The sequence below is a fragment of the Schistocerca piceifrons genome, chromosome X (genome assembly GCF_021461385.2).
Source record: "Schistocerca piceifrons isolate TAMUIC-IGC-003096 chromosome X, iqSchPice1.1, whole genome shotgun sequence".
Taxonomy (NCBI): Eukaryota; Metazoa; Arthropoda; class Insecta; order Orthoptera; family Acrididae; genus Schistocerca; species Schistocerca piceifrons.
In genome coordinates this window covers 880,861,154-881,147,814 of record NC_060149.1, presented here as the reverse complement: position 1 = coordinate 881,147,814, position 286,661 = coordinate 880,861,154, and the positions used below count along the sequence as shown (strand labels likewise).

At 39.7% G+C, this 286,661-nt stretch overlaps 1 protein-coding gene across 2 annotated transcripts; it reads left to right on the top strand.

Annotated features, from left to right (window-relative positions):
* Window positions 1-43,974: 43,974 nt before the first annotated feature.
* Window positions 43,975-200,714, top strand: LOC124721466 (serine/arginine repetitive matrix protein 2-like). Of its 2 annotated transcripts, XM_047246456.1 has the most exons (11): window positions 43,975-44,041; window positions 83,754-83,924; window positions 93,535-93,700; window positions 121,229-127,914; window positions 128,007-128,133; window positions 149,097-149,353; window positions 155,148-155,215; window positions 168,169-168,230; window positions 168,325-168,414; window positions 173,208-173,368; window positions 200,353-200,714. In XM_047246456.1, exons 1-11 carry the CDS (start codon window positions 44,015-44,017, stop codon window positions 200,356-200,358), a joined length of 7,821 nt encoding a protein of 2,606 aa, XP_047102412.1. In that variant the 5' UTR covers window positions 43,975-44,014; the 3' UTR covers window positions 200,359-200,714. The 2 variants fall into 2 exon arrangements, with proteins under 2 accessions (XP_047102412.1, XP_047102413.1); XM_047246457.1 differs by lacking the exon at window positions 168,325-168,414.
* Window positions 200,715-286,661: the final 85,947 nt, after the last annotated feature.

The window sequence follows — 286,661 nt, the reverse complement described above, 5'->3', positions numbered from 1 at the left end:
TACAGTAGTTTCATTAACTCTCCATTATTTTTTCTGTCAAAGTAGACAACGAGACTACAGAATTGCGCTTCAGTTATCTTTTAGTTCGAAATACGAAATGTACATCATACTAATTGTAGGATGTTGATGACAAATAATTGTTTGTCTTTTGTGATGCAACGTGTGGCCAATTGTAAAAGCATAGCAGATGAATTGTCCAGTAGCCGAGGGAAAAATTCTTATACATTTGGATTTATCTAGAGAATGAGACCATTAAAATAATAAGAGGGACCGGCACTAGGTCTGCGCTGATCACTAGTAATTAGTTTTTTTTCTGTGCTGCATTATATGACTACACTAAACCAAGCTGTAACCGCGCGAACTCCGTGGCTTGCGGACGCGGCACTGACGCCACTGAATAGCTCGCATTACTTGAGACCAGAGACAGATATCAGTATCATTATCATTTCAAAAACTTTTTGGTACTTTTAGCTACATTTCATTCCGAACAATGTATGGTCTAAAACGGATCTAACAGTAAGCTAACCGCTACATAACTTTTTCACTACAAGATTTGTAAATCAAGTGCACAACGTTGACAAATAGCATCATTTCACAATGACTGTTAAGAAATATGGAAAGATAAATGATTCAATACGAAGCTAAGATGTTTCACTACCACGTGTACAAAAATCAGATTCTTTAGCCGCATACTTTCTTCAAAATCGGTTGGGAAGCGTTACGAAACTAAGAAATCACGCGAAACGAAAAGTAGACTTTTTCTTTTTTCACGACGTAAGTAACGCTTTTAAGGAAAAAATAAGTTCATAAAACGATGTGGCGAAGTCTTATATACCTCTAAGAATTTTTAAAACATGAAAATCAGAGAAGTGGATTTTCCCCCATTTCGCCGTCCCGGCTCGGCGCGGCGCGCAATGTGAATGCACTACTCGTCGGCCTAAGCTTGCTAGGCAGGAGCCGAGCCAGTACGCGTCAGCCCGGCTCGGCCCGGCCGGCAGTGTGAACGCAGCCAATTGTTGTGTGCTAATAGCTGTTAGCGCTCTGTGAACAATCACCAGAGATAATCGCCTTCCACCCGCCAAAGAATAAATACGCTTTTGTCCTCTAAAGAACAATTCCTACATACTTTTTCTTATAACTGATCGTTAACGTCAATCAACTGTAGAAACTGTACGGCACCTGCATGCATTCGTATTACATATTGTAACACAAATAAACTTCACGCAATCCGACGTGAATGTGTTCGTAGTTACTGAATATGATGCTGTTTGTCCTGGCCCTGCAGCAGAGTGAGATGGTAAATTCCAATGAATAACGTGATGAGTAATATGTTTATACTACACAAATAAAAACTGAAATAACAGTCTTCAAAAATTAGGTAATTTGCCACTTTGCTCGAAATTTGAAAAATTGGTATTTTTTGACGCGCTGTAGCGCCTTAGATACTGGGAGTAGAAAAAAATGGTAACAATCAAATTGGTAAAGTATTTTGTGCTCTTCAAAAAAGAAAGTAGACGTCAAAGCCATAGGAGCAAATGAAACTGAGATATTTTGAAAAAACTGAAAAAAGTCCGAAATTTTCGAAGTTTTTTGACTGCAGAAAGTTTTCCCAAGAGAAATTTTGTTGGAAAAACTTGGTTTTCTAACCTTTCCAACAATATGAATGAGTTAAAAAATAAAATCTTCTACCCCACCTTTTGCAAGGTACAGGCTTTTTTTTCTGACAGCTTCACTGGACTATACAGTGTGTATTTAAACCAAACTTAATCTGCATCCTAATAACGGCAAAACTTGAATATACATCATCTTTCGATGTTTTTCCCATCAGTGTAATTTCTTATATCTATGTGTTTGATAATCAAGGTAGATGGCTCTGAGCACTATGGGACTTAACATCTATGGTCATCAGTCCCCTAGAACTTAGAACTACTTAAACCTAACTAACCTAAGGACATCACACAACACCCAGCCATCACGAGGCAGAGAAAATCCCTGACCCCGGTGGGAATCGAACCCGGGAACCCGGGCGCGGGAAGCGAGAACGCTACCGCACGACCACGAGCTGCGGGCAATCAAGGTAGAGACCCAGCCTCAGAACAGAAGTCTTACACGAAAGGCATCTATTTACTTCCAGAACGCCAGATGGCAACAAAGGAGCACATTGAAATGATTCAATAAAATTGTAAAAAAACCGTCAGAGTAGTACAGAAGTTTGTCTTTATTAATTGATGACTGGTTTCGGACTTCTTCAGTCCATTTTCAGATCATCCTGTAGAAGAGAATATAAGGTGTTACAATAAGAAAGCTATACCAAAGTACAGAGAAGTTTGACAAAAAGTTACACACCACATTTGTCACATGACAACATTCATGACATATGAAAGCTGGCCACATAGCACGTGTGTGTGTGGCTGAGTGCAACGTGAGACCCAGTAGCGGGCTGAGGAGTGTGGTGGAGCTTAACCCTGGGCCTCTTCGCAGCCAGCTGCCGACATGATCATACCTTCCTTCCATTCCTCTTAGTCTATGATGTCCACACACTATATCAGTGGCATCCAGTGGCACACTTGTATCCCTTAGGAGTGAGAATTAAACCAGACAGCATGATCAGTATCAATTGCAAACTCTTGTGTGTGTCGTTTTCCTCACCAACATTCCTCATTAACCAGATGCCCATCCTCTCCTGACAAATTTCTTACCGGCCAGCAAGTACAGCATGCAAAACTGCTTTGTGTTCCCTCCTTGCAATGTGTGACTCTCAGTTCTTAAATCCACATGCAGAGTGGCATAATTCTGTATATTTCTAGCAGACATTTTAATAAAATTATTCATTGTACAATGTGTTACACTCTGTCACACTCAAACTCTATGTGGCCAGCGTTCACATGTAATGGATGTTGTTGTACGACTTATGTAGTACTAACTTTTTGTCAAACTTCCCTGAACTTTGGTATGGCCTCACTTATTGTACAAACTGTAACAACATATATGCTGTTCTACTGTGTGATTTGAAAATGGACTGAAAAGGTCCAAAACTAGTCATCAGTTAATAAAGACAAATTTCAGCCCAACTTTGACGGTCTTTTATAATTTTGTCTAAGTGCATCTGTCGTGTTTCCTCATTGCAAAATAACGTTTGTAATGTGTGACCCTCACTGCTCAAGTGCAATTGGTGAGTAAACAAGCGAAAATAACTATATAATCTACGTAGTTTTGAGTGACGTAAATCTACCTACTGTAAAGTTTATATCTTTGAGACAATATACCAAAACTGTTTTCTGAAGTCCTCTTGGACGACTCAAACGAGGGTTGAAGTTGCGCTTACGAACGTTCAGATTATCCACTGGATTTGGTCGCATTAAGTACGTTTCTAGAGGAAATACTTCGTCAGTTACAATAACGTATGGAACTTGAGTATCAGTGTTTGGTATGGTAGAATTTGCTGGTACGTTCAAAGAGCCTTTTTTGAAGCGCATTACGTAAGTTGGAAAAATCTCCCAAATCACTATTCTTTTGATATGCCCCAACATCAATAGCAATAAAGTTGTATTGAGCGTTTACAAAGAGCCAACAAAATTATGGAGAATGTCTTTTGTACTTAAAGATTAGTGATCTGGTTTTCGAAGGAGGCCGAATAGTAAAGTGATTCCCACCCAAAGCTCCTATACAGCTAGGGGGGGGGGGCTAATTCCACATTTAATAAAAGTCCTTAGCGATGTGCTTCCACATTTATTGTGTCGGAGTAGGTATTAATTCGTCCATCAGATTGTCTGTAATTATCTTGCAGGTTTCTCATACGATCTTGTGAAATGTACTATACCCCATGCGATAACTAAATGAAATCGTGTTTCGCTTTTTCAGATGGACTTTCTTCTTGTTCGACAATAAGATGAATGAATTTTCTGACGTTCTGAAACATTCATAAAACTTTGTTCTACCATCCAGCAATTCACTGTGCAGAGTGGCAAATTCCCCATCTGTTTTCCTTCATGTTTCCACACCTGATGGACCCGTTCCTGTTTCCTTACTTATTTTTCCTCTTCTTCATCAAAAATTACAGCAGTCAGCAAGAGATCGTCGTCTGAGAAGTTCGCTATTCTGGCTACCCAAGTACAGTACTGCATGCCAGAAGAAACACTGACCAACAGTTACCACTTGTTGCATGATGACCGGTTCAATCACTTTAGCTATCATGTCTGCCGTGCTCTATTAGTGTTATCTCGCTAAATCCGTTTATCTACGGCTGATGATTCCTTAGTGCTGCCAGAGCTGATCTCATTCTTTGCTGAGTTGAATATCTGTGTATTGTTAATTACGTCGTTAGCTATGCGTGTTTCTCCTGTTTCATTAAGAATAGAGTCCTAGTACATGGCAGCAGATGAAAGGATCTTGATCTCTCCATAGTTCATGCCATGTTCTGTATCAAGTTAATGTGCCAGCAACAGCAGATTTTTCTGGCTGCGCTAATCTTTTGTGGCATCGGTCAATCGTATCTCTCTTTAACAGTGTGACACGACTGGCCGATGTATGATTTTCCACAATGGCTGGGAATCTTGTCTATTCCTGGTCTCCTTTGGCCCAGGTCTCTTTCACAGACGCCTTCATCGTTTACACTCGTGCATAGAACAGAAGACACATTTCTTCAAGAGCCCAAGGGGGTGTTGGTTAAGATACCGGTGAAGATCGGGCCTGAACTATCACGTAACGACACCACCAACATAAGGAGGTAGACCATTCTAATAGAGTTCTGCATTTCTTGAGGTTTAAGCATGCTGGTCAAAATTCATTACGAATTTGCTTATCGGAGTACCTGCAGGGAGAGCTAAGGTCTGCCGCCAAGCTCTCTGGATTTGAGATAGCTCGAGCACTATGATCGAGTGTTGGTAACACGCCACTTGACTGGGATGAGTGAGGACAGTTCGTATCTCATAGATACAGATCAGAGTGTGTTAGGTTACGAAAACATTGTGACCCAAGATACAATCTTGTTTTTTATGACCCATAACATCCAAAAACGGAATGTCTCCATTTTTATTCACTTCCATAGTGAAACAAGTGGTGAAATGGCTGGAGTTTAGAAGTTCTAAAAACGAAGGAAGTGAATGGCCTGGCAGTGGCAGAGGCCGACCCTCGAGGTGGTTGCTTTCCGACCCATATCACTCCTGTGCTTGGAGTACTCCTGTTGTTGTAGTAGACGCTGCCGGATTGCGAATACCACTACTAAAATTAACGGTTATTTTTACGGGTTAGAAGCTCATTTGTTGTGCTGACTGCTTCCAGTTACGTGCAGATTAAGAAATCCATGGCCCAATGGTGTAGAAACTGCTAGGTATGTCATGCAAGAGCACTATTTTCCGCTGTGTTGACAGGACTGCGGTGCTTGATGTTGCAATGAGTAAACAGTCTACTTGCTGTAACCAGCATACCGACGCCTTGTCGCCTGGCGGCTGCTTATTGCTTCTTCACTTACTTTGGCTGAGCTGCTATTTTCCACAGGAACACCCAAAAAATAGTGACAGTGCTAAAAATACTTCCCTCCTTCGAGAGGTCTGGCACCTGTATCTCTACCCTGGACCAGTATGCAACAACACTCGGCATTCATGGACAACAATGTACAATATTTACAGTTTTCTTCCTAAATACTAGACAGCTTGAGCCACAATGTGAGTTTGCCCTACAGCTCTAGCCCTCTGGCTCATCATTCATCTATGCTCAATACCCTTCCGAAATCGTCATTTAGAACTAAAAGGTCAAATCTTCTGTTCTGTTGATTATTAACAGTCAGTTATTTCCTTATAAAATCATATAATGTAAGATACAACTGCTGGAACCGCTTCTCGCTACTCAAGACGTCAAGAAAACAAGTCTATGTGTGGTTTAACGCCTCACAAGAACCACGCAAGTGCCCCATGCCCTACTCAGTAGGGTTCTACGGCAGCTTGAACACTACAGAACATATTTATTACTACTATTCACACTGTAATGTTCACACACGCAAAAATTATCTTTTACTTTTCACTTCAAACTAAGAATGATATTAAAAAAACGCTTTCGCTCTTAATAAATTATCCTGAATAAATCTTCTTTGATAGCACATGGTCTGACTCCATTAAACTCCGATGCTCAGCACCTCTTTTGTCTAGTCAGTGAGTTTTTTAACCTGTTTGTTTGTAACATCATTCGCAACTTTGTCCTTGCAACAACAGTTCCCCTTATGCGTTCCTAGGAAACGTATTCCCAAACCTGTCCACACAATTGAACCTCATATGGTACAACCACTAGCAATAAGTTGACAGGTAGTTCTACTAATCCCTAGTATTATAATGCTAATTACATACTGAATTACACTCGAAATGTTCGTTTTTCTGGTATCCCTACTCCCATGAAGTACCTCCTGGTGTCTACTGGCACTGCCTCATCACGAACTACGCCTTAGTGGTCTTGTCCACAGTTTAATCGATTTGTTCCCTAAGACAGACGAAGCTTGCGGCAATACTCGATTGATAACAGCTTCCCGTAGCTTGTGTTTTGTTCTTTCAGATTCCACTGTGCATCGACAAAGATCAATTTTGGCATGATATTCAGACATAATGTTTACTCTCAGGTTCATCTACATCAGTGGCGGCCACTGAGGAATTCCATTGGTGGTGCCAAAAAAACTTAGTTTGGTAACATTAAACGTATTACGAACTTTTGTCGATAATTCATATATTTCATAAGATATTATATCAAACAAAACGTATAGAGGAACACAAATAAACACTTATTACAACGGCGCCCTTATTATGCACAGTAAAAAACTGGTATATTCCTGGAGAATATGATAGCAAGTGTTTGTATAAGAGAGAGAGAAGTTGCTTTAGCTATCTTTTTCGGATGTCAGCACGAGATATATTGTATTGTATTGTATGTTAACCGGGGACCTAGAAACGACGGAGAGCCTCCGTCCCCGCCGCAGCCGCAGTGGTCCACAACCCCACGACGACTACTGCAGTCCCTCCGCCGCCCCACACCGAACCCAGGGTTATTGTGCGGTTCGGCCCCCGGTGGACCCCCCAGGGAACGTCTCACCAGACGAGTGTAACGACACCACCAACCTCAGCTAACACTTGCGCTCTAGCTGTTACCAAATGATTTACGTGCTCCTCTTTGCTATGAGTTGTGCTTGCTGGTGGTTTCCTTTTCTTATTTTGAAATGAGTCCAGAGAACAATCTTGCTCTGTCACAGGGTTCTAATACGGCTCTCACAACACCAGATGGAATCAGCGATCCATATGTACATTAGTACGTCTGTTCTGTCTTCCCAGGAGCACAGAACATGGACGTAGGCTGCCAGCCCTGTGAGAGGGAAGCGTGACTTGTCCCCACACTCCGCTCTCCACCCCTCGACAACCAAAACTCCTCGTTTGTTTACGTTGCGGTCGACTGCCAGAAAAGTGACCGATACAACATGAGTGCCAGTACGAGAAATAATAGAGCATGTATAAATTATTCTAACTTGTAATCTGGACTTTGCGAAGTAAATTTAATCAAATTACCAACATTTAAAACTAAAAGCATTGTACTCACCAAAAGCAGCAATTCCATGACTCAGCTCCTTGACTTTATGAAGACAGCTTCAAAATAATTAGTAGGAACGGTATTGTAAATCGATTCGTCGCTTCTTCTTGTTGGCAAATAAATCTGTCATCTCAGACTGAAATGTTCAGTTTTACACACGAATGACTTTTCACAGGATAGCGTGCCTAAGGCACTCAGTCATTCTTCTTTGATGGTGTTTCGTAGGTACGTTTCAATTCTCTTGAGCACTGAAAAGCACCGCTCAGCTTCTGATGTCGAGATAGGCGTCGTGATTAGCAGTTTCAAAACTTTGACAGTCTCATCGAATGTGTCACAAAGTTCATCCTCTAGAATCAGCGAAAGAAACGGAACTGCATCAGCCCTGCTCTCAACTAAGGCCTAGCACAGAAGACTTGAAGCTCACCCTTCAACTTTCTTTTTTCCACAAATGTGTATGTGTCTTTAATTTCAAGGTATTTGTCTGGAAAATCTGTGATGTAGTTGTCAAACTGATTTACATCAAACCAGCTGGCTGCAATGAGGTGTCCATTGAACTGAAAACGTAGTTTTATTTAATAAAGGACGGCACCGCACACTTCCAAAGCATCTCTTTTTTTGTGACCATCAAGAATCCGTGGCTTCTTAGCAGGCATCGTTTCGTCATTTTCGAAACTAATCTCGTTAAGGATGGAGTCAATGTCATCTCGGATGTTTTGGATTACCGCTTCAAAGTTCTAGTTGTCTTGCGTTGCTGTGGTCGGTTCAGTTACCTTCTTTTGAAGCTGATTAAAAAGTACGTCTACATGAGGCATTACCTTAATGAAAAATGGTAGCCAGAAAATGAATTCGTTATCTTGCAGTCTTTGTTTGTACGAACCAGCTTTTTCAATGGTAGAAGATAGTTTTATGCTCACACTTGTTTCAGTGACTTCCATAACAGTAGCAAGATTTTCCCTGTTTTCAAAAACATATTTTACTACTCGTGAATGGTAATTGTATCTCGTCACACACACGGGGCAAGCTTTTTTGAATAATGGTATGCAACGCTTTTGATCTCTGTGGCGAGTTAGAAAAGAAAGACGAATTACGTGAAAGGTGTGCAAAAAAGATGCGAGCTTCGCAATTAACAGAGGCTGCCGTAGACATAAGGTAGAAATGATGCACATAACAATGGATGTAGTTTGCATTTCGATATTTGTCTTTAATTAATTTGTGAAACCCGTTTGACTTGCCACTCATAACGTTTGCACCGTCGTAGCTCTGAGCTACTAGTTTTGCTCGATCATCGCCAATTAATGATTCAGTTTCTTTCACAATACTCTCAACTATAGTATGAGCAGTCTGACTTTCTGGATTAACAAAGTTCCAAAATCTTTCAACAGGTCTTCCCTCAGCAACATCACGCAAAACAATAACCAATTGAAATTCGCAAGACACATCTGTGCCTTCATCCACGATTATTGCAACGTAATCGGCATGTTTTATTTCTTTACGAACTTCATTATGGTACACTTCCAGCGTGCATTGCAGTAGTTCGTTCTGAACAGCCTTAGAAATGTCTTTGAGCACTGATGCTTGAATGAGATGAACTTGAAGATCCAGTTCCGTGCTGAACTGAATTAGCTCGCAAAAAAACAAAAAAACAAAAAACTCTTATTTTGAGAGGCATCAGACTTATCGTGGCCCCTAAGAGCCAGTTCCAAAGCACCACAGAACCGAATATAGTTTACAATTAAATTCATTATACAGGGTGGTCCATTGATCGTGACCGGGCCAAATATCTCACGAAATAATCGTCAAACGAAAAAGCTACAAAACTACGAAACTTGTCTAGCTTGAAGGGGGAAACCAGATGGCGCTATGGTTGGCCCGATAGATGGCGCTGCCATAGGTCAAACGGATATCAACTGCGTTTTTTTTTAGACAGGAACCCCCATTTTTTATTACATATTCGTCTAGTACGTAAAGAAATATGAATGTTTTAGTTGGACCACTTTTTTCGCTTTGTGATAGATAGCGCTGTAATAGTCACAAACATGTGGCTCACAATTTTAGACGAACAGTTGGTAACAGGTAGGTTTTTTAAATTAAAATACAGAACATAGGTACGTTTGAACATGCTGTTACAACGTGATTACCTTTAAATACCACATTAATGCAATAAATGCTCAAAATGATGTCCGTCAACCTCAGTGCATTTGGCAATACGTGTAACGACATTCCTCTCAACAGCGAGCCTTCCGTAATGCTCGCACATGCATTGACATTGCGCTGACGCATGTTGTCAGGCGTTGTCCGTGGATCACGATAGCAAATATCCTTCAACTTTCCCCACAGAAAGAAGGCCGGGGACGTCAGATCCGGTGAACGTGCGGGCCATGCTATGGTGCTTCGACGACCAATCCACCTGTCATGAAATATGCTATTCAATGCCGGCCGAAGTGGCCGTGCGGTTAAAGGCGCTGCAGTTTGGAACCGCAAGACCGCTACGGTCGCAGGTTCGAATCCTGCCTCGGGCATGGACGTTTGTGATGTCCTTAGGTTAGTTAGGTTTAACTAGTTCTAAGTTCTAGGGGACTAATGACCTCAGCAGTTGAGTCCCATAGTGCTCAGAGCCATTTGAACCATTTGCTATTCAATACCGCTTCAACCGCACGCGAGCTATGTGCCGGACATCCATCATATTGGAAGTACATCGACATTCTGTCATGCAGTGAAACATCTTGTAGTAACATCGGTAGAACATTACGTAGGAAATCAGCATACATTGCACCATTTAGATTGCCATCGATAAAATGGGGGCCAATCATCCTTCCTCCCATAATGCCGCACCATACATTAAGCCGTCAAGTTCGCTGATGTTCCACTTGTCGCAGCCATCGTGGATTTTCCGCTGCCCAATAGTGCATATTATGCCGGTTTACGTTACCGCTGTTGGTGAATGACGCTTCGTCGCTAAATAGAACGCGTGCAAAAAATCTGTCATCGTCACGTAATTTCTCTTGTGCCCGGTGGTAGAACTGTACACGACGTTCAAAGTCGTCGCCACGCAATTCCTGGCGCATAGAAATATGGTACGGATGCAATCGATGTTGATATAGCATTCTCAACACCGACGTTTTTGAGATTCCCGTTTCTCGCGCAATTTGTCTGCTACTGATGTGCGAATTAGCCGCGACAGCAGGTATAACACCTACTTGGGCATCATCATTTGTTGCAGGTCGTGGTTGACGTTTCACGTGTGGCTGAACACTTCCTGTTTCCTTAAATAACGTAACTAAACGGCGAACTTTCTGGACACTTGGATGATGTCGTCCAGGATACCGACCAGCATACATAGCACACGCCCGTTGGGCATTTTGATCACAACAGCCATAGATCAACACGATATCGACCTTTTCCGCAATCGGTAAACGGTCCATTTTAAAACGGGTAATGTATCACGAAGCAAATACCGTCCGCACTGGCGGAATGTTACGTGATACCACGTACTTATACGTTTGTGACTATTACAGCGCCATCTATCACAAAGCAAAAAAGTGGTCCAACTAAAACATTCATATTTCTTTATGTACTACACGAATATGTAATAAAAATGGGAGTTCCTATTTTAAAAAAACGCAGTTGATATCCGTTTGACCTATGGCAGCGCCATCTATCGGGCCAACCATAGCGCCATCTGCTTTCCCCCTTCAAGTTAGACAAGTTTCGTTCTTTCTAGTTTTTTTTTTTTTGATTGATGCTTATTTCGTGAGGTATTTGGCCTGGTCACTATCAATGGACCACCCTGTATATCTGTTCTTTTCTACACGTCTGTCGTGGCTGTCAATTATTTGTCTGTATTGCGAATCTAATTTCTGCTGAATGTTGGTTTTGCCTAGAAATGAAAGACTAGGCACATTATTCATGTGTCGCTTTGGCATTTCATATACTTTCATTTTAGACCATGTATGCCCAATATCAATTATTCCAGTCTTACACCAATGAACATCTCCCCCAAATAACACACAAGGAAAACAAAAAAACAGCGTTGCTTATTTTACAACCACAAATCCATTTCTTCTTTTGGTAAATTTCTGGATTGAATTTATGGCATCGATTTTTTGTTTTTTCTACATATTCAGATTCGGGAGTGGCCTGCCTAGTGTTTTTTATCTGAGAGTCCTGTCGCTAAATGGCGTTTTTAATAACTCATTTACTTTGTTCATGTTTGCTGTTATCACAGTCAACTGAATTTCCCCTTACAGATTACACTGTGTAGACAGCTGTATACTGTCAATTACCTGAGCTCACAATAACTACAACGCATTTGTACAGAACTGTATTACATGGATGTAATGAGTATAAACAGAAATCTACACCTTCGTTTGGGAAACAGATGCTCAACAGGTGGTGAATACGTTAGTTTTTTTGTCCTGTAGCAATAGACCTGCTGTTGTGAAATATACCAATATTGAAATAATGCCTCTTAGTTTCAAAATTTAAGGACATAATTATATTCAAATTACATACAGCTATTTACAACGATATTTAAGTGTATTACTTCTGTATTCGATTTAATTAAGCATTAGTTAGCGTTTAGGAATGCATTAGCATTAACTTTCAAAAAGATTGTAAAACTGGATTATAAGAAATCTGCACCCCTATGAATTCTAAAATGATAGCTAGGTGGCAGATCGTGCTTCTATAGGTACTGCATTTTACTACTCTCGGCCGGAAGGAACGTAAAGCTCTGAGTCAGACTGGCTGTGGCTCCACCTCCGCCATAAGAAGCGTGTAGAAACCAACGGCCGAGCCTTTCACACAGCGCTTATGAGTGCAGATGGTGCCAGTCTGCAATTGGCTTCAAGCTTCAGGAAACTACCGCGAGAGCGCGCGCGGCGAAACGCACCCCTTCAAACCTGAAAATACATACGCCAAAACAATGTTTTATGCGCAGTCCGCATAGATTTTTCTTCCTTTCGTCACAAGTGGTGCCATGGCACAGCGGCACTACCTCAGAAGCCGCCCCTGACCTACATTACACCCATCACGCACATCAGACTGTGGCTGTATGTACACAGCTCGCAAGCGTGTCAGTGGCTTGCGCTGCAAAGCTGTTGCGAAGATAATACTACAGTATGATATATTTTTATATATTCCAGTGATTTTTCTTTTCTTATTTTCTGTTTTCTTTTCTTGGTACGTTGGATTTGGAAGATTTATTATGAGATGGATTTTGTAACTTTGTTTTACATCAGCCATCTTCAATTTTTAAATTTCGCACTTTCCATGACCTTTAATTCTTAAATCTTCCACCATCCAGCATTCTGCCTACATCAGGCATTCAAAGTCATTGATCATGTAATATGTTCCTGCTCAAGGGCGTTGATGATGTTATGTGTGCTCATGATCGACAGGTGATGATCTTCAGCAGATACTTCAAAGTCAAAGTGGGCTGGAGGCTCCACTGATACACTATACTTGTCTCTGCTGTTTTTCTCGTTAGTGCTGATTACTTCTGTAATTTGTGCAGATGTTTTACTGTTTAGAGGGGATATTTTTAAATAAGTTGCTATCATATTTTCCATGTTCCAATTTCTGTCTGTGTTTGGGGAGAGTGTAGCAAAGAAATTGGCGAAATGCCAATTTAACTTTGTTGAAAATGAAGAGGAATAACCAGAATGAAAGAAGCAAATTTAGAAGCCATTTTGGTTTTTGATTCTTAATGTACTAAAGCAGATTCCAGTCGACGTGCTGAACGACACGATTAATGACTTAGAGTAAAATGGAAAGTTAGGAATATTGAGGCATATTACGCACATTGTGCTGAATGAGAAGGTGAACAGCATCAACATTAAATGTATGACAGAAAGTAGGAGCAAAGAAGAATCTAAAGCATTTTCGGTTGGGGCCAGCGTGAATTTAAAGGAAAGTGTAACTGGAAAACACTTAGAGAACATAATTTTTTACTGTGAGACCGGAACAGACGACAGTGTTGCACAAGTAGGGAGCTGTAAGAACCCACGTGAAGAAGACCGAGTCTCTAACCATGAGTTTCTCGAAAGCTCAGCTAGTGAGGCCCTCAGAAAAAAGTAGGCAATTAGGATCTGTCAGAAATGAAGCTGAATTCAGAATCATTGCTGGGAAAAATAGCTATGTTTTATTATATTATCATCATTTGCTAGATGATCAGAAAAGTGAAGTATTATTATCTACTCTGTAACTCGATGTAGTCCTGAATCACGTATCTAAAGTTATTCACTCGAAGTCTGAAAAAGAGCGAGATTTGTTTAAATCTGCAGATAATTTGAATATTACCAATGAGAAAACCGCTACACAGTTGTCATGGATGAGAGACATTAATGGAAACATTCCACAATGTAAGATAAGCACCAAAAAGCGCAGGAATGGAGGAAATGGGCTTAAAGTAAATATTTGAAATTGGCACAATTAGAGTGGCACGGAGCTACTAAGAGAGGCTAAATACTGCCGCAATCATGAACATCTGCATGACTTGCTCCATTTTTTGCGCAGATACGACGTAAGCCACAAACAAAATGAAGGTCGCAGCTACATGTGGTCGCAAAAACCAAATGAACCTGAAGAAGACAGAATTTCTATCAGTGCATCTTGGATCGAAGAAATCACTGAATGAAGATTCGAATCCTCTCTGATTGCCTTTTCGACCTGCACTACGCTAGAAGCTATACCTGCCTGATGCCACTTAGTGATCTTACTAAATTTTTATATGTCCACCAAATACGCAGTGGTGATACGAAAGTGGTAAATATCTGGCTAGTATCTGTGCTCCATGTATCAAAAAACCTGCTCCAAAGAAACGGCCATATTTGGTTTATATCTTTATAGTGAAATGACATGTGAATCTGAAATATGGTGAGCGTGACGTTGATGGCTTGCTGATGACAATGTATATGCTGTTTACTGGTTTAACTTATGCCGTTAATTATAGTGAATCAAAGTGCTGTGGTATATTGATTTATCGTTCATTTTATTTTATGCTAAACACGCTACTTTGTCTTTCTCTGAATCAGGATTGAAATAATTTTCATTCAAGTTGGTTGCCTCACATATTTGCATATTTTCCTTTATTCATGTTTCGTTTTTAAAATCATTAGAACGTCAGGATTAAGAGATGAAGTACTAATTTATTTTGTTTGTTATTGAGTATTTGGCCTCCTATACAGTACTGTCATTTTAGATTCCTAGATCCTAAAATTAGAGGGTAGATTTTTCATAATTTCATCATTTTTATTGCTTCATTAACAATGATTACGATCATGAAAAGGATATTACAGTAGTTGTCAGCTACACTATATTAATTTGGGTTTCGTTTTATTTTGCTTTTAGAAAACAAGGGATTTATCAATCATTCTGTATTTAACTTTTTCAAGTACCTAATCGTTCTTGTCTTTTCCATATGTATCTAATAAGGTAGTATTATTTGAATATAATTATGTAATTGACTAGAGTATGCCAAGTTTACGTCTTCAAATAACATGGCTCTTATAAACACCAACCAGCTAGTCATTGCTCTAGCTTGTAACAAAAATTTTTCAGCTGCAATATTTCTATTATCCCTGGGGAATCATTTTATAAGTCGCTGAAAAATGGGGGGCTGTGTGATATATATTTTCCTGGCCGCTCATTTGGCCTAAATCCGTTTCGCTATAGTAGTCACCACTACGTTTCCACTTGCAATCAGTAATGGTTTTTTTGGCCAAAGATGATGGAGTGGGCTTGCCCTAGTCCTCCGAAAGGGTGTTGATCATAGTCAATTCAGCTGAGCTTAAGAGCGAGCATTTTCTCCATGATGGCCAATATCTCCAACATTTGTGGCAGAGAAATTTCTATAACTACTGCCAGAGAGCATCACCTTACAGAAGCGCTACAAGTGGGAGAAGGAATGATCAATGAAAATGTCTACATTCTGCTCCTGGTTCTGATCGGCTGAAAGACCAAAATGGAATATAATTTTATAGAGTGGTTTGAAGCTCCTGGAGTGGAGTTTGTGTTGTAAAGTTGTTATTATTTTGGAAGTCAGTAGTTTGTGATCCTTAATGATCAACGAGAGCTACTTTTCTGGTACAGAAAGCCCACAAATCATTAGAAAGTGCGTTACTGTGTGTTGGTATTGAGGTTTGCTTAGGCAGTTTACCCGTTTTTCACAGCGAGTGTTGCGAATTAGTGGGCGTGGACATGTTTGGTAAAAAGAGGCCTCAGACCAGAGAGGAGTGTTGTGGATTAGTGAGTGTGGACATACTTGAGAAAAAGAGTCCTCAGAACAGAGTGAGGAGCCATTAGTTAGCTGGTGGTGGTGTTAGATAAAAGTGACAACTTGACTAGGGTTCACTAATGCCAAATAAATTACGTTTGTTTCCATCCAAATTTGAGAGTGATGTTTTTTGTGACTCTTTACCTATTTGCTATCGACTGTATTGCTGATTTGTTGTGTAGAAAATGTCAATGGATTTGTTAGAGGCCAGTTGGAAGCGGTGTATAAGCTGTTAGGGGTGAACCTATTCCCATCCAGTGGTCAGATCTCAGAATCTTTCCTGAATAGTTAGGTAACTACATGGCTTTCAGTTATTGACTTTGGAGTTACGAAGCTTAATCCTGTCTGGCGAGTCAACGTGAAGCTGCAACTCATATTTACAATGATTTTATTCTGTGGCTGACGAGAGAATTAATCTAGGTCTGCAAATAAACGTTTCTGATTTAATCCACAGAGCAGTACATCACGTAATTTGTCATGCATGCCGAATATCGCCAAGGGCACATAAATTTAGGACGTAGCCATAGGTGTGATCTCATGCAATGCCTCAGAAGCTGTGACAATACAAGTCAGAGTGTAATGTCCCAAGGCCGGCAGGAAAAACTAACGATCAAGTTTGAACACACTTTATTATAACTAAACCGCATTCTTGGCATGCACTAATTTCCAAACGCAGGAACAACAAGAAGCACAACAATTTTTGTGGTTGCAAACCCAGATAAGATTACAAGACAATGAAAAGAAGATAATAACCAAAATACTACTCTCCACAATTACAAAGATACAACTTCCTACTGCAGGCTAGACCGAGTGTCTACTATGCTGGAGCCGGCATAGGTATTGGCCAAAGCTGTCCTAGCTGTAGGTACACACTGCCGATCTGACTCTGCTGGCTTGCTTATAACGCAGATTCGGTGGAGTGCTACACGTAGACATATTAGTTCCAATTGGTGGATCTCTATCACATGGCTTTTCACGAAGTAGTTCCGTATTTATGCGGAAAGTCTGTTGTTTACATCCAATGGCGATGTATCGATCTGAGCTCTCGAAGGGAGGTCGGCAGTCCACCTTGCTTGTCTGTTGTGCGGGCCCTCTACCTGATAACTCCGTCACAGGCCGTGCATTATGAACAGGTGCGCGATCGTGCTGAAAGACGCAATCGCCATCCCCGAATTGCTCTTCAAAAGTGGGAAGCAAGAAAGTGCTTAAAACATCAATGTAAGCCTGTGCTGTGATAGTAACAGGCAAACCAACAAGGTGCGCAAACCCCCCTCTATGAAAACACACGACCACACCATAACACCATCGCCTTCGAACTTTTCTGTTGGCACTACACACGCTGACGAATGACGTTCACCGAGCATTCGCCATATCAATACCCTGCCAGCTAATCGTCACATTGTGTACCGTGATTTGTCACTCCTGACAACGTTTTTCCACTGTTCAATCTTCCAAAGTTTACGCTGCTTACACCAAGCGAGACGCCGTTTGGCATTTACTGACGTGATATGTGGCTTATGAGCAGCTGCTCGACCATGAAATCCAAGTTTTCTCACCTCCTGCTTAACTGTCATAGTACTTGCAGTGGATCCTGATGCAGTCTGGAATTCCTGTGTGATGGTCTGGATAGATGTCTGCCTGTTACACATGACGACCCTCTTCAACTGTCGGCGGTCTCTGTCAGTCAACAGACGAGGTCGGCCTATAGGCTTTTGAGCTGTAAGTGTCACTTCACGTTTTCACTTCACTATCACATCGGAAACTGTGGACCTAGGGATGTTTAGGAGTGTGGAAATCTCGCGTACAGACGTATGACACAAGTGACACCCAATCACATGTCGAAGTTCGAAGTCTGTGAGTTCTGCGGGGCGCCGCATTCTGCTCTCTCACGATGTCTAATGACTACTGAGGTCGCTGATATGGAGTACCTGGCAGTATGTGGCAGCACATTGCACCTAATATCACCGAGCGAGGTGGCGCAGTGGCTAGCACACTAGACTCGCAATCGGGAGGACGACGGTTCAATCCCGCGTCCGGCCATCTTGATGTAGGTTTTCCGTGATTTCCCTAAATCGCTCCAGGCAAATGCCGGGATGGCTCCTTTGAAAGGGCACGGCCGACTTCCTTCCCCGTCCTTCCCTAATCCGATGAGACCGATGACCTTGCTATCTGGTCTCCTCCCTCAAACAACCCAGCCCCACCTAATATCAAAAACATATATTTCTGGGGGCGTCGGGATACTTTTGATCACATAGAGTAGCACCACCATTACTCATGCACCTGCGCATCATATATGAGCAATAATCGAAGAGGACGTCAAACTAGACACGGAGTGATTATATAGCGACTTCCATACGTGGAGTGTACTAACGATCTCCAGTCTAAAAAAACTCACACGAAGATGGCTGAATGGTTGTCAGCCGAAATCGTGGCAAGATGTCCACATCATCTGGCTGCAATCCTACATCTTCATGGAATACTCTTTATGCTAGGAAAATTCCAACAAATACTCTCAGGATATTTGAGATCCACTTCTATAATGTACCCCATATTGGAATCGTTTGGTACATTTTCCACGTCATTATTATTAACGCTCTCTGTAGAAAGTTATACAAAATTGGACACTCGAAGTTACTGCAACATCGCCCATCTGTATAGCCTATTCACATCAAACTATATGATGTAAGACTGGTCAATTTTGTCATAATAACTGGCTATGAGTCTTTTGTTGCCAACTGCTTGTCTGCAAGGGCAGTGGATTATACCTCCTCTAATACCTCTTTCAAGGAACTGGAGTTGTTTAATAACCGGTTATAAGCTGTAATTCACCTTTAGTAACTTTTAGCAGAGCATCCCACACAGTATCAAGTGAAGTAATATATGTCTTCAGGCAAAGATCGCGGAAGTTCCGAACACATGAGCAAGGAGTAACACATCAATTTTTAAATATAAATCGAGACAGTCTTTTAATATTTTACACTTGATTCCAGTCCACACACTGCAGGCTCTTTGGTATTTTCTTCTATCATTTTTTCAGTTAGTAAACTTTTAAACTTTTCAGTTGAGAGTAGGTGAACTTCCAGTTAACTCAGTTCGTAGCCCACATATTCATACAGAAAAATTCACTTTCGATTAACTAGATTAAACTCTCAATCACAGAAAAAACATGTTCTCATTATCTTGAGTTTATCTGATTTCAGGTGTAACACAAACTTTTTCGAGTGAGCACTTCAAGAAATTTAGTGCATCGATAAATAGGAAATTTATATTACAGTGCTCCTCTTGGTGCACAACTGCAATAAGATTTGTCAAAAATTTATGTTTCTCCATATTCGATGACAGAAGATAAACGAGACCTGGATTAATTTTTTTAATTTCTTCATGATCATGTGTCATCTTTTGTTCACACATTTTTGTGATTAGAAACAACCTGTCGTATATTCTCATATTCTGAAATACAGCTAGGACTAAATGATAATTAATTGGAACACTCAGTTGCCGATAGGTGTTGTTGATATACCTCGATGGTGACGCTGAAAATGTGTGCCCTGACCGGAGCTTGAACCCAGGATCTCCTGCTTACATGGCAGACGCTCTATCCATCTGAGCCAGCAAAGACACAGATGAATAGCACGACTGCAGGGACTTATCCCTTGCACGCTTCCCGTGAGACCCACATTCCCAACTGTCCACAATCTACATACGTAATGTACCCAATAGATATTTGCCCATCCACTAATTACTAGCACGCTCTGAGGTGACGATTCCCGTAAGAGTTCGGGCAACCTGTGCGCATTCCCACAGACGAAGGTCAGTGGCCGGGTAGCCTTTAACTATATATGAAGATAGTAACTGCTCTCGAAAGAACAGATACCATTAATCACCGTGCAGCTTCTCCAGAATAAATGATAATTAATTGAAACCCTCAGCTGCCGACCTGTCTAGTCGCGCCTATCGTCTGTGTCCTCGGTGGCTCAGATGGAGAGAGTATCTGCCATGTAAGCAGGAGATCCCGGCTTCGAGTCCCAGTCGGGGCACACATTTTCAGCTGTCACTATCGAGGTATATCAACAACACCTGTCGGTAGCTGAGGATTTCAGTTAATTCTCATTTATTCTAGAGAAGCTGCACGGTCATCAGTCGGGGCACACATTTTCAGCTGTCACTATCGAGGTATATCAACAACACCTGTCGGTAGCTGAGGATTTCAGTTAATTCTCATTTATTCTAGAGAAGCTGCACGGTCATCAGTGGTATATGTTCTTTGGAGAGCAGTTACTATCTTCATACAACTGGGACTGTAACTGTAGTCTGAAGTGGGCACTGGAACTGGGATGTGCCGGACCTTCATACATACTGGAGAAATGGCAAACGTCTCTTTGTCCAGTATCACTTTCTTAAAACAGTTCCTGGCAAATATGACAGACCTCTGGAAGTGAAATATTAATTCTTCTTCAGAACTTATTTCCATCTTTTTATTTTGCAATAAAAAGTCATTTACAGCCTCAGGAATTGCGTTTAGCTGTTCAGTCAACCATTCCATGCAACTGGGTTTCTGAACAATTTAAACTCTGTGTATCCCTGGTCATAGCTGTAGTATATAATGAATAGTTTATGCACATTTACGTGATCAGAGTACGAACCAGAGTCTCTACTAGAATTTCAAGTAGCAACTGGTTCTAACTCACATTCTATGACAGCATAAATTACAAATGGTAAATCTTACAAGCTCGTTCTTGGCAGTAGGCATGACATTGTTGACTGGTTTAAACTATGTGCAGTGAGCTAAATGAGCATCTAACGTTTCTGTGAAATGAAAATAAATGAGGCAACGCTCAGATACCATGACGGACTCAAAGAAAGTAATAATGCTATAATATGCTAACCTTGATGGATTTTTATGTAACAGAAATGGCATTGTCCGTATTGGTAACATGTGACAGTAATAGATTTACATGTTTATTAGGAACAACTAGCAACACTGTAAGCCATATCAAGGAGGTATAAACATCGTGTGAGTACATAATATAATGTGGAATTGGCTGACACTAAAATAGCTGTACTAATGGATGGATAATGCAACGGCCCTGTGTAGACGATTATTACCCTACAGTACCATAAGATTTTGCTGGAATTATTAACAAAATGGGGATGTGTAATAATCTAACACCAAACCACGATTTCTGTATCTAAGAAGACTACCAACGACACAGTAATGTGATTATGAACAATGATAACACTGCTGAAACAGACTGTTTAATGTGGATAAGCTCCAAACATATAATAAAGATATATAATAATTTTGTATGTCAAATCACAAGCCCACAAGTGAACAAACTTGTCAGTAACCATCTTATCGTTTTTATAAAGTGACCTTATATGCATGTTTGAGAAACGTATAAACCTTTGTTGGCTAAAGAACATAGTATTACCAGACTATACACAACGATTCATAACGTCAGATTGGATGATTTCCTTGACTCTGTAGAAGAGTTTCTAAGAATATTAACCACCAACAAACAGTATTTGGAATGTGCTCCGTGGTACTCTGTGTCAATCACTTCTGTGTCAATCTTACTGAACAGTCGCTGTGTTGTGTTTAACAGTGTTCTACCACTTCTCTACTAAGATAATAAAAATATACAAAAGTTGACTGGTGTACAAGTAATACCTCCAGACAGTCAAGACTGCTAAAAGATTATAAACTACATTCTGTCTGCCTAAAGCTTTAATTGTGTAGCTATAAACTATGTCAAAATTGTTAACACATATGTAGATACTATATATACAGTAAGTGTTATATTAAAGCTGGAGAAACACATTTTTCTCAGTCCAGGGCATGGGTGTCCATAATATCATCAAATCTAGATATTGCAGAATTAGGATTGTGTCCCACAGATGATGTTGTTCCACAGTTCTTAAGAAAAGAACGACTGTGCCCAACACACTTAAACCATTTCCTATTAAATAAATTACTCACTTAAGTAAGTTAATGTGTTATGTGAACAGAAGAGAAAACTGGGAGTGGAAGAGCCTTGAGCTAAAAAACGAAAACTGGAGTATATAGTGAAAACAATTGCCATGACAGAAAACTATATACTGCAACTGGAAAAAGAAGAAGCCATTGCTGATTTGAAAACAAGGCTTACATAGTACTTTAAACACAGTGTATGAAAATATCTGGATGTGATTGGGGACTACAAGTTAACAGCATTTACTGTAAATACCAATTGAAAGTGGTTGTGTGTAGGAGTACTCATGGAAAACAATGGCTTCAAGGACGTTTACTGTATAAGTAAATATACAAAAAACTATTTATAAACCTCCATTCCCATTTGGATTTAAAAAGGATGGTTACATTATATGTAAAGGTGATGGGCTGGATATTGTGCGTTTAGGAACACAGAAGTCGTTTCCAGGATTTAAAACAAACAGAATAACTGCATTTAAGAAGCATTTGTTTGCTAAAATTTAATTTTACTTTTCTACACAGAAATTTTTTGAAGAATGTGGAGGTGAAGCGTAAGAAACGTATTCTGAAGAGGAAGAAGAATGCTTTAACAATACCGTAATGTAGGGAATAAAAGGCAAAATTAAAATCCATGAATGACCTTGGCTATAAGAATTACATGGACGAATGCAGGTAACTGTAAAAGCCACAAAAACTAAGCTGTATGTTTTTACAACTGTACCAAACAAACATGAAGAAAGAGTTATTTTCTGTCAGTAAATGTATATGGAAATATTAATAAAGCTTTTGTACAAGAACATTTGTTTTCTTATTAGCTACTATGCCAAAAATCCGGAAAGAATTTTATTTTTATGTGTCTTTCACATGGTGATGTTATAAAGTAGTCTTAGTGGTGAGTTGGGTGATCCTGAAAAGTAGCTGAAACTAGGTAGCCAAAAGCACAGCATACCCTGTTCCTTACCTATATGAATAGACTGAAAAATGTCAGAAGGAAACAGGCACATGTATAAGAAATGGCTCCAGAAGAAAAAACAAAGAAGACTGGAAGAGGCTTTATAAATGACCTGCATAAGTACAACTGTTTCAGAAAGAAGAATCATTAAGTGGAAGATGAAAGATTATTAATAGTAATATGTAAATTACAATTACATTTTTTTTGGAGCGTTGGCACACACATCAAATTTTCTGCATGATCAGGTGTTATATGATAGCCACTGCAGTTCTTCAATCGCTGCTCTGAAGGGGTATTTTATATGTCAGCAGGTGCACGTCCTGAAACACTGAATAAAAAACCATATCTGTGTGACAGAAAGCAATCAGCAGGTAAAATATATAAGATTCTTGATAGTAATATGTATGTTAGTCTTATGTTTTTCTGGAGAGTTGCACACATGTGAAACAAGAAAGCGTTAATCAATAGCTATGACGGTTCAGCGTCAATAACTTGCAATGGGCGGCTGCTCCAGATTTTAAACACCCTTCCAGCTGAGTCAACACTCGCTGACTGCACAAGCAGATTGATGCAATCTGCAAGAATATCTTACTTTACCTATTCGACAAGTCAGGACAATTTGAGGGTTGTTCCACCATGTGAAAACGCACTGCCAGCGATTTTGGGGTTACTGTTGACTAATCAGGATGTGTGTCATGTTATGCAGAACCAAGAGTAAAATGGACTGGTTGTCAGCAAGACAAGATTTATCAGAACATTCAAAACGCTCAGTCAGTAAGTTTAGTATTGCTGCCTGCCTGCCACGTGTGTCATATTATGCCAAACCAAATGAAATGCAATGGAGAGAATCATGAGCCACCCAGTACTTTCCAAAATGGTTTATAGAAACACCAAGCATTATTTCATCAAGCATATGTTATACAGGGTGATTTTTTCCACTATGTACAAACTCTAGGGATTGAACAATGAGAGACTACAGAACAAAATAGATCTAATAAACTTATGTCCAGAAATGCCTGGCTTCCATGCTAGAGACCATTTATTCAATCATACTCTGTTACAGAGACTCTTGTCTAATACACGCTGTACCATGCAGCCACAGTAACAGAAGCATGGTTTCCTGCTAGAGGGTGATACTGTTCCTCCTACATCATGTCCTAGCACCCTCTCCTACCATATTAAATGGTAATGTTGTGCCCGATACACTTCTTTTGTTGACTCACCTTGTAGTGGATGTGATACAGCAGTGCACACAATTGTTCCATATTCGAATCAAGAGCTTGCTTATGGAAAAACAAATGGCAATGAGTGGCCGGCAGCAGATTATATCAGGAGACCTACCCCTGCCGACAACAACCATAGCATTCAACGTTTGCAACAGTGTTTCACCGTTTGTCTGAGATAGGGTAGTTTCAGGAAGCAAGAAATCATGAAGGATGTACCCGAAATGTTTGAACACCAGACTTGAAGCAAAAGTGGTAACACTGTGGAAGGTGACCACTGTGTCAGTACCAGGCAGTTGACCCACCAGTACAGGGTATGCCAGACGACCGGGTGAATATTGTTCGTGACAACCGTTACTACCCTTATCACTTATAATGTGCGAAGGGCTTACTAGTGACAAACTTTCCACATCGGGAGCAGTTTTGTCATTGGTTTCTTCAGCAGGCAACCACGATTTTAGGATCTGTGGCATCTATCCTGTTTGCAGATGAGGCACATTTACGAGGAGTGGATCTTCAACTTTCATAACAGTCACCTGTGGGATAGTATGCAGAATCCCCATTCTATGGTGACAGCGAATCATCAGCATGAGTGCAGCCAGAATGTGTGGGCTGGGATAATCGGAGACTGTATTTTGGAACCAGTCTTCCTGTCATGTTGTCTAACAGGCCAGAACTATCAGCATTTTTTGTGCGTGACTTTGCCTCCCCTGCTGGAAGAAGTGCCACTGATGATTCGAAGGGTTATGTGGCTGCTACATGAAGGTGCTCCACACCACTTCACCGTTAATGTCCGGACGCAACTCAGTCATGTCTTCCCTGGTTGATGGATTGCATGAGACCCTGTACTGTAACTGTGGCTGCATGTTACAGTGCGTATCAGACTGCAGTTTCTGTAACAATGTATGATTAAATAAATGATCTCTAGAATGGAAACTATACATTTCCAGAGATAAGTTCATTAGACCATTTTTGTTCTGTATCCTCTCATCGATCAATACCTAGACTTTGTACATGGTGGAAAAAATCACCCTGTATAATTAACCTACATCAACAATTTAAGTTTATGATTATTAATTATGATAAACAGTTATGTATTATTAAAATATCCAACAGATATATTCGGATACTTTTGAGTATGATGCAAAGTTTAGAGACTTTCAACTTGACAGGCTGTATTACAGCTTGTCAGCCTGTCTATGGCATCACGGCAGCAGTCAGCAGCATGTGCATCTCACAAGTGTGTCACCATGTGCAACTTGAGCTGTTTGTCACCTTTCCTGGTTAGTTAGCAACCACTGAGCGTGTGTCTTGTGCAGTCTTCCACATACAACTCGAGCATTCTCCATGCAAAAAAATCACTGCTGAAATACAAACCTTTATTGAAAGTTGCAGCATTTTATTTCTCATTAAGGGAAAACAAAGGCATTTTGCTTGTTTGCGACTAGCGTTACAGCTCAGATGTCACAGTTTTTTAATGTTATGCGATATAGAAGACAGTCACTGCGAATTTTTTGGGTGTTTTACTGCACCTTTTCATATTTCTGAGTCCCCATGTCAATATATTTTTTTGCGGAAAATTGGAAATTTGTGGTGAGGTCTTATGGGACCAAACTACTGAGGTCATCGGTCCCTAAGCTTACACACTACTTAATCCTACTTAAACTAACTTACGCTAAGGACGAAAGAGACACTCATGCCAGAGGGAGGACTCGAACCTCCGACGGGGGGAGCGGAACTTTTTGTGGGAAGACTCGAACCTCTGACGGGGGGAATGAGGCTTTTTGTGGGAATATTGCAAAATGACTTCCTAGTATGTCAAAGTGCATTTGAAAATGAATTTGAGGCTGTGACACACAGCCAATTTATGATTTATAAACTTTAGAAATAATTTTTTCAGGGATGATATCCTTCAGTTTTAGTTTTCCTTTCTGATAGGGTCATTTTAATCTTTGTATATTGGGAAACTTTCTTTCGAGTGAGTTTTTTCGCTATTACTTTTGATACTGCCTGTGTTTATGTGTCCCTGTTTACAAAGCATGATTACCATCTTATGACACTGTAATACACGAACTGTCAGCTCTGACTATGATATCTAGATGGTTGTGTGTATAGTCCAGCAGCATTTAAGAGGCATAGTGTGTGCTATCTTGGCAGTTTTTATTTGGATGTTGAGCGAGATAGTGTGTTTGTTGTAAGCAAAACGATAGTACAGGTCACAATTAATTACCTGTCTCACTACTCCTACCGATATACTAATAATTACACAGAATCAAAGTAAGGTTTACTTTGTATCACATAGTTATTTATTACGAATTTTAAGGACATTATTATTTTAAATATTGAATAAAACTACACAATCAGGATGATGGTAGTCACCATGATAGAGGGGTAATGTCAGTCACCCTGTAAACTGACAAGTACTACCGCAATGCTATTCAATTTTATAATTTTTTTGTGTTTCAGATGGTTCAAGAATCTATAAAGAAGGCTGACAAAGCTAACTGGACTTTAGAAGATCTGAAAAATGCATAACACACTGTTACTGAAGCTTAATCAATTAGAAATGCTGCTGAAAATTTTAAAAATATTTTAGTGCCCTGTAAGATTATAGACCGGAAATGAATCAGACCTGAACTCAGGAAGGAAATGTGACTTTCCTCCTGCACATGAAGAAGCTTTAGATGATCATGTTAATACACTTGAAGCTACAGTGTATCTGAAGATGTGACTGTCCATTAAATGCAATTCAGTGTTGTTCAATTTTGCTAAGGCAGAGGCAGCTGTTAAAACTTGGTTTCCCATAGAGATGTTTCACCCATATACTTTAATTGTAACAACCTACTCTTTGCAATAGCTGATATTTTGATAAATGTTGAAAATGCATAAGATTGTGTATTAAATTCATATGTTTCCATTGTGTGAGAACATAAGAATGACAAATGATTTGAGCTGCAAGTCAAAGTCAACTATGATTTTAATGTCTGGCTAAAATTGTAAAAAAATATTAAATGTGATTTATTGTGTGAAAATCTAAATAATATTTATATCTAGAGTACATTTTCTTTGATTTTTTCCCTCCCAGTCCTCTCTGTAATATGTTATAATGTTTGTACCTTGATCATTTATTGATGAACACGCAAAGTATTTCATATGCACTGACAGAAAAAAAATCACAATACCAAGAAGGAGTTGTGTGACACCTATGAAAGTTGGTACACATGTTTGTACATCTGAAATATGATTATTAAAATTTCAGATCAGTCGCATAAGAGGAGCGGCAGTAGCGTACCTACGAGGATGCAAATCAGGTCTACTTTAAATACACGCTGTAATGGCGATGAGCGTAAGTTGCCTCTGAAATTGGACATGGTGATTTAATGTTAGTCAAGAATGCCTTTAATGTGACAATGATGCCATTATCAACACGTCACTGAGTTTGAACAAGGTCGTGTAAGAGGGCAGCGAGATACTGGATCTTCCTTCTGCGATATTGCAGAAGTAACTGGCAGGAATGTAACCACTGTGCATGGTTGCTGGCAGCAGAGGTCACAAGAATGTATGGTCACAAGAAGACTGGGCTCCAGACATCCATGTGGCACTACCAGAAGGGAAGACCATCAAATTTGGTGTATGGCTTTTGCGCATCATAATGCATTTGCAGTAGCAATTTGAGCAGCAGTAAGCACCACAGTAACACAACAAATTGTTAGAAATCGGTTACATCAAGGACCACTCCAAGCCAGATGCCCTGTAGTGTGCATTCCACTGACCCCAAACCACCGCTATTTGCGAATTAAGTGGTATCAAGCAAGAGCTCATTGGAAGACAGGGTGGAAATCTACTGTGTTTTCTGATGAAAGCTGGTTCCGCCTTGGAGCCAGTGATGGCCGTGCGTTGATTTGAAGTAGCCCAGGTGAGGTCCTGCAACCAACCTGTCTGCATGCTAGACACACCAGACCCACACCTGGATTTTTGGTTATGGCGCTTATTCATATTACAGCAGGACAACTCTCGTGGTTATCCCACTCATCCCGATTGCAAAGAAGTACATCGATCTGGTGATTCAATCTGTTATATGGGACATTATTGGATGACAATTCCATTGTCCCTCTAATGACTGACCCAGTGCAACAGGTATGCAACTCCATCCCATGAACGGATATCTGTACCTCTACAATACAGTGCATGCACGTTAGCATGCTTGCATTCAACATTCTGGCTGTTACACCAGCTATTAACGTACCAGCATTTCACATTTGCAATGGCTTATCTAGTGCTTACATTAACAGGCGATTCTGCAAAGTTAATCACTTGAATATGTTACCTCGACAAATGCGTTTCTGAAATATCATTACTCTACATAAATTTTTTTGTGTTGGGAATTTTTCCTGAAAATGTAAGTTACACAGTTTAGTTAAATAAAACAGAGCAGTTTACTGATGAGCCAGATTTTAGAAGTTTACATAGTTCTGACTTTGAAAATATGTTTTTGAAGTTGAAAATGATTTATTACAACTTATAAAGTTATACCATAATGTAATTTTTGTTTCTGTTATTGATGAGCCAGAATTTTATCAATGCTTGTTGAAAAATTTTTTATCTGAAAATACTTACAGCTTTTTTAATAAAACAAACATTATTAGCATTCCACATCCTTATTCTTCATGTTTACATGTTTCTTTGTCTACATAGTCACCCTGACGATGAACAAATTTCTCCCAACAAGAGATCAGTTTGGTGATACTGTCACTGTAGAGTATTTGACTTTTTCGATGGAGTCACAACCTCACCTCTGCATGCAGAACTTCATCACTATCAACTAGTAGTCCTCAGAGGCGTTCATTTAATGTTGGAAACAGATGATATTGGATGGGACCAAGTCATGGCTGTATGGAGGATGATCAGTGACAATGAACCCAAAATGTCAGATTGTTGAAGATGTCACAGTGTTTGTGGGTGATCTTGGATTACCACAGGGAAGGAGAGAGAGCTCCATGTATGAACAAATATTTCGAATTAGAAATTCGATTACAGCATGCTGTTTCTCACACATTGGCATAGCTATGTTACACACTGCCATGTTATGTGGTACAATTCAGATCTCTCTAGTGGGTGAGGACTGCATATATGTAGACATGAAGAATAAAGATGTTGAATGTTAATAACGTTTGTTTAAGCTGCTTACATACGTTTTGACATTGGAAATACTATTAGAGAGACTACTTTTGCACATAGCACAAAATTCAGTTGTGTGTGTGTGTGTGTGTGTGTGTGTGTGTGTGTGTGTGTGTGTGTGTATGTGTATGTGTGTGCATGCTCACGTTTCTTTATTATAAATAGTATTGTGGGAAATACTGTAATATAATTGAATTGGACACTTCTGAACATTGTAGGGTTTCGCAAAAACGTATTAATTGGCTGTAATAACTTTCCAATCAGCATCCTCTCACACTGTGACTGATTGAAAAATGTTTTCCATCAGTGTCAACTTGTATTTTTAAAGTTTATTGACATCGCTATCTTTGATTTTTAAATGCCCTGCCTACCATCATCTTGTATATTTTTAAATTTCTGACCATTCATCATCTTCAACATTTAAACTTCCTGCCATCCACCATTTAAATCTCCTGCTAATGGCCACAGATATCACAGACTGTACACACCCCTATTCTAATGTTTTACGTTTTGGAAACAATATCTAAATGATATGATGCAGGGCAAGTAGCTGACTTTCTGTCATTATGTACTATACAAAGTGGAGCTTACATTTACACTTTTTCTCATTTATAGTTGAAATCGAGCTCTGATTTTAACAACTGGACGAATTTGAGTGTTACCATTACCCATGTAGTAGTACAGTTAAGCTGATTTCTCCAAAATGAGTAATAGTACTATCTCAGTACTTTTTACATGTGGACAGATGAAACAGATTGACAATTCTTTTTACAAGTAACAGATTTACAACTCTTCACTGAGTACCTGCTTTTGTTGCATTGTGCATGCTTTAGTTCACCACTTCCTCAGGAGTAGAAGACAAAATATCGATTTGGCAGGCAGCATTACTTTTCTAACGATCCCCCAAAAACACTTGTGAAATGTTTTATTATGGTTTTATAAGAAATTAAATCCGTTCCTATCCATAATGCCCAGCTTTTACATAAAATAAGCTTTTATATTTTATGGTTTTTGCTTAATCTAATACAGATAGCGAAGCAGTGTTAAGGAAGCAAAGTGTGTTAGAAAAGGTTGATTATAGAGAAAAATCCTGTTTTGAGTTAGATATTAACATTCTGCCATCTCAAAATCTTTGTCATTTATCGACTTTTACATATAAGGACCGTCATACATCGTAACTTTCAATTCATGAGAATATCCTTGCAGATATTTCCAGGATTTTGATATTGTCTCCTTTCACAGTTGATATTTTGCGTCAGTTTGCGTAATATTTAGGGTGTGAAACAAGACTTCTCTAAACATATATAAAGATAACTAATTCTGCTTCTAGGACAAAGCAAAAAATTTGATCTGCGACAAAATGCCATCAAGAATGAGGTTCTTCTGGGATGTGGAAAGAGTCGATCAAAATGCTGTTGTGTCACTACTACGTTCAGTAGATGACGACGATAATAAGTTATCATTCTGATGAATTATAGGAGTTCTTTGTATGATGTGGGGAGTAGCATATATTAAATGGCAGAAACCTTTCCTGAAGTGGAGCTAGGCCAGACCGGAAAACCTTGTACCCCCAAAAAGAAAACTTCTGGTTCTGCGAACACACACTTCTCGGGATTGATGAAAATACTATAATCCTCAAGAAAGAACTGATGAAGATGTTGAAAATGATCTTGCAGTGATTTGGAAAAGATCAAAATGTCATTGACATAGGAGAAGATGAATGAGAGATAGTGTAAAATACAATGTATAAATCTTTGCCATGTTTATGTTTTGTTACGTAATCCATTGGGCATAAAGTTGTAGTGGTATAGTCCAAACGGTGTTATGATGGCTGTTTTTCTGATATGCTTTTTGGCTATAGGAATTTGGGAGAACGCCTTGGCACAATCAAATACGCTGAATACAGATGCATCACAAAGTGTGTAGTTGAAGTCTGCAGTATGGGGGGAAGGGTAACTGTCTGGTATGGTACGAGCATTTATAACTCGATAGTCGTCACATAGCCTCCATGTATTATCTTTCTTTTTTGCAACCTAGAACGGCGGCACCCCATCACTGTCTGACATGGATATGATGTCCTCTAATCACATTTTGTTCATTACCTATTATCCTTCTTTGAACTGACCTGGCTTTAGGCGTCTTGTACAGGAGAAGATAGCCTGTCCAGGAGTTGTTTTGATGTGATGCTGTGCTGTGTGGTGTGCGAACGTCCTTCATGTGCTTTGGCAGTGTCTTCAGAGTGGGAAATTCAAGCAATAATTGAGCATCAACAGTGATGCTGGAGATGCCATAGAGTTCACTGCTTGTCAAGGATGCAGTAGTGGAAGGAATGTGTTGCTTCTCGCATTTCGGACATGTGGACTGTTCGCATTTAGTGCATGAAGCCGCAGAGATCTTCGTATGAGGCAAAGTGAGCTCACCATACTCCTCACGTACTGACCAAGGCGACGAGACAGATGGAAAATTGTTAGTGTGCCCTCTTACTACACAACTACTGAGTTAAGTCCGGCATCACCTTGTAAAAAAAGTGGAAAATCAGCTCCAAGAACAGTCCACTACCATCAGCAAGAATGAACTTCCATGATGATCAGAAGGAAGGGCAGAAATGTAGAGCAATTTCACGTTCCCCATACATGCTGATGCTGGCATTTTTTGCTGCAGTCAACGCATGGTGTGTGGCTCAAGTCGGTTCGGAGCACAGGTGCCACGGGAAAACACTAATTTCCGAGCCAGTGTCGATTAGAAATTTGTAACCAGTGTTCCTGTCCATGATAAACAGCCTTCTGGAATGTTGTAGCACTACGACCATCGCATTGCTGCAATGCAAGGCACTGGTTGTGTATGGGCATATTTCGTTTGAATGACGAGTGGGAAGTTCACTAACGCTAATCACTCGTCTTTTGGCATCCATTTTTTCGCGTTAGCGGCAAAATTTTTGTGAAACCAACATCAAGTTGAAGAGTCACTTGTGTTACTGCTGAAATTTGCTTTTTGCGTCCTAGAGATTTGTTTTGGGATGCGAACTGATGTTGAATTTCAGCACAGGTATCACATTTTGTTGTGTGCATGTTGTGGCGCAATACGCCTCAGTGTAATCATGCGCATTACAGGTCTGCTTGTCATTACATTGCAGGGAATGCACGATCAGGGGCTGCTCTTGGATGCACACGATAACTGATCATAACAGAAACTGTCTTCAAGATAAATAGCCATAGTGCCCGCCATCTTAGATGAATCTGCAAATGGTAGATTGGTTTCAGCAGCTAACACAGGGAATAACTTCGCGGGAAGCTTGTTGAGCCACATAACGCATAAAGCATTTTGAGTCAACAAGTCCTTGCGTGCAAATGAACATAATTCCTATAGCAGTTATGAAGGCTTCAGACGCACACAAGTTTGGGATGAGAGCATGTATTTAAACGTTCATGGAACGGTAGAGTATAATGTTCAATTAGAGCCTGTCTCAGGTCGGCATATGATTGTTCATGCATAGCCAGCTAGTATGGATACTAGTGGGCCATGCTTCATGTAGCACATGCTCCACATTTTCGATGTGTTCAGAATCTAGTTGCATTAACCCTAACATGTATTTGTCAAAGTCTCAGTGCACTTGATGTTTGTAGAATATTGCTTCCACTTGAACAAACCACAATTCACAGCTTGTCCACCAAAATGGCTGCCGTTTCACATTACCAATGTAGTGGCGGAGACGAAGAATGATGCAGGTCCAGATTAGCGTAATGGCTTATTTGCTCAGCTGTGGTCGAATTAGAAGCCATTGGCGTAGAAATTAGTATATGTTCCTGCTTGATTGATGCTGCGAACAGTTCCGAAGTAGGATGCAACTGTGATGGATCTGACCCTGTTGTCACTGGTTTACCCATGTTCTATTTGATGGTCACCCACGCAGGAGATAATGTGAGGAATTTCTGAGTTAACTCAACTACAAACGAACAACTCTACCATAGAGCACACCAAATAATTTATTAATCATCAAAACAGTTGCGAGGAACACAGGTACATACGAGTATACACTTAACACATGTTGAAGAAGCCATAAATACACCTCAAAGAAGTTTGTCAACAGTCATTTCACTGGAGATGTGGTCACCATAACTTCTTTAGCATCTCTGTACCTTTGTTACATTCTATTGCTGATAATTGAGGAATTAACGCATTATACTTGTACTAGGTTGATTATGTAATTCAGAATATCAGTTTTCGAGATTTCTGTATCACAAAATAATTTTTAAGCTGACTGAACTGAACTGGAGCAGTTTCTGGAAAACCTCATATCAGATCTGTTAAAATCCATGTAAAGTATATTCTCACTTAATACTTCATTGCATAATATTATTGGTGCCCAACAAATTTCAGTTAATAATTGATTTAATTAATATTCCTTAGGTCAGCAATGAAAACAACAGAAAAATGAAAGAACTGATGGAAATAATTCAAGCACTTAACTTATCAATATCAGTGTCACAGAAAACAGCATTTATCCAAAACTTATATCTCTGTACTGTGGAGATTTCTTATTACTTTACTACTTAACACTTTTTTCTTCGAATCAGCTTCATTTAATCAAATTCTTTACTGATATGAAAAACGCTGAAAGAATGTATACATAATTAATAAGATGTTGCACCACTCCCAAGTTAACTAGCATTGAAGTTGCAGTATGTTTACTCAGGGGATATAGAGGAGTGTTTTGAAACAGAATGTGTCCATCTCAAAAGCTTCCTTTCGAGTTCTGGATATGAGAACGGTCCTTCTTTGGCTGTCTTAAATAATATGCTATGAGAGAAAAATCTCTTTGATATTTCTCCGTTTATCCAAACAACTGAATCGCTCGTCAAATTTATTTGAGCACACAAGCAACGAACCTCTCTGGTGAATGATTCTTCTCAGTTCTTGAGAGGGTTAAGAAATACTTGCATGCTTCTGAGACTCTGGAATATTTGAATCACCTTCGTGCACTAGCAACAGAAAACAACCTGACTGTGAAACTAAACTTTCAGAATGTGATAAATGTGTTTGCTGATAACAAGACAAGAATGGAGCCATTGAACTACTGACATTCTTTGTTGATACAGTAATCCTTTTGTTGTTTCTACTGAGCTATCATTGGCGTGTATGTGTGTGTGGTTAATAATAGTGCATGTTTGGCGCCTCCAACCTGAATTTTGGTCGCCCTGCAACCAGTCTGAACTCAAGGTGAGTCACCATAATTCCATTCAATATTTTCCTTTTTCAAAGTCTTCTTCTTTAAATAATATATACCTATTTTAAATAACCTGTTTACAATTTTGCTGCTAAATTTTTTTCAGAATTACAGTGGGACCTCACACAGCGAGCATAATTCGTTCTAGAACCTTACTCACAGTCCAAAAGACTCATTAAGGGAAACAATTTGTCCCATATAAATTAATGTAAAATATGATAATTAACTCCATGCAGAAAAAGTACATAAAGTTTTATTTTATTCATGCCATTTATTCAAAGAAAATTATACATACAGTATTATGTACTTTATTAGTCACACTCCATAAGTAATTCTTTTTTACTAGGAATCTATCTATAGTCATTTATTTCTGCTGATGCTTCAACTCCTGGCGAAAACTCGCCAGTACTTTATTGGGGGGATGATTTTCAACGTGCAATGCAACCGATCCCCATGCTTTCAGCATTTCTCTTATTGCACCAGAAGATTGCTGCTTTGCTGCTACCGCCTCCACCTACTCCTCTGAAAAATTACTCTCCGCAACTTCCTGCTGTGAAACACACTGCAACTCCATAAGCTCTTCGGTGATCATTTCTTGGCTGTGATCGTCCACAAGATCATCGTTATCATTGTTACCCGCTTCTAGTCCCATGCTCTTGGCCACAGACACAATCTCGTTGGCTACAGGCTCCAAAGGTACTGGCTCAAATGCCTCTGAGTCACATTCAGCTACACACACTGGCGAAAACTTCCTCCAAGCAGATGTGAGAATTCTCTTGGTAACCTCTTCCCACGCCTTTTCGATCATCTTGACGCAGGCAACGATGTTGAAGTGATATTTCTAGAACTCTCTGAGAGTGAGATTGGTAGCTTTGGTCAACTCAAAGCAATGCTCAAAGAGTGCTTTAGTGTAGAGCTTCTTAAAGTTAGATATAACCTGCAGGTCCATAGGCTGGAGCAACGAAGTGGTGTTGATAGGCAGGAATCGGATCTTGATGAATTGAAAATGCTCAAGGAGGGGTTCTTGTATGTCTGGAGAATGGCAGGAGTGTTGTCCATAACAAGCAAGACATGGAGTGGCAGATTCATTTCAAGCAAATATATTTTCACTGAAGGACCAAACACTTCATTGATCCAATCACAAAAACGATCTTGTGTCAACCAAGCCTTGTTATTAGACTTTCACATCACATTTAACCTGCTCCTCTTGACTTTACACTTCTGGAAGGCTCGTGTGGTCTCTCAGTGGTAAACAAGCAGAGGTTTGAATTTCAAATCGCCATTTACGCTGGAACAGAATAGCAATGTGAGATGGTCTTTCATTGGTTTGTGATCTGGTAATGTATTCTCTGCTGTTGTAAAGGTACTCTTTGGCGTCTTTTTCCAGAATAGACCTGTCTCGTCACAATTAAAAAGCTGTTGCGGCAGATCACCCTCAAATCTACGAGCATCATGAAGCTGCTGAAAAAGGTCTCAGCTGCCTTTGTGTCAGAGCTGGCTGCTTCGCCGTGCCTGACAACACTGTGAATGCTGGTTCTTTTCTTAAACTTCTCGAATCACACGCGGTTTCCCTTAAACACTTCTTTGGTCGCTGATGATCAAGGCGTCTTCTTAACGAAGTCGGCGAAAATCATTCTCACCTTCTCACAAATAATGTTGCCATTAATAGTGTTGCCTTGCAATCGCTCTTCATTTATCCATATAAGGACAACCTTCCAACATCGTCCAGAATACGAAACTGTTGTTTAGATATTCTTGTCATTCCCTTTGAAGCATATACCTCCTTAACTTTGTCCTTGTTCTGAGGATAGTGCAAATAGTTGATGTAGACTGATTGTGAATGCAAGCTAAATCAGCAGCGCTCTCACCATGCTCTCGTTTTTCAATGATTTTACGTTTCATTTCTAAGTTCATTTTCTTTCTGGTATGGTCGTCTTTCTGCAGTTTTATCTTCTGGGAAATTTCTACCGAGGTTATTAAAATTTGCGCAAAGAAAAAACACTATATAAACACAAGTTTACAAAAGTGTGTGACCACAAGTTGCACTACGATGGTAGCAGAAAGAGCGCTAAACTCAGACTGCAGTACGTACTAAAGACATTGTTGATATGCCACTGTCGACAATGAAAGGTCTTCATATTGTTGAACGTTTCCCCCTCCGCGCGCGAACAGCTGGTGACATCACACTAAATCGTCGTCACTCGTTATGCGAAACATCGCTCATTAAGCGACTCATGTTTTACAATTGGTTTTGCTCCTTATGCAAATTGCGCATTATGAGAGGTGCTCGCTAAGCGAGGTTCCACTGTACTTAATTTTGTGGAGGGGGACAAAACATTAGTGGACTCATGGGCATAACATTACGCAAAGACAGGGATGGGTGGATTTCTGGTGCACTGAACAAGATGAACTCGTTTTATAGGTATAATTAACAGCCCGTGTTTAACCTAAGCTCTGTAGGAGGTTATTACAAGCAGACTTGCACCAGAATTTTTTTCTTGCTCACATAAAAACTCAGTCAAGACCACCTGTAAGCGTTTACCATGCTGTAGGAAATTGTTTGGGGTGGGGTGGGAGGGGGTGGAATAACAATCCTTCAGTCTGACTATTTGAAACTACTTACAAGATACTTTTGGTGCACATTCAGATTATTACAAATACTAGTGGTACTTGCTCTGCCACCGATGCTACCACAGTTCTTAGTGTAACACATAGTAGTCAAGAAAATAAGGACATCAACAGTAATGACTTATCATCTGTTTCAGGCGTGGCATTATAAACAGTGAGCATGATTACATACCTCAACCAGCTTCTCCCATGGTTTGTGATTGATATAGTGAAATATGTAGCTAGATTTGTGCTCAAGAAACCGAATAGTGAATAAAACTTTTGCCAAATGGCACTACATTCTAATGTTTCAATTTCAAATAGTTTGAACAGAAAAAACAGAGATTTCTTGTCTATTTCATCCAGTGACGTTGCTTATCTGTGCAAAATGAGCATTAGCGTATTAAAAGAAACACCGATTTTTAACATGAAGAATCTTTTGAAGGAATTAGTTATGTCTGCTTTTCAGGACATGTGAAATGATTATTTTCCTTAAGCTGAATGAACATGTTTCAAACAGTCCTCCCCTTGACAATCAGATTCACCAATTGGAAAAATGCTGTACTCATATACCTTTCAAAATAAGGCTGTATCTTGAAGCAAGACTCCACAATGAGAAGGTAAACCATGCTTGGATTAGGAGCTTGCGTATTAAAAATAATTTTCTTTGAAACCCAGCCCATTGAGCACGAAAATTCAAGTGGCCTGTCAGAGACGGTGTCATCAAATGTGTCTTTATTTGGTTTTCTAAACCAAAACCAGAGAACAATACAAAAACTAGTCTTGGGACAGTAGTAAGGATCAGACCTGAACCAAAGGCTGAGTAGTCTTGTGTGCTATCATCCAAGTAATGAGAGTAACTGATACTAATGGTGTATGGCAGGTCGCTTATTGCATGGACAGTGGCTGATTGGCTAACGTCAGTGCTAATTAACTCAGAAGTGGCACAGCATTCAAAGTCTTTTTTTAGCAATTATTTTTCACCACAAACTACACAGTAAACTATCAAGTTTTTCAGATTGTTTCTGACCATGCTGTATACATAAATCTATTTTAAAACAAACATATGGTCAGTGGTTTTTAGACAAGACTATTTTTGTATGGCAGCTTATTATACAAGAATGATTTACTGCCTTACTGTGGAGTTTTACTTCATGATACAGCGTCATTTTAAAATATACACAGGCACAGTTTTCTCAACTGGTGAATCTGATTGTCAAGGGGAGAACTATTTGAAACATGTCCATTCAGCTGCAGGAAAATAATCATTCCACATGTTCTGCAAAGCAGACATAACTTCTTCCCTCAAATGGTTTTTTCATATTAAAAATCGATGTTCGTTTTAATAGGCTGTCACTTATTTTGGACAGATAAACGTCATCATTGGATACAAAAGACAAAAATAGCTCTGTTTCTTTCTTTTCAAGCCATCTGAACTTGAAATATTAGAATGTAGTGTCACTGAATTGTGGTAGCATCAGTGGCAGAGGAAATACCACTAGTAGGTGCAATAACCTGAATTTGCACTAAGTCTCTTGTAAGTAGCTTCAAACAGCCAGACTGAAGGATTGTTATTCCACCCCCACCCCCCACCCCCCTCCCAAACAATTCCTCATAGCACTGACAAACACATACAGGTGTCTTGACTGAGTTTTTATGTCATTAAGAAAATAATTTCTGGTGCAGATCTGCTTGCAATAGTCTCCTACACAGCTTAGGATAAATATAGTCAGTTAGTTAGACCTATAAAACTGATCCATCGTGTTGAGCGGACCACCAGTAATGTACATACATACTCCCAGCAGATGCTCTTAATATAAACAGCCAATAATTTACTTGTTTTACATCGAGCATACGTCACTGTACGTAGCAAAAGCCATAATATATGAACGCTTATTTTTGTGTAAAAACTACATGTTATGGAGAGAAAAATTTCATTTCTTATAAAAGCATGTAAACATTTCGCAACTATTCTTGAGGAATCATCATAAAAGTAATGCTGATTCCCAAATTTATATTTTGTCTTCTACTTCTCTGAGAACATTGAAATAAGAGAGTCTAAGTGCAATTAAAACAGGTATTCACTGAAGAACTGTAATTCTGTCACTTTAAAAAAAAATCTGTCAATACGTTTTACTGGGATACATGTAAAAACGACAACCATCACATTAGGAATTTTCCAGAAATTACATTAACTGTGTTAATATGGTATATGTGTAATCGTAATACAACAGTTCATTTTTTTATTAAAATCAAAACTTTCTGTTATAAATGTTGAAAACTGTAACTGTCAGCTCCTCTTCACTTAGCATGCAATGAGTGTCACTCAACTACCAGCTCTGTAGCAAGAGACATAGATATTGGTTTCAGTATAATGACATCATGTGCAGTCTATTTTATCTATCTTCTATGTTTCCTGCCATCTCCCATCCTTATTTTTTAAATTTCTCGCTATCCACTATCTTGATGAGGTCATAAATTCATGCTCATTGATGACATCACATGTGCACATATCAATCTCACTGATGACATCATTTCTGCAAGTGATGGACATGTGATGACTTTCAGCAGATGCTTGAAGGTGAAAGCCAGCTGGAGCTGCCATACAGTATTGGCTACTGCTCACAACCATGAAATCAATCCCTTGTACTGTGACTGCTCAAATGTCCCATAGTTCAGTTGAAAATGGAAAATGTTGATCCATTATGGGTTGTTGTCAATGGTGAAATTGTCATTAAGTGCAGGTAGGTGAATATTAACCTGAACATTTGCGGTGATAAGACCTAGTGTAAAAAATAACTACAGGCATTAAAATGTATTGTTAAAGTATATAAAAAATCTGCAACACTGCAGTATGTACCATCTGTGGTTTCTACGAAACTAAATAATAACAACCTACAAAAAGTACTGATGCATTTAAGAATCACTCACCATTAAGCAAATGGTATTAAAAGGGGGATGAAGGTTCCCCATTGTGAGCTTTTAGTACACCAATACCAATTACCAGTCAGTAGTAGTGACATGAAGAAACATTTGTTTTTTTCACATTTGCTCAGTGGTAAGTGATTCTTAACTGCAGCAGTACTTATAAAAGATTGCGGTTATTTCCTTTCATAGAGCCCACAGACATTACATACCATAAACATGGTTAAACCTTTTTAAACACTTAAGCCATATATTTTTATGCCCGTAATTATTTTTTACTCTAAGGCTCATCATCAAGGAGTTCAGTTTGACATTCACCTGCTGCTGCGTAATGGCAATTTTACCGTTGACAACAAATTATAATGGATCAAAAATTTCGATTCACATCTGTGTTATGTGGCTTTGTGAGTTCCCCATTTTTGTTTGAACGCTAATAATGTGAGTAATGATTTTTTTTAATTTCAGAGTTGTGCAGTTAATGCAAGTTTGATAAATATTTTTAAGAATCTTATAACTTTTTAGTTTTTATAAAATCCTGTTCAATAAAGGACTGCAGGACAGCTAAATAGGTTTGAAGATTCTTCATTTGCCGTGAACCCTATTAATTCATTAGAACTTTTTTAGTAAACAACAGTTTGAAGATTCTTAAATATTAACTTAATGCATTTTTTCGATGTGCTCCTGGTAATGATGTGACAGCTGACGCCACAAGCTGATAAAGATGAAGTTCTGCATGGTGTTTCCACACCTGACAAGTTGTCACCAGATGAAACATTTCTTTCGTCAGCTCATTGCAGATTCTGTAGAACTGAACAAAGTCACAATCGCATAATAATATTTGTGGACTTTCATCACTGGTACCTAGCCAATTCTTTGTCACTAAACTTTGAAAAAATACACTACATGCAGTTCAGAACTTGTAAGGGGTGTCGCACGAGTACATGTCTAACATACAATGACAAGCAGATAGAAGAAGTGGACAGTGTTAAATTTTTGGAATTACAGCTTGACAATAAATTCAACTGGGAGGAGCACACCACAGAACTGCTGAAGCATCTTAACAAATCTCTATTTGTAATGCGAATTGTGTCAGACATAGGGGATATAAAAATGAAAAAGCTGGCATACTATGCTTACTTGCATTCCATAATGTCATCTGGGCTTATTTTTGGGGTAATTCTTCAAGCCAAGCTAAGGTTTTCTGGGTACAAAAACGTGCAGTAAGAGTTATATGTGGTGTGAACGCAACATCCTGCAGAAGCCTGTTTAGGGAACTAGGGATTCTAACTACTGCTTCCCAATATATTTATTCCTTAATGAAATTTGTCATTAAAAATATATCACTTTTTCAAAGCAACATCTGAATTCATGGAATCAGTACTAGAAATAAGAGTAATCTTCACAAGGATTTAAAGTCACTTACTCTGGTACAAAAAGGAGTGCATTATTCAGGAACACACATTTTCAATAACTTGCGAGCAGCCAGAAAAAGCCTAACAACCAATGAAATTCAGTTTAAGCGAACCCTAAAGGATTTATTGGTGGCCAACTCCTTCTACTACATTGATGAATTTCTCAGTAGAACCAACCTATTTGTGTATGTGTGTGCAATATAACTTCTGCACCATTTCAGTACAGTATTGTGTTCATTGTAAATAAATTCGTGTGTGTGTGTGTGTGTGTGTGTGTGTGTGAGTGTGTGCGTGTGTGTGTGTAAGTACAATCTAACTTCTCCACCATTTGAGTGCAGTAATGTGTTCATTGTAAATAAGTATTGTAGTAGTTCTATTACATGTTCATTACCTTATAAATAAATAAAACTTTTTTATTTTAAAATCAGTGAAATAGTGTTTGTAAAATGATTCTTTCATATAGCATTCATTAAAAAAAATGACGATCATTCCATTTGGGACCTGTGGAAGGTACATTAGCTTATTATTTTCAGTTGTAAATATTTGTCATGTATTACCGGCATTGTTTTTCTGACATGTTCTACATCCTGGAGGACCTCCTCACTACGGATCAATTGGAATGAAAGTAAATCTAATCTAATCTAATCCAACCTACAGCCTGGGTGCATACACTCTTGGCGATGTGCAGCTTGCAAGACAAATTACGCGGAATTTTATTTTTTCAAGGTGATCAACCACGCACTGAAATTGTACATTTAAATTCTTAGAACTTATGAGAGATGAAAAGCTTTCTTGGAATTATAACGTTCAAGATCAAGAAGCACAGTGCTGCTATCTTCCTTATAAGAATGAGGTTCACTGTCTCTGAGACAGAAACGCGAAAGTTTGATTACTTTATTTACCTTCACTCTACTATCTCGTGTTATGTTATATTGGGATAACTGTGTTCACTCACTAAGAATATTCTTAGTCCAGAAAACGGCGGCTAGACAAATCTGCAGTGTGAGTTCGCGAACTCCATGTAATCCGTTGCTCTAGTGCCTCAGAATTCCAACTCTGCCGTTCCTGTTCATACACTCCATCATGCTATCTGTTACTGACTCCTTCAGAAGAAAATTCAACTTTTATTTTCTGAGCACAAGACAGAAAATCGATAAGCATTGAATTTAACAGGTTTAATTTTTAATAATAGCCGGCCGTGGTGGCCAAGCGGTTAAAGGCGCTACAGTCGGGAACCGCGCGGCCGCTACGGTCGCAGGTTCGAATCCTGCCTCGGGCATGGATGTGTGTGATGTCCTTAGGTTAGTTAGGTTTAAGTAGTTCTAAGTTCTAGGGGACCGATGACCTTAGAAGTTAAGTCCCATAGCGCTCAGAGCCATTTGAACCATTTTAATAATAACCACCAAGTCGTCAAAACTAAGTTGGAAGGTTTCCTTGTGGCACACTCCTATTTTGCACAGGAGTTCCTCACAGCAGTCGAGAACATTTCTCTGTAACGTGTAATTTATTTATAAGTTTTTAAATTGTTTCTTTAGTTATTAAATATTCTAATCAACATTCTGTACACTATGTACAGACTCGTACCATGAGCAAGTGGCTTTGACTTACATGCTTCTACGGAAAGTGATAAATAATAAGTACAGGGTGATTCAAAAAGAATACCACAACTTTAAAAATGTGTATTTAATGAAAGAAACATAATATAACCTTCTATTATACATCATTACAAAGAGTATTTAAAAAGGTTTTTTTTCACTCAAAAACAAGTTCAGAGATGTTCAATATGGCCCCCTCCAGACACACGAGTAATATCAACCCGATACTCCAACTCGTTCCACACTCTCTGTAGCATATCAGGAGTAACAGTTTGGATAGCTGCTGTTATTTCTCGTTTCAAATCATCAATGGTGGCTGGGAGAGGTGGCCGAAACACCATATCCTTAACATACCCCCATAAGAAAAAATCGCAGGGGGTAAGATCAGGGCTTCTTGGAGGCCAGTGATGAAGTGCTCTGTCACGGGCTGCCTCGGGTAGTTTGGTTTTCAGCCTAGTCAACAGCGCCTCAAGCGAACAAATGTACAACTAAATGAAACTTTATAGCTCCCTTAATTCGCCGACAGATAGTGCTTAGCTCTGCCTTTTGTCGTTGCAGAGTTTTAAATTCCTAAAGTTGTGGTATTCTTTTTGAATCACACTATAATATCGTAATGTATATTATAGAAGTTATTCATTTGGTTATAACGATGCAACATTTAACCTTTAATACAATTTCTCGGTTGTTGTATGTTTAACAATTATTTTTAATGACTGTTCGAACTGCAATTCTAACATGCCCAGAATTAGAAAATACAATATGTAACAGATGAATGGAAACAAATATGTTAACGGCTCGCACAAAGCTATTTGATATTTCAATATCATTTGCAAGTTCCATTACGGTTGTAAATATTAATCATAAATTGGCTTTGGATACCGTATTTCTCTGTTTTGTTGTCATAATACGACTCTCTACTTCTATTACTTTCATTAATATGATGCTATATTATGAGGGGTGCTCTCTACCGCTGAACTCGTGCACGAAATTGTCATCGAGGTGTAGAGTTGCGTTAATATGAAACTTCGTAAATGTTGTCTTTGCCCGCTACTTTACGTCTCTGCTTCAATGTCTTGAAATAACTTAGTGAATATGGCGTATCAACATCAGTTTACATCGGTAAGTTAAAAAACTCGCGATTTTTATGCAACTAATCAAATACCAACATTATTAAACATTTATTGTTTTTAAAAACGAAAAGAACGCAAGTTGTTCAATTCATTATAAAAGTGATCTTGTGCCGCGGAGAGATCGTGGAACAAGGATGTTGGAGATCGTAACAACGAAGATGGCCGTTAATATATCTGGCGCTACAATAATTGCGCGGATCCTTGTGTTGACTTTTAGTTACTGTTGTTTACTGATTATTAGAGAACACTCAACAGTGAAGTGCCGTTGGTATTTTCTGTGTTTAGAGATCAAATAAGATGTCTCGATGTACATATGTTTCGTGCTATTAACTTTTTTGTTTTGTTATTGTTTGGAGCTTGCGCAGTATATTGATGTTACTTCACCGCCAAATAATAATTTTTCTGTAATTTCTGTGTATTTTACCGACTTTTCTATAGATTACTTTTGGGTTTCCCAATGTATTTGTCGTAATTTCGTAGTTTAACTGCAGAAATTAGTGTTAACTGGAGCCAAAATCGAAATTTCGATCAATCACTGCTGTGTAACAGCATCTACGTGAGCGTTGACTTCTGTAAATATTGTATTATAAAAGTTTCTGCTGATAGTTTGTAGGTTGTGGTGGTAATAAAGGTGTGTTTTCCGAGTTCCAGTAGCAAATGAAGATCGTTGTTGAAACGGCGATCTGTTTTTTGAATCTTACGTGAAATGGATTACAGATCAGGTCGTGTTAGTGTTTTTATTTTAATCGAGCGTCGCATTAATAAACCAGTTAATGTATGTTTACAAAACACACAGGGTGACATGTCACTATGAGGATAATTGTCAGTGATATGCAATGTAAATATAAAAGAATGTTTGTATATTTTTGGCTTCAGGAGACTTTATAGTATATAAAAACAGTAATGTCTGGTTTAGTTTGTGTACATTGTCATTACATTGTACTGTTTATACGAATTTTGTATGTGAGAGAGAGAGAGCCATGCAAATAATGTTAAAACTTTTTCAGCCCGGCATAAAAAGAAGTATTTTGGACTGTGTTTCATGTGGAACACAACTTGCAGTTTGAAAGCAAATTATAAATGGATTTTGCAGATTTTTTATGCAAATACATGAGTAAATGTTACAATCAGACAGAAAGTACATGTTAATTTTTAAAAAATTACCAATAATTAGAACACATTTTGCTATATTGTAATATAGAAAATGTAGAAACTTCAAGTCTCACATGAGAATGTAACAGACAGATTTGTAACTACTAGGCTATTTGTTACACTTAAGATTTTGTGTGTATTATGTAATCATTGTGTTTGCTGATGCATTGTCACGAAACTGTGTGGGGCCAGTAACTGATTTTAAAGGGTTAGTTAAATACAGGTATAAAATTACTCTAAATGTTTGTAGGTGCTTGTAGTGTTTTGTTTTTTTGTGTGATTTATTTTTGCATGGTTGTATTGAGTTTGTAACTTGGCAGAAACCCTAGTATGTGTATGGAATGCAATTTTAAGGTGTACAGATTCAAGAAATTGGGAATTGTATTTGACTGCAGGGTATCATTCATTCTTCATTAACACTGTTTCTTGTCTGTGGTATGTTCCTTATTTCTTGTTTGTTTCTGGAGCGCTCTATTGTCCTTTGGAAGATAGTGCTATATTTTAGTTTTTGTAATATTTAGATTGGAAACTGGCTCTATTTGATGTAATGAATTGCTGATTGTATGGGATTATACTAAACTTATTCATGTTCCAATAATAATCATTCAACATCAGATAAAGTATTTACACGTAGCAAGCAAAGCAGATAGCTGTTTTTCATTGCACCAGCACTGCCTTTTCTTTTTCTTGTCCCATCCATGTATCCTAGACATATTAAATTTTGTGTGTGCTTAAAGTATGAAACTGAGCTGTGCTTTGTTGCACCATAGTGATTCCAGAAATTATACTTGGAAGTTGTGGCATGAAAAAGATACAATGTCATTGCATAAGGTTTTCAATTAGTGTTTGTAATTAATGTCACTGGTTTATATGTAGCAGCGTACTTTGAAACTAAATGAACTTATTCAGAGTTTGGGCTTTATATGGTACAAAATGCCATTTGTTCACTAAATTTTCATGCACCTGTTGACTTGGATTGGGGTGAAGAATCCACCTGTGACTACATACATGAGTGCAGTGTGAGTTAACATATTCAATTTTAAGAGATGTGTGACATTCATTTAATTCGAAATAACCTCAAAACTGACCAAAATCTCTTGGTAACACATCGCTCTGTTGGAGTATAGACTAGCATGAGAAACCTTGTGATATGCATGAATATCATGCTCTAATCATGTTTTGACTTTCCCATGGAGAGATTTAAACCACAGAATGTTGAAAGCTAAGAAATATGTAGTGTAAATTTCAAAAATGTAAATGTCTGCTGTGAAGACAGTACTAGCTTGTGAAGGTCAAAAGTTCATTGGAGACTTTATGAAAACTTAACAGCTTACCCTCCTAGTTTTAACCATGTCAAAGCATTTATTTATGCAACTTCACTACACTATTTTTAAAGATGTCACTTGCCACATGCTAATTGGAAAGATTTAACCTATTGGACTTTCAGTAACTTCCCAAATTGTACACTACAATTGACTAGTTGTTTGGTGGCAATGGCGCTCTCTCCCCCCCCCCCTCCCTCCTCCCCCCCCCCCCCCCCCCCCCTCAGGAATAGACAGCTTCTTGAGCCCCTCCACAAAAAAATACAGCAGCACTGAACAGCCAGTCATACATATTCTGTTCGTTCTATATTCATATTCTGCAAACCCCTGAGGAGTGGATGATAGAGGATGCTTTCCCAGGTTCCCATATTAGTGTCTTCCATTTGTGTGTGTGTGTGTGTGTGTGTGTGTGTAGGCTTTCACAATGTAGTTGGTGTGTCTGTCAATTCAGGTTTTTCAGCATTTCTGTGGTGCTCCCCTATGAGCCAAGCAAAATTGTGAACATTTGTGTTGCTATGCTTTTATATATATAATACTCATGTGAATCATATTCAGTAATGATCCCACACACTTTAGCAGTTTTCTGTCTAAGCAGTCTCATTTGTAGACTTATTGCATTTTCCCAGTATCCTAGCCCTGGACTTGTCATCTACTTTGTCTACAGTTGGGCCTTGACTCTGTGATCATTCCATTTCGTATCCCCACAAACTGTTACACTCAGCTATTTGTATAAATAGTCTGGTTCCAGCTGTGGCTCATTGGTATTGTAGCTACAGGATACCAGTAGTACTTTTCTCAGTTTGGTGAGTGCAAAGTTTTCCATTTTTGAACATTTAAAGCAAGTTGTCAATATGCACACCACTTGTCAAGATGTGACACTATTTATACTACTATTATTTTCAGACAGTACCTCCATATAGATAACTGTACCACCTGTAGCTTGAGGTTACTACTCATGTTCAACAAGAATGGTGAAGCTCCTAGTACACTTCCTTGGAGCATATCTGAAGTTACTTTGACTTCTGTTCATTACTCTCCATCTAAAATACCGTACGGAGTCCTGTTTACCACAAAATTTTCAATCCATTCACATTTTTCAGACACTTGTATGGTCAACTTATTCCTCTTCTGACAGCTTCACAAGATGCCTAAACTTCTGAAAATCACTAGTGGAGAACCCAGGGATCTTAGGAGGGAGTTCAAGAAGTGTACAGTGAATTTTGTTAGTTTCACAAACCTTGGAGGTGCTTTATTTGGCTATGCACATGAAGAAGAACATCACAAAGATTTGCTGGCGTTGTTTGATGTGAGAAGCAATTTTCATGTTATTGAGCAAATAAGAGTAAACTCTAATTAAAATTGTTTTGTGACTGACAGATTGCTTTGATTTGGGGGGGGGGGGGGCTGTTTCCAGCATGTAGCCAACCACACTTAACAAGATGCTACACATGGTGCTCAATAAAGAACGAAGATTGGCTTGCGGCTGGCCGCTACCATTCAGTCTGCTGAAATGTCAGTCGCAAGGTAATTTTAATGAGTATTGTATGCTGCGTTAGTTATCCTTCAATCATAAGGAAAGCCAAAGTAGTAGCACAATTTCTGAATCCAAAGCAGAGCCCCAATAATATTGGTGGCTAACAGTTTGTTTATGACGTCCATACTAATTTTGTACCATTGCCCTGTAGTTTACGTACAGTTTCAGCAACAATTATCCATTCTCTTTTGCCAACATATGTTGTCATGAGATTTTTCTTTGCATCATTAATGTTTGGAATAATATGCACATATGTCAAGAAGTCTCAGCAACAGATGGGTCTAGTCACCTGCATGGCATAAAAATTGTCATGAGTGATACTCAACTGTAGGGAACATTTGTGACTTTTCACTCCTTGCAGGGTTGCAGCTGCAGTGAAATCTATTGTCCCAACCACACAGAGTAATATACCTAAAAGTGCATTTGAAGTATGGTCAAAATCTAAACGGGTTTGATCTCTTTCTTAGTAGTAAGTCTGATAAGAGTGTTGTGTAGCAGGTAAGACCACCTCATTTTTGTTCTTGATGTAATTGATAGAGTGTACAGTAGCAACTGTAGTTACTTTCCTCAATTTTTCCATCTATCTATAAGGAGTACTACAGGCTGCTCACTGCTGCTAGAGTCCACACTTCAACAGTCTAGATTTAACAGTAGTGGAATGATTCTCACATGTAAGTGGCTCATGGGAGTTACACCTGTTCTACAAGCAAGAGATGATAAAATAATTGTAATAATGCACAGAAAAGGGTGTGACCAAATGTGCAAGGTGTGGCTGGAGATTTAAGCATATTGCACAGTAACTGCCCTTGTACTGTAATTAAATATTGCATGGCTAGCATATTCCAAGTTTTTTTCTTGAAGGCACATCAGCAAATTATACACACAAGAATGTTGTTCTAATTGTAGATGTAGGTATTTAAACTTGCGCCCCTTAATTAATATTTGCAATCTGCCTGCTTTGTGTTCTTCTAATTACTTGGTACTGTGTGGCACTATGTAGCTGCTGCTGTTACACCATTATGGCTTATTAATTACCTTTTTGATGTTGCAATGCTTCCCACACACTAAAATTTATCCACATATTCACATTTCTTTCTCCCAGTACAAGTATTTTCAGAAACAAATTCACAAGCAATTATTTCAGTTTTCATGACATTGATATTCAACCCATACATATCGTATGATTCGTGGAAATTGGTCCTGCTAATTTGGTGTCGCCCCCCCCCCCCCCCCCCCCCCAAATACAGGCACATAACTGCAAAAATTTTCATGTATGTTACTTAAAAAAAGCTGTTTTCTGTACCATCAGAGCCTTTGCAAATTAGAGGCTCCTCTCAGCTCCTTATTTTAAGTTAACACCACCAGCATTCTTCAGCACGTAATTGATAATTGCAGATTCTAACAGTGTCTCAGAAAAGCACAAACCACACAGACCTTGCATGTTATCTCTTTCTGGAGACTTTGTCATAAATGATAGAAATTTTTTACAGTAATGTCCACAGTACATCATGACTCACTTTCAAAAAGCTTCTCAAAATCAATAACGCAGATATAGAGACTGCATTATTGTTCAGTACTTTTCTGCTAAAATTGGCACAGTGAAAACAGAAATCAACAGTGCCACAGTTCTTTTGAAATTCATACAGAACACTTGAGTGCAATCTTTTTGCTTTTTCTTCTAGTAAGTTAAATAACATTCATTTGTAGACTCTCCAACATACACTGAGTGAAGTTGTTGCATAGTAAGAATTATAAATCCAAAACATTTTTGTTTCCTTGTAAATAGGGCATATCAGTGAGGATCTGAGGCGGTTAAGAACTACTTTCTTCTAAGTATATTTTGTGGTGCTCTACATATGCAGACATGGAGTTGTGGTCCACATTATGAGGAAGATGAGGCAATGTTGACCTAGTTTGGGTCACCAAAAGCATGTGTTTGAGTGGGCATTAAAAAAAACCACCAGTTTATTGGAAGATCTTCAGCAATGGGAACATGTACCACTTGACATACCAGCCCATAGTGTCAACTACTTTCATCTATTGAGTGCACTTCTGGATTTGTGTTGAACAGTTGGCATTTATCTTCATATTAGTTCAGATGTAGTGATGGCTATTCTGCCATTTGTATGCATTGTAAATAAAAGAAAAGAAAAAAAAAATTATAGGAACAATTTAGAGCAAAATCATTCAAGGTATATCAGATTTATGAGAAACAAAAGGTGGACTCCAAGGCCCTAGAGCATGTGTTGTGGGCCAGATGGAGACTACAAATTGGTGACACTGCAGAATACTCTGTATAGAGTCAGGGTGTTCCTATCGACTCACTGGTCTTGTAGTGAAGCTTGGCGCATTATTGTGGTGTAAAATTCATGTACTGTTGGTCACTGACAAGGTGGGCAAGAATTCTCATCAGTTATTTAAGCACTTACAGATAAATTCCAGCATTGACAATCAGAATCACTGAAACACCCAACAGATAATGCCTTTAAAGCTACAAAAGCAGTGAGTGTTGCTTTGTTTGTTCATGGTGTATTTAGGTGGCCAGAATTGAGATACTGCTACTTGCACCACATTTTCCCATTGCAAGATTGCGATAATAAATTTTTTATAAACAGTTCTCACACACTCAGAAGGCCTAATTCTCAAACACTCTAAAAGCTCAGTAGTAATTCAGATGGGTTTCTTTACAGTTCATTGATGAGACTCTTTGGAACCAAATTCATGGAAAGTTGTTGTACACAAAACCCTGATGTAAGGGCTTAATGCACAACTGGTATTGTCTTTTTCAATTATTTTATTAAATATTTATTATTATATGTGTGTGTCACATCTAACTGCAGCAGAACCAATTAAGGAATAAATTGTGTTCTGGGGGTGTAACAGAATGGAGGGTGTAGGACTGGAGGGTAGAAGCTTGAAGGAATTTAGTTCACCAGATTGTGGCCATGTCCTCCTCTGCTTCATAGGTCTGCAAACCAAAGAGCAAAGGTGATTCTCCATTATCCCTACTGCAATGTGGCACAAGAAAGAACTACAGGGTGTTTCACAAAATTATACTGATCTTTTCACAGTTTGTCTTGTGTGATCACTGGCAGTGCAGTGTACAGCCATGCCCAGGGGTGTTTATTTTCCACAAAATGCATAAACACTACATGGTATACAAATATGAGTTACTAATACCATACTAAGACGTATGAACAGAGTCTACATAAATCCCTATGTGCTGTTCAACACTGCTGGAGGGGAAATCAATTCTTAATCACCCTGTACAGCAGCTGCAGTGTTTGTCTGGGTAAGGCAACTTCCTCCACCATGAGCACTCCTTGTTTTTCAGTTGACAGACAGACTGTACTTAGCCAGCATTTTCTTTCCAGTTCTCATAAGTGAACAGGTGAAATTACTTTATGTAACTCTTGTTTAGGTATTGGAAAGTGAGCTAATATGTCAAATACATTCCTGTAAACATTGATGGAGAATTGTATAATTTGTAAGTGTGGTATTGTCAGTGACCTTTTGGTGTTGATGGGAAAGTGATTGGATTGGTAAATGTGGCACCTTACTGCTTTCTGGCGATGACAGCATATTACAAAGTTGTGTAATGGTGTTGTCACTTGCTGCCGAATTAACAAGTGACCAAAACATTACTGCACTTCTCTTGGCTTTAATTGTTTTGCTGGCTGGCTTCATAAATCTCCTCTATTCAGGAATTACTGGCACTTGTAGAGTGGGCTGCACTGAGTAGAACCACTTACCACACATCCACAGTATTTCTCCCAAAGTGGATGTGAATGTCTGATGGAATAGGACTACTCATGTTCAAGTGTAGAACAGTAATCTAATGTAATGCGTTGCTTGACTTACGTTGAAATATACAGGGTGATTCAGCTACCCTTACTAATATCATTTTATACAACCCGCGACATTATATTTTGACTTTGAAAACCATGCTCAAGATTTTCATATTCTCTCGTTTGCTATGTGCAAACCATTAGTCCTACAGAAAAAAATGAACAGGGCCTTTTTGTCGGAAATTTTAAGTAGTTAAATTGTGTATTGGGATACATTTTCGCTAGAAGCTGTAGTTTTCAAATTATTGAAGAAAAATGCGCAAAAGTGACCTTCAAATGCATTCTGTTCCCACACACTGTCCTCACTGGTCAGGATTTCTAGTTTTTTGTTCATGGCACTCCCACTTACTCCTGTACAAAATTTTGTGACTGCACGAATTATTTCCTGCATTCAAAGTGTTTTGGTCTTCATTGTCACACTTTATTACCTCACCGGCTTAGTCGACCACTTACAAATTGTGGAATTGACATTTGTTTAAATTTTTCTTAACAGTTTTGTGAATTTTAACAGCACAAAATAAACAATTATATTGTTGTATTTGTCAGGCCGTCTGACTGTAAAACTACTGTGCTTGTAAGGCTTAAGTTTGGATCAAATTTTCGACATAATTACGAGGTGCATTCAAGTTCTAAGGCCTCTGATTTTTTTTCTAATTAACTACTCACCCGAAATTGATGAAACTGGCGTTACTTCTCGACGTAATCGCCCTGCAGACGTACACATTTTTCACAACGCTGACGCCATGATTCCATGGCAGCGGCGAAGGCTTCTTTAGGAGTCTGTTTTGACCGCTGGAAAATCGCTGAGGCAATAGCAGCACGGCTGGTGAATGTGCGGCCACAGAGAGTGTCTTTCATTGTTGGAAAAAGCCAAAAGTCACTAGGAGCCAGGTCAGGTGAGTAGGGACCATGAGGAATCACTTCAAAGTTGTTATCACGAAGAAACTGTTGCGTAACGTTAGCTCGATGTGCGGGTGCGTTGTCTTGGTGAAACAGCACACGCGCAGCCCTTCCCGGACGTATTTGTTGCAGTGCAGGAAGGAATTTGTTCTTCAAAACATTTTCGTAGGATGCACCTGTTACCGTAGTGCCCTTTGGAACGCAATGGGTAAGGATTACGCCCTCGTTGTCCCAGAACATGGACACCATCATTTTTTCAGCGCTGGCGGTTACCCGTAATTTTTTTGGTGGCGGTGAATCTGTGTGCTTCCATTGAGCTGACTGACGCTTTGTTTCTGGATTGAAAAATGGCATCCACGTCTCATCCATTGTCACAGCCGACGAAAAGAAAGTCCCATTCATGCTGTCGTTGCGCGTCAACATTGCTTGGCAACATGCGACACGGGCAGCCATGTGGTCGTCCGTCAGCATTCGTGGCACCCACCTGGATTACACTTTTCGCATTTTCAGGTCGTCATGCAGCATTGTGTGCACAGAACCCACAGAAATGCCAACTCTGGAGGCGATCTGTTCAACAGTCATTTGGCGATCCCCCAAAACAATTCTCTCCACTTTCTCGATCATGTCGTCAGACCGGCTTGTGCGAGCCCGAGGTTGTTTCAGTTTGTTGTCACACGATCTTCTGCCTTCATTAAACTGTCGCACCCACAAACGCACTTTCGACACATCCATAACTCCATCACCACATGTCTCCAACTGTCGATGAATTTCAATTGGTTTCACACCACGCAAATTCAGAAAACGAATGATTGCACGCTGTTCAAGTAAGGAAAACGTCGCCATTTTAAGTATTTAAAACAGTTCTCACTCTCGCCGCTGGTGGTAAAATTCCATCTGCCATACGGTGCTGCCATCTCTGGGATGTATTGACAATGAACGCGGCCTCATTTTAAAACAATGCGCATGTTTCTATCTCTTTCCAGTCCGGAGAAAAAAAATCGGAGGCCTTAGAACTTGAATACACCTCGTAGTTTTAGTGTAATGTTTGCGAAAGTTTGTTTTCTTTCATTACCCCAATGGGTACATTTAAGTTAATAATGTAGAAAAGTAGCAGACTATGCTGGTGGCATAATAGCCCAATCAATAGAGACAAAAAAAGTTCCCAATCAGGAATAGATTGTGTAGTCAGAAATTTTTGTACAATTGTAGGGGAGAGTGCCATGAACAACATCGTGGAAATCCTGAATAATGAGAGATGTGTGCATAACAGCTCACTTAACAACTGCAAATAGGTACTCATTTAATAAACTGAAAATAGTCCATTGTATTAACGTGAGGAAAGAGTCATTATTTTATCTACTCACATAAGAGAACTGGGTAGGAAATACTGGGGATGTATAATCTGTCTGAAAAATGAAGAAAATCAAGCAGTGTTTGTGGTGGGGAAACTTGTCTTTGTTTGTGGTGGGGAAACTTGTCTTTGTTTGTGGTGGGGAACTTGTCTTTCCCAATAGAACACTACAGCTCCCATACAGTTTCTCCTATGGAAGTGTAGAACACTGTGGAGAGGTTTACATTGATTCCATTGATATGGTCTGCTTGCGTATTATTAGTAACACATATCTGTATTCCACATAGTGTTAATACATTTCATGGAAAATGAAAACCCCTCAGGCATGCCTGTGTACTGTGTCGCCATTGTCTGATAAGGCACTCTGAGGAGGGTCAGCATGACACTTCATGAAACACCCTGCAGTTACTTTTCTTGACGTAGTGGGAAATTACATGCTCGCTCTTTAGTTTAGAGACCTCTGGAGGAGGGAAGGACATGACCACAGTCCACTAACCTGCTTTCCCTCCTACTTCTATCCTCCACATCACTCCCTCCACCCTTTTACACCTCCAGAACACAATTTATCCCTTAACACAGCCGTACTGCACTAAGATATGGTACACGCATTTAATATTGGTTCTTAATCCACTTCATTTAACAGTAAATAGTAATTTTATACCTTTGTAACATTATTTTTCATAATCTGTGATTTTTCAATTGCTTGCGTCATGAACACTATTAATCCTGGAGAAAAAAAATAAGTAGTACCTTTCTTGCAGGAAATTTAGTACACACAGTTTAATTTTGTATTAGGGAATATTTTCACTAGAAACTACAGTTTTCAAGTTACCCAAGAAAAACAAATAAAGAAAGTGGCCTTTAAACCAACCCCATGCTTACACCTCACTGGTAAAGATTTTTAGTACATTATTTATGATAATCCCTCCTACCACTCTACAAAAATTACAACTACAATAATTTGTCCCCTATTTTTGGTCTTTGTTGACTGGGCTGTATTGGAAGGAAGAGACATTTATCAGTACCTTGCCTATGCTTCATTTTTGGTGTTATCTGTTTCTTATTTAAATGCTTTACACCAAGTAAAAAAAAAAAAAAAAAGAAAAAAAACTATTCTTTCACTTCAGAATCTGTCTTACAGGCTCTGTGTATTGTGTTAACCACACTGGTTGAAAATATATTCATCTCAAAACTTTATTGTTTATTACTGACTGATTCCACACTGCGTTATGACCTGTTGTGAAGTACAACACTCAACAACTGTTCACTTGCAAGCTGTCATTACTCAGGAAGAGTTAGGTTGTACTTCTTTGTCACTTTCTTCCAACTGGGAAATCTGGTGTGTCTACATGATGTCCCTAATGCTCAGCATAAAAACAATCAGGCTGATTCCTTTCCAAATATTACTTGTTGAGAAATGCACATATTATGCTTTAACAACTGGAGACTGCCATTCATTGCATTGACCTATTTCCAAAACAAATGAAATGAAAGGTAAGCAGTAGATCATTTACACTTAAAACTGAAGCCTATAAAGAAAATTAAATACATAATACTTTTAGAAATGTATTTATACTTTTTAAAGTGAATGGAGAAACGTAGTAGAAGGAATAAATTTGGGTTGTTGATGGGAACCGGACCTAGCCGTCATTGTCAGTGTTACGTAAGATAGTAATATATTTGTTTACCACCTTAGCAGGCTGCATAGAAATATATATTTTGAAAGCTTGTCCCTGCATCATGTTAGTTTCTAGGTTCTTGTGTGTAACCTCAGCTGTGTTTTGTGTTTAATACTGAACATTTATCAGTGTGAAATCTGAAACATTTGAGTAACAAATCCATAAGTGTGTGTGATGCAATTGGATCTCAAATTGCTATGCCACATAAAGGTTTTTGGGTGGTTCCAGTTATGGACCAGGAACTACTCCATCACTTATACATGTTCTAAATGCTCCAAAAGTGGGCCAAAATGGATAAATGATACATAACATCAAAACTATAGTTTCTGTGACTTTAAGGTATTGTTTAATAGGAAACCAAGGAGGAGAAAAACAGTGTGCAGGTATTGTACTTGGTAGATCAGTGAACTTGTAATGTTAGGTGTGTGGAAGGCTCAGCTCCTAGGATTATAAGAGAGAGAGAGACACAGAGACAGAGAGAGAGAGAGAGAGAGAGAGAGAGAGAGAGAGAGGGGGGGGAGATGCATGCTACATAGATTTCACTGGTGCGAAGAAAGGATAATATGAGTGTTTTACCTCAGTATACAAACTTCATACAAAAATGAGCATAAAAATAGAGGAATTAGACCAGGTAAAACACATTTCAAGATTGTTTGGCACTCCTCCTATATGTCTAATATGAGAGAAAATGCCATTGCAGTTTTCTGTGATTGTATTGAAAGAAAAATTTAATTAAGTGTAAGTTACCCAAAAATTAACAGAAGGTGCTTAAGAAAAAATACAAGGGCTGTATGGAAAGTAACTATTGTTAAGCTGTAAACAAAATAATGAAATTGTTAAAGCAAGTTTATTAGAAAAACATCAACACAATAGCTTAGTACTACTTGTATACATAATTGCCATTCAGATGTAAGCATTTATCGTTCACTTAATGAGTTTATAAAATCCCTCTGTATAAAATTCTGCCCTCTTATGCATTTGGAACCCAGCCAGCACAGAACATGTTTACCCTTGGTAAACCACCACCTTTCACAGGTCCTGAGAACAGATCACCCATTGAATTTCGTGGTTATCAGAAAGGAATTTTGGAGTACATTGAGCCCCAGATTTGTGGTATGCTAATTGTTTGATCTGATTTCTGCAGGGAGATGAAACAACAGTGGTCTTAGCCTGCTATTGCTCACACCACAGCTGAGTTTATTGTGCAGTTTCTTTCCGTCATTCAAGTAAAACCAGAAAGTACCATTAAATAGTAGTAAGAGATACTTTACTAGTTCTTTATTAGACACAGTTTCTTCAGGAATTACTTTACTGAACATTCCGTGTCTTTTGGCCACCAACAATTTGCATTAGAAGATTAAATGTGGTGTGGTTTCATTACCCTCACCACACAGGTTATGCTTAGAAACTTCTTTCTCTATGTTCATCATGTGCAGGTTTTTCTTAAAATTCCCACTAGCAGTAATTATTCTTACCATGAGTGAGTGTATTCTGTCTCATGTTCAAGCCCAAGATTGCAGAACTTCTCTTGAAAATTGGCTTCAGTATAATTAGCTTGCCAAGTTTTTGTGGTTTGGTTCTTAGTCCAATATTCTGCATGCTGCCTACTGATGCAGCTATGTGATTTTGATTTTACCATCACATTAGTGATGGTGAGGAGAGGTTCTGGTCCAACAAATGGAATCATCACTCCTGTCCTGGCCAAGCTATAAGCTTGTTCATTTCCTCCAATTCCTCAGTGATCAGAGACCCATAGCAGGTTTGCCATATTTCTTTCTCCTACCCTCACCAGGGCTTCATGGTATTCTGCAACAATCTTCGGTTTTGTTGCAGGGGTTGATAGAAATTTCAGAGCTCCATGGCTGTCTGAATGAATGTAGGTTCCATAATCCTTGTAGCATGTTCACAGATTCTCCTCTGCACATATTCTGATAGCAAATATTTCCACCTGGAATACCTGGGCCAGTCTCCATAGAGAAACTGCTGTCTCTAGTCTAGGCTGTACCCTGTATACCCCAGCCCCCACACCTTGGTCTTTTTTTTGACACATCAGAAGACAGTGGCTCCAGAAGACAGTGGCTCATCCTCCCACTGCTGCCTACTTCCAACTGTTACCTCAAAAGGTTTATTGAAGCAGCTGGAACTTATTGTATAGTCAGCTGGAAAATTTATATTTACCACATTCATTTGTTGGTGTGGGGTTCTGAATATCCTAAAGGCTTCTTGTTATTACCACTTTTTAATCTGTATTCCCTACAGCTGCCTCCATTGTAACCTAAAGGTGTAAAATGGGACATGTCCAATATGATCTCCATCCCAGCTGAGGGTTTGCTGCTGGTTCCACATGTTATGTGGCACATCTGCACCTTATGAGCCCTCTTAGTAGCCACCTTCTGTTCTAACGTGTTCCACCATGCTGTAGCCCCATAAATAAATAGGTTTTATTACAGAGATGTATATCCAGTACATAGGTGGGGGCTTAGATCCCAGCTCTTTACTACAGCCCTTCTAGTGCACTCTAATAGTTTAGTCAGTGTCATTCTCTCTAATAGGTCATTGCTAACAACAGGCGGACTGCCACTTCAGTCACTTGTAAATAAATATCATTGATGCACACCACCGTTACTCATTACATTCGATCCACATGCAGCATAAATTTTGTGATGAATGTTGAAGCTTTGGATTTTCAGGCACTGAAAACTGTATTTCAAAGCAGATTTCACATTTTATGGTATTTTGAGTTTGAATGCTCATTTATGAGGGCCATTGAAGGTGAATGAGAAGCGTTGTGGCTCTTACAGTTTCTAAGCACACTGACCGACTACTATGTAAGTCAGTGTAGTGACTGTTCCATTCTTCCCAATACTTCCTGTTCGATTTTCTGTGAAGCCCTCATATTTCATCTGCCGTAACAAGTTTACATGTTACAAAAAGGCTGTTTGTGATTGGAAGGAGCATTTCTAGTTACATATATATGCGTAACAATAGAAATACACAGGTCCATTTACTACTTCCATTACTTTGCAAAATAATAAAATCTGTTTACATAGGTAGAGGTAGCCCTACAGGATGTAATTTCTCTCTCATCTTGTGACTCAACAGTGGAAAAGTTTCACAGCGTTAAGTGGTGGGAAAATCTTGCTTAACTTGATCAATGGATGTTTCACGTTTATTGAGGAAAAAAATCGTATTTGCTGCTTTTTATGCTACAGCCATTTTGCTAGTAGATATAGGATCATGCACCAATGTTATGCAACAGGATCTCTAAATGATTTGTTCTACCAGGTATGAGACTGTGAAGCAGGATATCCTAAAATGCTTCAGGTATGATGGCCAATATGTAGACACTGAAATCTTTTCAGGCATTAGGTAAGTTTATGAAGAAGTGTTTTATATAGTAATGTGTTCATTGAAACAAACATTACAGCATCCTCTTCTTATATATGTTTATGTAGTTTTTCAACTTCCCATTGTTCTTGTTTGACTAGAAACTCCTATTAGTGATCATGTTTGTATGCTTGCTGTAGTGAATTCCCTTTGCAGTCTTTATCACTGAACATTTTGCACCATTCCACCATGTGTTGTTAGTTCAACTGCAAGCTTATCCTATAGTGTATGCCTTGTGGTTGTCCTCTCTAAGATCGTTTAATTTGTTCGCTTACTATAAATTACAGATATCTTCTGTAGTTTATTTGAAAGGCTTCTGACTTTTGTGTATCACATGATGCAGAACAATATTTTAATTCTACTTTATTCAATTCTTGCCACTAGTGGATTTGTGTGCATATTAAACTGTTACCTCCTTTTATTTTTAGATGGCTTTTTTTACCAGCGTGTGATTTTTTAGCTCCCTGTGCAGCAGAATGTGTGTGGATGTCTGGTTTTTTCCCTTTGTAGTGCATACTTAATGTCTACTCATTTCTGAGATAAGGTATTTTAGTATTCTAGCAAGGAACTTTAAAATTCTGTTCCGAGCTTCCTGTACATTTAATTCATCCCCTCTCAGTAGATAATGTTGTTGCAAAATAGACTAGTATTTCTGCAGTAAGCATGGTAGCACAGTGGACTTGTACCTCAGAAGACAACTTGGTGGCATAGTGTATTCATACTGATGAGCAGCCTTATTCATCCATCCACATTTTTCTCATTATTTTTCCAAACAGGTTCTGGAGATTTCAGTACTTGTTTCACCCTGAACACCATGGAATAATCTTTCCCCAACCTTTTTCCCTCAGAAACGTCTCCCATGTTGTGAAACAGTAACAAAAATTTTCAATTTAGTTGTCTGACAGTGGTATTTAAACCTTAAAATTCAGTCTTTCTGTACTCCTTTTGTTGATGGGTGTGTATTTATCATGACTACACTTTGTGGCACCTTAATACTTATAATGAACTGAAAATTATGGCTTTGTGTCTCAGTTATTAAATCAAACCACAAATCGTAAATTCTGTGAGTTCAGTTGATTGCAGTATATTTTTCAATGTTCATTATAGCTTTGACTCATGCAAAAGATTTGTTTGGATGAAAAATGCCAGCTTGCACTTTTCTGTGAATCTCGTATGTATTTGTTACACTGTACAGCACATAGTTCCATGTTAATCAGTCTCACTACACTAGTAACCTTAGATTTCACTTAGTATAAATTTGGTTGTTGTTGGTCTGGAATCGGATAATACATGTGTTGTCAAACTAATTTGTGTGGTAATCCTTACTGTTATTTGCTTGTGCTATGTTGATAGATGTACCATAATTTTTATTACAAAACCTGCAAATTTTTTTCCTGTGTGGCTAATTTGTGATATCAAGTTGAGTCTTATCTTACTTTCTGTAATCCACACAAATATCAGTAGGCCATTTACTCTGTCACATTTGTGCTTCTGCTGTTTTAAAAGTTTTCCTGTATTCATACAGTATGATAGAATCTTCTAGTTCTTCCATGTACGTAAGTTTCTTTTCCGTATGCATTTCCTTCAGTTGGATGTGTGTATTGTATTCTTTTCAACAGGTTGCTTTACTGTACCCGTTACAGCAACCTATTGACTTACCATCATCATTATCATCATCACATCAAAACCACAATCAAGTCCAAACCCAAGAGCAGGCTTGTCAGTGAAATACAGCACTTAGAATTGAAAGCACATTTATTATGAACATTAGCTTACAGCCAGAACAGAACTGACATCCCAGACGGAGTGTGAAGCTATTTATACATTGAATGTCCCAGAATATACAAACATTACAAATGTAAGATATTTCAGGAAGCTTCCAGAAATGATCGGTACTAAGTAACAAATAACTGTTGGTGTTTGGGTTTGAACTGGTGAGCCACAACATGTCAGTCAGTGATGCTAACCACTATGCAACCCTGCATAAGCCACAGCTACCAGCATTGCTCCCTCTCCTGCCAAAACACCAACTCACTGTTTCAATTCTCACTTGACTCAACTATAGCACACTGGATCTAGATCTTGTCAATGCTCCCTCAGTACAGTGGCATTGGTGGACCCTTGTTTCCTGGTCATGTTGTTACATACTCATTACTAGGATGAGCATCATAAGTTGTCCCTGCTGCTGAAGCTTCATAATCAAGTGGTTCTTCAGTTTCCTTGAACCTCCCATCATTGATCTGCGACTCTGGGCTGTAGTGCTTTATAAGGAGGACATGGACACTGGCTCTGTGCTTTTGTCTTTTTGATGAAGGGTCATCCAACAAGCGATGAAGGATACAATACAGCCCAGTAATTGTTCCAATAGTCCCACTTACGCACAGTCATAAAAATCCATACAAAGTCTCCCAGGCTGTATTTCACTGGCCATTGTGTGGCATTACAGCACTATTGTTCTTTCTCCTGCATGTTCAGAGTCCATATGTGAACCAGCTGCCTTACGTCTTCAGTCCTGGTGACAAAATGTTTCTCACCGTCATCCTGAGTATCGTCTGATTTAGACAGGAGAAGGTATCCATTGTCATTTTGGCCTCCTGACCATGGAGCAAAAAGAACATTGTGAAGCCAGTAGTGTCTTGCTACATGGTATTGTATTTGAATGTCATGATGAGCAGTATTATACCCCAATCTCTCTGTTTGGCATCGACATACATCAAGAGCATATCTGTCAATGTCTTATTAAAGAATTCTGTGAGACTGTTTGTGGATGATAGGCAGCCTGTGGTGATGTCACAGTGTTAAACTACCTCTGATATTAGGCTCGACTGGAAAACTTTTCGACAGTCAGAGGTCATCATGTGGGGTGCTCTGTGTGTCAGAATGCTGTCTCTTATGAGGAACCTTACTGTTTCCAGAGTTTTGGCAGTCTGTCCGGCTGTGGTGACAATGTAATTGGTGAGGTAACAGATTATTTTCCATTGATTCTCCTTTGCTGACTTTGAGAATCTCCCCAAGACCAGTCAGACCTGCATCTGATGCTGTCTAGAGACTTCATGAATCCTAGGTGACTAGATGTTTGGAGTGTAGTGGAAGTACTCCAGTGTAACTGACTGTACATGAGATGGGAGAGAAGAACCATTTCCACCCACATTGGGTCATAGCTCCTCATATACACTGCTCCGTTTGCTAATTTGAATTCTCCTTTGGTCAATTCCTTCCTCTTTGAGGCTTCTTTTGTTTTCAGCAGTGCTGGACATTCCATCTGTTTAGTAGCAATGTCTTTTATTGCAGTAATGACTAAGGTTTGATCCAGGCTGCAGTGTTCCACCAAAGGATTCCTTAAAAGGCAGTCATTGTCCTTACGTTTGTATCCACTGTGACAGTGTACTCCTGAAGCATGTGTCATCTTGACAGCCAACCAGTTGGATCTTTCAGGTCAATCAATGAGCATAGAGTATGATGGTCCATCACAATGGTGAATTGTTTGCCAAATAAATAGGGCTGGAACCTGTTGATGGCCCAGACAACTATAAGGCAATCTTTCTCAATTTTAGAATAGTTCCTCTTAGACTTGGAGAGTACTCAGAAAGCATAAGCTGTCACCTTTTCAACACCTTCCTGAACTTGCACTAGAACTGCATCTATCCCATAACTGCTAGCATCAGTGTGAAGTTGTTTATCGCCACACAATGTTAGGACTGGAGAAGATATCAGTGCCTCCTTAAGTACAAGGAAAGATCTTTCTTGTACAGGACAATTTGGCACCTCCCTATAGAAGGGGACGTGTTTTTGTATAGAAGTCCTTCACAAATTGCTAGTAGTTCTAGCACATTCCAAAAAACTTCTCACACCACAAATAGGCCGAGGAGTTGGAAAATCTGTGGCTGCTCTTATTTTCTCTGGGTCAGGGTGGCCTCCATCACCATTCACTAGATTCTCCAAGATTTTTGTTTCTTGGGAGAGTGAAGAGGCACTTGTTTGGGTTCAGGTGGAGACCTGCAGACTGTACACACTCCAACATGGTTGTCAGGCAGCTTAGGTGGTCTTCCAATGTCTTTGAATAAACTACAATGTCATCCAGATAGTAAACACACATCATCCGTCTAAGGTGTCAGTGCAGGATGCCATCTATGTCTGAAGGTGAATGTAGGACTACACAGTCCAAACAGCATAACTTTGAACTCATAGAGGCCATCAGGAGTTATGAAAACAGTCTTTTCCAAGTCGGACCCATCTACTGCAATTTGCCAGCACACTTTTAACATGAATTTTAACTCACCATCTCAGATTTTGGTGAAAATTGGTACAAAGCAAGCCTACATATAGATTAAGAGAAATACCAAATTTTATTAAAATCTATTGACCCATTTTGAAAATATGTCACTGTGAAGTTGTCAAAAATCACCAAAAAACACTACACTGCCATAATTTCACATTGCTGTGGTAACTATCCTAATTAAACTAAAACAGTGGGAGAAGTGTCATTTTACAGAATTTTCCACGGGCTTTCCAGTGAGATACAGCACATTATGGGATCGAGATAATTTTTTTTCTTTTCTTTTTTTAAAATTTAAATGAAAATTTAAATTTGTAATTTCTCAAAGTGTATCTTCAAAAATTTTTTTTAAATTTATTTAATGCTTCACATTATTGTTAACTAATTCCTCAAGTGAGAAAGCAGGACTGTCATGGGTTCACACCTCTGTAAAACTTCAAAAATTCACATTTCACCAAAAAATGACACTTTTGTAAAATTTGTAGATTTAAGTGGATATGTACATAATTTACCAGTAAATAAATTTACATTTTTTCATAAATTTATTTGTAATATGTGTAAAAGTCACTAGTGACTATGTGATTAAATATTTGATCAGAAGTACTAGAAGTAAGTTTTTAATACAATTGTAATCTGTAACTGCAATGATTAAGATGTGATTACTATATGTAAAAAAGAACAAACTGGGATAGAAACTCCAGTTGTTGATTCCAACAATCATAAATAGCTAACTGCTATTATTGTAGCTGTCCAGGTTCTGCTATGCCCATTCAGGGTCAATCCACCTGTAACTGTGAGTCTGGAGCTGTTATGATTCTGTTGCTTTAACCCTATAAGTCTTCATGTCGATTTAGTGGCAGTTGGATGTGAATGTTGTTGATTAATGTGGTGATACAAGCTTCATTAATATTTTGTAAATTGTTGGTTAGTGAACAGAATTGTTATGAAGTTATTACTCATTGTTTCAGTATATTGTTGTAGGTTCTATACAGAATCATTTACAATTTTAATTGCAGGTGGCAGTGGGTAAGGAAAAAAGATATTGGACTCTGCAATGTTGCAATCCTTTAAAGAAACAGAATCATTCAGTGAAAAAATTAGAGAGAGTAAGAAATGTGCCTGGATGGATGTATGATATGTTCCCTGATATCCCAAAGATATCAAAAATTCGTTATAGCAGATTGGTTCATTGACAAATATTCAAGAACAAAATTAGTTGTTGGCATCCCACTTAGTAAATGAATCTACTTCATTTACTTCCAGTACGATGGACGTGGAAGAATTATGGGCAAATTTTAAACACATTGTAAATCACGCATTGGAGAAGTATGTGCCAAAAAAGTGTGTTACGGACGGAAAAGACCCACTGTGGTTTAACAGCGCAATTTGGAGAATGCTCAGGAAGCAAAGACTGTTGCACTTGCGGTACAAGAAAGATCGAGAGAATGAGGACAGGCAAAAGTTAGTGGAGATTTGTGCTGCTGTAAAAAGAGTGATGCACGAAACATACAACCACTACCACCATCATACCTTAGCAAAAGATCTTGCTGAAAACCCAAGGAAATTCTGGTCTTACGTAAAATCGGTAAGCAGGTCGAGGGCTTCCATCCAGTCACTCACTGATTAGTCTGGCGTGGCAACGGAAGACAGCAAAACGAAAGCTGAAATTTTAAATTTAGCATTTGAGAAATCTTTCATGCAGGAGGATCATACAAACATACCGCCATTTGAGTCTCGTACAGATTCCCATATGGAGGACATAGTGATAGACATCCCTGGGGTTGTGAAGCAGCTGAATGGGTTGAAAATAAATAAATCGCCAGGTCCTGTTGGGATTCCAATTGAGTTTTACAGAGAGTACTCTACTGCATTGGCTCCTTACTTAGCTTGCATTTATTGCGAATCTCTTGCCCAATATAAAGTCCTGAACGAATGGAAAAAAATGCAGGTGATGCCTGTATATAAGAAGGGTAGAAGGACGGATACTCAAAATTACAGACCAATATCCTTAACATCGGTATGTTGCATGATTCTCGAACATATTCTCAGTTCGAATATAATGAATTTCCTTGAGGCAGAGAAGTTGCTATCCATGTATCAGCACGGCTTAAGAAAGCATCGCTCCTGCGAAATGCAACTCGCCCTTTTTCCACATGATATCTTGCGAACCATGGATGAAGGGTATCAGACGGATGCCATATTCCTTGACTTCCGGAAAGGGTTTGAGTCGGTGCCCCACTGCAGACTCCTATCTAAGGTATGAGTATATGGGATTGGTAGCCAAATATGTGAGTGGCTCGAAGACTTCTTAAGTAATAGGACCCAGTACATTGTCCTCGATGGTGAGTGTTCATCAGAGGTGAGGGTATCATCTGGAGTGCCCCAGGGAAGTGTGGTAGGTCCACTGTTGTTTTCTATCTACATAAATGATCTTTTGGATAGGGTGGATAGCAATGTGCGGCTGTTTGCTGATGATGCTGTGGTGTACGGGAAGGTGTCATCGTTGAGTGACTGTAGGAGGATACAAGATGACTTGGACAGGATTTGTGATTGGTGTAAAGAATGGCAGCTAACTCTAAATATAGATAAATGTAAATTAATGCAGATAAATAGGAAAAAGAATCCCGTAATGTTTGAATACTCCATTAGTAGTGTAGCGCTTGACACAGTCATGTCGATTAAAAATTTGGGCATAACATTGCAGAGCGATATGAAGTGGGACAAGCATGTAATGGCAGTTGTGGGGAAGGCAGATAGTCGTCTTCGGTTCATTGGTAGAATTTTGGGAAGATGTGGTTCATCTGTAAAGGAGACCGCTTATAAAACACTAATACGACCTATTCTTGAGTACTGCTCGAGCGTTTGGGATCCCTATCAGGTCGTATTGAGGGAGGACATAGAAGCAATTCAGAGGTGGGCTGCTAGATTTGTTACTGGTAGGTTTGATCATCACGTGAGTGTTACAGAAATGCTTCAGGATCTCTGGTGGGAGTCTCTGGAGGAAAGAAGGCGTTCTTTTCGTGAATTGCTACTGAGGAAATTTAGAGAACCAGCATTTGAGGCTGACTGCAGTACAGTTTTACTGCCGCCAACTTATATTTCACGGAAAGACCACAAAGATAAGATAAGAGAGATTAGGGCTCGGACAGAGGCATATAGGCAGTCATTTTTCCATTGTTCTCTTCGGGAGTGGAACAGGGAGAGAAGATGCTAGTTGTGGTACGAGGTACCCTCTGCCACACACCGTATGGTGGATTGCGGAGTATGTATGTAGATGTAGATATTGTAGAAAATCTTTAAATGACAATGAAACAAACTATGTTCCTCCACCTTCAGCTGTTATGGAGACACTAAATACATCTCTTCAGGAATTAGGTGAGTCTCCTCTACATAATACAAAACTTCAGATGAAGCAGTATTCCACCAAAAAATTGAAAACCATTGAGTTTGTGCTTAAAAAACTGTTATTTACTAAAGCAGGGGATTCCTCAGAAAATGAATGTGGGTCACTGGAATAGTATGTAATAGGTAACCTGAAAGCTAGTTTTTGTTCAAGTAGAAGAAAAAGAAAGTAATGCTACTAACTTGTTTGCCTGAGTCTTGGAGTATTAGGAAGATAATGCATGAATTTAATGCTCCCAACTATGTGGTATGCCAGGCAAAAAGGCTTTTGAAGGAAAGAGGTTTATTAGAAATTTCTGATCAAAAACCGGGAAAGAATTTGTCACGAGAAGTTGTGCATACAGTGCATAATTATTTTTATGAGAATGACATAATAAGCATAGTAATACCAGGGAAGGAAGACTGTGTAACTGTAAAGGGGAAGATGGAGAGAGAACAGTAATATCTGAAAGACTTATTTTGTACAATTTTATAGGAACATAAAAGTTTCAAAGCTACATTTCCAGTAATGAAGATTGGGTTTTCTAAGTTTGTAGAACTGCACCCAAAACACTACATTTTAGCTGGTCATAGTGTAACTCAGTATGTGATTGCACTACACATCAAAATGTGAAAGTCTTGTGAGAAAATGCTGAGCTCAGTATCTTAAACAATGGAGAATTGACCTTTTACAAACACTGTTTGGCAAAAGTGCTGTGCAACCCAGCATAATTCCACTGCATTATGGAAAACTGTAGTTCTTGCCCAGGAAGTGACCCAATAAAAAGAACACTACAAAGTACATTTAATGATAATGTGGTTGAAAATATTACTTTTTGACAGTGGGTTTCAGTAGAGGGATGCAACTTAGAAATAATGCAGAAGACCTCACTGGAGTTCATTGAATCATTTTCTGAAAAGACTACACAGATACTCCATAATTTTCTAGCAAAGCAAGGAAAACTTGAATGAGGGGGACTGTGTTGTTGTACATGACTACTTCTGGAATTACACTTTTATGATCCAAAATGAGGCCCAGGGTTATCACTGGCCAAGTGATCATGCAACAGTGCACCCCTTTTTTGTATATTACAAAGCAGAAAAGAAAACAGAGCACATGAGTTATGTCATAACTGTCTTAGAGCATAATACCATAGCAGTTTATTGTTTTCAAAAAAAGCTAGTTCAGTTTTTAAAAAAAGTAATTTCATGCTGTTATACAGAAGATATACTACTTTTCAGCGGGTAGTGCAGCCCAGTACAAGAATAAAAAGAGTTTTGTAAATTTATGCTTCCACCAAGATGATTTTAGCATTAAAACAGAATGGCATTTTTTGCCTCTGATCATGGAAAATGACCTTGTGATGGTGTCAGTGGCACTGTTAATAGATTAGCAACAAAAGCAAGTCTGCACAGCCGCATGACAACCAAATTCTTACTCCACAACAACTTTTTGATTGGCCAGCTAAAAACATTACATCCACACATTATGAATTTTCAGCACAAGGAGCGTACATTGAAACTGAGAGTTATCTGGAAAAGTGCTTTAGTCAGTCTATTTCCAAAAAAGGACACGGAAGCTACATGCTTTTATACAGATTGCATCAAGTACATCAAAAATATTGGTAAAGACTTTTTCAGAGACAACAGTATCAGCTGTTGATACAGATACAAAATCTTCAGAAATGCTGGCTTTGAAAGGCATTCGTGGATATGTTACTGATGTCTATCACGAGAAATGGTGGTTAGATTATATTTTAATGAAAGACAAAAATCTCGATGAAGTTTAAAGTTACTTTCCTTCACAGAGCTGGCCCATCACTGTCTTGCGCATATCCTATAATTCCAGATATTCTGTAGTTATCTATAAATGATATTCTTTGTAAGGTAAACCCAGTAACACCAACAGGAAGAATATGTTAGATACCCGGTGATGAAACTATAAAAACAAAAGAAGCCTTTAACAAGGTCAATCTTCAAACACAGACTGTTTAAATCAAGTTTTGCTAGTGACATCTGGAACGTGTGTGTTAATATTAAGTTTGAGTGTGTACATAGATGTATTAAGAATGAAATTATGTATATTTCTGCTTAAATTTCTGTGAATTTTTGAAATTTTATAAAGGTTTGAACTCATGACAGTCCCACTTTCATAATTAGGGTATTAGTTAGCAATAATGTGAATCATTATATACAGGATGTCTCACCTAACTCTGCCACCTCAAATATCTCTGGAACAATAATAGATATTCAAAAACGATTTTCACCAGCATGAACATATGGCAGGGGCTTAGGAAACCAAATACTATGCGAAATTTTAAAATGTAAACAAATACTATTTTCAACACAAACTTGTGTATTTTTAAATGGACACCATCTATTATTTCGTATGCAATTCATAGCATGAAAAACCACAAAAGTAATGGCATTGGTTGTACAATATGTCAATTACAGCCCGAGAAATTGCAAAGGGAAGTTGACGCTTGAAATAAATGAAGCACACAGTTAGCGCACATCCTGAGACCCAAGAGTGCACCTCACACTGCCTGTGTCAGGGGCTCACACAATGGGAAGGTGTGCACAATCCACAAAAATAAACAAGTAACACATCCAACACAAAGTTACATTTTTCAGATTGTAAATGGATGTTATTCTAGCAAACTGACAACTAGAGCTACAGTTAGAGATAACACACTTGAATTCACTTTGCTAAACACATTTACTAGTGCCCTATCACCCACAGAAACTGTGTTCTTGTGCATTACATCCAGCATAGAAAATACACCCACATCTTGACCAATGAAACTGTGTCATGTCCACATATGTTTGAAGTGCCCTCTGTTTGCGTCAATATACGTTTGCAGACGGGTAACGAGAGAGTGTTGCACAGATTATAGAGTTTCTACAGATATTTCTGCACACACAGCAGTAATATGATGTTGCATATCCTCTGCTGTCATTGGGGGTTCTTGATACACTCTGTCTCTCACTGCTCCCCAGAGAAAGAAGTCTAATGGCATCAAGTCGGGGGACCGTGCTGGCCATCGCACAGTACCTGCCTGCCCCATCCACCTATCTGTAAATGTCGCATCTAGAACGTCTCTGACAACTTTTGCATTGTGTGCGGGGCATCCGTCATGTTGTAACCACATTTATAGATGAGCTTCCAGTGCTAGATCCTCCATGAGGAGTGCTAGTGTGCGTTGAAGAAATGATGCATATCACTGTCCATTCAATGTTCCGTGGTAAAAATAGGGACCTACAATACAGTTAGCAATGATACTGCACCAAACATTGACACTCCACTGTCGTTGCTGAGAAACTTGGTGAATCCAGTGGGGATTTTGCACGGACCAGTAGTGCATGTACCACAGATTCACATTACCATGATTTGTAAATGAAGCCATGTCTGTAAAAAATATATTGCTTAGGAATACTGGATTACCTTGCAACTGCTGAAGTGCAAAATGACAGACTGCAGTGCTGGATTCAAAGTCATTCCTGTACAGTTCTTGGTGCAGTGAGATATGGAACAGATGAAATAGATGCCGATGCAAGATTCTGCACACACTACTGTGGCTTATTCCTACACCTCGTGCAATTTCTCATACACCCACCTGAGGTCTGTGCACTACAGAAGCCAGAACAGCAATTTCGTTTCCATTGCCAGTCGCTGGCGTTGTATGTCAACGTTTTGCGGGAGCCCATCTTCCTGTTTCTGTGAGTGTCTTGTAGATGTTGCCAATGGTTCAATGTCATGGACACAGCCGATCTGGGTAGTGTTCAGCATAGTGTGTCACAGCTGCAGCTGCGTTTCTGTGACATTTGCCGTAAATTAAAATAATATCTAGTTTTCTTCATTACTGAAGGTCGACATATCGACTAGATGACGGCAAATGTAACAAGCCAGAAGAAAACAGGTTTTAATGTAGCAACATATGTGACTTTCGTTACAGTAAGAGAGGTGTTCAGCAGACCCGATTAGGAGACACTTGTACACTGAAGGTAGAGCATGCTGTGGTGATATTTGTATGTTTTATGACAGGATACAGGTACCAGTGCAGGCAACCCCTGCTCTGAACACAGTACTACATGCGATGCATTATGTCAGAAACTGTGACCCCATTGCTATCCTTTACAAGCCACATATTTCAAAACTTATGAGGTTGATAAACGTGAAACCAAGTGTGTTACCACTAATTGTACATCTAGTTGTCATTTCACAACAATAAACATTATGCGCAGGACATCAGTCATTCTGATACAGCATTATTTGACACATTATAAGAGGTGGACCAGTTCAAGTAAGGTGCAGCTCAAGAAGGGGCTAAACTATCCCCCTTTAGGAGTGCCATCAATGAAATATGGGCCAATGATGTGTTGTGATACAATACCACACCATACATTAACACTCCACTGACGTAGTATATCAATCACATCACGATTACCGGCAGTGTGAGGTGCACGCTTGAGTCTCAGGACGTGCGCTAGCTGTGCGCTTCATTGATTTCAAGCATCAACTTCCCTTTGCAATTTCTCGGGATGTCACTGACGTATTGCGATGCAATCAACACCATTATTTTTGTGATTTTTCATGCTATTGGTTGCATACAAAATAAAAGGGGGCATCCATTTAGATATACACAAGTTTGTGTTGAAAATAGTATTTGTTTACGTTTTAAAATTTCACATAGTATTTGGTTTCCTAAGCCCCTGTCATACGTTCATTCTGGTGAAAAACATTTTTTAATATCTATTGTTGTTCCAGAGATATTTGAGGTGGCAGAGTTAGGTGAGACACCCTGTATAATTTTTTGAAAGATTTTTGAAGATGTGCTTTTTGAGAAATTAAAAATTTGAATTTTCATTTAAATGTGAAAAAATCGCCTTGAACCCATATTGTGTTGTATATTGTAGGAAAGCTCATGGAAAATTGCTCAAAATAACACCTCTTCCACCATTTTAGCATAATTATGAGAGTTGCTACAGCAATTTTACATTGTGATGGTGTAGGGTTTTTTGATCATATTTGACAACTTTACATTGCCATATTTTCAAAATGAATCAACAGATTTTAATAAAATTGGGTATTTTTCTTAATGTATATGTTTGCTACCTTTGTGCCGAGTTTCATCAAAATCTGAGAGGAGTCAAATCACTGTTAATTTAAGACAGAATTGCCTCAGTGTCCTGTCTGGATTTCCATAGTTGGACATACTTTGCTCCTTTCAAACAGTCTATAATGATGTTAATGCACAGCTGTGGAGGGACAACATTCTTTCTGATTTTGTTCAGTCATCGGTAGTTGACACAGAAACACCATGTGCCAGCCTTCTTTTTCACAAGGACTACAGGAGAGGACCAAGGACACTGAAGGTTCAGTGATGTTGTCTTGCAGCGCCTTCTCCACTTCCTCCCAGATTATCCGTCATACAGTCAGTGACACACTGTATGAGTGCTGGCAAATTGGTGGATGATTCCCAGTGTTGATATGGTCATTTACGATGGGCCACTTGGCCTGCTAATTCTCCACCCCGGATTTGAAAGCAACCAAGACTTGATGCAGAATAGTTATTACTTGCCAACATTTTTCCTCAGACAGGCCATTTCCTATTGACATTTCATTAGTAACTTCCTCCCCTGTGCTGTCTGTAATGGTAACAGAGCACCATATTTCATCAAAAAGGTGCCCTTTCTGGACTGGTCCGGCTGTCCCTATGAACATATCCTCAGGACTGAGTTGTGGCTGTTCGTGACAGGGATCTAACGTTCTCCTTTACCACATAAAATGCTTATGATCATTGCTGGCATGTAAATTTCTTTTGTAAGCCTGAATAGCTTTTTGCAATTGGCAAAAGCTTCTCAGTTTAAATGGGCCACAATTGCCCAGAGCAGTCTTTGTTATATGTGCTTGTCAGAATAGCTTCATCATTCTGGAGCTGTGATCTTCTACAGTCTATGACAGCTTGCGGTGCCTGTGAGATTGTCCGTCACAAAACAACATTATGACTGCATTATGTTCAAATGGCAAATTTGAAGGACTGTTTTCTGTCATTGATAGTTAATCATGTAAGATATGTTCTTGTTGGCTGGGTGTCTTTCCAAGTTGCGGCCTTCAGCAGTACTGCTTTTGTAACATGAAACACAGTTCTCTTTAGCTGATGACAATAAGCATCTGACATTAAAGAAAAGGAAGCAACTACATGGGTTGGCTGTTGGTGATGATGTTGATTAGGTTTCCTGTCATCGTGGTAACTGTCATCCATGAAGGATTTTCGCCTCTCGTGACCAAACTTCCATAGATAGTTACCTTGCTTAGCTTTCCTGAAATTGGTGGCTAGTCAAACTGTGGGTACCCAGCATGAGGAACAGCCCCAGGAATGGCTCCAGCATGTTGGGGAGTGACCTGGGCCCTGGTTCAGGAATGAGTTTCATCTGGGAGGTCGACTATAATTATCTGCAGTTGACTGACATGAATAGTGCTGTTGTGATGTTCTAGCACTTGTCTTTTTTTCTGTACAGCAGTGTATAACTTGTCTAGGGCATGCATGGCAAAAACAGACTGGTGTGTTGTCCTCCATCCTCTAAATGTCTCTTCTTATGTGGAGGCATTTTGCTTGGCAAAGGAGTGTTGGGAGGGTGCTGTTTTGTCATTTGACAGTGGCTATGTAAGTCTGATTTGGCTGAGTTCATTCTTCATAGCACATTCGACTGGTGGCAGAGACTAGTGCCAAATATCGATGCACCTCTTCTTCAACATTCTCTTATACCTTCTAACATGTACGGTCAACATTCATTGCCGATGTCTCTTGTGTACTTGGTCAGACAGTTTTGGCTGTCATAAAATGCTGTATCATCTCTTCTCTTACGATGAGATGTATGAGAGAGGCAAGATCATTGTGGTCTTTCACAACTGCCATAGCAACTACATCTGGGAATTGATCATACCTCCTTTGTGCGACTTTTTTTCTCGATGTTTGCTACTAGAAGAGCTCGGTACATGTCTTCTTTTATTTCTTTCATCAAATGTGAGATTTTATTGGTTTCTGTCGTATTTGGGTTCACAATGTTGCAAAGGGCCAAAACATTCTCTATATATGAGTAAGACTCTCATTTCGTCATGATGTTGGGTCCTGTTATTCAATTGTTGTTCTGCTATGTGGACTTGCTGCTGATTGCTGACATTCATTTTTTTTTTCAGTTTGGCTTGGTATTTACCTCAGCTATTGAGCTTCTCTCTATTGTTCTTAAACAATTGCTGGGCTGCTCCATCAAAGTAAAAGTATACATTCACCAAATGCATCATGTCATACTACTTGTTGTATATGGTGACTCGATTGAATCCTTTCAGCCATTTCATCATGTTTTGACAGTTGTCTCTGGAAAATGCTGGTGGATGCCTGATGTGCAGCATACTTTATGCTGCCTGATGTGCAGTGTACTTTATGCTGGCTTAGAATCCATTGGTCTCCTGGATATGAGAACCTTTGGAATGATGTACCGCTTACATTCTGAGTCCTGTCTGTGTAGGCAATGGATTTTACAGTGTCTAATTGGAGCAATGGTGATGTAGATGCTTCGAAGTACCTGTCATTGCCACCAAATAGTGTTGCATTGAAACAATAGTCAGATCTGATTCCAAAAACAGGGCTGTCAATGAAATACATTACTTAAAACTGAAAGAACATTTATTATGAACATCAACATCCAGTCAGAACAGAACTGATCTCCTGGGTGGAGAGTGCAGTTATTTATACAGACATCGAAAATTCCAGACTATACAAACATTACAAATATAAGATATATCAAGAACCTTCCAGAAATGACAAATACTAAAAACAAATAATTGCTGGTGGTCGGGTTCGAACTGATGATCTGCAGCCAGCACCAACACCCTCACATTTACCTCAAATTCTAAAATATAATTTAATGTTTCTACATGACGCATTACTCTTATTTTTTGCTGTCGTCTTAAGGTTTTTGTTTTTGCATCATTGCATTTGTGTTGACTGTTTCTTATCAGTGTGAGAGTTATCTTCTGGCATCATCCACAAAGCAAATTTCATCTAAGATGTGCCTTTTATGGGCTCTGTAATTTACTCACTTCTCAAGGATAATGAAAGCATCATGACAATTAAAAAAAAAGTAATTAATTGGTATGCTGATGAATCACAAATCTTTCAGTAAGCCCAGATTTAATGCAGTGATGATTTGACCTGTTTCTTTTTCCATCCTGTTTCTATTTACTACTCTTTGGTATATTTTCCCTTGCTGTTGTACAGTCAGAGCAAAGCATACACTAATGTTGCAACAAGGAATATGTGTCATGTCATCGTGTCTTTTAAGTGGTTTGTTGCATGGCATAAGCAGATAGTTTTGGTCAACTATTAAGCTGAATTTACACTGAGTTTAAAGACACATTTCTGTGTGCAACTTGTTCCACAACATGTTGGCAACATTGTTCACTGTTCACATCCCATCGACTCTGGCGTCAAACATTTCTACATACGTATTCACTTTGTTGCTACGCAGAACTGGCAGCAAGCATTTCATATTGTGAAGAGGAAGAATTAATGGTATGTTGCACTACATTAATAATACTTGATGAATAAGCAGTCAAAGAAAAAGACGTAGTCATCATTTGTGGACAGAAACATACTGTAGGAGACGTGATGGTAGTGACATCCTGTGTGAGCTGAATTTGGAAGAAGGTTCTGGTTTTCATAACATCTCTAGAATGTCGTCGTCTGATTTTGAAATTATGATGAATATCACAGAGCCAGTTGTTTCTAAGAAAGGTACAAATTTCAGAAAAGCAATTCCTGTAAAGCAAACACTAGCTGTTATTCTTCATTTTTTAGCAACAGTAGATTCCTATCAAAGCCAGCCATATATCAAATAGTTCCTAGAGTTTGTGAAGCTTTGACTGAAGGACTATGTAAATGTAATTTGGTTATGGTAGTAGCACTGAAACAGATATTAATACAAATTATTGTTTTCAATGCAGAAAACTTCTTTAACCTCAATGTTGCTCTCACTTGCAATGAATATGACAGGGGAAACTGCTGTTGATGATCCCCCTGCCACCTCTATGTTTAGTACTGACTGCTGCCTCCTGCATACATGCATTCATTTCTGTCTCATAGAAAGCATTGTGATTTGTTTGTCATCACCCTTTTGTAGGGCGGCAACTCGTGTAACTTGCTGATGGCAAATTTTCAAAGTCAGATAACAAATCCTATTGTTGTTACTGTTCCTGTGGTATTGAGAAATAAGAGACTCCATTGTTTTATCTACTTTAATGCTGCTGGTATTGAGCAGTGCAGCAATGTTTTGTACGGAATCGTGCTTATGTTTAATATTTTTATACCTGTGACTTTGAAGATGCCAGAGCCACTCCTCTGCCTCATAGTGTGTGACAAGTTCATAAATTTTGCTTCTTGTCCCCTCCATTTCTTAAAGGAACACATGGAAAGACAATGTGCAACACTGCAGACTGAAAAAGAACAAACAGTAGTGCTTCATAGCGGCATTTAGTGGTGGCAGGCCAGGAATGTTGTTCCTTTGATCTGTACTGACACAGCCATGGAACATTGGTTTTGAGCTGCCAACATGTTGCAAACTTTGGTAGCCCAGTACTAGCAGTGAACAATGTTGCAGAATGTGTTCCAAACTCAGTGTAAATGCGCATTTCTGTGCACAGAAGCACATGTGTTGTTGCTCTATGGCTTAATTGGGCATCTAAGAGCATAGCTTACCTGACCAATTCTTTAAATCAGTAGCTTATATTCTAGTTCATTACTTTAGAAATTGTTGAAATTATCAACAACATTGATGTGTTATCATTTATTGCATCAACATATTAAAAATTCTTCAGTTTTCTTTTTAGTATGGTATAACTTTTTCTTGTTATTGGCAACCATAATTACATTTTGATAACAGCAAGCATTGATGTTGTTATTGAAACAAATACTATTTCAATTTTTATCAGCCATTGGTGAGATTCTCAAATCCAGCATGCTAAATTTCTTCATTTTCATTTTTGGTTGCTGACTATGTGATTTTGGGTTTAACTTACTTACATATTTGAAAGTATACACATGTGCAGTGTGAATTATTCTGCAATTCAGCAATTTGCTATAAATATCACAGTGGTGGCAGTGGCAGTGACGGCAGTAATGATGGTAGTGGTAGTCTTCAGTACAAAGACACTTTGGTGCAGCTCTCCACACCAGTCCGTCCTGAGCAAGTCTCTTCACCACTGCATAGCTAGTTCATGAACCTGCTTACTGTGTGTGATCCTTAGTCTTCCTCTTTTCTCCGCAGTTCGATTCAGTACCTCTTCATTAGTATTACAACCTTCCCATCTGATCTCCAGCACTATTCTGTAGCACCACATTTCAAGAGCTTTATTCTCTTCTTCTCTGAACAGTTTACCATTCACATTTCACTTCTTTACAGTGCTACACTGAAGATAGATACCTTCAAGAAAGACTTCCTAACATTTATATTTGATGTTACCAAATTTCACATTCCCAGAAAAGTTTTTCTTGCTGTAGAAGCCTGTATGACCAAGGGAAAAATAAGTGCTGCCTACAGGAAAATTAGAGAGACTTTTGGAGAAAATGAAAGCAACTATACGAATATCGAGAACTCAAATGGCAAGTCCATACTAACAAGGGAAACTCCCCGTTGCAACACGCCCCTCCCCCTCAGATTTAGTGGTAAGAGGGGCCCAGTGCACAGCCCATCAAAAACTGAACACAGATCAAGCATGAAAACAGGAAGAAGGTGTACAGGACTCTGAAAAAAAAAGCAAAATAGAAACAGTGAATGGTCCAAGAACAAGAAGTGCAATGTAGAGCAGCCGCAAAGAGAAATGGCATCATGGTTAAGGTGTTGGACTGCAAAGCGGGTGAGCCATGTTCCAAACTCCGTCATGCCATTTTTTTTTTAATTTTATTTATTTATTTTTGCTGTTCACTTTATTTAAATTTTTGTCTATGTCATGGTGTAACATCCATTTGCAACTGTGAGGTCTAAGGTGGGGACCTACACTCCTGGAAATTGAAATAAGAACACCGTGAATTCATTGTCCCAGGAAGGGGAAACTTTATTGACACATTCCTGGGGTCAGATACATCACATGATCACACTGACAGAACCACAGGCACATAGACACAGGCAACAGAGCATGCACAATGTCGGCACTACTAAAGTGTATATCCACCTTTCGCAGCAATGCAGGCTGCTATTCTCCCATGGAGACGATCATAGAGATGCTGGATGTAGTCCTGTGGAACGGCTTGCCATGCCATTTCCACCTGGCGCCTCAGTTGGACCAGCGTTCGTGCTGGACGTGCAGACCGTGTGAGACGACGCTTCATCCAGTCCCAAACATGCTCAATGGGGGACAGATCCGGAGATCTTGCTGGCCAGGGTAGTTGACTTACACCTTCTAGAGCACGTTGGGTGGCACGGGATACATGCGGACGTGCATTGTCCTGTTGGAATAGCAAGTTCCCTTGCCGGTCTAGGAATGGTAGAACGATGGGTTCGATGACGGTTTGGATGTACTGTGCACTATTCAGTGTCCCCTCGACGATCACCAGTGGTGTACGGCCAGTGTAGGAGATCGCTCCCCACACCATGATGCTGGGTGTTGGCCGTGTGTGCCTCGGTCGTATGCAGTCCTGATTGTGGCGCTCACCTGCACTGCGCCAAACACGCATACGACCATCATTGGCACCAAGGCAGAAGCGACTCTCATCGCTGAAGACGACACGTCTCCATTCGTCCCTCCATTCACGCCTGTCGCGACACCACTGGAGGCGGGCTGCACGATGTTGGGGCGTGAGCGGAAGACGGCCTAACGGTGTGCGGGACCGTATCCCAGCTTCATGGAGACGGTTGCGAATGGTCCTCGCCGATACCCCAGGAGCAACAGTGTCCCTAATTTGCTGGGAAGTGGCGGTGCGGTCCCCTACGGCACTGCGTAGGATCCTACGGTCTTGGCGTGCATCCGTGCGTCGCTGCGGTCCGGTCCCAGGTCGACGGGCACGTGCACCTTCCGCCGACCACTGGCGACAACATCGATGTACTGTGGAGACCTCACGCCCCACGTGTTGAGCAATTCGGCGGTACGTCCACCCGGCCTCCCGCATGCCCACTATACGCCCTCGCTCAAAGTCCGTCAACTGCACATACGGTTCACGTCCACGCTGTCGCGGCATGCTACCAGTGTTAAAGACTGCGATGGAGCTCCGTATGCCATGGCAAACTGGCTGACACTGACGGCGGCGGTGCACAAATGCTGCGCAGCTAGCGCCATTCGACGGCCAACACCGCGGTTCCTGGTGTGTCCGCTGTGCCGTGCGTGTGATCATTGCTTGTACAGCCCTCTCGCAGTGTCCGGAGCAAGTACGGTGGGCCTGACACACCGGTGTCAATGTGTTCTTTTTTCCATTTCCAGGAGTGTATAATGACAGTTGATTCTGCACAACTACTCTATTACCAGCCAAAAGGAAGTGGCTTTCGAATAGGAACCGCAGATGTTTGATGACAAAGCAACAAATTAACCAAATCCTCCACTGGAAAACATGTCTGGTGTGTCGTACAAGGCATTAGTGACAGTATGTGTGTCAAACGATATGAATCTCAGATCAACCCACCTAATTTGTACAACTGTTAAGTGAGGTATGCCTCCTTGCCTGATTTAGGACTTCGTATGAATGTGAATGTAATCACTCCCAAGGAAATGATAAAGACAGAATAGTTTGTCACATAAGCTGCAACAAATGAATGCAATAGTTTCACAGTCACACATTTTTCTATGTACTCTGTCAAAATATATGTTGTTAATGTTTTCGAAGTTGTGTTCTGTTCCGGAAGTCTGGACTCTTGAAATCCTTTGTTGTAACATAGGTCACACCCGTTTATTTATTGCTTTCATTTGTGTGAGATGTCTATGTGGTATCTTGCCTGCTCTCACTATTCATCACACTTACTTACAACGGTAACAAATTCTAACCACATGACTCATATTCTATAACCAATGTATAGTATTACAACTGCCAAGACTGCAGGAAGAATTTCAATGACCGGATGGACATTTCGTAATGTTGTGGCAAAATATATAAATGGCATGAGGGATTTTGGAACAGAGGTTGACCGATTGGCTGTCCAACACCATGACCACTTACCCACGATGCCATTACAGTTTCAGGCTGTTCTTTATTGCACTTCTTGTTCTTAGACTATTCACTGTTTCTATTTTGCTTTTTTTCACAGTTCAGTACACCTTCCTGTTTACATGCTCAACTTGGGTTCAGTTTTTGATGGGCTGTCCACTGAATCTTCTTACACTAAATCTGAGGGGGTGCGATGGGGAGTTCCCTTGTAAGCAAAGAAGGGAGAACTAAAAGGTGATAGAAATGTATAGAAGACCTATACAAGGAAAATGAAGACAGTGGTATAGAAAGGGAAGAGAAAATAAATGAAGGTGAGATGGGAGATTTGGTGCTACAAGAAGAGTTCGACACAACCCTAAAAGAAGTGAGTGAGAACAAGGCCCTGGAGTAGATGACAGTCTCTTTGTATTAATGAGTGTTGAGAAAACCGTTTCATGTGGTATGTAAGATACATGAAACGTGTGAAATACCGTCATAGTTAAGGAAGAATATAATAATCCCAATTGCTAAGATGACAGGTGTGAATATTTCTGAATCATCAGTTTAAGAAATCATGGTTGCAAAATTTTGGCATGAATTATTTACAGAAGAATGGAAACTGGTAGATGCCAAACTTTGGGGTTATCAGTTTGGCTTCCATATAAATATAGGAAAATGTCAGGCAATACTTACCCTACAACATATCATAGAAGATATTTTAAAGAAAGCAAACCTATGTTTATAGCAATCTTACAAAAACCCACACTGAAAAAACTTTATGAGCTGCATGTCTGTTTTCAAGAAAAAATCATATTGTCTTGTTCTTTGGATGCTGAGCATAAAAAAAGATCATGTGAACTTATTGAGATTGTACCATTTTCTACTCATTATGGCAGAAACTCCCGTGGATAAAGGACAAATAAAAACAAAAAGCCAAATTCAAAGTAGTATTGTGCTATAGTAAGAGTTATTCTTTCCTTGTGCATGTTAAGATAACAGTGAGGAATATGTCCATTGTGGACAACCTCTGTATTTATTGGTGCACAACTTGAGGCTGTTCAGAATTTTAGTTGGAATGTTTTTACATTCCTCCAGCTTTGATATTTTTTAGGGTGTGAGGTGATCAAAGCCTCTGTGCTAAATGATTAACATGGTCCCTGGCATGGTCTCTAGATTAAGGTCCAGATAATACCCATGCCACTCAATTTGTGTGATGCCTTTGCCCTCCTGTGCCTCACCAACATAAGTAATTGTACTGGGGTGAGTGTTGAAAATGAAATGAGGTACACCACACCATAGACCACTAGAAAGCCAAACATATTCCTATCTTGATAAAGGAATTTTCCACTATGACCAACTCCATTACAAATATATGCGGTGGTTTTCTTACATTCTTCATGACAAGTGACCCAGACCATGAATCGGTATCCACTGTAATTGTCACGTTGCAATAAGTTTTGTTCATGTTTATCTCTTCTTTGTCCTTCACATGTCAAAACACCAGAATCCCTCTGTACACTGAACTGTGATTCATCTAAACTTGTTCTGACCACCACCAGGTGGCGTGAGTCATAATGTTCAACATATCAGTGCATCTGCATGACAAGGCAAGGTTAGGTGACAGTGGAATGCTTTGTGTCAGCTTTTGAGATATCAGTTCTACACTGTCAGTTGTCTTTAAATGATGAGAAAAGAAGACTCACTGAAGCGCCAACCTGTTCTTTTTGCCACTTGGGCCTTGTTTTCATCATCTTTGCCTGTTGTACATGTTTGGTGTCCTATGTAGCACTTGTACATAGCTATTTCTTTTGCTAACAACAGCATTCTTCACCTACTAACATTCCAACACAACTGCATGATGGTGGCATTTGGATCCATTGCAAGTTGCGTGTGTGGCCTTACACAATCCTTATCACTTTGGTGAAAGCCTGCAGCCATTCTTCAAGATGACTGTTCACTGTAGGTGACAGTGTGGCATACTTAGGTACAGGCACTTGTAGTTTCAACCTATAGGCTAACTGCAACAGATTTTCCTTGGAGATAGACTGCTAATCAATACCTTTTGCCTTGCAGCTACATACATGGAAATTTCAATCTACAGCAGTTGTGGAGCCGTATAGTATTCCTGTGTATCACTCCATATTCCCAGCCCCTCCCTCTCTGCCCTGCTCCCCCCCCCCCCCCTCCCCCCACGTTGGAAAATAGGCAGAAGAATAAGGAGAATAAAATGTTGCATATATTAAAGCAATAGTTGAAGGGCTTATTTCAGTAGTGGTACAAGTCCATTTTTGTTCATTGTGAGATAGAGTCCTAAAGTTAAATGAGTGCTGAAAGATCTGCAGTTGAGATACGAGAAATATTCAAGCATATGGCCTCTTGCTAGATATGAACCTTTCTCTCTGTTTGTTTGGATCATTAATTTCAGAAGCATTATAGGCAGAAAAGTGGAGGTAATAGACTTGTACCAACTATTGAAATAAGCCCTTCAGTTAAAGTATACTTCTGGAAATTTGGAGGTGCATGAGAATTATATTATCCATCAGTCAGTCCCAAAAAGTTGGGAATGGACCACTGAATCATGTGAATGTACCCTAATAGGAAGAGCTTACAAAGTTTGTCACATTCATTAATGTCATTGGCAGTCCAAATCTGACTTAAACTGCTAAATACCATTAGCACCAGTCAGTCATGAAAATTTGAATGATGGCAATACAAGCAAAAAGGAAGTCAGGATTTAATTAAAATAGATGATGTGTGTAGTTTTTGTTTTATTATTATTATTATTATTATTTAGCATTTGATGCTGTTGAGTAATCACAAGCACACTATAAATTACAAACAGAAAATTATAAACAAGCAGTATAACAAACAAAACCAAAACTTAAGATCATTGACAGGTTTTCCAACCACGCAATAGCTTTAGAACCAGCCTGATGCAGTTCGTCTAGGGATCCAGTGAAAACGTACAAGAGGTAGTCCTGAATGGTATTTGATATTGTCTGCACCACTTTAAACTTCAGTTACAGCTTGGAGTGTGACACGTGTTCTTCCTGTGCCACATCTAATTTCATTACGTTTGCTTCAGGTGGTGTGAGAAATATTCAAACTCCAGGTTTAATACTAGGGGTTTTGACTCTCAAAGGGCTTTGCTCAGGGTGGAGATGACCCCTGATTTCCAGGCAGCTGCAGGATTGAAATTGTTTGTTAACAGGCTCATGGGGGATTCTCCAGACTGGTTGACAACATTTCAGCTACCTTGTAGAATCTTGCTGGTTTATATCAAGTGTGAGGAGAAACTGGTTCTAATGCAGTCTTGTTCATGACTGCATGAGCACTTTCTATCTTTATATGTCCCATAGAATGATGTTGGTTAGCAGAGGGAGCCATTTAACAGGCTGTAAGCAGAAGCATACCAAATAAAAAGAATATGGCTTCTCAAAGCTGAACATTCACTAAGTGGAATCATAAATTGAGTAATACTTAGCTGATGATTAAATCAAAGTCAGTGCTGTTGTTCCCAGAATGTTTGAACTGAGTCCCCACAGATTTTTTTAATTTTTTTTTATGTGTGATAACATAGCAGAACAGTGTGCTTCATCATTATGGCTTGTGTCTGCATAACTTAAATCAACAAAAATAAATCATAATTTTAATTGTTGCCTCATAATTAATTGCACTTCTTCTCTTTCTTTATCTTTCCAGGAGGAAAATGAAGATGACTTAGAAAAACTACGGCTTGCTGCTCTTAAATCATTGCGGACTGCAAAAGCAGTTCCTAAAGTTGTCAGGAAGTTTAAGAAGGTCAATAAGAAGTTTATTTTTAAGGGCCAAGGAATTCGAACTAACTGCTATAATGGCAAATCAATGAAAAAGGTAATCAGAAATATTGATTTTGTATTCAGTGTTCTAGCATTTAGTATCATTGCAGATTCTGAAAATATGAAACCAAACTGTCTACAGGCTATTTAACAAAATTCATTTTTTGCATATGTGTATTTTGCTCTTTTATACAATTGTGTACTTAATAGAAAAAATACCTAAGTTTGATTGCAGTTGTGAGCATTTATATAATGCTACAAGTTTGTAAGTAATTACTTTTTTCTGGAAGAGTACTTGTCAAAAAGCTAATATAGCTATTTCTTAGACATTTTATGCCATTTGGAAAATGACTGAACATTTAATTGCAGCATATAGAAAGCTCCCTCTTATCTCCAGCAATTGACAAGGCCAAGACCAAAGCACCCTATGTAAACAATGAAATGGAAAGTGGCAATCTTTACCACAACAATGTCAACAGGCCAGGATCAAAGACGGAGACAGTCCGAATTGCAACCAGAGAGGAAGACCAGGTGCCGAGCAAGGTCATTATCCAATAATCCATAGCACAGTGATGCTAGTAACAATAATACCACAGCAATACCAGATCTGAGTACAGAACTGACTGACAATTTGCTGGGTAGCTGTATTTATATCGGCCTCCGGGGACACTATTGGCAAGTGTATTCATGTGGTGAGATTAGTAGTGCTCTCATGCTATGAGCACAGCACCACAACTAGACTGTGCCCTCTATTGGCCATCTAGGTCCATTACCTCCAGCAGACATTCAGTTTCAACAGAGCTGGATACCAGACCTTCCATTTCCTTCCCCTCCAAAAAAGGTACATACGGGCAGAAATGCCCTGGACTGTGCTGTGAGGGTGGAATGGAGGCAGGGGAAGGCCCGGTCCCTTTGGCTGATGGCTGTGTGCAGGGAGGAATTTTAGCAGCATCTATTAGGACATTGCTACCAATGAGCATGCCATAGGGTTCCACCAGTGAGTGGATGTGGAAATGATTGTTGGTGCAAGGGTCATAGACTGCTGCCACAAATGCTGGCCATGAGGCAACATTGTTGCCAGACAGTGGTGGAAGAGGTGGTGGTAGGTGCAATGCATGCATTTGAGGTTGGAACTGGTTGTATTGGCCTCACTTGAGCCTCTTCTGTGTTTGGACTGATGTAACATGCTCCCAATGGGTGTCCACCACCATTTCTGGTGTCCAAGGCTCAGTACTCTCCCACGGGATTGGGCCCACACAGCTGTGCCAGGTGCATATCACTGGGGCAGTGTCTGGGCTCTGAAGATGTAGCAGGATCCATGGTTGTAGCTTGTGGAGGAACTTGGTGTGGCTATGATTGTTAATCGGCATGCTTCGATAAGTGTTAAAAACGTGGTGAGAGTAGACATAGTAACAGACAATTTGACAGCTTCCTTCATTTGCTGCTGAAAGGTCTGAACAAAACATTCTGCTTCACCATTTGAGGAAGACTGGAACAGATGGCTGCAGATACGTTTTATGCCATTTGAAGGCAGATGCCGTGAATAGACCCCATCATCGGAAACCGTGTGAGGCAACACTTTGATGCCCAAAACCTGAGTGAAGATGGTTAAGTGAGGCTGGCATTAGTCATGGTGGATGCCACACGTACAACATATGGGTACTTTGAGCAACCATTCTGAATGAGCAGCCTCATTAATCTTCAACCCTGGACCATTGCTTCAATGTTGCTGTCGATTTCCAGCCAGCACTCATGTCAGCGAGGTATAGCACCTTCAGGCGAGACATCCTTCAGTGTTCCCAGTACAGCAACCTGTTTGCACAAGTCTGCCGAGATGACCAACTGATGCATGTCTGTCTCAGTATCCAAAAGAATTACATCATCGACAATCGAGTGTCTGTGAGAAATATGTTTCCGGGAGCTGAAATAATTTAACAACTGGTGGGTGAAGTTAGTTGGCCAGCCATGGGTCACGCAGTAGAGGGCAAAGTGCAAGGTGTGGTCCTGGAGCATGTCAGCGGTGCCATGAGCGGCCGTAATAGGGAAACCGTCCAATGTATGTTGCTGGTCAGTATTGATGTCGAAGCAGAGGACCTTTATTAGTCAAAATCAGGGCCAGGGCTAGTGGGTAGATTTGACAATGTGTTGGCATTGGAATGTAGTGCTGTGGACTTGTACTGTATGATATAATTGTATACACTCAGGAATAATGCCCAGCACTGGAGGCATTGGGCTATGCTCCATGAGACTGAAACGTGGATCAAATAATGCCACCAATGGCTTGTGTTATGTAATTAGGGAGAACTGTGGCCCAAAAAGATGGAAATGAACTTTCTTTGTCAATGAACACTATTGCCAGTGCCCCGTATTCAATCTGGGAATAGTTTCGCTGTGCAATGGTCAGTGTCTTTGACGCATATGCTACTAACCGAGCTGCTCCCAGCCATCCCCATTCCTGTGTGTGTGAAGACTACACTGATGCTATACATGGATGCATAGATTGCAACAACCAATGGGTGAGCGGGAGAGTGTGGTGTGAGGCAAGGGGCAGATTTAAACATAATTTTCAATTGTGTAAAAGCCCAGTCGCAGGCAGGGGTCCAGTTGTAAAGCACACACCTTTTATGCAGCTGATTGAGGAATTGTGCATTGTTGAGTTGTGTGGGGTAAGAACATGGAATAATTGTTGATTTTACCCACAAAATCTGCAATTCAGGTAAGTTTGTCAGGTGGGGTAAGGAGACTGTTGCAGTGACATTCCAATCAGTTGGTCTTTATTGTGAGCCAGTGCCCCACTTACTCCACTTCTGACTGAAAAGACCTACACTTCTCTAAATGACAATGCAAGCCTACATCTGACAGGGTTGTAAAAAGTATACAGAGATTTTGCAGATATAGAGTCCTGTGAAAATGAGACCATCCAAGTAATTCACGCAAGCCAGAATATGCTATGTCATCTGTTCCAGAAACCTTCAGAAAATTGTGCAGGTCAAGGCTATTCCAAATGGGAGCTGCTTGTACTTGCCACAAACCAAAAGGCATATTAATGACAACAATGTTCTGTGATTCCTCAACTAAGGGTTAAGTGATGGATGTTTTTAATGGCCACAGGATCCTGCTGTGGCAGTTTTAGAGTCATTCAAAGATAGTATATGGTCAGTAGCACAGGAATACTCAATTTATGCAGTATTAGCATGTGGTGACTTAAACCTACCGAGTATAGATAGCAACATCTGTGAATTCATTGCAGGTGGTACCGTCAGTCAGTCTTGTGAAGTACTTCTGAACACAGTTTTCCGAAAACTGTCTTGAGTGGCTAGTTCGATAGCCCACGTGCAGTGGAATTAATTTAGACCTGGTAGCTACAAACAGGCTTGACCTTATTAATAGCATCACTATAGACACAGAGGTTACTGACCATGATGTCATTGTAGTGACTATGTTTACTAAAGTTAATAAATAAATCAAAAAGGCTAGGAGAGTATTTCTGTTAGAAAGAGCAAATAAGCAGTTGTTAACATCCCCTTAGACAGTGAATTGACCACATTTAGTTCCAGTGTGGCGAACATAGAGGAATAATGGGCAAACTTTAAATGGATTGTTAATTGTGCTCTGGAGAAGTGTGTGCCGTGTAAGTGGATTAAGGATGGGAAAGACCCACCACAGTTTAACAGTGAAATTTGGAAACTGCTGAAGAAGCGAAGGCTGTTGCAGTCTCGGTTCGAAAGAGAACACGCAAATGGTGACACGAAAAAGTTAGTAGAGATTCATGCTTCTGTAAAAAGATCAGTGCGTCAAGCATAAACAGCTACTGCTATCATATCTTAGCAAAAGATCTTGCCAAGAACCTGAGAAAATTTTGGTCCTACGTAAAATTGATAAATGGGTTTAAAGCTTCTCTCAAGTCACCTGTTGACTGGTCTGGTGTGGTAGTAGAAGATAGCAAAAGGAAAGCCAAAGCTTTAAATTTCGTGTTTAAGAAATCATTCACGTGGGAGAATTGTACAAACATACCATTGTTTGACCAGCAAAACGATATGAAATGGAACAAACAAGTAAGGATTGTCATAGGGAAGGCAAATGGTGAACCTCGATTTATTGGAGAATTTTAGGAAAGTGTGGTTAATGCGTAAAGGAGACCACATATAGGTCAATAGCACAGCCCAGCTGCACGTAATGGTTGAATGTTTTGAGGCACCCTGTCACGGATTGTGTGGCCCCCCCCGCCAGAGTTTCGAATCCTCCCTCAGGCATGGGTGTGTGTGTTGTTTTTAGCACAAGTTATTTTAAGTAGTGTGTAATTCTAGGGACCGATGACCTCAGCAGTTTGGTCCAGTAGGAATTCACACAAATTTGAACATTTGAGTACAGCCTACTCATGAGTAATGCTCAAATGTATGGGATCTGCACCAGGTCAGGTTAAAGTCAGACATCGAAGCAGTTCAGAGGTGGGCTGCTAGGTTTGTTACCAGTAAGTTTGAACGTCATGCAGGTACTATGAAGATGCTTTAGGAACTCAAATGGGGATCCCTGAAGGGAAGGTGACATTCTTTCCAAGAACCACTAATGAGAAAATTTAGAGAACCAGCATTTGAAACTGACTGCAGAATGATTTTATTGCTGTAAGCCTAAATTACACTTAAGGGCTATGAAGATAAGAAGAATTGGGGCTTGTAGAGAGGCATACAGACAGTTGTCCCTCGCTTGCTCTATTTGCGAGTGGAACAGGAAAGGAAATGACTATTAGTGTTAGAGGGTACCCTCTACCACACACCATACAGTCTCTTCTGGAGTATACGAGGGCAGTTCAATAAGTAATGCAACACATTTTTTTTCTGAAACAGGGGTTGTTTTATTCAGCATTGAAATACACCAGGTTATTCCCCAATCTTTTAGCTACGCAACACTATTTTTCAATGTAATCTCCATTCAATGCTACGGCCTTACGCCACCTCGAAATGAGGGCCTGTATGCCTGCACGGTACCATTCCACTGGTCGATGTCGGAGCCAACGTCGTACTGCATCAATAACTTCTTCATCATCCGCGTAGTGTCTCCCATGGATTGCGTCCTTCATTGGGCCAAACGTATGGAAATCCGACGGTGCGAGATCGGGGCTGTAGGGTGCATGAGGAAGAACAGTCCACTGAAGTTTTGTGAGCTCCTCTCGGGTGCGAAGACTTGTGTGAGGTCTTGCGTTGTCATGAAGAAGGAGAAGTTCGTTCAGATTTTTGTGCCTACGAACACGCTGAAGTCGTTTCTTCAATTTCTGAAGAGTAGCACAATACACTTCAGAGCTGATCGTTTGACCATGGGGAAGGACATCGAACAGAATAACCCCTTCAGCATCCCAGAAGACTGTAACCATGACTTTACCGGCTGAGGGTATGGCTTTAAACTTTTTCTTGGTAGGGGAGTGGGTGTGGCGCCACTCCATTGATTGCCGTTTTGTTTCAGGTTCGAAGTGATGAACCCATGTTTCATCGCCTGTAACAATCTTTGACAAGAAATTGTCAGCCTCAGCCACATGACGAGCAAGCAATTCCGCACAGATGGTTCTCCTTTGCTCTTTATGGTGTTCGGTTAGACAACGAGGGACCCAGCGGGAACAAACCTTTGAATATCCCAACTGGTGAACAATTGTGACAGCACTACCAACAGAGATGTCAAGTTGAGCACTGAGTTGTTTGATGGTGATCCGTCGATCATCTCGAACGAGTGTGTTCGCACGCTCCGCCATTGCAGGAGTCACAGCTGTGCACGGCCGGCCCGCACGCGGGAGATCAGACAGTCTTGCTTGACCTTGCGGCGATGATGACACACGCTTTGCCCAACGACTCACCGTGCTTTTGTCCACTGCCAGATCACCGTAGACATTCTGCAAGCGCCTATGAATATCTGAGATGCCCTGGTTTTCCGCCAAAAGAAACTCGATCACTGCCCGTTGTTTGCAACGCATATCCGTTACAGACGCCATTTTAACAGCTCCGTACAGCGCTGCCACCTGTCAGAAGTCAATGAAACTATACGAGACGAAGCGGGAATGTTTGAAAATATTCCACAAGAAATTTCCGGTTTTTTCAACCAAAATTGGCCGAGAAAAAAAAATGTGTTGCGTTACTTATTGAACTGCCCTCGTATATACAGATATAACTGGAGGTAAGCATCGCTAAGGACAATCTTCTCCTCTAACAAGTTTGGTGAGGAGGTCTTCTGGCCAGGGGATAGGATATGTTTCCGCCTGTGATTGAGCATTGATTGTAGCCTTGAAATCTTCATGCAGTCTGAGAGAAACTGTGGGCTTCCTCATGATAATTAGGGGAGTGACCCATGCACTAGATTTCACTGGCTCAGTAACCCCAGTAGCCTGGAGATGATCTAGCTCCTGATTTACATCAACACATAAGGTAACCGGAATTGGTCTGGTGCATTAAAAGTGAGCCACTGCATCTGGCTCAAGGGTGATGTGCATCTAAAAGTCTGAGGCACACCCTAAGTCTGGCTAAAATAGAGATGCAAGTGCAGTACAGAGATCATCCAGTTCCTGGAAAGGAGCTATGATTGACACGACCTTGACTTCATCAGAAATAGAAAACCCTAATGATGCAAAGGTGTTAAAATCGAAAATATTGGTAGCAGATGGGTGGTTGACCACAAGTAATGTGATAAGGTGCATAATGTTTTGTAGGTTGCAGTGACTGAGAGTTGCCCACAAAGAGGAGTAGAACCACCCTATAGGCCACCAAATGCTGTGAGGGTGGGTACAACTCTAGTGAGCCCAGCTGTTCCCATATTGCCTGATTTATTGGAGAAACAAAGGCCTCTGTGTCCACTTGGAAATAGATGTCCTGGTGAAAAATGCAAAGTGTGAGAAACAGTTTCTGTGTGAAGGAGTCACCTGGGAGGACCACTGACAGCAGTGCATGTAGCATGTGTATGGTGCCCTACTGCACTTGTGGGGTGGGATGGGAACAGGTTGACAACTTCGACACATTGAGAGGATATACTCCTCTTTGCCAAATTGCATGTGGGGACCCCCCGCAATCTGGACAGTCTACTTGGGAGTGAGCCAAAAAACACTGCAGGCGTGGTCCCCATGTTTGTTGATGAGGGCGACCATAGGATTGGATGCCATAGAGAAATAGGAAAGCAGTAAATCACAATGCTGCTGCAACATGAGGGTGGAATGTGTGGTGGCCTGTTAACAATCACAACTTGTGGGTTTTCCATGAATCGTTTGTTAGTAGGCTACGCGATCTCAAATAGTGTGCAGTGCACCAGGTGTCCTCCAATGATGGGTTATCCAGTTTCAGCACTGCTGTATGGACCTCAGGATCGGATGTCAGCTGAACCATGACATGACAAATCAAGGACTCCATGTATGAAGGCAGAGACTTCACTGGTGCAAGTGAAATCACATTTGCATGTCAGTGACCCAGGAGCGGTATGATTGTGCAGGCTGCTTATGTTATTGGTGAAACTCAAGCCTGGAGGCAACTACATGATTTCTCCGTGAATAATAATAATTACTGAACAGAATGCATATCTCCTGCAAGGAGGGTGTGACGAGATTAGACAGAGGTGCCAGTTTTCGGGCAAAAGAAATGTGTCCGGTGATGCCCAAGACAGAAGTAACGATTGCTGCAACGAATCATCCATGACTTGAAGAGCTATGAAATGTTGCTTCATTCAATGCAAAGGTGTGTCCTGGTTGTCCGTATCATCACTGAGAGGTGGAAACAATGGAGGAAGAATGGGGGCATTGACTGCAGGGGCATGTGAGGACTGCAGCAAAGTGGCCTTGTGTGCTTGAAGTTTGCCTGAAGCTGAAGTGAATTTTGTAAAAAGTCTATCTGAAGCTGCAGCTGTTGCATTAGCTGCTGCCATTGCTCCAGCAGGCAAACCAATTTAGTGTCCAAGCCACCAAACAACTTCCTTTTTCCTCATTGCCAATGTTATATCTACAAGTAGCTGGATATCAACACATGCATCAGAACCCAGGAGAGGAACACATGAAGCTGCAAGGTGGAAGGGCCACCTGCAGAAGAGAACATGACACCAAATGACATCCAAGCTAACTAGGGCAGACAGGAGACACAAACAAGGACAAGATCAAAGCAACCTATGTAAACAATGAAGTGTAAAGTGGAAATCTTCGTCACAACAATGTCAACAGACCAAGAGCAAAGAGAGAGACAATCCGAATGGCGACCGGATAGAAAGACCAAGTACCAACTGAGGTTGTTATCCAGTAGTCTGTAGTATAACAATGATAGTAACCAATAATATCAGACATGAGTACAGAACTGACTGACATTTTGCTGGGCAGCCATATTTTCATCACCGATGAGGAATGCTACTGGCCAGCGTATTCACGTGGCGGGATGAGTGGGGCCTAATGCTGTGAGTGCAGCGCTGTGGTAAGACTGTACCCTCTAACGGCCATCTAGATCCATTGCCTCCAGTCGGCATTCAGCTTCTGCTGAACCAGATACCAGATGTAGGTAACGCTATAAAAGCAACAGATTGTATGACATAATCTCTCAGTTTAATTTTCTGATGTTGTGCAATGTTTTTGAGACTTAAAACTTCATCCAGGGTAATGTTCATCTGAATGATTTTATGGTGTTTTGAATAGCAATCTTCTCTTTCCGTTAGTGCATGAGAACTGTCCCACAATAACATCACTGCAAACATTTGCTATCACAACACTTCTCTGCAAATATTTGTTCAGAAGTTTTGTGATAGTGAATTTTTACTGTGAAGAGAACTATGTAATAGCAGCATATTTCCTTAGGAGAAATGTGAAAGTAGAGTCAGAAGTTTAGGGTCAAACATCCTACTAATGTAGATGTAATTAAAGATGGAAACTGAAGAGAACAAGGATGAAACAGGAAACCAATTGTAGCTTTTTAGAAACCAGACTGGCATTTGTGATTTAGGGAAATGTGGAAAACCTAAATTAGAATTATTGCATGCTTATTTGAACTGTACTCCTGAATATTTGTCACCTTTGTCAATGTGAAATATGGAAGAAAGGGGTAATTACTTTAAATAATGTTCTTTGTAAAAGTAACCACTGGTTCAAAAATATGAAGATCAGTATGTTTTTGCTTAGACAAAAATGTGGAAACATATGTTTGTAAATTGCTGCTCCCTAATAGTAAATTAATAGTAATGGGCATACCAGGGAACAGAGCCAAACTCCTATATTTTATTGGAAATACATCACCTAAGCTCTGCAGATCTGACTCCTGTGCAAACTCATTCCACACATTTTGCTACATACCTATGGGCCTCAATAGCTTGTCTACAGAAGGTAGTGGTGTGGCTTATATTTTAGTCAGTCTTAAAGTTTTGACTAAATTAAAATTGATGAAAGTTGCAATATTATGAAACAAACAGATAAAATAGTTTGGAAATGTTACCAAATGCATATAGCTAGGGTGGATTTTATTGAAATGTCTCTCCAGAATTCTTTACCAGATATAATACCTGCATGTGAAGACATAACTGATGTAAATATTTATCCAAATGAGTATAGACATAAAATGACCATCTGCAGAGTGATCATATGCATAACTCTAACTTGTGCAAGCAGTTTAATATTATCTGAACTATATTAGCAATTCCCAGTTGTTATAAACATGAATTTTGTTTTTCAGAATTTCAGAGGTAACTCAAACCAGAATTTCAGAGGCAACTCAAACCAGAATTTTAGAAACAACTCAAACCTTATTACAATAGTTCCTGTGGTGGAAATGTCTGGAGCCTCTGGGAGTGAATGTGGAGGACAATCTTCAGAAAGTAAAGATTCAGAAGTTAATCAAGGTAAATTTATGTTTTTGAACATCCAGTTTTAGATGTGGGAAGTCTGAAAATTTGCCTGAAATTATTTGTAATGAAGCCTTTATGGATGAAGTCAGTCATGCAAGAGCCAGTAGTACCCTATCTCGAGGCAAATTTGTCTCTTTGATTTGCACTTGGGGTAAGTTTAAGTTCTGATTAGCTCCACCATTTATTTACACATAAGTTAAATAACTAACTGCAATTTAATGGCACTGTAAGCTGGCAAAGCATTATCTACAGATTGTACCTACGTAAAACTCCAAGTTAATTGTTAAGGAATTCATTTCTCTAACTTTAGAGGTACAATAGTGAAACAATGGACAGTTTAACTTTGCATTAAAAAAACTCTGATACACAGTGTGCGGTAGAAGTATTAGTGGACAAAATGTGCAGAGATTGCTTTATAGTGATATGGGGGAGAGGCAGCAGATAATGTAGTATGCTGGTAATGGGGAGCTAAGAATTCTGGGCAACAAATAGCAGCACATTACTGAAAATATGACATGCTATTATACAATTAAGTCAGGAGAATGTTGCAATGTCTTGTTATAATAATAAATAAATCTTGTTGTGTTTATTCCTAGTGTGGGCAGTTTCTACTTTGTCAGAAGTTTGTTGTCTCTTCAGCCACTAATAACTGGAATTAACAACACTGGGATCTAATATCACCAAGTTTCTTTTTTCTGAGTGTGGCATCATCAAATATGCCACCTGTTTTGATGTGACAAGTCTTACACCTTGAGTATGAAAGTGGCTGAAAACAATTTTCTACAGTGATTGTGTTCCATAGTTCTCATAATAATGTAATAAAGCAGATGTGTGTGTAACCTGTTTACTTTATGTTTCTAGTAAAGAAATGGCAGGTCAACTTTCACTGTGTTGTGTGCGTGCTGTTTACAGCTCACATAAACCATTATGTTCAAAATGAAACCACCACAAGACTACTAGAGTCTCACTGGATACAATAATGTGTCATTCCAGCTATTTTGTGACGAAGCTACCATATTTACTCGAATCTAAGCCGCACTTTTTTTCCTGTTTTTGTAATCCAAAAAACCGCCTGCGGCTTAGAATCGAGTGCAAAGCAAGCGGAAGTTCTGAAAAATGTTAGTAGGTGCCTCCACAACTAACTTCTGCCGTCGAATATATGTAGCGCTACACAGGCATGCTTTGTAGACACAAAGATAAATACTGGCGCCAAAACCTCTGCGTCAATAAATAAATTTTAAAAAAAGGTGGAAGACGAGCTTTTTTTCTCCGTCCCGAGTTTCTACCATTTTCATACATTATCCAACGAAGTAAATACAAATTCCATATTGTTCATCTTCAAATGAGGCAGAATTTCAATGTACTACAAAAATACGACTGGCAAGACTGTTTGGGATGTTTGTCAATATGGCCAACTCTATGTTCTGAATTTTTTCCTACCTGTGAGAAGAGATGGTTGCTAATAGGAACCTGATGAAATGTGAATCACATGCAGTATTCTCTTCACCATAAGAATAATCGAATATAAACATTTTGCCATGTATTCTTTCATGTTTGCTGCTATCTCATTTAAATCCTGTCTGCCTAATAAACTACAAAACTAGAGCGAGACAACAGCAAACGCGGAAGAATATACGTATCGTGTCATGTTTATATTCGTATTATTTTTATGCCTAATAGTGATACAGTCAGAAATGAAGCGCAGCAACTGACTACATTTTTAAATCTAAGATGACTAATTTCTGTGCAGAATTTGATGTACTAAAGAAGCGGCCGCAAAGATTTTCAAACTGAGAAAAATTTTCGCCTAACTCTCGTTCAGAACATGTTCTATCATACGCAGTCTATTATTTGGTTCTTGTTGATCATTATCAAAGAAAGCAGCAGTGTAAGTAGCAACAAATAGCAGTCTCTTGCCATTGTTTCGCTAATGAGACGATTCCTCTCTCTCTCTCTTTTTTTTTTTTTTTTTTTAAAAAAAAATTGTAAGCGGCGGCAGCATGCACAAAAGCAAGCCATGCCGCGAGCGGCAACAGGCCGTAAACACGCACTATCAGAATGCAACAAACAGTGCATGACACAGTACGGTAATGCATTTTCAGCTTAGAGTGGCGTAAACACCTATAACAAAGAAAACGCCACTTATCAGATCAAAGCAAAATAAGCAATCGATTCAAACCAGACGAAGCATGTGAAAAAGGAAGGGTACCCGTATAAATACTGACGGAGCGCCTGTCGCATAGCAATGGCTACCTGGTAAAGCTTAACTGCTAAGCTTACGACTTGAACCAAACTACTGTAGCTGTATCGTCATTCATTCGACCTAAATTGTGTCTCATATTACAATGGACCAACTTTGTTTCGATTTGGAGGTGCGGCCTAAAACTTTGCTCGCCCCTTGATTTTCGAGTCTCAAATTTCAGGTGCGGCTTAGATTCGGGAAATTTTTTTTTACTTTATTTCGAGTCTCATTTTTCAGGTGCAGCTTAGATTCGAGTGCGGCTTAGATTCGAGTAAATACGGTAAACACCCATCAGAAGACAACATGCTATGTACTACATTTTAGCATGCTATCGAGCTGTGTGCTGTAGCATTGTAATGGATGATGTCTTTCTTTTAGGGTGGTAATGAAACTGTAGTTCACTGATTTATTGTAGAATTTTAACTAATCCAAATAACAGCTTTCATTAATCAATTATTTCTTATACAAACATGTTATTTGTCATGTATTTTTTTAATACACTACCTGTAGCTATTAAAGTTTGCTACCATAAATGCTCCAACTTGTGATGATTTGTCTTTTATACAGAATCACCCTATTAAATTTCCTGAATTTTCAGTTTTTGAGCAGATCACTTCATGGCAGGGGTTACATTATGTTTTATCACCTGACAACAAAAATTAATTCTTCCTCTTTTATATTCTTGTCCTTTGTGCTCCCAGTGTAGTAGGCATTATAGTGATTATAGTGTCGAGGCCAATACTTTGTGGTGCTCACTGTCATGGATAACCAATAATAGTGTGAATTTGTAGAACTGCTTTCCCTTACATTTCCATTCACTGAATCACGCAAGGCTATGGCTTCAAATAGAAAAGTCAGCCTTCAGTTCTACAGAGAGAGAAGTGACATATAGAATTCTAGGTGAATCCAATGTAAACAAAATGATAAACCAGTTAAAAGAAATGGATTGGACTCATGTAATGGATAACAAGAAAACAATTAATAAACGTTTTTCCATTTTCCTGACAGAGATCAAGCATATAGTAGAAATGACGTGCCCCTTGGTAACCAAAAGGTACCAGAGTAATATTACTCATAAGCAACAAAATAGTAACAAGTTTTACACTCCACAACTTAACAAACTCAGAATACTACTGATGATTATGAAAGACAAATCTCATAACAGTGATAGGGACAAGGAAAATTACACTAAAATGAGAAACCTTTACAGATTAGAAATAAAAAAATGCTAAGTGCTGTGCAAATGATGAATATATTTTAAATTCTAAAAATAAATGTAAAGCTGCCTGGACTGTCATTAAAAGGGAAATTAATAATACCACTAAAGAAAGGAGTATCCCTGTTAACCGCAATATTCTCAATGAATATTTTGTAAATAGTGTCACCACCCCTCCCATCAATTCTGCCTCTGATGAAGAAGCATTGCTCACTTGTGCAAACCAGACAAGAAGTGAGAAGTTCACTTGGACCCGAATTACATTAAATGATATTCATAAGTCAATAAACAAATTAAGTAATTCCAAAACAGTAGACTATTATGGACTCAGTAATCTCATCAAACAGAGTACTTGATGAAGGAATATTCCCCGACTGTCTTAAGCTCACAGTTACATTGCCTATGTATAAAAAAGGTGAAAGAAACCTCCCAAATAACTACAGACCCATTTCAATAGTACCAATCATATCCAAGTTAGTAGAAAATTGTGTGCATAAGCAGATATGCAGGTATTTTGAAACCAACAAAATTTTAAATGAACAACAGTTTGGCTTCAGGTCACACCTATCAACTGTAAGAGCAGTAGGAGCTTTGGTGAACAATTTTTATGGAGGGTATGAAAAAAGGGTATCAATGTCTGGAACACTTATTGACCTAAGTAAAGCATTTGACTTGGTGTCACATGACATACTCATCAAAAAGTTAAAATACTATGGCATTGAAGATGATACACTCCGTCTATTCAAATCTTATCTAAGCAATAGGTTACAACTTGTATATGCGAATAAGCAGAGGTCAGAAATACTCCCTATAGAAAGAGGCATACCCCAAGGCTCTGTTCTTGGACCTTTTCTGTTCATTGTCTATGGTAAGAACATACTATATGCTGACAATATGACATTAATAAGTACAGGAGAGAACTTACATAGTGTACTGGACAAAAATAGAGAAATGATGCAAATGGCTAATTACTGGTATCAGGCTAACCAGCTGTGCATAAATCAAACAAAAACAGAAGAAATAATATTTAATCTCAAAGTAAGTAAAAATGAAAACAAAACAGTGGAATTACTTGGACTAATCGTAGACCAAAAGCTCTCATGGGAAGGACACACCAATTATATATGTAGTAAACTAGTATGAGTACTTTTCTTATTGTATAAATTAAGAAACAGTGTGAGCAAGCAATTGCTACTCCACTCATACCATGCTTTTTATCATTCCCAACTGCAATATGGAATATTGCTTTGGGATAACTCCCCAGGGGCAGAAGAAAGCAATCAGGTGCATGGAAGGGTTAGCACCCAGAGAGTCCTGCAGAAATTATTTTAAATCTCTTGGCGCAATGACAGTGCCAAGCATGTACATATATAACTGTTTAATATATGCCAGAGAAAATCTGAAAAAATTGAACATGAGATGTGATGTGCATGCAAACAGTACAAGAAACAGTCACCTGCTGGACTTGCCTTCCACAAGAATTGCTGTAGTCCATAATAACTATAAGTACTTAAGCATGACATTTTCCAATAAGTTACCATGCTCAGCTCATACAGTACCAATAAATAAATATAAGAATACATTTCAAACCGGGCTAAATAACAACGAATTCTATACAACTGAAGAATTCTTAGAAACTAATCTTAAAAATATATGTTTTACCTAAGTTATGAAGAAAATGTTTTGATATTATATAAGCTAGTTATTTACTGTGATTCTTTTCTTATGTGTGTATTTAATTATTGTATAAAACATTGTTTTACATAATGCTGAAGAAAAGGTCTTTAGTTCCTTTTCTCCCCTTTCTGTAACTATTTGAATATTGTACTGAAACTAAAACCGTCTGTAAACTTTGAAAAAGCCAATTGTATGAAAAATACTGAAAGGCTAATAAAAATATTCTATTCTATTCTATTGAAACTGCCATTTGTGAAGTATTCAGTTAAATGTGTGAGTAAAGGCACTGTAGAGTTTGTGACACAGTACTGCCATTCTTGGTGGAAATTTACATAAGTTGGTAATGTTGCACACTATTTCCATGAGTCTAAAACTACTTCTAGTGTTGCAAATACATTATTTAAATTGTGTACTAGATTATTATTCTTTTTGTTGCATGTGAGGTCCACCAGTTATGCAAAACACAGTTTTTTCTCAGTAGCCAAACATATTTCGGCACCACTGTGCCATCATCAGTAGGTTTTCGTTTTTATTTATTCTGTAATGTGAACATTTTTATTAAATGATTATAAAATTATGTGCATCTTTAGTTCAAACATTAGATCATTTCTTTTTGTAAATACATTTACATTTGGTGTGGCACGAATTTTTTGGGTCACTTATGTGTTAATTACTAAGGGTAGCTTGTCATCGGCAACCAAACGATGTTGGTGAGAAAGTTTTTTGCAGGTGGTGAACCTATCTTATAGAATGTAATTTAGTTTGTCGCGATGTTTTCATGCCTATATTCATTTTTACTTACGTTTCACTGTGGCAAGCACCTCCATTCTCCACATCATGCTGAGGTGTTGTGATGCACACGTAACTACAACAAGTATTTTCCACAAATAATGTAGTAAAACACTTTTCACTTCACCAAAACAAAGTGTGATTGTGGTTTGTTGTGTGTCCCAGCCCAGTCACTGTTCATTTGTTCACCAGAGAGTTTTGCGCCAAATTTGAATTTTGTTTGCTTTTTATCTTTGTTTGTGCATATGTGTGTGTGTGTGTGTGTGTGTGTGTGTGTGTGTGTGTGTGTGTGTATGTGTGTGTGTGTGTGTCTACACTAAAATCTGGAAAGACACACCATTTACACACAATAGGAATACCATATGAAAGACAACACACACAACTAAGAAGTGCACAGAAAACACACACACATGCACACACAAAGTTAAAATGCAAACAAAATTCAAATTTGGCGCCGAACTCTGGTGCACAAATGAACACTGACCAGGCTGGGACACACAACAAATCACAATCACACTATGTTTTGGTGAAGTGAAAAGGATTTTGCTACGTTACTTGTGGAAAATACTTGTTGTAGTTACATGTGCATCACAACACCTCAGCATGATGTGGAAAATGGAAATGCTTGCCACATGAAAACGTAAGTAAAAATGAATATAGGTGCAAAGAGATGACAAGCTACCTGTAGTAATTAACACAAGTGATCCAGAAAATTCATGCACACCAAATGTAAAGGTATTTACAAAAAGAAATGATCTAATGTTTGAACTAAAGATGCACATAATTTTATAATCATTTAACAAAAATGTTCACATTACAGAATAAATAAAAACAAAAACCTACAGTGGTGCCGAAATATGTTTGGGTACTGAGAAAAAACTGTGTTTTGCATAACTGGCAGACCTCACATCCAACAATTTAAACCACAAACACGGCCAACACAAGGAGCTGCAAATCAAAATGATGAATATTATTCTTTTTGACTTTAATTTGGTCCATTTTGTGTTGGTCTGCTTTTTCAGTTACTTCAGGGGTCAGCAGTGAACATCTGTCTTCCTCATTTGCCCTCCTCATTGTCCACCTTGCCCCTTGTCACTCTTGTCAGGCTGTAGGGGGTTTCACAAAGACAACTTTGAAATTCAGTAATTGCAGCAATATCTTAATCCATGGATCTGAGTGGAAGAGTGGTGCTATAAGGTTATCTCAGTATTTTAACCATATGCTGAGCTAGGTAACAAAATGATAAAACACTGGACTCACATTCTGGGGAACGGCTGCCATGTTTCCTTTGAAAAGAAAATTCCTTCCATGTTCTTCCCCAGTCTAAGCCTCTGCTCCATAGCAAATGACCTCATCATTTCAGTACATGTATGTGTTTCCAAGTTATTTTAACAATGAGATACTTTCCTTGAGCGACTGACATCAGATAGAAATTGGAGACAGAAAGATGTGTACCCTGTAACGTACACAGTATTTCTGTAGTTTGTATTTAATGAAACTACATTGAGATATTTTTGTAGATGTGGTGTTAGATTCTCCTTTCATTTTTGATGAATGGAGGTGAGCAGTTCGATACAATGATGGTCTCCATGAATGAAATAGCATCCAGAGTTTCCAGAATTTTGTAGGGATATAAATTAGTTAATCAAAAGGGGAGGCATACAATTTCTTTTGGAACTTCAATTTTCAACCAAGTACATGAAATACTAATGTCTCTCAACAAGACTGTGAAATAGTCAAACAGAATACATCTTTCATGATGAAGTTTGGACTTACAGTTTCCCATCATTTTTAAAAACAAATAGTATTTTAAGTCAAGCATATGAGCCATAATGTGCAGAGAGAGTGTGCAGTAGAGCCCAAAGCTGAATCTTATAAATACTATTCATTAAAGAGATATGCAGTTTGACTGGTGCTTAGTGCTAGAATTTTTCCCATCAATTCTTGCGCCCTTCACTTCTGGTAACTTGAGTATGTGAAAATGTACTAGGATGTTTAGGATTCTAAGTTAAACTGTATGCTGATAAAAACCAACTGCAAGCAGCAGTCCCCATGTTGGAAGAAGGAAAGGACATTTTACAATAAATGTGGTTTTGATACCAACTTTCATGTTTGACACTATAATATAAATGGATGGATAAAAAATCTACTCGCTTTTGGAGCCTGTGGCTTCTTCGTCTGGCTGAAGAGTTGCAGGGGAAGGAAGAGGGATTGAGGAAAGGGACTGGAGAGGTTTAGGGAAAGGGGTACAGTTCAGAAAAGTCCCCTGGAACCCCGGGTCAGGGGAGACTTAATGAATGGGATGAGAAAGAAACACTGATTATTAGGGACTGCACCAGACGAGATTTGAAAACCTCTGAGGTCAGAAAATGAAAGATGCAGAGAACTTAAAAGGTATGAAGGAAGGAATAGTTACTGTGGCGAAATATTGAGATGGAAGGAATTAACGTAAATTAAGGCCAGGTTGATGGCGAGAACCAAGGACATGTTGTAGCACTAGTTTGCACCTGTTCTGAGAAACTGGTGTCTTGGGGAAGAACCCAGATGGCACATGTGGTGAAACAGGCACAAAGGTCATGACTGTCATGTTGTAGAGGATGCTCTGCAACAGGATATTGTATGTTACCAGTATACATCCTCTACCTATGCCCATTCATCCTTACTGATAACTGGTTGGTAGTCATGCTTATTTAAAAGGCTGAATGGTGTTTGTATAACAACTGGTGTATGGCATGTGTCATTGCACAGGTGGCTCTCCCTTTGATAGTGTATATTTTGCCAGTTACAGGGCTGGAATGCTCCTTGTGCACCCATCTTCCTACCCTGTGGCTCCTACCCATGTGACCACCCCCACCGAAGGACTTGCCGCATGCACCCTCCTGCCATCATCTATTCCAGCCCTGTAACTGACAAAATATGTACTATCAAGGGAGAGCCACCTGTATAATGACACGTCATATACCAGCTGTTATGTAAACACTGTTCTGTCTTTTACATTGACAAGACTGCCATCCAGTTATCAGTCAGGATGAATGGGCATAGACAGAGGGTGTGTACAGGCAACACACAATATCCTGTTGCAGAGCATGCTCTACAACATGACATTCATGACCTCTGTCCCTGTTTCGCCACACGTGCTGTCTGGGTTCTTCCCGCAGACACCAGTTTTTCAGAACTTCACAGGTGCAAACTAGCGCTACAACATGTCCTTGCTTCTCCCCATCAACCTGTCCTTAATTTGCATTTATTCCTTCCATCTCAATATTTCTTCATAGTACCTACTTCTTTCTTCACTCAATTTTAGTTTGCTACATCTTTCATTTTCTGACCTGTCAATTTTTTGCCATTCCCCCTCCTACCTCTGATACATACAATGCAGTTAGCTTTTCACGATTATTAACCAATGCATGATGTTTTATTAGTAATCTCTGGCTTGCATATTACCCTGTATTCCACCTTTAAGCTCTCAGGTTTTCAAATCTTGTACGGTGCAGTCCTATCCCATCTGGTAAGTCTCCCCTGATCTGAGGTTCTAGGTGACTTTTCTGAACTGTACCCATTTCCCTAAACCTCTCAAGTCCTTTCCTTCACCCCTCTTCCTTCCCCCTCAACTCTTCTGCCAGAAGAAGGAGCCACTGGTTCAGAAAGCTTGTAAAAGTTACACCTTTTTGTGTGTGTGTTTTCCTCCTGCTGCTTAGTGAGTAGATTATTTTTATCTATCCATTTATATTGCAACTTTCATGTTTGTAATGTTATTTTATCCATGTTGGATCTTGTGAATTCTTCAGCTATTAATGACTGTATGTGAATAATGCAATGAGCCACAAATGTTATTAAATTGTTTTATTTCAGTTGGTTTCAGGCTATCGTGCTTATTGACAGATGGCTAACATTTACAACTCCATTGATGTTTTGGTTAGCAGCATGTCATCCTCTCTTACTCTGCATGAGAATATTTGAATATTTAGAGCCACTTTACATATTGTTTCAAAAAACATGCCGATGTTCTCGCATTTGCTTAGATATACTCTTACATGTGTTCCAGTAGATAGCAACTACTTTTGTTGTGGTCCTGATGGTCATCAAAGGAAATTTATATGCTGTTGCATTGCAAACAGCACACAAATTGTAAATATGTTGCTGTGGCACACTTCATAATATTCTTAATGACAGTTATTCACACTTGCGTTTCTGGTTACAGTGCAAAGAGTATCTGTTAAGCATAGATATGAAGATATAATTCATTTCCTATTGAGCACCGATGTAAACCAAGCAAAGAAGACATGTGGGATGTGCAACATGTTAATAACAGAAAAATGCTTGTACTCTGAGATTCAACTTGTTGTTAAAGGCTATATGAAATGTTGCTTTTTTTTCCCAACAACTGCTAGCAGAAATTTTATCAAAATATAAGTCTTCAGATTGCATAGTATGAATTACACACATGTATATGTACAGGACCTTTTGATGCTCATTACAGTTTATAGTTAGTTTAGGAAAATACACAAATTAAAAAGGTGGAGGGTAGGATGAAGGCAACACATTTGCTTAATATTGGAGTACAGATTTGCGTAACTTTACATTGACAGCATAAACAGGTTGTTTCGTATTTTTTTCAAGTGACAGAGTATATGTTTTAGGAAGTGTTGAAATAAAGAAAAATTGTTATTAGACTACTCTGAGTGTGTTGATTTTGGTGTCTGATCTCTTTCTGTTTTCTAAGGAAATTATGTAGAAATTGTTTGTTAGCTAGCTCCAGTTGCTCATTTAGAATGCTTTCAGGTGAACTGAGGATGTGAATATATATTTCTAGTTCCTCCAAGAGGTCCATTTTCTTGTTTTTATTACTAGTATGTAATACCTTGAAGTTTATGTTGATACATGTGAGTGGCTATTGCAGATTTATTTAAAGTTTTTAGTCTAAAGGCATCCATGTGTTCAGAGTGTGAATATATTTAAGTTTTTGCTGGTGTGGCTAAGATAGAAGCTGGGCAATTGTTACAAACAATTTTGTAAATTCCAGATTTTTTGTGAGTTAGGCTGGTGATTATGGTGCTGTGGGTTATGTTTTGTTGCACAGTTTCATTGGTGTGGAAATTTATTTGAACTTCTGTCTTTCAGAAAAGATTTACAATTTGCCACAAGATTATGTCTAGGAAGTGAATATAGGCAAATAGTTCCTTTTCTGCTGGTGGTTGTGAATTTATTGCAGGTAATTTTATGTTCGTAATTTTATTGTACAGGCAATAAATTATTTGTGTCACATTCCAAACTGTTTATACATTCAAAAACTGCGAAGTGAAGCTTATGAAGACAGGTCAAGCTCTAAAGTTTAACAAGGCCTCTCTAGCTTTTAATGTAATCCCTGACTACGTAAACATTAACACTAACAGTTAGAGTAAATCTGTTGTACAAATGGCCAAGTGTATGTGCATAGTAATGTGGTTACCAACTGAAATCAAATCCCTCCCTCAAACAAAAAGACACTCTTAATAAATAAATGTATAAACTGCATCTCGATCTCCACAATCGGATGCCTCCTACAGAATTCTTGCACATCTTAGATAAGATCTGTAGACAAATAAGCAAAGAACAGCTAACCACCTCCATAATACATAAAAAGAAAATCCAGCCACTTACATCAAAATTAACACATTATCCTACTGACTCCCCTTAAACCCCAGACATTGAATTTTATGATAGAGTAGTAAACACCATCAGTATTTCATTTGATGAAGATGTACTTAGTTTACTGAGTAAAGGTCTCAGGTATAACATTGGACTAAAACTCGATGACAAAATGTCAAAGAATTTATTGTCAACACAAAAATTCTACATCTACATCTACATACATACTCCGCAATCCACCATACGGTGCGTGGTGGAGGGTACCTCGTACCACAACTAGCATCTTCTCTCCCTGTTCCACTCCCAAACAGAACGAGGGAAAAATGACTGCCTATATGCCTCTGTATGAGCCTTAATCTCTCTTATCTTATCTCTGTGGTCTTTCTGCGAAATATAAGTTGGTGGCAGTAAAACTGTACTGCAGTCAGCCTCAAATGCTGGTTCTCTAAATTTCCTCAGTAGTGATTCACGAAAAGAGCACCTCTTTTCCTCTAGAGACTCCCACCCGATTTCCTCAAGCATTTCCGTAACACTCGCGTGATGATCAAACCTACCAGTAACAAATCTAGCAGCCCGCCTCTGAATTGCTTCTATGTCCTCCCTGAGTCCGACCTGATAGGGATCCCAAATGCTTGAGTAGTACTCAAGAATAGGTCGTATTAGTGTTTTATAAGCGGTCTCCTTTACAGATGAACCACATCTTTCCTAAATTCTACCAATGAACCGAAGACGACTATCCGCCTTCCCCACAATTGCCATTACATGCTTGTTCCACTTCATATCGCTCTGCAATGTTAGTCCCAAATATTTAATTGACGTGACTGTGTCAACCGCTGCACTACTAATGGAGTATTCAAACATTACGGGATTCTTTTTCCTATTCATGTGCATTAATTTACATTTACCTATATTTAGAGTTAGCTGGCATTCCTTACACCAATCACAAATCCTGTCCAAGTCATCTTGTATCCTCCTACAGTCATTCGACGACGACAACTTCCCGTACACCGCAGCATCATCAGCAAACAGCCACACATTGCTATCCACTTTATCCAAAACATCATTTATGTAGATGGAAAACAACAACGGACCTATCACACTTTCCTGGGGCACTCCAGATGATAACCTCACCTCTGATGAACACTCACCATCGAGGACAATGTACTGGGTTCTATTACTTAAGAAGTCTTCGAGCCACTCACATATTTGGGAACCAATCCCGTATGCTTGTACCTTAGTTAGGTGTCTGAAGTGGGGCACTGAGTCAATCGCTTTCTGTAAGTCGAGGAATATGGCATCTGTCTGATACCCTTCATCCATGGTTCGCAAGATATCATGTGAAAAAAGGGCAAGTTGCGTTCTAAAGCCGTGCTGATGCCTGGACAGCAGCTTCTCTGTCTCAAGGAAATTCATTATATTCAAACTGAGAATATGTTTGAGAATTACATGTGACCCAGCGAGATTTAGCCCAAGTGGACAAGATGCTGTAAATTTAGAAGCTAAACAAATTATTGCAGGAAATCTACAATCATTGCACAACTCTGGGAAAACTGATTAAAAAATACCCAGTAAAATTAACAAAAAAAATTGCTAACAACAAATCCCTTGTTGTTAAGACAGATAACAGTAAAACTGCAGTAGTTGTGTATGAAGAAGATTACATCAGTAAAACCCCACAATTCTTTCTTTAGAATAACAAAAGAACTGAAGGTGGACACTAAACCTAAATATCAAGCTGAACTTAGGAAATTAAGAATTCTGATTACCTTTTATTAGATGCTGATGTGTAATGTAACATTTTCAGGAACCCCTTACTACCTAAGCTTTCAGCCCACCATTCATAAACATCGTTGCCCAATACATCCCAGTGCCGATTCAAGGTACAGCCCTGTGTATTACATCTCTAAGAAGCTTAAAGATACCCCCAACTTTTACACAGTTGAAGACGTCTTTGCCAAAAAAAATCCCCAAGAACTTATTGATGACATCACTGATGTTCACATACCAGACAATGTTAGATTTGCATCCGTGGACATTGTTAATTTGTACATGCACACCTGTCCTTGAAGTTCAAGTCAAAAAAATAAAAAAGATCTTTAGATATAAAGACATTAGAATTAATTCTATTTCCCATTCAGCAAGATGATCTATATACAGCCAGATGGTCTAGCAATTTAAAGCAGTCATACAGGTCTTTTAGATGATATTTATATCAACCATTTGGAAAATAAGTTTTTCAGGACCAATACCCATTTAACCCTTTCACTGCTATGGATGTATATATAATGCTGCAGCATTCCCCAGATGCTATGGACATGTATACATGTCCTGCTACACCATTCTCCAGGTGCTGTGGATGTGCTGCAGACAAGTTACTTCCATATCTTGGCAAATAAAAAAATTTTGAGTATTTATCATACAACATGTGTGCCTCATTGTGTGCTATTATGTGTAAAAATCCTTTGTTTCGATATCTTGAATCTTTTATAAGATATGATGACTGTTACGACCACACGGTTCGTGATGTGTAAGGGAGAGAATGGGTGTGTTGTGTGCATTTGTCCATCAGATATAAAACCCAGTAACTCAAGAATGAAATGATATATCATTCTGCTCTCGATTTTAAATAACATTTTATACCCTATCAACATTTCATTCACTGCAATGTATGAGCTAAAGTCAACCATACACAAAGTTTGCAGAATGCATTTTTATCTCTACAAACTCTTAAAATTTTGTGCAATGTTTTACTTAATTTGGTGCACTGCAGTAAGTGTGAGAGATTAGAAAAAGAAATACGTTTCTTATTTTCAGAAAATCGGATGATAAGTATTACATATTGGCTGGAATGCTGTCTAGCATAAACACCAGCATATGGCAAGCAGTACAGTCATAACAAAATTACTCTCAGCATGGGATGCAGAGCATTTCTGTAGCAGTGAAAGAATTAAGAGATAAACTTATTCATTACAAAAGGCATGTTGGAGAGACAAACATCATTTTCAGTGATACAGTAAATGAAATAGAATCATTTTCAAATGCCATGAGGGACGTGCACCTAACTTCAAATTCACCATTGAACATCAGACAGATAAGGGTATCAGTTTCCTTTATCTTAGAATAAAAAAAAGCTGAATCATAAGCATGAGTCTGAAATTCATAGAAAACCCGCAACCAAAGATGTAATTATAAGTAGTTCTTCATGCCACAGTGCAGAATATGTCTATTTCAGGTCTATTTAAACTGTATAATTAAAATGCCCCTCAGTTCATTTGCCAAGGAAAAATAAATCCAAAACTGTAGCTAAATATAATGGTTATGACCCACAAATAATTGACTGCCTGTATAATAAAATTAAAAATAGAAAATTACTTGCAGTAAATTCACAACCACCAGCTGAAAAAGAACAGTTTGTATGCATTCCCTTTCTAGGAACAATCTCATAGCAAGTCGCAAATCTTTTCCGGTGGGTAGGAGTTCAAATCAGTTTTCACACCAATAACACTGTGCAACAAAAAATAATCCATAGCAACAAAATTACCAATCTAGACCTCGAAAAATCAGGAACCTACAAATTGTTTGTAACAAGTGCCCAAGCTTATATCTTGGCCAGATCAGCAGAAGGTTTGAGATGAGATACTGTTAACACATGGATGGCTTTAGAGTATAAAATTTAAATAAATCTGCAATAGGCACTAATATGGAACAACATAAACAGTCTGTTTCTAGCATTAAAAATAACTTGGAGGGCTGGTCCCGGCGGAGGTTCGAGTCCTCCCTCGGGCATGGGTGTGTGTGTTTGTCCTTAGGATAATTTAGTTTAAGTAGTGTGTAAGCTTAGGGACTGATGACCTTAGCAGTTAAGTCCCATAAGATATCACAAATTTGAACATCTTACATACTATTAATAAAGGTAATAAAATGGATCTCTTGGAGGAACTAGAAAGATATATTCACACCTTCAGTTCACCCCAATGCATTCTAAATGACAGACTGGAACTAGCTAACAAACAATTTCTACATAATTTCCTTGGACTGTTCACACAAAGTAAACACAGCATAGACCTCAAACAGTCAAAAATCTGCACAAGAATATCCTCACTGCAATAGAAAACCACCAACAATACATAACATTCTAACTTCTACTATAGAAAACAAAGAGAAAGAACAGACACACTGAGGTTAGCCTAATAACATTTTTTGTAAACATTTTATCAGCTTCTAATACATACTGCTATGTAACTTGAGAAAAATTGAAACAACCTATTTATGATGTCAGTATAAAGTTATATAAATCTTTACTCAACCGTTAAGCAACTGCGTTGCCTTCATCGTACCATTCACCTTTTTAATTTTGTATTTCCTCAAACTAACTTATAAACTATTGTTATCACCAAAAAGTCTGTGTATACATATGTGTGTACATATGTCTTAATTTATAGTATGCAGTCTGATAACTTTATGATCTTTCATTAAAATTTCTGCTATGAGTTGTTGAAGAAAATAAAATGAAAACAACCTTTCTATAGTCCTTTAAAAATAAGTTCACTCTTGGAGTACAATCATTTTTCTGTTATTAACATGTTGCCATGGAGGTATAATAAGGGCAGGTGGCACTACAGACACACACTATAAACTGCTTTGAAGCTGGTGCTGCCCTGTAAGTAGCACGTAAAAGTTACCAGACTGCTATTTACAATTGCATCCTGTTCTTAATTTCTGTTGTGTCCATGGAAAAATTGTTTTAAATAGTAAATGTTACTGTGTGTGTCCTTTTTTTTTTCCCCCACCTGGATAGGTGGTGTGTGGGTCTGCTCCTGTGAACTGCTTCTGTAATATAGGCCGAGAGTGAAGGAAGCGAGTAGGAGCAGGAGAGGTGAAGCACTTTGGTACTGTGTATAACTTTAACACTTTTAATAGAGTCCAAAACACAAGTAAATATCAAATGCGTACATAACTTTGGCTAGTATGAGCACGTAGGTGTGAAGCCATAGACCATGTCTAATCATGTGAAGTTAGGATGACTGTTCTGTATAATCTCAAAACTAACAAATACTCATTTCTGTCCAAATTTTAATTGAACGTAACGAATACAAAGTGTCAATAGCAAGCTAGCCCACTCGGTAGTAGAAGCGATATTTCCAGGCCATCTGCTGTTAATGACAAGAGGCAGAAATCAAGACGGCACTCACTGAGCTCCACAGCATCGGCCAGAGAACGCTGTGGTCGGCGTAGTTAGTCTTCTCTCGTAGTACCAACTTGCAAGAGCGTGCACCTATGTTGTGGCATTGTAACTATCGACGCCACAAATTTTTTCGATAACACAGTGTCAGAAAGACATTTTCAGACGTTTTTCTGATCTTAAAGGCATATTTGGTCCATTAATGTGATGCATTTGGCCTCTGTAATGTAAATTCCTTTTTGTTACACATTTTGTATAACAGTAAACACACATGTGATGTGAAAAGGCTGCTTTTGTAACCCTGCAATTTCTTTAATAAAAAACTACAAAACTGATGTTCTGTCTATGTCCTCTTCCTGAAAATTCTGAGAACATATTTTACTATGTCTGGATGGTTTGCAATATTTCCTTCTCACAGTTCTCATCCAGAGTGCTCTTCAAGTTGTAGTGATAGGAAATCTAAAGTAAAATAACAGAAATAAAATCACTACAGTAAAAGTAACCAGCACAACTAAGATTCATATGCACAAAAGAAAATACAGCTTGAAGGAAATGTGACACTTTAGACTATAATTAGACCAATTAGTATACTTGTAAATGATGCAAGCTGATATTTTTTGTATCAGAATACTTCCACCAGAAGGTAATGTTTGGTGCTACTAAGATGACGGACGTTAGCTTCAAGTTCATGATGTCATGACAACACCCTGTATTATACCTCACCTGTGTTACACATCACACACATCATCTGTGCTCAATAGGTAATGGATTATATCTTTGTTTAGTGGATACCTTTTGCACCGTAAACAAAAACATTAATCGAGTGTAAAGAAAATGTGTGACTCCTTAACAGTTTAAAGCTCATGTGCAACTCCATAACAGTTATTAAGAATATTATGAAGTATTGTGAAGTGTATCACAGTGGTGCATTTACAATGTGTGTGCTCTTTGCAACACAACACCGTGTACATCATCTCTGATAAGCATCAGGACCATAAAAAAACTAGTTGCTATCCTCTGGAACACATGTTAAGTGTTTAAAACTATTTCACCTTATATCTAAATGAATGTAAGCACAGAGTCATGTTTTTATCAGTGAAACAACAGATAAAGTGACTCTAAATATTAAAATATTCTTGTGCACTGTACGAGCAGATGACATGCTGCTAATCAAAACAGCAATGTGACTAGAAATGTTAGCCATTTGGCAGTGGGCATGGTAGCCCAAAACCAGTTATGGGACTGAAATAAAGCAATTTAAAAGCATTTGTGGCTCACTGTTATCCACCAACCTTTATGTCTGTGTGTATGTAATTTTGCCTATGAGATTGTCCATGGAGATCTGTCCTAATGTTATCTAATCTTTTTATCGCTAAGCCATCCAAAAATTCCAAGCAAGTCATTATACAAACTTTAAGATGAAAACTGTAGAGCAACAGTGTTAGTTTGAGTTGATTATTATAAGCAAACTATCTGCTGTTTATCTAATTATCTTTGTATTACTTAATGCAGTGTTTATTAATGAATACCGAGTGAGGTGGCACAGTAGTTAGCACATTGGACTCACATTTGGGAGGACTACAGTTCAAACCCGTGTTCGGCCATCTAGATTTAGGTTTTCTGTAATTTCCTTAAATCGCTTTAGGAAAATGCTGAAATGGTTCCTTTGAAAGGCATGGCCAATTTCCTTCCCCAACATTGACCCAATCCGAGCATGTGCTCCATCTCTAATGACCTCAATGTCAATGGCGCATTATACCCAATCTTCCTTCCTTCCTTTATCAGTGGATCAAATGGCAACTAGTACTGCCAATAGCACACTTAAAATCCAGCATTTTTCAAGATAATTTTTGTTTGTTTCTGCTATTGTGGATCACAATACACATTACAGCCACAATACTGTGATGCTAGAAGGTAGTTTTCATGGAATTCATTGTGAAGGATAAACAGGACATCAATACATAGTACAAAAGTAGGAGATGGAAATAAATGTTAAAAATCAGATAGCCTTGAGTCGGTCACAGGTAGAATACATGAAGTGGCATGAAAAAGATTGTGATTTCCATGTAGGTCTGGAAGTAAGAAGCAGAAACAGTCACTGTGTTTAAAAGCTTTGCTGGTGGCTGTGACAAATATTAAGTGCTTCATTAGTGTGTATGACAAAAGGAAGATGTCTTGAATATGAAATCTGTATATACCAGGCTCAGAAGTGTTGAATTGTCATGTAAAATTTCACTGCCTAAGTGGGAAGGGAGTACGGTGCTGTGAAGATGTTTGTGGATATTGATGTGGGAAAATAACTATGAAACAGGGAACAGAGAGGAGCAGAGACTATAATGAAAATGGGGATGGGTGGTAGACAAACCAAGAATGTTTTGTTCATACTGCAATGTACTCCATCCCCACCACTGGTAAAGATCACAACTTTAAATGCAAAGCAACATGTGAAACCATGTGTACTGTTTACCAACTAACATGTGTTTACATCATCCCTTTTTATATCGAAATGATCTCTGCTATACTGGCTGAGCACATGAACTGTTTCAGAATAACTGTACCTTGAGGATACATAGTAGTCAGTTGTTAGTCATTCTGTACAGTGTGACTCATTTGATCTGAGTGTCTGGTACACCACAGGAGCCATTTGGATCCTTCTACCGAGTACTAGATACCTTAAACTCTCGAGATGGGAATTAGGGCTCCCCCATATTCTTGCATTCTACCACGTCATTGACGTAACCTCTGTTAACAATCACTGGTTTTTTCTTTGGTAGAATTTTATTATGTACTTAGTTATTTACTGTCTTACATCATTTTATCTTTATTTGGTTCCATCATCCTCCCCCCCCCCCCCCCCCCCCCCCTCTCTCTCTCTCTCTCTCTCTCTCTCTCTCTCTCTCTCTCTCTCTCTCTCATTTTGCTTTTTCCCAGTCTTTTTTTCCATTTTCCCCCCTAGCCTGTAATTACACTAATCATTTCACTTGTCATTTCTCTTCGTCATTAACACATTTTTATTTCTCACTCTGTCTGAAGCAGACACATTGCTTACCAATTTACTTATTTGGACCTTCTCTTGTCTTTCGTGACTTCTTCTTTATCTTTGCTTCCCATCATTCTTACAACAGGTGGGTTCCTCTCAGGAGGTTTGAGTGACCTGTCCCTTCTTTCCAACCTTCCTTTCTTTTTTTTTGTGAAGAAGAAACTTAAAGGTTCATAAAGCTGAGTGCAATTCTGTACTGTTAAGTGTGTCTGTCAGCAAGTACTAGAGGTCTGCCTGCTGAAGGTAGTACTGGCCAGCCATTGTGTTCCCTTGTAATTTTACAAGTAAGTTCATTGCTTCATTCCAAGATAGAAGAAAAGGCTGAGAATGATAGGTAAATTAGAGAGCATTCGGAAACATGCTAGAGCAACATGTATGCATATTGTTGAAGACCATAATGCTAAAATTTAGAGTTGGCCTTTATCCACCAGGGGATTTCAAAAGAGTGATGAAGATGATGAATGTTAGTAGCAGCTTATATAACAGAAACATGAGTCACTATTTTGTTCTGATGGGCCCAGATGCATTTCATTATACTTACATTCTGTCAGAGTAGAGTTCAAATCACATTCTGGCCATTTATATGTATGTTTTGTGCAATTTCCTTGATTAAGCGGATGCTGGAATGGTTTTTTGAGACGTTCATGGCTGATTTCTTTTCCCATTGTTAACCTGTCTGAGCCTGTACTCCATCTCCAATGACTAGATCACTGTAATAAATTAATCCCTAATCTTGCTTCCTTCTTTCATTCTTAATCTACATTCCATTCCTCTGCAGATGTTATTGTTGACTACGAAGAAAATATTAGGAAAGTGTATTTCATTCTAAATATAACTTCATAGTAAAATGTAAATTTTTTGTGGGATATGCTGCAGAGGTTCAACTACCTAAACTGAAAAATGTCTTTATTTGTATCCATTGGGGTTCTTTCTTTTGTGAAGCTTGTGCATTATGTTATAAATGTAACACTGTAATCTTTGTATTTGTGGTGAATGTGTGTTGTGTATTGCTGTGTTTTGTAATGATGTCAGTGATGATGGTGGTGGTTATGATGATGATGATGATGATGATGATGATGATGATGATGATGATGATGATAAGAGTGAAGGAAAATGGTGAAACCTAGTGCTGGCACATAGCTTACTTCTCTCTAATAGCAACAAGAGGGTTGTGGAGCTTAAATGCCCCAATCTGATTGATGGATTACAGTCAACAGTTTCACATGTCCTCACTGGGTAAGATATGTGGAAGGAATAGTAAGAACAGGGAGATAAAAGTTAACATAAAATATAAAATAAGTTTCTGAAAATAACAAAAAAATGAGTTAGCTACAAGAAATGCTCTTTGGGAATAATGGAAAAGGTGTGTGTAGAAAAGAAGCTGGAACAGGTTTCATTGCAGAATATAAGTGATAGTTTGCAGTTGATGCTGGAGTTTGGGGTGTTGAGATTTTAGTTCAGGAAAACTGTGTATGGACAGTAATATTATAGAGAATGGTTTTACATAAGATCAGCACCTAACAACAGCAGAGGTGATGAATGCATAGAAAAATTTGAAACAGTGTATAAAGCATCTACAGTAGATTAAGTAGAGGCTATGTGGAAAGATATGAGAGTAACTGTGACAATTCAAAGAGAATACAACATAATAGATTAAAGAGTAAGGAAACATAATGTAGGAAATATTTTGAGGCAGCATTGGAGGTACAGAATCAAGAAACAAATTGTGAGGAAGAGAGATAAAGTAAGGTGACAGTATATGGAAATACAAAACTGATACGAAACATGAATTGTGGGGTGTCAAGCAAAATTAAAAACATTTTTGGAAAGCTGACTGAGAAATTGAGCGAAAGAGGAGAAGGGTACAGTTTATATTTTTGTACCTTTTAATTGTAACAGCAGTATACATAATTGTGAAAGTAATGGGAAAACAAGGATGAATCAAGGTTACTGCCCCTCATTTCTGCTAAGCAGATACGCTTGGTTTGATTATTTCAACTTAGACCTTGCCATATTTAATGTTTACTGTCAATGAATTTTGACATATTCTTTTTGTAACATCATTTTCAGTACCACAGTTTCAAAATCCTTTATGTCACAAGACTCAACTCATACGGACATTCTGTGTTGCTGACTAACATATGTTTCCTGAAGTAAATGGCCACACCTTCGCCTTCATGTTGTATTCTGTCATGAAATGATTCTAGAGTGTAATATTGTAATCAGATTAATGAATTCTATTCATAGATTTCTAGTGTTCCATAACTACTGCATGAGAAGCCAGTTCTGTAATTAATGATTCAAAAACATTGGCACTTTTTATTTTCGGCCTTCTACGCTGTAATTGAAAAAAAAATTTTCTGTTGTTGGTGTTGGTATTTATGAGCCACACATGAATTATATACATTGAAATTTCTAGTTTTGAAACTGCTGATGTGATTGACATTTACACTAAATTTTTTCTATGATTCAGCGTAGTCACAGAATTGAATGTCACACCTTATATAACTGTACTGCTTATTTTATGATGACTTCTACTGTAAAATTTGATGGTTACAGTTTGCCCTTGGCCATTTGCTTGTAAATTAATATTGTGTCCTCATCTTGACAGAATAAATTTAATGCTCATTTTCGTAATGTTGAGTGCTGAATTATGCACCATCTATATTGGCTTTCTTGTTGGAAGAAACTTTTTGTACTTTAACATAAGTTGGAAAACCTGCAGTTATGTCCCATACTTTTACTTTCTGTAGGGAAACTCTCCTGTCCTGTCTTGATCACATTGCAATTGTTCTTTCCATGTGACTCACAAATACTGCTCACTTCACTTCCACTGTTCATGGCAGAATGTGCTACAGTGGATGTATTGTGTTCCAAATGTACACTTCTTTCACATTTTTGTTGAATTTCTGCTTTTTTGAATATAGGCGTTATGCAACACATTTGCCCACTTATTGAAGAAGTTAAGATTTATTTTGAAAATTTCAGCATAGTTTGCATCAACATTGTCTCACATTATGCTGCTTGAAATCTGTTTGCACTCATTTTTAACTTATTGATAATAAGTAATATACATTTATTCAGTTTCAAAATTTAATCCTTAAAATTGGTGAACACTATCTTCTTATCAGTGAAATGAAAATTTTTTGTGCAGAAATACGTAACTGATTTTTAAATTTGTCAGCACTTTGGAACTGATATGTGAAAGAGATAAAAAGTATTCATGGAGTTTTGTCAGACATAATGCCTGCCAAAGGAAAAGAGCAGCCAGGGAATATGTGCCAACTGAGACATTTAATTCATCTCTCACTGCCGAATGGAACTGAACCAAAACCAAAAATGTAAGAGTGAGAAAACAATTCAAACTTAGGAGTAAATTGCAAAAGTAAGATAGCAGGTATATCAGATGTGTGGTTGAGAATAGTGCAGTAAATGGAAAAGAATGTTAGTGTTTGCCATCAAGTTGGTAATGAAGTCATTACAGACTGTGTACAAGCACTTATTGTGGAAAAATGAGGAAGGATATCAGGCATGTCAGTTTCTAACTAACCATCCTGAAATTTGTCTTAAGTGATTTTGGGAAACTAAGAGAAGACTAAATCTAGATAACCAGTTTGGGAACTGAACTGCTATAATGAGATTTCAGTGCCTTAATGACTGTACAAAGTTGTTCTGTGAATAAATGGAAAAGAGAGAGGGAGGATGAATAAAAAAGAAATAAAGCCTGTACATCTGTAATTCAGTAGTTCAGATGCTGTCAGAGTATTAATAAAGAAATTTGGCATTTAAAGTGACTTTGACCTTCAGAAATATTTTGTGTGCAAGTATTGAAAGTACCTAGTGACAATGTGATTAGGATCTCTCATAGCTGACTACATGGTGATATTTTACAATTGAATAACTCCAATACCATGTGCATAGTAAAGCAATACTTCATTGATTCAAATGTCTTTTTTTTCTGAACGATATATAGCAGAAATTTAAAACAAATAATGGAATGACTTACTTAGACTTAGTTTGTCCAGTGCTATTTAGCATATCGGGCAACAAGTTTCCTCCAGTGTACTCAGTCAGTTTCTACATTTCCAGCTCCCTACCAGTTCGTATCCATGCACTGAAGATCCTTTGCAAAAGTTCGTTTCTAGATGTTAAAAGGTCTTCCTCTACTTCAGTATCCATCTGTTCATTTCCATAACAATCCTTATTAGGGGATTCTTCCATTTTTTATGTGTAGAACATGCTCCATTCTTTCAGCCACAATTTTATACAGACTGCGTAGACCACCTCTTCTCAGCAATTCGTCATTTGAAATGTGGTCTTAATAGCTGATCTTCAAAATCTGCCTCAAGTATTGTTAGTGATAAACATTGAGCTTGTGTGTGCTGATTTTGCTGACATTTTCTGTGTCTGACATGCGTATATGGCCATCAGTAGGATGGTAGGGGAGTACAGCCAAAGCTATGTGGATATACTTACAGAGTGTAATTGCCATGTGCATTTAGATGGCATTTGTTGGAAGGCTTGAGACATAACAAGTTAGAAACTTCTCCTTCTGTTATGTTTTCTACTGTCTTGAATAACTGAATTCCATATTCAGTGCAGTTGTACACAAAATATATAAAATTTACTTGAATATGTTAACCCTCCTAGTACCACTGGGGGCAATATGACCCCATAAGTACATCGGAAATGCAGATCTTCCTTGTTTTTGAAACTATTATTTTCAAACTATGGCTTTCTCCATCTGTGTCTATTCTGTCCGATGATGTTTTGTTCATTTTTGTATTTACAACACATTAAAATGTATTCATGATTTTTGCACTGAATGCCAACATGACCCCAATCTAAATTTCATTTTGTTTCTCGAACATAATATTTATGAAAACATGATCATTACTGGTAACATTGAACAATTGTAAAATATTTTTTTAAAATTTTGGTACATTAAAACACTGCCAGTATACTCGGTGTCAATCATTTGGGGTCTACATGACCCTGGTGGTACTCAGTGAGACAAAAATCCTGGTAGCACGGGGGTTAATTCAGTTGGTTCTATCAATGTTCCCATCTATAGCGACACAATTAGTTTTGTGATGAACTCGCTTAGTTAAAAGTTCTAGATATCCGGAAATTCTACTCCAGTATGTAATGGAAAGGCATTTTGGGCAGATCCATAGAATTCAAGGTATTGTGACTACTCATTTGAAAGCAGATACTCCATTCTTTCTGAAAACATAATTTGCATTAACTAAAGCTAATTAACTTACAAAATAACTGGCACTGAAAGTTCAGATAAACGTATTTTCCATTGCTTATTTCACCTTTATGCTTTCTAGATTCTGTCCTTCGACGTGGTACTTTTGTTACTATATTTGTTCAAAATCAGATAATACCTGTTACTAATTACTTAGGCCACTAATTAAGATTTTGCATAATTTATCATAATCCGAAATTATTTTGAATGTGGGTGCCATACTCATAGTGTGTGTATTCTGAACACGGAATTGTAACGATGTTGCATATACTTTTATAATTCATTAATCTCAAAACTTTTCTTAGACCAGAAAACAGTTAAGTCTTACAGTCCATTCAATACAGCAAAATCTAACCTAGCCAATTTCCAAAATATTATGTAGTTTCTGTGCTTAGCAAATATCTGTATGGCACTCGTTAAATAGGCCACCCCACCCCAAATTCATCAGTCTCAGGTGAGCAAGCAACTGTGTAACAGCTCTGTGAAAGTCTGTGCTTATAAATCATACACAACTACTAAAATGTACCGTATCCAAGTCAGATCTCATGTCATGTAATGTGTCATGTATCGTCTCAGTGTCAGTATCTTGTAATTATTTCACATTGTGTGTTTGCATTCGACTATGATTAACTTTGACAATGGTGTGTTGGTAAGATAACTGTCCAGTTCAGTTGTAGAAAGTGTTTAATATGAACATCCTTTCATTGTGCTATCTCATCTAATTGTAATGTTTTTTGCTCAGCCTGAAAAATGTTATGCTACTAAGGGGAAATTATTCTTTGAATGAACATAGTGACTAATACTGTAAGTTTCTGTTGATTGTCCTTTTTGCCACACTAAACAATTGCTATTTATTTTCTCAAGGGTAGGTCTACTGCACTAAAACTGGATAGAAAGAACTGTAACTAAGTGCAATATGTAACATTCCTTTACCTGCATTTAACAGAAACTTGTGAAACCTGAACTGGCCATCAACCGTTAACCTTTCAAAAGTGGCAATATCCAGCATTAAATACTATGTAGGCTACTTTATTTGAACTATTCTTCTGTAATCAACAGTATTCAGCATGTTACCGTGATTGAGAGAAGGGATGCCAGCTGCTGAGGGCAACAAAGCAGATGAAGTGAATTATTTACAGACTGAAGAAGCTTTTCTACTTCTGCTGGTGATGTCTGCATTTACATTGCCATTATTACAGATAAGGCCGCTGAGATATGGAAATTAGTCAACATCTTGCAGTACCTTCTGCTACACAATAATTTAAGTATATACATCTCTACTTTTGTGCCCTTTGTTTTTGTTTTGTCACTATTTATTATTCGCCCTACAGAACTGGTCATTCCATCCTCTGTGGTGGTCATTAATTGTAACTTTGTAGTGTTTCTGCCAGATCCATAAGTGTAGATTGCTCATTAAAATCTATACCTGTTGCCCATAGTTTTTCTCATTATTAAATTTATGACTAATATTAAAATGAATGGTGACAAAATGGAACATTGTCTGATGCCTGTCAGAACACTAAGGAAAGTGTTGTCCCCTCTTTCTGTTCTTATATAGCAACGCAATCGTGATATAGATTTCTTAAAACATCAATGAGACTGACAGGAATTCCATATAGCCTCACAATGGAATGAAAGGTGGAGGATAACTAGAAGTATATGCAATAAGTCACGGAGAATATATTGATAATTATCTTTTTTATAGGCTAAGTTTATAATGCTGGAATTTAAGTGGACCTTGGGATGTGGTAAACAAGAAATACAGAGTTATTATATAAACTAAAGGAGAAAAAAAAGGATGCAGTAGTGTCTGGAAGTAATGCCTAAAATTATGTTGTGAAGGAGGGAGAACATGCTGGAGGGGAGGGGGGGGGGGGGTGAAATGGTAGGTGAAATATTTTAGTCCCAAAAAAAGTACAAGGAGGGATGGCTTCAGTCTATCAATTCTCACTCTAAATCCTCCAAAACTGTCATTATTTCAAAATTCCTTTATGTGATGAGGTGCAACAAGTTAGATAATTGACAAAGATGTGGGACTTAGGGGTGTGAGATGTACCTTTTCTCCTATGGTTTGTTTTAGACAGGGAGCTGCCATTAGCTGTTTCCTGTACTGAAATTCTTCACAGTTTCTACAAAATAAATAAAAAGAAAAGTGGACCACATTAAGTTGCTACAATCCCATACAGATCTTTTAAGTACAGCTGGCACATTTAATGTAGTGGCTACAGACCTGTACTGGTCTGCCGACACGTGAGTCTGTGTGTGCTACTGTCCATGACTGGTACTTCCATCTCCCCTTATAGATGACTTGGAATTTCAGCAGTTTAAATTACTTCATGCACATGAATGCTAAAATACTAAATATGTTCACAGGTACATGATGACTTGCAGCAATCCTGCACTAGTGTAGTTGGGAGTAGAGCCTTTGTATTAAGTGCTGCCATTTCATATACTTAGATGACGGATGTAAGCACTGTATTTTTATTTGTTTCAGTGCCATCAAAATTCAGCCGATATGATGATGACAATTCAGATAATAGTGATGAAGATTTTATGGGCTACTGTGGTACAAATGGAGTTGAAGAAGATGAAAGTGCAGAGGAAGATTCTGACATATTGTTACTAGATACAAATGAAGAAGAAAGTCTGGAAAAACTAATGGATGAATTAGAAGAAGAGATAAAGAAAACTGAAAGGACTTCACTGTCTGTAACAAGTGCAGATGACAGTGAAACGGAGGTACCGGAAAAAAGTGTTCTGCAGGAAGAAACTGATGTAAAAGTTTGCCGTGATCAACAACTGGAGTCTTGTGTGAGTGATGTGTGTGTTCAGCCTGATGTTGTGAGTGAAAATTCTGTGACAATTAGTGCTCTGCAAGGAACAACAAAAGAAGTGATCAGAAGCACTGTGGATGCTGCATATGACAATGGACAACCACTTTCCTCTGTAAAAGCCCAAGAAACATGTACTCTGCTAATTTCAGTGCCAGTATCTACAGTGAAGACCACAGACAATGAACCAGCTGCTCAGGCTGAAAATTCCCATATTACTTTAAAAATGTCTCAAATATCAAGGCATTCACCACCTGATAATAAGTACATCAAATGTTCCAATAAGAGTGTAATAACCCCAAACCAGTCCCCTGTTCATTCACCTGGGCAATGTAGCCATCCAGAAAATTGTCAAAGCCAAGGGTCTTCGTTGTACAAAACCACCTCATGTAGTCCTGGAGCAACCCACAATACAAGCAGAGTTTCAGACTCATCTTCAATATATAATTCAGTGTCTCAAGTGGAAAGGTCTCAGGTTCACGATAACAGATCTCAAAGCACAAAATCCCCAGTCTATCAACGATCACGAACTCCGGCATCACCATCTAGGACTACTACTTCAAAAATAAGAAACTCCTTCAGCCGATCACGCAGTCCAAGATCTCCATTGCGAATTCGAAGGTCACCTGCACATGCTGTGAAATCACGAAGCCCCAAGTCACCTGTACGTAAACTAAGTCCTCATAATTGTAGATCACCGATTTATGATTCAAGACCATATACACAAACGTCACCAGTTCACTCTCTTCAATCACAGAGCCCACATTCTCCTTGCAGTAGTGATAGGTTTCATAGTCCTTCACGCATTCATAGGTCTTCGAGAATTTCTACATCAAAATCTCCAGGTCACCAAGTGAGGTCACCTAGCCCAAGACCTTCCACTCATTTGCGAAGATCTTGCAGTCCGAGATCAAGTCCTATCAGGCATACATCTCGGTCTCCAAGATCAAGTCCTATCAGGCATACATCTCGGTCTCCAAGATCAAGTCCTCATAACCAGAAATCTCGTAGTCCAAGATCAATTGCTCACAAGCGACAATCCTGCAGTCCGAGGTCTGCTACTCACTTGCGAAGATCTTGCAGTCCAAGATCAGCTGTGACTATGTGGAGATCTCTTAGTCCAGGACCAGCATCAAGTATGCGTATATCTTGCAGTCCAGGACCATCATCAACTATGAGATCTCATAGTCCAGCACCAGTGATAAGTATGCGGAGATCATGCAGTCCGGGGCCAGCAATGACCATGTGTAGATCACACAGTCCAGGACCGCTGACGAACATACAGAGGTCACGCAGTCCAGAGCCACTGACGAACATGCCGAGGTCAAGGAGTCCAGGGCCTGTGAAGAACATGCGGAGGTCACACAGTTCAGGGCCGGCGATGAGCATGCGGAGGTCGTGCAGTCCAGGGCCACAGACAGGCAGGCGGAGGTCACGCAGTCCAGGGCCACAGACAAGCAGGCGGAGGTCACGCAGTCCAGGGCCACAGACAAGCAGGCAGAGGTCACGCAGTCGAGGGCCACAGACAAGCAGGCGGAGGTCACGCAGTCCAGGGCTGCAGATGAGCAGGCAGAGATCATGCAGTCCAGGGTCAGGGACAAGCATGCGGAGATCACGGAGTCCAGGGCCAGTGACAAGCATGTGGAGGTCACGGAGTCCCGGGCCAGTAAAGAGCAAGCGGAGGTCATGCAGCCCAGGGCCAGTGAAGAGCAAGCGGAGGTCATGCAGCCCAGGGCCAGTGAAGAGCAAGCGGAGGTCATGCAGCCCAGGGCCAGTGAAGAGCAAGCGGAGGTCACGCAGTCCAGGGCCAGCAAAGAGCATGCGGAGGTCACGCAGTCCAGGGCCAGCAAAGAGCATGCGGAGGTCACGCAGTCCAGGGCCAGCAAAGAGCATGCGGAGGTCACGTAGCCCAGGGCCAGCAACGAACATGCGGAGATCACACAGTCCAGGGCCAGCAACGAGCATGCGGAGATCACACAGTCCAGGGCCAGCGACAAGAATGCGGAGATCACGCAGTCCACAGCCAGTGACGAGCATGCGGAGATCACCCAGTCCAGTGGCAGCAAGGAACAGGTGGAGGTCACGCAGTCCAGGTCCAGTGAGGAGCAGGCAGAGATCACGCAGCCCAGGTCCAGCGAGGAGCATGCTGAGATCACGCAGTCCAGGCCCAATGACGAGCATGCGGAGATCACGCAGTCCAGGGCCAAGGACGAGCATGCGGAGATCACGCAGTCCAGGGCCGAGGACGAGCATGCGGAGATCACGCAGCCCAGGGCCAAGGACGAGCATGCGTAGATCACGCAGCCCAGGGCCAAGGACGAGCATGCGTAGATCACGCAGCCCAGGGCCAAGGACGAGCATGCGTAGATCACGCAGCCCAGGGCCAAGGACGAGCTTGCGTAGATCACGCAGCCCAGGGCCAAGGACGAGCATGTGTAGATCACGCAGTCCAGGGTCAGTGACGAGCATGCGTAGATCGCGCAGTCCTGGGCCAGTGACGAGCAAGCGTAGATCGCGCAGTCCAGGGCCAGTGACGAGCAAGCATAAATCACGCAGTCCAGGACCAGCAAAGAACATGCGTAGATCGCGCAGTCCAGGACCAACAACAAATACACGGAGATCTCATAGTCCAGGACCTGCAAGGAATGCAAGGAGATCTCACAGCCCGAGACCAGCAATGAGTGCACGGAGATCCCGCAGTCCTGGACCGACAGTGAGTACGCGGAGATCTCGCAGTCCAGGACCTGCAACATGTACACGGAGATCACGCAGTTCAGGACCAGCAATGAGCACACGGAGATCTCGCAGTCCAAGACCAGCAGTGAACACACGGAGATCTCGCAGTCCAGGTCCGGCAGTCAGCACACGGAGATCTCGCAGTCCAGGACGGGCAGTGAGCACACGGAGATCTCGCAGTCCAGGACGGGGAATGAGCACACGGAGATCTCGCAGTCCAGGACCGGCAGTGAGCACACGGAGATCTCGCAGTCCAGGAAGGGCAGTGGGCACACGGAGATCTCGCAGTCCAGGAAGGGCAGTGGGCACACGGAGATCTCGCAGTCCAGGAAGGGGAGTGGGCACACAGAGATCTCGCAGTCCAGGATGGGCAATGAGCACACGGAGATCTCGCAGTCCGGGAAGGGGAGTGGGCACGAAGAGATCTCGCAGTCCAGGACAGGCAATGAGCACACGGAGATCTCGCAGTCCAGGACGGGCAGTGAGCACACAGAGATCTTGCAGTCCAGGACTGACAGTGAGCACACGGAGATCTCGCAGTCCAGGACGGACAGTGAGCACACGGAGATCTCGCAGTCCGGGACCGGCAATGTGCACACGAAGATCTCGCAGTCCAGGACCGGCAAAGTGCACACGAAGATCTCGCAGTCCAGGACCGGCAATGACTACACGAAGATCTCGCAGTACAGGATCGGCAAAGTGCACACGAAGATCTCGCAGTCCAGGACCGGCAATGACTACACGAAGATCTCGCAGTCCAGGACCGACAATGACCACACGAAGATCTCGCAGTCCAGGACCAGCAATGACCACACGAAGATCTCGCAGTCCAGGACCGACCAAGAGTACAAGGAGATCTCGCAGTCCAGGAGTGGCTAAGAGCAAACGGAGGTCTCACAGTCCAGGACCGGCCAAAGGCACACGGATATCTCGCAGTCCAGGACCGGAAATGAGCTCAAACAGATCTCGCAGTCCAGGACCACTAATGGGCATTCATAGATCTCACAGCCCAAGACCTGTAACATGTATGAAAAGATCTCGCAGTCCACGGCCATCTTCTAGTACCCGGAGATCTCGCAGTCCGAGACCATCTACCGATACCCAAAGATCTCACAGTCCAAGACCAGTTAACAGTACTCGAAGATCTCGCAGTCCAAGACCAGCTGGTAGTGTGCGAAGATCTCACAGTCCAAGACCATCTGTGAGTGTGCTGAGATCTCACAGTCCCAGACCAGCAGTGAGTATGCGAAGATCTCGCAGCCCGAGACCAATAGTGAGTACTCGTAGATCTCGGAGTCCAAGATCAGCTTCTGATATGCGGAGATCGCACAGTCCAAGACCACGTACTAATCTGCGTAGATCTAGAAGTCCAAGCCCTGCCACTAATATACGGAAGTCTCGCAGTCCAAGAACAGCAGCTAAGGTACAGAGATCTGTTAGTCCAACACCAGCCTCTAATATGCAGAGCTCTATTAGCCCAAGACCAGCCACAAATTTGAGAAGATCTCTGAGTCCAGGACCAGGTACTAATATTCGGAGATCTCCCAGTCCAAGACCAATGGCTATTGTACGAAGATCTCTCAGTCCAAGACCACCTGCTAAAATACGGAGATCTTTTAGTCCACAGCCAGCTGCTAAGATACGAAGATCAGGAAGTCCCAGACCAACTGCTAATGTTTGTAGATCTGGCAGTCCAAGAACAGCCACAAAGGTACTGAGATCTAATAGTCCAAGACCAGCTGCTCATGTGCGGAGCTCTGGTAGTCCAAGAAGAGTTGCTCTGATAAAGAGATCTGGTAGTCCGAGACAAACTGCTCAGATGTGCATATCTTTTAGTCCAAGATTAACTGAACACAGGAGGAAATCCTCTAGTCCCAGATCATGTACTCGCATGCAGAAGTCGTGTAGCCCTAGGTCAGCCACCCAAATACGGAGATCTTGTAGTCCCAGACAAGTCAGTCAGATGAAGAGGTCTCGTAGTCCCACTTGGTCTCCAGCTAGAAAATCTGCATCACAATTCAGAAAGCTGTCAAGATCACCATCTAGGAGATATTCTGACAACCATTATTCTCCTTCACATTCCAGATGCTCTAGAAAGCAATCATTATCACCAAGATCCAGAAATTACATTTCACCAGGCAGGTCTGGCTCACCAAGGGAAAGACAAAAGTCACCACAATGCAAAATATCTCCAGTTAGAATGCAGGCACATGACCGGAGAAGTATTACATCACAGAAGAAATCCATTTCTCCAAAGTGCAGGAGGAATTCGCTATCACCAGGAAAAGGATATGTAAAGTCACCCATTATCCAAAGAACATTTGCATCACCCAAAAGACACTCACCAGATGTGCAGCGGAAGAGATCACCTATAAATTTTCCTTCAAATACGTCAAATGTTTCAAAACATGCCATGCAGAGAAGCAAATCACCAGTTTCAAGAGTTTCGAATTCGCCTCCAATAAGTCTAGAGCAACTACATTTGAATAGGAAGCATTCAAAGGGTAGGAGCCCATCTCCCTGTCCAATTAAAATGTATGGTGTATCAAGTACCAGAAAAAAGTCCCCAGAAAAGCTACCAAGAAAATCATCTCATATGTCTTCTAAAGACAGAGAAAATGTGCATTACACAGCATCTCCATATGACCATCAGGTCTCTACTTCTCCAGAGGTGAAACCTTCTCACACGGATAAATGTTACAGAAGTCCACAAAGAAAAGCATCACCACATTTAATGGCATCATTTTCACCTCTCTCTCCACAGAACTCATTCTCTTTCTCAGGGGCTCATGAAGATGATCATTCATTATGGAGAAAAGATGTAGGTTTAATTCATGGAAAGCCCATGCATGACAATCGAAAGAATAATACATCAGTAGAAGAATTATATTGTCATTCAGATAACCCCTCAACCCAGAAAAGTCGGAGTCAGACACCAAGCCTGAGCCCGTCACCTGAGAAAAACTCTGAGTCAGAAAATAAATACTATACAGTACCTCTCAGAATCCAAACCTCATCTCTAGGTTACAAGAATCCCCCTGTTTCTAATTCTTTGAAAAACAATGACATCAGTTGTTGGCAAGGAGCTTCACCATGCTCAGTTACCACTGATAGTGGCAGCAAAGTTAAGTCATTAAGAAAAAATCATGATGAAAGTGTTACACAGACCAGATCTGAGCTGATGTCCAAAAATTGCACAAAAAAAACAGAAAGAAAAACTTCACATAAATATAGGATGAAAGATAAAAACAAGAAAGGACATATAGTGGCGATGTGTCAGGATGAACCAAAGTCATTGACACTAAACTCTGATGTTATCGACACAGGTAGAAGTATGGTGAATGATAATGTTCCTATTCAGGAGACTAAAAAAAGAAAATTTGATTCCTCAGATTCTCTTGAACATTCTTGTAAAACAAATAGCTTGGATCAGTTATCAGAAACTAAGGTAGAGAAGGAAATGGAAACTGTCACTAAAATAGCTAATACCCCCAATGACAGAACCTTAGATGAACTTGAAGATCTTTTGGACTTGGAATTAGATAAATCAGTTGATTTATGGGAAAGTGATGAATCAGAAAATGAGCATTTTCATCAAGAAACAAAGACCCTGGTGAGTAGGCGTGCTGTGTTGATTTTTGTCCTATTGAATTGTTAAAGCAGAAATAAAATCGTTCTCCAGTAAATGAGGTTTTGCAATTTCAGGAAAAATCTTTAGATTTAGCTGAAGATCAGCACTCAAGAACTTCTGGTATGGAAAAGGACAGTGCAGTTGCGAAAGGAAGACTGAAGGACACCACTGGTGAAAAATTAAACTTCTCTACCACAGGAGGTAAATACATACCTAAATTGGCAGCATCACCTTCAATAGGAATTGTTTATTTTCACAAAAATGTTCCATTTTCCAAATTATCATATGTTGTGCCACTTTTCATTTGTGAAAATTTGATGTTACACAGTTCCTAGGTCAAACAGCAACAGCTGTAAAGTATTCGATAAACATGTTGCAATGTTTGTCATTCATAAAGTTTTTTTTTTTTTTTAATGGCAAGTATATCAAGTGTAATATTGGCTTAAGTTCATTTTTCCTAATCCCTTCCACGAGGGTGCGCGCGCGCGCGCCCACACACACACACACACACACACACACACACACACACACACACACACACACACACAGCAAAGTGAGTGTGTGTTTTTTTGCGAGGGAGGGGGCGAGGGCTGATGAGGCACCACTGACACACCCATAGTGCATTGTCAGTATTCTATTGCCACAGACTGTATATCATGCATCTCCAGTAAATTCAGTGAGTTATTAAGTGATGCTGAAAATGTGATTGCTTGGAAAATAAAAGAACAATTTCTTGAATTATCAATAATTTTTACTCTCACACTCTGTTTCTTTTGCAAAAAATTCTGTGTTTATTAGTCCGCTTCACATATATTGTTTATTTGGTGTGATGAAACACATGTAGAGTACGATGATATTTCACAGTGGATGTTCATTATCAGTTATTATTCTCAGTAATTAGTTATATGTAGAATTACCATTTTGTTTCATCTTCGAATTTATACAAGCTTTATCTCCTCCACTGAGAGCAAACAATAAACTAAAAATCTAATAAGCCATTAATCTTGGTTGCTTTATTTCTCAAGCAGGCCTGCCAGCCTTATCCATTAGCACATTCATGTAAGACTACTTTATGTAAATTACCAATTAAATTTGCCATTTGCCAATTACATTTACATATATATGACTCAAGTGATGTGAAACTGTAACTAAAGACCTAGACTGGGGGGGGGGGGGGGGGGGAATTCTTTTTGTCAGTATCCTATACAATGAATGTGGATATTCTGGTTTCAGTAGTCTCTTTGACGCACAGTGCTTACAACTCTACTGTATAGCATACTTTGAATAAATAAATATTTGCCACAACTTTGAAATATGAAAAAGTCTTGATCACACAATTGTTTATTAAGCATTGGCCTTTAAGAATTTCCTCATCAGACTGAAACTGTAAAATAAAGTGTACAAAGAAATTAATAACAACAAATATGTACTAATATAAGTATGCATTTTAATGGTCCATACACAGAAGTTTCAATTAATATTATACTCACATTTAAATCAAACTTCAGTAAAAAGCTCATGAAAATGAGCACACAGACTGAGTATAATGAAGATCTCATCAAGCCATATTTTACAGTGCCATTGTCAATTCGAAAGGAACCAGTTCCAAACTGACTGTTGCAGTTAAGCTATTTAAGAAGTAAATGAAACACAATAGGTAATGCCAGCTTAGACCACAGAAATTAATTCAAAGAGTGACTTTGCAAAGAACAATACATTGCAATGAATGCAATGCACTACATGTCAGAACATTGTGAGCAACTTAACAAAGGTATGTGTATGCTACTTTTATGGAAGAGAAACTCATGTATTGACATTAGGTAAAATTGACATAGCATGAAATGTGCGTTGTTAGGTAATGTCTTGAATGCAACCCTTCCCTGTCCCATGTAGCTTCACTGGATGTTGTTAACTTGTACTCTCATATAGCAATTAATGAAACTTGATATAATTAGAAAGAATTTATTGACCCGTAATGTGCTTTCCCATAGTGAGGTTACGGAATTAATTGAGTTACTAGAATTGATTTTGTTTTTCAGCTGACTTGGTCTAGTTGTTCTAAGAGTGCTTAGATTAGGCGTAATAATCTAGTCTTCATGAGCTATATGTGATGCAGCCACTATAGCTGATTGTACATTAGTTATCTTCCACCGTGTTAGATGATGCCACCATTTTCATGGGCTGTTCTGATGTAGCTATCTCACCAGGCTTCCTCTGTAGGAGTCTGCCCCAAGAGATGGAGCCACTGTTCGTGCAGCCTTGCTGTGTAGCTCCATTAATTACAGATGCTCATGTCACATCAGTACTTAACACTTCACTAACATTAATACTTCATACTATTCATTTGACTTACTTTACAATGTCACCACAGCATGTGTGTGCTTCCATGTCGTGGGTTTCACGCTATGGGCACAGTAAATTTAACATCTCCTCTTCGATACATGTGCATTATGTTGTGGTTAACCTTATGAAAGTTGAACATTTAGGGTTTGCTATCATTTCAAAGAACTTATTTTTGTTGCGTATAACTCTGCATTTCCATACTGTTATATGTGTTCACATTACATTAAGTATAACTGCATATTCATATGCAGTCCATTAATTCTAAAATAGTATGACCACTATTCCAGCATTACACATGCCTAGGCATCAGTTTTTGGCAACTAATGATCCGAACTCTACATCCTCAAACACAATATGCAAAGGTGGTTTCTGTTGTCCTGATGCATCTTCTTAAAGCTAGGCTGTTATACAGTCCAATATTATATCATTATGCTTTTTAATATAAAACAAATTTAAAAAAATTAATTGTAATATTAGCTTTCTTTTTATACGAAGGTGTTTCCACTCATCAAGGCTTACCTCTGCTGTATGTTATTTATTATATATTCGACTATTGTTGGTGATACTCTTGTAACAGTTTTGTTTGTGATGATTGTAAACTTAGTCTTTCACAATTTATACATTATTTTATTTGTGATTCATATCGATTTTATGTTTTCATTATACTGCACCAACTAATGGTTGCAAACAGATCTTCTGTTTTGATTATTGACTGACTACTACCTCTGTTACATCATTGACAATTTACCCAATCACGCACATTTCATGCTATGTAAATTTTACCTTATGTCAATATATGCGTTTCTCCTCCATAAAAGTAGCATAAAGGTATCTTTGTTAGGTTGTTCACAATGTGCTGACATGTAGTTCGTCACAGTGTACTGTTCTTTGTAAAGTTGCTCTTTAACTATTTTCTGTGCTCAATGCTAGTGCCACCTATTGTCCCACATTTACTTCTTAGATAGCTTAACTGCCACATTTGTTTTAGCACTGGTTCTTCTCACATACACAATGCTACTGTCAAATATGCCTAAATGAGATCTGCATTATTTTCAGTCTATGTGCTCATTTTTGTGAGCATTTTATGAAAGTTAGTTTCATGTGTCATGTATCATTTTTCATGATAGATCATGATGATGTGTAATGAGTCATTTTACATTCACATTGCAAATTAATTTGTTTGTATGGTTACATTCTGAACATTTCTATGTTGTTGTTGTTGTTGTCTCCTCTCCCCCCCCCCCCCCCTCCACCCACCTCCCCCCACCCACTCATCCTGAAAAGAAAGGATATAGAGATGTTGAGAGTCAGTAAGTCTTACCCACCAACTTTTACACATTACAATAATAGAGGTTTAATTTAAATGTAAGTATGATAATAATTAAAATTCTGTATAAACATCACTAACAAGTACACCTACCTTACGAATACACTTCGATGTTGATCGACTTTGAATATGTTGTACTGTAGAGCAAAATAAAAGACAGATATTTTTTTATATTTGCCCATATGGTCATTAAAAGGGCGAGACACTCCCTTGAAACAAAAATTGAGTTTAATATTTCTGAATGAATACTGTTGAAATGGTTATATGTAAACTTCAAATAAAAGTTCTATGATTTTGAATGTATGTTACAACAGTGCACCCATATGTGCCAAAACAGTTTTTTTGTTAAATCTCCTCCCCTACTATTTTGTTTCTCATTTTAACATTTGAATAATTAACAAATGGTATAGCATCATTAACACCAAATTCATTCATATATGATGAAGGGCTATTCCAAAGACTCATTCGTCAGAAATAAGCTAGAAAATTGCCATATTGCTGTATGTGTGCTCCCATATGTGTGTGCTTCAATGAAGCTTATTTCTGAGAAATGCATCTTTGGAGTGCCATTTCATCATATGTGATCAAGTTTGATATTAACGATGCTATACGTTTTGCCATTAATCAAATATTGAAATGAGAAACAAAATAGTGGGAGAGGGGATTTTGAAAAAATGACTGTTTTGACAAATCTGAATGCACCATTGTAATGTGCATTGAAAACCATAGAACTTTTCTATGAAAAAAGTTTTTTTATATATTTGTTATCATTTCAGCATTATTCATTCAGAAATATTAAACTTAACTTTTTTCAAGGGTGTGTTTCAGCCCTTAACGGCCATATGAGAACATATATAAAAAAAAAAAAAAAAAATGTCTTATTATGCTCTATGCTACAGCAGAGTCAAAGCCAATCATAATCAAAGTGTATCCTTTGGATAGGTTTACTTGTAAGATGTATAATTATGTTAGAACATATTTTTTATGAGTAATTTCTTTGTACACTTTATTCCACAGCTTCAGTCTCAAGAGAAAATTAGAAAATGCATAACACTTAATAAAGAATTGTACAACCAACAACCTTCCATATTTCAAAGTAGTGCCAAATCTGAATGGCCGCCTGCGTCTACCATGGTTGTATTTCTCCATCACATAATGTGACATAAATATTTGTCAAAGCACTTCTTTACCTTGTCTGATTATTAGGATTTGAATCGTTGTGAAGTGGTATCAGCCTTTTATTTTTGATAACTATTAATTTCCAGAATGAGATTTTCACTCTGCAGTGGAGTGTGCGCTGATACAAAACTTCCTGGCAGATTAAAACTGTGTGCCGGACCGAGACTCGATGTTGGAACATTTGCCCTTCTTGGGCAAGTGCCCTACTAACTGGGATACCCAAGCACAACTCATGACCCATCTTCACTCCTTTACCATCATCAGTATGTCATCTCCTACCTTACAAACTTCATAGGGGATCTCCTGTGAAACTTGCAAGACTAGCACTTTGGGAAAAAATGATATTGCAGAGACATGGCATAGCCAAAGCTTCTATGAAGTTTAGAAGGTAAGAAATGAGGTACTGGCAGATGTAAACCTGTGAGGATTGCTCATAAGTAATATTTGGGTAGCTCAGTTGGTAGAGCACTTGTCCAGGTCTAGTACACAATTTTAATCTGCCAGGAATTTCATATCAGTGCATCACAGCTGCGGAGTGAAAATCTCATTCTGGAAACATCTCCCAGGCTGTAGCTAAGACATGTCTCCACAATATTGTTTCTTCCAGGAGTGCTGCTTGTGCAAGTTTCACACGAGAGTTTCTATGAAGTTTGGAAGGTAGGAGATGAGGTACTGCAGACACAAAACTGAGGATGGGTCATGAGTCGTGCTTGGGTAGCTCAATTGCTAGAGCACTTACCCATGAAAGGCAAAGGTCCTGAGTTTGAATCTCAGTCTAGCATACAGTGTTAATCTGCCAGCAAGTTTCAGATATTAATTTATTTGACAGTTTTGTTTATAGGTCTTGTTTGTATCTCTGTAAAACTCCTGTATTACATTCCTAAAGCATTTGACTTTTTCATGCACTTAATCATACAGATCTGACAGCATTGCATGACACAGAACACCAAATGACATTAGCTTGTCAGTAAGCTGTGTCACCTTGAAAAATTACGATGTATTCTACATCTGTATCAATATTCTGCAATCCACGGTATGGTGCATGGCAGAGGGTACCCTGTACCACTATATGCTGCTACATGAGCACTAATTTTTTGTATCTTATCTTGGTAGTCCTGACGGCAGTAGAATTGTTTGGCAGTCAGCTTCAAATGCCAGTTCTCTAAACTTTCTCAATAGTGTTTCTCGAAGAGAACATTGTCTTCCCTCCAGGGATTCCCATTTGAGTTCCCAAAGCATCTCCGTAACACGTGATGCGTGAACCTACTGATAACAAATCTAGCAGCCTGCCTCTGAATTGCTTGTGTCTTCCTTCAATCCAACCTGGTATGGATCTCAAACACTCGAGCACTACCCAAGAATAGGTCACACCAGCATCCTATATGCAGTCTCCTTTACAGGTGAACTACTCTTTCCTAAAATTCTCCCAATAAACCAAAGTCAACCATTCGCCTTCCCTATCACAGTTCTCACATGCTCGTTCCATTTTATATCATTTTGCAACATTACACCAAGATATTTAAATGACTTGACTGTGTCAAAGAGGACACTAGCAATACTTTATGTGAACCTTAGAGGTTTGATATTCCTACTCATCTGCATTAACTTACATTTTTTCACATTTAGGGCAAGCTGCCATTCATCACACCAACTGAAAATTTTATCTAAGTCATCTTGCATCCTCCTACAGTCACTCAACTTCAACACCTTACCATACACCATAGCATCATCAGCAAACAACCACAGATTGCCACCCAACTTGTCTGCCAAATCATTTATGTCTATAGAGAACAGCAGTAGTTTTATCACACTGCCCTAGAGCACTCCTGATGATGCCCTTGTCTCTGATGAACATTTGCCAATGAGGACAACATGTTGTTGTTGTGGTCTTCAGGCCAGAGACTGGTTTGATGCAGCTCTCCATGCTACTCTATCCTGTGCTAGTCTCTTCATCTCCGAGTAACTACTGCAACCTACATCCTTCGGAATCTGCTTAGTTTATTCACCTCTTGGCCTCCCTCTGCTATTTTTACCTTCCATCCTTCCCTTCAATACTAAATTGGTGGTCCCTTGATGCCTCAGAATGTGTCCTACCAACTGATCCCTTCTTCTAGTCAAGTTGTGTTACAAATTCCTCTTCTCTCCATTCTATTCAGTACCTCCTCATTAGGTACATGATCTACTCATCTAATATTCAGCGTTCTTCTGTGGTACGACATTTCAAAAGCTTCTATTCTCTTCTTGTCTAAATTGTTTATTATCCATGTTTCACTTCCACACATGGCCACACTCCATACAAATACTTCCAGAAAAGACTTCGGACAGTTAAAACTATACTGGATGTTAACAGAATTCTCTTCTTCAGAAACTCTTTCCCTGCCATCACCAGTCTACATTTTATATTTTCTCTACCTCGTCCATCATCAGTTATTTTGCTGCCCAAATAGCAAAACTCATCTACTACTTTAAGTGTCTCATTTCCTAATCTAATTCCTTCAGCATCACCTGATTTAATTCGACTACATTCCATTATCGTCGTTTTGCTTTAGTTGATGTTCATCTTATATCCTCCTTTCAAGAGACTGTCCATTCCTTTCAACTGCTCTTCCAAGTCTTTGCTGTCTCTGACAGAATTACAGTGTCATTGGCAAACCTCAAGGTTTTTATTTCTTCTCCATGGATTTTAATTCCTACTCCAAATTTTTCTTTTGTTTCCTTGACTGCTTGCTCAATATACAGATTGAATAACATCGGGGATAGGCTACAACCCTGTCTCACTCCCTTCCCAACCACTGCTTCCCTTTCATGCCCCTCAACTCTTGTAACTGCTGTCTGGTTTCTGTACAAATTGTAAATAGCCCTTCGCTCCTTGTATTTCACCACTGCCACCATCAGAATTTGAAAGAGAGTATTCCAGTCAACATTGTCAAAAGCTTTCTCTAAGTCTACAAATGCTATAAATGTACATTTGCCTTTCCTTAACCTACCTTCTAAGATAAGTCATAGGGTTAGTATTGTTTCACGTGTTCCTACATTTCTATGGAGTCCAAACTGATCTTCCTCGAGGTCAGCTTCTACCATTTTTTCCATTTATCTGTAAAGGATTCGTGTTAATATTTTTCAACCGTGACTTATTAAACTGATAGTTTGGTAATTTTCACACCTGTCAGCCTCTCCTTTGGAATTGGAATTATTATATTCTTCTTGAAGTCTGATGTTATTTCGCCTGTCTCATACATCTTGCTCACCAGATGGAAGAGTTTTGTTGTGGCTGGTCTCCCAAGGCTCTCAGTAGTTCTAATAGAATGCTGTCTGCTCCTGGGGCCTTGTTTCGACTTAGATCTTTCAGTGATCTGTCAAACTCTTCCCGCAGTATTGTATTTCTCATCTCATCTTCATCTACGTCTTCTTCTATTTCCATAATATCACCCTTGTATAGACCCTCAATATACCCCTTCCACCTTTCCACTTTCCTTCTTTGCTTAGGACTGGTTTTTCATCTGAACTTTTGATATTCATACAGGTGGTTCTCTTTTCTTAAAAGGTCTCTTTAACACTTCTGTAGGTGGCATCTATCTCACTCCTAGTGATATATGCTTCTACATTTTACATTTGTCCTCTATCCATTCCTGCTGAGCCAATTTGCACTTCCTATCGATCTCATTTTTTGAGATGTTTGTATTCCTTTTCCTGCTTTATTTACTGCATTTTTATACTTTCTCCTTTCATCAATTAAATTCAGTCTCTCTTGTGTTACCCTAGGATTTCTACTAGCCTTCAATTTTTTACCTACTTGATCCTCTACTGCCTTCACTATTTCATCTCTCAAAGCTACCAACTCTTCTTCTACTGTATTCGTTCCTCCTGTTCTTGTCAATCATACCCTAATGCTCCCTTTGAAACTCTCTACAACCTCTGGTTCTTTCAGGTTACCCAGGTCCCATATCCTGAAATTCCTACCTTTTTGCAGTTTCTTCAGTTTTAATCTACCATTCATAACCAGTAAATTGTGGTCAGAGTCCACATCTGCCCCTGGAAATGTCTTAAAATCTAAAACCTGGTTCCTAAATCTCGGTCTTACCATTATATAATCAATTTTAAACTTTCTGGTGTTTCCAGGTCTATTCCACGTATACAACTTTCTCTCATGATTCGTAAACAAAGTGTCAGCGATGATTAAGGTATGCTCAATACAAAATTCTACCAGGCAGCTTCCTCTTTCATTCCTTAGCCCTAGTCCATATTCAGCTACTACTTTACCTTCTCTTCCTTTTCCTACTACCGAATTACAGTCCCCCATGACTATTAAATTTTCATCTCCCTTAACTATCCGAATAATTTCTTTTATCTCATCATACAGTTCTTCAATCACATCATCTACAGAGCTAGTTGGCATATAAACTTGGTCTACTGTGGTAGGTGTGGGCTTCGTGTCTACCTTGGCTACAGGATCTTCAACTGCCACACCAGACTCATCAACAAGGAACCAAATGGAAGCCTTAGTCCCACTTAGTGATTTTACATAAGACCAGAATTTCCTCTGGTTCTCTGCCAGGTCACGGTGGTAGTTGTTGTACACTTCACGCATAGCTCTTTTCACAGACACCTTCACTTGTCGACATGTGTGTGTTCCCGTTTGAACCAAGAGTGCAACACCCTCTGCTTCCTCAGCATCCCTTGAATTTTGTTATAACACATGGCGAGCCTTTTTCATCTTATTCCACTTACTAGGCACACAACTCTCCAGACAAGATTTACAATCTGCTTAATCTTTGTCCATAATTCCTCTACATCCATCTTATTGCAACTAATTGGTGTCAATTTACTTTCTTAAGTGAGATGCTAATAACTACTTATCTGCTCTATCTAGCAGATAGCAGAACACTCTCCTAGCCTTCTCGACTGATTTATTAACTTTTGTAATTACAGTTGTTATAATGACATTATGATCGCTAATCCCTGTTTCTATACTGACATTGTTGATAAGATCCGGCCTATTTGTAGCTACTAGGTCTAAGATATTTCCATTTCGTGTGGAGTGCCGAGCTAGCTGCTCAAGACATTTCCATAAAACGTTCAAGTATTTTGCATGACTGTCTGTCTGTATCCCCCTGCAATGAATCCATAGACATCCCAATCTATACTAGGTAGGTTAAAGTCACCTCCAACAAGTATTGCATGATCTGGATATTTACACACTATTGACCCTAGACTTTCCTTGAACGACTCTAGAATTGTCACAGCAGAATTGGCTGGCTGTTATAAACATCCAACACTTAACTTAGTTTTCACTACACCTGTTATACGCGACCAGATAATTTCACTGTCACACTCAACTTTGATCTCACTAGAGACAGTGCTTTTGTCAGCTGCAATGAACACTCCCCCTCCAATGGCCTCTAATTTGTCTCTTCAATAAATTTTCCACAACTCGCTAAATATCCCAGAGCTTCCCACTTCGGGTTTCAGCCAGCTCTTGGTCCCAAGAACAATTTGAGCATGAGAAATTTCCTGGAGGGCAGTAAATTCAGGAACTTTATTACAGATACATAAAATTATGACAGTCAAAATGTCTTTATTCTGAGCACTGTTTGACTTCCCTTGCTGCATATTGATTGGCGAGTGTTCATCAGAGCACCTCAAACAATTGCCCAGCCTAAAAAACCCTGATTTGCACTCAACAAGTACTCTGCTACCCGAGTAGCTGCTTCCTTTGTGTAGTGCACCCCTGATGTATCAGGTGGAGTCCTACAAATTCCCACATGATAACACAGGTCTAGAAATTTTCAGCCAAGACTGTCACAGATTTGACGAAGCCTTTGGTTGACATCCTCCACTTGGTTCCAAATCAAAGGACCCTGATCAACTCTGGGAACAACACTGCAAATTGCAAGCTGTGCTTGCACTCTGCATGTGAGGCCAGCAGTCTTAACTATTTCTGCCAGCCACCTGTATGAACTGAGGATCACCTCAGAACCCATGCGATAGGCGTCGTTGGTGCTGATGTGGGACACAACTTGCAGACGACAGCATCCTGCATGCTCGATAGTCACAGGCAAGACTGCCTCCACATCTTCTCTGAGGCCACGCTGGCAGCCACATCGAGTGCACATTGGTTTTCTTTCCAGCCCTGAATGCTATCTGCCTAAGGGGTTCCATAATGCGCCTAACATAGGTACTCCCAGTTACTAGTAAACCCCCACACCTGTGTGCCTGCTCAGACCCTTCTGAGTGAGTGGCCGCCTGTCCACTGACATGGTGAATGGGCAAGGCCAGGCAGCCAGTCTCCACATTGGCCCTCCACCTCGAGTGATGTGGATGCATTACCACCCGCCACTCACCCTCCTGTGAGTGCAGATCCAGTGTGTCAGGTGCACTAGGAGGTGCTTTGGAAGCAGAACTGGTGGGCAAAACAAGGGACACCTGAGGTGTCTCATACAACTTGCCAGATTCTCTGCCACTGCTACATCCTGAGGTGGTATCCTGAAGTTGACTGACCATTGCCAAAAGCACATTTAGCAGTTTGCGAACTGCATGCAGCTCCTCCTGCATCCGCACACCGCATGCACACATCCTAACCATCCTAGCAACACTAACAGAAGTAGTAAACTATAAAAGCAGACAGAATTCTTTATATGCAACTTGCTACCCTCCTGATGTGTCACTAATAAATGCTGGTGCATTAATGGGCTATGTAGCTGGTTGATCAGTGAGCAACTACTGTGCTACAGACCGAATGACTTTACACTTACAGAAGTGCAAGATTAAACCTCTTAAACAGAAAAATACACACGAAATTTAATAAATATACTGTGTGGAAAACACAGAAAAGAATAAACACTTAACTTGCTACTCTGTACTTGTATATCAGTTGAGATCTGGAGCCTTATTGACTGGCTTACTAAACAAATGAAAGGTTGCTTTCAAAACGAAACAAAATTAGTGTTTTGTCATGTATTTCTAATTTTCTTATTCCTGTAGAAACAGAAAACAAACCCAAAAAAGTCCATATATCCGGGTGTCTACTGATCATGAAAGTTATGAAATTTAGTAATATTTATATAATTAGATCACCAGAACTCTTAAAAAGTCTTTTTTATCTGTAGCTTTTTATGTCCATCTGTGCAAGCCATGTTAGCACAGCCTTTGCTGCTGCAGTTTGGAACCTTGAGGGGCAGATGTTCAGGGAGAAATTAGCAGGTGTGGCTTTGTTAACATAAAGCTATATGAGGTGTATACACCTAATGGAAATGACATGTAAATTATAGCCCCACCCAAGACAGTGCTGCCATCTAATGTGTTCCTTGATGACTATCAGTCTGAACAGCTATTTCTTTAATTCTATTCAGCCCCTCATCTGTTTAAATCTCTTAATCTGTGTCATTTTTAGAAAGGCATTTCTTTAAAGGTTCTTAATAATAGAATTTAAAACTATTGCATTATTAATCTTGTTTTAAATGTGGTATGGACTGTCAGAGTAAAAGCAGTTGTATCTGTTGTTTGAGCTTTTTAGAGTTTGATTTCCTTATGCCAAATGAGATTTTAGTGTATTACACAATACAAATAACATAAGAATATTAATTTACTTTGACGTTAGTGCCAGCGGAATTTCATGTGTAAAAACACACGAAATAGGAAAGAGACATATAATGCTCTTTCATTCCTTAGCTTCAGAGCAACAGTGTAAGTTGCATTTTGCTGCAAAAAAAGCATTGCCAGCACAATCACAAGTTTCTTCTGAAACGAATTTTAATAACAGTAATGAATTACCATAACTGGCCCCTGCTACTACTTCCAGAACTTCAGATGATAAAGATTCCAAAACAAACTCATTAAAACATTTTTTAGTTACTGATGAGGTAATAAAATCTGAAATTATATGGGTTATGAATAAAGTCATGTCTCATTCTACAGTACTAACTTCTGGAAACAAAACATTCATATTCCAAATTATATTCCCTGGCATTAGGATTGCTAAAAAAATGGAGTTACACAAGAATAAGATGTTATGTTTAATTACTTATGAACTTGCCCCCTTGTTTCCAGCATCACTTAACTAACAATGTCAGGGAAGTGTGTGTCATATGATGAGAGTTTAAACAAAGTTGTTGAAAAGGGATAAATGGATTTCATGGTTATGTTTCTGAGATGGAATAGATTCTGCCAGTGTCTACAAGATACTTAACATCTATATTTCTGACAATTCTGCAACATCTTCTGATTTACATAAAATTCTGTATGGTTTGTATTTTTCACCTGAGAATGTAACTTCAAGTTTCAATAGATGGGCCAAATGTGAACTTTTGAGATGTTTCACAGTTTGCAAGAATTTCTAATCAATGGAGAAGATAGTCAACCATGAATGTTTTATTGTGGCATTTCTTTACATCATAGAGTGAACAACAGCCAAAATAAAACATTGAGAACTGCTCCTAATAAAAGTAGTTGTAATATTCATGAGTTACTTAGGGTTACCTGATACTTTATGAAGGATTTTCCTCCAAGGAGGGCAACCTTCTCAAACATCACTGACTTTTTACAAGTTTCCTTTCAAATTTTCATGTATAAGCTGTGTTGGAAATATTAAAGTCATGAAAAGACCTCTTGAATTTATTCCACATTTGAAGAATTATTTTGCTCAAGTATGAGGGAGATTCAAATATAAAAGGTAATTGTGCTATTGTACTGTGCAAGCAGTTCCAAACGAGATGGTGGTGTGGGGATCTGAAGGTCAGTGTGTAAGGGAGTGGGAACCAGCTTGGTTTGCTGCTGCACTCTGTTCTGGCCTCAATACAGCTATGAGTGAACAAGAGATTCCTTCATGTGTTGTGCAATGTTTTATCATAAAGTTTTTAACCCATGAAGGGGTTAAACTCTTGGAGATTTTAACTTGTTTAAACTGAGTGTTTATTTGGGCCAGACAATATAAGGGTGGCTGAGAAAGTGTAGAAAATGAAGGTCATGCTTGATGTCCAAGGTTAAGTCTTTCAGATGACATCTTCTGAGCTGGTTGGTTGGTTGATTTGGGGGAGGGGACCAAACAGGGAGGTCATTGGTCCCATCGTATTGGGTAAGGACAGGGAAAGAAGTTGGCCATGCCCTGTCAAAGGAACCATCCCAGCATTTGCCTGAAGCTATTTTGGGAAACCACGGAAAACCTAAATCAGGATGGCCAGATACAGGTTTGAACCATTGTCCTCCGAATGCGCCACCTCACTCAGTCATCTATGCTGTTTGAGAGCTTAGTGAAGGTGATCGCCGGTGTACTGTTGAAGAAATTGCAGCAGAAGTGGATATCAGCATTAGGAGTGCTTGTACAATTATCAGTGAACAACTCGGCTTTAGAAAAATTAGTGCTTGATGGGTTCCAGAGTTGATAACACTTTGGAGACCAGCCATTTAGAAGAATATCAAGCCTAGAAAGTGGCCGTTTATGCTGTTATTTAAAGCGTTACTGGCACATATGTAATTGATGTATCCTGAAGAATTATACATACTGAAAAAGGACCAACCTTCAAGATTTATTTTTCATATTTAGTTCTTTGACAGATTACAAATTTTAAAATAATGACAACAGAAAGTGTAGCTATCCTCTTGAGAAAATAGTGTGAGGCAAGTCACTGAGCAATTTATCCATCTTGAGCTTCCAAAATATTTTGCTCACTCAACAAACATAACATAGTTGTAGCAGAATTAGAGCAAACTGTGAAACCAAGGAAATTACATCAGTGTGATCATATTGGGTCAGCCATTCACAACAGCAGCTGTTACATTTGCTGATTTTTTTAAAAATAATTCTAGTAAATGACAACAGAGGGTAACACAAGTCAAGGGACCAGTAGTGAGACGTCTGTACAATGTTCTCGTATGAAATCAGTCCAATTTTTGAGTGATAGGTGACTCACATGTTGAGAAAATCATGGCTTGCCTGTATTTGGGTGTGGTGTTTCTAACACAAAGTTGTGGCCCAAGCTATGCTTGTGCTTGGTCTCCAAAGTGTTAATGGAACAGCAAAAACAGGTCAGGTTGAAGATCTCTGAGAGACTTATGAATTGATTCTGGTAAGAAGGGGAGGATTTTCTTAAGCACATTGTCACATGGGATGAGACGTGGGTCCATCATTAAACTCCAGAATCCAAAATGGCAAGGAGGAGTGGTGAAGAAAGGATGAAGCCTGCCCAGTGAAGACCAAAACTTACCTCTCAGCTGAAAAGTTATTGAGACTGTGTGTTTTGACAACAGAGGAGTGTTAGTCAATAACTTTCTTCGTTACAACTTACTACTGCCAGTCATTAAAGCCACCTACCAAAACAAAAGATCAGGAATGTACATCAGAGACGTCATCCTTTCCATGAAAATGCTAAGCCTCAGCAAGCAAATTTGACAAGGGACAAATTGGAGGACATGAACTGAGAAATCCTCAACCAGCCTCTCTACAGTCCAGCTCCCCCCCCCCCCCCCCCCCTCCATGTGTGTAATTAGCTTATGTTGCACCCTCATGCTTTTTATGAACAAGGAATATTCAAGCTTCCAAATCACTGGCAAAAATATGCAGAGCATGTCAGAAGCTATGTAGAAAAAAATTGAAGGTGTCAGTTGTCTAAATAATTAATCAGTAAAGAAAAAATTCTGTTAGTGTCTGAAACACCCTCATATATGAAAGACCACCAGAAACTAGAAACTTTGAAAAAAATAAACATCATTTAGAAGACCAACTACTTCATGCAACTCGAGAAGTTTTTAACTAAGTATTAGCTAAATGACTCTTCTCCCCTTTTTGTACCAAGATGCTGAAATGGCAGGGAGCTTGGATCTGTGAGTGGTAAGGTGCTGAGCGTTAAAAAGATACTCATTTTCAACACTTTTTTTGCCATGGGCAGATTTAAGATGAACAATATTTATTAGTCACACAGGCTAAATTTAACACAATGTTAAAAAATTAAGCTTGAGGGAACACCACAGTAAGTCACCAAAATCTTAAATTACTATCCTTTGGATGATTCAGAGAACTCCTTTTTTTAAATTTATGACAAAGCAAAGTCTCTGTCACTTAGTAAACATTAGAAAATCACCCCAGGTGCACTAAGTGCATTTAACAATTACTTTGGCTACTTGAAAATCAATATTACAGTGACCACAATATGAATAAAACTTCAAGCTTTTAAAAAGAAACTTTATATACACACTATATAATGTCCACATTGTCTAAATAATCTGAAAGGGAGCAATGGCAAAAATCAACAAGTGCAAGCAGTTGTCCACAAGAGAAACCAGGGACAAATTCAAAGCAAAATAAAGGGGCTGAAATACATTGATTAGCCAACACGTCTTGAGCTACACCCCCATCCCAAATGATTGCTTGATTCAGTAAAGATTCTAAAACAGACACTTAGAGTATACATTAAATTTACATAAAAGACAAAGGGTAAACAGAACATGTGCTTCCAACCATAACAGAGAAAATCTGTGCAAACAACTGAGTCTGTTCGGCCTGCAAGAACTTTGGTTAACAGAATAAAATTTACATAACAAAATAAGTTACAATATGCACGAGCCTTTTACTTCTGACTGAGGAACCCAAAGAAAATAACGTAGCCTGTTTGATGCACAGGTACTTAAAGTTTACAAGCAGTGAAAAATATTAAAGATACCTAAACCTACAAAATACATGCACAAGTGGCACAGAAAAAAAGGAAATCTCTTTTTTACAATTGAATCAATGTAAAATGTGGACACATCCTTATTTCCAGGATGCTAATCCATGTTGAGGACATTGGCCAAAATAGTGGCAGTAGTATAAGCAAGGCCATCTTAATGGTAAGAACACCAAACAAAACTCAGTAACAATAGTACAGTGATTTTCATGAACTGCAATGGGCACTCTATTGCACACAAACCTGGAACTCGCCATTTATTCCAGTGTCAGGCCAGGGTGAATTAAGAATGGTGTATGTGGCCATGCCCACCAACCAAGGGAGCAAGAAACAGGCCCAGTTGAGCTCCAAAGTATAACCTGCTACCACAATAGCAGAGGGAAGTAGCGACTCTCCAATAAACATAGGCAAATTCCCCAACGTCTGCCATCTAAACACGGTGAGTGGACCTGCATGGCTAAGAAGTTCAGGCCACAATGGAGAGAGACTGCTTCACCGACAGTCAACCTCCAGCAGACCACCACTTAAATCCCACCCAAGGTGCAGCCAGGCCGCCACATGCTGGGATGCCAGAGAAGCCATAGCTAGGCAATGGATCCAAAAGAACCTTCAAGATTGAAAGAATCAATATGAGTGTCCATGCATGGCTCAGATTTGTTCAATTGAATGTATAGCATTCATAAAGAAAACTTATGGAAATGGCAACAAATGCTAGCCATTGATGCTAACAAAGCGTGTAATTGTTAAACAACTTTTTGTGTAGATACTGGATTGGGTGTCACTGTTGCTAGTAAGAACTACACAGAAAAGGATACCCTTATTTTGAGAAATAAGTGCACAGGTATTTTGGAAAGTCTGTGTCAAAAAATTGCTGAGAAGAGTCCTTTGAAATTAAAGATTGTCAAAGGTGGCTCCTGTTCATCACCTGAAATTATGCCGAGCTCAGCTCATGTTCATCGTCTGAAATTATGCCGAGCTCCAGTTTGAGAAATTCTTCAGTGACAATTGCACTGGAAGTTGTTGTGAATATTGTGAAAAGCAACTGAAACAATTCGATCCTAAGAAGGACAGACTTGATCACTTTCTGATGAATTAACTTCAAAGTTTGAACCATGAACTTCATCAAGTTTATATAGAAGCTGTTATGCATGTTTCATGGACATGCTGCAGTTGAAAGAGACATTTATATTAACAGATAAGTTTTACTGGAAAACCAACAACAAGATGCAATAGTTTCAGAAAGAAGTGTTTACAATGCGATACAATAGTTAGGCAGTTTAGTTAATTGTGAGAAACAACTGAATGTGGACGTCTCAAAATCGATGATACTAGCTGTGAAAAATGGTTCATCAAAAAGGGTACAAGCCTTAAGAAAGAAGGAATCTGATGCAAATGAAGCAAACATTCTTAGAAATAAAAGAGCTCAAAGAAAAAACAATAATTACAGAAAAGACAAAGAAAGAAGCTCAATTTTTAGGTATTGTAATTTCAAGTTTAGTTAAGAAACTTAAACACTGAATATTTTACTGTGAAACTTAACATTTGACATAAATTTTATTCTTTTATAATTGTTGTATTGTCATAAGGAAAATTAGAAGTTTTCACTATAAGACCGTGTTAAAACAATTTGTATTTTTAATTATGTAACAATAAAATATATGTGAAAGTAACCATACCCCATCCTAGGTGATAGGTGAATGTTTTTATAGCATTTGATGAATGATATATTGCAAGTCATACATAGTCACATTTACATTGAGTTTAAGGGATATAGGAATTATTACTACACTCAGCTGTCATTTCAACCAGCTTTCAGGTTCATTAAAACATATTTTTGTCACTGTGCCATGGACATTTTCAAGAGATCATGAATTTAACTAAAGAGGTAATGAAAAAGCCATGAAGAAGTCATAAATTTGATCCTGTGAAAATCAGTAGTTAACCCTGTGTATGCATTGTAAATTGCCAAAACATAATTCACCAGCTATGTTACACACTGAACCATATTCTCTCTAAGTTTGAAAATTAGAGTAAGCTACCTATCATAAAACTGAGCATAATTTCATTGGTTATTGTGTTAGGCCATTGTGTTTTATCATGTGGAAACAGTAAACCTATTAAGAATAAGTACCAAAGAGTTAATGCTGATTTTTCAATAACTTTATTTTTCTTTGATTGAACAAATTAACAAATTGTGAATTTGGATGTTCTATTGATGATAGTAGTTTGTCAAATCACTTAACGTAGATGTGTGGTATTTTGCACTCTACTAGTTGTTGTTGATCTTCACTAGTACATATCTGTACTAATGAAACAGTTGTCAATGGTCTCTAGATATCGCTTTGATCTCATTGTAGGGGTGCCAAGCCAAGTATGTGTTTACACATTTAATTTGGAATAACATTATTTTCTTAAGACTATTCACCCATTCATCATTTTAATTATTCTTTGTCTTATTTATGTCTGACTTTTTTGATTGTTTACATGTTGTACTTGCTTATTTGCATCTATTGCCTCTCATTTCTCTCTTTATTACGCCGTACTTATCTTCGTTAGTTTCTATAACCTTTAGCAAAGTCAGTAGCCTCTTTGGGATTGGATTTTGCCTCTTATCTCACGAACAAGTTCGCTTCTTCCTTAACCATCGATTTGCCACTTTCCTATACATCCATAGTGATTCAATGATGATCTGTATATTCAATGCCACATTTCTGTAACTTCTGTTTTCAATTATCACTTTAAAATCAAAAGAAATTAATACTTTCAAAAGTTTGAGATTTGTCATCTTTATATGCTTTCACCTTTTCTAAGTCCATAAAAAGTTCCTGCGTTTGAATTCTTGTAATGATTATGAGGAATGGGATTTGGTCTAGTAGAAGGGCTTCTGACTCGGCTAGAGTGTTGTGTACATATGAAGATAGCTACATGTAAAGTTCTGCACAAAGACAGAATACTTTGCGGTGATGCCAGTGTGCTGTCTCAGTCACATGCAACACACCTCTGGCTGTTTTGTATCCGGACACTGACAATGCTTGGATATTTGTCACAGGGAATATTGTTGCTACTTCCAGCTCTTTCCAAACATTTATGTATGTGAAACACTATCATTTATTAATGTAATATTTGTTATGTTTGTTTTATACCACCAATAATCAACACCGCAATGGCAAAAGGGCCAGCCATATGGAGCATGGGAAGAACAATTCTTTAACTGCCTCTGTGTGTATGCTGTAATTGATGTAATCTTGTCCTCATGATCCCTAAGTAATTTCTGTAATGATAAATATATCTGAAAATAGCTATCCTTATCGTGGGTTAGAGCTGAATGTTTGTATAGAATTTGATGAATAGTATACTGCATGTCATACTTAGCTTCACTATTCATGTTGACATACAGTTTAAGTGATACATGAAGTATTATGTACAGTTTTCATCAGCTATGCCTCCAGTGAACATTTCAAACATTTGCCAATTTCTTAGTGCTGACATGAAACTAACTGTTAAACATTTAACTTGTCCTATTTGCACACACTGCAGATGGATGTGACAGAATGATGCTGTTTGCTTTGTGTGTCATGTGCTACTCTGTCTATTGCTACTGTATATTATCTGACCTCTCACCTCCTCATAGGTACAGTACTACAGTATGTGCTAAATTTAATCTGAAGTGTACAGTCAAGTCTCTTTCATTTAACTTGCTTGCCAGTAGAATATGCATTCCAAGTGTCTCCTGGAGCTTCAGCAGCCAAAAAATTCCAAATAGTGTGATAGTTCTCTGTGTTGACAAGTACAAGGGCTTGGTCAAATGGAGCTGTGTACTGTACAATAACTGTGTGTATCATTCTCAAACCAAACAAAATAATTTTACTGCTATTTGATTTTGCTGGTCTTTAAACAGTGTGAAACAAAATCTGCAGCACCGAAAGTTTGCACTTTCTGTCCAAGTCTTATGGTAATATGAAGCCAAATGAGTTTGCCTACCTGTACTTACAGTGAACATTTCAAACATTTTCCAATTTATTGGTAATTGTGCACTTCTTATGCACCACAAAGCCTTACATCATCAATGCTGCCCCTTTTATATATATATCTCTTCACAGAATGCAAAAATTTGATATGAAGTTTTTTTTAAAAAAAAAAAAAAAAACAAAACAAAAAAAAAAAAAAAAACATGGAACACATTTGCTTCGAGAGCTGCGTAGAAGCATTATTTAAATTTTCATAAAATGATCAACCACCAGATGCTGCTAGGTATTATTGCAGTGTTTCTAAGTGTCTGAATATTATAGTACATTACCATTGAGATGCTGTAAGAAAATCCTTGAAATACAGCAAGTTAAATAAGTATACTGTTTATCCAAAACATAAATTTAAAGCTTTGAGCTTGATGGAGGCAGCAAAGGCACACATTAGTGCATGGGACACTCGAAGTTTTGCTGCATGAGCTGTTTCAGTACTTGGGGCTCTTTAGTGTTAATGCTGGTCTTGGGAAAGGGAGGGAGTTGGGGGGGGGGGGGGTTTGTAATACATTTCTTGAGTAATGGATTTGGAATTATAGTCCTGTCTATTCTAATTTCTGTGATACATATAGTATGGTGAAAAAATATTAATAATAATAATAAATAAGAGTAACACTAAATGTGTCTGGTAAATTTTTCTAGATTCACCTGGTGAAGAAAGTAAGGTGATAAAAGTTACATCAGGTGGATCGGGCAAGAGGAAGAAAAGATCAGACTCTCGGAAAAATTCGTCTAGAAAGTCCAGCCGCAGAGAAAACAGAATTAAAGTGCAGCAGTTGGGAGAGCAGTGTAGCCCATCAAAAACAGAATCAGCAGATGAAAGCATGGAGCATACTGATATAACAGACTGTGACCTCAGGGCAGAGCTAAGTCGAAGACGAGCAGAAAGATTACTTAAGGTGAGGAAGTTGCATACTTCTTGCTTTTAACATTACAAAATTCATATTTTTTTCCTAAATATGTCAAGAGTTGTCCATTTTGTAAAGCTTAACATTGCAGGCAATGTTTTCACTGCAGGAAGTTACATTTGTTCAAAATTCTGGTTTTGTTTGCAAATGGAATGTTTTAATTGACTAAGCTATCCATTCGTTATTGTGAGTGAAACCAGTCCGTAGCACTTTCATTAGTTCAGCTAAAACAGTGGTATACAATTGGGATACACATATCCCGGAAGGGTTCCCAGGAGATATGTGAAGACATCTCTGGGGTTACACCAAATTTAAAATAAGCATTATACATGTTCATTTAAATATGTACTTCTTTTCACTATTTAAAACTGATTAATATATTGCTGTGGGTTAAGTTGTTCCAGATGCAATTAACACACAACTAATTAAGCGGATGTGTTGTTGGGAATACAAAGTTGAGCATAAAAGTTCCCTCCAAATCAGTTGAAGAAGAAAGGAACATTGCCAAATTGTAGTGATGGTTTAAATTACATTTTACTGAAAAAGTGTGATGACGTCACTAATTAAAAATTATTTGAATCTAGCCGTTAAACACGTATTCAGCCATTCATATGCAGAATATTATGTCACCTTGTACAAACATACAAACCATACCTGTGCACGCAAACCTGTTTCAATTTTACTGCCTTTGAAAAGTAGCAGGTAGTATTTCATGGGTGTGAAGTAGTAGTGTTTACATGTATACATGGGTGCTTCAACTTCACAGTTAAGCCTCTCTCTAGCTGTCACTGTAAACAGGCTGTAACTGCTTATGCACCCTTCTGGACTGCTAGGAGTGACAATTGGAGTCCATAGTGCATTCAGTTCTGAGCAGAAACATTTGGTCATTTTGGCATTGTTAAACCATTATTCTTCACTGGACTCTGTTATTGTGTGTCATCACTGTTATTGTCTCTCCAATATTTAGTTTCTATTGAGATACTTTGGGTATCAATGCTGAAACGCTCAGCTGTGTGGTAATGGAAGAAATATGACTGGGTACAAAGGAATCCTCAAGATTTGAATGTGATATACAGTATCTGCAAGGATGATTTATATTCCAAATCCACAGTAATTAAAGAAATTAAAAGTAAATTAGTGAATGACGTTAAAGATTTCTCATGGAAAAAAATACTTCAGACACGTGACACTACATACTTAAAAAGCAAGTGATTTAAGTCACCAAACAATTTTAAAAATGTTGTATCTCATGTGCTTTCTGTTCATGTCACCTCAGCATTTAATTAAAGAGAATTATCTGTGATGGGCCAGGGAGAGAGAGAGAGAGAGAGAGAGAGAGAGAGAGAGAGAGAGAGAGAGAGAGAGCTTCAATACATTTAAATAGAAATATTATCCATGTATTTAAAACCAACCAAAAATCCATATTTAATGCCACAAATACAAAAAAAATTGTTATACTTAAGTAAATGTATACATTTCGAAACTATGTCATTTGTACAAATATATATGCATCTAGTATAAGTTAGCAACCCTAGTCATGGATCATGTATAATCAGGAGGGCTGAAAAAGCAACCAAGTGAAATCACTGAGTGGAAAACATTCGTGTAGCTAATCTGATTACAGAGACTAGTTTCATTAAGTGATTTCATTAAAATGAAAAAGATGATTGAACAAAAATGGTCAAATGGCCAACTGCTAATCAAAACTAAGTAGTTCTCCCATCACTACTGGTATGAAGTACAGTATACAGAACAATGGCTGGGCCCATTTCTTCCCCATCTCAACTCTGTTTAAATAAAGCTAGTAATTACTGTGAAGTGCCTGAATGCATTAATTTTTCTTTTCTCATGGACACCTGCTGTAAGGAGAATATTTGTTTTCATCATTCAATAGGAACTTCACATTTTTGTGTCAGTTGTAGAGATTAGACAAGGATCTGTTTTATAGCTTGTCAAATATACATTATTCAGAAATAATCAGATGAACTGTGCAGAGGGACTGTTTTAAAATGGTGTCTCTGTAATAAGTATTTCATTTCAACAAATTAATCTCCCAATTTATAAAAGTAGTCTGTAATATAACATCAAACACTGTCTTGATTTTTCTCCTTTGCTAGTCACCTTTGTAAAAACTACATATGCAACAGTTTTGCTGTTGCTATTACCAGCATTTAATTAATAATGTGTGACATGTATAGTATTGTTTATGTGTTTAAAATTCATGTGTGTATGCCCTGCATTTTTGTGCTATGTGGCACTACTCTCTCTTGTGATAGATGCAACTGCTCATTCAGTAATTTGTGCATTAGGCAGAAAGGACTGTACAAATCACTTTTATAAGTGTTTCCTTGTGTGGCACAAATTAAAAGCTTCAAAATTTTTTGAAATGTGTGCAACAGCTATATTTTCGACAATGCATTTGATTCAGTGTATTCTTCCTATGTGATGCATATCTGGGTAAGCTCTGAAATGTCAGATTAAACTATTTCTGTGTAAGATGTATACAACTCATTAGGTGCACCAGTTTTAAAAGCTAGTAGTTTTATTCTCACTACGCAGTCAGAATTCAGTTGATATTCACCTTTGTTTTCTGGGGTATGAGACATGCTGCTCATTAGTGCTCAGAGAATCATCAGCATCTCACTTTAAATTTTCAGTAATCTGGTTATGTATAGGCAGACTGATGAGAACTGCATATTAACTAGTAAGTGCTTGATTTGATTAATTTCTGAGTAGTTGACCCATGTGCTCTGGATTTGACAGTATTGTATTTATACATTTTTTCCTTTATTGTCTTACCTATAGTGTGTCTACCTACAGGCCTTATTTCTTCGGTATTTACAGTTCTTGTTGTAAGTTATTGTGCATCATTTGTGTTAAAGTCTGATTTCCTATTCTACTGTGCTGGTAAGATTGATGTTTGCTGTGTAAAGTAAAACCTGTATTAATGAACCTGTTTTTAATTGATATTTCCATTGATACTAGTGAAACTACCATAAGAACAGTATTACAGAAACTCGTGTTTAATAAACCGTGCTTTAAGAAAAGTTTGCTTTTGAGGACTGACTATGAAATGTTCTGCAAAATTAAATCTGCTTTCACAAACAAAGTTTGCCAGATGGTTTGTGACTTTTTCTTCCTTTTTTTCATTTCTTTAAAGTGATGATGAATTAGTGATAGAGTAAACAGCAGTAATTTTCAAGTAATTCTTTTGGTTTGTGGGTAGATTATAGAACCCCTAAAATAATTTTGTGGAATGAGATATTGAAACATTTCAGTGGTTCTACAGAAAGAGAGAACCCAAGAAATCAGGCTGATGCCCGGGACTGATTTGCTTGCTGAATTGATTGACTGAATGAATCAGTTTGAAGGACCTTTTAGTATCTTGTATGTAATTTTCAGAGGGGAAGGTGTGGCTGTGGATATGTAAAATGTGGAATAGTAGAAGGAAAATGCTTTGCTGTGCTTACTAAAAATATACATTTAGTACAGGTGAAATTGGGGTCATTTACAATTGATTTACCTGAAAATCATATGCTGTTAAAAGTAAAAATCTCACAGAGGCAAAGCAGCTAAGAAAGAATGATGGCACTGCAGTATGTTAATAGAGACAGAAGCGGAAAGTTGCAGAGATTGATAACTGTGAAGTTAAAAATTCCCAGTTTTTTATTTTTTTTTTTTTCAAAAACATAAAAACACACTGCTGATGAGTAATGTCTCAATGGACCTTATGGTGTTTTTAATAGAATGTAAGAACCCTAAACAGATGTTGCAGGAAGAAAGATTGTACTTACTACTGACTGATGCATTCCACATCCAAACGTAACCTTATTTCTCAGGAACATTAATGTTGTGTTTCATCTTTCTCATGCACAAGCCTTTGGTCCTGGGAACTATATTTTATCATTCAGTGTGGATGAGCCACTTCTGGCCAGCGGTAACCTCCCTGAGGGATAACTTCTGTCAGTACACTACACTCAAGTAAAGAAATAAACCACTACCACCACCATGTCATTTATTTTCTTCTTTTTTTTAATTATTTTGTTAAAAATTGTTCTTCAAGAATGCTTCCTTCAACACTTCAGTTTGAGATTTTGCATATTACTTGCAAGTAAAATCCATATCAGTTTCATGAAAAATGTATAGTACTAACATATATTTCTGAATTTGCCAACAAGAAGTTATTTTTATGTTAAGCTATATTTTAGGTTCCAGAACAGGGTGAGTTCGTGATAAATGAATATGCATATGGCCTAAAACCATTCACATTGTAGTTCAAGATTACTCCTTAGGTAGAGGAAAGCTAATCAGCTAAAGTCCCATTGAAGAAAAAATGTGTTGGCCCAAAGAGATTGATAAAAAGAACTTTTACTGTAATGGTTTTTTTGTGCTGTGTGGTTTTGTGCAGATGTTGCACTGTCAGTCAATATCACTATGCATACTTTTTGACATACTTTGTCTACTGTGTGTGTGTGTGTGTGTGTGTGTGTGTGTGTGTGTGTGTGTGTGTGTGTTGTGTGGTTATTATTATTATTATTATTATTTTTGTGGACTTACAGTTTGTGTAATAATTGTTTGAGAGTGTTTCATGAGTGATGTAACATGCTGCTGTTCCTAGCAAAATTTATTGCAGTAGCATTTCAAGTTATCCAAGAGATTTTAATAATATAAAATTACAGATTTCATTTTCTCAGTAGTTATAGGAGTTACTCTTTCTACTTTCTATTACAATATTTGCCTCTGTTTTATTTAAAATCAGACATCCTTGTAGACAAAAATATATTTTTTCCATGTGCTAGAACTTATATGTATTACCAAAGTACAACTGCTAGAGTGATGTCTAGGTAAGAAGGCAGGTAGCAGGGAAATGTACAGTGCCAACGAGCAGTGTTCCATGGGATGCCTCAGCCGATATCATTCTGCCACATCCGTCTATAATGTGCGATTTGAGGTGCACATAAAAACACTTAACATTGAATTTCATGTTAATGTAGTTATGTTGGTGGTGTTAAGCCATTGTAGTATTGATGATGGATAATGTAAAGCAAACACAACTGGTATTACATTAACACACAATAGCATGTATACATATTTTTTGAGATATACAGTTATCATTGTAAACAGAATGAGATTTTCACTCTGCAGCGGAGTGTGTGCTGATATGAAAATTCCTGGCAGATTAAAACTGTGTGCAGGATCGAGACTCGAACTCGAGACCTTTGTCTTTTGCGGGCAAGTGCTCTACCATCTGAGCTACCCAAGCATGACTCACGCCCCGTCCTCACAGCTTTACTTCTGCCAGTACCTTGTCTCCTACTTTCCAAACATTGCAGAAGCTCTCCTGCAAACCTTGCACAACTAGCACTCCTGAAAGAAAGGATATTGTGGAGACATGGCTTAGCCACAGTCTTGGGGATGTTTCCAGAATGACAGTGAAAATCTCATTCTGGAAACATCCCCAGGCTGTGGCTAAGCCATGTCTCCGCAATATCCTTTCTTTTGGGAGTGCTAGTTGTGCAAGGTTTCCAGGAGAGCTTCGGTAATGTTTGGAAGGTAGGGGACAAGGCACTGGCAGAAGTAAAGCTGTGAGGACAGGGCGTGAGTCGTGCTTGGGTAACTCAGATGGTAGAGCACTTGCCCGCAAAAGGCAAAGGTCCCGAGTTCGAGTCTTGGTCCGGCACACAATTTTAATCTTTTAGGAAGTTTCAGCATTGTAAACAGTTATATTAACATTGTATTTAAATCACAGCATTTATTTTTCACTGAAGTCCACTGAATGTTTCAGGCAGGATCATTACATACTGCACTCCCTACACGGTTACTGCAATCTGCATTTCGGGGACTTGGTAGCGGGTGAGTAAATCTATTCATTCTCTGCCAGGAAAATTGTGAACCTGCTTTCACATTTGGAGACAATTGTGGAAATTGTTTCTAAGATATATCTCCTGGTCAATATCTATAAAATTACTGGATATCAGAGTGTTAAAAATTTGGTGATTTCAGATTTCAATGAAAGTGTGCTTTATAACAAAAATGTGTTGCATATTTACTTGGGTGTGAGACTCATACATGTGCACTTCTCCAGGAAGTTCTAATTTTTGATAAATGCTTATAGTGTAATTTTCTCTGGCAACTAATTGATAAGCAGAATAAATTTATGGAGAACATTAACACATTTCAAAGAGCATTACTGATTGCCGTGCATGTGCTGTTCATCAGTTTCCTAAACATACACTGGTAGCTGTTGTTTTTAAAAGTAAACCAACCGTAAAAAATTATCTATATCAAATGAGCCTATGACCATTTCCCATGTGTTCATGGCTGTCACTAAACAACATAATATATGTTTATGAATTGAACTTGTTATTTGGTTATTGCATTTAATCTCATCTTGATCATTTTCATATTAGCATTTTTCAGTAATAGCTATAAGAAAATTAATTTTCTGATTTTACTTGCACACACTTCATCATAATTACATTCTTAAAAAAATATATTTGTCCTTTGCATGCTGCAAAGTGTTTCTTCTGTGAGTGTATCACTTTCATAAAATAAAGAAAAACTGCCTTCAATCACAAATTGTAATTTTAATCCAATGCGTGATCCATTTTGAACTCTGGGGGCTCATCTTCAGGTGCTTGACAGCCTACACCTTTTTTTTCCAAATTTAAGTTATGTCTGGTCCTAGTAAAATTGCAATTATATGTTATAAATTAGCACATTGTTAACTTACTGTTTCCAGTAGTGGATACATGTTTTTGAAGCACAGTATAAGTAAACATGTTTATGTAGGTATACACACTTTCCATTTTACAGCACATTTGTAAACATGAGTTGAACAGATCAAAGAATTTCAAATGTAAAGATGCTGCATTTCTATAAATAAACAGACACTATTATTTCAAAGAAGATACAAATCTATTACATTTATTACATTATTAATTATATAGAGATATTGTTTGTAAATCAAGTGTTTGTGAGTATGTCAAGTGTGGCTGTTTGTTATCAAATAGTTGCCCTGTTAAATGTGTGTACCTTTCAGGAAAAATACTTTTAAAATTACTGAAAAAACTGTGGCTGCTGAACTCTGTCTGTTCATTCAAGATGTTTTCAGAAGATTTTTCCTTGTGTAACATTATTTCTAATTGTTCTAGCAGATGAAGTTTTTTTAACATGGTTTTGTGTGTGGAGTAGAGTTTGCTGTTGGGGATGTCACTTTGTCTGTATCTGTTAAGGTACATATGGTTTGCTATTGTGGTTAAGTCTAAAAGCATCAGTATGTTCTTTGTAGCATGTATGGAATGTGTTTCCTGTTTTGTATATGTAAAATGCAGGGCAACACCTACATCGTAATACTAACTTCTACTGTGTTTTCTTATTGGTGTGTGTGTTTTCTGTGTGAGGTAAGTTTGTATTTTTTTAGAGTTCCATGGATCCACGTGTAAAGAATTCACAGGATATAGAAATAATCAAGTTTTTCAAATTATTGTTTAGCAAATGATTACATTGAATTTATGACACGAAAGATAAAAAATATAAATGAGTAACAGAAAATTTGAGAAGTTTAACATAGGGTTACCATTCACTCTTTGTTAGAAATACACACACACACACACACACACACACACACACACACACACACACACACACACACATTAAATTATGCTGAACATAGACAAGGGATCATATTGTGCATTGTGACTAAGAAATTTATCTATCCTATAATAATATCCATTTGGAAGTAACTGCCTTAGATTTTCTTTAAACTTGGTTGTGTTTCCAACCAGATCTTTAACCTGTGATTGTAGGGGATTAAAAATCTTCACACCACTGTACAAAACCTATTCTGTGCCATACTCTGATTTTTTTTTTTTTTTTTTAAAGTGGCTATCAAGTTTCCTCTGGGTGTTGTAGTTATGGAAGGAACTATTGGTTTTGAGCAAGTCACTGTTCTTAGTAGCAAAGCATATCAGGGGAAAAATAGATTGCACAGCTGTTGCAAAATTTTGAAGATTTCTAAACAGATTTCTGAATGAGTGCCTAGGATAGACTCCACTCGTAATTCTTATAGCTCGCTTCTGTACATAGAACACACTTTTTTTGCTAATGTTTGTTTTTTTCCCCAAGAATACTATGCCATATGTTATAAGTAATGACAATAACCAAAGTATGAGCTCCCTACTGTCAGATATAATTCTTAAGGCAAATATTGCTTTGCTTAATCTTACACACAGGTTGTGGAAATGGAAGTGTCACTTCAGTTTGCTGTCTATATCCACACCCAAAATCCTGGAGGACTCAACCTTTGAGTCTTGGGCTGATCCATTTTTAGATTTATTTTTTCTGCAACATTAGTATTAGAGGAGAAATGAACATAATTTGTATTTTTTTAGGTTGATTGAAAGACCATTAATTTAAAATCCATTTACCACATATGCAGGTGTCTTCCTTACTACCTCACTTAACATGTTTCCTGAAGGGTTACTAACTAATATATTGGTGTCATGAGCAAATATTGTGACCTTTCCATGTTCTGCACGTAGTGGGAAATCATTTATAAATCTTAGATAGAGTGGTGACCCCATACTGAGCCCTGGGGCACCCCAATGGCAGTGGAGGCCCAGTCTGAAGATACATTGCCAGAGTGAATTCCTTCCATGATTACCTTCTGATTTCTACTATGCAGGAAAGATTCGAGCCATTTGGCTACTGTTCCATTCATTCCTAAGGTTTTGGCTTTATTCTGGAGAATACTGTACCTAACACTGTCAAAAGCTTTTGACAGGTCACAAAATATTCCAACTGTCATCACATTGTCATTTATGAATTCCAAAACATTGTCAACAAATGTGTGTATTTCATCCTCTGTTAATACTCCTATCTAAAAACAAAACTGGCTATTGCTGAGGATGTCATACACTCCTGGAAATTGAAATAAGAACACCGTGAATTCATTGTCCCAGGAAGGGGAAACTTTATTGACACATTCCTGGGGTCAGATACATCACATGATCACACTGACAGAACCACAGGCACATAGACACAGGCAACAGAGCATGCACAATGTCGGCACTAGTACAGTGTATATCCACCTTTCGCAGCAATGCAGGCTGCTATTCTCCCATGGAGACGATCATAGAGATGCTGGATGTAGTCCTGTGGAACGGCTTGCCATGCCATTTCCACCTGGCGCCTCAGTTGGACCAGCGTTCGTGCTGGACGTGCAGACCGCGTGAGACGATGCTTCATCCAGTCCCAAACATGCTCAATGGGGGACAGATCCGGAGATCTTGCTGGCCAGGGTAGTTGACTTACACCATCTAGAGCATGTTGGGTGGCACGGGATACATGCGGACGTGCATTGTCCTGTTGGAACAGCAAGTTCCCTTGCCGGTCTAGGAATGGTAGAACGATGGGTTCGATGACGGTTTGGATGTACCGTGCACTATTCAGTGTCCCCTCGACGATCACCAGTGGTGTACGGCCAGTGTAGGAGATCGCTCCCCACACCATGATGCCGGGTGTTGGCCCTGTGTGCCTCGGTCGTATGCAGTCCTGATTGTGGCGCTCACCTGCACGGCGCCAAACACGCATACGACCATCATTGGCACCAAGGCAGAAGCGACTCTCATCGCTGAAGATGACACGTCTCCATTCGTCCCTCCATTCACGCCTGTCGCGACACCACTGGAGGCGGGCTGCACGATGTTGGGGCGTGAGCGGAAGACGGCCTAACGGTGTGCGGGACCGTAGCCCAGCTTCATGGAGACGGTTGCGAATGGTCCTCGCCGATACCCCAGGAGCAACAGTGTCCCTAATTTGCTGGGAAGTGGCGGTGCGGTCCCCTACGGCACTGCGTAGGATCCTACGGTCTTGGCGTGCATCCGTGCGTCGCTGCGGTCCGGTCCCAGGTCAACGGGCACGTGCACCTTCCGCCGACCACTGGCGACAACATCGATGTACTGTGGAGACCTCACGCCCCACGTGTTGAGCAATTCGGCGGTACGTCCACCCGGCCTCCCGCATGCCCACTATACGCCCTCGCTCAAAGTCCGTCAACTGCACATACAGTTCACGTCCACGCTGTCGCAGCATGCTACCAGTGTTAAAGACTGCGATGGAGCTCCGTATGCCACGGCAAACTGGCTGACACTGACGGCAGCGGTGCACAAATGCTGCACAGCTAGCGCCATTCGACGGCCAACATCGCGGTTCCTGGTGTGTCCGCTGTGCCGTGCGTGTGATCATTGCTTGTACAGCCCTCTCGCAGTGTCCGGAGCAAGTATGGTGGGTCTGACACACCGGTGTCAATGTGTTCTTTTTTCCATTTCCAGGAGTGTATTTACTAACAAGGGAAACTCACCGTCAGTCTCCCCCTCCCCCTCAGATTTAGTGATAAGAAGGGCCCAGTGGATAGCCCATCAAAAACTGGACGCACATTGAGCGTGAAAATGGGAAGAAGGTATGCTCAACTGTGAAAAAGAAGCAAAATAAAAACAGTGAATTCTTGAAGCTTAACAGGTGCCGTATAGAGGGAAGACAAACAGCTGTGGAATCGTGGTTAAGTGGTCATAGTGTTGGACTGTAAATTGGCAGAGCCGTGTTCAAACTCCTTCACACCATTTATTTTTATTTATTTATTTATTTTTTTCACATTATCATGAACTGTACGTCTGGTCATTGAAATATTTGTTCTCTTCTTGTAGCCTTAGCAGCTGTCATAGTATACATTGGTTGTAGGATATGAGTCACGTGGTAAGAACATGTTACCGTAACAAGTGAATGTGATAAATGGTGAGAGCAGGTGAGATACCACATAGACGTCTCATATAAATGAAAACAACAAATAAATGATTGTGAACTATGTTACAAAAAGGAATTCAAGAGTAAAAATTTCCAAAACAGAACGCAACTTCAAAAACATTAAAAAACATGTTTTGACAGAGCACAGAGAAACTGTGTGCTCGTGAAACTTTTGTGTTCATTTGTTGCAGCTTATGTAACAAATGTTTTCATCATTTCTTTGGGAGTGATCACATTCACATTCCTCTAAACTGGGCAAGGAGGTATGTCTCACTCACTTACCAGGCATACAAATTAGGTGTGTCGGTGAGAAATCCCTATCGTATGACACATGTACTGTCACTAATGCTGTGTGGAGGATTCGATTGACTTGTCACCTTGTCATCAAACATTTGCAATTCCCGTTTGAGAGCCACTTCCTTTCGGCTACTAATAGAGTAGTTGTGCATAATCAGCAGTCATTATGGGTCCCTTCCTTACACCTTGCTGTTGCAAATGGATATTACACCATGACACAGACACAAATTTGAATACAGCAAACAGCAGGGGGGGGGGGGGGGGGGGGGAGATTGGCTGAGGGAGGTTTGAACACAACTCTCCCACTTGGCAGTCCAACACCATGACCACATAACCACGATGCCATTGCTCTGTCAGGCTGCTCTTTATTGCGCTTCTTGGGCTTGGACCACTCACTGTTCCTATTTTGCTTTTTTTTCACAGTTCAGTATACCTTCTTCCTGTTTTCATGCTTGATCTCTGTTCAGTATTTGATGGACTGTCCACTGGGCCCTCTTACCACTAAATCTGAGGGGGGTGTGATGCAGAGTTTCCCTTATAAGATGCTCAATGATTCTGCTGTGCATCAGTTTCTCCAATACCTTATAAAAAATGAGAGTACTGAAATTGGTCGATAGTTTGTAGCATCTGCCTTTTCTCACTTCTAATAAACTGGCTTTATAAGTCCATATTTTAATTTGTCATGGACTACTTCTTCCTCAAGTGACATATTAAAATATGGCAGAGGACTGTACTTATTTCTCTGTAGCAGCAAAATTTTTACTTTTTAAAGACAGTTATTTTTTCTATTTCCTTCACTGTCATTTTCCAAAAATGCATCTCATCTCTTTTGCTAGTTCAAGTGTAAGTAAGAATTTTATAGCTTTATTTACAGAACCCAAGCACGCTGCTGGATTTGTAATAGTTATGAAGTAATAGTAGAAAATATTAGCCTCCATTTCAGGGTAATCTACTTTACTGCAATCATTTCTTAGACCAATCATTTCTTTTGCAGCTGAACTATTCCCTGCCTCATTTTTCACATATTTCAATATTGTCTTCATTTTGTTATTAGATTTATCAGTTTCCTCTTTTAAGTACATCGTTTTGGGTTTTTGTATTTCATACCTTAATATCTTAGAGTACACTTTATATTGCCTCATCATTTCAGAATTGTGTTACAATCTAGCTGGTGCATACAATTGCCTTTTTGTTTTATATGAGATTTTTATGGCCAGAATAATCCATGGTGTAAGTTTATTGTTACAACTAACTGTTTTTCTTTGAAAACATTTCTTCAGAAAGACTTTTAGATTGATTAATAAATCCACCAAACTTTTGAGTTAACATCTGCTGCATTATATTCTTCAGACCAGTCTATTAGTTGTATTTTCTGTCTGTATGTCTCCATTGTCTCTTTGTTTATTAACCTCAATGTTTTCCAGGCAGGTTTTGATTTTAAATTAAGACTGAACTGAAGGACAGTAAGAATTACAGTATCAAGATCTGATTGTTCATTTAAGACCTGACAAACTGTCAAGCTGTTGTGCCTAGACTTATCAACAAAAACAATATCAGTTAAAGTACTAGAATGGTCAGTCACCTTAGTGGGAACATCTACTTCTTGCGCTAAATATTAAGAACTCATCAATTGCTCTGTTACTAGTTTCAGCCAAGAAAGTTACATTAAAGTCACCTAATAATAGTATTGAGATTTTTTGTACAATTTTGACAAAACTACTTCACAGTGTTTGAGAAAGATTCCATACAGGTGCCCTGTTAATTGATAATATGGCAACTAATGTATTATTTGCTGTCAGTTCTGTGCCACACACTTCAAAATATCGCTCAACACAAAAACTACTCAAGTCTAGGGCTCTAAACAATACATTATTTCTAGCATAAGTTGCTACCCTGCCTTTCTCCATGAGTGGTCTGCAAAAACGAGATGTTAAACAGAATCTACCAATGCACAATATGTGAATTCCACTAGTGGCATGGTGTTCAGTGAAGCATAATATAACAGGTTGCGTTTCATATACAGTATCATTTAGATTCATTACTAACTGATCTGTTTTACTTTCTATTATGTTGATTTGTTTAATGTTCAATTGTGGACTTTACCTGCTTGAACTAGTACTATCACTTAACTACTTCTCATTTGATGATAAAATCTACCAATAGCAAGAAGGTTTAGCTATGGGTGACAGCATGTCAAGACTCCTGGCTGACATATTCATCAACCAGTTAAAAAAATAAATGTTTTGAAGGGAAAATTAAACTTGCTGAAAAAATTGTCTATTACATAAAATCTGTGTATGAACCACTACTTATGTCTGATGACACAAAAGTTGAACTTGTTACATTATTCAGTTCACTCCACAATAAAATGAAGTTCACAGTTGAACCAAAAACAGAGCAATCCATAAATGTCTTAGACATCACTACTGTTAATGAACAGCAAGAACATAATTTTTATATTTACAGGAGACCAACCTACACTGATATTACGATACACAAATCATCACACCATCCAAACACCCAAATGAGTATGGTGCCTTTAGAAACTTGTTGAACGTGATACCCAAAACATTAACACAAGAAACTGACACGATTAAAGCAATTGCAGTAAATAATGGGGTATTCAGAAAAATCTATTGACAAACTTTCCAAAAACTACAGGCCAACATCAGTAATAGAAGCAGCACAGCAATAACAACTGCCACAATGCGTATCTTCACACACCTATTTAGATACAGTATCACAAAAATATTGCCAACTTATTTAGAAAAACCAGTATAAAAATGTCCTCATCCAAAATCAACACATTTGGACACCACTTATGTCACACAGTAAACAGAAACACTCCTATAACAGAACACAGTGGAATATATAAATTACAATGTAGCAGTTGCCCTGCATTTTACAAAGACAAAACAGGAAAAACATTCCATACATGCTACAAAGAACCCATTGATGCTTTTAGACTCAACCAATTTGACAAAACCACAATAGGTAACCATATGCACCTTAACAGACACAGATGAAGTGAGATGCACAACAGCTAACTGTACTCCACACAGTAAACCATGATCAAAACTTGATCTGCTAGAACAATTCGAAATAATGTCACACAAGGAAAGATCTTCTGAAAACATGGTGAATGAACAGATGAAGTTTATCAGCTACAGTTTCTTCAGTAATTAGAAGTTTATTTTTCCCTAAAGAAACAAATATTTAATAGTGCAGCCATTTGATAATGTACAGCCACATTTGATATATTGACAAATGTTTGTTGTACGAATAATATTTCTGTATAATTAATACTTTAATTGCTTTGCAGCTTTACATTTGAAATTCTTTGACTTGTTTTAAATTGTGTTCACAAATTTGCTGTAGAACGGAAAGTACACACACACACACACACACACACACACACACACACACACACACACACACACACACACACACATATATATATATATATATATATATATATATATATATATATATATATATATAAACAAACAAAGATGATGTGACTTACCAAACGAAAGCGCTGGCACGTCGATAGACACACAAACATACACACAAAATACTAGCTTTTGCAACCAACGGTTGCTTCATCAGGAAAGAGGGAAGGAGAGGGAAAGACGAAAGGATTTGGGTTTTAAGGGAGAGGGTAAGGAGTCATTCCAATCCCGGGAGTGGAAAGACTTACCTTAGGGGGAAAAAAGGACGGGTATACACTCGCGCACACACACACACACATATCCATCCACACATATACAGGCACAAGCAGACATATGTCCCTCTTTCCTGACGAAGCGCATATATATATATATATATATATATATATATATATATATATATATATATATATATATATATATATATATATATAAAAAAACAAAGATGATGTGACTTACCGAACGAAAGCGCTGGCAGGTCGATAGACACACAAACAAACACAAACATACACACAAAATTCTAGCTTTCGCAACAACCGTTTGTCTATCGACCTGCCAGCGCTTTCGTTTGGTAAGTCACATCATCTTTGTTTTTAGATATATTTTTCCCATGTGGAATGTTTCCCTCTATTATATATATATGTTTACCCACACTGTGCTTCAAAAACATGTATCCACTACTGGAAACAGTAAGTTATTTTTTGATATGTTTTAGTTTTGTTAATTTATATTCACAATGTGCCAATTTGTAATATACTGTTGTAATCTTACCAGGACCAGAATTAACCTAAATCTGAAAAAAAATGGATAATTAAATTTTCATTGAGACGTATGAATCTCATCTTTATCCACGATTATGATAGAAGTGCAAGTAATGAATAAAAATTTGTGCCACGGCCAGGACTTGAACCCAGGTCTCCTGCTTACTAGGCATAGGTGTTAGCCATTACACCATCATAGCAGTATAAGTAACACTGCTGCTTGGACTAGACTAGTCCATTGCCTTCCCTAGCATAAACCTCAATTCACGTCTTCAGTTTGTGTTCAGCTTCTGTCATTATCATACCGAAAAAAAATTGATGTAGACTGTTGTAGCACCTGAAGGTGAGCCCCTAGGGTTCAAAATGGATCGTGTGTTGAAATAAAATTATGATTGTGACTGAAAGTGGTTGTTCTTTATTTTTCCTCTTCTAATAGTAATCAGGAGCACTTCCTTTGGTGTTTAGACAGAGATTTCCAGTTTAGTTGTGCAATGTGTAGCTGGAGTCAGCCCAGACAAATACTGCACAACACATCTTTCTTTCAACACTCACTGTCAATGGAAAGTATTTGCTTGTTTCCCATTGCAAACAAAATTATTTTTAAAGCATAATTGTTTGTGTGTATTCAATAGAGCAGTCGTCAAGAAGTCTAGTGTGATATTTGTTTTATCAATAGGTACTAACAGGGACAGTAAAACATGAACAACACCCAATTCTCCAGCAGCGACAGCACTGCCTAGGTCCAAGCCAACCACTACAGCCATGCAGCAGCACTGCTCAGTCACTGCTGGAATATTTGTTATTCTTGATGGTTTACCATATCGATAACATGAATATTGCACTAAACTACAAGGGTCACTCTAAAAGAAATGCACACAATTTTTGTAAAAATACAGTTTTCATTCTGCATGTGTGAAGGTTTAACAGTGTGTAGATACATCCTTCCCACTTGTTTTTAAACTTAGTTCAACCTGTTCCCGTGAGTGGCACCGTCACAGTATGTCTTCAAGATGGCTGCTACACTTGACATTCATCAGAAGCAACTTGCTGTCATAGAATTCCTGTGCTGTGAAAACGAGACAGTGGAAACATCCACAAGAGGTTGAAAAAGATTATGGAGATGCTGCTGCCGATCACAGTACAGTTAGTTGGTGGGCAAGCAGGTTACATGATGAAAGGGAGCACGGCAATATTGAGGATTGTCCTCACAGCAGCAGGCCTCATACTGCACACACTCCAGACAATTTGCAAAGAGTTAACGAATTGGTGACTGCTGACAGACGCATCACAGTGAACGAATTGTCAAGCTGCGCTGGGATACAGGAAGGAAGTGTTTGCAGAATACTGAAAGTATTGGCGTTAAAAAAGGTTTGTGCCAGGTGAGTTCCCAGGATGTTGACAGTGGCTCACAAAGAAACAAGAAAAACGGTATGCAGCGAACTTTTGGAACAGTACGAGAATGGTGGAGATGAATTTCTTGGAAGAATTGTGACAGGTGATGAAACATGGCTCCATCATTTTTCACCAGAGACGAAGAGGCAATCAATGGAGTGGCATCATGAAAATTCACCCAAGAAAAAAAGAAAAAATTCAAAACCACACCTTCTGCTGCAAAAGTTATGGCTACAGTGTTTTTTGATTCCAAAGGACTCTTGCTTGTGGACATCATGCCAAGTGGAACCACCATAAATTCTGATGCTTATGTGATGACACTGAAGAAACTTCAAGCTCGACTGAGTCGTGGTCAACCACATCAGAAAAAGCAGTATGTTTTGCTGTTGCATGACAGTGCACTGCCACATGTCAGTCAAAAAACCATGGAAGCGATCACAAAACTCTGATGGACAACACTGAAAGGCCCGCCTTACAGTCCTGATGTGGCTCCATGTGACTATCATCTCTTTGGGAAACTGAAAGACTCTCTTCGTGGAACAAGGTTTGAAGATGATGACTCCCTTGTGCATGCTGCCAAACAGTGGCTCCAACAGGTTGGTCCAGAATTTTACTGTTCGGGTATACAGGTGCTGGTTCCAAGATGGGATAAGGCAGTTGAGAGGGATGGAAATTATGTGGAGAAATGAAAATATTGTTCCTAAAGGATGTATCTACACACTGTAAAACTTTAAACATGTAGAACAAAAGATGGATTTAAAAAAAAAATAGTGTGCATTTCTTTTGGAGTGACCCTTGTAATTTGAGATGCCTTATTGAATGGGCACATAAAATTTCAGTTTAAAAATCATTTCGTTTGTAACGAGAAACAAACTGACACTTTCTGTCAACACTGAGTGTCGTGCAAAAGACATGTTGAGCAGTATTTTTTTGGGCTCACTCCAGCTACCCATTGAAAAAAAGGAATTGAAAACATCTCAAAACACCAGATAAAATGCACCTGATGACACTTAGGAGAGATTCCTAGTATATATTTCTCCCACAGCAGGAAGTACTTCGACACAGAACTGCACTCTTGCTGAAACAATTGGCACCTGTTCATATTTATTGCAATGCAATTGAGATGGAAAAGTAAAGATATATCAAGGTTTATTTTTGTTTTGCCTTTAAATCCATCATAATTATGTAGAGGCAGCTAACAAGTAGCTGAATGCACATCTTGATGTTTTCATGAGAGACTAACTGATCCATCAAATTTCGGGAGTGCATCCACATGAATTCTTCTTCTTCTGGTATTTTGGTCATATACCTTTTGTCCAGATTGGAACTAAATAATCGTACTGTAATTTTAAACCACATATATACAAGTGCCAGAGACAGTGATTGGCAAAGAGTATGCATAAATTGAATCTGTGGCTACATGGTTGATCCATGCTGGAATATCAGTGCATCATTAGTAGCTGCACTACAGCAACATATTTACAACTTTATTAAAGAAAATGGCAGATTCCATGATTTGTCCAGGGTGCAACAGCTGTCTATGTTAATTAAATTCTTTGGCAAATGAAGTTGAAATTCATTTGGTGAAGAATTTAATTAGCTATTCTCACTTGGACAAATCGTGGAATCCAGCACTTTCTATAAGAAACTGTTTCTACAGTGCAGCTAATATTGGCACATTGATATCCCATCATGGATCGGCCACATAACAACAGTTTCAATTTATGCGTACTCTTTGCCACTGACCAACATGTGTGCTGCTCGTGTACCTGTGGTTTAAAACAACTGAACAAGTACTGTAGATTCAATCTGTTGGCTCACTCTGAAGAAATAATAATGATAATAATAATAATAATAATAATAATAATAAGAGTTCATGCACTCCAAAAATTTAATGGAATGGGTAAGGTGGGTGACAGTCTGTTTTTAATTAATATCTGTAAGGAACTTGTAACAACTTATCATTGAAGCATCATTGAGAAATATAAGTGAAACTTTTAAAACAAAATTATTTGTCTTGATATAGTGTTGGGGATAGTGATAGATTGAACCTACTATATTTTAAGGTGGTATCACAATCATGCATGTTTTGTTTAAATTTTAGCAAAACTGCCAAGAAAGAGGCCAGTGAACGCAAATCATGTGACAGAGAGCTGCAGAAAAGAGGTAAGAAACTCAGTGTGTAACAATTTCTTTTTCATAAAGAAAAACAGATAAAGAATACATGGTGTTTGTCTAATAAATGTCTTCTTACCAAAAGACAAAACAGATGGACGAAGAGTTATGGTTCTGAAGTCACCCCCTTCTGAAGATCAGGATGTTGTGAGCCTCAGTGTCACCATACCAAAGGGTAATGAATTTTATTATGCCAGCAGTATTTAGGTTATCCCATAGTATTCCTAAGTGAGCTGCTAACTTCCTTACTGCTAGACAGTATGTTACATATTGATATTATTATTGTAGAATTTTAAAGGGAAGTAACGAGCATTGGGTACCATTTTGATTCAGTGTGCATATACAGATGTCTGCTAGTTTCCTTGCTTTCATTTTCCATTTACATTATTTTTGTCAGAATTTATCTTGCAGCAATCAGTTTTTCCTATTAAGTTTGAGAAATCTACCTGTTGGTGTGTTACTGATATCACATTACACATGTTACCATTACGCCCTTCATCTCCCTCAACTTAGTCAAATCAAAAGTTCGTTCAATACATGAGGATTAAAGATATTAATGGGGAGTTCTGGAATGTAAATAATGAAAGGAGTAAAAGTTGTAATTCACTCTATAGCTGAAGAGTTGAGTGGTCAATATAACACGACTGAAAACATGATAAGCTTTGGGATGATGTTCTCCTTCAGAGCTAACTACATACCTATACTCTATTCATAATTACTTTATAACTGACTTTTACTAAGGAAGTACTGGTGTGAAGCACTTGAGGGGCCATGGCACACATTTGGCTGATCTCAAGAGACCTTTAGCCACAGCAACGACCTGTGGTTGCCAAATTTTCACTCCTATCACAACAACACTCCCCACTTGCATTACTCAAATGCTTCATTTTCAGGCTGCTTGCTGTCTTGTGTGATTTTGTTTATTTTCATTTCTTACAGCTGTTGGAGTTGTTATTTGTTGCTCCTGTTGTTTGTCACGTGATGGTAACATATTAATTACAAATCTAGCAATCTTTTTCTAGTAATGAAACAAAAAAATATGCCAAATTAGCTCTTGCAAGTGGCGCATCATGCATAATCTTTAATCCAAATTATTTCATGTTACACATCATTTACAGAATTCTAGTGTGGAGGGATTGAAAATATGATTTTTTTCATGAGATTTTGTTTGCATAATGTGTTCACCTATCTTCAATAACAAAAAAAATTTTGCATATCAGAAATTTAGTAATGTCATCAGCAATATAAGAATACATTTTTATAAATTTTACATGTTTCATCTTAAAAATTTACTGTCATAAATGAAACTTAATTGGAAATGTAGTGCATCTCTTCAAGAACAAATTAATGCACGTTCCATCTTTGTACATTAAATAATTTGCCAACTTGACCAAGTTGAATGAAATGTAAGATTACACATTTGTTCTGTACTGGATGTGGCAAATCTGTTCCACACCTCCACATGTGCCTGCCTGAGTGTCAGTTCCAAACTAATTTTGAAAACACACACACACACACACACACACACACACACACACACACACACACACACACACACACACAGGGAGTACATTAAAAGATAGCAAAATTTTCAGTTTCGTTTATGCATGGATCAGCCACTCAGTGCCTGAGTTGTATGATGAGTTATTAGCTTTACTCGTTTCATTATTTGTGAAGGTTAGAACTGTTGTTGGGGTTTGGTATATATTTCAGTTACATGATGTGACACTTGGTAACTATTTATATGTAGTTGATAAACATGTTTAACATTCATTATCTCTAGAAAATGGACATTTATTACAATATTCAGGGTTGCCCAAGATTTTGCAACCTAAATGCAGAACTTGACAGTCTGACCTGCAACCAACATATGAATATGTTGAAGAGCATTACAGAGGAAAGAAAAGAACGTACACTTCTAGGGCAAGAAAAAAGTATTTAGAGACAAATGACTCAAAGTGAGCATTGCTTATGTGTAAGAGAAACCAGTCTGTGGTAGATTATGTCTGATCTTTGTTACAAAGTACACAATGGTCTGATATACAATCAGTGATTGTGCTACTGTGGGGGAGGGACACATGATTTGGATTGTTATTGTTGAGCTGCCATTAAAGATGGCTGTGTTGTTCTCAATGGCATGCTCTACCACTGGGTATAAAATGTAGCCTTTGGCACCAGTTTGGTGAAAACCTGTGGAAAAATTGCTACAGAGTTGGTATACGATGACTGGATTCACAGGTGACCCTGCCTCCTACGGGGTAGGATATACCTGTGACAGGAGTATTTGGTGGGTGCATGTAACAGGTCTTCGACTTAGATCTTTCACACAGATGTAAGCATGTGGTAAGGGTTTGGATGTAAGAATGGCATAAGAAGAGACAAGAATGTCTTTTAGGTTGGATGGTCAGAGGTATTCTACTGTGAAAGATGTGGAAAAGGTTTTGGGGAGTAAAATTCTTTATTTCAGGGTAAGATGAAAGGTAGTGTGCAGCTTAAGTTGGAATATTGGGTGTGTGGGAAGAGAGTGTGCAGGATATCTAGTAGTGGACCAGGTTTAACAGTGATGCCTTTCTCTTAAGGCCTTGGCAGTTAATTTATTTTTCTCTTCAGCTATGAATCTAGTGTATGTATTTCAGCAGTAGTAGTTTGACTGGGCAATGTTGCCATGCATGTGTTTGTGTGTGTATTGTATAGTTAGCTGTGTAGGAGAAAATCATCCAAAAGCTTAGCAAAGTTTACACCTTTGTTTATGTGCCCATTGATCTCTCAGTGCCTCAATACACAGTGTTTTGTTACGTTTTATCCTTCCATATTTTTTATTTCACCAAGGACTGTCCATTACCAAGTGCAACTTGCTCTGCATCATAAACACACTAGTTTGATTCCTTGCATTTTTATGTGACCTTAATTAAATTATTTTTGAAACTCCAAAGTCTCGCAGACATGTAGCACAAGTGATTGTCGTAATGTGTGTTCCCCCCCCCTGTTATCATGAATGTTTCACCATTCAGGTGAGTTGGTGCCCAGTTTTGGGTATTGTAAGAAACCAGTAGCTACATTCATTTTATCGTATATTTGTTCAGTTACAGTGTGATTCTTTAGTGCAATGCACAGAAAAGCTTTATTTTTAAAATGCAGCTGCTTAGTGCTTAACATAGTGTTTCATTTTCTTCTGTGTACTTCTGGTGTGTAGGTTGACATGAAATTCTAAATTTTGTTAGCACTATAGTTTGCTGTTTAAAGTAGGTTGTGTGCTGCAAATAAGTGATCTGGGGAATGATCTTGACACTTGTTAGAATTCTCATGCCTGGCATATGTTTTAACGAAGTTCCAGCAGGTTTTTATTATTTTCTGAATACTCTTAAATCCATTATAGCAACATGAAAGAGAAAAAATGTCTGTTGGTCGAAGATGAATAACAGGGTGCAAAAGGTGTAAAATGAAAGTCTTAATTCTATGTTGAATTATAAGGCCTGTTTATTTTTGAAAATTATCAGTTAACAGTCTGCTGTATGTTTCTTGAAGGTATTAAATGTTTGTAACTGTATGGCTCTAGGGATAGAAAACCTGTGACCCAATGGCTACATCATTCAAACTCAGGAGGATGACAGTTCAAACCTGCGTCTGGCCATCCAGATTTAGGTTTTCCGTGATTTCCCTAAATTGCTTAAGGCAAATGCCAGGATGATTCCTTTGAAAGGACATGGCCAGTTTCCTTCTCCTCCTTCCCTAATCTGAGCTTGTATTCAATCTCTAATGACCTTGATGTCAATGAGATGTTAAACACTAATCTCCTCCTCATCCTCTCTTGGGAAAAGTTGTATAATTGCCTGCAAATCAGTATCTAGTGGCCCTGATAGTCAGTGCCTACCACGTTTGGGAGGAAGACGGTTCAATCCCGTGTCTGGCCATCGTGATTTAGGTTTTCCTGATTTCCCTAAATTGCTCCTGGCAAATGCTAGGATGGTTCCTTTGGAAGGGTATGGCCGATGGCCGACTTCCTTCCCTAATCCAATGAGACCGATGACCTCACTGTCTGATCTCCTCTCCCAAACCAACCAACCAATGTACCACGTTTGTAGCAGTGTCTGAACTTCTTTGACTTTCAGTCAGTCAAAGTGTGTATTCTGTGGATGCACTATTACATACCTCATGCTACTCACACAGCCACTTTTTTTTGCGATGGGTTTATTTTGACAGTCCTTTATCCTCCTTTTCATTTCCTTCTCTTGCCAAGTTTCTTATTGTTCTTTCCTGTCTTACAGCACCATCTCACACAAAATGTCACTTGTATTTTTGTATTAGTGCAAATCCATCTTAGGGATTGCTCCTTCCCTGTTTGTGTTCTCTAGTTGACATTTATCTCTGTCCAAAATAGCATGGGTTCATACCTCACTCTCCCTCATCTTCCTCCTCCTGCCCTACCTCTCATTCATATACCCACCCACCCACCCATCCACCCACCCACACACACACACACACACACACACACACACACACACACACACACACACATTAAGAGAAGAGGTGATGTATATGGTCTTGTTTAATATTTATCTCACACTTCTTACTTCAGTTGCAAGTGTTTCCATTTATTTCATGTCTGTCTTGCTTCCCACCACACTACCATTTCATACATATATATATTTGTACATATGCATTCTTTAATCTCCCATAGACAAAAACTGACACCAGATTTTAAGAAATATTTTAAATGATATTAACAGTAGTTTTTACATTGTTTAGGAATGTGAGTGTGGGGCTTTAAATATAAACTTTAAGAATAGATTGGAATGACCTAATGTAATTAGGAGGTGATGGTGGTGGTGATGATGATGATGATGATGATGATGATGATGTAGGGTAAAGATACCTGAATATTTTTACATTTATTTGTGAATGACAAGCTGTGGAATCTTATTTTCTTAAGCACATAATATGAACTTACAAAGCACCCTTTGTTTACAGATAAAAAGGATAAACACTCTCCATCAAAAGTACCTGTTCACTTACGCCTTGGCCTTCCTAGTAGTAGCTGGGACACACAGAATTCCCATTCAAGACGAAGAGGTTATCGTAAGGTGAAGCTTAAACGCAGTGTGATTGTTTCATCTGAGAAAGGTCATAAGGTAAAGTTTTTCAGTATACAACGGAGCAGTTGCCTATATGAGTATGGTTACAATTATTTTTCATCACCTGCTGCATAAATGTAAACTGATGCATTGAACTATTCACAGCTACACTTTTTACTCTGTTTTGTTGATAATATTGCGCATTCCACCTGTTGAACATTTAAGTTTTATTAATTTAGATGTTTATCACTTAATTAATTCCTGTGCAGTAGCCTGCCACAGCTGTAAAAATGTTCATCTTAAAAGCAATCATCATTATGAGATACATTGAACCAAAGTGCAGCAGGAGATTTAATTTTTCTTGTATGTCTGTTGTTTCATAAAGAAAATGCTCGATTTAAAAGTGTACATAGGACATGTTTACTGTCCTTGATTGGACTGTAAAAGAATCTTCTTTGAAATGCTTTACACATTCAGATTAAAATGAGATTGTAATTTGATTTCGTGTGATGCAGGTCTTAATGAGCTGCTCATGTTGCATTTGCCCTATATATTTTATCATGAATTTTTTTATCTGCTAGTACATTTGAGAACTGAGTGCTGAATATTTTTATTCTCCATGACATTACCTGATCAGTCACATTGTTTTCTTAACATAATCTGATTTCACTGTTGGGCATGCATTTGGTTGCTTAATAGTAATAAATTTATGACTAGATTGTCGAGTTCAGCTACAGAAAAGATAGTACCAACAGTGACATTAAACAGTAGCTTCTGTATCCTTACCATGCAAGGACTGAGCATATATGCAAATATTGAACATTTGCTCCAGTAACTGCTTGGCTCAAGCTTCATTGTTTGAAAAGTGCTTTAGGATTCTGATGAGAAAAATGTTGTTCAGGTATATTATTAATATTGAATTAATTTCAGATCTGAATTATACAAAAGGTTTCTTCATATATTATCATTGATGTAGCATAAATCCGGCATTGCTTTGATCAAGGTGCTAACAGCAAAAATTTGAGAAATTGAGCCCTACTATTATTAATATTTTTAATGAAAGAACAAGGATGGAGAATGTAAGCTGAAGTTGCTATTGAGAAATGCTTGCATGTAAAATGGGTTACTGCACAGAACCACTTGGAAATAGTAGTAGTAATAATAATAATAATAATAATAATAATAATAATAATAATAATAATAATGAGATAGTCCATACAGTTTAACTCAATAACTGCATAATTTTTGTCTTTCTGAATGTTGAATGAGTCTGAGAGTGAGAGTAGAATGCTTATGTGTGGACATGCATAGCATGAATTAAGGTTGCTTAGTTATATAGTCTGTGGATAGAGGTTAAAATAAATTTAGATAATTTGTCTTTCAGATCATACATTGTTGCCTCATGCATTGATTGGATAGCATGCACTATTGTTGCTTAGTTATGCAGTGTGTGGATAAAAGTTAAAATAAATTTAGAAAATTTGTCTTTCAGAACATACATTGTTGCCTCATGCATTGATTTACATAGATAACAATATAACTACATTTGACTCAGCAAACAAAATTAAATTGATATACTCTGATGCAGAGATTAGTTTTTCCATTCAGATTGGTGCTGAGTGTCATACTTCAAACAACATAAGTCCAACTTAATTATTTTTTCTCTCTTTGTTACATAAATAAAGGGATGTACATACATTTTTAAGTTACAATTAGTTGGCAGATATGTGGAAGCTACAAAATGTTTTTTTGTTTTGGCTCAAATACAACATGTTACCTGCTAAGTTTCAGAAGAAAACTCTTTTCAAATAAGTTTCTTCTTTGCACTGATGTTAAGACTGAGTAGAGTAAATCTTACAAGACAATGTTCTTAGTCTGTGTTCTAGTCATTGTAAATTGTTATTTTAATTTTACTCTTTTTTTCTTGTTATTTCATTGTTCTTTGTCAGAAAAGTACAGGAGTTACATAAGCAAGAAATGTCAGTCTGCCACAGTATGTATAAAAACAAACACATACAAGCATTCCATTAAAAAAAAGAAGTTAAAAGTTGTCACAACACTATGAATGTTGAAATGTTTTATCCATTGTTAACTTATATATTTTTATCAAATTGTTTAACAAATTCTCTTCATGGTAAAAAAAATTATGTTGAAAATGCATGTATTTATTAGTAACAATAAGGAATACGCATTTCTCAACCTGTTTCAGACCAAAGGATTTGTAAATTTTAAACAGTGTTATAGCTTCATAAAATGTGAACTGAGAAACCACAAATGACAGCTTTGTCATGACTAACAAATTTAAAGCAAGTCAATTTTTGTTTTACTTGCATCTCCATATCCTACCATCCCATTCATTTCTTCTGTATTCTATTATTTTAAAATTTCTGTTCAGTTAATTTTTCTAAATTATGCACTTTGCCACAGTATATTCTCACAGTAGTCCTTTTTCCATATTATACATATTATAACTTATTTGTAGATTATCTTCATCTTGGAAGGGATGTCTGTTGCGAATTCTCCAGACACTCTGTAACTTATTTAGTAGCTACTTTCTGTCCCTGTTGTAGTCATCCGACCACTAAGTTCTAAGTCTCATATAATATTTCATAAGAGCCTGTATTTGATATATTGGACCTCCTTAATTTATGCAGGGACCTGTTACTTTCAGATGTGAGTAGTTGTCACTTCGTTCTTTGCGTTTCCAGTGCATCAATAGTTGATGATCATGTTGCTAGCTGATGAGTGATATATTAGGAAAACAAAATTGCAGTAATTTTTGATGGGTGAGCATGTAGCACTTTTGGGTCTGTAAACTGGATACAGTTCGAATCAATCAAATTCCACTATAAATAAGATTCCATGAAAAGTATTGCCTATACCAGGATGGCTTTGCTGATAGTAAAATTCAGGTGAAAAAAGTAAGTGAGCAGGTATAGGTTAGGCTAGCATTATGTATTTCAGGGGTATAGTAATCCGTCCAGTTGGTGCCAGTTATGAAATGGAAGAATATTTGTAGTGTAGATAGAGTTAAAGATTTAATTAAAGTACCCAAATGGTTGTGTGTTTCTGGATTGCAGATTTCTCGATAACATGACAGTGTATTGTTGCAATCTCTGAGAGCAAACAGGTGCTTAAATGCAATAAGAGAAAGTTTCCATTGGGTGACTTTCTGAAAATTTAACAATTTACATGGCATTTGGCTCAGATGTCCAAAGGTTTCCATTGAGCTGTTAGAGGTAAAAATATCATGAAGCGTAGATTTCAGTATGCATTGAGGTGACTGTGGTAAGTGTGACCATTGATGACCTCATTCATTTCATCAGAATATGTCTATTTTATTCCTTAAATGTATGTTGAATTGCATCTGAAGCAGTCGTCTCCTTCATGCCAGTAACAGGTATTTTCTTTGGAAAGGATACAGAGTTCTTCAAAAAATTGAAGAATATCAGTTCTCTGTGGAGAAGCATTTTGCGTATAGTTGTAGAAAAGACCTTGTCTTACTGTTTTTGTACCATCTACCAAAATTTTGATGTAGGTCACAAACAACAGCCCATTTAAGGTAACTTTATTGTATCTGTTTAGTGTTTTAGTAGGTGAACATTTCTGCAGTATTATAAAAATTTTGCCACATTTCATTCAAGGATTCGCAAATTAAATCATAACAGTTCACTATAACATGCAAAGTTCCACACAACAGTGACATAAATTAAAAACAATGAAAAAAGTGGAAAGCATCAAGGTAGATTCTTCTTTACAGCCTTAATGCAAAGATAAATTGTTTTTTATTTCCTCTTTTTTTCTACTGTTTAAAATTTTTTCATTCCCAAAATAACCCTGTATAGCCTTCATAAACATTGCTGCTATTTTTCCCATTCTTTCAATTCTTTATGTTTGTTACATTCTCATTCCTTAAGGAGTAAGATTTTCTTCATATAACTTAAGCTTATTATGCACAGTTTATTTTTATTGATGTGAATAAAGTAAGTGTGTATAGTTCCAGAGAGTGCAAGGTTGTATACAGTGTTCTTGATAGGGAAATATAGTGATGTATGGATACACAGCTAGCTGAAAGGGGTGTTCGGCTAATCAGCCAAAATTTCAATGGGTATGTCTGCATGTTCAGGGACAATATGAATATTATGCTTTACACATTAAAGCACAAAGCTGTAAATAACAACTATGTCGCTGACAACACAGAAAGTGAATGGCATGTTGTGAATTTGAAGCTTTGAAAATGAGCTTGTGTTTAAATAAGCCATAGTACTCATTCTTTTTGTATTTTAAATACTGAAATTGTTGTAACTCTCATAAACTAAAATTATAGAGGCATTATAAAATGCAGATTTTTGTTGCATAATTTGTTACCACTGTTATGCTCTTTTTTTTGTTAGAGAGTTGTGAGATATTTTTAAATTAGTGCAATGTACTGCGCAGTAAACTTTTTTTCATATACATATATTGTATAAACAGATGTCCAAGGAATCATAACTTTGTACAACCAATAACATTCTTCAAATAGATGTTTAGGTAACAATACCTCTTTTGTGAACATGCTGTTCAACACAGTTGTGCACTGCTAGCTTTGGAGTTTGTAGTGTACTGCTATTACAAAATATAATTGTATTTCTGTACATTGCTTTCAGCTGTCAGTAATTTTTTGATTTGTGTGAATAACGGCTCTTAAATTATCAGCAATTTTTTGTACAGAAAAAGTACTTTATTTTACACTCAAATGCTGAATATGTAACAAAAAAAAACCCTTACAAAATTTGTTCACTTTGCTGTATATGACATATGCCTGACACTTCTAAGTGCGAAGTATTCGTAAACTACATGTGACATTGCCAGAGGGATGTTAATTGTTGTTGGCATGTTCCTGCTGCACATCATTTTATAAAGTTTCCGATTTTGTTAAATAGTGTAATCTGTGGCATAAAACACAAATGTGTTTTTTATTTGTAGACAAGAAAATCTCCCTCATACCGCAGTGTCCATATTATCAGGAAGCTGCCTCATACACTGATGGAATGATACAATTGTGGACTTCTGTGTGGTGGTACATGGATTTATTTTGTTGCTTAATTGCTACGAGATTTCTCTGCCTACCATTCCAACCAAAGCAAATATTAATTAGTTCCTTTTTGAAGGTTACTGAAAATAATTCCCGCAAATGTGCTGTGTCGCTGTAGTGCACACTATTGATTGATAGTATGACACTATATCTCCTTGTATGTGAACCTTATTCTCTAAATGCTAATTTTTGTTGTAAAGAGAATGAAACATAGTACAACTGTATTTGAAGTCTGAAAAGGGCATTTTCTTTCTAAATATAAGCTCCACACTATAGTTAATAGTGGTTTCATACTGCATATCTATCTTTGAATAATTTGATTCAGCTTTTTTCTTTTTACTTATTTGTATGTGTATTATGTGAACATTTGCAAATCTTATTGTAGAGGACTTGTTGATTGTTCATTAGCTTCTGTGGAAAGCAACTCCCTATTGCAGACAGTTATACATGACTGTCCTTGTATATCTGGTTATAATTGTTTTCCTGTCTGTTTTATGCCAGACAGTACAGACTATTATCACTGAAATCTGTGACACATTTTACATAACCTGTTAGTAAATTTTGGGAACATTATGAAAATTTTCCTGGATGCAGGAAGTGAAAATGTTTGGAAACATTTTTTAGAATTAATGAGATTTGACAGAATGTGTTTGCTGCAATGAGAGAATTCATAAATATGCTGCTTGGCTGTAATTGACCAACTCAGTGCGAAGCTGTTATAGAATTACTGAAATGTTTAATTTGGAACCAATAGAAGACAGACTACTACTCTTGTGAAAATTTGTTTGTTAGATGTGGGAATCGCTACTCATAATTGCTTGTAAATTAATTTTACTGTCAGCCTATTACCAGGATAAGAGGAGTTATTTATTATTCTATCCATAGTGGATAAAATGTTATGAAATGTGCTGAGATAAAATTGTAGAAAAAGTTGTGGCTAGTAGTAGTACCGAATTCTCTTTGCTGTGCATTGTAAAGTGGCACATAGAGTATCTATATATGGAGACAGTGGAAAATGTGAATTTGTAGCACCTTTTTATTCGTGTGTGTGTGTGTGTGTGTGTGTGTGTGTAAGATCACTTTAAAAAAAGGGGGGGGGGGGGTTATATTCAGTGGACAGAAGTCAACACAGTACTTAAAGAGCCATAGAAGGCTTTAGATAGGTGGAAAACGCTTATGTGCATGTTTCTTATATGCAAATGTTCTGTTATGAGAACTGGTTTTTGTGACATTGCATTTAGGACTGGTTTTTCTTGTCCTGTGAAGTTTCCTGGCCACAGCATATTTACTGTGTTGTAAGGGAAGTAATGATAAATGCATACACTAAACAGACATTTTGACTTTATTAGTTGGTTTCTTCTGAAAGTATTGGTTTCATCTATTGTTCAGTACACATCCTTCTTATCTCATTGTCAAACTTTTTTCGTTCCCTCAGATTACATGAACTTCCTCATACTTGAAAAGTTAAAAGCAGTGCTGTTCAGACTGTGTTTTCGTAAATTTTAACATTTGTACCTTCTTCATTATATTTATTAATCTCTGTGCAAGTGTCATTTCTTTTGCTCTTGGTAGTAAATCTTACACATTGATAATAATATAGTTGTTGATGACACAATGGCTGTTCCTCTTTGCATTTGTTTGTGAGTAGAGAGAGAAGGGCGCAAAGTTGGTTTTTTGACTTCCAGCCATCATTTCTGCTGTTTCAGATGTTATTTTGAAGTGGTGCAAATAAATATACTTACTGATCTTGGTGACCGTTTTCTGGATTTTATGAAACATATACAGACTTATTTTCAAAAAGTAATGTAGGTTACATTCCAACTTTTGTGATCGCGTCACTCAGAACAAACTCATTTTGCTTTATTTCAAAGCATCTTCAGTGGTCGCTGTAACAATTTTATTTTTCTTACAAATCTTTTTGACAGGATTGAAAACAGTTATCGTGCTTTGCATTACTACTACTAAACAGTATTAAACTGCAATGATTATTCATGCATGTGAGCCTTATTTCTGGCTCGGTGTAGCTCCATCTACATTTTTCTTATTATTTTTAGTGTTGATAGACATAATCTTATGATTATGCATCTTTATTCTGTATTAGTTTTATTCTGTGACATGGCCAATGTTTGGCCCTCAAAATAATTTAATTTTTGTTCTGAAGAAGATACCATTATTGACATTGAAACCTAAGTAAACTTAAAAATTTTTACCTTGCAACTGAAGGCTGAATTTCTTATTGTCTGAACAATTTACGGTTGCTGAAGCACTGCATCATGTTAAAGATTTGTCTTCAGTAACCTCTAATGATTCATGTTGCGTAGCTATAGTCCAATTGTGTGCATAGCCAAACTTCCTAGATTTTGTGTTTGGGATGTCAGAAGTGTAAAGATTGAAGAACAATGGAGCAAGGACTGAGCCTTATGGTAGCCCATTGTTGAGAATTTTGGTAGAGCTCATTTGTTCTCCAGTAATCACTTGAAAACCTCTCCCAGCCAGCATGTTATCGATGAGTCTGATGATATTGCTGCATGGGATTATTTGTATGAGTTCGTACAGCAGGCCTTGTCTCCAGACCGTGTCGTAGGCTTCATCTCAGGTCTATGGATGCAACTGATATGTGTTTTTTTCCCCCTGGTAGCCTGCCTCTATGTGTGTTGTCAGGGAAAGTACTTGATCAGTGCAGCTTCTATGTGGTTGAAATCCTGATCGTTCGTCTGTAATTAATTCCAGTAATTTTGGGCTCAGTCTGTTATACAGGAGTCTCTCGAGCAGCTTGTATATGACACTGAGCAATGCGATTGGCCTGTAACTCTTCGGCTGATCGCTTTGTTTTCCTGGTTTAAGCAGTGTAATGATCTTTGAGTTCTTCACTTTCTGTGGTATGTTCCCTGTTGCCATTATATTTGAGTAAAATTCTGCAAGCCATTTTTTTGGCGCATTCCCCACAGTGGAGAAGGAATTCTGGGTATATTCCATCCAATCCAGATGCCTTTCCTGTCTTGACACTCTTCAGTGCTTCTCTGACTTCATTGGTGGTAAATTTCAAGGAATACTGGTCCAAAGGTGTGCTGTTTTTCTTAAGAACGCTAAGCTCACAGTGTACAATTCTTGTGTGTTTTTTGTCCTTTGGCACTCTAGATGTTGCCTGTATGTGAGCTGAAATCCTATTTGCAGAAATATCTGTTGAGTTATGATGTAGTTTGTTAACTCCACCTAGTTTTCGGAGGAGACACCAGGTCTGCCTACTAGATGTCTGGAAATCAAACTACTAAACGGTTTCAATCCATTTCTCTCGCCATGCATTGTGTAGGCTGTGCAACAGGTCATCTGCAATCTCAGGGTCTCCACTCTCAAGAAATCTCTGATACTTATTTTCACACTCTTTGTCCCATCTTGGTGCATATCATTTATGGAACCCCCTCGGGACAGCAGCTTTCGCTGCACTTTTAACTGTACTTATGAGTCTGTCCTAAATACTAGCTGTTGGGTGAATCCATCCCAAGCACTTATCCAATTTTTACATGTAGATATCCCTCTTTGCCTTTCTGAAATTCCACCTTGGGCATTGTACGGTTGTTATGAGTGGGATGTTGATTCCAATTTCAATCAAGACTGGGCGGTGTTGACTGTGAGGGAAGTCTATTAATACACATCTTGTAGTTCTTAGTGGTGTGTGGATATTGCCAGTCATCACAAAGCATAAGTCTGGATTATATCCCTTTCTCCAAGCTGCAGACCGAAATGTTCCTTGGTCCTTTGGGTTGAAAACTAAGAACAGGTTGTTAACCCTCTGCCCAGTTAGTAAGAGCCTCGCCATTTACATCACCTGTTCTATATTTCCACCGAGGGTGGTGGCTATTAAAATCCCCCATGTATATCGCAGGTATGGTAGGACATCTTGAGGCCAGGGAATGGTTGGTGGTTTGTACACACTGCTCACTGACGGATTCCTGTTTTGACAACTACTTCATGTATGTCGTCATGCACTGTTGCTGAGCACAAGTGGACATCTCCAATTGATGATCACACTTATGTAGCTACTCCATATGCATGATGAAACATTGGGGTAACTGGAATCATACCTCTCCGTTTAAGTTGGTCTTCGTCTTCAACCTGAGTTTCCTGAACTGCAACGAGATCAATGTTGTCATCACATAAAATCTTACTTAGTACTTGGCGTTTAGCCCAGCATACTCCTCCTATATTGACATGGCAAATCTTGAAGATAGGTCCAAGGGCCCTCGTCTGTTGACTCTGAGAGGAGCCTTTTCTATGGCCAGTCATAATGATTTGACTCATATCTGCGATATACGATGGATATTAGCCAGAAGATCAGTGATCAAGATCAATGATTGTTTGGCCACCTCAAAGTGAATGTTCTTTAGCACCACCTGGGAGACGTGTAGCTTATGGTATGCTATGGACGCGAACAGCCATTGTCTCCCATATGCTCTACTAAACAACATAGAAATGTTGACCTCAGCAGCAATGGCTTAATGTGTGAATATAAGATGGTTCTGTATTTTTCAAATGACAAATTTGGGAAAAAACTTCATCGTATAATTGGGTAAATATAGTATATTACCTGTATTACTGTTACTGAAGAAACAAGGAGGACCAAAATTTAAGAGACACTGTGTAGATTCCCTTATCTTTCACAGTCAATCGTATGAGTTGAGCATCTTTGCTGTGTGGATTTCAGGGTTTTAATATTGTGAGGTACAGCTGTTTCTCAAACATTAACAGTCAATATATCAATATAAAGTCTTCTCATTTACACTGTGCATTTGTTATGTGTATACCACAGTTTAGATGCCTCTAGAAGTGTGAGTATGGAGTTTTGTGGCAAATTTTTGGATGATTTAGTGTGATAAGCAGTGACTGTGGTGATCAAAATTGAGAAACAATATTGTCAGTCTTTCAAGGAGCCATAATGTCCTAAATATCTTTGCATTATGTAACTGCAAAAAAAATAAGACATATGAATTTTGTTTCATGGATTTACTAAACTGCTTTCATCATAAGAATAAACGTGATGTAAACATTACTGTGTAGTCTGCCACATTTATTTGAACCTCATTGGATTTCATTTCATGTGGAACAGAAGCCAAGCTGTCTCGAGTATAGTCAGGTTTTATGCTGTGCGTTACACACACATTGACTCAGTGATGATACGGGGCAACAGCTTTATCAGCATATTTAACTGGGACAGCACTGGCCAGCTAAGTGGTCCAACTAACCTGCGGTGATGTGAATAGGTGCAGTTAAGGTGTAAAAAGAGACTATCAAGAAACAATATAGCTTAGATGTCATTTAATTTTTAAACAGAATGAAATAATATATGGCAAGGCTTTAGCAATACATTTCTTAAGTGACCATATGGAAAACGTAACATGCTCTCATTCGTAGCTAACACAGTATTATATTAAAAACAAGAGTGATGAAAATTCCTAACTCAAACACAGCATAATTTTTCTGTGTGAGCTATATTAGCATACTGCAGGGATTTCAGCATTCAGTTAAGTATTGAAGCCACTGAAGGTATTACTTAGTCAGTCTTTCAGTACTTAACAGAGCAGTAATCTCTAAACTGCTTCTGTATCCAAATCTGAGGAATACATTTCAGTACTGCTATGTTGATAAGGAGACAATCAACAACAGAATCCATGAAGCCACCCAAAAACCCACATTTTCTCCTCATCTTCTATGGCATGCTGTTAGCATTTCCCCAGCATTCTGCAGTAATATGGGAAAAAGCTGTGTGCATTAGTTCCAGTACATCAGTCGGCTTAAATTTCTTGTTATTTCTAATGACAAATCCTTCACCTTGGCTCGAGATTAAACCTAATCGGTTCTGATTGCAGTGGTATGGTGACAATTGAAAAAATTCATCATTTGTACAATGTGCTCGATGCCATTAAAAGTGGTTTTTTTTCTGTGTTTCATGATACTTATCACTCTGGCTCATGTGAGACCACATATGTGGTATAAAACAATGGAAAAATTAAAAATCAAATACTCTTTAGTATTTGACTTTTAATTTTTCTCCCAAAAATTTAATTGTGTAATCTTTATTATAAAATATCAATCATTAAGAATTTATATTTGCAGTATTAACTGGAATTCTGCATGCAACATTTAATTAGAAACATGAAGATGTGCATTTTTCTTTAAAATGGTTATTAGGTATGTGTTCACTAGCATATATTGGATTAATTTCATATTTAAATGATATAGATATTTGAACTGAGCAAAGAAAAGAATAAAAAGGCCACAGCGAGATTCAAACCAGCGACCTACAGAATTCACGATTGGCAGACTCTTTCGCTACTGATTAAGCCACTCATCTATAATCTGTGAATGCCATACATTTAGTAAACAGTTTTTTAAAAAAGTTCAAAGCAGGAAGTAGTGTCAGCCCGTTTCATAGTACTTATTAACAGCATGACAATCGGAACACAACCAATGTTTACAGAGACTGCAACTGTACATGACTTTTGAAATGAAAACTACACAGCAGAAGTATGATTAAGAAAAACATTGATGACTGTTAATGTTTTAGAATACCTTAAAATTTCACTTGCAGTAGCTTGCTAATAAGAGATCTAATATATAAGTTGGATGTACTTCCAAGACCATGACAACACCAGTGCACATGTGCTATGACTGCTGACTAATCATTGTGTTTGTGTTTGTTTGCACGAGGTTTATTCTTATGATGAATGAGGTATATCTCATGTTAAATTAGTTAACTATATCACCAATACAAAATCAAATGAAAACAGTAAGAAAATGAATACTTTCGTATTTGATATGGGATTAACAGATACATAATTTTATCTGAGGGTTAGCTCACTTTTTTTTAATTGAACATAATATATTATTTCTTCAATATTGTCTAGATTTATCCATAATGTGACTCACAAAGCTATAATCCATATGCTGGATATAATTAATTCTGAGTTGAATGATTTTTTTTTTAAAACAAGATCCATCATCTGTTGAGTTGTTAATTGTCACAAGTCTCATGAACTTGGCAGATGGCAGTACTTCAGCTTTCACTTACCCATTATTAAGAAATATGCAAATACTGTTGCTTAAGCATGTGTCCTCTTTCTGCAATTAATCCTTTGGAGCACCAGCTGCTGTTTTATTTTTGTGTGCTGAACACATGCAGACAGAAACATTGGATTATTATTTCCATGCTATGATTAGGCCTGCACTGGTTCTTACAAGCCAGTAAATGTTGCCAGTAGGCCAACATTCTACATCATCTTATTAAAATATTGTCACGTAGAAGAAGGTGTAATTAGATGAATGACGAACACTAACTTCACTTAACGAAGGTTTATTCAGCACTTGCACATACAAGAGCGCGGAGTGAAATGCCTCCGGCCAGAACACATACAATATATATACAGCTACAGAACATTTCATTACAATGATTCTTGATATTTGTGGATACTTCTAGAATGTACTTCAGCCGAATATAGAAATTAAAATTGTACAGTCCAGGTGAGTTTTGAACTCACGACCCTCCATGCAGCAGTTTAGCATCATAACCACTACACCACGGTGCTACTCAGCTTCTTCTGCGACAATATGTTCTCGAAAAACTTCAAATGATGTTTCAGTATTTCTTGAATGAAGTATTTCGTGAAACTACCTTTCTCTGGTCATAGTAATACTGATAGAATGTCATTGGCCTTTCTTTTCAATCAGTTTTTGTCAGCCAATGAGACATTTAAGTCACCTATCCACTGTGTTGTTTTCATCAAGCCACTGCATTATTTTCTGTAGTTATGTGGTATGCTGACAATTGTTATGTCATCTGTGTAAAATTTGTTTTATTCTTTCATTTAATGTCCATCACTTTCGATACAAGTCTTAACAATAACTACATAAAACTATGAGTTAATGATGTAAACAGAGTGACTACAAGTGCTTAACCATGATTCTTCAGTGGAACACGCAAGCATTGCTTGGCTTTTGAGGGTACAATAGTCAGTCAGACTATTCATATTTTAGTACCTTGTAATTTTCTATGTAGCATTGTGAATGTACTGGGATAACACTTGTAAAAGGGGGAGGGGTAGGGGGAGAGTTGCTGAGAATGTAAAAGACACAGAACATAAAAAACACAAATTTATTACATTTATGCCAATGGCCTTGCCGCGGTGGTAACATTGGTTTCTCTGAGATGACCGAAGTTAAGCACTGTTGGTCTTGGATAGCACTTGAATGGAGTACCGTCAGGGTCCGCTGATTGCTGTTGGTAAGTGGGATGCACTCAGCCCTTGTGAGGCCAGTTGAGGAGCTATGTGACTGAGAAATAGTAACACCAGTCATGAAAACTGTCAACGACCAGGAGAGTGGTGCACTGACCACAGCCCCTCCGTATCCACATCTCATGACATATATGGGCTGAGCGTGACACAGCAGTCCTTTCATACTGTGGGGCCTTCAAAGCCTGTTAAGATGGTGTTCTTTCTTTTTTGTGGGATTTCTCAAATGGTGACTGTTATTGTTGTTACACTTTTGAAGCCATTCAAAGAAGTTTTCCATTGTCTTATAGTTCACTGAAAATGAAATTGTGTTGATTTCTTGTCTTATTACTCTCTTCAGTTTGTCAGTGGTTGCACAGAAATAAGTGCAGGCCATTGGGTTAAGGTATCCCACGATGGGAAAGGAGATATTCTCATATATTCAAATTAGGTGTTATGATGGACCAGTCAATGTCAATACCAGTGTGCAAAAATATCAGATAACTGAGGAGTATCTGCAGCACTTGAGCAATATTTCCTTTAATAATTTGTTGACAAAAGTTAAAAGTAATGTAATTTTTGCATACTTAGTTTTGTGGTTTTATTGCTTTTTGGAATTTAGTAGCTACTTCTGCTGTATCTTGTTTATTGTGCTGAGCTTTTAATCGACAAAATTACAAATCTCCATAAAGGTACGTCCCAACATCTATTGGTGTGTAGAAAAGCGCCTCCAATGAACTGTTAATTTTTAACAAGTTTATAAGTCTCATGTTACTTCTCCTTTACTGGAGAACACAATACTTAAAGAGATTATTTAAGTTATTTTTGAAGTTAAGCGTTCATTCATTTGTCTTTTGGATTATACCAAATGTTTGGGACCCTTATATGACACTCACTCATGTTCGATCTACATTTATGTTTTTTCTGTGGCCAGACCCCCAATCATGTTGCCAGAACACATCAACTTTATCTGAAAAAGAGAGAGGAAGGTCCATGCCCTGCACTGTAATCATTTTTATCTTCTTTTACCAATAGAAATATGATCTAGGAAGCATTATTCCTCACATAAAGATAACAGGCCACAAACTGTTCCAGTTGCCTCAGTCAGACCTTAAACAGTTTGTTAGGACTTTTTAACTGAATTTTCCTTTGACTAACTTTGCAATGTACTCAGTTAATATAAAAAAGTCTAAAAAATCTTATGGACTCCCTACTAGAATTGGAGTGGTGTCTCTCTTGACAAATTAAAAACATTGGAAGCATTATTGTTTTGGGCCAGTATCCAGATTGCACTCTGTTTCTATTTGGCTAGATTTGAAGTTATATTAGATTTTTTTATGATCATCAATGTATGGATGTCATTCTTAGAGTCCCAATGATGTGTTATGTAAAGTTCCAGTTCACTAGCAAAAGTTGGACATTGTAAGTACCTGTAAAACATTGAGATGCAATATCTTGCATGTGGATAACCTCTAGTGCCACACTCGCTCCTTACGTCACCACCACCCTCTTTGTTGAGCAATTTTGCAAACAGCTCAGATTGCTTTTTTCTGTTGTTATTGAGCACTGCGAGTTCCATACTGTATCTGATAAGTTTATACTATTACCTCAGATCACAGATTAAACAGATTGACTGTCCTTACATCAAACAGGCAACCGTGTAAATAGCGACACTGTGCTACTTGTTGATCTATGCATGTCATGGAATTGGCAACACTGTTTCTAAGGTGAAGTGTCTGAGGGTGGGTTTGCTGGCATTAAGCAGAAGGATAGTGTGCTGCATGTCAAGTGCCTTCACCCCATAGCCGATTGGAGTTGAAGATCACAGATAAGCTCCTGTAATTCTACAGCTGAAAGTTATTTCTGTTTCGGGGATGCTTCTTACAATTATACGCTGAATAATAGATGAAATAAATAAAAGTGACACTTATAAACATTTCTCACAATTTAGTGTTTGGACACAGGCTGTATTGCCATAAAAGCTTTCTGATAAACTGTCAGCTGTATGCGATCGCATAGTTTACACACTTGTCACCAACTATGCTCTCTGTTCTGTAGGTTGTTTGATATGGATTATGGGGGTAAAAAAATCAATTACAGCTGTCTCAGTAATTTGTTTCCTACTTTGCTCTTCACTGTTCTTAATCACTTGTCAATATGATTGTAGCGATTCTCTCTGATTTCTGATTGTCAGATGTCATCAGTAGTAAAAATAAATTTATCTGAATATAAGCAATCATCTTTGAGCTGCAGTGCTACACAGTAATTGTGGATGGCCCAGGTATACAGGCACCCACTACTGTCCTATTTACTGTGATTTTTTTTCCATCCCAGTGCTCCTGCCTGGCATTAAAATGAACATGTAGAATAAAACGCAATGACTTCACTGCACCAAATAAAAATTTATCTGATGAATAACAGGTGTAGAAGGCTCATTGCAACTCCCAATCAAGTAAATGGTTTGAGCACAGTTCCAGTAGCAAATGTAACTTGGGTACCATTGGGTATCATGTCCTACCACCATGGGCATAAGCCCATTGCATACTATATGTATATGGATTAGCTGAATTATAATGACAATACCTTTTTCCCACTGAGACAGCAAAAAAGCTTAAGACAGAGTTTAGGTTTCTTTTGTAAATATTTCTGTAGCCATTATTAAGCACGACTACATTTTACATTTGATTACAACTAGCTGTAAATGAATGTCATTTCATCTGTGCACTGAACAACTGTATCTTCAAGAATACTAATTAAAAAATTAAAATTACTTTGAGACTGTAAACATCTTCAACATACTGTCAGCACATATACTACTCAGGTTGAACATGTTACCTCCTGTGAGTTAAATGAGGCAGTGCGATGAAGGAAAGACAGTGAAATCAATTTGTGCACTGTGAGTTAAATGGTGCAGTGCGATGAAGGCGAGACAACAAAATTGACTAGTGCAGTGTACAGAATTTTTATTTGTCACTTCAACACAATATAAATAAACTACATATTTTTCAGTGCCTTAAGTTTTGATAGAGTTTTACAAAACTTGTCTTCGAACATAGTTCTGCAACTATAATGTAAGTTACATTTAGCGAGGTGATTTAAAATCTTCATTTCATGAAAATTTATTCCCAGCAATCCAATGTCTCAAGTTAGGGAACAGAAAGAAGTCACTTGGAGCTAAGTCTGGTGAATAGGGTGGATGAGGAACCAATTCAAAGCCCAATTCGTGCACTTTTGCCAATGTTATCTCTGATGTGTGAAATGGTGCATTATCATAGTGAAAGAGCACTTTTTTGCGTACCAACATTGGTCTTTCAGCCAATGCAAGTTTCAAACAATCCAGCAATGAAGCATAATTGGATCTAGCTATTTTTCTCCCTTTTTTCAAGTAATCTTATGAGGATTATTCCTTGGGAATCCCATAAAACAGTCCAGTGGCCATCGTCTTCCCAGCTGACAAAATGGTCTTTGCCTTTGATGCACTTTCACTAGCCTGTGTCCACTGTTCTGATAGGACAGCCATTTTGACTAGTGTGTAATGATGGATCGAGGTTTCATCAACAGTCTCAAATCGACACAAAAAGTCTTGTGGATTGCAATTAAACATTGCCAAACATTATGTTGAACTGTTGTGCCAGATGCACTTTTGCTCAAATGCGAGAAATTGTGGCACCCACCTTGCACACAGCTTCTTCATAGCCAATTTTCTGTGCAGGATATTGTGCACTCACTCAGTTGAGATGCCTACGTCCCAGCACTCTCACAAAATTTTTATCACGGATTTTGTCAATTGGCCACACTACTACTTCAGTGCATGTCCAGCAACATTTAAATTCATTAATACAAAAGTAATTGGTGTTCAATGATGGTTCAGCATCCACGTAAACTGCATCCAATTCTTCAAATGACATTGTTTAATGATTGCATGAAACTTGGTCTTCTCAATTTTCAATCACAGTCAACACACTGACCAATTCAGATGGCTGTCAACAATGAACTGTACATTGCTGAAATTCTTTATACAGTCCTTGGAATAATCAAGCTTATTAACTATGAAGGTGCAGCAAAAATGTTTCATTGTTTCATGGAAATTTACCAGGTTTACTAAACCACCCACATAACTGTCTCTCAGAAAAATGCAAAAATATATTGATATTTCATTTATAAGTTTGGTGATGCAAGCACTGTTAGTTTCATAAAAAGAAATCTTTAATCAAGTATTTGCTGACAGAGCTCCTTATTTTAAAGATTTCTTGGACTAATTTAGATGCTTTGATTTCCAGATCATTACATAATTTAATGAGTGTTCAAGAGGCTGTTCTGCATTACATTTCAGTCCTTAAATTCTGGGAATGTTGTCTCTACTCCAAGGACACCTTAATCCTGATTAACACTGAGTGAATGAACATGAGTGCATTCTCTCATGTGCGAACACTAGGCAGGTGTGAGCAGTGACATTCAGCCATGCTTGGTTCATAGTTCACTCGCTATCCAACGTGCCTCTGATGTTTTTTAAAACATTCAGAAACATGTGATTTCTAATATCTTCTTTCATGTTACATTATTTACTTTGTAAGTGAAACAAATCCTGTCTATAATGATGCATTCCCTCTACTGCTTAGCTTTTTCGTAGTGAAAAACAACTTACTACCAAATGCATAATTTCAATGTTTATAAGCATCTGTGTGATGAAGTTCTTGTTATGCTGTGTTCTCTTCCATTCACTACCATATAAATGCTCATGAAAAGACACCAACAAACAAACAAAAAATGGCAGAAAGCACTAACAAATTGTTCAAAGCACGAGAAAACATTCTATTGTGTTTGGTATGTACTCGCTGGCATTTGCTTGTGTTTAGCTTGCTGTCAGTCAAAGGAAGCTTCTGTCTACTTTGCTTCGGTGCAAGCATCTTCCAGTGTTTTGTATATGAACAGATTTATTGTGATCATCAGTAATTAATTGCTCTGCTTTTAAATTTCCTTCCCAAGTCTAATGAGAAGCCAGTGAAAGGCATCAACTGACAAATGTGAGAAGTTTTGAAGTAATGCTAAAGAAGGCTGGAGCTGCAGTTCAGCTTTAATTGCATTACCTCAGTGCATTTCATGATTATGTAAAAATTCAGACACCTAATAGCTATTTTCCTACTCCTGTTTGTTTTCTTTGTCAAAAACAGTAGGCATAGTAATCCTACACTATGTGATCAAAAGTATCTGAACACCCCCCAAAACATACGTTTTTCATATTAGGTGCATTGTGCTGCCAGGTACTCTATATCAGTGACCTCAGTAGTCATTAGACAAAGTGAAAGAGCAGAATGGGGTGCTCTGTGGAACTCACAGACTTCGAACGTGATCAAGTGATTGGGCATCACTTGCGTCATACATCTGTACGCGAGACTTCCACACTCCTAAACATCCCTAGGTCCACTATTTCTGATGTGATAGTGAAGTGGAAACGTGAAGGGACATGTACAACACAAAAGCATACAGGCCGATCTCGTCTGTTGACTGATAGAGATCGCCGACAGTTTAAGAGGGTTGTAATGTGTAATAGGCGGACACCTAACCAGACCATCACACAGGAATTCCAAACTACATCAGGACCCACTGCAGGTACTATGGCAGTTAGGCGGGAGGTGAGAAAACTTGGATTTCATGGTCGAGTGGATGCTCATAAGCCACACATCACATCGGTAAATGCCAAACGACACCTCGCTTGGTGTAAGGAGTGTAAACATTGGGTGACTGAACAGTGGGAAAATGTTGTGTGGAGTGACAAACCGTGGTACACAATGTGGTGATCTAATCGCAGGGTGTGTGTATGGCGAATGCCTGGGGAACATCATCTGCCAGCGTGTGCAGTGCCAACAGTAAAATTCGGAGGCGTCGGTGTTATGGTGTGATCGTGCTTTTCATGGAGGGGGCTTGCACCATTATTGTTTTGTGTGGCACTATCACAGCACAGGCCTACATTGATGTTTTAAGCACCTTATTGCTTCCCACTGTTGAAGAGCAATTCGGGGGTGGTGATTGCATCTTTCAACATGATTGAGCACAAGTTCAAAATGCACTGCCTGTGGTGGAGAGATTACACAACAATAACATCCGTGGAATGGACTGGCCTGCACAGAGTCTGGACCTGAACCCTATAGAACACCTTCATGATGTTTTGGAATGCCGACTTCGTGCCAGGCCTCACCGACTGACATTGATGCCTCTCCTCAGTGTAGCACTCCATGAAGAATGGGCTTCCATTCCCCAAGAAACCTCCCAGCCTGCAAGAGTGGAAGCTGTCATCAAGGCTAAGGGTAGGCCAACACCACACTGAATTCCAGCATTACCCATGAAGGGTACCATGAACATGTAAGTCATTTTCAGCCAGGTGTCCGGACACTTTTGATCACATAGTGTATCTCAGTAGCAAAGATTTATAGCTTAGCTATAACTTGTGCCATTATCAGGTGAAACCTATGTTAGAATTATTAAAAAAAACACAGTGTTGGTAGAGTTGGCACGCTATACTTGTTCATTTTTCTGTTGTGACTACATGTTCTGAGGTACAAACATATGGTAGTTTCTGTGCAGGAAGTTCAGTTGCCCCATTATATCAACATGTAAGATTGACAAAATTCAGAGGGTATTGAGTGCTCAGAGCTCTTCATTAGTTCTTATTCATAACTAATATATTTATTCATAAGATTGAAAATGCATTTCTGGAACCTTTCTTTACCTTTGAGAGGATAATTGAATATTTTTAGTCCAGCACATGTCCATCTAGTACCTCCACTTGTAGCCACATGGCAAGATGACTCAATCCACTAGTGGTGCTATCTCAGAAACAGCTCTACTTTGCAGCTGCCAACCAATGGAAAGCAACTTGGGGCTGCTTGCTGTCTGGCAAGGTTGCACAAATTTCACTGAAAGGAGTGCCATCTTGTGGTTGGTGTCACGAGTAAGGGTGTCACATTGTCGCCAACTGGTGGTTGTCCTGATGTGGGTTGACTACTGTATCAAGTGTTCAGTCAATGTGTTTCTTATGTGATCTAGGCTGCTATTTAATCCAAAATAATTTTTAGTCAATGAAATGCTAATGAGTTAGTTCTTTTGAAAAGGGCTTAGCTGATTTCCTTACCCTTTCCAAGTTTGTGCTCCATTACTAATGACCCTATCGCCAACAGGGCATTAACCGTAATCTTCCTTTAGGGCATTACAAGCTTCACATTTCCTTATTTACATTTGCATTACCGTCTCATAGTTGTGTTACCTTAATTTTTGAGCTGGACTGGCTTGTATTTACTCCTATTATTCAGTCATTTCCAATACTACATTAAACATGATCCATCACTTCTCTAATACGTTTCAAATCCTGTTTCCAACTTAATAACACTGAACCTTTGATTGAAAATGCATAGTATTTAATTTTGTCTGTCACCGAGTTATAAGCATCTTCTTGGACTGGTGAAAGGGCCACAGCATATGTAGCTGTGGTTACTGCAACAATATATAACTTTGATACCAATTAAATGTTTCATCATTTGGTAGTAATAATTGGTAACATTCAAGTTCTTTCACTGTTCATTAAGTCTAGTTGGGGTTAAATGCTACCAATTAGTGCTGATAAAATGTAATAAATTGACTATATATTAGTTACATTATTTATTATGAGGTGTGCAAAAAGGAATTTAAATTTATTGTGGTGTGTTGTTAACATAATTTTGATGAATGGTGGGAACTATGAGTTATACTGCACAGTTGAATAATGTGTATATGAGTACTTAATTTCTCTGTTTGCTTGTGTCAAGTATACATTCATGTAATGAGAAAGAAAGTTGGTGATACATGATTCAGATTTTCCTCTCATACCTTTGCGCTATTTCTCATTGGTGAGACATAGATCTCTTCATATGTTACGAACAATACTGACAGATATGAGACCGAGAACATATAAACCATTCAGTTATCTGATACTGGTGAGTGAGTGTGTCTAGCTTCATTTTTTTCAGTATAGCTTGTATTCTGTAATATCTGTCTGTAAAGTGGCTAAGCAACTTTTCTCCCTTTGGAAGTAGTTTTATTATATGCACACATACGTACCAGTATTCTTGCACTGGTATTTGTGGTGAGATTCTACCGTGACAGAACACTTTACAAGTAAATTACCACAAGTCCCATTTTCATGTGTTTAATGCCCTTCTGTATTTCTAATTTTATATTATATAGATTTAACATGTTCATAGGTAACTTTTGGCCTTCTTTGAGATTATGAATGAACCATGCCATGTATTTGTGTCTCTAGGAAAGTCTGAACTCATATTTGCACCTTTGTAGTCTGATAAAATATAATGTTGCAATATTTGTATTTGATGCAGTTATTACTCATATCTGATGTGAAGTTGGCATTCATAATTCTTGAGAAAGTAATCTGAAATGGATGATAAATTACAAAGAAAATTTCAAAATCCATAACAGTATGTTGCCGAGATTTGTTAAGGAAAAATTTCCAATTGCTTTGTAAATATGAAAGAAATTAAACTGCTTAAATGAACAGTTATTATATATATAACTACAAACCAGATGTTGTACAGCTTCTTCACTGGCAGCTTAGGTTACATGTGGAGGGAGCTGTGTGACTCATTCAAGAAGTATTACTGCTCATTTGTCCCATGTTGTTGTTATTTCTGCACTGAGTAACATTGTTATCCAAAAGGTTAATATTTTTTTTTCTACAGGTCCTTTTTTGTACTCAAGTTTGGTAAGAATTTATGATGAGAATACTGCAGTGTATATATGTGGGTATAATCCTGTATAGGCTGTTATCTTAGACAAGTCTTAACATCAGTTGTAAAATTTTTTACCTGCTGTATACTTCTGTATATGCTGTATGTTAATGAATGCATTGAAAATGTGGGATATATTTGCAAGCTTGCAAACATTCATTGATAGAAAAAGATGGAAGCACATGGAAAGAAACATCCAACCTTGACACTGTCTGGTGTGTTCAATAACCATACATTGGAATGTGAATCTTTTCAGATTTGTAGCACACGTAGTATATAAAATACATTCACTAAGCTAAGATTCTCCATTCACTAAGCTAAGATTCTCATCGGAAGCCAATTTGTTAGTGTTTTGTGGTACACATAAATATTTTGTTCATACTTGGTTTTGCTGATGCTGTATGTTGTGGAAATGACAACGCCATTTTTACACATATGCATAAGATGAAAATTTCTCTGTAAAAGCAGGATGACTTTCAACATTTTAAATTCATTTTTGTAAATTAAACAGAAACTTCTCAAGATATTGGCATGAATCTTTTTGACAAGTTGCAAGAGGCGTCTATTTTTCCTGCCCCCTCCACTCTTCAGTTTCGCCCCATGGGTGAGGTTCAATTTGAACATGGAAACATTTGCCTATTCTGTGGGAGTCATGTCAATTACTGTTAAATGACACCCCTGTCATATGAAATAGCATGATATTTTGTGTATAAATGTAGTTTTGAAAGTAACTTATTTAGAAAAAAATTGAGTATTTTTTATGAGTTTCCTTTAATCACCTGAAACATTTCATATGATTCTGGCTTGATCTGGTAATAATGGAAATGGGTGCTTGAGCTACTTATGAAATAAGAAAATTATTTAAAAACACATCTTTTCAAAAAAGTCTGTATAACTTTAATAAAGGTAATGAAAAAAGTTATCACATTTTATAGAAATACATCTGTAAACACTCTACAGGAAAGGAAGTTGTCAGGAAGGTGTGCCCACTCTAGGAGATGTCACAGACATCAAATTTAAACTCAAAATGAAGCCTTCCCCTTCTATCTACCTTAGAATCAGGTAGAACACTACAAATGCTATCTTTCTCAAAACCTCACATATTGGGAACTTACGGCCATACAAAAAAAGCTTCATCTGATTCCACCTTGGAATGCCATTTCCTCAGGAATGTAATTTCATTGTCAGGGATAACATGTCCAAAATATTTTACACTTTTTTTTAAGGAAACTTCACTAAAACATATTTTCCATGGAGCACTCCACTGTAATTTGCAGAATCTAAAGCCTTGTAAGTGTGCTCTTCAGCTTCATACTCTTTAAGTAGCAATGCTCTGCCTGCAACTGTCTCCTCCTTCACTGACATCACTTCCACTTAGGTTTTTCAACAATTTATCATCATTCAGCTCATCATCATTTGACTCTGAAATTTGATTTTTCTTTCTTCTTTTTCCTTCTTCAGAAGAAACTGGCAGCTGTTTAGATGGATGACCCCACTTTTCCAGCTCAAAACTGTCTCACCTTGACTTGTGGAAGGTTTCGCATGTTCATAGAAATCATCTACACAAACACTTTCCAGCCTCAGCTGCTACTTTTCTTCTTCAGTTGGATGTCAGTTTCTTCCTCTGATTCTGCAACATTGCCAACATGGATTCATTTAACTTTCTGGTCAGTAAAGACATGGCATTCAGGAAGTTTCTGTAGGACTTCATGCTTATTCAGTGGATGGATGCCAGTAGCCCTGAATCCAGATATCAAATTGGCAACAGAAGTGGCATCAATGTTTGTTAGTGTGGATTTCAATAGAGGAGGTGTTATAACTTCAAGTTGAACAAATATATGTCAAGGACGACACAATACATGTAAGTCACAGATCAAGTAAACAAAGCAAGATGTGTGTATGCTTTAACAGTCAAATCAGAACTGAATCCAAGTCTAGCGGCTGCTGGCTGGCTGGCCGCTTAGGTGGCACTGCTGCTGCATGGCTGGCAGACAGCACCGCATGTAGAGGACGCGCATAACTGTGCGGCGGCGGCACTTTGAAAGATCGGTGAGTCACAACAGAAGGAAACACATCTTTTGGCAGATTGCTCTTTATCCCACACTCTTCTCTCCATTTTGTTAAAGACTTTCTCCATTGAGCCTTTAAAGGGCTAAAGAACGCCACATCAAGTGGCTGCATCAAGTGAGTGCAGTTAGGTGGCAGGCAAGTAAACCTAATATTATTGTCCTTAGCAGCCCGAACATCCTCAAGTGAAAAATGGCTGGACAGATTGTCTCCAATAACCACCTTTGGACCATGTAGCTGGTTAGCATGAGATAAATAAATAGTGAAAAACGAATCTTGAAAGGCACATCCATCAAACCATCCACTTTTTGTGTTGTTGTAATGGGCTCTTGAAGGTCCACCACAGCACCAGGTACTCCACATGTTCTCAGCTTTATATACGACATACACCAGTTGCAAAACGCCAGATGCCATACCACAAAACATGACTGAAACTCCAGTTTTAGAATGTGCCATTATCCTCTCAGGATTCTTGTAGCCATGTGTGATCACATCATTCTTGCACCCTGCATCATCTGAGAAGTTTGTCTCATCAAAGTTTGAAATATTTTCTGGTGGTACACCATGTAATGAGGTTTTGAGGTTTTCAAATATTTCTCAACCACCTCTTCACTCAGAGCTGCTCTGTTTGGAGCAATATTACTACACTGCCTCATTGATAATGTTTTGTGTCTGCCTAGAAAAGGCTTAGTCCGATCTAAGCCAGGGAGATTGGTAGGCCCATACTTATCTACCTTTCATCTCGTTTTGTCCAACAACATTTTAGTGATCATCCTTAGATCAAACAAATCGAATGGATATCCCCAGGCACCCATTTGAATCACACAATCACAAAGTTACTTTTCTTCATCTGCAGTAGAAACAGTTTGTCCTCCAGGTTTCTCTGAATGTGTGTTTTTTATTTTATGGCAAAGGGTCCCTTTAGGTAATTTGAATATTTGGGAGACTTCGTTTAGTGACATCTTCTTATCTTGAATTAACATTATGGCTTCGTCAGTATTACTTTTTGCACAGTTCCCATAGCTTCGAGAACTGGGAGATCGTTTGTAGTTCCTGACTGTATCAGCAAACTAAAAACCAAACAAAGTTAATTTTGGCCTAATTTTGGGATATTTTCTTCCACTAAGTACACACAGAAAAATTTACATAAATATTATCAATAACACCTACCTGATATATTCCAAATAAGATTAAAACAACACAAGCAACACACACAACATCCATTAGCCAGCACTGACCAACTGATGTGTCAAAGAATACGGAAGGCACTGTTCAATGTCACCCCTTGAAAGACGAGTCTTCACGTATAAAGAATAAATATAACATTTTATGCTTTCTGTAAATGTTCATTTAAGTGTTAACCTTGCCCATAAAAACTCATTTCAAATTCTAAACTAAAAAATGCTTCTGATAATAGACAAATGTTGTTGCGATTATGAAGGAACGTATGTTTCCAGAAAATTATTTTACTTTCTGGCATCAGTATACAATGTTATTTCATATTGACTGTCATACCTTCTGAAAGTATCGATTATTGGCGATATTTAATGATTCTGAACTTAGTTCCATATTTACACATTAGAGGGCAGAGTTTACATTAAAAAGACGCTAAGTTGCTGTTCAAAATAGCCTCGCTTTACAGTTTATATTGTTGATCAAATGGCTCTCTGAGTTCATCTGCTGTATGTGGTGCATAACTTGTACATTTTTCACTCAAATACAACTACAGTGGCACTTTCCTGCCTGTGCTGTATTTTCGTGTCATGGAAATCATGTTGCTAATATTAATAGAACATATGCAAATTTTGCATGTACTACATAAGACTGACCTAAGACCAGATCCAGTCATGAGAAAAGGATAAATCACAACACAGAGCAGATACAATTGTGACAATAGTTTTGTCATTTGCACAGTGGATTAGTGTCTTTCATTCTCATTACTCACATACTGTCAGTTTTCAGTTGAGCTGTTCTGTTTTGATAAATGGTTCAACATCTGGAGGGTATTTTATCAGTAGGTTACTGCATGACTGTACGCAATACAGTTGTTGTAAGACTACTTTTTAGTTGTTTTATGTTTCTGTGTGTAGGATAGTTATTCCACAATCTTTCCCATGGGGTCCCGGGTTCGATTCCTGGCTGGGTTGGGGATTTTCTTTGCCTGTGGACTGGATGTTTGTGTTGTTCTCATCAGTTCATCATCATTTGTGACAGTAGCTCGAATGGATTGTGTAAAAAATTGAGACTTTGTACGGGCGCTGATGACCGCGCAGTTGAGTGCCCCACAAACCAAACATCATCATCACAATCTTTTCCTGATCAAACTCCTTATGTTTGAAAATTGTGACTACTTGTTTCCAAGCTAAAGGAACACCAGCTCATACAGATTGGATCCACTGGACTTTCTGAATGTATCTACCAACATTTTATGATTGTAGTCTTTCCCTTTGTTGCAGATACACATACCAGATCCAGTTATGGGGGATGTTTTTCCATGTGTGCTTCTTTCTTCTGTCAAAGACTGTATTCACAACTTATTCCAAATTTTGCTGTTTTTTTTCCTATGATTAGTAAAGAATATGAATACACACCAGTGTATTCTATGTAATTTATGGAGTATTTCTTAGGGTGTTATGCTATGCTTTTCTGAAATCTTTCCCAACAGAAATTATTAGCGTAATTTGTAATTTTTGAAAGTTCGTGGTTTTGATATGAGGTATTTAACTGTGTGAAGTGATTCTTTTTTTTTTTTAAAAGCAATGATACTTCCTGAGATATATATATACATTTGCTTTCCATTTGTGATGTGTGGTTTTATGTTAATTGATCTTTAATTGGTTGCATTTGTTTTAAATGATCTAGGTTTAATCTTGGATTGGACATAACGAAAGGCAAAATATTAGAAACGAGGAGACGTGTTTGAAAATTGTTGGACAATATTGGACAGTAATCATATTGATTGTGCATTTTTTTGGGATACTTTATTCCATTATTTAACTGTTATTTCTACTGAATTTACAATGTAAATAAAGTAATGAGTCATATGTTTACATCTTTGTATAAATGTAAATGAAATATTCCTTTGTTGTTTTTATATATACACCAATAAAATATTTATTTGTAGTCATAATTGTATATATTGCATGTATATAAATCTAAGCATTCTCCAATTTATAAATCATTGTATTTGATATACATAAAGATTTCAGAACAACAGAATTATGTGGAGGAAATGAACTGTATTTTTTCTACAAGATGTTTTTTTTAATCTTGTAATTACACTTTCTCAAGTACCTGATATAAAATAGCTACTTCATTTTTACAATAAACTGTTTGAGTGTAAGTAATGACTGCTTTCTGTTATTCAGTAGTGCCCAGTACCATTAAACCTGTATTTCCATTATGTTATCAGTAAAGTGCTTCCAGAATTTAAACAGAAATGAAGACTGTTGGCCGAATTGTAGTATACGTGGGAATTCTGATGTTATAATATATCCCTGTTGGAAGAGACTGAAACTTGTAAAATGATATGGTACTGTGTCTGAAATGAAAAATAGTTCTCCATGCAACAAGATGAGGTTATTATCTAGAACTTAATTGTTGAGAATCAACTCTTAATTCTTTTGCATTCAACCAACACAATGTAGCAGTAAGATGAGAACGTGTACTGTAGTTCAAAAGAGGATTCATCGAAAAACTAGTGAAGTTTTCAGCATTGTTTATTGCCTGTCAATGACTCAACCCCTCTACTATTTGGTGATCTGTTATCTTTATGCATAAATTATTTACATTCTGCCAGAACTATCATGTATGTAGTTTTTGGACGAATCCTTTTTTGAGCTACAGTACTTCTTGTGTGCGAGTGTGCATGCGGCCTCCCGCACCCCCCACCCCCTTCCCCCCCCCCCCCCCCCCCCCATTCCTAAAGGCTGCTATCCTGAAGGTATCCTCCATTGTGTTGTAAGTCTAATAGAAGAGGCAATGGGAATTTAAAAGAAAAATTTTAAAAATACACCTTTGTGTTACTTCTCTACATAATCATCATAAAGATTTAAGAATTTATCATATTTTGATGATTTGACAAATTCCCTCAACATAAAATTCAGCCTCTGCAACTTTTACAACCCAATGTTTGCACAGTTGGTTTTAACCTAATTGTTTGGTTATGGTCTGATTGAAAACTTACCGAGAAGCCAGCAGAAAATTGTTTGACGTTGAGATAATGTGAAGCATCAGTTTTCATGAATCTCTTTGTCAGTTTTCTGTACTAGTTCAATGCTGATTACAGATGGACAGCCACTTCTATTATCATCATGAGGATAAGTCCTTATAGTCTTAAACAAACACTACAATAGTTGTCTGCAGCTCGTGGTCTAGTGGCTAGCATTCTACCTCTGGATCACAGGGTCCTGGGTTCGATTTCCAGCCGGGTTGGGGATTTTCTCTGCCCAGGGACTGGGTGTTTGTGTTGTCCTCATCAATCATGATCCTCACCATTCGTGACAGTGGTTAGAATGGACTGTGAACAAAATTGGACTTTGAAAAAATTGGGACTTTGTATGGGCACTGATGACCGTGCAGTTGAACACCCCACAAACCAAACATCATCATCATCATCACCATCACCATCACCATCACCATTACAATTGTCACGTAACATCTCCAGTCATCACCTTCGGTTCATGTACAATACACACCTCTCAATGAAATTGTGACACAAAACACTTTATTACAGCTTAAGTAACACATTCAATGGGAGTTTCAGTTGCAACACTCATTCTGAACGGTAACAGTAGGCAAATGTTAAGCAATGTGCCTTTTTTGCTAGCAGAGCTCTATGTACACTAACCTACTACATGGGGCAGTGGTTCTGTCCCTCCTGCTGCTACCCATGATACATAAGAACTGTGGTTATTTTCTGGCTAGCTCTCATACTTAATTATAAATTGTTGAGATACTTCCAGCAGTACGTGAAGTATGACTGAACAGCATACAAGTTCTCTAGGCTACTGTCATTATGCATCCCTGAGGGGAAACATTAGATTTGTACAAGTAAAAGTGCATCTTATTGTTGTATTCAGTGAGACCTCTGTCAATCACACACACACACACACACACACACACACACACACACACACACACACAAACAAAATGTGCAAGTACATATCCAGAATTCATTAAAGGAACATATCAGTAATATGAAAATAAGAAACATCCAGCAACAGGATTTACTTAATTTTACAAAGCTTAATATTATGGCAGGTGTCATTTGGGTCAGCTCAAATTAGAAAGCATGAATGAGGTAAACCAGTTTGAATTCTCTTTACATGCACAGTTTTTCCTGCATTTCCAGTCACTGTGGTAGACTTCAGTTAATGCAACACAATAATTTGTCTGACTCATATCAAAATCGTTTGGTAGATGTTGATGGTATATGTTTGTGTGTCATGAATCCAAGGTGAAAATGGAACACTGTTGCAGCATCATTTGTCAGAATGAATGTGGGAGGCAACTGAAAAATCACATCCAATGTAATCATCGTAAGGTCAAAGTAGTCTTACCTTTTGATTAAGACAGTAAGAAATTCCACATTACTCTAGGAAACTACAATTTGCATTATTTCTATTTCTGGGTGCTGAATATAATGATATACAGGTATCTGTCACACTGCTTAAGAAACTGGACTTTTAATTTGAAGGGGAAGGCTTCAAATCCCTGTTAATCCAGCCTGATTTAGATTTGTTCAGGTTAAACAACATCAGGAAAATGCTGGGCCAGTTCCATGAGTAGGGCCATGACTGTCACCCCAATTCTCCTTCAGCTGAGATACTGCTTAATGACCTTGATGTCTACCAAGAAAATGTCAGGATAGTTCCTTTGAAGGGGCATAGCTGATTTCCTTCCCTGTTCTTGAGAACAATTTGAGCTTGTGCTCTGTTTCCAATAACTTCTTGTCAACAGGATATTAAACCCTTATCTTCCTTGACATTCCTGAAATGTTGAACTCACATTTTATGGTTCGCAGGACCATTCTTATTCATTTAGTAGCTTTTCTGTAGTCTGCTGCATTCCTTTGCTAGGTAATGTTCCTCGATTTTGGTCTTCCTCTTATTGTATCTGTTCCTCATGTCTCATAATAAAATGTCCTGCATGCCCATCACGAACTGCATTTATTCTTTGAAAGGCAACTGATGCTATTTGGTTCACAGGGAATTCCAAAAGTAGAAACTATTTAGCTAATCGAATGCTATTAGTTTTTCTATCCGAAAGGAGTGTACTCCTAATTGTACCATAATACATTCGATGTAAGGTGACTTAGTCTCATCATCTACCAAAGTTGTGGTTTTCCAAACATGACACTTTTAAAAAGTTCAGAGAATCTCTTGTGGAAATCATCCAACCTTTGTAACATGCTGTTCTCCATCTCTCTTTGCTTTATCTTTTTGTCACTATGTTCCCCCCCCCCCCTTTCATATAAACTTAATTTTACTCTTTTGCTTCATTCATTAGGCTCCAGCATGTTTTAAATAAAACTTTTTTGCTGTTCATTGCATAACAGTTCTCTCATTCCTGCTGTTGAAAAATGCTACCTTTGCATCAGTACATTCATTCTTGCGTATCTTGTAGTCTCTAGAAGAAAACTAGAAATAATAGTGCCATATTTATTTCTTGCTTGTTCCAACATTCATGTGTGAATATTATATTTGCAATTATGAGTTACACATACATCAAAATAATGGGATGCTATCATAGTAAAAAAACAGCAAGGTTTTTTGGAACACGTACAACAACAAAAAATACAGACCTACAAATACACGGTCATGTTACCTCACAGTACATAAGTACTAGATGTCAGACCCAAAGATAAAGCACTTGTTACCCTTACAAACATTCATGGATTGTGGTTCACATTTTTCAGCCACTGCATCCTGATGCTATGAAAGTGCACAGAAGTTAAAGGTTGAATTTTTATATACAGGGTGTCCCTGATGTTTCAGCAGATATTTGCAGTTTTGTTTTTACGACATGTAGCTGAAGTCAACCCAAACAAATACTGCTCATCACATCTGTCATATGACGCCCAGCATTGGCAGAGAACACTGGTTTGTTTCACTTTCAAACAAAATTACTTTTACAGTGGAATTTTACGTGCCCATTTGACAGAGTGATCCCAGATTAGTCTAGTGTGATATTTGTTTTATTGATATGTACCAACAAAGACAGTAAAACATGAAGAATAACCAGTATTCCAACAGCTACAGCATCATTTTGGCCCATGCTGACTGCTGCCAGTCATGCAGAAGCGCTGCTCAATCATTGCTGGAGTACTGATTACTCTTCATGTTTACTGTTCTGAAAACAAATATGGCACTATACTAATTTGGGACCTCTTTCAAATGGACATGTAAAATTCCACTTTAAAAACCATTCTGTTTGTAATGGAAAACAAACCAACACTTTCCATTGCTGTGCTTGTGTGAAAGAAATCATGAGCAGTATTTGTCTTGGTTGACTCTGCCTATATATTGCAAAGATGAAATTGCAAATATCTGACAGATTGCCAGAGGAAATGTGCCTGATGAGCCACAGGAGACACACCAGTTCAAAATCAATTCTGAAATAAGTTCAGTTTTAACTTCTACCCACTTTTATAGTCTCAGGAGGACATGGACCAAAAATATAAATTGCAATCCATATGTGGACAACTAGATCCTTATTTTTGGATCTGACATGTAGTACATATATACTGTGAAGGGACATGAACTTTTATCTGTAGTTCAGTATTTATTTGTTGTACGTGTTCCAAAAATTCCTGATGTGTTTTAATATTCCATCCCATTATTTTGATGTGCATGTAACTCATAATTGCAACTGAAAGAATAGCTTGCACTTGAATGTTGATACATGCAAGAAATAAATATGGCATTATTGTTTCCAGTTTCCTTCCACAGATTGCAAGAAAGACAAGCGTGAATGTACTGACACAAATTGCTGCTTTTCAGCAACAGGTGTGAGAGACGTGCTGTGCAATAAACAGCAAAAAGTTTTAATTAAGAAGTTGGAGCCTAATTAATGGAGAAAATACTAAAATTAAGCTTATATGGAAGCAAAAGCCATGAAAAAAAAGAGAAAGACAAAGCAAAGAGAGATGGAGAGTAGCATGTCACAATAGTTGTCTGATTACTGTAAGAGATACTGTGAAATTTTCACATGTTAAGCTTGGAAAACCACAAACTTGGCAGATGAAAAGACTAAGTCACCTTACATAGAAAACGTTACAGTGCAATTGTGAGTACAGTCGTTTGAGATAGAAAAACTGATAGCACTGGATCAGCTACATAGTTTCTACTTTTGGATGGCGATGATTCAAACCTGCAGCCAGCCATCCTGATTTAGGTTTTCTGTGATTACCCTAAATCACTTAAGACAAATTCTGGGATGGCCCCTTTGAAAGGGCATGGCGGCTTTCCTTTGCCACCCTTCCCTATTCTGAACTTGTGTTGTGTGTCTAATGATCTTGTTGTTGATTGGACGTTAAACATTAATCTCCTCCTCCTCCTCCTGCTCCCTGTGAACCAAAATAATTGTGTCAATTGCCTGTCAAAACATAAATACGATAGCCATTTTATTATGAGAAATGGAAAGCGGGATATCAAAATTGAGGAAAATTACCTAGCAAAGGGGACAACAGGAAAGCTGTTAAATGAATTATGAGTGGTCCCATAAACCATTAAACATAAGTTCAAAATTTCATGAACCTCAAGGAAGGAAGAGGAGGGTTTAATGTCCTGTTGACCTTGAGGTCATTAGAGATGGAGCACAAGCTCAGACTGTTTCCAAGGATGGGAACGCGTATGGAACCTAGTGTTTATGCTTAAGGGGTAGAAGCGGAGAGTACAGAGCTTGTGAGTGACCTGAAGCCTCCTGACATATTAGAACTGTGTGCCAAAACAGAATTAGACCCCCCAAACCTGTACATTTCAAAGGCAGCTCAGATGGGTTTGCCATGGAATATGAAGGGCTAGGTTCAATTTTAGAGAGCCACATCACTGTAATATATTTGGTTGTTTCATTGAAGTGATTACTATGCTACAGCATCAGACATTTATTCTGAATTAGGTAAATTATTCCCAAATGTCATAGGGAGGTTACACATGATAGTAGATGCATGTGGCTCAAAACAAGCACAAGACTGATTTGAATATGTTTTATCCCGAAAACCATCCATAGACATTATGACACCTGTCTGAATTCTATCGCATATGCAGGATTACAAGATATGAAGTGTTACGTGTCAACATGTATACTGCCTCTGCACACCAGTCTTGTATTTCTCGCAAGGAGCAGTTAAGCAAGACAACTGTAATGTTTTTGATAAATAAGACTATTCACATATTAAAACAGCCCAGAAGTCAGTTCAAATGTTTTGACATCTGGTGTTCTTCATTCTCAGAGGCATTTAGAGATCTATTTTAAAATTCTCACTTAAAACTGAGGAATGTTAAATGGTTCAGAACATATATGAGTGAAGCTGCTATTAAAAAAAATGGCTCTGAGCACTATGGGACTTAACTTCTGAGGTTATCAGTCGAAGGTGCTATTCCTTTGAGATAATATTGCCTCTGATGATGGTCATGTGTATGATCTTTTGTGGCATAGTGTAAAACTGCGGAACTGTCTGACTTTACAATAAACAATGTAAAAGCATTGTAAAATGGAGGAAGCCTCCAACAACATTCTTTGGACTGTGGAATTGTGTGTGTTTACAATCAATGTTAGAGTAGCCTAGAAAACATTTGAAATTTAGTAATTCATAATCTTGAACTGGCACATAATTCTTCTAGACTCAGCATGCTGTAGCACAAAATAGATATTTAATCAGATTTTTCAGAATAGCTTCTTATTGTTCAAGCTTATAATTAGGTTCATATTTGACAAGAACATTTCTAATCTCCATACCATAAACAACTTTTTTATCAACTGCTGGCAAAATTAATGCAACAACAGCTTCATCCTTGTTAATCTGGTCCATCTTACAAAAACTTATATAATGTTCTGACTTTTTCCCCCTATCTTCTTTTGTTAACAGCATTCTCCTTCAATAATGTCTTTTGATGTCATTGCCAGTTTTTGGAGTGTTAGCCCACACTGTGGTTACAAAATTATAATTTAGTTAAACGTAGGGTTTCCTTCAGATATCATGAGGTCAGCAGCATTTCACAAATAGTGCCAACATTAATACAGAACAGCATGTATATGTAGGATAACACCAGCAATAATTGGAATCTGTGTGTCTACGTGAGTTACTGAATACAGTAATCTTACTGTTAACAAAAACACACTGAAACTTAACACTTCCAGATTTGTTCATTATGAGGATAAAAAGTGTAATTTTGTCTTCGGTGTTAATATAACTCATGTTCTCACAAAATCCAACAGACTGTCACATTTTTGCATGTATTTTCACATATTAAAGCTAACAAAGGATGAACTGATTTGTTTATAATTTGAAGATGATGAATATCATATAGAATGCAAATGAAACTTCATTTCTGGTACAAAATGGCTGGATATTATGAAATCAATCTCGATATGTTAAAAGAAGGTAAAAGTCATGTAGGAGGAGGTGGTGTCTACTCATAAGAATGTTGGATGAATTATATTTGATGCTTAATTGATATATTCATTGTTAATCATTGGCAGGTGTCTGCAGACTATAACTTTTACAGTGGAAACATGTCTGTGAGTTATGGGCTAACAGGCACATTCAGTGGTCTGAAATAACACAAACATTTTCAAAGTGAAATACGTGATAAATGAGATAAGTATACATGTTAAGTAAGAAACACTTTCAGAAATGCATGTGCTTGGCTGTAATTGTTATGCACTTTGCACAAAACTAGATGAAGTGGTCAGAACACATGAAATTGATAAATCATTACAAAAAGGCTAATGGAAAGGTAGCTGGCAAAGATAGTGACCAGAAAGAACGATCAGTAGCTACAAGTGATGGATGTGCCCTGTATGTGATTGAGTATACAGATGACACTGCGTGGCATTATAGCTTTTATTACCATAGACTGTATAGAATATTTCTGTGATAATGGCACAGAATTTCAGGGAGGATTGGTAGGAAACCCTGTCCTGAAACAACAAAGCCATAAGTAGAGATTATTTCAAATGTACTGTCAGACTGCTGGTGATGTGAAAAATCCAAGTGGACACAGTTTTTATGATAGTTTTACTTGTCTGCAAAAAATGCCACATTTGGAAGAGGTTTATCAAGAGTTGCCCTAATTACCGTGTTGGTATTCTATTGCACAATGAAGGTCCATTGTACCATTTCTAACAACCCCAGTGGTGTTCAAACAACAGGCAGTGAAACTTCTTACAGGTTATTCTCTTTAGTCTTTACACGTCTCTTATACGGAACAATGTTCATATGATTTCACAAGAAGAATTCATGTCAAATTGAATCAGATGAAAGAGTTTTCCACAAAATAGGACCTTCTAAATTTGTTTTTGGATATGTGCCTCCTTGAGTAAACACAATTCTTTCTTGTTTTTACCCAGACCTGTTTTGCTGAAGTTACAGCATCATCAGTGGATTTTTTTTCTTTTCTTTTTATAATAAAAATAAAAAATTCTACTGATGATGCTGTAACATCAGCAAATCATGTCTGGGTGAAAAGAAGAAAAAATTGTGTTTGCTCAAGGTGGAATATATCCAAAATCAAAATTACTTGTGAGCATACACGGACACAAGAGTGAGCTGCAATACCAAGATGAATACAGAACCTCCTCTTTTTATAAGCTTACAGGAAGTATCTTACACAAATATTCATGACCAAATTGTGCAAGTGACCTGAGGCTCCATCAAATTGGAATCACTATCATGCACAAAGATTAAGCAAGACATATTTCAACAATGTGGAGAGAGTGTCCCTTAGAACTACAGTGTACCCTGGTACAGTTGATAAAAATATGGACTTAATAAGCAGAGAATACAAATGTCTAAAACGTGATATTGACAAAGTGCAGAATGGATAAGCAGCATTGACTAGAGGACAAATGTAAGTTTACAGAAGTGTGTACCACTAGGAGAAAGATACATATCACCCACAGGAGAATTAAAAAGGCTTTTGGGGGAAAGAGAAGCAGCTGTACGAATATCAGGAGTTGAGATGGAAAACCAGAAAGAAGGGAAAGCTGGAAGATGAAAGGAACATATAAGGGGCTATATGAGGGAAATGAATTTAAAGGCAATATTATAGAAAGGGACGAGGCAGTAGATGAAGATGAATGGGAGATGAGATATTGCGAAAAAAATTTGACACAGCACTGAAAGGCCTAAACAAAAACAAAGCCCCTGGAGTAAATAGCATTCCCACAGAATTGCTGATATCCTTGGGAGACATAGACATTGTAGGGTTTATAGTAATTGTGTGTTATTTATCGTTGTTCAAAGCAGAAAAATACATAAAGACTTATTATAGGTTAAGTGAACACTTTAGAGACTTTGACACATTAAGCCACAATATTTGGAAACGGCAGCAGTCGAACAAGGGAAGCAGACATGTGTGTTGACATTGGTTACGTTGGTGCCCAGCGTGAGAAAGCTGATGACCAGTGGAATTTGCACAGCAGCAGTCAGCACTTTGACAGATCAACGACCGAGCAGAGAGGCAATGCTTCCAAAGAGAACAACAACCAGTGCAGTTCGCACATCAGTGGTCAATGCTCCAGGAACTGTCAGCATACTGAACTCACGTGCATGATGTATCTGGCGATCCGGAGGACGACGACTGGGCAATGTCTGACCACGCCAGCATGGAAAGCCAGCATGTTTGTTGACATTGGTCACATTTCTGCCCAACATGAGCAGCATAGATCAATGACTGAAGAATCAGTCACCACCCTAGGAACTTCGTGACATTGGCAAAAACACCGAATAAATACCTCTGACAAACTGACGCGAAGTGGTCCTTTAGGAGGCCCTTCAAGGGGAGAAAGAAGACACCAATAAACATTGCCTGGATGGGCAGACCAATGGTTAGTCAGTGAATGTCATACTTTGCTGCAACAACTTAACCACTAAGCTGCTCCACAGTACAAGAAGTCGGTACCACGACAATAGGTCAACGCAGGAGATGCCATCCCAGATGTTACCAAAAGTTTGAGCGGTGCTTACCCGGGTGGCTGGTGATGACGGCCTCACCAAAAGGGTCACCTGTGAACTTAGAGACTGATGAACTCTGCCAGAAGATGCCAAACCTGACGGTCACTGGTTTAGTTCTGAGGATGGAGCACTCTGCGCCACACCGTAGCTGCTTGTTAATAATGCAATGAGTGAAATCACAAGCAGAAGGCAGTGCTACCGCAGAGAGAGATGGGCACGGTATTGAGGGAAGACTATGCCGTCGGCACGCCACTGCAACACGAGCAGTCACCGCATCAGCTGTCACTCGAATCTGAGCGCTACATCTCCACCGCTTTGCAGCCACGAGGAACTGAGCGAGTTATAACACATTTTATCACTCTGTTTATACAAAGGGTTTTATGTCTCAATAACTAACTGTTAGTGGAACCATCAGTCTTTCACTCACACCTCACCCACTGAGCCAAGGAAAGAGCCCACTCCAGCACCCACAAAGTGTCGCTTTCCCTCCAAATGTCCCTGATAAAATAATGACCTTCGCTCCCCTCTGTCACTGACGCTCAGTATCTAGTGTCACTAAACCCTGACCCGCTACATAATGACAAAACTATCCCACCTGGTATGAAAGATATAGAGGAGTTAGACAAAAACATGGAAACACCAAGAAACACAACACATCACCATGCCTAATATAATGTGGAAACCCATTAGCTTTCAAAACAGTTTTCAGTCCTTTCAGAATGGATAAATACAGGTCCTGTATGGTTTTCAAGGAAATCTTACACCATTCTTCCTGCAAAATAGGGCTCTCCAAGTTACAGCACAAAGGCTCATTAATCTTGAAATACGGTGACTGTGGTGGGCATGGGAGATGTAACAATTCATACTTGTGCTGCATGAACATGGGTTCTGTCATCTTGGAACACAGCATCACATCCGGGGAAGAAATATTGAACCATGGGATGGACCTGACCTGCCAAAGTGGCCACATAACCCTTGTCACTAATGCAACCTTGCAGAGTAACTGTGGACTTTTGCAGTTGTTGTCCTCTTTTTTTTTTGTCACAATCTTCTTTTCAATTTATGCTCAGATGTGATAATGCATTTTTTGTCACAATCCTCTTTTCAATATATGCTCAGGCATGAAAATGCCACTAAACAACATTGTTGGCCGGAGCCTGAAAACTTGGTTTTGCAAGTCAATCTACGGGGAAGTGGAAACACTGAACAGCACAGAGATGTGCACAGGGATAAACACGACACCCAGAATGCATTGGCAGTTGATGGCTAAGCTGATGGCTAAGCACACAGAGATGGCAGACAACATGCGGTGCAGGGTGAGGTTCACAGTGGTTGAACTCAGCATTACATTAGAACTGCTCTGACAAGCATACTGCTGCCAGCAGGTCAACACTTTTGTCGGCAAGTCTGACGTGCACCCCCAAAAACAGCTGTTCACACTGTTGTACCGTAATAACCGTGCCTCCATCACGATGTTCACTGGTGGGGATACCTTGTATATAAATCTTCAATATGACACCTCTGGAAACACCGAACACTTTGTCTCCCTCGGTTACAGAAACACCCACCATACGAGCGCCAATCAGTTTGCCCACATTGAAATTCACTTAGCTCCAACACAATTCACTCACAACTACATGTAATGCTGTTCAGACTGTGGCTGACACTTGAAGCATGTTGAGGACATTGCACAGTTGACATTTGTAGTCGAATACAACAGTGTGACCTGATCTGCATGCTTGACTAGCACCTGGATTTATCTTCATGCATACATTTCTCACCTCAGACTTCAAGAAGAATGTAATCATTCCAATTCCAAAGAAGTGCTCACAGTTTAGTAAATAATCACTGCAAAATACTGATACAGTTATTTACAGAAGTATGGACAACCTGTTAGAAGCCGACCTCTGGGAAGAGGAGTTTGGGTCCCAGAGAAATGTTGGAATATGTGAGACAATACTGATACTGTGACTTATCTTAGAAGATTCATTTAAGAAAGACAAACCTATGTTTATAGGTAATGTAGGCACAGAGAAAGCTTTTGACACTCTTTACTGGAACATACTCTTTGAAATTCTGAAGGTATCAGGAGTGAAATAAGTGAACAAAGGGTTATATATAACTTGCACAGAAACCAGATGGCAGTCATAAGAATTGAAGGGAATGAAAGGGAAGCAGTGGTTGAGAAAGGATTGAGACAAGGCTGTAGCCTATCGCTGATGTTATTCAATCTCTACATTGAGCAACCAGTAAAGCAAGCCAAAGAAAAATTTTGAGAAGGAATTAAAAGTTCATGGAGAAGAAATAAAGCCTTTGAGGTTTGCTGATGACATTGTAATTCTGTAAGAGACAGCAAAGTACATGGAAGTGCAGTTGAATGGTATGAACAGTGTCTTGAAAGGAGGATATAAGATGAACAAGGGTAATGGAATGGAGTTGAATTAAATCAGGTGATGCTGAGTAAATTAGAGTAGGAAATTAGACATTAAAAGTAGTAAATGATTTTTGCTATATGGGCAGTGAAATAGCTGATGGTGGCCAAAGTAGGGAGGATATAAAATGTAAACTGACAATGGCAAGAAAAGTGTTTCTGAAGATGAGAAATTTGTTAGTATTGAATATAGATTTAAGTGTCAGCCTGCATAGCTGAGTTGTAACATGTTTGCCTATTGTGCAGCGGACCCGAGTTTGATTCCCGGCCGGGTTGGAGATTTTCTCCACTTGTCAACTGCGTGTTGTGTTGTCCTCATCATCATTTCATCATAATTACTGGAACACAAGTTGCCTAATGTGGCTTCGACTGAAACAAGACTTGTGACTTGGCACCCAAACTTCCGTGAATGGGGTGTTGTGGCCATCAATGCCACATGATCATTTCATTTCATTTTTTATATATTTAATGTTAGGAAGTCTTTTCTGAAGGCACCTGTCTGGAGAGTAGCCTTGTATGCAACTTAAACTTGGACAATAAGCAATACACAGTAGAAGAGAATAGAATAATACTACAGTAGAATGCTGAAGATTAGATGGGTAGATCATATAACTAATAAGGAGGTACTGAACAGGATTAGGGAGAAAAGAAATCTGTGGCATAATCTGACTAAAAGAAGGGATTGATTGATAGGACACATGCTGAGGCATGAAGAAATCATCAGTTTAGTACTGGAGGGAAGTGTGGTCAGTAAAAACTGTGGAGGGAGACCAAAAGTTGAGTACTGTAAGCAGGTTAAAATGGATGTGGATTGCAGTAGCTATTTGGAGATGAAGAGGTTTACACAGGATAGAGTACTGAGAAGAGATGCATCAAACCTGACTTCAGACTGAAGACTACAAGAACAACAACAAACAGTCACTGACTATGCCTGCCCATAACTCCACTGCAAATATGTGCTGATGGTTCTTTGCAACTGTAGTGTGGACATTCCCAGTCACCCTTATGTGGCTACTGTGTTCCATTTCTGGTGAAATGGGCTTGATCCAAGAAATGTACATATGCAGGGTAGTGAGAATCAACCATACAGTACTGCAACATACATTGCCTCAACACAGTGGGAAGTTCAAAGGCAACAGGAATTGTAGAATGCTGTTGTTCTCAAATTACTTCCTGTACAATATTTTCATGCAACACCCATTTCATATACAACTGTTCAGCTTCTAAGTGAAGGCTACTTGTACACATGAGCAAGCACAACTTCTTCCAAGTTGGGAGTTTGTACAGTTCTTTGTCTTCTCCAGGCATTTTGTTGTTGTGGTACCAATTGCACTGTTTTCCTTACCTGTGGGAACATTCTTGGAAGCATGGTGATTGTCAAATGTTTGATGTGGCTCCTTGGACTGATACAAATTGTCAGTTTTCCGTTATTTCCCATTGCTTGTATGTACACAGAATCATGTCTGCTAATTCCATTGTATTTTATAGCTTTAGTTATAAAATTTTTTGTTGATGATACATTCACAGCTTTAATTCTACCTGTCTGTAACTACAATGAGCTGGACACTCATATTTAACTGCGAGATAAATGTGCACTTAGGTTTATATCTATAAAGATGCTAACATGAGCCTGGTAAGGCGTTTTTGGTCATTTTTCCTTCCTTTTTATGGATACTCCTAAGTGTATGTTTTTTTTTGCAGTGGACACGAAACCTGGCAAAGAAACTAGTCTCATCACCTCAAAAGCACATTATGAAACAATGATTCTTTGTAGATAGTTTTAATATGATACTTCAGCTTTTTTATGTGGGTGAGCAGCAGAAATATTTTTCGTACAGGTAGGTAATGAATGCTTCAGGAGCTAATAGAGGTATTTGAATGAAGCAATGGAAAGTCCAGGTTGGGATATCAACAATTATGGAAAGATAGATTTCTACTCACCATAAAGATGAAATGTTGAGTTGCAGACAGGCACAATGAAACGATTGTTACACATTATGCTTTCAGATAAAGCCTTCATTGGAAAAGAAAAACACACACACATTTACACATGGAAGCACACCTCCACATGCACATGACACTATCTCTGGCTGTTCAGGCCAGACTGAAAGTGAGTAACAATCTGTAGAGGAGCATGAAGGGAACTGATAGCAGAGTATAGGTGGGGGAGGGGAAACAATGCTGCCTGGCAGAATACGCAGGATCTATAGGTAGCAGACAAAGCTACCTGGTGCAGCAGCAGGAGGCTGTGGGGGAAGAGGGAAGAGAAATAAAGGGAGCAGAAAAGAGAAGAACAGAGAAGGGGAAAAAGATCATCAGATGCATTGCCAGAAATCAGTGCATAATGATGGTGAGGGGATGTGAGTTGGGAGGAGATGGCAGGACAGAGGGGGTGGAAACTGTTGGGTGGAGGGTGTGGGTACAGTAGGTTACCATAGGGTGAGGCTGGGGTGATTTCAGTAGAAGAGAATGTGTTGTGAGGATAACTCCAATCTGTGTAGTTCATAAAAGCTTTTGCTGGATGGGAGGATTCAGATAGCCCAGGTAGTGAATCAATCATTGAAATCAAGCATATTGTGTTCAGCTGTGCATTGTGTAACAGGGTGGTCCACTTTATTTTTGGTAACAGTTTGGCATTGACCTTTCATTCTGGTGGATAGCTGGTTGGAAGTCATACCGATATAAAAAGCTGAGTAATGATTGCAGCTGAGCTGGTACACAACAACATGTCTACAGTCACAGGTGGCATGGCCTCTGATGAGGTAGGATAAGCCTGTGACAGGACTTGAATAGACAGTGCTGGGAGGTGTATTGGACAGCTCTTGCACCCGAGTCTTTCACAGGAATACAATCCCTGTGTTAGGGGTGGGGATTGGCAGAGTCACAGGGATGGGCTAGGATGTCACGGAGGTTGGGTGGACAATGGAACACCACTTTAAGAGGGGTTACAAGGATCTTGGATAGGATATACCTCATATCAGGGCATGATGATAGATAATCAAAGACCTGATGAAAAATGTGGTTCAGTTATTTCATTAGGAGTGGCATTGGGTGATGAGGGGGTCACTACTTTATAGCTGGATCTTGTAGGTGGTGCGAGGATTTGGGGTCTATCAAAATGTGGGTACTGTTTGTGGTTAGTGAGTTTAATGTGGACAGAGGTGTGGATGGAGGTCTCAGAGAGAAGGAGGTCATTGGCCAGGAAGGTGGCACGATGGGTTGAGAAGGACCAAGTGAAGTGCAGGGGAGCGAAGATGTTGAGGTTTTCAAGGAAAGAGTATACTGTGTCCTGGCCCAGAGACCAAATCATGAAAATATAATCCATAAACCTGAGTCATATTATGCAGTTTGGGTTTTGGGAGGCTAGGAAAGCTTCCTCTAGATAGCCCATAAACATGTTGGCGTAGGAGGGTGCCATGTAGATGCTCATTGCTGTGCCACAGATTTGTTTGCATGGGGTAGAGGGTTTGGATTCAGCAGGACATTTGAAGAGGAAGTGTTCAATAGTGGCAAGACCATGCCCATGAGGGATGCTGGTGTATACAGAAGTGGCATCAACAGTACCAATTAGGGATCTATGAATTATTGGGTTAGGGACAGTGGAGAGTCGGTGAAGAAAGTAGTTAGTATCTTTGATGTGAGAAGCTAGATTTTGGTTGGAGGTGTTGGTCAATGAGGGCCACAATTCTTTCAATGGGCGTTCAATAACCAGCTACAGTGGGGCATCCAGGATTGTTGGGTTATGTATTTTGGGAAGTATGTAGAAGATGGGTGTACAGAGTGTGATAGGGGTGAGGAGTGAAATGGAGTCAAGTGAGAGCTTCTGGTTAGGGCATTAGGCTTTGATCATTGGGAATGGAAGTTATGTTGGTGTTCTGGATTGGAATCACATGGTAGACTTTATAGGTGGAGGAGTTAGACAACTGACAAAGGCCTTCTGTCAGTTAGTCACTGTAATTCATAATGACAGTGGTGGAACCTTTGCCTGCAGGAAGGATCATTAGGTCAGGATCTGTTTTGAGGCTTTGTATGGCTGTCCTCTCTTTTGCTGAAAGGTTGTTCTCAGGAGGGACCTGGGGAGGGATGATGAGGCCAAGATGGAGGTAAGAAAATCCTGTAATGTGACAAGGGGTTGGTTAGGTGGAAGGTGGGAGGATCACAGTTGGATGGTGGTGTGAACTGGGAGAGACAGGGTTTGTTGTTTATTGCTGGGATTGGGTTGGCTTTGGTTTTAGTGACTGGTGACAAAGAAGTGTATCCATTGCACTGATTGGTCGAAGCACAGTGAGTCTTTGACAAGTCCAACATATTTAAACTTGGGTGTAGGGCGAAGTTGAGGCCTTTGAATAGAACTGTAACTTGAGTTGGGCTGATGATTTTGGTGTAAAAGTTAACAACAGTGTTCTGGGCTTGTTTTGGCTCCAGATTTAGTGGAGTGTTGGAAGGGATCTTTGGGCATATGGCAAGTTGACAAGACAAGGTAGGCAGCATTTGTGTACTATGAGGGGGTTGATGAGGAGGAACACTGTGGCTAAGATAGGGGTTGGACAGTGGTGCCCCAAGGTGGCAGTAGGACGTCAGCAAGCTGGATAACTTATGGAGATGGTGTCTCGAGTGTTCTTCCAGGTGCTGGAGTGTGAAGGGCTCAATTTCAGAGATATGATGTATGCAGTACAGATTGCACAGTAGCAATGTCTTGTGGAGGGAGCAGAGGTTGTTTGAGGGTGTATGTGCCATGGAGATGTGTTTTTGCAGTGCCAGGTTTGTGAGGCACAAGGAGTGTTGGAATCTGAAAAGGTGAAGGTCACTGCAAAAGAAGGTGTGGGAGCCAGAGAAAGGAATTTTTATAGTTAAGTCGTTGGGGGCATTCTATAATCTTGGCAGCATTTAAGAAACAGGATGTGGGATTGGGTTTTAGCCAGGGAATGGGATACTTATCTGAACTGCTGCATAAAGATGGAGCTTGGTCCATCGCGGCAATGATGGCATTGGGGAAAAGAGAAATGACGTGGGAAATGAGTAAATAAAAGCGTTTGGTGGTTGTGAGGGTAGCAGGTTAATCCTCCATTACTCGCACAATAATTCCTATTACGGTCCCACGTGCGGATGACAGGTGTCATCCCCAACGTAAACTGTGAATTTGGAAACGTCGAATGGTGCATATGAATGATTTTAGGAGTTAAATCTAAATATAACACACTTAATATACAAATACAGAAGGTATACACTAGGTGATAAACAGTTTTGGCAACTGTTCGGAAATAGCTCCAATAACTCTCTGACAGCAGGCAACTTATTATTCTCTCTGTGGATATCTCTATCAAGGTTACTATCAAACCTCAGACATCTTAAGTGCCAGCTGAAACTGTCTTCAGACTTGCATAAGTAGCATGATTCAAGTCCACTGCCTTTAAAGTTATCCCACAACTCTGAGAAACTCTATCTAGAACGTCTCGGAGACCCACAGAAATTACAAATCTGTGAAAGCTCTGACCTCTGTATCATCTGTTTCTTTAACATTCCTTTCCCTAGAAAATTTACCACGAACTACATGTGACAATAATGAGTATTATAGTTTCATTCAAAACTAACTTCGTAATATCTGTTTCTGTCTTTGTCATGCAAGCTTCATTTCTGGGTCCAGGTAAAAGTGTAATAATATTACAAGATCCTGTTCTAACAATGGTAAGTTATTCAGCTTCCCTCTATTTAGCTATTCCACTTTTCCTGAAAGAAATATGTCTTCTTGAATTACTTCTTCCTGTGATTCATATTGTCACGTAGAAGAAGGTGTAATTAGATGAATGACGAGCACTAACTTCACTTAACGAAGGTTTATCCGGCACTTGCACATACAAGAGCGTGGAGCGAACTGCCTCCGGCCAGAACACATACAGTATATATACAGCTACAGAACATTCCAGTACAATGATTCTTGACGTTTGTGGATAGTTCTAGAATGTACTCAAACTGAGTATAGAAATTAAAATTGTACAGTGCAGGTGAGTTTTGAACTCACGACCCTCCATGCAACAGTTTAGTATCATATCCACTACACCACACTGCTACTCAGTTTTTGCTGTGACATTGCTCCGTCCTTAAGAGAACAGCGTCTCAGTGTTACGTCGTCCTAGTTCGGGAACGAGTCATCGGTCCTGCATACTCCGACTCCCGATGACTGATGCTCGCCCTGGCAGTGATCTTCTAAGAACTTCTTTTGCCGCTACGCTCTTCGTCACCTTTCTACTTTTTGCCTGTCGCTGGACGTTCGAATTTACCCTGGGTTGCAGAATCCTTATAGGACTTCATTCGAAGGACGTGGACCGTTTCTCTGATCTTTTGTCGTCTTGTGTCGGGGTCGAAATCTTCAACTTCATAAGTAACATCAGGCAACTGTCTTACAATCTTATAAGATCCAAAGTAGCGCCTGAGGAGTTTCTCAGAGAGACCAACCTTCCAAACAGGAGTGATGATCCAAACAAGGTCACCAGGCTGGTAGACAACAGGGCGGTGGCTCGCGTTAAGGCCGGTTCCCACTAGGGCTGCCGCGCGTCAAAACCGCGCGTCAGCGGCGTGGTTGCCATGGAAACGGCGTCAGCGGCACGGCGCGGCGTGCTCTGCGTCGCGGTTTGACCATGTCGAACCACTTCCGCTGCCGCGTGACGCGCCCCAGGTGCGCGCCGCCAATCACAGAACACGCTGAGCGTGACGTCAGGTACGCAACCCCGGGCCACAAGAACTTTCCCCGAACCGCTGGCGCGGACGCGGCGGCAGCTATGAAATACTTATCATCCGATTCCAAGGAAACTATTCGGTAGAAAATTTTGATTCTTGGGCATGTTACAGCCTGATATCTTCTCTCGATAAAGGGCCGAATTTCTTTTCGATATTCGTCGTGGTTACTTGCTGTATCGCATTTTCGTAAACCTTTACACGAAATTTTAATGAGTGTGCAGAGGTAAAAACGCATTGCGTGGACTTTGCGTACAGTTCATTTTAGGTAATACATTATTGCATATGAAATTTAGTCAACATATCGAAATTGCTTTTAAAGCTGAGAGCAGAACGATAGCTATCACCGTTCTCGAGATATGGAATGATATGTCGGCGGACGGGCTGTGCGGTGACCGCGCGCGGTCGCTCGCGACGCGACAGATACTTTCGTCCTGCTCGTTGTAAACCATGTGGTTGTATCAACTGCAAATTTCGTAAACGGTTCAAGAAATCTAAAAGCGTTTTTTTGCAAACGATAACTTGTAAAAAGTCATGTATTTCGTCGCATGATAAATATCCAAAATCTGTTTATCTACCGAGATACGAAAGAAACTACAGTTTTTCAGAAGGGATAGATGATTTTTTTTAAACAGCATTTAATAGCGTGTGGAATGAGAAGTTAAACAGAAACTAATTTGCTGGTATGTCCTAAGATGTAATTTGCTAAGTATCTACAGCTATTGATTATTTCCTTTGGTAAGTAACAAACGTTTTTTTTTCTTTATCGAGTGTACTTTATTGGTTCAAGACGCGTTTCGCCTTTTACTTTAAGGCATTTTCAGTGGAATCTGGAATGATTCAGTTTTGTTTTAAATGCATAACTGATTACTTACAGTGAATCGAGTTTTTGGCGGACATATACGTTTCCCCTCACCTGGTCACATGCTGGAGGTTGAACTAAAACTTAGATTATGGAACATAGGCATATTTTCATGTTCGCTCTTTTTTCTTCTGTCACTAGCTGTAGGCATTTTACCGAAAACACTGATTTGAAGTCGTAACTACAGTGTGTTCACCTCATGCCCCTTCCTGTTTGGTTTGTTTATGTACATGTTGCCAACTTAAAGAATTATATGCTGAAATTGTTTGTTTATTTCTGATCTCCTTATATCTGTATATGTGTGGGGCTAGCCAGTGATAGTTATAGAAAGTTGAAAATGAATGCAGTAGTTGTCAGACAGTGGTTGAAGGGTTTGGTATTCAGCTGATTTCAGTTTTGGTTTAAATGTTTTGTGGGGGAGTGCATGGAAGACTAAATTCACTGCTTACATTAACAGATAAAATAGTAGAATAGCATTTGAACAAATGATTATTATCAGATTACTATCACGCAACCCCTTTGTCCTCACTCTTTGATGCCTCATAATATGTCCTGTCAACTTACCCCTCTTGTAGTCAAAGTTGTGCCGTAATTTCCTCTTCCTACTCTATTTAATTCCGTACCTCTTCTTTAGTTACACGATCCTCATATCTAATCTTCAGCATTCTTATTGATCACCACGTTTTGAAAGCGTCCATTGTCTTCTCGACAGAACTGTTCATCGCCCACGTTTCACTTACAAGGCTGCACTCCACACAAATACCTTCGTAAAACAGTACCCAATCATTACAATTTATATTCCATGTGAACAAATTTTCTTTTTCAGAACGCTTTTCTTGCTATTCACAGTCTTCATTTTATATCCTCTCTACTTCTGCCTTCTCAATTACTGCTTCCCTTTCAAATCATTGAAGTCTTAGAAATGCAGTTTGGTTTCTGTACAAGTTGTAGATAATCTTGTGTCCCTGTGTTTTATCGAAGACATCTCCAGAGCTTCAAAGAATGTTTTAATTAAGATTGTCAAAACCTTTCTCTAAACATGCAAATGCTATAAACACAGTTTCGCTGTTCTTCAGTGTGTCTACTTAGTTAAGTGGTAGGATCAGTATTGCCTTGCGTGTTCAGACATCTCACAGGAATCTAACATTGTACTTATGTTAGTTTGTACAACCCCTCCCCCTCTCCTGTCTACATATTCCTTCCACTATCTAGCCTTCTCTTATTTGCTTAGTTCTGGCTTGCCAAATGAGTTCTTGACAGTTGCTTCTCCTTTGAGCAAAGTTTTCTTTGTTCTTTCTCATTTTCATTCCCTTATGTTTTCCAAGTGCAAAATGACGTTGCAATTTTGGACTTTCTGTCAACGTCATGTTTAGATATTTCTATTTCCAATGGCCTACTTTATTTGCTGCATTTTTGTATTTTTCCGTCTTGTCAGATTCAATATTTCACGTTTTATCTAACGATTTCTACTGTGCCTTCTTCCCGTTCTCATACTCTGCTGCATTCACCACTTCTTCTCTCAAAGATATCCATTCGTATTCTAGCGGATTCCTTCCTCTGTTTCAGTCAGTCGTTGCATTACGCTAACTTTAAGATTATCGAAAAACTGTGGGTCTTGACTTATTCAAGTTTCATTTCCTTCATTTGCTACCATTTACTGTCTCTTTAGTTGTAAACTGCAGCTCGTAACTAATAAAGTATTGTAGGTTAGCGTCTGCACCGGGAAATGTCTTATAATTTAAAATCTGGTTTCGAAAACTTTGTTCCAAATATGTATTATTCTTTCATGATTCTTAAGCAATGTGCTAGATAGTGAACAATGATGAACGGTAGTCATGAAATCTGTTTATGGTGAAATGAGAAAACATGCATAATGGAATATGTGAAAGAGTACATTGTACAGAAAATGAAAAATTGGTATGTCTTCACCCAACTTCCTCTTTCCTCCATGTAGGTGTAAGATATAGTTTTTCAAACGCACCGGGAGTTTCAGTGGGTCCCGACCCGTACCTCAGTAGCTGTCCGTCATTGGCTACCGCTAGCGTCTGCCGCTTCCAGATGGGAACGCCAATTCCGCGAGCCTCCGCGTCAAAGCGGAAAACGCTTGCCGCTGCCGTTGCCGCACGACGCGCTGCCGCGCTCTAGTGGGAACCGGCCTTTATACCGTCGGCGATCGTTGTCTTGAGCCTGCAGCGTGCAGAGTCGAGCTAACTGCCGAGCTTCCTCCGCTCAGGTTAACCACCTGGCCGATGTAGTCGTCGTCCACGTCATCAGGATATAATGGAAACACACTGTCCATCTTCGTAGTCGTCTCACGCCCATGCACCAGGAAAAATGCCGAAAATCCTGTAGTGTCTTGTTTGGTGGTGTTGTAGGTAAACGTCACGAACGGTAGCACCTCATCCCAGTTGCTCTGCTCAACGTTGACGAACATTGATAGCATGTTGGCCAAGGTCTTATTAACGCGTTCAGTAAGCTCATTAGTTGGAAAGCAGTCGTCATGTGATGAGTAATTTTGCACCGACGGTTTCTCTCTGTCACAAGATTCGATTGAAAAACTTTCCCTCGATCCGAAATTAAAGACCTTGGAGCACCGTGTTTTAATACAATGTGTTCCATGATGAATTTGGCTACCTCGCATGCTTCAACAGTTTTCACGGCTTTTGTTATGGCATAGCGTGTCAGATAATCAGTGCAAACAATAATCCATCTATTGCCACTAGCAGACGTTGGAAATCGTACGAGGAGGTCAATCTCAACATGCTGGAAAGGCGTTTCGGCTGGTGGAATTTGTATGAGTCGGCCAGGTGGTTTCTGAGGAACTGCCTTTCTCCTCTGGCACTCTCGACAGTGCGACACTTAGTGACGAACATTCCTAAATAAGCCTGGCCAGAAAAATCTATTGCGGATTCTATCGTATGTCTTAATAAATCCTAAATGTCCCGCCTCAGGTGTGTCATGGAATTTCTGTAGAACATCTAAGCACATGTATTTAGGAATCACTGGTAGCCACCTCTTTTCAAACAGATCAAAGTTTTTCTTGCAAAGTAATGCATTAACTAACTTAAATTGTCCATTCACATCCTCTGACCTATTTAAGGAAAGAATAATTTGAGATATTTTGGAGTCCTTCTTGTGCTCAGCGGAGAGATCCTGGAGTGCAGCAAGACAGTCACTATCTTCATCAAAGTCTTGATGGACTTGCGCAGGGTTTCTTGAGAGACAGTCGGCTTCTTGTTGCTTTCTTCCACTTTTGTACACCATGGTAATGTCATAGTCTTGAAGACATAGTGCCCACCCGGCGAGTCGTCCTGTTGTATCCTTAAGACTTGTCAACAAACAAAGAGAATGATGGTCTGTAACAAATGTGAATGGCCTTCTATAGAGATACTGTCGAAATTTTCACATGGCCCAGATCAAAGCAAGACATTCTCTTTCTGTAGTTGAGTAGTTTCTCTCGGTTTTTGTAAGTGTCCTAGAAGCATAGGCTATAACATTCTCTTATCCATCCGAAATCTGCACCAGAACAGCACCGATCCCATACTCACTGGTATCTGTGTGTAGTTCTGTAGGTGCTCTCTCATTATACAGTCCAAGTACAGGGTCAGTTGTCAGAGCTTTTCGCAGCACATCGAAAGAATCTTGTTGAACACCACCCCAGATAAATTTTGCATCAGCTTTTACAACTCTTGGGGTGGCCTCCCTTTGATACAAAAGTCTTTGATAAAACGACGGTAATAAGAACATAATCTGAGGAAGCTTCTCACATCGATAGTACTTTTAGGAATAGGAAATTCCGTTATAGAATTCGCCTTTTCTGGGTCTGGCCGCACACCTTCGTTTGACACAAGGTGTCCAAGTATTTTGATTTCTTTTGCTCCAAAGAGATACTTTCTTGGATTAAGTTTCAGTCCGGCCTTTTGGAGACACTTAAGAACTGCCCTCAGTCTTTATATGTTCATCAAATGTCTCTGAGAACACTATAATGTCATCTAAATAACAAAAACACATCGTCCACTTCAGGTGCCTTAGAAGATTATCCATCATCCGTTCAAAAGTTGCTAGTGCATTACACAAACCAAATGGCATTATCTTAAACTCATATAGGCCCTCAGGGGCGATGAATGAAGTTTTCTCACGATCAGCCTCATCTACTTCGATTTGCCAGTATCCCGAGTACATGTCTGTGGTTGGGAAGAACTTAGCCCCCTTCAAACAATTTAGTGTATCGTCAATTCGTGGAAGAGGGTAAACGTCCGTTTTAGTTATCGTATTAAGCTTCCTGTAATCAACACAAAAGCGCCAGCTGCCATCCTTCTTCCTGACGAGGACCACTGGTGACGACCATGGACTCTGCAAAGGCTGAATGATGTCATTCTTCATCATTTTCTCTACCTCATCGCGAATTATTCGACGTTATGTTGCTGACACATGGTGTGTTCACTGGCTCATTGGTTGATGGTCTCCAGTGCTAATCCGGTGCTTCACCATCGCTTTGTCTAATTTGCTCTTCACCTGTGGATTGAAGCATTCAGCGAACTCTTGAAGAATGGTAAGTAGCTTCTTCTGTTGTTCCCTAGTGAGATCTGGTGATAGTCGAGGTAGAAGACCTTGTATCGTAGTGATAGCGCTAATTTCGCCCACAGACTCAGTATGAGAGGTTTCTATGACGCTCAGCTGTCCTCCAATTAATGACTCGGCATTTGCTACGCACATGCGTCGTGGAAGGATCTGCGGTTCTCAGCAACAATTAACTATCCACAGTTCACCGAATCCGTTCTTAAACGAGACAACAGAGACTGTGCTGACCAAGTTATTCTTCAGTGGTATGCTTCTCTTACATTCCACTACAAGATCCATGGGCTGATGCTTGGCATGACACGTGACAGTTACCTTTCTAGCGCTGACTGCAGAAATGATCACTTCATCCAGCACATATAATCTCCACACACTCGGATGCGCATCTTCCTATCCACAGTATGCCATCTCATCTAGCATAATCTTCGAGCGACCACAATCTATAATTGCCTGAGAGGCTTTCAGAAAGTCCCATCTGAGAATGACGTCATGACTACACTCTTGTAAGATGATGAATTCTAAGGGCTATGTATGGCCACTTATACCCACATGAATGGTACATCTTCCTGTAGGTTTTACGTATTTCCCAATAGCCACCTTCAGCAGAGATGTTTTGTTGTCGACGAATATGGTTTTATGAAACTGGTGACGGTACTTCTCTGAAATGACTGAATATAATGCTCCAGAGTCCACAAGAGTAGTGGGACAACGTTCGTTGTGGCACATTTTGTTAGTGTGGGTTGCCTACATCAGGGGCAGGTATGCACTCAGGGGCAAACATGTTAAGTGCTTTTCCATATCATCCTATTGTTCTCCTTTGATTGACAGGTACTTAACCTATTGTTCTGCTAAGTGGTTTTCCATGTCACTGCAGTTAACCTATTGCCCCCCCCCCCACCCCCTGCCCCTCCCCCAACCCTCTCCCCCCTCTCTGCTACAGGTACACTTTCAGGTCTGAATTAACCTATTGTTCTGTTAAGTGCTTTTCCATGTCACCCCCATTTCCTTTTGATTGACAGGCACTTAACCTATTGCCCCCCTTCCCTATCCCCTCCCTTAACCCCCTCTCCCCTCCTCATTGCTACAGGTACACTTTTAGGTCTGAGTTATTGGAATAGGGCCCCCTCTCACTCTTATCAGATTGATTGACTACTTAATTAAACTGATCAATTATTTACCCTCTCTGATGGGAAAGTGTAACACCCCCTGGCAGGAAGTTCAAATTCCATCAGGACAATGCAACCTCTACTAATCTAAGAAAAAATGGCGGGAAGATAGGTCACATTGACTACTTAAATTGATCAATTAATGAACATCTCTGGTGGGGAAGTGCCATGTCCCCCATACCACGCCCCCTCCCAGGTGGGAAATTCAAATTTTGTCAGATTTTTGCGAGTGACACGCCCACCTGGACTTGGGCTGAAATAGTTAAAGTCTTCACCACGATCCTCAACCGACCGCCATGTCCCCTTACCAACCCATGTTGGGGGCTAACATGTACTAACATGTACTAACGTGTACTAACATGCATTAACGTGTACTAAAGTGCACAGAACATGACCAGACCCAAGATGGAGGCCATGACATCAGTTGATGATGCAAGTGCCACACTACCCTGGCTGGCAGTTCAAATTCCATCTGACAATGCAACCTCTACTAACCTAAGAAAATGGTGGGGGAAAAAGGGCACCTCCACTAACCTAAGTCATCCAATCGCTACCTTCTCCTAGGAATTGGTGGGAAAAAGACCTAGTTGATCGATCATTTGGAGGGAATTCGATTGCTCTGTGTGGAATATTGTTTAAACAATTTAGACAATGTATGGAATATATGGAAATGGTATATTGTTTGTTTATAAAAAAACAGTTTGTGGAGGTTGGATTTCTCTTGCTCATCGTTCTCTGCTGTTTGGAAACGTCTAGGTCTTGTAAGAAGCAGTTAAATGGGGCAAACATGTTGCATAACCTAATGTTCGGCACTGTACTCTGGGTGTCTTAACCTAATGTTTGGCCCTATGTCGGCTTAACTTATTGTTCTGTTAAGTGGTTTTCCATGTCACCCCCACCCCCTTAAACTTTTGTACTCCGTTTTACATAAAAATTATGCAAATTAACTTAGTGTTCTGCACTTAACCTGCTGTTCTGCTCCACGTCACCCACTCGTGACTGGTACATGTAACCATCGCGAGAGCGTTACATATCTCGTTGGAAGTTTGAAGTGGGACACACTTGCAGATAGACGACGCGCTAAACGGAAGGGGCTGCTCACTAAATTCCAAATCCTATCTCTGCCGAGGATGCAGAGCATATACACAGACATACAGAAAACGGCAAACGCTCTTCGAATGTGGAAGTGACTGGATACAGCAGAGTACAGTGCTATATTACGCCTCCCCATCAGTGCATTTGGGCTAGGTGTTGGCAGCTGTGCTACATTTACAGGCAATTTTAGAACACAGAACGAAATGTTACGTCGTGATCGCATGGAAAGATCTGACGTAAAATAGACTGATTGCGGAAAACGATGAGGGAATAGGTATAAATTGACACAATATACACAGAAATGCTGTGAAATTGAGGAAGTGCTTGCTTATCTTCTGGTTCGGGCTGAAGAATTTGTACATGGGAAAAAGTTTGCGGTAACAGAAGGAATCGGGGAAAACATCGACATCAAAACGAAGGGAATCAGGGAGGTAGTCAATTTTTTTCCGTCGAGGCAGTATTATACTGTATGTCTGTTGAGGTACTAATGATACACGCGAGTTGACTACTGTATCTGATGCTTTTCAGGAGGAAAGAGAACGATTCACCTCTAAACTTACTTGCATCTGCGTTAAAGGATAACAGAGATCGATTGAGATAGAGCTGTAACGAAGTACCATTTAACGGTTGACTGATTCATTCTAGAGAAGGAGAAGTTGCTGCAGGTCAATTTTTTTCCAGTGTTCTGTCCGGATGCAACAGTCGCATGACATAGCCTGCATTCTACTCGTATACAGCCACGTGTTCTGTACTCGGTTTAAATCACTGTCTACTTGCGATCGTTAACAATAAGCATGTCGGTCATCAGAGGACTTACATCTCATGTGTCATGAACCTTGACACATCGTCTAAACGAACTTTGATTTATGCGATCGCCCCTGTCGCATCTTGGGTGTAGACTTCAGCGTAATAACTAAGTTAGCGATAAGAGCTTGTGAGGTGTTGCAAACCCCGTGCACACATTTTCCTGACAGATGTGCTGTTTACAGACTTAGTGATGAAATGACTTTTAATTTTGACATGTCGGACGCTGCTGCTATGCGTTTATATGTTTCCTTGTAGGATGTATCCCCTGATACTAAGGATCATTTTGTATAGGCCAGATGCAGGCATCGTATAATTTTTGAACGCTGTTCAGATGTGCACAGTGGACACTATACTTCTCTGGAAAGCTATATTGTGCTCGTATCACGCAGAGCAAGTGTTTTACATAGTTTTTCGTAGAGAAACCATGCGCTTGAAATATATTTCTCACAAAGGAATACTAACAAGGCTACATTCCATACGTCTGATAGGTCGGAAACGCAGGTGATCTAACATTATAGGGCCATTTTAAGTGCAGAATGTTGTAGCCTTAGGAGTGCATGTTTTTATGTTACCTTACAGGTACCGATCCTAGACTCTAGAACAGTACTTTAGAGTTGATAGTTTGGTTGATTTACGTAAAAAAGCGTCGAGCTCCATCCGACTCGATCTCCATCACTCATAAAAATCAATGGTTTATTGTTGTTCTTAACTGTCTGCTTTAACATCATGGCACTTTGAAATCTGTTACTATACATCGATAAGGAGTGCTAAGCTCCTCGACATGGACGCGTCTCGATATGGGTGAGGACTCGGAAAGCTCCATTCATTCACGAGAGGTGGAGTGTAACGGTCTTCTTCTGGTTGGTTGTATATTAATTCGGTAATGGTGCTGCAGGGCGGGTTGGTCAATGACAGTGTGGGGAGGGTCTTTTACCCCAAGACAGCGAAAATGCTCTGTGACTCCCATACGCATAGAGATAGATCATAAATTAATCACTATGCTCGAAGTGTTAGAAATATGTAGAGCGGTGTCTGGTATACTTTGATGATTCATGTGTTCGAGAATTAACACTGAGTGGACGTACTGAGCAGTCATCTATCTACATTCACAATAATACACGCAGAGTGGAGAAGGGTTGGTTTTGTTATGATACTGAAATTGGGGAGACATGCTGTCACATTATTGGCCGGTGGTGAAGTTACTGTAAAATTGCTAAAATTGTTCGTACTGTCAACTGTGATGCTTATTATTACAGTAAATAGACGGTGTCTTTTCCATCCGTGAATTGGCGCGCTGTCGCTTACCACATAGTGACTGACTGATAGCGCTTGTCTGAGTTGGGGAATGAGTTTTGTGGATGGGTGACACCTTCTGAGGGCTGCTAGCTCATGTACATAACTGCAATATGAAGAATCACTCGGAACTGAACGTACAGTTATCAGCTGTTCCGTCGGTGTGAGAGACAAGTCTACATGTAGAGCTCGTGAATGACCTTCGGATTGTATTTTGGGGACTCTGCACAAAGCGAGCAGACTCTTACAGTTTACCATGATGTAAGTGTCTTTTATTTAAAATTAGCCGATGTGTGGCGTGTTATGGTATCCCTCGTAACACACAGGAGGCAGTAGCAGCAGCAGTTTGGGGTTTACATTCTGGGAGGGCCTGTGTATACCGTTAGGAATGCTTGGATGGCTGCACGCTAAATATTCTGGGGAGCATTGTGAAATCTCTTTCTCTGCGCTGGACCACACCACAGCTATACTTCATTACGCCAGCATCGGTGCCTAGCTGACTTCTAAATCGGATAAGCTTTTATAGTTCGTAATTTTTCTCTGTTGGGGGGTAGTGAATAACGATGATAGCATGCTGGGCTGACTGATTTGAATGGACGTGGATATGTAGTACTTGTATGTAGTTTGGAGACACAATATTGCCCGCATTTCCACTGAATGGTCAAAACACAGTCCTGTTGCACTAACTCAGGTCGTTCTGTTTCTACATGGGTTGCAGAAGGTGGTGGATATGTCTTTCTCTGACTTCTGCTCAGTTCTGACTTAAATTGGAACGATCACGAGGGGAAAGCTGTAGAAATTGAAGCAGTTGCGAGATGCGTAGAGGGTGACTAAAACCACATTGGAATTTTACTGCAGCAGCTAGGTTCAGGAAATGTGACTCGTTTCGAGATATGGAAGTGCCAGAAATATGACTGAGCAGTGGTTGTAATGATTAACGGAATTGTCAATAGGATCCAACGCAGGTATGTGCCTTAATGGAAAGACCTGATTCGAAATCATGGACATCATTTCTAGCGGATAGCGTAAAACTAGTGATCTGAAAAAGCTAGTGTACATTTCATACATCAATCTTCATATCATCTACCACTACTACTGGTTGTGTTCCTTCTCAATCAGTCATCGCCTACAACTCAGTGGATATATCTATGAACCTCTGATATGGTCTCGAGACAGAATGCACTAGAAATACTATAGAATTATCTAGTTGGGGCGGTGTGAGGGAGTCGCAGATACCGTTTACATACTACGTTCCTTAGCCGAATCACTTTCAATATGCGGTAATTTCATCCCAAAGGTGCATCATGGGCTTACACGCTCCTACGATCACCGTCACGGTATTTGTCTGGAAAAAACCTCATTGAGAGGTAATGTCGTATCTGGATTCGTAAAGGGGGTATAGCTTTTAACCTGGATACTTGTGTACACCTATAGAACCAAGATCGCTTGTCACAGTAACATGCAGTAGTTGTTGTGATCAGGTTTTTCTTCAACATCTTGGCGATTACGTGTGTCTTTCTAAGACGCAGTGGTAGCACTTGCAAGAAAAACATAAGAGAATGTCCACGCATCGTTGATTTTCGGTCAGTATTATTTCGTATCATAGGCAATGATCTATTGACAAAGTATTATACTTAGTAGTAGGGGATGAGTGATACGTTTGCATTTCAGCATCAGGTTTATAAAGTATGTGTTTGTGGAACGGAAATGACTATGTCCAGTCGTAAGGAGGGTATGGATTTGACTTGGAGTCAACTCATAAGAAAGGTATTGATATTTATATTTCCAGAGTCACTGCCGACAGCATGGTGTATTTCTGATACTTGGCTCATTGCCGAATGACGTTCAATTGAGACCGCGATCGTAAGATGGGCGGCTATCGTGATCAAGTGGATATTTGATAAGACTGTGTATGGAGGTGTGTTTGCGCTGGACCGTTATTCCCTCCCATGTAAATTGCTCGGTTCACTGCTTCTGCACGTTTCGTGCCTTTATTTAGTTGAGAGAAGATCGATTGTGGTGTGTGCACCTGGCATGTGGAAGACATGGTCGCCTGTTATCTAGACCTTAGCTGGCTTGTAAATGATAGGGATGATTTGGAATCTGTTACATCACCTACATCCGTATTCGAGAGTAGAAATAACACTTTCATCTATTTGTTTCTACACTACTGGCCATTGAAACTGCTGCACCACGAAGATGACGTGCTACAGACGCGAAATTTAACCGACAGGAAGAAGATGCTGTGATATGCAAATGATTAGCTTTTCAGAGCATTCACACAAGTTTGGCGCCGGTGGCGACACCTACAACGTGCTGACATGAGAAAAGTTTCCAACCGATTTCTCATACACAAACAGCAGTTGACCAGCGTTGCCTGGTGAAACGTTGTTGTGATGCCTCATGGAAGGAGAAGAAATGCGTACCACCACGTTTCCGACTTTGATAAAGGTCGGATGGTAGCTTATCGCGATTGCGGTTTATCGTATCGCGACATTGCTGCTCGCGTTGGTCGAGATCCAATGACTGTTAGCAGAATATGGAATCGGTGGGTTCAAGAGGGTAATACGGAACGCCGTGCTGGATCCCAATGGCCTCGTATCACTAGCAGTCCAGATAACAGGCATCTTATCCGCATGACTGTAACGGATCGTGGAGCCACATCTCGATCCCTGAGCCAATAGATGAGGACGTTTGCAAGACAACAACCATGTGCACGAACAGTTCGACGACATTTGCAGCAGCATGGACTATCAGCTCGGAGACCATGGCTGTGGTTACCCTTGACGCTGCATCACAGACAGGAGCGCCTGCGGTGGTGTACTCAATGACGTGCCTGGGTGCACGAATGGCAAAACGTCATTTTTTCAGATGAATCCAGGTTCTGTTTACAGCATCATGATGGTCGCATCCGTGTTTGGCGACATCGCGGTGAACGCACAGTGTAAGCTTGTATTCGTCATCACCATACTGGCGTATCATCTGGCGTGATGGTATTGGGTGCTATTGCTTACACGACTTGGTCACCTCTTGTTCGCATTGACGGCACTTTGAACAGTGGACGTTACATTTCAGATGTGTTACGACCCGTGGCTCTACCCTTCATTCGATCCCTGCGAAACCCTACATTTCAGCAGGATAATGCACAACTGCATGTTGTAGGTCCTGTACGGGCCTTTCTGGATACAGAAAATGTTCGACTGCTGCCCTGACCAGCACATTCTCCAGATCTCTCACCAATTGAAAACGTCTGGTCAATGGCTGCCGAGCAACTGGCTCGTCACAATACGCCAGTCACTACACTTGATGAACTGTGGTATCGTGTTGAAGCTGCATGGGCAGCTGTACCTGTGCACGCCATCCAAGCTCTGTTTGACTCAGTGCCCAGGTGTATCAAGGCCGTTATTACAGCCAGAGGTGGTTGTTCTGGGTAAGGATTTCTCAGGATATATGCACCCAAATTGCGTGAAAATGTAATCACATGTCAGTTCTAGTATAATATATTTGTCCAATGAATACCCGTTTGTCATCTGCATTTCTTCTTGGTGTAGTAATTTTAATGGCCAGTAGTGTAGTTACCCAGTGGTTACAGCACGCTGCACCTCCCTAAAGTTTGGTGTTTGTAGAGAAATAATTTCCAGTCTATACCTTGGGAATTATGTTGCGCTAGCGATCGGTAGGATGCTGCCTAGTGCTTGATATCGAGAAGTACCGCGAAAATGGTATAATATTATGGCGAACCATGCGAAAATTCTTGTTTTCTTGTAATTGCCGAGTCTGGAGATGTCTGTAGAAAAGAGAGCAGGTTCGGAGCAGTAACAGTAGCGCGTTTGTGCCGAGGGGAAAGGATCTCGAATTTACAGAAGAGTTCTGACATCGACTTCGGTCCGCTGAGGGTGCTCTAATGTAAAAGGGATGATTTTGTGTGGCGCTGAATGTTGTAACTGCGACCAGGACGGTCGCAGTGTAGCGAAGACGTAAGGCGCGGTGGGACCCGCGGAGAGGCCCGCGAACAACAACACAACGGAAGAGGACGGACACGATCAATGTAGGACTGAACGAATACAACAAGACCGAACAACAGAGTCACAAGGAAACAAACTCGTACACGAACCAGGAAGTAAGCAGTCCAGCGCAAAGTGAGGTGTAACCCGACGTAAGCGAGATTAGACTGACTGGCTGTTGCCGTTAACATGGTGGGCAACTGCCCATGTAATTTTTGAAGGGTCAGTGGACTTTCCCATTATGCCTTCTATCTGAGCTAGGGTGTTTTGAAGTGATGTTGGTAGTCCTTGTGTTATGTTACGTGTGATGTGTATTTGTTGTTATGTGCATGTGGTTATACTCTGAAATGGCGAGTTAGAGTGTTCTTGGGATGTTTGTAATTTACGTGTACTGGGTCAGAGCCCAGGGTAGAGATGAGTAGGTGGGGCGAGGCTTCGGAAGATGCGTAGAATGACTTAGTTTTTTGTTGTATGAGTTGTGTTATGGTGGGCATGTTTGTGTTATGGTGGATGACTGTTTGAGGCGAACCTGAGAGCCTTGTTCTGCAGGATCTGAATCTTTTTTAAGTGGGGTGTCTGCTGCCATACCCCAAACCTCACAACCATACAGTAATGAAGGAAGAACCACCATCTTCCATATAAGTAATTTAGCTTTGGTGGTCAATCCATTACCCTTTAGTAATGGGTATAAACTATAAATACTGACTGGCTGAGCGAGTGGCCGGCGCTTAAGTACGCTCTCGGGGGCGCCGCTATTGGCCGCTGGGACCACGTGTTCCACTGTGGCGCCCACACATTAAAAGCGGGCCAGGAGGCGCGGGCCAAAGCTTAAGGCGCGATGGTGCAGAGACCTCTATGGATCTTCCATGGATCGTCCATGACGTCTGGTGCGGATTCAAATTCCGCGGCGCGCGGTACCAGACTGAATGTCACGTCTGTAGAAAGAAAGCTAGACAAGTTAAAGATCTTAGTTTGCTTGTAAATTATAGGGATGATTTTTTAAATTAGCGACATCGGTATTCACGGGTGGAAATATCATTTTTCATGTGTTTGTTTCTAGTTACTCAGTGGTCTAGAGCACGATCCACCTAGCTAAACTTTCGGGATTGTGGAGAAATAATTTCCAGTCTATATCTTCGGAATTATGTTGCGTGAGCGATTGGGAGGCTACTGCTGTGTGCTTGATACCGAGAAGTACCGCGATAATGCTATAATATGATGTGGAAATACTTGTGTTCTTGTAATCACCAAGTCTGGAGATGTCTGTGGAAACGCAAGCAAGCAGGCAAGTCTGGACCAGAAACAGTAGCGCGGTTGTACCAAGGGGGAAACGAGCCTGTTCAAAAATGGTTCAAATGGCTCTGAGCACTATGGGACTTAACATCTGAGGTCATCAGTCTCCTAGAACTTAGAACTAATTAAACCTAACTAATCTAAGAACATCACACACAGCCATGCTCGAGGCAGGATTCGAACCTGTGACCGTTCATCTGAATTTCTTCTTGGTGTAGCAATTTTAATGGCCAGCAGTGTATAAATAAGCCATATTTTTCGATAGACGTATAGGCCTTTAACAGCAAAGTCCTGAGAGGTATATTCGGACACTATATTGTGACAGTCGGCTGCTGCATCAACAAACGAGGACATGGTGGGCCCGAGGGTGAGGAGCGGAGCGGGGAAACAAGCCCCGCCTCCCTCTCTCGCGACTGGTAGCTTACGCCTGTGCTCTGTGCTCCTGCGAAAGCACAGATCTAAAGTAACGCCCGTAAGAGGTCGCCAATCCCGTCTAGTCTTGTGGAGCTCGTACTTGAACCCCGCCATGGACCATATTTATTCTCTTCACTCATTTCAAAGTGAGAACCCAACGATCAACGCACAACACAAAGAAAGAGTACACAAGACATTCGCTAACGGCTACAGAACAATTGTTTGCTGAGACTGGCAGTATCGTAAACGCGTAGTTCGGGCCCGACTTCTGCCCGTAGCTTAAGGAATCATAAACCAAAACACCCTCTACCTAAAACTGCCACGGTATAGTGTCTGCATATAACATACTCCGATAACGACACTCGTTTCTCGACATGCCATACCACAAAAACAAATTGTGCCTCAAAGCAAGCATTTTCGAAAATAGGTTCATTTTATGTTCAGCCGGAAAACAAAAAAAAAAATCGTACCACTGAGAAAAATCGCAATACTGTGAAATACGAAATAACAAACAGGCGTTTACTTACTTCTAAAACAGATTACGCCTTCTGTAGTGACTGGTAACTAAATAATCAACCACACCTAGCACATCAATGGTCTTTGTCACAGTCCTTTCTGTCAAAAGAAATGACAAAGAACACAGGCGTTCTTCAGACACTACATTCCTTAAATAACTATTTACACGTCCCATACACGAAAATGTTCTTTCATTTGATGCAGAGGAAGCTGGAATTGTCACCGTAATTTGACTTGATTTGTACAAATCATGTAACGCAAGTTTATACTGCTTTAATAGCTTGAACAATGCAAGTAAACTGTCAGTCTTTACTCTGGTATGCTGTTAATGTCTAGTAATAAGGTTTTTTTTAATATCTGAAATTCTAACTCCGATTCAGTATTGCATGAATAACATTGTGCCTACGGCCGTAACGTTTGTTTATCCATAAAATTTTCACTTTTTGGGTTTAGACAAGTGATTTCTTTAATTATTCCAGAGTTTGAAATAAAACATCTCTCAAGTTCAGTGTCAATTACATGTAAAATTTTATCAAATACTAAAGATTTGAAATCAGTTGGTTGTATAGGTTCCATGCTGTATTTATTCGACAGACCACAGACATATATCCGATGATGTTTTGCCAGTTTCTGAATTCTACTGCCAAAAGAGGAATCTGTGCTAAAATCGGCACTGATTTTTGTTGCCACATCTACACTTTCTTTCCACACGTAAGTGAAACCTGAGTCTGATTCATGCATTTAATTGAACTGATCCCTTGGAGCTTCTATTAAGTTGACTGCAGCAACAATACCAAAGTCTTTGCCCTGAATGAAATCACATAGTGACTTGCACTTTTCTAGCAAACATGTGAACAGGCATAAATAAAAACAAAAGGAAAAATTAACTTTGCACTAAATCCTGATGATTCTGCAGCTCGTTCTGAATTTTCCACCTGAATGTTTTCTAGGGTTACAACAACAGCTTCGATTGTCTTCTTCACAGTCAGACGTGAAACATATTGACAGGCCCATCTAGTGACACTTTACTTTTTTAGTTCCTTTTTTCCAAATGGTTCAAATGGCTCTGAGCACTATGGGACTTAACTTCTGAAGTTATCAATCCCCTAGAACTTAGAACTACTTAAACCTAACTAACCTAAGGACATCACACACATCCATGCCCAACGCAGGATTCGAACCTGCGATCGTAGCGGTCGCGCGGTTCCAGACTGTAGCGCCTAGAACCACTCGGCCACCCCAGCCGGCTCCATTTTTCTAATCTTAATTTTTTTTGTGTATCGAAAAACATTTGATGCACTGCTGACCCACTCATAGAAACATAAGAGTCCCTGGAGTGTCATAAAAAAATCTGTAGCTGACTTCATCGCTCCGCATGTTGCTATTATGACGAGATTCTAATGGTTCATGCGGTGTGTGTAGATGCCTTTGGAACTTCCCTACTTAAAATGAGCATGAACACCTGCACAAGAACCACTCATAACTGCAGCTCCATCGTATGTTTGTCAGTCATTTACATTAATTCCAGAGTTTGCTAGTTTTTTATGTAGACTAACAAAGAAGAAGTACTAAAGTTTTTTGCAAGTTCAAAGCCTAGAAACCTTTCGTATTGTGACCATCTAAATAGCACCGAATGACAATTGATGGTTGCTCGGTTTTTTAAGTCTTTTGACTCATCTATCATTTGAACAAAATACTAGGCTTTTTTCACTTCATCTGAGGTATGTTCTAGCTCTATGTTGCTCATGGTGCTAAGAATTTCGTTTTGTATATCATGATTAATATATTTTTCCCTTTTACGTGCAAGTTTTTTGCTAACACTCATGTCTTTTTCCGTACAAGGTCCATTAACTCTAAAAATTTCACTTATTTGCAATATGTTTCTATTCATTAGGACCTCTTTGAGCTATTCCTTGAAGCACTGTGTATCGAAGTACTTCAGCAATCGTTCCTATGTATTTTCTGTTTTCTTGAACTTGTAGAGCACACGTTTCATGTATCAAAGCAGCAACTGATGCGCTCTCTCCAAACGTACTTTTTAATTTTTGAAAGATTCCCAAACACCAGAGTTTTTGCGTTTGAAGCTATTCTCATGCTATTTAAAGCTAAAATTAGGCTCTGTTACTGTCTTCCAATTAGAGAAACCCTCACTTACAAAATTAAGCAATTCGCCTTTTTTGTACCTTGAGCTTAGGAACAGAAAAATTGACAGACAAAACGATTTGCAGCGTCGTGTACGACGCTGTATTCTAGCCATCGGTGAATTTTGTACCAACCTGGCTGGAAATGTCTTTTTCTGTCCCCAAACAAGCGAAAAGGAAAATGCCTTAATAGAAGCTGTTTAGGTTTGTCCGTGAATTTCGTTGATGTATCACAAACTGAAGCACACGTGTTAACACTGCTGGTTAGGAATAGAAAATAAATTTTTAACTTTATTTTCACTGAGTTTATCATATTCGAAGTCTTTCAACTCTTTTCCTGCTTTTCTTCATCATCATCAAACACAATTTTTTCTAAGTCACTTCCTGGATCGTGGAGAATAGTCTCTGCAATTACAGGAGACGTTGTAATGTCATCGTTTGGTTTAGTTACTTCTTGTTACCGAGTGACGAAATCTGATGTTTTATTATTTACTGTTAATTCAAACTATAGACTGCATGCGCAAAATCAAAACATTGACAACGAACATGTTTCTATTGTTTACCGGTAGTTTAAACTATAGAATACACGCGCAGAAACAAAACAGGCAGTGGGGAAGAACCGTTCGTTCGATAGATCGATCGAGTTTGTTCACTCGTCGGTCAACAGGTACGGCTCAACGGATATGTCGATGTTAACTTCGTCATCATAAAATCCATTACGAATGCATTTGTTTTATCTCATGGCTTTAACACAGGGCAATTAAAAATTGTTCAATTATTGAACAAAGTAACAGAGTGGTTTGCCGTATGTCTACAACTGTATACAAGTTTTATTAATTTTATAAAATTAAGTTTGACTTTAGACTTTGATTCTGATATTCGTCCGTCTTTTTTTTTTTTTTTTTTTTTGGGGGGGGGGGGGCATGGTCCACCCTGGCCAATCCCTGCCACTGTTTGTGTGGCAATTCTTCTGCAGTCTGTGATACGTTCCAGTGGTGTGGAACGCTCTCTGGCTGGAGGCTTCTCTCTTAAGTTTGCATGCTGTGTCCCATGATATCGTGGAAACATGAAACACAGAAGAAAAGTGATAGATCATATTTTACAGTTTTTGGTTTTTGTAATTACTCATTTGTTAAGAAAAATTAGTAAACATTTGTTTTACACCAAATAACCAAAGAAACTGGTACACCTGCATAATATCATGTAGGACCCAACCTTGCAGGGCTGTGCACAAATCCGTAAGAGTACGAGAGGGTGGAGATCTCTTCTGAACAGCACGTTACGAAGCATCCCAGATATGCTCAATAATGTTTATGCCTGGGGAGTTTGGTGGCCAGCGGAACTGTTTAATCTCAGAAGAGAGTTCCTGGAGCCACTCTGTAGCAATTCTGGACGTGTGGAGTGTTGCACTGTACTGCTGGAATTGCCCACATCCGTCGGAAAGCACATTGGACATGAATGGATGCAGGTGATCAGACAGTATGCTTACGTTTGTGTCACCTGTATCTAGACGTATCAGGGGTCCCATATCACTCCAATTGTACACACCCCACACCATTACACAGCTTCCACCAGCTTGAACAGTCCCCTGCTGACATGCAGGGTGCATGGATTCATGAGGTTGTCTCCATACCTTTACACGTCCATCCGCTCGATACAATTTTATACCTGTACACGTCCATCCGCTCGATACAATTTTAAACCAGGCTCGCCCGACCAGGCAACACGTTTGCAGTTATCGACAGTCCAATGTCGATGTTGGCGGGCCCAGACGAGATGTAAAGCTTTGAGTCGTCCATTCATCAAGGGTACACGAGTGGGCCTTCGGCTCCGAAAACCCGTATGAATGATGTATCGTTGAATGATTCGGACGCTGCAGTTTGCGGAAGGGTTGCATTCTGTCACGTTGAACGATGCTCTTCAGTCGTCGTTGGTTCCGTTCTTGCAGGATCTTTTTCCGGCCGCAGCCACGTCGAAGATTTGGAGGAGGAGGAGGAGGAGGAGGATATTAGTGTTTAACGTCCCGTCGACAACGAGGTCATTAGAGACGGAGCGCAAGCTCGGGTGAGGGAAGGATGGGGAAGGAAATCGGCCGTGCCCTTTCAATCGAACCATCCCGGCATTTGCCTGAAGCGATTTAGGGAAATCACGGAAAACCTAAATCAGGATGGCTGGAGACGGGATTGAACCGTCGTCCTCCCGAATGCGACTCCAGTGTGCTAACCACTGCGCCACCTCGCTCGGTCGAAGATTTGATGTTTTACCGGATTCCTGGTATTCACGGTACACTCGTGGAATGGTAGTACGGGAAAATTCCCACTTCATCGCTATCTCGGCGATGCTGTGTCCCATCGTTCGTGCGCCGACTATAACACGTTCAAACTCACTTAAATCTTGATGACCTGCGTTTGTAGCAGCATTAACAGATCTGACAACTGCGCCAGACACTTGTTATCTTATATAGGCGTTGCCGACCACAGCGCCGTATTCTACGTGTTTACATACCTCTGTATTTGAATATGCATGCCTGTATCAGTTTTTTTGGCGCTTCAGTGTACTTTGTTCGTGATGTAGATTAATGGTATTGAGGTTAGGAGAAGTATAACATAACGAATTGAAACTTAACATTACGAAATAAAAGCTAAATAAATTACGTTATAAAAGTAAATGCTGTTTACCTGTGATGGTGAACGTTGATGAATTCAATTTATTCGCATAGTATATAACACTTGGTTAAAGAAAGTAAACAACTCCAACTCCTGTTGTTCATAATAGTAAAATTAGACTGTCAATAGACAGTGCCGTCTACATTGTTTACATCGACGTGTATGACCGAAATCGAGCCACGCGCGATTAGCCGAGCGGTCTAGGGGGCTGCAGTCATGGACTGTGCGGCTGGTCCCGGCGGAGGTTCGAGTCCTCCCTCGTGCATGGGTGTGTGTGTTTGTCATTAGGATAATTTAGGCTAAGTAGTGTATAAGCTTAGGGACTGATGACCTTAGCAGTTAAGTCCCATAAGATTTCACACACATAAGATTTCACACACACGACCGGAATCGCGCTGTAGATTACAACTTGCATGAAGAACTGAAGCAACTGCAACAGCTATCGTGCATGTTAGTTAAAGAAACTGTCAACAGATGGCACCTTCTGCATTTATGAAATTGACTTCAAAATAAATTTCCTTAAAGAAAATGGCTCAAATGGCTCTGAGCACTATGGGACTCAACTGCTGAGGTCATTAGCCCCCTAGAACTTAGAACTAGTTAAACCTAACTAACCTAAGGACATCACAAACATCCATGCCCGAGGCAGGATTCGAACCTGCGACCGTAGCGGTCTTGCGGTTCCAGACTGCAGCGCCTTTAACCTCACGGCCACTTCGGCCCGCCCTTAAAGAAAACATTAACTTTAAACTATCTATGTACTTTCGTAATTAATGGTGAAGGAAAGCTTGAAAATAATGTCTCACTAATTAATTTAATACAGGAGATATGCTGTACCAACAAAAAACACCATTCAAAAATAGTATATATGACTTTCGGTGGGAAGAATTTAGGGCATCAGATGCTGCACCAGCTATCCGCACGGTCATGTAGCCGTTGATACAGTGTGGCTCAGAAGTCAGAGCGTTTACAGTTTGGAAGGTGATGAAAGAACACAAGGAAGAAGAGAAAGAACGGTCACTGAAGAGACTAATACTTCAGAGAATAGTTCAAAGGAAAACATTACAGGGTTGTGTGATGGAAGAAATGCTGTTAGGCAAAATGAAACAATGAAATGTCCACGTTGGCATATCAACTATTCAGGAAAGGTCACATTGCTACTCAATAATGACACATTAAGTTACAGACTGGCACAACAAATGGATGTTCCACGGGGATATGATCGCTGTGGCAAGAGGTTGGGAATGGAAGTGGCATAGGGATGGGCTAGGATGTTGTGGAGGTTTTGGGGGTTAGGGTGATGGAATACCACTTTAGGAGGGGTGGGAAGGGTCTTGGCTAGGATCTCCCTCATGTCAGGGCATGATGATAAATAATCAAAGCCCTGATGAATGATGTGGTTCGGTTACTCCAGTCCAGGGTGATATTGGGTGATGAGGGTGTGTTACTCCTTTGTAGCTGGTGCTTGGGGATGGTGGGAAGATTTGGGATGTTTGGGGATATAGCATGGGAAATCTGTTTGCAGACTAGGTTTAGGGGATAGTGCATATTTGTGAAGGTCCTTATGAGACCTTCAGCATACTGGGCAAGGGAGCTGCCATCACTGCAGATCGCCTCCCCCAGATGTCTAGGTTGTATGGGAGGGATTTCTTGGTGTGGAAGGGATGGCAATTGTCAAAATGCTGGTACTGTTGGTGTCTGGTTGGTTTAATGTGGACAGAGGTGTGGATGTAGCCCTCAGAGAGGAGGAGGTCAGTGGCCAAGAAGTAGCATGCAGGGTTGAGAAGGACCAAGTGAGGTGGATGGGAGAAAAGATGTTGACATTGTGAAGGAATGAAGACAGGATTTTCTGGCCCAGAGTCCAGGTCATGAAGATATCATCAATGAACCTGAACCAGATCAGGAGGTTCAGGTTTTGGGAAGGTAGAAGGTTTCTTCTACATGGCCCATAAACATGTTGGCATAGGAGAGTGCCATGTGGGTGCCTATGGCTGTGCCATGTATCTATCTGTATACCTTCCATTCAAAGGAGAAGTAATTGTGAGTTAGGATATAGTTAATAAGGTGTATGAGGAATGAGGTAGTGGATCTAGAGTCTGAAGGACATTGGGAGAGGTAGTGTTCAATAGCAGCAAGACCATTGACATGAAGGATGTTGGTGTATAGGGTAGTGGCATCAACATTCACAAGTAGAGATTCACAAAGTAAAGAGGTGAGAATGGTGGAGAGTCAGTGAAGAAAGTACATAGTATCTTTGATGTGAGAGGCTAGATTTTGGTCAACAGATTGGAGGTGTTGGTCAATGAGGGTAGAAATTGTTTCAGTGGGCGCACAATAACCAGTTAAATGGGGCATCCAGATCTGTAGGGGTATGAATTTTGGGTAGGTTAAGTGGAGGCCCTAAGGATTTAAGCTGGGATTGGAGGTTATGTTGGACTTGTGAGTTGGGATCACTCTGGCAGAGTTTATGGGTAGAGGAAACAGACAACTGGTGGAAGCCTTCTCCCAAGTAGTCACTGCTACTCATGACGACTGTGGTGGAACCTTTGCCTGCTGGTTGGATAGTTAGGTCAGGATCTGTTTTGAGGCTGTATGGCTGACCTCTCTTATGCTGTAATGTTGGTGTTACAATGGGACTTGAAAAAGGCCGGTGAGGCCATGTTGGAGGTAAGGAATTCCTGAAAGGTGACCAGGGGATGGTTATATGAATGGTGGGAAGGATCACTATTGGATGGTGGTATGATCTGGGAAAGACAGTGTTCAGTGTTAGTATTATGTCGGCTTTGGTTGGAGTAATTTGTGATGAAGAAGTTTTTACATTTTAGTGATTGGGAGAAGGGCAGTAGATCCTTGAGAAGTCCAACGTATTTAAACTTTGGTGTAGGACTGTAACTTGAGCTGGGCTGATGATTTTGGTGGAAAAGTTAACAACGGTTTTCTGCGATTGTTTTGGCCCTGGATCTTGTAGAGTGCTTGAAGGGAATTTTGGGGGATGCGCAAGTCAAAGAAGTCAGCTAGGTATGATGATAGGTACACAAGAAGGAACTTTGTGGCTAGTATAGTGGTTGGATAGTGACGCCCCAAGACGGGAGTAGGATGTCAACAGGGTGGATGATTTATGGAGGTGGTTTGTCAAGTGCTCTCCCAAGTGATGGAATGAAGAGCTTTAATTCAGAGATGTGACGTATGTAATAGGGATTGTGGAGGGAGCAGAGGTGGTTCTGGGATGTCTGTGCCAAGGAGATGTATCTTTGCAGCACCAGCTTTGTGAGGGACAGTGACTGATAGAATCTGAAAAGCTGAAGGTCTTTGTGAATGAATGGTGAGACCAGAGAAAGGAATTTTTATGGTTAGGCCATTGGGTGAGGGGAGGATATTCCATAGTTTAGGCAGCATTTAAGGAATGGGAGGTAAGACTGAGTTTAACCATGGAAAGGGATACTTTTCTGAATTAGTGCAGGAAAATGGAGCAGGGGACTATTGTAGCAGGGATGGCTTTGGTGAAACAGGAAACTACGAGCGAACTGGGCAAATGAGGACGTTCAGTAGTTGTGAGGGGAGATGGTTAACAGAAAATTATGCGTAAAAATACGTACAAACACGAAAAATACATACAGATACGGAAAATACTTGTAAACACGAAGAAATACGTAAAAATACGAAAAAATACACGAAAATGCATGACAATATGCACAAAGAAATACGTAAAAAACTTTCTAAAGCGTGGAAAAAAGGACGGAACGCATACAGGGTGTTACAAAAAGGTACGACCAAACTTTCAGAAACATTCCTCACACACAAATAAAGAAAAGATGTTATGTGGACATGTATCCGGAAACGCTTAATTTCCATGTTAGAGCTCATTTTAGTTTCGTCAGTATGTACTGTACTTCCTCGATTCACCGCCAGTTGGCCCAATTGAAGGAAGGTAATGTTGACTTCGGTGCTTGTGTTGACATGCGACTCATTGCTCTACAGTACTAGCATCAAGCACATCAGTACGTAGCATCAACAGGTTAGTGTTCATCACGAACGTGGTTTTGCAGTCAGTGCAATGTTTACAAATGCGGAGTTGGCAGATGCCCATTTGATGTATGGATTAGCACGGGGCAATAGCCGTGGCGCGGTGCGTTAGCATCGAGACAGATTTCCAGAACGAAGGTGTCCCGACAGGAAGACGTTCGAAGCAATTGATCGGCGTCTTAGGGAGCACGGAACATTCCAGCCTATGACTCGCGACTGGGGAAGACCTAGAACGACGAGGACACCTGCAATGGACGAGGCAATTCTTCGTGCAGTTGACGATAACTCTAATGTCAGCGTCAGAGAAGTTGCTGCTGTACAAGGTAACGTTGACCACGTCACTGTATGGAGAGTGCTACGGGAGAACCAGTTGTTTCCGTATCATGTACAGCGTGTGCAGGCACTATCAGCAGCTGATTGGCCTCCACGGGTACACTTCTGCGAATGGTTCATACAACAATGTGTCAATCCTCATTTCAGTGCGAATGTTCTCTTTACGGATGAGGCTTCATTCCAACGTGATCAAATTGTAAATTTTCACAATCAACATGTGTGGGCTGACGAGAATCTGCACGCAGTTGTGCAATCACGCCATCAACACAGATTTTCTGTGAACGTTTGGGTAGGCATTGTTGGTGATGTCTTGATTGGGCCCCATGTTCTTCCACCTACGCTCAATGGAGCACGTTATCATGATTTCATACGGGATACTCTACCTGTGCTGCTAGAACATGTGCCTTTACAAGTACGACACAACATGTGGTTCATGCATGATGGAGCTCCTGCACATTTCAGTCGAAGTGTTCGTACGCTTCACAACAACAGATTCGGTGACCGATGGATTGGTAGAGGCGGACCAATTCCATGGCCTCCACGCTCTCCTGACCTCAACCCTCTTGACTTTCATTTATGGGGGCATTTGAAAGCTCTTGTCTACGCAACCCCGGTACCAAATGTAGAGACTCTTCGTGCTCGTATTGTGGACGGCTGTGATACAATACGCCATTCTCCAGGGCTGCATCAGCGCATCAGGGATTCCAAGCGACGGAGGGTGGATGCATGTATCCTCGCTAACAGAGGACATTTTGAACATTTCCTGTAACAAAGTGTTTGAAGTCACGCTGGTACGTTCTGTTGCTGTGTGTTTCCATTCCATGATTAATGTGGTTTGAAGAGAAGTAATAAAATGAGCTCTAAAATGAAAAGTAAGCGTTTCCGGACACATGTCCACATAACATATTTTCTTTTTTTGTGTGTGAGGAATGTTTCCTGAAAGTTTGGCCGTACCTTTTGTAACACCCCGATAGCATGGGAATATGCACATGTTGTGATAAGGAAAGAGTAAGGGGAGATGGAATATTGGTTAGGTCGAGGTTTACAATTTCATGCGTCACAGGTGGGTGTACAACATAGACGCAAAAATACGCGAGGATGTGAGAGGAAATGTGATCACTAGGAACAGTTAAAATTATTGGTGGGAAGAATTTAGGGCACGAAATGCTGCATCAACAATCAGCGTGGTTATGTCACCATGTGTTGTGCATGGATGAGACAGGTGACAGTGTGGCTCGAAAATCAGAGCATAAGCGGTTGGGAAGGCAATGAGAAAACGGAGGAAAGAAGAGAAAGAATGGCCTCTGAGGAGAATAATACTATAGAGAATAGAACAAGGGAACACATCACAGGGTTGTGGGATGTGCTGCCCTACAAATAAGTATAAGTATGGATTTTGGGGAATTCTTGAAAATTTTGCGTAGCTATGGCCACAAGGTAAAAGTTAAGGGAGCAATGGACACATCAGGTAGTGGGTACTGGCAATGTTGATATTAAGCAAACGGTTCTGAAAGGCAGGTTTATGACACTGCTCTCAGGTGAGGAAGCACAGCCTGGTAGGCACTGTAAACTAGTGTGGAGCAATCAGGCACATCATAGGGCACTGACATGCTATGAAAAACTCATATGTTGCAGTTACAACAGTAGCTAGCAATCCATATGTGAGGACCGAACCAGGCTAGAAGAAGCTGATGTTATGATTATTAAATAGCACTCCATTTGTCCCCCTCCAGAGGCTTTTTCAGCGACGTAGGAAAAGGGGTATAAATACGGGAGCCCAGAGTCTCAAGGTAAGCTGTGTCATGGTTCAAATGGCTCTGAGCACTATGGGACTCAACTGCTGTGGTCATAAGTCCCCTAGAACTTAGAACTACTTAAACCTAACTAACCTAAGGACAGCACAACACCCAGCCATCACGAGGCAGAGAAAATCCCTGACCCCGCCGGGAATCGAACCCGGGAACCCGGGCGTGGGAAGCGAGAACGCTACCGCACGACCACGAGATGCGGGCTAAGCTGTGTCATGTCGCCATTCCGTTGCATCTGGAAGTGGAGGGAATGACGATTTGTTTAAGTTGTAGGCTAACAACGATGACCATGTGGTCATGAATATAAGCGGCTAGCCGGCCCACTGTCAAACCGCCAATCTCCGCGTATGGATGCAGTACGGCCAGCATGAGGTGGGTCTGCAACTTGGCACTGCATGGGTGTTGGCAACAGGTGTGCGGCTAGTCTCTGCTCTCTTGGAGATGTTTCCCAATGGACTGCAAGCTATTGTCTGCAAGGGTGGAGCTGGGACGCGATCTCGCAGCCTCTGGCGTCCAAGGCTGTCCTCAGTCACCAACCAAGCCTTCCAGTGCGGGAGACTGGAGCTGCTGACGATCTACTACAACGACAGCTGCTGACTGTTTCCCTTCAGCGCCGTACATGGTGACCACGAGTAGCGCTTGTGGAAATAGCCAGCTGCACTCCATAGGGCAGGCATGGGGCTTCCATCTCGTCCAACACATGCTGCCGGTCACTCCACCAGATTAGGACAGGAGCCATTATGCCTGCAAGGATAGAGCAGCCAGGTGCCAGACCAGCAGATTCCGGTACTGGCGGTTGCGCTGACACACTTATGTACGCCATAACGTCGCTTAGATCACCGGAGACACTGTGTATTCTTCATCAGAATAAAGTCAGTGCCAAACTTGCCTGTGTATCTCTGCACGTAATGGTGTAGTTCACAAACCACATCTCTCAGTCATCTTGACGCATTACAACCCCTGAGATCAGGAGCTTGTAACAATTTGGCGTTAGGGTGGCCGTTTCGCTTCCTAACACAACAAATTGTGTCAGAAACTGTTCGTCCACGTCCAGCCCTATAGTCTGGTGGGAAATTTGGTTCTGGTGAGTGGTGAATGAGGCGGAGGCACCTGACATGGGTTTGGTGGTACCAGCTTAGCACAATGTGGTGCAGTGAGTTTAGTTTTATTTATGTTATTTTTGGTGTTTACTCTTGGTGTTGCAGTTACTTGTTACTTCTTACCAAGAGACCTTGAGTAAAGCACAAACGTTTCAGGAGTGTGCTGCTGAACTGTTCAAATGGTCCAAATGGCTCTGAGCACTATGGGAGTTAACATCTGAGGTCACCAGTCCCCTATAACTTAGAACTACTTAAACCTAACTAAGCTAAGGACATCACACACATTGATGCCGGAGGCAGGATTCCAACCCGCGACCTTAGCGAATGAGTGGTTCCAGACTGAAGCGCCTAGAACCGCTCGGCCACACCGGCCGGCTTTGCTGAACTGTACTAGAAGCAGAAAAAGTGTGCGGTGATTTTGGGAGAAACTAGGTATTTTGTCAATGGAGCGCAGCGAGCCTGTGGAGGCCTTCTCAGATACAATCTGTAAACTGAGTGCAAAGACAGATGGACAGACCCAGAGTGCAGAAGCCAATAGGGTGTTGTTGCAAGAGGCAGAAAATAGAGCAATGGACGTTTTTCTGCTTGGTATACCGCAGAGATATCATGGAGGGTAAAAATGGAAAATCCGAAGGAGTTAGAGTCAGCTCTAAGGATCGCAACACATATAGAGGAGGTGGATATTGCAACAAAGCAAAGAGTGGACCAGCAGGTTTTCGTTTCTGAAATCAGGTGTTACAGATGTGGTCGGGAGGTAGTATATAAGGAAGCAATAAAAATGAAATGGCTCTGAGTACTATGGAACTTAACAGCTGAGGTCATCAGTCCCATAGAACTTAGAACTACTTAAACCTATCTAACCTAAGGACATCACACACATCCATGCCTGAGGCAGAATTCGAACCTGCGACCGTAGCGATCGCGCGGTTCCAGACAAACGCCTAGAACCACTCGGCCACGTTGGGTGGCAGGAAGTAACAACCATAGTGGCAGTGTGATTGTAGAAGTGGGAAAGATGGGAAGTACTGGCAATGGCAGCAGCTGTCAAAATGAAAACGGGAGTGCTTCAACTGTCAGAAAGCAGTCCTGAGGGAAACATTATATGTGGTTGAACAGCTCTTAAGCAGTGAAGAGTTGAATAGTTCATATTGTTTTGTCCACAGGAGTTTGACGCATGTGAGTGACATTAATGGAGTATGGATGATATTGGTTAGTACGAATAACTTTGGTAGAGGGGAGGTGACTCTGTCGTATGGTGCAGTAATAGCCACTCTGGAAGTGTTGGAAGATGAGGACCTTTACAAGTCGAATTTAGAGGAAAGCTGTAAGCAAACCGTCGGCATTGAAAGCTATGAGAGAAAGTGATCGAAGGGCTATGGAAAGCATGTTGTTGAAGTTCAGTGATTTGTTTTGTGCAGACAGAGGTTTACCAGCAACACTGGTGACACTACATTGTATACCAACAGGGGATAGCACACTAGTTTAGAGGGAGCCATACCATATAGCAAGGCACCTGCAACCATTAGTAGAAGAGTTTATTTACAACAAGTAGGAGATTCGATTATAGAACTGAGTGATAGCCCCTGGAGAGCGAATATAGTGGTTGTTGCAAAGAAATCAGTGGACGTAACAAGAAAATACAAATTATTCTGTGACTACAGATATCTAAATGCACGAACCGTTCCGGATGCTTATTCAATTTGAAACGTCACAGAAACATTGAATAATATGGGTCAGCGTCGGTTCTTTACAACTATGGATCTCAGGAGCGGGTACCATCAATTGAAAGTGGCGCCTGAGGATAGGCCGAAAACGGCACTGGTGGGAAAAGGACTGAGTCTGGAAAAAATTTGCAAATTTGTGGTAAGATCTTATGGGACCAAACTGCTGAGGTCATCGGTCCCTAAGCCTACACACTACTTATTTAAACAATGTGAGTGCCCATTGATTGAGCACTAGACAGTAGCTTCAACCAGTGTGTTCACCTTGAGGTCCGAATACCAACTGACCTAGTTCGCAACACCACTACCAGAGGATGCTGGTGAACCTCTCCCCTTCTCTCCCCCTTTCCTCCCCCACCTCACTGTGATGTAATCCAAGATGGCAGCCTGGGGAAATTCGCTCAGTCTGTATGGAGTTGCTCGACTGGGAGGACCTCACGGCGGTAGGCTAATGTTGTGTGCACAAGGCATTGTTTAAATAATTTGCGTAAGAATAATCTTTATTTATTTCTGAAATCTCAATACACATCGAAATTAATGCTGGCGTTTAAACAATTTAGATGTTTGACACAGGTCTTACGATTAATCAGTGAAAACCCCCAGTTGGGAAACGGGGCCAAAATTAGTTGGTTACTGTCGAGTTGCAATTTACAATTTCTTTATTGATTACTTCAACCATTAAAAGTCATTTCTTTATCACTTGACCAGGAACAGATCCAAAAAGCTAGCCTGCATGAGTGCCTTTTCAAAACAATTTACTTTACAGTTCACGGGCAAGCCGTTTTTCTTAAAACCAATTTTGATAAAACATTTGATAACAAAACAAAATTTTCCAAGTAATGAAATTATAAACTTTACTTTACCGTTAATAGCCAAGCCATTTTACTTAAAACAGACTTTCATAAAGCATTTAATAACAAAATTAAAACTTTCCAAGTAATGAAACAAAAAAAAAAAAAAAAAAACAATTTGCATACAATTTCGATACCGAACATCTAGGGAGGCAACTTCTTTTAAACTTTGGCACAACAAGATATTAAATTACAAGGTCTCGCTAACGGAGGCAGAACTAGCATTTTCAAAGGATGCCAAGTAGATTAAAACAATCAAAGTAAAGATACAGTCATTTACCTTTTATAATAATTAACAATTTTAAAGCCACGTAATTTTAAAAACCCACCAATGAAAGGCAAACTTAACCTTTTTAAACAGTGGCCAAAAAACAATCAGCGTAAAATACAACCACTTAACATTTTGCAATAACTAACAACTTTAATACCATGTCCTGCCACCAAAATGTCATGGGATAGAAATAATTAACCGACCGGGTGTAAGGGCGGCCACAATTGTCTCCCGAAGGATGTTCAGGCTAGAAGCGGACTAACAGACCCACAACGCCTCACATTCAGCAATCACATCGACCTCACGCGAGGGCAGGGGAGGAGGAATCAAATCAGGAACCATAATCCCTGCCGAAAAATACACTTCCTCCCAGGCAGTACTAATAAGAAGCCAAAATATCACTGTCTATAATTACACCGGCGACAGGGACAGGAAATCCGAACGCAGGAGGCCACAAGGCAGAAAAAATGTAATCTAAAACAATAATCACTGCCCAAAAATACACTTCCTACCAGGCAGTACTAATAAGAAGTGGAAAAGATTACTGTCTATAAATAAACCAGCGACAGGGACAGGAAACCCGAACGCAGGAGGCCACAAGGCAGAAAAGACGCTGGTTGCAGAAACCAAAATTCTTCAATTAACATCTAAACCTTTAACAAAGTTAACTTGCAGTTTATCAGAGAAACAGCAAGTGAACTCCGATGCAAAGGTTCCTCACACCCGACTGTGTACACGTCGCCAGTGTACCCAACAGGACACAGTCACGCAGCCACGCGCTCTGTCACCAGAGCCCTCGTCTTCTCTGCATCCACGGCGGCGAAATACCACTCTTCAGGTTAGGCGAGTTACTAGTCCATCATTTCCGCCTCCAGACGGAAAATTTAAAGACAGCCGTTGCCGCTCCCACCAAGTAGTGACTCGGAACCACAGTCGTCGCCCCTGGTGCTCACAGCAAGAGCTTACAGCCTTGTCCAGTCAACTCGTCCCACTCGTCTCGCACCGCCAAGATAGACCATGCGGCTTCTCGAAAAAACAGCGAACTCTCCACCGCCACGCCACGCCGCGGTCTCATCGTACGACATTCTGTAATTCCCGCTTTTAAAAACCGACCGACCGACTCGTCACCGCTAGGCAACCAACCGGTCATCCCCCCAAAGATCTTATTTCCTTACACAAGGCTCACAGGAAGCAACGACTCGAAGATCGATAAGACCAGACACGCCGCCATCTCAACAGAATCCTACGCAGCATAACGATAAATATGAAAGAATCAATTAACGACGGAATGGAAGGACTCAGAACAATCTTTACAGCGCGGTATATGTTGAGAGCCGAAACACGGCTCAGTTAAACAACTGCAGTATTTTTTTATTCTGATAGCGAAAGGAACCACGTAAATACACTTTCATAGATCGCGCTAAACCTATATCAAGAACTTTCTTGCTCGCGCTCTGTGCACCAGAGTCACAGCCACTGAAAGAAGAAGCCATGTGCTGGACCGCTCCACGCTTACCACCGGCCACAACCAACCGCAGGGCAGCACTAAACATCTTCCTGTCTAGCTAGAAATACCACCAGCCTGCCTCCTCCATCCACGTACACTTTCTTTGTGCCACTCGGATACCCCTTGTCATTGCACATGAACTGCTTCAGGAGTTATAAAACTGGTGTTTTAAGCAATCTGCAGAGTATTGTCACATACATGTCTTGACGATATCACAGGAGCTAAATGTACCACTGCATAAAAAGAGAGAGAGAGACTTTGCAGATGATGCAAGAATATTTAAACAATTTACGACGTAATTACACGTTTTATTCCGAGGAATGCCGCCACACTTGAACATAAACTCTAAAAAGATCATGGCGAGTTCTGACACACTTGTGAAACCTCCCAGTCTCCATTCAGCCTCCCTACCTGAGCCATTCAGCGCGATTTTGTCGGAAATAGATCCCAAAACCGATATCAGGTGCAATATCCGATTTTACACACCAAGACGAGGATATTTGGAAGTCGAAATAAGTATCTCTTTAACTCGAAACAGGACGCTCACCACTATTCGAGTTTTAGCTGGTTGTATGAAGGCACTGCCAAAGACAAAAAAATTTCTGAGTCCTACAGCTGAGTGGGCTTAGTTTATATTTGCTGCTGTAGTCAAGGATGTTAAGACTGTTATTTCTTTTGCTTCCTGACTTTTCGAAGCACACCAGTGTCTAAGGACAGACATGGAAATTCAAAAACATTACATATCTAAAAGTTCATGACATATTTCGAACCCTACAACAGGTCGTGAGAAAACAGAAACAGAATTCGGAGCACTGTCCTACAGACGAAAAAGACGGCTGGAATTTTCGATGTCCTACAACTCTTGCTCAGCAGATGCTCTAAAGCGACACTGGCGGGTAGGGGACAGCATCCCAGCTGTCCAAACTAGAGGCAGATGGTCTACTTGGAATTGTCTCTGAACACTCGAACAAAAAAGATATCACGTAACTCTCAGACGTCACAGAACTTTCTGTAAATAACCCGCCCCTGCCTTTTTCGAACTAGTCTGTAGACCCTCCTACACCCTGCACAAAAGACTTTCTGGTGCCATGGAACTTCTTGTGAATAGAGCATTCTGATTGGTTCTTACTGATATTACATGTCTTCGAGCATTGTCTGCCACTTTCTGCAAACAAATTATAAGACTTTCAGCTGCAAATTATTTTGTGCAGATCGAAAAACATATAGCAGTCATATACCACTGACATTTAAACCCTGAAAAAGTGGTCTAAACTACCGCCAAAGACACTTCCTTAATTCCACTGCTCTGCTACTGTTGAGGAGAGCTTGAATTTTTTGGAGCGAAACCGATACCAAACCAGGCAATATCACCACAAACGACTGTATCACCATACCATATCCGTGTGGTAAGCACACTTCATATCCTGCACCATACAAAATCATCACATCTGCATCCTGCGTATAGCTATCGATCACCAGACACTCATACATATACTGCGAAGACAGACAGATTCCAAAAAACATAAGCACATGCACAGTATGTAATCGCAGCACTAGATATTTCCTGCGAGATCAGTCGGTCACTCATCCACAATGGCCAACAGTCACAAGCACATGCTGGCCTGATTTGCGATCAGAGCGCCTTCCACAGTAACGGCCACTCTCCAAACTAGTGTAGAAATGGTGGGCTGGTTTCCCAAGCGCAAAGGCCTCTACTGACAGTGCTGTTTCCGGTCTGGTCTGCTTGTCGCTGTGGTTTCTGCATGGAGCTGTGATCATCTCCAGACTCTGGGATTACAAGAACGTATGTATTTTCAAATGGTTTGGCAGAATATCATACCATTTAGGCGATAGTCCTGGGTATCAGCCGCATAGCAGTGCGCTACCGATTGCTTGTACAGTACAATTCTGAAGACACACAGTGGAAATTATATCTCTAGAAACTCGAAACTTTAGCGGGGCTATTATGTGGGACGTGCTGCAAACCACTGAGTAACTAGAAGCTTAGCTCGATTGTGAAGATCTTTACAAGAAAACTCGAAAACAGAGGAAACTGGTAGTTCCACTCGTATTTTTTAACGAATACCGATGTCAGAGATATAGCAGATTCCGAATCATCCTAGCAATTTACAAAGTCAACAAAGACATGAGTGTTTCTCATGTCTAGAGAACCAGCAAACGTCTCTTCCACATGTTTTTTCACCGTCTAGATGCACACAATGCATATTACAATCAACGTTTTCTCAATCAAATAAAGACGGGAAATGTGTAGAATGGAAGTACAAGTAGACAAGCAGTCAATTTGCATGGGAGGGAATAATTGTCCAGTGCAAACAATTGCCCATATTGAATCTTCTCAAATTTCCACGATGAATATTCGCAACACACGTGATTACGAAGGCTGCAGAACACATATTGAGTATTGCTTCGCTATTCAGCTATCCAGAGGGCCCAGAGGGACTTGCCCCTGCATCTGCGGGCAAGAACCGACTAGCCAGCCGGCCGGAACTTCTCTTTGTACCCGCCACCCATGACAGCCTTAGGTTAGGTTAGTTCTAGCCACAGGCTACTTCCACCACATGCGCCGCACACCAAACGATGTCGTCCTAGGAAACCAGCCACATATTTATCACTATTATTACAATTAAATATTACGATTGCAGCCTCAATCTGATGACATTCGACAATGAGCGAAGTATCAGAAATACTCCCTCCTAACGGCTGTGGCTCTGGAAATATCAGTATATGTATGCATCTTAAGGCTGGACATAATTTTCCACATAAAATCTTTTGGCCCCCTTACGGCTATCGATGAATTGAAATTCCAATTCTCCACATTAATTCCACACCTTCAATACGATCATACATGGTCATTTTCTTTGCACACGGCAGAACACTGATCAGAGTAACTTTACATCCTAACACATACTTTATAAGCCTGTTGATCAGAACTAATCTACACACATCCCCTATTAAGTATAATACTTCGCCAATAACTGAATGTTATTGGCTATGATCCGCAGTGGAGGGAGACGCCTCATTTGTTTTTCTTGCGAGTGGTACCAGTATGTCTTAGCAAGAGAGGCATAATCGTTTTGTAAGCGACCAGCTATTAAAAGCACGACCGCAACGACTATGCTACTGGCGCCATCCATAAAAAGGGCTTTTGGTTATATGGGAGCACACAAGTATAGCTAACGGTATCCGTGTTAAAAACTATACAAGCTTTATAAATCAGGTATGGTATTGCTTCGGTATGAAGTGGTCATTCGCACAAATACCGCGACACTAAATGTGGACGGTGGTTGCTGGGGTGTGTATTCACAGACTGAAAGCACAGGTGCACGTCGCCAGCGGTGTAAGCTCGTAATAATATCTCCCTTATCACCGAATTTAGAAAGTGATTCGGTTAAGGAACGTGGCATTAAGCCGATATTTGCAGCTCCCTTATGCCGCCGCTAGATATTTCTCACGCTAACAAATAGTATTCATAATGCATTCAATCTCGAGGCCATGTACGCAGCATAACAGAAGTTCTGCGATATATCTGCTAGTTTATAGGCGAGGGAAGATAACGGTTGACTGAGAATGATCACATACAGTATATGGTGTGCTTTGTGAGGAATCACTTAAAAAATGCAATGCTAGATTGAAGTCATAAGAAATGTACAAAGTCCTACGACCAGTAACTGGCTTTTCAGATTTATAGTGTTATGCTTTCTGGTAGAAATGCTGTCTGCAGTTTGGAATCAGGTCTATCCATTCAACCACATACACTTGCGTTGGATCCTATGGAGACGTCTTTTAATGATTACAGCCACTGGTGAATCATATTCGTGGCTCTCTCATATCTCGAAACGAGTCACTTTTTCGAACCTATCTGCTAAGGGTCCCACACAGCAAAACTCCAGTGTGGATTTTTAGACAATCCTTCTGCATTTTGTAACTGTTCCTCAGTCCTTGCCATGCCCACCCTGCAGCTTTGTCCATGTGATCGGTCGAAATTGAGTCGGAACTGAGCGGAAGTTGGTGAGCGCTGTAGCTACCACCTTCTGCATCCTGTGGACAAACGAGGGGAGCTGAGTTAATGCGACAGGGCTGTGTTTTGACCACTCAATGGAAATGGGAACATGTTGTTGTAGCTCATGGCCCAAGAAGGATACCTCTCGCCTAGCTAGCGTAATTTTACTAAGTTTAACAGCTGGACCAGCTCGCTGTAACCTCAAAAGAACTTGCTGGATATGCACCAAATGATCCTCAAACGAACGGCTATAGATAACCAAGTCGTCCAAATAATTATAGACACAAACTAACTTCAAATCCCCAAGAATATTATCCAACAAGTCAGCAACTCCGCCGCTCCGGTAGCTAACCCAAAGGGGACTGTTAAAATCGAAAAAGTTCCAATCAGTACAAAAGGGGGTGACATGTTTACATTCCTCAGCCAGCGGAATTTGATAATAGACCTGATTCAAATCAAGAACAGTAAACCAATTAGCGCCGGCAAACCAGGTAAAAGAATTACGCAAATCATGCAAGGGTACTGATTCGAGTACAACCTTGGCGTTCAAACGCCGATAGTCAACAACAGGTCTAAAATCGCGCCTCTGATCCTTAGGTACAAGAAAAATTGGAGAAACATAAGCAGAAGTAAAGGATCTGACGACTCCTTGTTCCAACATCTGAGATATCTTAGTCTTGAGTATCTTAACCGTCGGGGGTGAGAGGCGTTATGGAGATTGCCTAACCGGGGTGTCATCGGACAAACGGATATGATATTCAAGAACACTGGTTACACCCATGTTATCGCTAAGCAGTTGAGAAAAACTGTGCAACAAGTCGCGTAACTGAGACGCCTGATTAGGCAAGAGATGGGCCAGATCGAATTCATTAGCTGCCACCTGCACGCCGAGGGTCCCGGCAGTTTGCCATGCACCAGGTCTATCGCACTTGCAAAGGCCAAACTTCTCGCCAGGAGAGAACCTAAAGGAAAAGGTGCGTCCGGAATCATACAAAATGAGGCCAGTTTTATAAATGAAATCGCACCCCAATATTAGATTAACAGGCAATCCCTTAACCAAGGCTAAAGATACAGTCCAGGAAAAATCAGCAACCGATACACTCCCCCGGACCCAACCCTGCAAAGGTAACACCTGGCCATTGGCCACCCAACATCTCTGCACCGGGGACAGGACCAAACAAAGTCTAGTAAGATGCCCAAATTCCAAAAGCCACTCAAAACTCAATAATGGCACGGAACTACCAGAATCCAAGAGAGCGCAGATGGGCTTGCCCCCTACTCGAGAACAAACATAAGGCAAAGGAGATGATGTGGGTGCGACTACGCGAGTACACCAGGGCCTAAAGGTTGGAGCGCGGGTTCATGTACCAACCCGGCGTCATCTACTAGCTCAAAGAGCACGAGGCTGATCACAAGAGCGTACCAAATGAGCTGAAATACTGCTTCTGAAACAACGCCTGGGTTCCCTTCTGGTAACTTCCACAGATGTGGGTAATCCGGAATCCCGCCTTACAACCTCCCGACGCCTGTGGCTCTCAAGGGGTAATGCGGATGCTGCTACAACCACATCACGGAGTTCTCCACAGGTCTCAGGATGCTTATGGAAAACAAAATGCGACTTATCCGCTGCACGCATTCCGTTGAGAATGATAGAAACTAATTCGCGTTCAGACAATTCAACAAGTAAGCCCAAGGAGGCTGTGTGGACTCTATCGACATAATAATGTAACTGCTCGTCACCTCGCTGTATTTCCCAAATGTGGCGGCACTCAAGTTGTTTCCGAACCCCATTGGTTAATCTTTGACTAATTTCAAGCCTCCCTTAATTGTTGCAAGGTAAACTCTTCGGCCATGGCTCGTGAGAGAATATTCTGCAACTCGCCTCTGGCTAGCAGATATAGCAACGACAGGATTGCATGGTGCGGTACGTGAAAGGCGGCCGCGTGCTGTTCGAGACGAACTAACAACCACAATAGCTTTTCTACCTGATCAATCCACTCTACAATCAATTCGGTCAGATCCTGAAAGAAATAAGCCAGAGGGTTGGGCAACTTAGCAATGATGGTATCTAACTTAACAGCTGCTGGAAGAATGCCATCCCCGGCCTGGCCCCCATGTTCCCCTTGATAGCGCGAGTCTTCGAACTTCCTCCCATCCAACTCCAAGCATGTAAGCTTAAACTGCAATGCGCTCACCAGAGTTCGCAACTCAGCGGCTGATTTTTGTAATGCTCTCCCAACTCTAACGTACTCAAATCAGCCACCTGATTAGTTAAATACGCCAACTGTGCCCGCACCCGACCCAAATGACTGTCACTAGGTTGGGTTCCTTCTAGAAGACCAATAGTATCCTCAAGACCTTTAACGGCCTCACCAAGAAATCGGATGGCCGCACCTGTCTCACCGATCGCTGCCGAGGTGACGTCAACCGGCTGCAGCACAGCAGCGCGCAAACGGAATACCAATTCTGGAACACTGCCCTCCATCGTTTGACACCTCACTGCGAACTCGTAAACGGGATGGTCTCTTCTCAGCAGACCGATTCCCGGACACTGTCTGACTGCCACTCTCTTAACACCTGAAAAAATACAATCCAAACAATACGATGCCACAAACACAATAGAAACAAGAGTGAAACTGACCGCAACTAAGGGTTGGTAAGCATGAGTGTAACCACGCTCTGCTACCAGTGAGACGCCCGCTAAACCCGTTGGGCAGAACAGGTAACAGGATTGTGGAAACTGCCAAGGGTTGAGGTCAGTTTTTGCTTCTAATTGTAATTTATTGTAATTTAATAACCTTCACAACCCAAGTGGCACATGGCCGAATCTTTACCGAATGCAACTCTTTCACAGCTCAAGGCCTCCAACAAGGAATCTCAACAAGATAAAAATCCAATTAAGATAGCAATAAAATAATTTAAAGAAGCAACATATGCAAGGTACAATACCGATGGCTGAGGGCCACAATTAAACTTAAAAATTTTAAAATGTATATTACCATAATCTTTAAAGGCAGAAGGCCACAGTGTTTGAGCTTGAAAGATAAATTTAAAATTAATTTTGCAAAATTTTAAGAAAACAAAACAAAGAACCATAAGCTTAAAATTTAAAGTAGCGGACAACAGATAATTAAACACCGGTGGCACTCAGAAGGCCTCCAGGGAGGTTGGTCTGCCCTCGTTCACTTAGGTGAGACAGGTGATGTGCCCAACTATACTCGATCCATCGGAACCCAACCAGGGGACAGCCACGGACCGACTGACATGACGACTTGCTTCCCGTCAATCAGTACATGAGAACTCAAACTGGCAATGTTACAAACCTGATAATCCACAATGGAGTAAGTATTAGCTGTCAAAATTACACACCATGTTGGACAGCGACAACAGGTGAGGAAAGGATACTGCCTGAAATTATGTTAGTGGCCAGGGCAGGTAACCAGAACACTAACGGCCACAAGACAGAAAATTCCACTGGTGCAGTCAAATCGTAGTCGACCAAAATAGTTAATTGCACCGCCTGGCGGCTAAGTTTCAGCTGTAAAACCACTCTGTCTTGCTAACCGGAAAACCTTCCCAGTAGCAAACCACCGAAGCAAACCACCACAACATGAATACACGTGGCTAGGGTAGTTGGAACCACTACTCAACTTTGACGTCCTGGGTCGGTGAACCACGAAGCTCGTAGCGATCGGACAGCTCCACGCAAGTTCCGACACTGGGCAGGGGCTGCCAGCAGACTGCACCACGCGGAGATTACTTCCCTCGTCCACAACAACAAACCCACTCACTCCAGACTCCCTTGCCGGAACTATATGCACCAAACCAAAGATGGTACACGGCGCAAATATCGATACACCTCACTGCTGCCACACATAGAAGGAAGAAGAACCACAATCTAACCGCGACAAGGGCGGGAAACCAAACACAGATAGACAGCGAAGTTCAGGAAAACGTATAGTTGGGAGAGAGCACGGCTCACATCCTTTGTGCTGGGATATAAGAGTTTCTACATAGCGGTGGGAACGTTTGTGTGTGTTGAAAGCAATAAGGGTAACACGTGATGGACGTGGTATCATGTTAGGGCCGCTAGGGAGAGTGCATTCGATGTTATTCTGCGCTGTTTTCATAAATAGGTTCTGTTAGGGTAAGAATTTCTGTGCATACAAGCTGAGACATCATGAAACCTCCTACAAAAGCGCATGTTAAGTATTTCTGGGACACTGAAATTTACTAGAGTTCGACTTAGTTATTATTTTAGATAGCCATTTGGCTTCAGTATGACATTGAGAACGTTGCTATATGCACTTGCGATGTTATGTAGCTATGTGTGGCGATGCGTCAGCCACACGTCATGCATGGTCCATTAGAATCGCTAGTGAGAAAGCAGTTTGTGCTATTCTGGAAGGGATTTCTGCAGCATCGATCGGTAATAAGCTCTTCGCCAGACTGCAGGTAGAGGGAGAGTGAACACCAGCAGCAGTAAACACATGCGCACGTGGCCCACCTTGGAGCATCTGCACTTTGAATATAGGTCTTCACTCAAGTCCAAGATGAACATATATTTCGAGAGGAATTTCTCAGGTGTTGAGTATGAAAGGGATGCCGCCACTTCATGAATGTGGGGCCCAAACGGATGCCTGTGTGGGGTTTGACAGCTGACGGCCACTTCACTTCGCGGGGCTGTCGGTAGCCTCCTGTGTGGACTAGTTGATAGGGGGCGGCGGGCGATGTCTGCGTGTGTCTGTTGCATTATTTTGTGAGCAAATCTATAGGCTGTGCTGTGAGCTACTTGAACAGTTTACGAGTACTGACAGTGTCTACACATCACTGTGCTGCGTTATTTAGGCGTAGTTGGCAGGTCTGTACTGAAATTATTTCGGTAAGTTAGGGGTTGTTTGCGTGTCTGCAGAGCATTACTTAGGGGTAATTTACTGGTCTCTGGAATGTGTGGTGTGACCCCAATCATGTGTTTTGTATCAGTGTGATAAATATACTATCTCTCAAAATCGTTCCCTAAATAAATTGTTCCAAAATAAATAAAATACACTCCTTCCTTACTCTCTCCAGCAGCCCAGCGCAAGCTGAGTAATTTTCGAGCCATTTTCCTCTTCCAGACCACCATCTTGGATTACATCACAAGAGGGATGACAGAACCCTCTGGTGGCAGTATTGTGTACTAGATCAGTTGGAGTCTAGATCTCGTGGTGGAGACACTGCCTGCAAAATAAAAACTTATGTCCAGCACAGGCAGAGTCGTTTTTCCATCATTTCCCACCACTATCTTGGATTACATTGCGGAACAGATGACAGCACCCTCTGGTGATGGTACTGTGTTCTAGGTCCGGACCTCATTGTGAACACACTGTTTGCAGCCATCTTGGATAACGGAATTTGTGTCATCAGCTGATGTCATGGCTGCCCTCTTGGATTACATCACGGAACAGAGGACAGCACCCTCTGGTGGTGGAACTGTGTACTAGGTCAGTTGGAGTCCGGACCTTGTGGCGAACACACTGGATGGTGGTGCTGCCTCTAATTGCTTAAATACAGGCTGGTGCATGATTTCTGCATTTGACAATTACAAGCACATTTGCAGAGACTTTTAGATGGATTATTATTTTGACAATTTACGGGTTGTTTGGCTCTCTGGACATAAAGATGTTGCATTATTTACGAGTGGTTTGCAGGTCTGCAACCTGTGCAATGCGTTATTTTGACGGTTTACAATTAGCAAGCACACGTGCAGAGCATTATACATGAGTTATTTAGGAGTAGTTTGCATGTCTGTATGCTTTGGCATGTCAGAGCGTGTGTTCTGTATCACTGTGATAAATATACTCCATCCCTAAATAAATTGTTCCAAAATAAATAAAGTACACTCCTTCCTCTCTCCAGCAGCCTAGTGCAGGCTGAGTCCTTTTCCCACCAATCCCTAGGAAGAGGTGGCGGTTGGGTGACTTAGGTCAGTCCAAATGCCCTTTCATTCCCGCCATTTTCTTAGTATAGTAGAGATAGCCCAAGTGAACTTTCTTTATTGTCAAAATTCAAACTCGGCGCCAGTTCATTAGATGAGGTGATGGTCAGATGACTTAGGTTAGTTGGGGTAGCCCAACTAACCTATTTTTCCGCCATTTTCTTAGGTTAGTAGAGGTTTGATGCATTATCCCATTGGAATTTGAGCTTCCCGCCATTTTCTGGGAAGGGGAGTGGGGTTAGGTTAGTGGAGGTAGTCTAATTGTCCTATCTTCCCGCCAAAATTTAAACTTCCCGTCAAAATCCACCATCTTGGATGACGTTACGACCGCCATATTGGATGATGTCATCGCCGCCATCTTGGGTGACGCCATCGCCGCCATCTTCGATAACGGTACTTTGGGGTAGAACATTGGTTGTGCCAATACTCCTCGATCGTTGCTCTGCATTTACGATTACGATTCAGCGTTTTTCGCTATGTGGATGGGAGTCACAGAGTATTTTCACAGTCATAGGATAAAGTAGAATATTGAAAAATCTCACCGCATTTTCTATGACTAACCATCCCCACAACACTGTCATCGATTTAATTTGCAGCTGACCGGAAGTAGGAGAATGCTATAACCTCTCGATTCCACGTCTCACGAAGGAACAGACTGAGCTGAGTCCGTTACTGCTGTTCAGTGAAGACTGTTCCACACTAATCTTACTCACAGCACCCATCCAAGTGCACGAGACATTTCTCCAGATGCGTACCTGTGAGGAGGTTAGCACCCCTCATCAATATATAGTAGGTATGGGAATGTTTTGATGATATACCAGCCACTTATGAAGAAACATGTGGTTTATGTGTGATGGAGCTTCTGATAGATGAAGTCTGAAGAATTTTATGTAAATGAACTGTGTTATCACTTCTGAAATATTGTTCCGGGATTTGGTGTCCAAACCAAGAAGATATTGGAAAGAGAGAAATGATCATGGAACATAAACACCTTCCAAGGGCTACACAGTTCTTCACTTATACACAGTATAATACTAGGGCTGTGCAGTTTCTGACCTATTAGTCGTGTGGAATGCAATGCTGTTAATATTCCAATCTAAGAAATTATTTCCAGTGCATAACACACATTCTCCCTGGAATTTTCTGCACGATAAACTGTGGTGACAGACTGTAAGGTGATGAAAAAACTACCTTGCACACCAAAGAAAACATCGTTTCTTTGTAACACAAACACTACATAGGTTTCTGGATATGTTTATGAAGTTCAATCACGATTATGGTTCGGAAATTATGATATGCTCATAACAGGTCTATAAGTCGATCTTCGACATCCGAAACTGCATATGAAGAAACAGTGACACCTTATGAGGAATTAAACAACACAATCAGTAGCCAGAGGAGATGTAACAGTGTTACTGCAGTTTACCACCGCTGCCGGGAATCTTCCTCTTGCACACAGAAGTCATCGGTCGATGATAAGTTGTATTACTCATGAGTGGGATAATATTGCCAATTCGCCTCCTTTCTCCACTATTAATGTCTGTATATGTAGCATCAGTCTCCTCTCCTCCTCCAGAACACGCAGTCACGCAGTTTTATTGATTTCACTCTGGTTTTTCATGGAATTTTTCTCTCATTTTATGTACTCTCAGTCAATTTCTGTAATTTTACTAGGTTTTCGCGGTTTTACATATTTCATAGTATTTCTCTCAATTTTTACGTATTTCACATCAATTATTCGTGATTATACCAGGTTTTCCTCGAATTTTACCGATTTTATGTCAGTTTTGATATTCTTCCACGGTTTTCCACATGTATCTGGTCATATTGCTGACATATCCATGTGCTGTTTGATTTTCTACGGGAATACTTGCTCGTCTTATACATAAACCTACAAAAAATCCTAAGCCTTGCCCTCTCACCGACAATCCACCCGCATGCATTTCAGCTTTATGACACTCAACAAGTAGTGCAGAAGATGGATGTATGGGAACTCGAAGTCGGGAAGCAATTCCGTGTAGTGCTCTGATCCATCAGAGACCGGTCTGCAGACTCACGTAGTGCTACACTTGAAGGAAACTTAAAATTTGGGAACAGTTATGTATGTTCATTTCACTTCCACTCCATCGTGTAGAGGTCTGCAACAGGGATTTGACATGTGTACAGAGTCGATTTCTGTAACTGCTCAGATTTTTTCCAGAAGTATATGCTCTTATTGCTTACCAGATCTGCTTCGTTATTTCTGTTAATACCTTCCAACTCTGATACATACCCACAATCCCATCAGGGCATCTATGAACTACAGCTTTTGGCTATTAATTTTTAATACTCCAGTAATAAGTTATTCGTTACCTGACAGTGTGTCGACTGCAGGCAACATCTTGGCCCATAACTCGCAGGGAGAATGTATGCCATGCGTTGGAAACAAATTCTTACATTGGAATATTAACAGCATTACATTCCACACGACTAATAGGTCGGAAACCTCACAGCTCTAGCATTATAGCGTGTTTAAGTGCAGAGCTGTGTAGCCCTTGGAATGTGTATATATTCCGTGATCATTTCTGTCTTTACGATATCTTCTTCGTTTGTACACCAAACACTGGAACAATACTTCAGAACTGATAGCGCAGTTCATTTACATAAAATGCTTCAGACTCCATCCGTCAGAAGCTCCATCATACAGAAACCACACGTTTCTTCATAACTGTCTGTTATATCACCACAATATTCCCATATCTACTATACACCGATGAGGGGTGCTAACCTCCCCAACAGATACGCGTCCGGAGAGATGACTGGTGCACTTGGATGAGCGCTGTGAGTAAGATTGGTATGGAACATTCTTCACTGAACAGCAGTAATGGACTCAGCTCGCTTTGTTCGAGATATGAGAGAGCCATGAATATGATTCACCAGTGGCTGTGATCATTAAAAGACGTCTCCATAGGATCTAACGCAAGTGTGTGTGGTTGAATGGATAGACTTCACTCCAAACTGAAGACAGCATTTCTACCAGAAAGCATAACACTATAGATCTGAAAAGCGAGTGTACTGGTCGTAGGATTTAGTACATTCTTATGACTTCAATCTAGCATTGCATTTTTAAGTGATTCCTCACAAAGCACACCATATACTGTATGTGTTCATTCTCAATCAACCATCATCTTCCCTTGCCTGTAACCTAGCAGATATATAACAGAACTTCTGTTATACTGCGTATATGGCCTTGAGATTGAATGCATTATGAATACTATTTGTTAGCGTGAGAAATATCTAGCGGCGGCACGAGGGAGTTACAAATATCGGCTTAATGCCACGTTCCTTAGCCGAATCACTTTCTAAATTCGGCGATAAGGGAGATTTTATTATGAGCTTACACCGCTGGTGATGGGCACCTGTGCCGGCCGGTGTGGCCATGCGGTTCTAGGCGCGTCAGTCTGGAACCGCGAGACCGCTACGGTAGCATGTTCGAATCCTGCCTCGGGCATGGTTGTGTGTGATGTCCTTAGGTTAGTTAGGTTTAAGTAGTTCTAAGTTCTAGGGGACTGATGACCACAGATGTTGAGTCCCATAGTGCTCAGAGCCATTTTTTTATGTGCACCTGTGCTTTCAGTCTGTGAATACACACCCCAGCTACCACCATCCATATTTAGTGTCACGGTATTTGTGTGGAAGACTACTTCATACCGAAGCAATACCGTACCTGATCTATAAAGCTTGTATACTTTTTAACATAAATATCGTTAGCTATACTTGGATGCTCCCATATAACCAAAAGACCTTTTTATGGATGGTGACAGTAACATAGTCGTTGCAATCGTGCTTTTAATAGCTGGTCGCTTAGAAAACTACTATGTCTCTCTTCCTAAGACCTACTAGTACCACTCGCAAGAAAAACAAATGAGGCATGCACACACAAAAGGGCCACCACATGAAAGACAACACAAACAGCTAAGAAGCGTACAACACACACACATGCACATACACGCACACACAAAGATGAAATGTAAAAAAAAAAAAAATTCAAATTAGGCGCTAAACTCACTGGTGTACAAATGAACACTGACTGAGCTGGGACACACAACAACCACACTTACAGTGTGTTTTGGTGAAGTGCAAAGTGCTTTTACGACTTTATTTGTGAATATATGTGTTATATTTACGTGTGCTCCACAACACCTCACCATGATGCTGAGAATAAAACGGCTTGCCACACAAAAACGAAAGCAAAAACGAATATAGGCCCGAAAATTCGCGACAAACTAAATTACGTTTAGAGCATAAAATAATAGGTTCACTCCTAACAAAATTTCTCATCAGCATCGTTTGGTAGCCGATGACAAGCTACCTGTAGTAAATAATACACAAATGGCCCTGAAAAACCAACCACATAATTTTGTAGTCATTTAGTAAAAATGATCACATTACAGATTAAATAAAACAGAAACTCACTGATGATGGCACAAAGGTGCTGAAACATGTTTGGGAAAAGGAAAAAACGGTGTTTTGCATAACTAGCGGACCTTATATCTAACAATTTTAATTGCAAACACGATAAACACAAGGAGCTGCAAATCCAAGTGATGAATATTAAAATCTTAGTTGACTTTGTAAATTCCTAGGATGATTCGGAATATGCTATATCTGTGACATCGATATTCGTTAAAAAATACGAGTGAAACTACCAGTTGCCACGCGTGATTAGCCGAGCGGTCTAGGGGGCTGCAGTCATGGACTGTGCGGCTGGTCCCGGCGGAGGTTCGAGTCCTCCCTCGGGCATGGGTGTGTGTGTTTGTCCTTAGGATAATTTAGGTTAAGTAGTGTGTAAGCTTAGGGACTGATGATCTTAGCAGTTAAGTCCCATAAGATTTCACACACTTTTTGTTTTTTTTTAAACTTCCAGTTTCCTCTGTTTTCGAGTTTTCTTGTTAAGATCTTCACAAATGAGGTAAGCTTCTAGTTACTCGTGGTTTGCAGCACGTCCCACATAATGGCCTCACTAAAGCTTCGAGTTTCTAGAGGTATAATTTCCACTCTGTATCTTCGAAATTGAACTGTGCAAGCAATCGGTGGCGCACTGCTATGTGGCTGATATCGAGAACTGTGATGGCAGATGGTACACCATTGCTTGTAGACACAGTAAACAGTCCTCACTGATACACCAACAAATTGGGTAATTTCACTCATGTTGTGGACATTGGCATCTCCAAACATAATAGCTTCTGTGTGCAATTCTGTCACATCTGCATGTCAACTCACCTTACTACACTAAGTCCGTACAGCTGACTTGCACATATGTACTACTTCACTGTCATGACTTACGCCAGCAGTGGAGGGTCACATGACTACCTGGTACCAGTTCTACAGTATCTATAGTGCTCAATAGTGACCCTTGTGTTCTTTTGAGGGAGTGAATAGTATTTTGTCTGGTGAACCTCTTTGCCACTTTTTTTTCTTTACAAAATGTACTGACAGGTTTTCAAGAGATTTGTATTCTTCATTGGTTGTGATCGTGTACACGACGTGGATCGTATACTTACCATAGGCAGTGAGGCATTAGTTAGTTAGTTACATGTTCCATAGATCAAATTCAGGATAAACATTTTTATATGGAATGGGTCAACAGAACAAACAAAGAACACTTACATACAACTAAATAAAAAATAATATTTATATCACTGCCTGTTGGCCATTTACAAGTTTTTCTTTCTTTCTTCTGTCACATGACTAATTATCTCTACTCAAGAATTCCTCTGTGGTATAGGACTTGTTAAGGAGAAGTCTCTTAATCGACATTAGAAAATACTTCTGCTATCTGTGAGACTTTTATTTCCATTGGTAGCTTGTCAAAGAGTTCTATAGCTGCATATTTCTCCCCTTTCTATGCCAAAGTTAGATTCAGTTTTCCTTCTAGTATTGCATTTATGTGTGTTACTCTCAAATTTAGATGGATTCTTGACAGCAAATTTCATACCAGTAAATGTATGTGAGACTGTGGTTAATATTCCTAGCTGCTTAGAGATATACCTGCATAATTCTAATTACTTACTTTTGTGCAAAGAATACTTCTTACATAAGCTAGAAGTTATGCATAATATTATCCCATAAGAAATCAATGAATGAAAATATGCAAAATATGTATGTTAAATTACTGACTTCTATATGCCTAATGTCTGCAATTATTCTTAAGGCAAAAATAGCTGAATCTTCATGTTCTATGAGGCACTTTTTTTTAAGTAAGTACCAGTTTGAAATAAAAATAAGACAAGTAGACCTTTCTTAGCTTGTACTTTACTCTACTTTTCTACATAATTCCCCCCAATATTGAGGCACTAATCACATCATACAACCAGCTTTTGAATACCATTCTCGAACAAATCTGCCACCTGATTAGACAATTGTTGCAAACTGTTTTGACATATCCATCATTTGCGCGATGACCGACTAGATGCTTGTTCAAGTGCAGGGTCAGATGGGTGGTAGTCATTGGGTACTACATCTGGACTGTACCGAGGGTGCTCAAGTTGTTCCCAACCAAATAATTTGATCAGCTCTCAAGTCTCAAGTCTGGCTCAAATGGCTCTGAGCACTATGGGACTAAACTGCTGTGGTCATCAGTCCCCTAGAACTTAGAACTACTTAAACCTAACTAACCTAAGGACATCACACACATCCATGCCCGAGGCAGGATTCGAACCTGCGACCGTAGCGGTCGGGAGTTCCAGACTGTAGCGCCTAGAACCGCTCGGCCACTCAGGCCGGCGCTCTAAAGTCTGATTGGCTGTATACGGACTGGCTCTTTCGTGAAGCAAAACTATCCCCTTCCTCAGCATGCCATGCTTTTGTTTTGGATTGCACAGTGCATTAGTTGAAAGTCTCATAGTAAGCTGTAGAATTAATGATGTCACCACAAGGCAAAAAATCCAAAACCAAAACCCCTTCCTGTCCCAAAAACTAATAGCCTACACCTGATTTTCTGGGCCACAATTGTTTGCCTGAACTTCACTTTCTTGGGTGATGTCGAATGCCACCATTCCATGGATTGCCTCTTTAATTCAGGTGTAATGTAAGCCACCCACGTCTCGTCACCTGTGACAATTTAGCGTAAGAGCTCATCACCTTCCTCACTGGACTGCTCTAGGAAAGTCAAAGAACTGGCTAAAAATTTGCTTTTGTGCACCTCAATCAGCATTTTTAGTACCCAGTGTGGGCATAACTTTCAGCGATGTAATGTTCTGTAACAATTGCATAAAGCACACTTCTTGACACTTGAGGAAGCTCAACACATAATATCGAAATTGTACAGCATCTGTTTTCCCTCACTTTTTCGGCAAGATTCTGCACCAAATTGTCAGTAATGGCTGAAGATCACCTACTTTGTTCCCGATCGTACATATTTGTACAATCATCTTTAAAAGCTGCCATTCATTTCTGTACCATCCCATCACTTGTAATGTTTTTTCTGTACACTTCAGTGATCTGAAGTTGAATTTCAACTGATTTCACTCCTTTAGCACTAAGAAAATGAATTACAGTGCATATTTCACTGTCGATGTGATTCTCGATTGGAGGAGGAGGCATTTCAAATACTCACAAACAAACGAAACAAACGTAAACTTGCCATATGACTCTGTAATGGAATCTGTGGCTTGCCGACAGAGTGTAGTATACAGCACGTGTGTGCCAAATGCCAACTGCGGTGCTACACCAGTGCTATCTCAAAGTGGTACTTACTTTAAAAAAATGCCTCATTGCAAGTCTACTATACAGATTTTACATTTTTGAGTTTTCTTCTTTATGTGCTCCTAGGAATTTACAATTTTCTTGTTGGTATGCGGGGTTAACTGGAGGTGTGATATTCTTGGCAGTAGAAAACTGAGTGGACAGAATTTTTTCAGAGTTTAAAGTTAGCCCATTTGTCCAAAACCATTCAGTAAGTTTCACAAAAACGTTGATTACTATTTTCTCTGTTGATGCTGTTCTTTGCTTGTATCATCTGGAAAGAGAACTAATTGTGCCTCCTGATTCAAATAAAATGGCAGGCCACTCACACAAAGCAAGAACAGTAGTGGGGCAATGATTGAGCTCTGTGGGCTCCCATTGTAATTTCTCCCCATGCATGTGACGTGGCAGCTATCTTCGTATTACTCGAATAACCTAGGACAACTTTCTGTATATTGTTTCTTAAATAAGAACAAAACCAGGCATTTGCTGAACTACAAACTCCACAAATCTTGACTTCTCTAGCAGAATATTTTGATTAACACAATTAAATGCCTTTGTTAAGACACAGAACTTCCCATTGGTGATATTTTTCATTTAAAGATTTTATTATGTGCTCAGCAAATGTATAAATAGCTGGCTGAGTTGGCTAATTATCCTATTACTGCATAGGAAGCTGAGAACTATAGAGTACATTACTTTCCCAAAAATTTTAGAAAGTGATGCAAGGTGTGACAATGTGCAGTAGTTATTGACATTGGTAGAGTCACCCATTTTATACTAACATTGGCATATTGCAATCTTTCCGTAAAAATGACCTTAGTTGATGATTAAAAAATATTATGAAAAGGATAGTTGCTACTCACCATGTAGTGGAGATGCTGAGTCGCAGATAGGTACAAAAAAAGCCTGCCGGAAAGTAAGCTTTCTGTCAGCAAGTCCTTCGTCCACAATCTCTAGATGCTGAGGACAGGGAGTTCACACTTCATATAACTCAGTTTTCCCACTGCCAACACATCTTACATTGTTTTAATGAACTATGGTTATTTTTTCTTTTTTTTAAAAAAAATCATAAGCTTGGGTGAATTCGATCAAAAACAACAGTTTTTTTTAAATATCATCAATTTTCTGTAGTGATATAGTAATACAAATTTGAAGACTTACATGTACAGCCTTGATGTTAGCATATGCACCTATTAATCAGTATGCATGAATTCAATATGGTGTTGGCCCACCCTTAACCTTGATGACAACTTCCACTCTCGCAAACATACGTTCAATCAGATACTAGAAGGTTTCTTGGGGAATGGCAGCCCATTCTTCACAGAGTGTTGCACTGAGGAGAGGTATCGATGTTCGTCAGTCAGGGCCCGCACAAAGTCAGCGTTCCAGAACATCCCAAAGGTGTTCTATAGGATTCAGGTCAGGACTCTGTGCAGGCCAGTCCATTACAGGGATGGTAATGTCATGTAACCACTGCGCCACAGGCCGTGCATTGTGAACAGGTGCTCAATGGTGCTGAAAGATACAATCGCCATCCTCGAATTGCTCTTCAACAATGAGAAACAAGAAGGTGCTTAAAACATCAGCGTAGGCTTGTGCTGTGATAGTGCCACGCAAAGCAACAAGAGGTGCAAGCCCCCTCCATGAAAAACACGACCACACCATAACACCATCGCCCCCGAATTTTACTGTTGGCATTACACACGCTGGCAGATAACGTTCACGGACATTCGCCATATCCACACCCTGCCATCGGATTGCCACACTGGTGTACCGTGATTCGTCACTACACACAACGTTTTTCCACTGTTCAATCGTCCAATGTTTACACTCCTTACACCAAGCGAGGTGTCATTTGGCATTTGCCAGCTTGATGTGTGGCCTATGAGCACCCGCTCGACAACGAAATCCAAGTTTTCTCACCTCCCGCCTAACTGTCATAGTACTTGCAGTGGATCCTGAAGCAGTTTGGAATTCCTGTGTGACGGTCTGGATAGATGTCTTACTATTACACATTACGACCCTCCTCAACTGTTGGTGGTCAACAGACGAGGTCGGTCTGTACACTTTTGTGCTGTACATGTCCTTTCACGTTTCCATTTCACTATCACACCAGGAAAAATGGACCCAGGGATGTTTAGAAGTGTGGAAACCTCACATACAGATGTATGACACAAGTGACACCCAATCACCAGACCACGTTCGAAGTCCGTGAGTTCTGTGGGGCGCCACGTTCTGCTCTGTCACGATGTCTAATGACTATTGAGGTCGCTGATATGGAGTACCTGGCAGTAGGTGGCAGCACACTGCACCTAATATGAAAAACGTATGTTTTTTGGGGGTGTCCGGATACTTTCGATCACATAGTCTACATTACAAAAGGCCGCGCATAAAAACGGGATTTCGGGTGCACATACCGCAAGCCCTATTGGTGATATAAAAGCAGGGTCAAGTGTTTTGGATAGCCCTCGGGCTAGGGACCATTTATACAGGGTGTTACAAAAAGGTAAGGCCAAACTAGCAGGAAACATTCCACACACACACAAATAAAGAAAAGATGTTATGTGGACATGTGTCCGGAAACGCTTAATTTCCATGTTAGAACTCATTTTAGTTTCGTCAGTATGTACTGTACTTCCTCGATACACCGCCAGTTGGCCCAATTGAAGGAAGGTAATGTTGACTTCGGTGCTTGTGTTGACATGCGACTCATTGCTCTACAGTACTAGCATCAAGCACATCAGTACGTAGCATCAACAGGTTAGTGTTCATCACGAATGTGGTTTTGCAGTCAGTGCAATGTTTACAAATGCGGAGTTGGCAGATGCCCATTTGATGTATGGACTAGCACGGGGCAATAGCCGTGGCGCGGTACGTTTGTATCGAGACAGATTTCCAGGACGACGGTGTCCCGACAGGAAGACGTTCGAAGCAATTGATCGGCGTCTTAGGGAGCACGGAACATTCCAGCCTTTGACTCGCGACTGGGGAAGACATAGAACGACGAGGACATCTGTAATGGACGAGGCAATTCTTCGTGCAGTTGACGATAACCCTAATGTCAGCGTCAGAGAAGTTGCTGCTGTACAAGGTAACGTTGACCACGTCACTCTATGGAGAGTGATACGGGAGAACCAGTTGTTTCCGTACCATGTACAGCGTGTGCAGGCACTATCAGCAGCTGATTGGCCTCCACGGGTACACTTCTGCGAATGGTTCATACAACAATGTGTCAATCCTCATTTCAGTGCGAATGTTCTCTTTACGGATGAGGCTTCATTCCAACGTGATCAAATTGTAAATTTTCACAATCAACATGTGTGGGCTGACGAGAATCCGCACGCAATTGTGCAATCACGTCATCAACACAGATTTTCTGTGAACGTTTGGGCAGGCATTGTTGGTGATGTCTTGATTGGGCCCCATGTTCTTCCACCTACGCTCAATGGAGCACGTTATCATGATTTCATACGGGATACTCTACCTGTTCTGCTAGAACATGTGCCTTTACAAGTACGACACAACATGTGGTTCATGTATGATGGAGCTCCTGCACATTTCAGTCGAAGTGTTCGTACGCTTCACAACAACAGATTCGGTGACTGATGGATTGGTAGAGGCGGACCAATTCCATGGCCTCCACGCTCCCCTGACCTCAACCCTCTTGACTTTCATTTATGGGGGCATTTGAAAGCTCTTGTCTACGCAACCCCGGTACCAAATGTAGAGACTCTTCGTGCTCGTATTGTGGACGGCTGTGATACAATACGCCATTCTCCAGGGCTGCATCAGCGCATCAGGGATTCCAAGTGACGGAGGATGGATGCATGTATCCTCGCTAACGGAGGACATTTTGAACATTTCCTGTAACAAAGTGTTTGAAGTCACGCTGGTACGTTCTGTTGCTGTGTGTTTCCATTCCGTGATTAATGTGATTTGAAGAGAAGTAATAAAATGAGCTCTAACATGGAAAGTAAGCGTTTCCGGACACATGTCCACATAACATATTTTCTTTCTTTGTGTGTGAGGAATGTTTCCTGAAAGTTTGGCCGTACCTTTTTGTAACACCCTGTATAATCAACAAAGGACCGTCTTAATATCACTACCCTACAATACAGGAGCAAAGTATGAATATTACACACTTTCTCCTGCTTAGGCAAATGCAATAAATCGGTTGGTTCTTTTTGCATTTGATGCAGTCTATGATGGGCTTGATGGGACTTAACGAAGGCACCATTACCTCATGGGCGGCTCCTCTGAAAACTGAAAAAAAATTTTTTTCGCCGTCACCAGCGGACCAAAACCCAGCCGAGGATTCCAAGACCGCTGTGCATAGCAAATGTCTGAAATTCTTACGGTATATTCCCAATATCTCGATCTCGAACACAAAATTTTCTTCATATCTTTATCCGTTTCCAAGATACAGAGGTTCAGAGTTACCCACTATCTACAGGTACAATCCGATGTGAGGCGAAATCTAAGCAATAAATAACCGTAACAAACAGCTCAAATTTTAACGATACACACTGTAGGCACTTATCTAGAAGAGTCATCTCCCTGTTTTCAAACATCTTTATCCATTATCTAGAAACAGCCCAAAAACTTGTTTTTTGGGACTCGGTACCGAAACGCAGACACGGATTCTGAAACGGCTATGCACAGCAAATGGCTGTAATGTTTACGATGTACTCCTAAAATCCCGATCTCGAACAATCTTGAAAATTTTCGTCATGTTTTTATCTGTTTCCGAGGTACATGGAGTCAAAGTTACACTACTTGTGCAAGTAAAATCCAACTTAAGGCGAAAACATATTTATAAAGTGGCGTAGCACGGAGAAATATTGTGTAACGTGTCTCTGTTATCAATTTGGAACCCCCTATTGTAGTACTGAAGCACATGCAAAATTTGTTTTGCACGAAAAATACGCCGGCCGGAGTGACCGAGCGGTTCTAGGTGCTACAGTCTGGAACCGCGCGACCGCTACGGTCGCAGGTTCGAATCCTGCCTCGGGCATGGATGTGTGTGATGTCCTTAGGTTAGTTAGGTTTAAGTAGTTCTAAGTTCTAGGGGACTGATGACCTCAGAAGTTAAGTCCCATAGTGCTCAGAGCCATTTAAGCCAACGAAAAATACGGTCTGAGGTGTAAAATTAGTTTTGCGCTCTTTCAGTTTCACATAAGTAAACTAAACTTTACTGATCAATACATTTCATTTCATGTGAGCTACACGCCCTGCTACAATAGGGAAAAGAAGGGAACCAGCGGAAAAATGCTCCTATCGGAGCACAAATAATGCGACTATGTTCCTGTTTATTAAAAGATTCTGCCTGAAAAGTGGGATATGGGCTGCTACATTCTACCTTCCTGAATCTTTAAAAATTTTCCCAAAAATTTTGGCATGCAACATTATCGATAAAAGAAATTATTCAAATAGTGAAGGGAGACGAAAATTTAATAGTCATGGGTGACTGGAATTCAAGCGTAGGAAAAGGGAGAGAATGGCTCTGAGCACTATGGGACTCAACTGCTGAGGTCATTAGTCCCCTAGAACTTAGAACTAGTTAAACCTAACTAACCTAAGGACATCACAAACATCCATGCCCGAGGCAGGATTCGAACCTGCGACCGTAGCGGTCTTGCGGTTCCAGACTGCAGCGCCTTTAACCGCACGGCCACTTCGGCCGGCAAAGGGAGGGAAGGAAACATAGTAGGTGAATATGGATTGGGGCTAAGAAATGAAAGAGGAAGCCGCCTGGTAGAATTTTGCGCAGAGCATAACTTAATCATAGCTAACACTTGGTTTAAGAATCATGAAAGAAGGTTGTATACATGGAAGAACCCTAGAGATACTAAAAGGTATCAGATAGATTATATAATGGTAAGACAGAGATTTAGGAACCAGGTTTTAAATTGTAAGACATTTCCAGCGGCAGATGTGGACTCTGACCACAATATATTGGTTATGGCTCTGAGCACTATGGGACTTCACATCTATGGTCATCAGTCCCCTAGAACTTAGAACTACTTAAACCTAACTAACCTAAGGACAGCACACAACACCCAGCCATCACGAGGCAGAGAAAATCCCTGACCCCGCCGGGAATCGAACCCGGGAACCCGGGCGTGGGAAGCGAGAACGCTGCCGCACGACCACGAGATGCGGGCTATTGGTTATGAACTGTAGATTAAAACTGAAGAAACTGCAAAAAGGTGGGAATTTAAGGAGATGGGACCTGGGTAAACTGACTAAACCAAAGGTTGTACAGAGTTTCAGGAACAGCATAAGGGAACAGTTGACAGGAATGGGGGAAAGAAATACAGAAGAATGAGTAGCTTTGAGGGATGAAGTAGTGAAGGCAGCAGAGGAACAAGTAAGTAAAAAGACGAGGGCTAGTAGAAATCCCTGGGTAACAGAAGATATATTGATTTTAATTGATGAAAGGAGAAAATATAAAAATGCAGTAAATGAAGCAGGCCAAAAGGAATACAAACGTCTCAAAAATGAGATCGACAGGAAGTGCAAAATGGCTAAGCAGGGATGGCTAGAGGACAAATGTAAGGATGTAGAGGCTTATCTCACTAGGGGTAAGATAGATACTGCGTATAGGAAAATTAAAGAGACCTTTGGAGAAAAGAGAACGACTTATATGAATATCAAGAGCTCAGATGGAAACCCAGTTCTGAGCAAAGAACGGAAAGCAGAAAGGTGGAAAGAGTATATAGAGGGTCTATACAGGGGCGATGTTCTTGAGGACACTATTATGGAAATGGAAGAGGAGGTACATGAAGATGAAATGGGAGATATGATACTGCGTGAAGAGTTTGACAGAGCACTGAAAGACCTGAGTCGAAACAAGGCCCCCGGAGTCGACAACATTCCGTTAGAACTACTGACAGCCTTGGGAGAGCCGGTCCTGACAAAACTCTACCATCTGGTGAGCAAGATGTATGAGACAGGCGAAATACCGTCAGGCTTCAAGAAGAATATAATAATTCCAATCCCAAACAAAGCAGGTGTTGACAGATGTGAAAATTACCGAACTATCAGTTTAATAAGTCACGGCTGCAAAATACTAACGCGAATTCTTTACAGACGAATGGAAAAACTGATAGAAGCTGACCTCGGGGAAGATCAGTTTGGATTCCGTAGAAATGTTGGAACACGTGAGGCAATACTGACCCTACGACTTATCTTAGAAGAAAGATTAAGGAAAGGCAAACCTACGTTTCTAGCTTTTGTAGACTTAGAGAAAGCTTTTGACAATGTTGATTGGAATACTCTCTTTCAAATTCTGAAGGTGGCAGGGGTAAAATATAGGGAGCGAAAGGCTATTTACAATTTGTACAGAAAGCAGATGGCAGTTATAAGAGTCGAGGGGTATGAAAGGGAAGCAGTGGTTGGGAAGGGAGTGAGACAGGGCTGTAATCTATCCCCGATGTTATTCAATCTGTATATTGAGCAAGCAATAAAGGAAACAAAAGAAAAGTTCGGAGTAGGAATTAAAATCCATGGAGAAGAAATAAAAACTTTGAGGTTCGCCGATGACATTGTAATTCTGGCAGAGACAGCAAAGGATTTGGAAGAGCAGTTGAACGGAATGGACAGTGTCTTGAAAGGAGGGTATAAGATGAACATCAACAAAAGCAAAAGTAGGATAATGGAATGTAGTCTAATTAAGTCTGGTGATGCTGAGTGTATTAAATTAGGAAATGAGACACTTAAAGTAGTAAAGGAGTTTTGCTATTTGGGGAGCAAAATAACTCACGATGGTCGAAGTAGAGAGGATATAAAATGTAGACTGGCAATGGCAAAGAAAGCGTATCTGAAGAAGAAAAATTTGTTAACATCGAGAGTAGATTTAAGTGTCAGGAAGTCGTTTCTGAAAGAATTTGTATGGAGTGTAGCCATGTATGGAAGTGAAACGTGGACGACAAATAGTTTATACAAGAAGAGAATAGAAGCTTTCGAAATGTGGTGTTACAGAAGAATGCTGAAGATTAGATGGGTAGATCACATAACTAATGAGGAGGTATTGATTAGAATTGAGGAGCTAAGAGGAGCTTGTGGCACAACTTGACTAGAAAAAGGGATCGGTTGGTAGGACATGTTTTGAGACATCGAGGGATCACCAATTTATAATTGGAGGGCAGCGTGGAGGGTAAAAATCGTAGAGGGAGATGAAGAGATGAATACACTAAGCAGATTCAGAAGGATGTAGGCTGCAGTAGGTACTGGGAGATGAAGAAGCTTGCACAGGATAGAGTAGCATGGAGAGCTGCATCAAACCAGTCTCAGGACTGAAGACCACAACAACAACAACATATTCTCGCATTTGTATGCTGAGAGAGACAAGCAGTGGCAGAGGCAAAGAGACCGAAATGTAATAAATGTTGGAAGATATTTGACAGTGATTGTGTTATAGAAAGACGGAAGGAAAGAACGGCAGCGTGAGAGAAAGAGAGGGACACAGTGGCAGTGACACATAGTTGACAGTGACAGAATAGTGCTAGGAATAGAGCGAAGTAGGGAGTGCCAGGGGGAGGGGAGATGACGAGAAAGAAAGTGGAAATAGATGAGAGCTAGTGATAATGAGGGACAGAGTATGTGACAACGACAACGAGGAAGAGAGAGACAGTGACAGTGAGAAGAGACAGAAGCAGTAGAAAGGAACGACTGAGAGGGGGGAGACGGTGACAGTGAGAGGAAACTGTAGCTGGACAGAACGAGGGGACTGTGGCTTTGACGCAGGAGACAATGACAGAGAGATAATGACAATGAGTTGTGCTGAACGAGTGAGTGAGAAAGGACAACTGCGAGTGGATAGGTATGAGCGACTTAGAGTGATGGACTAGTGGGTGTGAGTTGCTGTTGTTTCAGGTGAGTTGCACGTTAAAAACAGCGCGAATGAGTTCGCATGCCAGGATTTTTGAGAACATTTTTAAAGATGGGCAGCCGGTACCTCACTTTTCAGTCCAAGTCTTTTAAATAAACAGGGACTTATTCGCGTTTTTTGTGCTCCGATAACAGCATTTTTCCGATGGTTTATTTTTAATTCATAATCGCATTTAATGATTTTCATTTAATTGTTGATCTGTTTCAACCCACGAGGTGGGGAGAATTTAATCATTAATTTCTTCTAGATGCAAAAGCGGAATCAGACTTCCAGTGCAGTGAATCCAATCACTATTTTGAATATTAAAATATATTGATGTATTTACAACAAAGTATTACAATTTCTAGCCTAAACAAGTTTCCATAGGTACAGTAAATTCCATCATTACTGCATTACTTCGCCTTCTACGTTCTGGCACAACTTTTTTAATAATTTGCGCTTCTACCGCAATAGGCTATTTTCCTGTGCTAAAGATATGGTTCGGACTGTTGTTATTCTGATCGATTATAACATTCAAATAGCATTTACGGTCAATATTCTCACAAAATATCTGTTATCTTATGCAATTAAAGCTTAAAAAATCATTACATATCAAGATCTTGACACGTGGCCGAAAATGCACTTTTATTGGCTGATGCTCTGGTGACGTCACAAACTAGGAGTAAGACGAAGCTATACATGTGTTATAGGAGTGTTAACCGAAGTTACGAGGTTTTTACCGGTTTAGCTATTTAGTGATGGAAAACGCAATTACAATTTTTAAGTAACAATGGAAAGAAATGCTTTAAACGTCGATTGATAATGGAGACTTTGCGAAAGTTGATGCGTTTATGCTCCACCCTTTAGAGCGGCGATACGTGCGACGACGGACATACTTTTCCCTGCTCCCTGGCTGGCCGGGGTGGCCGAACGGTTCTAGGCGCTACAGTCTAGAGCCGCGCGACCGCTACGGTCGCAGATTCGAATCCTGCCTCGGGCATGGATGTGTGTGATGTCCTTAGGTTAGTTAGGTTTAAGTAGTTAAGTCCCATTGTGCTCAGAGCCATTTGAACCACATCTGCTCCCTGCTAAATCATCAAACTCGCTCAAAACTAAGGAACTGTAAAACTTTTGCAAATGGGTCAGTGTATTTTAACTAGATTGTCGACTATCAGTCATGAGCTACTACCCAAAGCACAATAAAATTATTCGTGGCAAATCTTAGTGCTGATTTCCTATAATGAAGACACTCAGCAGCTACGTTTCTCTGACGTGGTGCTCAGTGGCGCATTGGATAGCGCTAGCTGACTGCGGATAATAACGTCGTATTTTCGAATCCGGGAAAGGTCATACGTTTTTTTAAAGTTTTAGACGAAATACGAAAGTAGCGTTAGCAAAAACAGATTGTAGCAGCTGTTTCGATGGTGGGATGTACTGTATACAGCTTCACTTTGAACTTAGTCTGATGAATGGACAACAGATGATAAATGCATTTACTTTGCGAACAAATAATTCACTTTTTTGGAAAGCAGGTGTATGACGATAAGGTTTTCTATGCAGAGAGGTACAAAGCATGTACAACATGCAGGTAACAAAACGTAAGGTCTGTGATGTTTGTGAGTGTAAACTAACCCCAGTGTCTGAAGTAGACTTACTTCATCTTTATGTAAGATGAGGAAACTTCAAAAGCTTAAACAATTAGGATCGTCGCTGGACAGTATGAATATAAGAAACACTGTTTCTAATGAAGAAAAAAGTGTGTGGTCACATTAACTAGAAAATATATTTTTGAATGTGACGTGTGTGAACAGCGATTACAAATGTAAGTGCACATATACAGCAAGGAAAACACAATAATATTCTGTTTCTGATCGGTGTGGGTGAAGTTTTGTAATTGTGATTAGGTTTTCATATGAGAATACTATCGAGTCGTTTTACAAATAAGTTAAAATGTGTTTTGTGGTTGGACGTGAACCAACAGTCTATGTACAGCATCTTATAAAATTCGACAGTCTATCGCTCTAACAACTTTTTTGGTGGTGCCACTGTCAGCTACAGGTTGGAGAAGACAAGGTGGGCAGGGATCGAATCCCGAAGCCTGGCCACGATGCCTCCCCTTTCCCGCCGCCGTGCTGCTCCATCACACTGCTCAAATTAATTTTACTTATTTATTTATTTCATTTCTTGTGTACACATATACAGAAGAAAAACGAATTAAAACGAGTCCACCCATCCAGAATACTGGAAATCCCGCAAGGTGAGAAAGGATGGCAGGTGGCCCGAATCCGAGGAGCAGGAGCCTCATGTTTCATTCCGAATCAGGCGGGCACCTGCCACGCCAGGAACTCGCCATCGTAGTGGAGGCATGGTAAAACCTCTGTTAAGGTGATTGTCAAAATATGCACGGTAATGGGAACTGCGTGCAACCTCTGCATGTGTAGTCTGTAAGTATCGCCAAAAATCAAGGCGTGAGTGATGAGTATCTCCAAATAGATATGCCAAAGGCTAGCCCTTTATCCAGAGAATCGCCCTAGACTTGGTTGCAGGAAAATATTCCACCACTGGGTAAAGAAAGGACTCGGGGTCAATAACATGCGGCGGCACTCATAGGAAACACGCAACCATCTGTCGCCCCAACAACCAGATACCCGCAGCGGCTACAAAGGTGAATCGCTGATGATCATCATCGACACTATGACAGACGGCGCAGAGGGGAGGGTCTGCCAGTCCTATGGCATGGAGCCACTGGTTAGACAGATACTTGCCATAGGTCGCACAATACCAAGTTGATCTGATATGCGTCGGAAAGAAGCTGTGATGAATGTGGTGCCAAATCACAGTGCACTGCAACAATGGCAACTTACATTCTACGACGTTACAGGCAACACCACGCAGAAAAAGAACATAGAAATCCTTCACCCCACGGGAGACACGTTCGTGGGAGTTCGGCGCGAGCATAACTGAATTCCACAATGACGATTGTGATGTGTGCAAACGCGGGCCCGATGCTATCGACTGGAGCCGACGGGGAGAGGGATACTGACACAAGGGCAACAAGTAGATGGAGCCCTCGACACTGCGCCATGGTTTATGTATCATGGCCCTGTAAAGTGCTGCCACACGGGGGGGGGGGGGGGGGGGGGAGGGCGAGTGAGTGTGTCATAGTGTACTTTCAAGATGGACCCAGTCGTCCAAAATTATCTGAGTGCCACTCGAATCCAACGTCCGAATGGAATCAGCAGCGGCGAGAGGTTCGGAGTCCAGGACGGCCCCATCATCGGTACGGTAGAGTCGGCCATAATGTTCGACAAAGCGACTGACTATGTCCGCTTGGCAGGTGACCTGCTGCACACGATAATCTACGAGTTCGGTGACTAAGTTTTGGCTTAAGTGTCTGTGATCGTGCACAATATGATGCACGGAGGGATTCCTGCACCACACCACGTCGGGTCCGTGGGCACGCACCACAGCCCTCTGTAGTTTTCGGCGAGTAATCACTAGTAGCTTCGCCTTAATCGTGCTGCATTCAGTTGTACTTACGGGGAAGGTGGCTGGCCATTGAGGTCACAAAGGGCACCGAAGTAGAAGTCAGCAGTGTGCCTGTGCCGAGCCGCCACCTCTTTGCTGTAAGAAACGAACGTGCGCTGGGGCATTGGTCTAGTATAATTGAGCCACCAGTCCGCTACAGGTGCGTAGGATCAGAGACGCTGTTCAAATCTTGTCCACGTTCCAGTGATACTTTGGTGACAATCAGGATCCTGCAGATGCTGAGTGTTAAGTTCCACGGTGCTCGACTTTTCCAAGCCTCCTGGCAGGAGAGGAGCAATGTACATATGTACATGCAGTGGTCAGAGTACACTATGGGCCAGCGCTTACATCGAGCACCACATTAACCAGCATACAGGAGACATAAATGCTATCTAATCGACTAGCCGAATGGCTCGTGTGAAACACGAGTCTCGCGTTGTCGGTGCGCCGTACCTCCCAGGGATAGATCACGAATAAGGAAACGCAGCTCCTGGCATGATATAAAATTCGGGTATTGATCTTTCCAGTCGAGTACACAGTTAAAATCCCCTCCAAAGAGAAGATGTTCATGTTGACTGAAATCCTCGCTCCACGCCCTTGGTGACTCCACCGTCATGGTATCCACATGTTCAACAGCAGCTGACACTGCCAGATCGGCCGGTAGCGTTCCTTCTTCGGTAGAGGCTTCAAAAGCAGCAACATTCTGTTCAGCCGATGTGAGAGCCACTGCTCCACAGATGCACAGACGACGCCGTTGTTCACGGTCTCCGTCGCCGAAACGTTGATTTCCTCAGCAGGTAGTGTATCATTTGGACAGGGTGAAGAGTCCTATTCCGACGTCGTATGGCGCCTCCTTTTGCGCTGTTTATAGGAGCGTTGTTTACGAAATCGTCCTTCCATGTCTGAAGATGGGAGGGTGTCGTGCCTGTCAGACAGGAAAGCCACAGTCCGGACAACCATAGAGTCGACCAAGGAGTCACCTTCACAGTAAGGAGCATAACAGTATCCATCAGCTGTTCACTTGATTCCGAGAGCCACCGGGCGGCCGGCAGCGACTTTAGCGCCATCGCGTATGTGATCATAAGTACCGTAGATGACGAGGGAAGTACTACGCCTCTAGTTGGTAGCTGCGTTTTCCGTCGTTGCAGACATTCAGATCTGATGTGTCCCCCTTTTCCACACCCAGAACAAGTGCACGGCTGTCCGTCGTACATGATCATGAACAGCGCCTTGTGGTCGGAATGCTGCTATGACGTGCTCCGCAGGTAACTTAAATGACAGTTCAAACACGCTAATACTTCGAATGCCTAATCCCGCATGTTGACTTTTACCATGCCAGCGTTACCGTCAGCATTACGGGAATGGAGTCCCTGTTAGGTCACGTTCAAAACGCGCTCGCAAGCACCGTCATTGATCATGTTAACGTAAATGGTGTTGCTGAGAATCGGGAGGTGAATACCCAGAAGTTCCGATAGCTGGATCTTCTCCTCCTCATGGAGAAAATGTTCCACATCTAAGGATCTTGCGTATTCTGGGCAAAAGTTGAAACGTTATTTCGATTTCCTGAATTTACTTGCCATGATATCAGTGCGCAAAGCCCACGGGCAGGCTAAGTCGCAATGTAAACAAATACGAGCTCAAACGCTCCGCAGGCAGAAGCACGGCACGACCACTCTGGACGGCCGCTAAAACCAGACTGTGCAAGTGAACTACCGAATAATGCATTTAAAGTTGAGTAAAACAACATTTTTCACTGAGTTTAGTTTCTTTGAATGACGCTACCCTTCCATGTAACAGTGGGAAAGCATACCTCAGAGGTAAATTAATGTTAACTTTACAGTGCAACACATTTTTAATTAAATTAGGGAACTTGTGCGTCGACGTGGTGGCACTTCACCAATACAGTACAATCACATTTTATGCATCTTCTCATTCTCTGGAACACGCAAAAAACTTTTCAGTAGTTATTATAGATGTATTCGTACAGTATAGTACTACACACAATTTGTAACTCATTTTCCGAAACGTAAATTCCAAAACATGCCATCACTGTGAATTAGCACTATGACAGTCAGTGAGCTAGCCAGTGACATCACAGGCATCACATGACTCAAACAGAGCATTTTATCGGCCTTTGAAATTATTTGAATTTCATTTCCGTTTTTATAAAAGAATATTGAAATTCAAGAGGAAAAAAGCACGTTAGGAGCATTAAATTAATCATTTAATGACAGTCATTTAATCATAATTAATCATTTAAAACAATTTCCAGGAAACATTCAAGTACCCTATTGCATCATCCGATTTTGGAAAGATAAAGTACACATTACCACCAAGAACTTTCTTTCTCGATGTTATTTCATAAGTGTCATTAGAGATGTTATCAATTTTACCAATAAAAAACCTGAACCTTCTTTTCGTAGGAAATTTCATTGTGGTGAAATAATTTTTATTGAATTCTTAGCCATCTTTATCCTTCTTCTTGTCCATTCCTTCATTTTCATTTGACTCGTGCTGTTCTACATAACTGTTAGATGTTCTGCAGATAGAATCAGAATTGCAAGGTAGGGACTCCCTGCTTTCAACACTGTAACTGTCACTTTCACTGGTCTATGACAACAATACCTTTTCCTGGAGTTAACACTAAGTGCTTTGCTTGTGTGGCATTCCTTATATTTCATTATAAAAAACCTGTTTCAACTCCATTTCGAAGGCTGCTCTCCAAGAAACTTCTGGTCAGTCAGTGTCATGTGTATCTGTTTCTTCTGGAATCTGTGAAATGACTTTGTTGGGACAGAAAGGAAAAATTCCTACTTTTCTAAACCCAGACATAACATTGGAGTTAGAAGTGATACATATCTTTTAAAAGGCTTCTTCCAACAGCCTAGAAAATTTGGACTTTCTACCACCCCTCTATTCTTCCTTTTCCAGTCATCTACCACATTTGTCCACGCAAGTTTTAGAGCTCTAAAAAAGACCACGTCAAGTGGCTGACAAAAATTAGTAGAGTTAGATGGGAGAAACACAAATTAAATGTCATTTTCCTGACACGGTTTAATCACATTATGTAACAAATGACTCAAGAGATTGTCAACTTACTATCACTTTTGGTACCTCTAAATGAGTGGCTGACAAAAATTAGTAGAGTTAGATGGTAGAAACACAAATTAAATGTCATTTTCCTGACACGGTTTAATCACATTATGTAACAAATGACTCAAGAGATTGTCAACTTACAATCACTTTTGGTACCTCTAAATGCTGGACTTCAGCCAAAACAGTTTGAATAAACCGTGATTCAAACATTGTTAGGTCAAACTAAACACTCTGATTCCTATTAAGTTAAAACTCCTTCACTCCAAATGTTGTAGAGATGTTTTGCCCGGTAAACTGTGAACAGCTGGTAGACTATGCCATCTCCACACATTTCCATCATTACACTGATGCTTGACTTATAACTATCCACAATCCTTTCAGGATGTTATGTACCTCACTTCACTAATACTTTTACACTCGTCCAGGATCATCACAAAAGTTGGTCTTGTCATAATTCATAATGTTGGAGGGAGGAACACCACTCAAGGACACTTCAAGGTTCTTAAAAGAATTACTTACTGTTTCTCAGGTAACTGCTGCCATTGCCCTCTTTACATTTCCATTTACTCTTATCCGTTAGTTCCTTTTTCCTATTCAGAAAACATCTGATTCACTTGAGATTAGGTGGAACACCATTCGAGGGCACTTCGAGGTTCTTAAAATAATCATTCACTGTTTCTCGGGTAACAGCTGCCATTGCCCTCTTTGCATATTCATTTACTCTAACCATTAGTTCTTTTTTGTCACCGCATCACTGTAGGCTTGTACCATGGAAAGCATACATATATTAACTGGGTTCTTTATTCACAAAAATAGAAAATTACTTAACACAAGATAATTCGGGTGTTGTGGTACAAACTCTCCGCAATAGACCACGTTAGCCTCACTGCTGGTGAAGAAAGAAGTCCACTATGTACACTACTCTGGTCGCTATATATTGTCTGACTCTGAGCTAGAGGCTGAGCTAACTGCAACTGCAACTCCCACTGGGCTGCAACTGATGTCTCGACTTGTTGACTCACTGGATGACTGGCAGTTACACACTGGGTCCTCCAGTCTGTGGCGGAAATCTAAATACAGGTGGCCGAGAGAGTGCTGGCAGTGCGTTTCTTGCAAATCTGTCTTTGGCCTCTATCAGTCTCGCAACCTCTTTGCCA

What these genes read in the sequence shown, in the direction of transcription:
- LOC124721466 (XM_047246456.1), top strand. Translation starts at nt 44,015, where the DNA reads ATGGCGTATCAACATCAGTTTACATCG. An exon ending in ATCAACATCAGTTTACATCG is followed by an intron (nt 44,042 to 83,753) that starts GTAAGTTAAAAA and finishes TTATCTTTCCAG; the next exon opens with GAGGAAAATGAAGATGACTT. An exon ending in CAGAGAGCTGCAGAAAAGAG is followed by an intron (nt 168,231 to 168,324) that starts GTAAGAAACTCA and finishes TCTTACCAAAAG; the next exon opens with ACAAAACAGATGGACGAAGA.